The sequence below is a fragment of the Argiope bruennichi genome, chromosome X1, assembly GCF_947563725.1.
Source record: "Argiope bruennichi chromosome X1, qqArgBrue1.1, whole genome shotgun sequence".
In the NCBI taxonomy this organism is placed as follows: domain Eukaryota; kingdom Metazoa; phylum Arthropoda; class Arachnida; order Araneae; family Araneidae; genus Argiope; species Argiope bruennichi.
Window position 1 is genome coordinate 45,735,190 of NC_079162.1, and position 287,046 is coordinate 46,022,235.

The 287,046-nt window shown below is 28.7% G+C and overlaps 8 protein-coding genes across 18 annotated transcripts; 5 read left to right on the plus strand and 3 right to left on the minus strand.

Annotated features, from left to right (window-relative positions):
- The first annotated feature begins 2,952 nt into the window (after window positions 1-2,952).
- On the plus strand, window positions 2,953-99,434 carry LOC129958077 (mitochondrial sodium/calcium exchanger protein-like). 8 transcript variants are annotated; one of them, XM_056070248.1, is made up of 18 exons: window positions 2,953-3,196; window positions 27,531-27,580; window positions 28,825-28,971; window positions 49,530-49,582; window positions 51,356-51,413; window positions 64,220-64,322; window positions 66,721-66,888; window positions 70,598-70,690; window positions 70,786-70,896; window positions 74,833-74,907; window positions 79,767-79,901; window positions 83,929-84,098; window positions 88,810-88,942; window positions 90,244-90,440; window positions 93,826-93,901; window positions 94,004-94,084; window positions 95,439-95,503; window positions 96,850-99,434. In XM_056070248.1, the coding sequence occupies exons 2-18, from the start codon at window positions 27,563-27,565 to the stop codon at window positions 97,027-97,029; spliced, it is 1,863 nt and encodes a 620-aa protein (XP_055926223.1). In that variant the 5' UTR covers window positions 2,953-3,196; window positions 27,531-27,562; the 3' UTR covers window positions 97,030-99,434. The 8 variants fall into 8 exon arrangements, with proteins under 8 accessions (XP_055926223.1, XP_055926230.1, XP_055926229.1 ...); XM_056070254.1 differs by lacking the exon at window positions 2,953-3,196 and adding an exon at window positions 5,319-5,337; XM_056070251.1 differs by lacking the exon at window positions 2,953-3,196 and adding an exon at window positions 21,468-21,640.
- Window positions 99,435-111,826: 12,392 nt separating this feature from the next.
- Window positions 111,827-129,866, plus strand: LOC129958080 (BRO1 domain-containing protein BROX-like). Its single transcript, XM_056070261.1, has 11 exons — window positions 111,827-111,972; window positions 113,881-114,084; window positions 115,084-115,179; window positions 116,335-116,407; window positions 117,496-117,601; window positions 119,215-119,304; window positions 121,651-121,736; window positions 123,143-123,224; window positions 123,740-123,890; window positions 126,461-126,629; window positions 127,550-129,866. The coding sequence occupies exons 1-11, from the start codon at window positions 111,872-111,874 to the stop codon at window positions 127,652-127,654; spliced, it is 1,263 nt and encodes a 420-aa protein (XP_055926236.1). The 5' UTR covers window positions 111,827-111,871; the 3' UTR covers window positions 127,655-129,866.
- A 4,017-nt stretch (window positions 129,867-133,883) lies between these two features.
- On the minus strand, window positions 133,884-146,123 carry LOC129958086 (chaoptin-like). 2 transcript variants are annotated; one of them, XM_056070273.1, is made up of 5 exons: window positions 146,042-146,123; window positions 145,701-145,732; window positions 140,771-141,459; window positions 137,532-137,680; window positions 133,884-134,191 (listed from the first exon to the last, which is right to left on the minus strand). In XM_056070273.1, exons 3-5 carry the CDS (start codon window positions 141,433-141,435, stop codon window positions 134,055-134,057), a joined length of 951 nt encoding a protein of 316 aa, XP_055926248.1. In that variant the 5' UTR covers window positions 141,436-141,459; window positions 145,701-145,732; window positions 146,042-146,123; the 3' UTR covers window positions 133,884-134,054. The 2 variants fall into 2 exon arrangements, with proteins under 2 accessions (XP_055926248.1, XP_055926247.1); XM_056070272.1 differs by having other exon boundaries at window positions 145,701-146,074.
- A 16,595-nt stretch (window positions 146,124-162,718) lies between these two features.
- LOC129958088 (ubiquitin domain-containing protein 2-like) lies at window positions 162,719-177,289 on the minus strand. Its single transcript, XM_056070277.1, has 3 exons — window positions 176,733-177,289; window positions 165,917-166,153; window positions 162,719-164,295 (listed from the first exon to the last, which is right to left on the minus strand). Exons 1-3 carry the CDS (start codon window positions 176,812-176,814, stop codon window positions 163,892-163,894), a joined length of 723 nt encoding a protein of 240 aa, XP_055926252.1. The 5' UTR covers window positions 176,815-177,289; the 3' UTR covers window positions 162,719-163,891.
- A 297-nt stretch (window positions 177,290-177,586) lies between these two features.
- On the plus strand, window positions 177,587-241,227 carry LOC129958076 (eukaryotic translation initiation factor 2-alpha kinase 3-like). The gene is made up of 19 exons (XM_056070246.1): window positions 177,587-177,787; window positions 192,153-192,279; window positions 195,364-195,561; window positions 197,799-197,923; window positions 199,090-199,312; window positions 200,704-200,836; window positions 202,600-202,710; window positions 206,070-206,150; window positions 207,903-208,014; window positions 214,366-214,456; window positions 217,732-217,835; window positions 218,779-218,913; window positions 219,907-220,047; window positions 225,092-226,532; window positions 227,697-227,846; window positions 229,043-229,207; window positions 229,714-229,815; window positions 233,466-233,528; window positions 237,227-241,227. Exons 1-19 carry the CDS (start codon window positions 177,663-177,665, stop codon window positions 237,320-237,322), a joined length of 3,723 nt encoding a protein of 1,240 aa, XP_055926221.1. The 5' UTR covers window positions 177,587-177,662; the 3' UTR covers window positions 237,323-241,227.
- A 4,738-nt stretch (window positions 241,228-245,965) lies between these two features.
- On the minus strand, window positions 245,966-256,154 carry LOC129958089 (protein C10-like). 2 transcript variants are annotated; one of them, XM_056070279.1, is made up of 3 exons: window positions 255,628-256,154; window positions 247,697-247,834; window positions 245,966-246,187 (listed from the first exon to the last, which is right to left on the minus strand). In XM_056070279.1, the coding sequence occupies exons 1-3, from the start codon at window positions 255,671-255,673 to the stop codon at window positions 246,054-246,056; spliced, it is 318 nt and encodes a 105-aa protein (XP_055926254.1). In that variant the 5' UTR covers window positions 255,674-256,154; the 3' UTR covers window positions 245,966-246,053. The 2 variants fall into 2 exon arrangements, with proteins under 2 accessions (XP_055926254.1, XP_055926253.1); XM_056070278.1 differs by having other exon boundaries at window positions 247,697-247,873; window positions 255,628-256,152.
- A 312-nt stretch (window positions 256,155-256,466) lies between these two features.
- LOC129958079 (BRISC and BRCA1-A complex member 2-like) lies at window positions 256,467-274,905 on the plus strand. 2 transcript variants are annotated; one of them, XM_056070260.1, is made up of 3 exons: window positions 256,468-256,635; window positions 270,852-272,004; window positions 274,646-274,905. In XM_056070260.1, coding segments are annotated over exons 1-3 (1,251 nt in total). In that variant the 5' UTR covers window positions 256,468-256,539; the 3' UTR covers window positions 274,648-274,905. The 2 variants fall into 2 exon arrangements, with proteins under 2 accessions (XP_055926234.1, XP_055926235.1); XM_056070259.1 differs by lacking the exon at window positions 274,646-274,905 and having other exon boundaries at window positions 256,467-256,635; window positions 270,852-272,486.
- Window positions 274,906-282,720: 7,815 nt separating this feature from the next.
- On the plus strand, window positions 282,721-283,422 carry LOC129959211 (uncharacterized). The gene has a single exon (XM_056072034.1). It carries the CDS (start codon window positions 282,721-282,723, stop codon window positions 283,420-283,422), a length of 702 nt encoding a protein of 233 aa, XP_055928009.1.
- The last annotated feature ends 3,624 nt before the right edge of the window (window positions 283,423-287,046 follow it).

Sequence of the window (287,046 nt, forward strand, 5' to 3'; positions counted from 1 at the left end):
TGCAACGTGTACCATGCATAAGTGGTCCAAAAACAGTTGCCAAATGTGATAATATTTTCCATAACGCTATTTGATTATTCGACAGCAGTATAAACATGTTGTTCAATTCTTTAGCTATCAGTAGATTACACTATGAAGTAACTTAGGTAAACCAGCGGTAGTGGTCCCCTCGAAACTTTCTCGAATGCTTTTTAATAAAGTTATTACTCCTCTCTCCGGCATAAATGTACAGTCTACAGTTATAATGTATATATCTGATAGAATGACGAAATATATATATCTGAGAAGCATTCTTAGAATATTTTAATTGAAAATTATTGAATTATTAAACGAATAACGATCCGATTAAGTTTAATTTGAAATTATAAATGCAGATCAAAAAGAATATTTTTTATCAAATAGAAATTTAAATTTTAACAAGTAAATAACTGAGTCAAGAAAACTCACATTGACTTTCTATTAAAATTAAACCCAACACTAAAACGTATCTTAAGCCCGAAATAATACTTGTATTGAAGGTCCAGATCCATGATATATTCTTTGATTTACTAAGGCACGAAAATATTTCGAAAAGTAATAGTGATAATGATTGATGCAACAAATGAGATACGCTTTCTGTTTGAAAAACAAATCAAATCTTCTTATTACCTACTACAACAGTTTAAGTTATAAATGCAAGATGTTTATAATTTTAGCATCATAGCGAGAAGTATAAGATTTATTTTTAACTTATACTGCGAGTTTATTCAGTTTTCATCTCCAGTCGTATAAATCCTAATAAATGAGAACTATAAATATAAGGAAAATAATTTAACAGATATTTGTAATTTGAATATTATTGGAAACTTATTAATTAAAAAGTATTAATACCAATTTATTTAACGAAGAATATTAATTGAAAATTATATTAACTGAAATTTATTAAATGAAAAACTTTAGTACTTCAAGTCGAAAATTCTTGATTTTCATATCCCTCTTACGAAAAACGTTGACGCCGGTATTCAATATATCCCTTATTAATTAATTATTAAATTATTCAAAATTAATTTGAAAAGTTAAAAACTTCAAGTCATGCAAACATATTCCATTGAGAAGTGTAAAGAAAATGAAGCAGGTAATTGTTAAGAATGCATTTGCGAGAATTAAATTACGTTATCAAGAAATTTACTTTATGGAACTTACTTACAAGAAATTTATTTAAATGGAAATAAGAAAAAGTCACAAATATATTAAGATTTTTTTTTCATTTATGAATACTGGGAAATTAAAAAAAATCAGTATCAATAATGAATCGCAAAGTTCTAAATTTGATGAATTTGTGACTTAAATAACTTTAATTGTGCCATTAGAGACGACTTTTTTTTCCATCAAATAATTTTTAAAAAAATCTGCTTTCGAAAACGCAATAAGCTCATTATAGAAATAACAGTCTGCTTGTACGTATTTAAAATGCATAAATCCTTGACATTCTCGTAGAATCTTCTTTTATTTTTGAAGATAGAAAACTTCCAGACAAAGTAGCAGTAATGTTTCATGAAATTGTAAATTCGATACATTTATTTCTTAAATGAGAAAAAAATCTATAAATTTTTCATTAAAATTTATTTTGAAATGTAGCCACAAAACTCCATTCGACTTATCACTGAAATTACTTTGTACTTCTCTTTATTTGAATGGGAAATTTTTTCAAATTACAACACAATATGAGTGGACATATTTAAAATGCATTATGTTTTTGTACTGTTATGTTTCTGTTTCTGTTTAATTTATGTTTCTGAAAAAGAATTTTTAAGTACCATTTATGAAAACCCAATTAATTCATAATAACTTTTATATTCTGCTTTTAATTATTCAGAACAAGGAAATCCTTTAAAGGTGATTTTTAAATCGAAACTTTTCTACAAGTATTTCTAAAAATGAGTGGAAGTTTAGCAGAGAAACGTATTTCGGTCATTTAATTTTCAGGGAATAATTTTTTGAATGCTTTGTACAGAAAACTCTACAATTATGGTGTACGTTTACTCATATAGAATATGCAAATTTATGAGAGAAATTTTTTAAAACTAAGAATTTTTCCCAAAATCGTTTAATTAAAAACGTTTTTTCGGTTAATTTTTAATGAAAATTAAAAAAAAATTCTATTTTCGAAGTCCCATTTGAGTTATCATTACAATTACTCTCCGCTTTTACTTATTTAGAATGTGAAAAAAAATTTTTTTAAATAGAAAAAAATGCCAAAATATATTAAATAAAAATATTCCAATGCATCTGCTCATTCAAAAATGAGCAGATGGATTCACTGAGATACGTCTTTCCGGTTTACTTTTCTAACAAATAATTTTTTTAATGTTATTTCGATGATCCAGCTGAATCATCATTACATCTATGCTTTGCATTTGCTTGTTTAGAATGTGCAAATCCTTGAAACGGTTTTTTTAATCGAAATAATTTCTAAAAGCCCTCAAAAAAATGATTGGATGGATTAGCAAGAAAGAGTGGATAGTTTTTAAAAAAATATTTACGATAGCCTAATAGAATCATCATTACAGCTGTACTCTGCATTCATTTATTTAGAATGTACGAATCTTTAAAACGACTTTTTAATAGAAATAGTTTATAAAATCATCACAAAAATTAGCGATTTACTAGCAAGAAAAAGTGGATAATTTTTTAAAACCCATTTACGATAGCCCTCTAGAAGCATCACTATATTTGTGCTCTGCATTTACTTATTTTGAATGTATGGATCCTTAAAATGATTTTATAATCGAAATCATTTCTAAAGTGATCAAAAAAATGAGTGTGCTCAATGAGAAACGCCTTCCAGTTCGAATCATCAGATAACGCTTACTTTGAGAACTCGTCGAATGAGAATAAGTAAACAATGCTCCTTAGTCGAATTGTCAGTTGGGGAAGTGGCGACGAGAAAAAGTTATCGCCAAATATTGCAGTAGTAGCAGAAACAGGTGTCTGTTCAGTCTGACTTCCACCACGGTGAGCGCACCTTTAAGCTCTTCTCAGTTGCGCTTTTCTACTGATCGGAATCGGATTCATCTCTTCATAAGCTCTGATAGGATTCATCTCTGCTTGTATCAGTTAAAGATTAGGAAACTGGAGATGTTAGGAGGAGTTTTGTGTTTCATGGCTTTGTGATTTTATAGATTTCGTGAGATTTTCACTTAAAGAAGAGTTTTCAGTAAGTTTTTAATTTATTATATATATATATATTATTTTAGCCATTCATATTATTTAGTTTATATGAATTTAATATAATTTCTTGATGAAATTAAAATGTCTTAAAAGCCACTCTTTTTATTAACACTTTAGAAGGAAGATTTTGTATTAAAGGAGTTGTATTTTTGTATTAAAGGATTTAGAAGGAGGGATATTTATTAAATTTTATTTTAACTGCCCTTGTTCTTATTTAACAAACATATTTCCTAAAATTATAATAGAGCTTCATCCTAAAATAAAAAACTCAAATTCCTTTTTTAAATATTTTTTAAGAATTATACTTTCAAAGCAATATTACATTTTCAATATAAAATAATTAATCCATTTCATATTTAAACATTTGGTAGTTTATTACACAAAAGAACGATAATTTAATAATTATACTCGGATTATTAGAAGAAATCACTTGCACAACATATATATTATATGTTGTCGGCTACAAATTAGATTAGCTATCTTAGAATATATCATTTTATATTAATATAATTTCTATATTTTTAAATTTGTGGAAATTCTTTATTAAAATTTTATTATTAAAACTGAATATTGATTTTGATGCAGTCGTCTAAAAGTGGTTGTTAATATCGGCAAATATGATTAACTTAATTTTATTTGAGTACTTTTTTACGATCATTTTGTGTAAAATTATATTTTCCTTCTTTTTTAATAATCTGTAATTATATTTTTTAACTAAAAGTAATGTAATTTAATTGTTAAATATTTTTTATCTTTAAATTCTCTTTTTTGTATACAATTATAATCAATTATGTAATGCAATCATTTTTATTGTTTTAAAGGAAAATAAAAGTTAAAATATATATATATATATATATATATATATATATATATATATATATATATATATATATATATATATAAACGAAACCACTCGTTGCGGAATTTATCAACTTCAAATCTGACATTGGCATTTATGTGTAGAACACGTTTTAACATAGATTTCAAATTACTCGTGCGTTTAAAAATGTCACTTGTCATTCTGAGTTATCATTTTTCGATTGTTCAAGAAAATTTGAGAAATGTATAAAAAAAATAATTTTTCCGCTTTATGTTCAAAATGATTCAACTTCTAAAATAAAAAATTCCGATAAAATGTTATTTTATAATTTATTGAAGTTTTCATTATATAAAATTATTTCTTTTCCTCCATAATTGCATATCTCTATTTTTATTATCGTTAACTAAAACTGTCAAATCTAACTATTAACCCCACAATTAATTTAAATTAATTCAGTAATATTTTTAGTCTGCCTTCAAAATATTTCAGACTCATGAAAAATAAAATCCTGATAAAATGATAGTTTTTAGCTTATCCAGCGCTACCTTATATAAATAAGGCGAATTTTTTTTCGCATTCTCATCCTCCTTATTTCATAATCATTAATGTAGACTATTAATTCACATTGATATAGCACGTTCATCATTTCTTTCTCAAAATATTTTAGATTAACAAAAAATTTAATTATTAATAATTTATTAAAAAAGTATATAAATTTTATTGAAATTATTTTAAGAATAAAACGGAAAAAAGCATGAAAAAATAAATAAATAGAAAGAAATAATGTGAAATATAATTTTATCAAGACTATATCCCGATTCCAAAATATTTTCAAAGTGAAGCCCTGAAATCGACTAGTGAAATATAAAAATCGTGATATCATTTTATTACATTTCCATTTCTGCCTTATAAAATGTTTTGGCTATTTTTACAGTTTCTTGTATTTCTTTATTACATATTATCAAAACATACTCGTTTCAATTTTTAATTCAAACCCATGCCTCTTTTCCAAAATATTTCAATCACCTGATATATAAAATCTCGATAAAATTTTATTTCATATCTTATCCCTTTTTTTCTTGACACGAAGCTATTTTTCTTTCCACAGATTTCTGCATTTTTCTATATCAACATTGTTATTGCAGATTGTCAAAACAAACTCATTCCCCTAATGTATAAACAAGGCAAGTTTATCGTTTAATAAACTTCAGCTGTGCTGACAATCAGAAGATCGGAAATAAATGGTTCAGAGGCAATGGCATAACACAGAAATTGTTTTAACAGACTACCAGTTTAATAATTCATAAGTAAAGTATCAATATTATGTTTCAAGGTAGAACTGTGTATTGTCTTGATGGTGGCTTTCTCCTGTTTAACTATTAAAGATAAATATGATTTTTTAGTTGAAAATTAATTTTATTGATCTATCAATATTGGAATTAGTATATTTTTAATTTAAAGTTACTTTTGTTTTATATAATATACTTTGAAAACCAGCGACGCAGAACAATAAATTTAAACTTCAAATGATATACGTTTAGAAAGGGGATATAAATCTAAGATAATGATGGATTTTCAGTTTTGTTTTACTAAATTTGATAAATTCGTAATAAGATTTCATAAAAATCAGATGAACCTATAATAAAAAAAAATATATATATATAATTATTGTTACTATGATTTCATATAGAGTTAATTATTGTTCGTTTTTACAAAGTTATTTTCTTAGTGTGAAATTACGGACTGTTAGTAAAAAAAAATGATGGAAATCAATGAAATGGTCGATAATATCTTTGCGTCTGTATATATAAAGTATTTTTTTTTTTAATTTGCCGATTTTTTTACCCGTTTGAAATTTCTCATTGATTCCGGAAAGTCTTTTCTAAAATAAATAATGTAAAGTTTCTTAATGATTGGTTCGATTTTGGTGAAACTTTTGAAAACTTCGAGTCAGATATGTCATAAATTATTATTGTTTGATTATGAAGTCTGATTTTAAATTATTTGTGACTTTTTTTTTTTTGAAAATTTAGATCAAAATCTGGAAAAGTAATTATTCAGGTGCTAATTTTTTTCAGATGCATCAGTCACTTTTTTTACGATGAATATATTGAATGCTGCGGCAGAAATTCTGCATGTCAATATAAACTAATATTGCAATTTTTTTCATTTTTTAATTATTTTTTAAAGATTTTTGAAAATCTATAAATTAAAATTTTTTATTTTTTTATTTTCTCTCATACGCAATATTTAAAGAAGCAGCGGGAATGATTTCCCCGAAGCTTTCTCGCGTATTCGCTATCGTTAGTAAATGTAGTCTGTACTAATAAATGTACTCGCTAATATAGTATGTATTATTAACAACTTGCCATTGGCGAACAATAGTTGTGAAAACGCCTGTTCGCGTGCGATCTTTGTTGATTGATCACTGTGATGTGATTATTATACGAATATCAGAAAATCAAATATGCATTTTAGACATCTTTTCTTCAACCATTTGAAAGAAAAATTTGACACAGGACTAAAATTGTACAAAATAACACAGCAAATTTCATTTATTTAAATCATTGCGTTTATATGCTTGTGAAAGTATAGACAGACAAAAGGTCAATCCTTTAACAGACGTACTTCAAAATTTGAGATATATCTTCACTTTAGATGGTGAATATGTGTACAAAATTTTATTCATTTAACTCTCTTCGGTTTGTAGATATCATGTTAACTTATATTCTTTTGTCACATATTATAATGCACTGACTTAAAAAGATGGAATTTGCTATGTGATCTTCTGATTACAATTGAAGTTCTGATTCAAATTTTAGTTCTAATAGGTCGGTATATATTTTAGTTCTAATATGGTCGGATAAAAGGCTTCCAAAATATATATTAGGTTTTCTGTCACTTGTGTATTAACTGTATTCCAGCGATCAATTGCCAATGATCGCATGCTAATAGGCTTTTTCGTAACAACTCTTCACTAATGTCATGCGGTAATACACATGCACCGAGTTTCTTTAGAAGCATATAACTCATGAAAATAAAAATCTGAGCTCTCATGGCGTTCACAATTTTGACCAATGTCGATAATTTTAGTGACTGGAGGGGAATAACGATTTTATTAAAAAGTATAAGAGAAAATTTAGGGGAGATAACTTCCGCTAGATTTATGGTAAAACGTTAAAAATCATTTTTGATATTAATTCTGGAGAGAAAAAATTACTTGAATAAGATTTCATATATGAAAAAAATAAAGATATATAAAAAAAAATGAAAATCTTCAAAGGCATGATCATCCACTTTGCATGTGCATTAGGAAAGAATAAAATCTAAATGTATTATCTCATACGTTGAAGCAATCTTACTGAAAATAGCTGAATTCCTAAATTATGTCTGAGAAGTCTGCATTTCAAGACAAGTGTTTGGAATCATGGCAAGTGTTACTCATATGTTTCACTAGCTCTGATCTGACAAACATTCCGTGACCTTTAATTTGAAATATTTTTCATTTTTAAAAACAATTATCCACTCCAAAGTTATTCGTAATACAAAAAAAAAAAAAAAAAAAAAAAAAAAAAAATTCTTTGTGCTATGTACTTTTATTTTTTTTGTATTTTTTACTAAGATAATTAAAAAAAGAAATAATAATAATTCTTGGGTGCTTTTTTTATAAAAAAAGCTTTTAGCCTATATATATGGTTGAATTATTAATGAAGCAATGACTAGCCTCATATTTTAGAAACTTCTTGATAATATTAAAATACTAAGGAAAAAATTTTCTCATAGATCTAAATGATAATAAAATTTGATAAATTATAAATAATATATTGAGTAATAATAACGTTACAGCAAGATATAATAACGATAACTTTTAATAAAGTTGCTTCTCAACTGAGTTTTTTAATAGTTAAGTATAAGGCGCTTGTTCAACACTGCTGATATTTTTTGGGCCCAAAAATGCTCATTCTTTATTAAATAACTATATTTATTTTAAATCTTTTGCTGTTTTAAAATTCGAAAATCATTAGTATTTTAATGGCCATTAGGATTTTTTGGGCCCAAAAATCAATTGTATTTGATTCTGAGAATCAAATACAATTGTTAAAATGCGCAAGAAAAACAGTAGTTCGAAGGGGGAAAAAATTTGTTTGTTTGAATACACATATAAGAAATAAAACATTTTCTTAAAGAAAAGTGCTACGATAAAGTTCGGAATAATGAAGTATTGTTTGTAGCTAAAAGTCAGGAGAGCATTTCATGCAAGAGAAATAAATATATTGGCTTTATTTAAAATACTAAATATTATGAGAGGGAAAATTTTAGAATATATCCAAGTTACCAAATCTTTATTCTGGCAGAATTATTCAGAGTTAGAAATATCTTTAAAGTTATAACTTCTTATTTTCTTACGCGAATCAAGAAATACACAAAACAAAATGTTTTGAATTTCTATTTCAAACCTTGAAACTTTGCTTTTTTTTTGTTTTGGTTATTTTAATATTATTAGTAATTTGTAATTTCAGATTCCATTGTTTATATTAAAATGTTGGGTATCTGCGACCGTGTTTAGATTTATAAGCTTCAATATACTTATTCTATTTGAATTTCGTATTTCTAGGTTCTTTGATACATAAATTATGCTTGCATACTTCTGTTAGCCAAAGTATTTCTGTGGCAATGAAACGATGAATTTCAGAATAATCATGTTGAAATGAAGCGTGAGAAAAGTATTTAGAGCGTTTTAATACACAAATGACAGCGGAAAATGAAAGTAAAAGGATATATTAGGAAGAATGTATATTAAAGAAGATTAGAAATATCCCAACCATATCCAAAACAAATACCACATTTTTCAATTCCTTGAATGAATCTGTTTGTTTCCAAATGATAACTCTCCTATTAGATATTTGCTTTACCGAAAGTACATCACCCGTATAGCATAAAATTTTAGGCTATTTAATAAATTATAAATAATGTATCACAGAAAGATGCCTTATTCACGCTTTAACTATATCTCTATTTTGTTTTGTTTTGTAGTAACCATCAAACAATTACTATTATGAATAGTAATTGTTTGATGGTTTAAAATGTTAATTTAATATTGAATAGCTTCATAGAAAATCATTTTTTGATAATTTTAAAATTGTACCGTTGTAAATATTTTAATGTCCAAAGAGGTTCAAGTGGAGGATTTTAAACGTGAATGAGTTAGGTGATGTCTTGAGCATGAAATATAACCGTATTTAACAATAGCAAATCCTTCTAGACTATTTAATAAATTATAATACGCATTACACAGTAAAAACTCACTATTCACTTTTTAATCATATCTGTTTTTCGTTTTGTAGTTCGTTAATTAAAAATACTTAGTTGTAGCATATGAATAGATTATTTATCTAAAACTGATCATTCATAATAATTACATACAATGCCAATGTAGATCTGACACTTCAAGTAATTCATTTTTCAGCCTATTAGAACGGTAGTTCACAATCACTTCAATAGCAGGGCGTTGAAGTGCCAGCATTCCATCAGCGAAACGTGAGTAATCATTGACATTCATGATTAATCCACGTAATACCAATGGAGTGCTGCACTTTCAGGGGTTCCAATTTTTAGCCCATCATTTAGACTTATCATTAACATTCATTCCATATTATCTTAGCACCCATACCTTCTGTGCTAAAATACATCTCAAACTTCTCTCTATATCCTCTCCCTCTCCACTAGCATTCATTTGATCTGCAAATCTAAATGGTATGATAATGGATATTCAAAAGGATTGGATATCCAACTTTCCACTTCATATCAAGCCAATTCCTGCAGGGTTTCGGAGTGACTATCAATTTTGAAGTTCCATCACTTCATTGGTGTGGTGTGGGATGATAATGGATATCCAACTTAATTTTTGCATCGTTAAGCTAAAAATTGACCAAATGCTACAGCATATTGAAATCGGAGATATTCGGTTTCATTTTTCTGTGTGTGTGTATGTATGTATGCATTGGCATTAAGAAATTTTAAAGAATTTTATAAAATTTTGCTTAATCTTATGTTGTTCTCATAGAGCACCAGTTATGAAAAAATTCAATTGCATACATCAAAATCCATTAATAATATGGCAAAATATTTTTTCATCGATGAAAACGACTCAAAACTCGATACTTTTAAAAGAATATTGATATTAAATATTTAAGCATCAGAAGAATATTGACATATCAGAAATAAAAAACGGAGAATGCCTGAAAGCAATTTTAAATCATTAAATTAAATATTGCAAATAAGGAACACATTTCAAAGAAACAAAGCATTAGCTATAAAATACACTTTTGTATAAAATTATAAACTCAGCTGCTTCCTGGAAAATAAATCTTTTAACCACCATAAGTTTCACCTGCTCGCGTTAGCTCAAACATTTTAAATCCTACAAACATTTGAAATCTCTGTTTATTATGCAGTCAAATTCGATTATTTTTTTTAAATAATACTTTTCAACGAACCGGATGTACAAAAGATAAAATACATTCGCAATGAAAACATTTATCATCGTCTGATTCATCAGAAAGCATGCTACAAGGATCTGAACACTCATCTAAATTTACAAAAGCTAACAAATGCTTCTGGAAATCTGATTTTAATTCAGACAATGAATAAAACTAATCTTATCTGTGAGAAGCACTTCTTGATATTCGATCTTTCCAAGTGTACGATAATACGTAATCTGACGCGAACAAGAAGTATTTCAAGTGATCGGTATCAAAAGGTGAGTGCGCTTTTGATCTTTGTCAAGTTTTGAAAGTTGATTCGCACCCATTGTTATGTTTAAAAATTGTTCAAGTGAAAAGTTAGACGTTGCATGGAGTTTTTTTTTCTGGATTTTGCATTGTAAAATATGCTTGATTGGATAATCATAAATGATATATAATGATGAAATAAAGTAAATTGTACTCCCGTACAATATTTGGAATGCGTAATAGGAAATCGCTTTAACCGAGCGAATTTATGTAAAGACATGTCTCTAATTTGTAATTGCACATATTGCCCGTGAGAAAGTTAGGTTTTCTTTTAACTGTCAACTTCATTTTGTATATACAAACAACAAGTATGTGCATACATTCGCTTTTTTAAGCAAAAAAAAAAAAAAAAAAAAAAAGCAAAAACTATGATAATGTCAAATTTATCTTACTCGTGTTCATCATATCGTATGAAGGCTAGTTACCTTGTTTTTGTCATGTAACACGAATTTACGTTATACGGTATCGAATTACACGGGTGTCCACAGTGTGTAATTTTATTGTTCTTTTGCATTAACGGACTAATATTATCAAATTTTTATCCAATTGTGATAAAATTCATTGCTATCGTTACAAAATATTAGACAGTTAGATTAAAAATGTTTATAAGCTTGATTTTCCATGATATGATACATAAATTAATGTGTTCCTATCATTAAATTGTAACAAAAAATATGACTGAAATAAATTATTATTAATTTAAAAGCAATCAGGAACGAAGTCGTATAAAAAAAAGAATAAGATAAAAGATAGATTAAAAGCTTTTGAGCAATCGTCAAAACAAGAAGAAGTCAAAGAACTTATCAGCAAATTACATGATTATTCTGGAAGGTGGCCAAAATCCATTTTTATATTGAATTGAATAAAGACGAATGAAAATTTAACATAATGTAATAAATAAAAACATCAGAAAATCGTAAGTATAAATCCTAAACTCTAAAATAATATCATTTCACATTCATTTGAATCATTTCTAATATTTATCTTAGGTGTCTGTTATTTGCTATTTAGAAATGTATTAAAGCTCTTGAATTATTTTGTCAGATTTACTATTAAAAGCTTTTCTTACTTTGTATTTAATTAAATGTTCTAAAAAATGACCCTTACCCTTTTCCTTAATTTACGTTCGAAACTTGCTTTTAATTAAATTCCAAATGTATACTAACTGAAGAAAATACTATATTTCAGATCATATGCATTACAGACAACAACACTACTTAAGAGAAAAAAAAGGCAACTTTAACTCATTTCTAAATTATTCACAAATAGTCAGCTGCATATAATGCAGAAATAAATTTTCTCCACTGCTTGCTAATAAAGAATTCAAATATGCGCAAAATGTTTCGTGAAATCTTAATCAAAACCATAATAAAATATTCAGTTTTTATTTTTATTATTAAATTTTAAAGCAATCTTTGATTACTTATTTTCATTGTCATGAGAATTCAGCAATATTATTTTGTTATTATTCCAGAATTTCAACAGTCCTTCGATTGCCCTCAATCTTCTGAATTCTCATTTTCTTAGATAAATCATCCGTATTTATTGCATTACTGATACTAACAGCTGCTTTAAATTTTCATTGTCCCTCAGGAAAAAGTAGAATAGAATTCTTAAGCAGTTACTCTATATTTTGAAATGAGAAGGTTGTAGAATTGAATTTCGGAAAAGCTGTAAGATATTTTATTCTATCAAAATTAAATATTTAGATTCTTTAACTTCATCGTCCAAGAGTGTTTATATTTATTTGCAAAACTGTGTGAAAGCACAGCTTAACGCTTTTTATTTTTGATGTCCTCTATTTTTGTGATTCTTGTTATTTTTGTAATCGCCAATTTTGAAGGAATTTTGCGTTTTATTGTTTTTAATAAAGATATTTTAATCTGAGAATATGAAACTCGGAGATCAACAAATTATCAACATGTTTTTAATGCTTAACCGTTCTAGCTTTCATTGTTTGAAATTAGATTGATAATTCGCTTACCGGACACCCGACAAATGCGCCGTGACAATTAAATTTTTGATTCTAGTACGCGATTATGATAATTACAATGAAATATAAGATGAAAAAAAAGACATGATTGCTGATCTAGACTACTACATAGCGTAGGTAAATGCTAAATGATATGCGTTATAATGATTGTCACGTGACTGTGAACGTCATAATAATTGAATATACATCTTTATCTCTTGAATTCGATTTTTTTCTTTTAATATTATTTACTTTGCCTTGGGTCTTAAAGATTTTTGTGAATTATTTCAATTTTGTTGTATTTTTAATTCATTATAGGTTTAATGAAACAATGTCAGATATGTCTCTTGTGCCATAAAACCACAAATACTTACCTACCCAACTCCTACCATTCTCTTTTCGATGTTATTTTCTCCGGAAAAACTGACACTTCTACAGTTACCGAAAACTTTTGAGTATTTAAGAATAAAGTTTCTAGTTCTTTATATGAGGAATACGTACAAATTAATGAATTAAGTGAGAAAATGCATTGCATGAGTGAATAACGAAAGATGAACTACAACAATCTTTTCTAATCATGTCCTTAATTTGGTTGATAGATTCTATTCATGGCCAATGCTAATATTGTAAAAACTCTTTTCAATTTGATATGAATTCTCGTTGCATCGATGGAATGTTCATTTCTATACAAACAATAAACATTACTGGTAACGCCTAAACATCATAAAATATTTGATAATGCTCTTTAGAAGTTAATAAGCATTCAAACGAATTGAATTCTTCTTATAAACATAAAAGTAGAAATAAAAAGTTTTGCGCTAAAACTTTAATAGAGAAAAATTACGCCCAGCTTTTATTTATATAAAATCTGTTTTTTAACTCCTTTCAGATTGCCTCTTTCAGTCTCTTTGATAAGTTTATTCGTAAATATTTTCGATTATAATTACAAGGCAAATTCGAAAAGGATCATTACATTGAGTGCACTGATTATAATATAGTCAAAAGATGCTTTGACTTGCGAACGATGCTCGTAAGGCCTGCTAGTACGAATGTATGGATAGGATAATTATTGGAGAAATTGCTTGAATTTTTGGGAGTTTTAAAATTAAATCATTGGAAATGTTGTAGACTCTCAAAGCATTGAAGTTGCACTGCAAAGGTAGCAGCGCATATCAATTAATAATTCATTTCTGGTTGTCTTACAGTCTCCATTTTCATCAGCTAAAATGTGCTTTGGGTGCGAAAATTAAACTGGAACTGTGCAATTGATATGTATTACATAAGTTTGAATCGAAGATGAACGACTGGAAGATTTCTTTCACACACATTTACTCTCCTTCTCAACTAATGACCAACACCAAACTCTCCATCATCAGATAATATCTACGCCAAATTACCAACATCAGTTCAGATCTTACACCAACAAATTAATGTATTTCATATTTCAAATACAAATTTGCTAAATTTAAAATATAAGTGTTAGAGCTCAATTACAAAGCATGTGCTGTGGCAGATAAATATTTCATACGTATATTATGAAGACAATGAAAAAATTTTTTATATAAAATAATTTATATTTCTGATATCAATGGAAAAATTGCGGCTGTAGATTTATTTTGTGAATTAAAATAGTTGTAATAATTTAAAAAAGGAGCGTTTTGTATCATTGACTAACATTTTATTAACATTCTAATAGAGAAATGTCTTTTAATAGTCACATTTGTTTCTTCAACATTTACAAAGTGACTTTTATGAATATCAGCAATCCAAATTTTTAATCTATTGATATTATTCCTTATAATTTTTGATTATGATGTGATTTAAAATGGTTTGAGTGCTCTATAAGTATCGATAATTTAGCGAAATTTAAAGCCCTGCATAGATTTGCACGTCAGAGAGATCGATAAAGAAAGTTGCATTTTGCATTCAATAGTATCATTTTCAGAATGACCATGATGTTGGTACAGGTGCGCAAGAAAAAACCTTTTGAAGCCTAAATTATGACTAAAAAAATTGAAAAAATGTTAGATGATGATTTAGTTAGATACTATAAATGAAATTATATTACTAATAAACAGTTTATAATAATAAAATACCCAATTAATTTTAGTTAATCACTTAAAATCGAGTTGCATCACCATTTTTATCTTTGCTCTGAAAATATAATCGTTTTTTTCCTTCTTTTTTTTACATATAAATCTATTCCCTGTGGTCTAAATCATGTGGATACGAAATCGTCTTGCGTTCATTTGTTATGGTAGTTAGGGTTTGTTGTCATTCTTTGTAAATAAACTATAAGCTCCTATAATTTGATTACAGGAACCTTGTATGTTAATAATTCATTGATTTCAGGACATGTGGATTAAAGTTAGTAAAGTTAGAGATATCTGTTGCATATTCAAGTATTATTCTCGTAGTATGAAGTGTTTTGATTTTAATTTCGTCGTATAACGAAGACAGTCGAGTACAAATTTTGGTTAAGATCTTCTTCCCGTAGACCAAATGGATGTAAATTTTATACCTTGTAATTTTTTTAAAGAGTTCGCACCAAATTTCACTCCCCTAACTTGGTATGATTTACTCATAAAGATACACTCATAAAGATAAGAAGATAATTCCAAATTGTGTGTTTTTGAAACCAGGGACATCTAAAACAATTAGATTCATTAAAATCTCGAAATAAAAGTTTAAACGATTAAAATACTTTCTCTTATATCTGTATCATATGTCTACATTCAATAATGGAAGTATCTGTGATGTTCAGATGAATCTATCATTCTTACAAATGTGAAATTTGGCACAATGGTTGAGACAGAATTAAAAATATTTGGTTGAAAAATTTTATTTTGATACTTTTTGTTATTTTGGACGATTTTCTTGCTCTTTTTCTCCATAATATTGATTGCGATAATTGCAGAAAAAATCGAACTTCATCGAATAGTGGAAATAAATGCCGTTTTTAAGAAATTTGTTTCGAAAATATCCCACGAATTTTTGAATTCTGAAAACTGTTTTAAACGTAGTCAGCTTTTCTGTAACTTTTTGAGAATTAAACTAAAATTTCTGCATCAGATATTTTAATTGAGCTACTTTTTAAAAATTTTTGAGGAATGATTGGAACATTTTACCCAAACTTAAAACAATAACAGTCGAAATGACTTTTTTTTAAATCAAATTTTAATTAACAGTTTTTCTGATGACTTTAAAGGTTTTTTTAAAAGTATCCGGGACATAAAAAAGGCAAAAATGTTCATTCTTTCTTAGATTCTTATTTATTTAGAGTTATTTTGTTTTTCCAATCACGGTTTAACAAGGAGCCAAATGAGAATTAATATTCCAAGAATCACGACAGTTTTATTTTACCCTATTAAATTCTAATAGCATCATTTGTAGCAAACTTTCTAACTTTATTTTTTCCCACGTTTTCTTCATTTTTAGTTATTTGTTTCGGTTTCTATTCTCTGCAGTTCTGTATGCGATACTATTGTCGGAGAAGGAATAGTGCAAAATCAATACACTTTTCTGTTTCGTTATCGTTTTCGAATGAATAGAAATTTAGAATATATAAAAATTTAGATTATTTTGGTTTTAGTTTTTGAATCAGGAGCAACGTCGTACTTATACCACTAGTTTGAAAAAAAAAAAAATAGTCTACTAATCGGTGAGCAAAAAGGGGAAATATAAAATACTTACAATTCAATGTCTCGTTGAATCAGGAGTCGTTATTTTTTTAGTTGATTATTGTTTTATAATACCTGAATCGAAATCGCTCTTTAAATATATATTTGTAATAGATAACTCTATCATAAATAAAGCATGACGTAATTCGGAAGATTATTTGTGTTTCATTTCTGAAAACAAAGTGGACAGTTGAAAAGAGCTTCCTTTCTGAAAACAAGACCAATAGTTGATGCATAAAAGGAAAACAAACTCCATCCAAGCTTCGGATAAAAAAATGGGCAAGAAATGGAATACATTTTATGTATTCCTCCATTCTTTTATTTATGAATTTAGATTACAAACTTTATTATTGTTTTGATTTCCACCATAGAGCATGCTTTACGGTAAAAGTATAAGCGAATAAATATTCATTTTTAGTGATCCACGCTTCACTGCTTACGTGAAGAGAAATGCGTGACGCCGAAGAAATTTATATTGCAGGATATGAGAGACGATGAGCTTCGGACGCATCTTATTTTCTCTTGTTTCTGCCTTTTCAAGGAACATCGCTCCGGACTTTCCATTCCCCGCTGAAGCAAAATCCTATAAGTGTGTTATATAATCCATCTGACCCCATTTTTCATCTGAATTTACTGCACAGCTGTGCAATATTGATTTATATTTGGCAGAAAAAAAAATCAAATCGTAAAATATCTGGCCTTTTAAAAAATTCATTGACATATGAAATATCTTTATATCAGTAAATTTTCGTTTAGTAAGGAGGATCGTACAAAAAAATACAATGCTACAGTTAACTTTTAAGCTTTTTGTCAAGGAGTGTTCAAGTTGGCAGCAAGTGTAAACCTACGTGGCTTATCATTATACCAAATAAAGTAGTCCCAATAAGTAAAATTCGTAATTTCTTGCATTTAAAAAGATTTTATATATTTGAACAGAATTTAGTTTTGAACACCGATAATTGATATTCTGTTCAATTAACTAAATAATCTGTATTTCTGACGAAATTTGTATTGTCTGATAGATTACTTTCTATAACCCTAAGGCGCGAATGTAATTTATTTGCATAAAACTCCAATGATTGTCATTAAACTTTTCTTTAATATCTAAGATGGCACCGAAAACTACAATGTAGCAGTTCATTGATAAGCTAATCGTCAGTGGCTGGTATTAATATATCAGTTAAGTATCAAACTTTTACTCAGAGAGGACTGAAATTGTCATCAGGAGGAAAACTAAATAGCGTATTATTAGTGTATTAATGAAATTATCTTGAATAAGATCCGAATGCATTTAAAAACAACTGATTTATTTGAACAGAATTCAGCCTCGTACAACAATAATCGACATTACCTATATTGAATCTTCGCGTATATATATATATATATAAATATTTATTTTTCTCATTGAGTTCTTTTTATAATCGTAAAACATGTATAAAATTTATGTTTCAAAGCAATTTTTGTATTAGAATATAATTTAGTTTTCAATGCCAGTTATTCCGCACAAGAAAAAACGTTTGTATTTAAGACAAAATTTATTCTTTCGTTAATCTATGATGCGTAGAAACGTCTTAGGATTTCTGTCATCTTTGGTCAACATCATTCTGCGGTAAATGCGTTTTTCATGATTCTCAACATATTGTCAACTAGAATTTTTATTGGGACTTGTAAATATTACTGAGAATTTTTAAGTGAATTTAAACCACAAAACTATTCTGAACAGATTTCTTATGTCATAATATCCACCTTCTGCTCGTGATATCACTCAATACCATATGCCTGCATTGCAACTTTGCAATGTCCGCTAAACTCATACTTATTGAATACTTGTACTTATAAATGATCATATATATTAAACGAAATGTTACTGACAATTCTTAAGTACATTTCAACCACATAATCATTCCGATCCGGCTTCTTATAGAGCATTCCAGATTATCCATACCTTTTTCTTGGGAATATCAGCTGTGGAATATCAGCTGTCATATGATTATATTGTAACAGCGCAATGTCCATAAAATACATCCTTTAAATATAAACATTTGTGTGAGTGCTTTTAATCGACTTTATATATACTGATCACATTGTCATCTCATCTCATTCATTTTCTAGAATTTTTTTAAATAATTGGATTCCTATCATAAAACCATTCTGATCAGACTTTGCATTGGGCATATTAGAATATCCACCATCTTCTGGGCGGCGAACTGCCTACCATATGCCTATAATAATAACACTGGAACTTTGCAATGTCCACCAAACATATAGCGAATACTTGTACTTATGAATACTCATACACATTGACTGAAATTTTACTGATAATTTTTAAGTATATTTCAACCGCATAACAAATCTAATTTGACTTCAAATCGGACATTTCATATTACCCATCATCTTCTGCTTATGAATCAGCAACCATGTGCTTGTATTGAAACTATGCAACGGTGACGGAATGCCAATTTATTCAATGCCCACTTTTCAAATATCAGCTTTTGTATTATATACTTTATTGGCTTTTTCTATACTGGCTACATTGCCATCTCCTTACATTCGTCATCAAGAATTTTTTAAATATTAAATTTTACTCTGCAACTTAGATTTCATCTTTAAACTATTTGGCATCTTGTTCAGTTTTATCTATTCATGACAAGTAATTTCAGAACTTTATTTCTTAAGAGTAACACTTTCACTACTCATTTTCCTCTGAGTTACTGTGAAGCATATTTGTAATTTTATTGTCCTAACCTTTATCAGATGAAGGTTACCTTATATTTTGAAGGATAGCCATAAATAAACACTACTACTTCATCTCCAAGCTAATGTAAACTAATGACTCTTAGTATTTCAAGAGATATGATTATAATAAATTTACGTATAAATAAACTTTAAATTTTATGATATGTGCAAGTTATATTTGGTAAATCTATTTATATATGAAAATATATTCTTAAATTACGTACTATAAAGGTGGCCAGTGACGTAGAGCATACGTAAGATACAATTTTTTCGCATTTACATTTTTAGAATTCTGCTTAATGGTGAGATTAAAAACGTCACAAAACGGAATATTCAGTCAACGGAACAATTCAGTTCCACTTCCGTTAAGAAGAATTGTAATTAAGTATAGAATCAGAAATGCCATAAAATAGAAGATTAGATCAGCGGGACAATTTAATTGAAAACAGACAATGCAATTTTAAAATTCTAGATAAGGTTGAAATGAAAAGGAAAAAAACTCGGAACAATTCAGCTCCAAATAAATCCCTGTTTCTGCATAATGGTAAACGGAATCTCGAGATGAATTTCAATGATTTATTTACACGTTTCGGAATTAACGAGGACTTTACAGTCTTGTGATGGCCTGAATTAAAATAGTCATGCTGGGGCGATTATGCTTCCATACCATTACAATTTGAGGACATTCAGCTGAAAACCACGGTTTTAATGTGCAGCTGGCTTGCACACAAGGGAGATATTGATTATAGTCTTGATTTAATTGATTATAGTCTTGAGCCCGCAACAGTCCGATCCTGATATTGAGATTTTGTCATTTTGACACCCCCGTCGCTATTATACGCCAGTTGTAACAATAAGTAAGATTCCATAATTAATTATCATCGTAAGAAAGAAAAAATTTTTGAAGGAAATCAGGTAATTACGGCTTTCTAAAATTTTTTGTTATGAATTTCAGTTAATTTCAGATTAGATATCAATCCATGAACTGCTTTTCTTTTGGTAAAAGGATTATTGTTTTCATGTTTAATTTTGTTTTCATGTCAACATTGTTTTCATGTCAAATTTTATCATTTATAATCTCTTAAAATATTCATCATATTAAATTTTCTTTGAAAAAATTCCTTTACTTTTTCAAAATAACTCGCTTTATTTAGATACATGTGTCTTTTTTCTTTTATTTAAAAAGTATGATTTCTTAAATGATAGTTGTATCAAAATTCGCGGTAGTCAAAAAATAGACGTAGATTATCTGAAAATTGCAAATTACGTTGTAGAAAACCGAATTAGAAAGCAAAAATTTTTATGCGAATAGAATTCTTCCATTATTAATCATGATTTAATCATACAGAACCATTGGCGTTTTTTACTTAACCTTACTTTTATGTGAATTAACCATACTGAAAATAAGCATTATTAGGAAGCTTTATAACTTCATAAATCTGCGATGCTGACGTTTTTAAAATTATAGAATGCTGCTTACATTTTAAATTATATTTTGTAATATTTACTGCTCATTGTATATTTTTTAAATATTAATATAGTATATATATTTTTTATACTTTGTAGTATTTTTTGCCTTGAGCGTAGGTTTAGTAATTAAAATGTTTTTAATGAACTTTCACTATTCCGGTATTTTCCGGTTCCAGTATTTAAATTTGATATCTTCTGGACTTCTCAGAGACTACTGTACAAAAATTAAAGTAGATATTCTTGATGTTATAAAGCTTCTTAGTAACGTTTATTTTTTTAGTATGGCTTTGATGATTAATCGCAGAAGAAATATGTTCGCATGAAAATTTTAGCTTTCTAATTCTATTTCCTACAACTTAACTTGAAATGTTTTATATGGTTTGATATCGACATGCAATGGCTCGTTTCCTTTTAATTCTCTTCTCTTGTCTGTCTGAAAATGCGAGATTAAAGGACAGGCCCTATTAAGAATGAACCAGATCAAGAATAAAACACTCACTGTACGTTCTCAATATTTTTAAATAAAACTTTTTCACCCAATTACGATTTTCTCTGGTTTCGCAAGTCGAAACTTCTTATTAAAATAATATTAACTGTCATTGCTTGATAGCGAAACAACATTAAATTTTTTTTTTATTCATCACGAGATATGAGATATTAGATAGTTCACAAATTGTAAATTTTCAAATACCACATTTGATGTTATCTCAAATATCTTATCAGTTACAACGGAACATTTTCCTATCATTTACAGAACTTCAATTCACACTTTGGTTATGATATTAATGACGAGTTCTTTACATTTCATTTTAAAACTCATATCATATATCTATATACGTTTTAATCGTTATATCCCAATGCTGATTGGAGTTTATTTCTATTTTCGTAAAGAATATATTATCTTTAATAAAGAAATGGATTTATGGTATGAATTGAAAATTTTCCGGGAATTTACTCACAGGTACATGTATACATTGATTTTTCCTTTTTGTTATTAGTAAGTTTGAAATTCTCCCTTTTAGCTTGGACTGTTTAGAAAATGTTCTACGTTCTTGACAAAAATTTTTATTTTCTGGATATTTTCTATTACTGAAAAATATAGTTAATTCAAAAGTTGATAATATATATAAACGTAAATAATAAAATAGTCAGCTAATAAATAGAAAAGAAATTTTTAAAGACAATTATCTGCCATATATCCAAAATGTAACTTATTTTATTAAAGAAGGAATTTTCTCTTTAATAATAACCTGATAAAGCGAAATTTATTCTGAAAGAATGTACTCATCAACTCCATTTTTACAGCAACAAGTTTTTTTTTCAGTAATAGAATTAATTCACGTTACAATAATATGAAAGACGTAACTACGTATATCATCTAACTTTAGTTTGTTTTTCATTGCTGTCGCATCCATTCTCCTCCTATAAGACGCGTATCAGATTCAAAATTAAACAGGAGCAAAATTCCTTTCCTAACCGCTTTTGATGACCGATTTGTTCGCCAAGAATATTAGCTGCGTTTTATATCAATTCAACTAAAATTTTTGTGTATTTATTTTTTTCATTTTCTTAAGCAATATATTTTACCGATACAATTTTATGAGCTTCATGTCTGTTCTTCTTGCATATATTTTTATTTAACTTGCCGTGTCTCGCATTCGTAAAGATGAAATTTTTCATTAAAAAAAAAAAAACTTTTTAATCACTCAATTTTGGATGGCCTGGTTTTGAAATGTTTATTTCTGTAATCTCGATGACAATACTGGATTCTTACATTTTCACAACTTAATTATCACGATTAATATAATTAAATACTTATTCTATACGATTGGTAGAGAATTGGGAAAAAGAACTGCGTTCAAGAACCCATAAAATATATAATAATGATTTATAAATTAAAGATTAACAGTACAGAAAAGTTAGAACAAAAAAAAAATTCAAATATACTTATAAAAGTTTTTAAAAACTTTTTTTATTCGATTTATTTACCTTCATGCTTTATACTTAAATTTGTGACCTTACCTAAAATTTGAATTTTATTCTAAAAGCATAAACGAAATTCAACTAGCAGAATTGAAAGTTAGCCGAGCCGAAACATAATCATAAAATTAATAAATTTATTTAAAAATAGTATTTAAAAGCAAGCTTTTGTTAATTTCCTGAGAATTAGATTTTATTTTAATTCCTTTATACTTTGTTTTATTTTTAATTTATAAATGATCATCATAAATATTATAGAATCATGAAATCATTCGTTTCTCAAATTTACGCCCAAAGAGGCGCCACTGATATGGAGTCAAAATGTAACTATATAAATCGATGAACTGATAAATAAGCTCGGGAAATAATGAAATAATTGTTGATAAAATGACATTAAAAAAGCTTTCAAAATTTAAAAAATGAAAAAATAAAAGTGGGTGATTTAAGTGAGCAAAAACTTGATTTCAAAGTTTCATGTTTCAATCACGAAAGAAAGTTAAATAAATGTCTGTGTTAAAGCGTGTGCATATAGGATATATTTCATAATTTATTTTCATAAAAAATGATCTCCTATAATGTTTTCATATTTGTAATATAAAAGGAAAACAACTAGGAAACTATCTAGTTAAAGGAAAATAACTCGGAAAAATTCTTTCTTTAAATCAGTAATGATTTGCCGTCGTTCTCGATTTCCTTTTTTTAAATTTAATATTTGATAAACTATGCTGCGTTGCATGAGTCTGCATCTATGAGTCACATGGCATCGCATGATTTTTCAACTATGAATCATGCATATGAAATGATATTTCAACTACAAGTATACCTTATGAAATTATGCTAGAAACACATTATTTTCCACAATGCGATTTTGCTCATGAAATGCTTTCAAATTTTATAACTCGGACACTACTCGTAAACATTCAATAAAATTTGTAACTAAATTTTTTATGGTTTTAATTCATGGCCCTCCTAAAAACCATTATATTTCAATTTGCTTAGAGTTTATTGATATATAAATCATATTTTTTAAAGCGTTTTTAATTTCTGTTTACCTAATAAATTGTGTTTTATTGTTTTCTGTTATGAGTTCTTTGTTTCACATTTTAAGAGTATTATTTTACTAAACGCTTAGTTATTTGTAAAGAATGAAACCTAACAGAATTTCCTTTCTTTTAAAATTTTATCTTTCTTTCAAGTACTGAAACATTTAGCGTGTATATTCTCTATGTATAAAAGGAAAACAAGCAGATTTATACTTTCAATAAAATTTAAAGAGAAAATTTATTGAGTTTCATCAAATTTCTCTCTTAAAAACTTATAAGAAATGTACTTTCTCATTTCATATAAATCTATTATTGATAATTCAGATTGTAATGGTTTATTTGTTTTATACTCAGGTAAACTATAAAATATAACACACAAAAAATCAAATTTTAATTAAAAGGACCATGCTAATAATTTGTAAAATTGAATTGGCTGAAACTATAATTTATCTAACAGGTTAACTAATAATTTAAATTCCAAATCAGAAACGATTTTTCATGTCATTCCTTATTTTGAATTTGTACTTAAGCACGGGACGAATGTATCACGGTTTTTTCTGTTATTGTCGTTAATAGAACGAATACGTATTGAGATATCCTATCCTAATTGATCTGATTTTAATCTTTCATACGTTAGATTATTGTGTTATCGTAACAGAAACGGTTAATATAGCTATTGATAAAAATTTATTTTTAATTGTTCGTTGGCTTATCTTGATGATAGTTACTATTTGTCTGTTGATTCCGCTTTATCACATTCACGAAGTAACCTACCAAAACAGTTGAGCATTGTTTATAGAAGCGGCTCATTTTTGATATTACTCAGCATTTTTTACCTACCTAGCGTTTTTACAGATCAATGATTGTAAGTCAATAAAAATTTATGCTTTTTCTAATAACATCGATTTATGCTCTTGTGATACACGTTCAGTGCCCTCTTCTACGTCCAGTTTAATCCTGGAATCCGGTGCAAATCTTGCAGGAGAGGGGGAACGACACAACTTCGTAGCACCGTATAATACAATGTAGCCTACGAAAACAGTTGAGCATTGTTTATAGGAGCTGCTCATTTTTGATATTAATCAGTATTTTTTTACCTATTTAGCGTTTTTACAGATCAATGGATGTAAGTCAATAAAAATTTATGCTTTTTCTAATAACATCGATTTATGCTCTTGTGATACACGTTCAGTGTCCTCTTCTACGTCCAGTTTAATCCTGGAATCTTGCTGAGGAGGCGGAATGCACAACTTCGCAGCACCGTATAAGACAATGTATAGTTTTTTGTTAGAAGAAATGATTCCATCCAATGATCCAATCAAGATCTAAATCAAGAAAATGGATTGTCCTTAAATTTTCAAATTTGTATTATTCTTTCAGTTAAATTGTCAAAAATTAGAAGAATCAAAATCTTTTAATAAAAGCGAGTAATATCTAACAAATAGTTTACAGCTTTGTTTTTATACTTTTCATATTTTTAATAGATTTAGAAACGATATTTTTTAAGTTTTATCTCTTTTCTAGCTAGATAAAAATAAATGATAGCAAATTTGTTGTGGCTGACGATTTTAGAGATAAATTTATCTCATTATATATACTTCAAACAATTCAATACGCTAGTTCAAAATCATAACGAAGTATTAATCTTATATTTACAAAGGACTGAAATCCACGATTCTTAGAGAATTTTAACTAAACTATTTCTGTTGATTAAATAAAAATAATATTTGATTATTAGTATGCAGTTTTTACTTATATGCATAAAAACTTATATCTAGATTTAAATATTGTGCATTTTTAATTCGATGAGGGGTACGTGATAGCCACAAGGATTACGTAAACGGTAATTATTTATCTTCTTTTTTTAATATAATACATTCAGCAATTATCGTACCAATTTTTTTGCAAAATTCTTATTATTTTCCAGGTTGTTAAAAAAACATTATTTTTAAATATTAAGGATTTCTAGGATTTATAATTTTATTTTTTTATTTATAACTAAATGATGTATTCCAGCTATTCCGATTACAAACAGTATCGATCGATCAAGGAAAAATAATTAATTCTTACTTTATATTTGTGACGAAAGTTTACTAAAAATTTTTACCGGAATGTAATCTACTAATGTAATTTAAAAGAACTTCTAACGATATTTTTAACCTTTCACATCGAAAATAATCTCAATACTTCTATATACTGTGGACGATGAGCTTATTTGTAAGAATTTCATACAAATAACTTTAAAAAATTTTATACAAAAAATGTAAAAAATTTCGTGAATTAAACAAGCAAATTTTAAAATTACAATTTTTATATATACATAACCTGTTTATATTCTGTATATATAAAAACTCTATACATTTAGATTATACAAACTGTGCCATTTTAGAATTTTTCTTATATATTTTGTGAAATAAGTTCAGTTTTGTTTGTCCGTCGTGTAACTTAGTTTTTAATTTTTCGATAATTACCTATCATTGAGCTTAGAAATATTATTGTGGTGATATAAAATTTCCTTTACGACTTCTAATTAAATAATAAATTGTAAAAATTGTTATTTTTGTTTCAGAAATTACTAAATTAATTTTTACTTTTCACGAATTTATTCCATATAATAAATCATCATATAGTTATAGCCATTAACTGGACTCTTCTTTTGTCTTTTTAAATTTTGTCTCAATTTAATTATTAGTTTACATAATAATATCTTTTTTGTATTTTATTTTAATATGAAATAAGTAAAATTTGTATTAAAGAATTTTTAACTGAATTTTATTTATTTTTTAATTATTTGCGTAACAAGAATCTGTTTAGTTATAATTTTAACTGCATTCTACTTTTATCCTTTTAAATTATTTTATCGTAATTTAACCATTAGTTTATATAATGATTTTTCTAAATGCATTTTTAATATGGAATAATTTTAATGTAATAAAGAATTTGAAATTAAGAAATTTTAATTTTTTTGTAATATGACTGCATTTAGTTGTAACCTTTACTACAGTCTATTTTTTATCAATGCAAAGTATTTTGTTGGAATATAATACTAGTTTTATACATTGATTTTTTTATTGCATTTTAATATGAAATAAGAAAGCTCTGTAATAGCGAATTTGAAATTTAAAAAAAGTTCATTATTTATTTATCGTTTGTCCCTTAAATAATTTATAAAAGTAAGTGAAAAATTAAGAAAAATAATGTAGGACTTAAGTTTCTGGCATTCTTTTTGTTTTTCGAATATAGTTTAAACAAGAGAAAAATCCGAGAAATCAAAACCGCAGAAAATCTGCGAAAACATTGCAAATAAAATAAAATGCAAGCCAAAAGATACACATAAAAAAAAAACACTGAACTTTATCCAAAATAAAATTTGTTGCGTAAAATTTTATATTTTACTTTTCGATAAAAGGCTTTTGAACTCTTTAGGTAAATATTTAAAAAGTATACTTTGACAACACGCATATTATTCTTTTTGAATTTAGCGGAAATAAGCTGAAAATGCTTTTCCAAAGCAATTGACAAAGATGCGTTTTAACTTCCTCCTGTGACTTATCAGTTTTTGTTTAGCTCTACGGAAATAAGCATCCGGAGGTTGTAATTTCGAATATGGCAGCAAAACAAAACTATCTGGCAAACTTCAATAAAACTTTTATAAATTATTTCTGACGTATACTTCTAATGCATTGTCTGTTGCATTTTTCTTTAAGAAAATCGATGTATTTAGTAAAACTAAAATAGATGTAATACTAAGTTCAAATTGTTCTATTATGATAAAATTATACGTTATTGTTTCAGGATATTAATTCGCTTATTTGTTTATATTTTCAGAAAGTAGCTTAGATGTTGTCACGCCGGTAATCATGGATGAAACTACTGAAGTAAGTTATTTCGAATTTTTTTAAATATTTTTAAAAAGATTTAAAACACAATTATTTGAATTTCTTTTCTAATGAAAAGCTTTTAGTTAAAAATGATACAAATATGATAAATATTTTCTTTCTGATTAAAAAATATCTCTTTTTTTGTTATTCATTTAAACTAAGGAAGTTAATAAAGTATGAAAATAAAATTTAAATGAAAATGATATTGATGAAATGAAAAATGACTTGAGAAATTTTTTTTCTCAAAACAACAATGTTTTAAATAAATTTAAGTTAATCTTTTATAAACAATTCTTCAAAAATACAGAACACCAATTGTTTTGGTAGATTTCCACAAATAATAAAACATTTATTTCTTAAATTTTCAAATATCAATAATAAAATGAAAAATAATGGCACAGATAATAATTTATTTACTATGCCAAAACTATCAAATAATTTGCATAATAAAGAAAAAAATTGTCCAAGATGATTTATTAAGGTATCTAGAACAGCTCAAATAATGAATTTTACAGGTAGCACGTAGAAATAGTTTTCTTTTTTTCTTAGTTTGCACACACATGTTACCATCAGCTTCAATCCGAGTGAAATTCAAACCAATTCATTAATAACCAAAGCCTTCTATTTTTATGAAAACACACTGAAATTGCAATGTATGCTGTGATATGGATTTATGTATTTTTTTAATTCGATTTTGAAAACACTGAAATGATTTATAATAGGACTGTCATAAAAGGATATAAAGCATTAAATATTTATTTTATAAAATAGTTACTAGTAATCAAAGTTAATCGATTGAAGTTGTATCTCTAATTAAATATTATTACTGCTATGATGCATTTTGGTTTTTGGATAGCATTTCCCAAATCAGGGCTTCTAAGATTGTGGCTCATGAACCTCAATGGTGTTGCCTTATAGGTCGCGAAAACTAACAAGATAATGTTGCCTCATTTTTTAAAAATATTATAATAGAAAATGATGGCGAAAATCTTCAAAATGTTGATATTTCATTAACAATTCTCAACAATTAGATAAAGGTACGTTTAGTTTTTCGTATTCATTAATCAATACTACAGAAATTTTGACCGCAGGAAAATTCTTCGATCTTAATTTCAAAATATTTTAGCAGCCCTGAACCAATTAGTTTATAGTGATGATGTTGCTTAACGAGGTTTGCACAATGCTGTCTAAAGATTTTCCTATTTAAAAAAAAATTAATACTTGAATATATTTTCTTTCAGTGTGTACGGATTCACGATACAGATGCAAAATGTAACTTTTACTTGAACACCCAGTCTTGCCATGGTTCAGATGGAAAATTGGATTATATGTTCTTTATTTTTTGTCATCTGCAACCAGAAAGTGCATGGGGAGGAATCGCTTTGTGTGTAAGTTTTTCTTTACATATTAAAATGGTTCATGCTTTTAAAATTAAGTTGACAATAAACTCAATGTTTTAAAGTTATTATTTTAATTTTTCTTCTACTTTTTGATGCTTTGAAGATATTATTAGGTATAAACTAGCGCTTAATATCCTGGATTTTATTTAAATAAGAGTTCCGATCCTGTATTAAAAATATCATCCATAAAAAAACTAATCTTTTCACATTTTTTAACAAACCAGTACATATAATTTGCTATGGAACTGAAATAATTAATCGTTTGTAAACTATTATAGAGTAACTCTTAGCACTCATACTGTAACGTCCATCTAAAAAGTAAAATGGAAAAATTCATTTACTGTATTAGACTATAGATTAACCTGGTTTAAGGCTCTCGGTTTTGGAACCAGAGAGCAGCATATTCAAAATACAGTTGCACTGGAAATCCACTATGCACACGTTCCAGGAGTGTTTTGAATCCATTCAGAATCAAATGCCCTTCCACGAACGTGTTTTGCATGTTTGAAGAGGAAATAGCAGCTCAGGAGTTGTCTTCACTCACTAACCGCTGTTCACAATTTTAAGGCTTACTTTAAGATAATCCTTGTGGAACTTTGAAATTGTTTGTTAATCTGTTGGTGCAATCAAATTAAATATATTAATTATGTACGCAACTGAGTATATTTTAGGATCACACACCAATTTCATTGATGGGTATGATATATTTGAAAAGGGAGTATCGACTCAGTTATTTTATGCTTTCTCACTAACAACGGCTCAAAATTATAATACCTCGTTAATACGTCGATTTAATTCAATGCTTGTTGGTGCCAACCTAGGTGCTCGTTGGGAGCAATGCATAAGAGCATATAATAGTGCGATATATCGAAAGCATGTCGGTTTTGTTACTTTTCTATACCAATAGACTAAGATTAAGATTTTTATATAAATAATTATTTTTTACATATTCATTTGTAAAATAAACGTTATGTTATAGTAAAAGCGAGTAAATGCCCTTGTGGAGTAAGAAAATAAAAACCAATTGAATGCAAATAGAAATAAATCTCCTATGGAAATTGCCCCGTTTATGCCCATAAATAAAAACTGCTCATCATCACCCGGGAATATGACGTGCCATCAGGAAAACCCATTGCCTCGTTCCTCTTATGTGACGTCACTGATTCATTCCAATAGAATATTAAGTTATTTAAAGCATTGAGATCACTAATGGGGAAATTATTAGGAAATGTTGAACAAAGTATTTTAGTAAACATTTTAGGTAAAGCGAATCAAAAGTAAACATCCTGTATTGGATATATTTTGAAAAGCCAAAGTTAACAGGATGCTTCTTATTTAAGCACTGGACGCCGGTAAAAAAATGTGTAATGCAGTTATTCATCACATTTGGGACCTCAGCAGTACCGAATAAATAGTTTTACGGGATTATGGAGCAAGATTATAATTTTAAAGGCAATATAAAAAAATTATTTATAAAATGATATTTAAAATAGGTTATAATAATCTGCTCCATGCTAAGAAAAAATGCGTATGAACCTAACTTTTAAAATGTATTTTATGTGGTGTTCCATCAATGATTCAGATCTCGTCAAAAATCACACTCGAGTTTCTGAATTCTGTAACACTATAGGTTTGTTGGATTAGGCAAATTTTATAAATGTATTTAGTGCATCTGTAGACTGATTCTTGGTTGACTTAATCTTCATTTACCATGGTATTTTCTTCATCCTTTTATTCCACATTTAAACCTGTGGGTTTACAACACTTTGTATATTCTATTCGTCTACCAAAGGTATAATTTCGACGATTTCAATCCAGTCAACAACTTTCTCACGGGTGCACCTACGAAAGACTGGTTTGATGCAGCTTCTGACAAATCTAGCATAATATTCGTGACTATCAATGTTAAGATTTGAATCTTGATCCGGATCTTCAGTATTAGGTCAAAGTTTGCATCAGCATCGCTGCTGAGTAGCTTTTTGTCCAGAAGTGTTAGATCGGCGCCGAATTAAAAAATGTGCCGAAATGAAGAATGCCTGATTAAAGGATATCGATTTTAACTTTTTCATTTTCCGTTAACAAAAAAGTTAAGGATATATGATAATTTATTTTGCCTTCAAAAAAGTACGGGGTTTCTGTTATTGTTGCAAAACGTTCAAATTTGTGATTACTTAAAAGACAGTGCCTCTTTCGATAGCATCATTTCAGAAGATTTACTTAGTTATGCAAATTTTTATTTATGATATTTGGAAGTTCATTTTGAAACATATTTATAGAAGAACATGCAAGGAAAATATTTGTCCAATTACATGTAATAAATGTTTGAATAGAAATGTTTGATTGCGTGTACATGTGACTGGGCTTGTGTCTTGGCGTTATGCTTAAAGCGCTTTATCCAGGAAATAATGGCAATCCTTAATTTTCAGCATTTTCGACAGTTACTATATGGTTTCGATGTATGATTTTCCCGCTAGTTTAAGCGTGTTTCTCATTGATGTTATCAAAACTGCCAGAAGTGAAAATAACAAGTAGACAAAGGACAGTCATCATGGCTTTTAAAAATACAAAAGCAGAATTTAACCAGAATTGAGCCAGCGATATTTGACATATGGCTAGGACACAAAAAAATTCAAGAATTCGATAAGAAATTAACATCCGATTACTTTACAAATACATTTTGGTTATTGCAATTTTTTTCTGTTTCAGAAAGAATCTTGCACATAACGTACTGTGTGAAGCTTTAAAGTAATTTCAAGTAAATGCTATTAATCTTTTTACCTCGCCGAAGAAATTGCATCTCAGTAAAAAAATCTTTTTTATGACGTACAGAGAAAGGTCAATGGCAGATTTTATTAATATCTATTAACTGAATGAGAAAGTTTATCTCTTCTGAGATTTGTTTTTATTCCGATTGAATTGATTTCTGTTTAACAATCTAATATTTCATGATCTATAAAATGTTGGTTTTATATGTTTCTCGAGTTTCTATAGCGCTTATAGAATTGAAAAGAGGAATTTCTCAATTCTCGTATGTTGGATGTTTATTTGTACTTCCTTTTGCCTTTCTAGAAAAGTAAAATGTAGTAATAAAACATGAGAATGTCGTCTCCTGTTACGAAACTCGTATTTTTATTTGTTATAAAACACATAGTAAGGACAACGTCATGGAATAAAGCACAACATTACTAGAAATAAAGTAAAAAGCGACGGATTTAAGCGGATGATTGAACTAAACATTGAGCTGAAAGGAAGAATTCTTCTGTCCAGAATTTATAATGTTCCGTGTTATTTCTTTTTGCCTTTTTAGAAAACTAAGAACTGGTAACAATGTTTTCTCCTCTTAAGAAATGCATTCATTATAAAACACAAAACGGTGTTCTCAAGAAGCAATTTAGGGCTTCATTCTTTGGGAATTGAAATTGAATCATTAGTTAAACGATGTCACAAGTAGCAAAATAGGAGTAAAACTATCCAGTATTCTTGTAAGAATACTGGAAATTCGTCCTCTTGCAATTTATTATTATTTTTTCGAAACGGATCGAACGGATTTAATCTTGTAAAATTAATAACTAAGATTTTAAAAGGGATTACGTAATTTTCTTAAGAGATTTTTGGGAAGATCAGTGATCTAGGGATTAGTTTCGGTTTTGGCATCAGAGGATCGTAGGATCAAGACCCTATTCAGCTACTGATCTTCTATATATGCTGCCCTTGTGCACGTCTAATCCGCTAGGGTTAAAGTTCTGTATTTTCAGGTAAATTCCTGTTTGATTCTCAATGATTCAGTTTATAATAATAAAATATTTTCAGTTAATTAAAAATTTATAAATTAAATATAAAGTATTTCTCTTATAATACACATGGGACCACAATGACATGGTAATGGAATCTCGGTGTCAAAGTCGGGGATTTAAGACCCAGTTCCACAATGTTCTCCCTTGTATAAGGTATTAGCACATATTAAATCTGTTAGAATCAAACATTTCCTAGGTGGTTGGGTGTGGAAGTTTGGGTGCCGAAGTTCAGGTTTTGCATTTGTCATCTGCTTGTGTTTCAGAACCAAGTTGATCATTTAGAATTCTAGTGTAGTTCAAGCTAAATAATCTGCGTTAAATTGTGGAATTCTGAATCAAAAGATTTTCATGCTGTAATATAAATTTTAAACATATTCAGTAGCTTTTGACCTATATAATATAAAATACTACATTAGACGAAAGTTTTTACTCGAAGCAGTAAATTTTATATAAAATTTGAATTTTTTAAAAACTTTATTTTTCAAATATGCATCCCCCTTTTTCATAGCATTTAGAATTGTTTTTCTGTTCAGAAAAAAAATTGACAGATATTTTATTTTTAGAGATAAACCAAGTTCTTTTTTTTTTATAACTCATTTACCTAGATATTAATGATACGTATTTAATAGGATATAACAGACTGGTCTAAAATTCGTGATAATATGTGGTGTTTAACGTTTTTTATCCTTCTTAATATAGAACATCTAGATAATTTTATGAGTCAAAAACAGATTAAGTGAGGCATATTTCATTGATAAACGAAACCTAACTTAGAACTTTAATTTAGCTATTATGTAAGGAAATTTCAGTGGGAATTGGTCCATTTTGGTCTCTCACTCAAAGAGAAACGAGAGAAATCTCCAGCAGTCACTTCCTCGGCGCGAACATTTTGTTGTTATAGTAAATGCTAACCCAACAGTTTTTGAATAATAGAAGTTAGAATCCATAACCTTTTCCACTATTTCATGCTTCTTAGCCGCGCCATGCAATGCCTTAACTATTAAGGCATTAATGGTCTGAATAATATACTGCTAAAAAGTCAAAGAATTACACTCTTTTCTGAAGAATTATATATATTTCAGTCATCGATTTTGAGAAAAATAAAAATGGATAATTATGAATGGTATGCATTCTAATTTTTCTCAAAGATTAAGACTCCTTCTAATCCTTCTCTGTATAAACGTTTGGCAGTAGAAAAATTGTCCTAGAAATTAATTTTATCCTGTTTAATAGACAAAAGGATGCCTCAAGCACTTTTAGAAATTACAAAAGGTTTAGTACTTTGAAAATTATCATTTAAATAAATTGTGGGGTTTTTTTGGGGAGGGGAGGGAGGGATTTTCAATGACCTGTGGTTAAAAAAGCGTACGATATCATCAAAAAGCTGAAACGACCGAAGAACATTTTAGTTTGGAATTAACTCAGCAATCTTTACCATTTTCCGCAAGAATAAGCTATAGTTCTCAAACTGTCAGAGAGGGAAATTACCGAGTAGCGATCTTTATAATGTCCAGTACATGTACTTTTGGATTCGGGTAAAGTGAGCATGCTAGCCATTCCACAATCTCGGTTAACTACTTCAGAAGACAGTCTTTCAATAGATGAGCTTCATGACATCGAGCGGTTTTAACCATAAGGAAGAACGAACTACCGATGACTACAGCATACATAAAATAAAATTTTTGAAAATAGCTTTCTTGAAGCATCTATTCAAGTAACCATTTTGGATTAGATACAATGTGTACATCTACTTGAACTTGTTGCTGACTAAACAGTCAGTCTCGATTTTTTTTTTTTTTTTTTTTTTTTTTTTGCATACAAAATTAGTATTATTTCTTATATCGAGTTCTTCTTAAAAGAGGATGCGGCAATTAACTGACTCTATGCAGAATCTTCTCTCGTCTGAGAAGTGAAATTTGATACCGCTTTATGATATCCCAAACGCGATATCTTACAGTAAAGACCCCCTCCCGCCTCCCGAAATCATTTTGTAAAAAGTATTCCGATAATTCCAATGTTGTACCACGCAGGCAGTATTATCTGGGATTCTTGATCTGCCGATGATTTCCTTGAATTCAAAATTTATGCATTTTGGTGGTCTTAATGCTGTTTTTCCACAAGAATTTCTTTCTTCCAATGTGTTTGAAGCAATGCACAAGAATTCAACAGTTTTTAAACAGAATTTACGGGATATATGAGAAATGTGGTTGCGGAGATAATAGAATCCTTTAATTTTTTTAGCAGTGTATAGTCATTATATACAATGTAATTGCAATTCATTATTTACAGCTGCAATTCAATTTACAGTATTCAATTCAAAATTTAGTTCTTCTGATCATGATCTGATCATTTAGTTCTTCATGATCTTAAGCTATTCTACTCAACAGCAGTCAACTCATTCTATTTAATTTCTGAATAAAAAATGAGAAGTTCTTGCAAAAATTAAATGCTACATTTCTTACTCAATTTACATAAAAAATGTCGTCAATAAAACCAAATTTTAGGCCTCCATGTCATTAAAAGGGAAGAAAAATATCTTCATAAGAGACCAAATCGCATAATATAGTCCATATAGCATTACTATATGGAATCGATGTATCTAATATTCATATTTAAGTTGAGGCTTTATCACCCTCAGGTGAATAAAACCCATAATAATGCACCTATACAACGATATCGCTCACAACCAAATTAATAGAAGGGGTCATTTAATGTGGCCCTGCTTATTTATTGATTAGACCAATCATTGAAGAAAATTCTCATTTCACCGTGGCGTCTGTGGCAAGAAATTTTATGCAGGTATCATTTTGAAATTTGTACCTGTGCATGTACTTGATACATAATGCCCCCAGAAAAAATCCCATTACGGTATCCTTTAACAAATTTGGTCACGCATTTCTGAATTTCTACAATACAAGGGAACCAAAAATCCATTCACTAATGCTGACACATCACTTGTACACAAGGCAGCCTCTGGTTTGCGGTGAAAACGGATATGGTCGATAAAAAAAAAGTGAAGATAGCTGCTGTACTATTTATTGAAAAAAAAGATTTCAAAATGATTTCTCAAATATATAATTGATTCAGACATTAATAACAAAATTCACAAAGCGCTGAACGCTAATATTTCATGAAAGAAGAAAGAAGTATCGAAATATTTTTTGCTTATATTGTTTACTACTGTACTTAAAATGACACTTATTTTATGAGTGATCATAGTATGTTGGAGAAGGAAAAAAAAAAAAAAAAAAGAGATAAAATCTTTTTATCACGAAGGACTACTTGAGTGTCATTGAATGATAATTTTGCGTATCTTCACTAATCGTATACCAGTTATTGTTAAAGATGTGCGAGGGTACACCGAAGTTATCGATTTCTGATAATATATGCGTCACCTATGAGAGTTGTAGTTTCACAATCCACATTTATGGGTCATTAAATTTAGTACGAATCAAGACCAAATGACTTTCAATACTGTTTCACAAAACATAATTTAAGAATGATATTTGAAATTATTGATTTTATCCTTTAGAATAATGTTTTCTGCTTCTTTCATTAAAGCATTAATGATTAAGATCTTTTTTTATTTGAAGAGAATATGATTTGAATTATGTAATATAATCATATTTTTTAACTGATCGATAAGCATGTTTCAAGCCTCCACAAAAGCTGGTTGGATTGTTATTCTCTCCACTTTCCCGTGTTTTCCCATTAAATATTTTGCAATAAACTTAACCATGTAATGGGAAGCCATGTTCTAGGATCTATTTTTATTTGAAGAAGAGAATATGATTCGAAATTTCTAACATAATGACATTTTTTTTCAACTGATCCAGAAACTTATTGTATTTTTCAAGCATCCACACAAACCAGGTAAATTTTTCTCCCTTCGACTTGCTCGTATATTTTCATTATATAACACATTTTGAATAAAGCTCAATTTATAGTAAAAAACATCGAGTATGCATTTTGGTTCAGTATTTTTCTTCATTAGGTGATTTAAAAAATCCTAAATTCGATACTAGATCTACAGTTTTGTTATAAAAATCATATACTAAAACTCATTCATCTAGCTTTTTGAGTTGTTGCGTTTCCATACACAAGATTAGAGAGATTGATAAGCGTTCGGTATTTTGACAAATTTGGTATAAAATTAGATAGGAATCTACAAATCTGATAACAAAATATTATACCATATTTAATACATACAGAATATTGTATTTCCAAGTTTTTGTGTTTTCATGCACACAAACGAATAGAAGGCAAATTTTTCGTTAGTAAAATTTTTACAAAATGAAAAAAAAAAAACCCATAATCGTCATGTAAAATCCATATACCAAATATCGTTAGTCTTGATCGTTCCGTATTCATGTTAACTTGTTCAGATAGCAGACATAATAGGCAGCCATAATACCATTTGTTGAATTTAGTGAAGTCCAAACTGTGAAGATCCATTAAAATCTGCATTTTTTGGCAATTACAATATTTCAAGAATATATGTTTTGCATACGATACTATAAAAAGTCAGACTTGGTTCATAACCAAGTTGAATCTTTAGATTACGGCTAAACAAAATGTCAACTGTTCTTACAAACAAAGGATTTTGATAAAGAAACTAAAAGGTTTGTAATTTCTCCGATTTTCTCAAGTTACAGGAAGATAAGACATGTCATCCTTTCAAAGTTAATTATATAATCGCTTTTCAGTAGCAATCGCTCCAAACTTCACACATGAGTTAACAAATAGCCGCTTGGGTGCCAAAGTATCTAATTGATTTGAAATTTCGTAGATTATCTGCCTTCAATGGAATGAAACTCTAATGTACAACAGTTGTAGCAGATCATACAAAGAAGAAATTATGCTGATGCATTATCTGTATCGTCTCTAATGAAAAGAATAATATGCTTTATCTCCATATAAAGCCAAAAGTTTGCTGGAATCCACCGTGGTTTAATCAAACTTTAAAATAGCAAATCAGTTATCCTGCGATCATTATTTTTTTCTCCATAGGGTTGATAATTTCACGAAAATTTATATATTTAAAATAAAATTGAAAATCATGTAATCAGCTTCATAGTCCAGAATGTATCAGCAATGACTATTATGTAATGAAGAAAGGCAATTTTACGAATTCTGTAATAAAACTAATATATTAAGCGACCGTCTGAAAATATCATATGTAAGAGCGCCTGCGTGAAGAAACATTAATGAACTGGGTTTTGAAGATGCGATTTTCCAAACTATTATCCTTTAAAAAAGTGGGATTTTTGGATATAATTTTAGTATTTATCGCATTCAATTTCTATGCACAATTGGAAACTTCTTGCATTTATTTGTAATAAGCTGTGTTTTATAATGGTTCCCTTAGCTAATTTTTTCACTCATTAAATTTATTTATTATCACACACTTAACCATGAATAACGTCAAATTTCTGCTTGAATCTTTATTAATAATAATGTGTAATACAGCATAAATACAATAAAATAAAATTTATTACTGTTGTAAAATATGTAACGATCACTAACCTCGCCAATAAATCAAATTACACCTCATATGTTCAGAAAGAAAATCAATATTTTTTTATTGATTATTATACGAAAGAATATTATCAGATATATAGTGTTATATGTTACTCATATATAACATGCTGTAATATATATTATAAAAAACTAAGGCATTTACTTGTTTATTTATTTTACTATTGCGTCATATTCTCCGAGTCTTTGAAGTGTTTGAACAGTTACTTTTTTTTGGAAATATAAATATTTTTCCTATTTCGCATTCTCTGATTTGTTACAGTTAGGTTACATTTTTTACCTGCTTAATGGCTGTTGGGATGACCCATTGTAAAAGACTAAAACATCCTTTTGTTTATTTAGTCTAGTATTACCTATTATACCCGACTTTGTCAGAATTAAAATATTTTTAAATCCCATATTTTTAATGTAAAAAACTACTTTTTTTTATAAAAATATTGATATCCAAAATCCTTATAGTGTTTGAAATGTTCCTTAATTAAAATGAGAATTCCAAAAGAACCAAACAAACGTGCTAGCTAATTTTTTCCAAGCAAAGAAGCCAAATCAATAATTGTCTTAATAAATAAAATTCTTAATCGTCTACTTTTAAAGTTTTCTCTCAATGTTTTTTATGGTTTTGTTATTGTGTACTGCAACAATTCTTCGTACGCATTCCTGTTCTTCACCAATAAAAAATATTGCTTCAAATATTGTGCAGATTTTTTTTAAACCAATTAAAAACCGTTGTCATAGATATTTACGAAACCCAAACAAGACTATCAGAAAATAAAGTTAAGCAGATCAAAGTCTCTTCATTGCTTACAGGAAGTACTTATAAATTTCCTCATTTCAAAATAATCTCCACCCATTTAATTATTTATTAAATTTCGAAAAAATTTATTAAAAAATAATGGAAGGGAAAATTGCACTGAAATGTGACCTAGCATCATTGAAAAGGTAAAATTTTGAATTTTAAAATGATATAAAAATATTTATCATGGTATGATTTGCTATTAAATTATTGCGAGAAAACAGCAAAATTTCAATTAATTAATTATTTAATTAGATATTACCCTTTAAAAGTACACAATATTCTTTCCCTTGCCTTAAATATTGAGTGCACAAAGTTTGATCGAGTTTGTCCAATTTGGTTGAGAGGAGATGTGGAACATATCTAAATAGCCATAATGACCTTTATTACTTTCTCGTATGCGAAGTATACAAAATGAAAGTATTATAATCGTCAAAGAATTCGAAATAGTATTTTAGACGAGTCTCCAAGTTTCAGACACACCTGAGTATGAAAAATACATTTTTGGAGTTATATTTGTCTGTTTGTCTGCCTGTGAACACGAAAATTCAAAAATACTTTGAGTTGGATTAATGAAGTTTGGTATGGACTTGGCACTAAATTTGTAAATTTTTATCGAATTTTGAACGAAATCTATGCGGAGAGAGTCTGTCTGTCCGGCTGTCCGAGTAAAAGTGAACACGATAATTACAAAATGTAAAAGCTTGATATATAAAAATTGGTGCACATGTTTAGCATCTAAAATGTATTCTTATTAGATTTTGAATCAAATCTGTCAAAGGATTGACGTTCTGTTGTCTTGTACTTTCGCATACATATAAACTCGACGATTTAAATAAATAAAACTTAGTATGCGTATACAATTGTAGTTCTATGTTAAATTTCAGTTTCGATCGGAAGAAAGACATCCGAAATACATATTCGATTTTCTAGTACTCGTGTATTAAATAAATGCCAGTGATTAATCACTAAAGATCACTCGCCAGATTCACTCCAGTGTTATATATATCCTAAATATTGTTCTCTAGTACCATGCAATTAGCACATAAGTACCGGTTTTCTTTACTATAATGCAAAGCAACACGACTCTCATATGCGGGATTGAAACTAAAATTCTGAGCACTTGTGGTATTTTTGGCTTTGCCCAAGGTTCACAATTATATACGGGGGAGGAGAGAAGGGATATCACTTTCATTAGAGACTTTCGGAGAGACCACTCTTTATATTAAGATTACAAATAATTAATTGCTAGCTAATGCCCTTCATTTGCTTGAAGAGTTTGCACAGTTTTTTGCATTATAAATTATTTCTCTATTTTAAATTTCCTGAGATGATTTGTTACATTTATGTTATATTTATTTACGTTATATATATTTTTAAGTTACTTATTGAGGTATTTAATCAATTATCAGTTAATTTAGATCATGATGATAACCTAATATCGTACATTCCGATTTGATTTCTTACGTGAACGTTTTGTTTCGAAGTTATTTGACAACTACTATGATAGAATCTTGCAAATAATAGATAATTTTGAATGGATTGTTGTATGAACAATTCTATTTTGAAGCTGCTTAGTATCTATTAAGGTGGGATTTTCTATTTTTGAGACATATCCAGATTATGAGAGAGGTAATTCCAAATATCCTCACGTTGGCATGTGGCATTTGAAATTATCTCTCTCATACCAACGTGAGAATATTTTGCCCATATGTGGATGAATCTAAGGGAGTTTCACAAAAATAAATTTAACAACACTTTTACACTAGCCAGCTTTCAATATCCATTAAGTGCAATTATTAAGTGGAAAGTGACTTCTATTTACAACTAATTAACTTTTTTAAAAATAATTAACTTTCTAAAAACTTCATATGAGCGGTATCATGAGGGTAATTATTATGATATACATATGAGGGTAATATATTATGAGGATAATTTCTTGAATAAGTGAGAGAATACCGCGCATATGACCTTTGGGCTTAAATTTTATGAATAAGGAGTAAAAACATTTTTGCTTTTTAAAAACTCTGTAAGCAAAAATGAACATTAATACAACTTTATCTAATATCTATATTTTGTTGAAATATTGAACAAATCATTAAAATAATGAACAGTACTAAACAAATTTAAACGAAGCTAAAATTCGCATAGCTATCACAGCAGAAACAATCCTTGTTAGTCCCATTGTAGTAAATTCAGTTATTAAACTTGTCACCAGCACCAGGTTCCCTTTACAATGAAAGTAAAACCACTGTGCCGTTTTTATCTTCTCAGGATAATTATTAAAATAATGAACAATATTAAACTAATTTAAGATAGCGAAGCTAAAATTCACATAGCTATTCCAGCCGCAACAATCCTTATTAGTCCCATTAAAACAAATAGAGCTATTAATCTCATCGCCAGCTCCAGATTGGTTCCATGTGCAATGAAAGTACTAACCACTGTGACGTTTTTCTTCTTTCCCAGAATAATAAAGTAGATAATTTTTTTTTTCATTTCTTTTTGTCCCAGTATTTTTGTTGGTTTTTGCACAATTTTTATTTCGGTTTTGTCAACATTGTAGATTTGTTTTTAGATACATATGTATTTTTCAAAAACTACTTGTAAATTTTTAAAGTTGTTAAAATAGTAGCAATTGTCATTTTTAAGTATAAGTTATTTCCTTTTGTTAAAAGCAGCTGAAAAGTTTATACTTGTCGGCTTGGGTTTTCTTATTAATATGGACAGACTGCGTTTAAGAAGTTATAGTAAAAAAATTCTTTCTAGCTGTTTTTATCAATTTATTAAAATTAGTTTTTACTTAGTTAGCTTGAAGGGAATCATAAGCCAACTTTTGGATGTCAAATGGGCTCATTCCTTGAAATAGTTGGACAGCTTTAAAGCTTTATCATCGAGTTGAACCATATAAACGGCGGATCATCGTCAATAGGGTCTCCAATTTGCGGTTCTTCAGGATAGAGACCAAAGCCTAGATACTTGTAAAATGGTTGTTGCTTATATTCGAAAATTATAATAAAATAAAAAAAATAAAAAGAAACTGATCGCCTGAATTTAACATGTGATGAGATATATGAATCTGGAAATGCAATTAAAAGGAAATTTTTACTCAAATTTTAATGATTTTTTTTGTGTCAAATAGAAAGATGATAGTTTGTGTTTTATCAGTTATATCCATTCAGTTACCAAATGGGGAAATAGCATAACAGTTGACAGATGCTCTCGAATCTAAAGTTTATTGTAGGCTTAATACTTCTCAAGAAATCTCCGAAATGCTAAGTTTTCAAAGGCAGATGGCATTTGGTTTTCTTTTTTCATTTGATTTTGTATTTATCTAAACCAATCAGATAAGCTACAATTCGAATTTCAATCTTCTTTCGATCGCTGAACAGTCACATTAATAAGTCGTTCTGATGATAAGTCATAGGTTTTAGCCTCTTAATTATATTATGCTTAAAGATTTTTTTGTATTTTTACAACAGCAATTAATTTTTAATGGCAATTAATAATTCTGTAGTAATTAAGTACTTTTCAGCGATTCTTCAATGGTAATTAATCCATATCTCCTTTGCGCAAAATCTATAACAGGGACAACATTTCTATATCGACTTCTTACAAATCGCTTAATATCCACTTTTCTATCTTCTTTATTGCATAATAAATATGATTATCCAAATAACACGTTTTTTTTACTGCATTGTCATCAAAGTTACAAAAAAAAAAAAAAAAAAAAAAAAGACAGAGAGAGAAAAAACGGAAGCAAATCATACACTAGGATATCATATGATTTTGAATGCGGCTTCCGTGACGGCCATGACTTATGAATTCTAATTCAAAAATGTACAATGGAAAAATCCATTAACATAACTGAATATTCTCTCCAAAGATGAATCATCACAAAAAGTAGCATTTTTTAAGCAGATGGTTCTTTCTAAGATCTCGATCAAAAGAAAAGGCTTTTCGTCATCATATATCCAGACATTAGGACTCCATTTTAACTTATGAAAAATAGTTTATTTAAAATAAAAAAAGTGATTTACGTTGTTGCTTTATCATCGAGACTAGGATTTATTTAAGTTACAATAGAGTGTGAACAAATAAGTTTATTTTCAAAATATAATGGATTATAATTTAAATTGTAAAACTTGTACATTTATGTCCCCGACAATGTACATTGCTTTGAAAGGAACTGAATTTTTTTTATATATAAATTGCGATAAAAAATACCATGCAAGTTCAAATGGGCGTTCGCAAATGTATATAAATATGAAATTTTTAATCAAAGCAGTGATCCGAAATTAAATGGAAAGGGAAGCCTTTAGGAAGATTAGGAAAATAAAATTTTGTATAATTGTATATGCAAGACATTAAAATACGACACAAACTTATATATTATTTTCAGATTTGTAATTTTACAAGAAAATAATTCATATAACTATGCATAATAATTTTTAAACTCGATGAAAATTCAATATGATACATGCAATCATTAATCAAATTCTGAAGTGAAATATAAATATTTTATCTCTGAATAGTAATCGTAATTAGTATCGTTATCATAATCATAAATTAACTATTTCGACCCGCCCTAAGACACATGGAAAAATAAAGAATGACCGGACTGCCGCGACGGCAACACTGGCGGGAACTATGGTTGAGTCCTAAAGACCATCATCGGCCTACGTACAACCCTTTCCGATAAAATACGTCCCGCCATTGATAGGAGTAGTCTTATCCCTCCATTTTCATGCCCACCAGGGTGGCAAGAACCAACCACCATACCGGAAGCTTCTCATCCTCATTTCTGAAGTGCTTAATGGTGGGATTAATCAACATCATTAGATTTCATATGTTTAATTGTACGGAAATTCCTACCATTAGTACAGAATTAATAATATTCTCAATAATTAAAAATGAACAACATAGCAATAAAGTCATTTTACCAAAAGCTCGTATTAAAGGATGCGGTGGGTTATTTGGAGTCTTGATTTCAAAACCAGAGAATCTGGTGTTAATGATCAAATGTCCCCTGAGTTAAACCTAATTGTTCACTGATTCGTCAGATGTGGATATCTGGAGAGAGATCTAGTGACGCATATTACATTCTCTTCTGTTGACCATACTTCAAAATGCCAAAATCTGTCCTCTAAAGTTCTCATTTAGTTGAAAATATAACACTAATCGACTAGATCAAATCGGTACGCATGAAAAAAAATTAACTATTTCATTAAATCTTTTCAATTTGAAAAAATTTATGGTCTCGGTTTTAATGCTCGTGGTACAAAAGAGATTGTCTAGAATCTAAACAGAATTTACGGAAATGCTGTTGTTGCTTATCCCCCTTGGATTGAACTCCAATTCAATCCAAGTCCAAGAGATCGGGGAAAGAGTGGTAAAGTAGCTTCTGAGGGTAAGGACCCCTGAGCACCCGAGGGCAGAAGTCTGACTTCAGCTCATATGAAGATGACACTCACTTGCACAACCCCTTTTTACAGGGGGTTCTTTCAAATACCTCACGTATAGAACACAAGGCAAATAATAACCATGCCCGAACCGGGACTAAAACCCGGAACTTTCAGGTCACGGGGAAGACGCGCTACCTCTAGGCCAGGACGCTGGCAAGGCAGTGTTTTAAAAACGTCCGGATGATAGATTTTTTTTTTTTTTTTTTTCATTTTATATCCTGATCACTATTAGTAGTTCTTTGAACTCAAGCTCTACCTAAAATAGAACATTCTGATAAAGAAAAAGAAAAATTCCGAGATATTTAAAACAGTTTTCAATTAATGTTTTTTTAACAAAAAAAAAGCCTACAAAATTTCTTCGAACAACATTGCTTATGTTTAGAAAAATCACATTATAATTTTTATTGGCCTTTTAAATATTAAGAAGAATTGATACAATTTATATTCTTTCAATTCAGTGTCAAACAGAGAAAATATTACTTTTTTATAATTTGGTATTCCTAAAAAAAGTTCGTTTAATTATGCGGATGTGTCTCTAGACTGTAAAGTATTTTTTAGCCTTTAAAAAAGCCCTTTATAACATAGAGAAATAATTAAAAAATGTTATCTGATTAATTTTTTACTCAATAATTTTGGAAATAAACATTTAAATCTGTTTAAACAGAATATAAACAGAAAATTAAATCATAGATTTTGGATACTCAGCGAGTGTTTTATTTTTACTTCCTAACGTAAAATATTTGTTAAAAAATTCGTGATTCTTGTTTTTTAAAATAATAGGTTATATTTGAAACAAATACAAGTCATAACCTTATGACCTTTCAGAATATCGCCAAGATGATATTGGCGGAATTTATTTTACAGCTAAAATACTTTAAACTTCAGCTGTACCTTTATTCCGCTGTGTCAGTAAAATTATTATTTCTGAAGCTGATCTTCCGGCCTTTTTGTGTTGTCTCTAGGGCTGCTCTTTCATTTCTTATATAAGATAAAATACTAAAAAAAAAAAAAACCAAAGAATGTTAAGTTGAGGATATTATTTACTGGCGTTCATTTTGATGATCTGAAGAGCCTCGAATAAAAAGTTCTAAACAATATTATCTTTATTCATTTATGCACATATGCGTCTCGTACTCCGTTTTATATCACATTTCAGCTTTGGTAGAAATTCGAAACTTTCATACTTTATAGCTTAATATTTTTCTGATGCTTGTCCGCAATTTATTTTAATCCTTTTACTGAAGTATATGTATGTTATTAATTTTTATGTAATAATTATTGTAAGTGAGCATGCATTTTTGGACATCCTGTAATTTTATTTTAAAATGTCTGATTGTCGTGCAAAAAATAATTGGAATAAAGTTAATAAAAACGATTTTTTAAACTCACTTTTACTAATGTACTAAAAAGTAGAATTGTTTTTATTTCAATTATTTCTTATTATTTTTTACTTCTTAATATTTGATTTAATACTAATAATATTGATTATCTACTTATTATTACAAATAATAAGTAGATTCGATTAACTTATTCAGAATTTTTCTCAAATTCGCAAGCAGATGGCGCCAAATGTATGGAATCAAATTTAATTAGATTAGTTGATTAAATGCTTATTAAATGTTGAAAATGCTTAAAAAGTGTATTGCAATCGAAATTTTGTGGACATTTGTGCAAAAAATTTCGAATCTCTAGCACATTAAGAAGTAATTAAAGAAATTGATTTCAAAATTCTATTTTTACAAACATGAAACCAGTGATGTTAAATGAAAGTGTATAAAAATGTGAATATATAATATACTTGTTTCAATCTGGAAAATAATAAAGACTTTTATAGATATTTCTGTGGAAATCAGTCATTATATGTAGATGATTTAATAATTTATCGCTGCAATTTTTAACATCTACAAAAATAAAAAAATAAATAAATGAATCATTATCAGCTGTATATATCTGCATTTGTGACGCATCAAAACAACAAAATATCAACAAAATTCTCTGATAAGTTACTGGTTTATTACGAAAAGAAAAAAGCTTACGATTCTAAATTAAAATATTGAATATGTAAAATCTGAATGCTATTTACGAAGAGCAATAAAATCTGTCTCTTACGTCTGGAAGATTATCATTATTATAAAGGCGAAAAACAAACACGAGGGAAACATCTGTCTAAATTTGAAAGTTTTATTTCTGCAATAGATTACAATGTTAACGTAATACTTTGTATGGGAAAATGAAATCAATTGTTTAAAAGTTTGACCTCATAATTTGGATCGAGGGAAAATTTCAATTGTATTCATTAGCTTCGTTCCAACTTTTCATATTCAGTTCAGTTTCATGTTTGTCATGCGACCTATTGTTTGTTTCATTAAATTCTTTGAAACATTCTTTATAAAACAATCTGTTTATTACGAAATTTCAAAATTTTATTTCAAACATACCATCAAGCATTTACTGAATTCACGAGAGAATTATTAAACAAAATAGTTTCCTATCCTAATGATTACAAAGGACTTCAATTTGATGAAATTTCAGGATAACTGCAAACAAAAAAATTTAAAGCCAAGGAATCCAAACCTTTGAATAGTTTGAATCGATTCTTTCAAAACTCAGGTTTCTTCATTTGAATGATTTTGTCAGCCTTTCAAAATTTTAATTATTTTGTTTTGGTCTAAATTATTTTGTCTGTTGTTTAAAGCAAACATTTTAGGAAACAAATTGATTACAATGATTATTAATGATGACTCGAGAAGAATGAATGATATAGTAATCTGCTCTAAGTACATAAGCTTTTTGAGTTCTTTACAAAAATCTATGTCTAAGCTGTTTGCTTTTCATTTCTCTTCTGAAATAAACAACCTAATTGATATGTCTCTTTCGATTCTTTAAAAAAATTCTCACATCTGTTTGAAAAATTTCTTCTTTCAAATGTTTGTAATTATTTATAGGAAATCATGGGTGTTTTTGCTAATTGACTGTATACCTTTAAAAAGAATGCAGATTTTCTGGAAGTATTAATTATGTTGAAACATGAATAACTTACTCTAATTAGCACTTTTCAAAGCAGTAGAAGATTTTTTTAAATTTTTTTTTTATATTGCAAACTTTTTACTATGTTTGTAATTGGATTTATGTGAGAAAAACTGTTTTAAAATCTATTACATTAGAATCTGTTTCTTTATTTCTCTCTCTCTCTCTCTCTCTCTCTTTATATATATATATATATATATATATAATTGCAAAACCAAAGAAACAGTTACCCAATCTTAGTCGCTGATCCAATTTCGCCAATTTTGTTTATATGGAAGCTCATAAATTTTAAATATCTCATCAATAAATTCCTGTTTACAACCATCACTTCCCATGTTTAAGAGAAATCTCAAAACATTATTACGTTATACAATCAGTATGAGAGGGGAGGGGGAATTTGGCAAAGTCCCCCAGCCTAAGCTACTCTATCATTTTTGCCAATTTTTATTTCTGACAATAAAATTTCCTGACATCTATATACGTAATCAACGATTTCCAGCCAAATGCCACTCTCCATTTTCGAGAGACATCACAAAAACTTTACTCACTTTCAATAAATAGAATAATTTTCCACTTTTATTCAATAATTTCTTAGTTAACCAATCAGAATGCCCTATTTTTATTGTGAAGTATAATTTAAAATTGTGCTCCCTTTTGTTATGATATGATGTAGCTCATCAAAATTATTTAACGTGTCTAAATTAATGGTGGATGAACAATTTATCACCAAAAGTGGCTAACACAGTGTATTAGTATATCAAATGTGTTTCGGTAAACTTAACATGTTTAATGTATTTATATACAAAAGTATATTATTTAAAAGTATATTTTAAAAGTACAGCTGCCCACAAAATAAACTAAGTATCGAACTCCTCTGAAAAAAACTCCTTTTGAAACAAAAGTAATTGTCTCAAGGCTATTTCCATCCGTTATATCTTTTTTTTTATTTTCCGATCTTCATTCATGAATGTGAAATAATATTTATAAATAATGAGATCAGTTCATACTCACGAGGTAAATGCAAAATGACCCGCCCCGTTCAAATTTTCAATCTACTTCACGTCGTATCGTTGCCATGTCACGTCGTATCGTTTGTAATGCCATGAACATTGTTTTGCTGATTGATATAATTGTTTATTTTTTGTTTCGTGTTTTCTTCTGTAATTTTATTTTAAATTCTTTAGCATTATTAATTCTCAAAATATATGTATTATTATTTTTGTTTATATCGAAATCATTCGTATCATTTTTATTCACTTGTTACTATATTCGTTTTAAGTCCAACTGTTTATTCTTGCTAATACAAATTTATTTCAAGATTTGACTATAAATAGTATTTTCGTCTCTCACTGGTTATCGGCGAAGATTTATAATTTCGATTCGTCCAGAATATTCCCACATGTAGTTGACTATGCAAGAAGCATTCGTACATTTCCTTTATGTTTATAAAAATAACTAAATATAGAAAATGAAAAGAACCACTAAGTTGATCAAGAAAGAAAACTAGAATGACTAGAGCTAATTTTACGTCAGTACTATTTGGCGTTTCGAATGTGTTCATGGGAAATACAGACAGATATTAGTATCTTTTGTTTTTCTATTATGATTATGAGAAATGAAGTGAATATTTTGTATTTGATTATTGTTTTATGCAATCGTTTATCGAAGCTATATGTAAGTAATTTTAAAATTTTAATTTAAAGTCATAATCAACTTAATTTTTAATTAAACTATATATAATATTAAATCTGGCTTGTTAAAAGCAAATTCACTACTTTTCGCTCTGGTAACGTTTTCAATTTAAAGTGAATTCATGTGTTCCCTCTTTCAATTTGTATGAAGGTAATTTTTTCTTTGTTTATATCTTCATTGTTTATCTTAGTAGATTTTTTCAATTATATGAAAATCTGAATTCTTCTTTGTTTTCAGGTAATTTGGCTTCTTCTGCTCTTCATAGGATTAGGAGTGACAGCTGATGATTTGTAAGTATTGTGGCTGTCGTGACTTAATTATCTGTATTCTTTTTCCAAATATTTTGCAGACAATTTAAGATACTTTCTTTGGAGAACATATGAATTCAATTTATTGAACAGGTGTGCAGAAATAATTTTATCATGTCCATTTCTTTTAATATTTGTAGTGCAAGAACTGTACTGTTGAATTATCTTTAAAAAATTTCCTTTGTTCTTGTAACAAAGGTAAATTTTATAACTAATGTAGAATTGAAAATATTAACAATAACAAAACTACTCACGGGAAACATGCATTCATTGTAACGTTGTATGTTTCATTTATCTTGCTGGATAAAATAAGTTTGGAAGCGAGTTTTGCTTCCCGGATTTTTTAGAAATCTCCCACTTTTGTCTTGATAACATTCAACCACTACTTTTTATTCTGAAGAAATAATTGCGGATAAAGTATAGGCAGTGATAAACATAGTTTTTAAGAATTTCAAAATGATCTATTACCTACAAGAATATAGTTGTAAAGTTTATCAAATTAAAACATCCCAATATTAAATGGGATATTTTAAAAAGCAAGTGTAGATTTTAGTGAATGAAATATCAATTTCACATACATAAACAATCAATTTCATCATTATAAAAGTTAAAATAATAAAAAACAGTCACTCCATTGAGTAAGAGAAATTGGCTTACCTAACTACACTGATAATTGCTACTTTACTACTACTATCTACACTGAAATTTCCTACTTTTGTCTTGATAACATTATTCTACCACTACTTTTTATTCTTAAGAAATAAGTACGGATAATGGATTTGCAGCAATAAACACAGTTTTTAAAGCTTTTGCAATGATATATTACCAACACGAATTTCGTTGTAGAGTTTATAAAATTAAAACATCTCATTTAATATCGGGGTGTTTTAAGAAAACAGTACTGATTTCAATGGATGAAATATCAATTTCACATACATAAACAATCAGTTTTATTGTTATAAAAGTTAAAGTTTAAAAAAATAAAAGGCGACCAATCGCCTTTTATCTTTAAATTAAAAATGGGCTTACCTATCAACACTGAAAATTCACTTAATTATTTTGCGAAAAAACTAGACAAAGTTTTATGGGAAAGGATAATGGCTTATTTAAGAGTTGCAAGAATTAAATAAGAAAAATATTTTAATAAATCTATTAAACTATCTTATTTCAAAATCTAATAGTGAAACCGTTAATTTTCCTTTACTGCATAAGAAAAAATAAGGAATCATCTTTAGTAAGTTGTGTTAATAGATCTGAATGTAAATTATTCGCGAATAAATAAAAAAATAATTTTGTGCACAAAAAATTTGTTCGTGATCTATTTACTAAAGCACTGTAAAGATAGTGAAATATTAATTTCTTTAGGTTCTTTAAAATGGAAAATGTCATTATACATTTTTAAAAAAATTTCTTGTTGCTAAGTAAGATTTCTAAGTTTTTAATCAATTATTTCTAGATATGCTTCAGCCAAAAAGCTGAAAATTTTATACTTAATTTTTTTTAAATTTTATTATTTTATTATCTGTTTTCATAAAAGGAAACTTTATGGTAATTTTATTAATTTATTCAGCAAAACTGTTATATATTATATTAAAGGAAGGAATAAAAGTTAATTCGTATCGTTTAAAATAGCAGAAATTAATGCGATTCTAAAATGCTGAGCCACTGTCTTATTAAAATATTACCTCGGAAAATGGTTTATAGTAAATTTATTTTAAATAATTAAATAAATAATTGTTCCTTTCTTCTTTCTAGCTTGTGTCCGTCCCTTGTTGTTATTACAAAGACATTGCATCTCTCTCAGAATATAGCTGTATCCTTTTTATTAAAAATTCTTTGTTTGTTTTACTATTTATATATTACAGCGTTCATCCATCGACAGAATAAGATAAAAATCTAGTTTTAATGAATTTAAAATTAGATTATAGAAAATTTTATTTCACACAATTATGGAATAAAACTTTTCTTTTTATGAAATTCATTAGTAGTAAATAAAAATCAACACAGAATAAATACTTGAAAATACGATATTTAATTTTTTGGAGCTTAAATTTAAAATCTTACTGATAAATGACCGTTGGTATTGGCTTAGAATACCTTCTATTGTGTTAAAAAAATGTTACCACTCTTTTGTTCCAAATAAAAAGTCTACTTTTTCACGATATTTTTTCATCCCACTTCTTTCATTAAATAATGTTTCAAATGCTTCCTTGTTCTATAGAAGAGTTACTCAACATCTCTATGTGCAACGTAATTTCATTTCCTCTAAAATTAGATTATACTTATTTGCATGTATCCTCAACGAACAAAAAAGATTTTGGGTGGTTGTTGACAATTAATTAATATCTATTAGTTATTGCTAGTTAATATCAAATTTCGTATCTGTTTCAATGATATTTTTAGAAAAATTTCATCTACAATAATAATTAGTTATTAAGGATTTTGGGCAATGAAAGGCTCTTTTTCTATTTAATTTTCCCAACATTTTATCTAAATAATTGCTTTCCAATTTAAATAAATTGAATGTTATTGAACTGAATTGGTCAAAAAATTTTCATTTGATAATTTTAAACAAACAAAAAACGTTATTTGCATTTGTTATGTAAGAATGACAGTGTCAAGGCCCAAACTTTTAATGTGTGGAACATTTCTATAAATATATTTTAATTATTGTAAAATATTTTAAATTCATAATTATATAAACAAAATTTTACTTTTCTATATATTAACTTTATTGAACATTGCTCATTATCTTACCGTAACGGAGCTCATTTATGTACCGTCACAGTTATATAATTGCTCATTGTCTTAAGTTGTACTGTTATGTCATCTCCTTTTTCTCTTACAAATTGAGCACTGGATTTTGAAACTGAACCTACGTGGATCAAGTGAGCATGAATAGACTTGATTAAAATATCAGTACTTACTTTTGTTAAAAAAATTTCTACAAAATCGAAAGATACATGCAAGCAATTTTATCGATCCCAATCTCAGTGAAAAGGTAACCAGAATCAATGTGATAACATACAGGACGTCCACTAGATAATGTTTAAATCTTTAGAAATGGGAATATATTCCTAGTAGAAAAAATGATATAACTGATGTAAAGAATTATATTTTTTGCTGTTTGAGTCAATAAAAATATTGGTGCAAATATCCTAAAGATTAAAATATCAATGAAAAATCCACCTGTGCTTTCAGTTATATTTAGTAAAATATTCTTATATTCTAATATTTAAATTTAAAAAAAGTTCTGAGTTTAAAATGACCCGCTTATGAAGCTTAAAATTCCTTCATATTAAGCCGTTTACCGATCATCTAGAGGAAGCGCAATACGTGATTCGAGGACCTTCCTCGAAGCAACCATTGAAATGATCTAAAATCCTATAAAATAATAATGACGTTCAAAGCTTCACAATTTGATTAGATTTTAGTCGCAGAAGAATATATATCTTTCCGTTTAAAAAAAAATCTAGATTGTCAAGAACGTTTTATTAAATATAAATAATAGAACTAGAGATCTGTACAGAAATTCAGATTTCATAATTTTTATCAGTTTATTTCTTGACAAAAACAACAAACAATTCGATACTTCGTTTAAAAAAAAATTTCCAACTGAAAGCGTCTGCCTACCTCCAACGGTTTACAAATTAGGTACTAGATCACGATTAGAGTGGACACCCTGTATATTGGTTCCAGCTCTACGAACTCAGCTAAAATGTTTATGCAATAGCCATTTAACTTCTTTAAAAGAATATATCCCGTAATTTATAGCATGTTAAAGGCCATTATTAGATTTCTGACACTACTGGATGGATTAAAGGCAGCATTTCTGCATGTTAAATGCCATTATAAGGTTTCTGACACTACTCGGCGAATTAAAAGCAGACACTATTGCTAGCTGTTTAACATTTGTGCACTTCCAGTCGTGATTTTGACTCACGTATATGAAAATTTACCCAAGCTTCTGAATTCCAAAGAAATTCATAAACGTTCTACGTTATTGTTCTTCAACTACAAAAAGAACCACGACTACCAGTTGATATATTGAATTTCTTGAAAACGTTTGGTGGATTTCATTTCCTTGAAACTTGTGAGAGGATGCTAGACTGAGGAAATTATCATAATGGCCAAGTTTTTTTAGCGTTTAAGTAAATGTATAAATGTATCACAGGATTTTTGAAAAATTCATTGATTTGATGCTCTTTAGTCACATTTTGAAGTTATATAAAGGTTGTTGGGTACTTACCTCGTAATTCTGAATTGTGTTCAGGTGATTTGGATGGCATCCAAATAACAAGTTCCATACAATCCCAATTTTTGTTTCTGTTAGGCCTGTAAGAGTAAGTTGACCGATAAATAGAGAAATCATCGTAATGTCCTCGGCTTTATTTAATATTTATGTAAATACTTAAAAGTTATTTAATATTTTTAAAAGTCAATGATTTATTTAATTTATGTCTTATTTTAATATTACATGAAAGCTGCTAGTCCTGGATTTCCCAACTTCGAATTGCGTCCAGTTTACTTGTACTAACCTTTTTAATATTTCATACAACCATAGTTTTTTTTCCTGTGGAGACCTGTAAGAATATGTTAACTGACGAAATGAGAAACTATTATAATGTCTATGTTTTTTTAATGTTGGTGTAAATGCATAAAAGCACCAATGGATTCTTGATTTAATGAGCTTATATTTCACATGCCACATGAATGCTACCCGATACTTACCTCGTAATTTTGAACTGTGTTCAACTGATTTAGATAGCATCTGAATAACCACTGCATTTCTCATGTTCTGCACAGTTCCAGTTTTAATTTCTATGAGTAAGTAGCCGATGCCATGCATTAATGTATATAGATGGGTAAAAGTTATCTTGAAATTTTTTTTGCGCCGTAGCTCAATTAAATTTATTTGTATAACCCCAGAGTCATTGATAAGAATAATCGTACTTTATCTAAAAACTAACTAAGTATTTACTTACGCTCTATAGTGAGATCATATTGTTTCTCCGCCAAAATTAAATTAGCATAGTGCTGATGTTACATATCGCATGAGCTTGCATTAATTTTACATTTCAACTTCGGCAAACGAAATTTAACTTTTACAGTTTTCTTCGGTTTTCAGCTTTTATAGGAAACTGAACTTGTGAAACTAAAGCACAATTCTTTTGAAATCGTTCTTTAATATAAAACATAACAAAAATACTTTAAAAAATAAACGAAGTTGTAATAATAAAGATAAATAATGATCAATATAATCAAATAAATAACTAAAATATTGATAGAAAAGAATAAATAGATAAAATGTATATATATGTGTGTGTCTAGATCTAGTGTAATATTCTACTTCCAATTCCTTGTTTATGGACTGAAAACAATCTCCGATATAAAAAATAATCCCCAGGTGCTTTTTGATAGCTATACATTAATTTTGTAGATACCCTGAAAAACAAGCGAAAAATCTGCCTGAGAATTCTGTCTTCAAGATAAAAATGCTTCTACCAATCTTTTGAACCCATTGTTGTAAAATGCTTTATTTTTTAATGTTAAAAAATACATCATTATTGCTTCTATAATCAAAGACAAAAGCTTCCGATTAGAGCTACAGCACCTATCAATTATTATATTAATTATTCGGGATATTATTCTTACTCTGAGTATTACTTAATCCTTTTTTTTTTCTTCTTCTTTTTCTAAACATTGAACTCTCAGCTTTTATTTGAAGATTATCAAATGAAAACTGGGGATATAATTTTTTAAAGTTTGTTTAAAAGTGGAGATTCCTTTTTTTTTTTTTTTTTTTTTTTTTTTTTAGTATAGCTGAATGCTGTAATTTATACAGTTTTCTTTTCTGATGATTCTAAAGAGTAAACTGTAAGTACTGTTTTTATTTCACACTCCGTTACGAGCATTTTCACCTGTCACTTGTTTTTCATTTGCCTGTGAACTCGACTGAGACCTTTTTAAAACATTGTTACTCAAACAAGTTCAAACACAAAGAAATTCAGAGTTGTAATAGAAAGTAAATCTGCTTCTGGTCGAAAGCCAAATTAATTACAGCTTTAAAAAAAATGCGTAGATAAAGTAAAATACTAGCTACAATACAAAGTAAAAACCTATCTTTTACATTTTTGTTCAAATAAAGAAAGCATTCTTTTTTTTAACAACAGCTATGACATGACACTGACAGCTACTTCCTTTTGTAAATATGTGTTTCTGCTCCGTATTTTCTTTTGACAAGGACTTGGAGTGATGTTGTAACTAAAAGAATAAATGGAACTGTAATAAACGTAACTTTTCGCCTGCGTTTTAATGTACCCAATTTAATATTTTTTTGAACGATGTCATTTACACATAAACTAACAGTAACAGCGTTTTTCTCGCTTTGTTTGTTAAATTATATAAAAATATTACATAAATATAATTTGCAATTGAAAGTAATAAATACAATATATAATTTTAAAATCTTTAATTTAATTCTTAAGTTTACTTCTTTTTTTTTATTAATTTGTACTTATTGAGTTACTTTTTCAATAACATGAAATAGGATTTAATTTCTCAGCAATACTAAATCAAAAGTATTTTAAAACTCAAACTTGCAAAAATAATGTTCTCTTATGAATTTAATATTTTAATTCTCTCTGACTTAATCAATTTATATTCTAATCAAGTGAATCATTTCAACTGTGTACATTCTAATCGCAAGAAAAAAATTATTCATTTTTATCTCACAATTTACTATTTTACATTAAATGACTGATATTTTACTAGTCATATTAACATGAAAATGTTACAATGAAAAATATCAATGATCGTTATCCACTTAAAAGCTTTGGGATGGATGTCGGTTGAAAAATGATGAAGTATTTTCGCTGTTTCTTTTTATAAATAAATCAATATAATACTTTAAATAAATCATAATATAATAAAATTAATACTTAAAATCATTAATGTGTTAAAAATGGATTGAAATGTGAAACTAAATTGACCAGTTTTTTAAAAGAGGAGTAATAATGTGCACTGCCTAGAACTGCAAAATACTTAAATCTGCCACTGCTAAGCTTGTGAAATTATTTACTTGAAATTTGCTTGCATGACTTTATAATTTTAAAGTTTAAAATTATTCAACTATCTTTATGATTATATGAAACTTATTTATTAACGTGAATAATTCAGGGATGAAGGACTAAGTTAAATCCTTCCAATCATCTCTTGTAATCTCAAATTATATTTGTTTTTGCTTTTTCAAGTACCTTACTAACTATATATTTTCCAGATAGAATTTCTTGGTTTGAAAATTGTTCTGGCATAACTTCAACTCTCTAAAAATTCATTCAGTTTTCCTTAGAACTTAGGAATATTCTCCATTTTATAATCGGAAATTCTAGATTGTTTGATCGTTTTATACAGCTGGAACAGAAAACTGTAACGCAAATTTAGCTTCAGCGTAAAAAAAAAAAAAAAAAGCAAATGCATATTATTTCTCTGTTTGGTAAATTTCATAACAGACATTTTTTTATATTCCGATAAATTTTATTATTTTTTAAATTTCAGACAATGTAACTGCAGTAAAAGTGGAAACGTAGTTTTCCGTATGGAGATTCCATTAATGATTCTTTAGCACGAGAGATGTCTTTCTTCATTACGTTTTGAATATTTTCTTATTTTTAATCATTAAATTTTTGTCTGTTTTAGAATATGCTGCTTCGTATATGAAATTATGTCACGAAATCTTTTTAAATGTATAATCACAGCATTTTTTTTACATATATACTTTCATTCTTAATGCTATTATTCCTGATATACTTAAATTCAATTGTTTCAACAAAACTAATGCAAATTTTGAAAAAATAATATTATAATCCCAAATAAAAACGAATTAAAAGTTTGTATTTCCATAACATACTAGCAGAAAAGACATAAAATAATTATCTGATAAAATTTACTGGGAATAATAATTCAATTTTTTTTCATTCTACGAAGTAAGAATAAGAATATTGTTGCGTATTTTGTTTTCAGGAGTTCTAAGTGAAATCTTTATAAAATGTCAAGTTTTTGAGAAATCATAACGAAGAATTCAATAACATGTATAATTGTATACGATCTTAATTTTCTCAGAAGCATGAAAATGATTATTCCTTCTCATATGCTATTTTCAAGATTTGCACTTATTTCTATTCTCAGGTTAAGGGTGGACCTTTCTTTACAATAAATCTTTTCTTCAAATTTAAATCAGAAAATTCAGCAATTTACATTATGTGACTCATCTGATTCTATTTACATGATTGAAAATTTTATTTAATATACATACAATATTTCCTCATATTTTTATTTATAGGATGCCCACAAAGTTCGATGCAATTTAAAATGCTTATAACTAAGTAAGTATACAAAGTAGGAAAAAACCCGTTAAAGAATAGATAGAAAAAACAAATTTTTTACTATTCGACTTTCAATATGTTCATAGTAATTATTGAAACAAAAGGCAACACGATTCTGTAGTTCTACCAGGCAGTGACTTATCAGTAACAGAACCTGTTCTACTAATAGTTGTCTATAATTTTGTTAAATATGGAACAGCAGCCAGTTTCTATTTTCTCGAACTTTTTCTAAACTTTCACACGAGATCAGCGATGAATATTAAATCAACCGAATAAAAATTAAATTATTTCTAATGTGAATCAACAGTAATCCCAAAAAATAAATTATTTCTAAAAGTCGATTAAAAAGTGTTTATTTGATGAATTTTTTAATGAAATTATTTTATTTTTTACGGATATTTTCATTTGAAAAGGAAAATTAGTTTCAAACAGATAATACTCGAATAATTACTATTTTAAACTCAAATTGTGAAATAATTGTGGCACAAAATAGTTAAAAGATACAAAGATATAAAATATGCACTTTTTTTTTCGTGTGAAGATTTGCAATTAAATTGGATTTCTTTAACTACAATTAGGATTATAATAAGGTAGAGAAATTCGTGGATAAAAGAAAAAAATAATTTAACAGTTTTTATGTTAAGTAATTAAACCATTTATTTATCCATTGCCAAATATAGATACAAAAATAGAAAACAAAAGGAAAACTTCGTTAACAACAAAAAAAATTTTTTCTCAAACCACCGAAAGATGATTGGATGAATTCTTTTTTCCATTGATAAAACTAAATTCACTTTTCATTTACAAAAGATTCGGAAAATCAAAAAATTGGAAATTCAGAGGATAAAAATTTAAATGCTTTGTTTCGAATTTGAACGATAATGGTCTTTAAAGGCTAAATAACAAAGGACTCAATATTTCATATATCGTTATCCATATTAATATTTGTCTAAAAAAAGGAATTAATATACGAATATAGAAGCTTTATTCTGCATTTCCCTCATCGTGTCTAAGTCAGGTTACTTTTTCCTTTAATAAGAAAATTTGTAACACTATTTATTTAATTTTAATTTAATATTTTAATAATGATGTATTTTAATCTAAAACAATAAATATTTAGAGCTCAAATATCTTCTCTGATTAATAAAAATTTATTTCACAAAATACTTATTTTATTAAATTTTATTGATGATGTATTTTTTTAATATAGATTATTGTTAGGAGTTCATGTATATAGCTTATAATTGAATTTAAAAGTATGTAGGCATGTACTACATCCATTAACAAAAGTTTCAAGCATAGATCTTTTTTTATTACTCCGACTTAATAGATATGTAATGATATTTTTTGGTAATCGTCTGCCATATTCCTGAACACAGTGCGAAGAATATAAATTCAGTTTATTTTTAATAGCTATGTTAAGAAGTTTTCATATTAAAATATCTGTATTTTTATTTTATCTTGCATTGCATCAATTTTCTATTCAGTTTTATCGGTAATTATAAATATTATGCTTCCAATAAAAATCGTGAATAATTTCCAAATACTAGCCAATTCTAACAGAAAGAATACTATCCTTTTCATTTTATTTACTTTTATTAAAGCATTATTTTCTATTACGAGAAATCCTTTTTATTCAAAAACAATTTTTCTTTAAATTACTTCGCGGAATTTTGACGAAATATATTTAAAAAAAAATATTTCGCATTCTTTTTGTTAAGACCTTCAAGTTCAGGGTTGAAAGTATTCATTTACCTCGGGACATTTTTTTTTCTTTACACTGCTGGGTTATGAAATAAACGATGATCTCGTGGAACAAAACACTTGCGTCTAGCAAAAAACCCAAGGAAAAACAGTATTTCGTCATTTAAAGCACGAAAGAACAACAGTGATTGAGACTTATCAACCTAAACCCTTTTGAATCAAGCTAAACTTGAATATGGGTGTGCAACAGGCTGAATTTTGCCTTTCAATGACAATATTGTTATTACGAAATCTAATAAAACTTTTTTTTTTTGTAACTTGGTTTTCTATAAAAAATTCTTTTGATACTTTCCTTGCCAGCTAAATATTTTTTATTCGTTTTATTTAAATTCCGTCTCTCTCTTTTTAATACTTATAATAACAAATTAGGAATTAAAGGGTTTCGAAAAAAACTAAAAATCACTTATTTTTTTTCTTAAAACTATACCTTGAATATTTACACGATCTTTTCTATTTTATTAATGAATAGCTCTATAAAAATTTTTATCAGTTTTAAACAAATATTTTTAGAAGGATTCTTTCTAAATTTTTATAAGCCCATCGTCCAACACCTCTAAATATAATAATCAAATGCAATGCCGACAAAGTTTCAGAAAATGTTTGGCACCATTGACGTCATTCTCAATACTGCATCATACCATGTACTTGCTAGTATATGTTTGTGACGGTTTTTCGCACAAGCGCTAGAGGCGATCGCCGGTTTTTCGCACAAGCGCTAGAGGCGATCGCCTCGTGTTTCGAGAAGGATGAGGCTCAAAATCTTTCAGACAATACAGTATGAAGTCGACTGCAAATTTACATTGTTGGGCATAGGAAGGGACATCAAAATTATTTCGCACATGAGGCCTCATATTGTCAAATTCCGCTTGATGCAATTTTTCGGTTATTGAGCAAATGTAATGACACTAGTTTCAATATGCTGCACTGAATCTTTTGTAGTCGACTCTTTCCTTCTAGTGTTTTTCCATTTTGAGTTGATTTCCCAAATCAACATAAAAATTTCCTTTTCTTTTTGCGAGGAAATTTATAACAATGGAAATCAATCGAAGCAAGCAATGCACATTTCACTACGTATGACGACCATGTACGGAAATGCTTTCAACGTTTTAAAATTTTGTGTACAATATCTTGTAATAATAAATTTTTCTTTCCTTGAAGTTTTATGTCAAATTTTTAGGCTGTTTAATTGATGACTTGAAACTATTATCCAAGCGAAATCTAACCCAAATATCTGCAAATGAGACTTTATGTTGTTATAACACAAAGGTACTTGAGCTTTTTCTATTCCCGACACCTTCAAGAGCCCAGAACAGGACTTTCCATAATGTATTTAAATATAATAATAGCGCTAAATGAGGTGGTTTCATGATGTTGTTAGCTTGCTGTATATAGTGACAATTCGTAAATCGCGTGACAAAGTACCTGAGCTTTCTTTTATACCGAAATGCTAACATCATGCCGTTTTTTTTATTTTATTCAAAATATTCAGTAGAATCTAAAATAACATGGCGAGACAGAAATAAATCAAGTGGGCATAAGTTGACTTCTTTAACGACAATTCAATTTCTATTATATTTTACATATCGGAATAATAACAGGTAATTTATCGATTTTTAAAATTGGTTTTCGAACTTTGAAAATTAAGTACAAAAGATGCGAAAATATATAAAAGTTGATGTTTTTAGCTCTTTTCTAAGTTATAATACCTCTTTCTGTACTTTATTTAGTCTTTTACTACCGCTTTGCTCATCGTGTACTGTCAAACACCACTTTTTTTAAAGAAATACCCCCCCCCTCTCTCTACCGTTTCTGTCTTATACCATATTTAAATTTAGATATAAATTTTTCTGAGCCGTAGAATAAATTCATATTGACTTGTCATCGAGGAAATTTTTTGGCATGAAATAATTTCAAAAGAATTTTTCATCGTGCAGGAGAAATTCATATTTCTCCTTCAAAAAGTGAAGGAAAGATAACTTTGGTCAACGCACTTTTTGATAGAAGGGAATTCATTCTCTTCGGAGAAAGCAAACATAAAACTGAAATTTTCGATAGTTCTGTTGGAAAATAGAATACAAAGAGAGATATTTGTTTATCTTGAAACAAAGAAATTAAGTATTTATGATGCAGTAATTCAATGCGATGAAATATCCCTTGGTTGTTTATTGGTTTTCCTATCGTTAAGCAATATTAGTATAAGAAAAGAATAAAACCAATTGTTTTCAAATTTACTTATAATCTCTTTCTGTTTCCGAGCAAGCAGAGGAACAAGTAGAACAAGCTTCAGTAAAGAGGGATTAACCTTTAAATAAAAACTCGATTTAGTAAAGATCCGAACTTTCGGATGGTAATCTCTTATTCCGCCATTGTCTTGCAGTTGACACTTAGGCAATAAAACTTCGTAGTTTTTTCATCTGAATTATGCAAGAAGCTGTTGCATCGGTCACGATTTTAAAGAAAATGTTGTAATCCATGGAAACAAAGTATGCCTATTTTGTTGAATAACCAGCTGTATTAAATTTTCGAGTATAAACGAAATATACGTTTTCATATGTCAAAAAGGACTAAACTAATTGTTTTCATACTTACCGAAAACTATTCCACCATTTGATGGTATTTTTCAAACCTGAAATATGAAGGAGTGTTAATTGCAGCATGGTGTAAAGAAAGTCATTGACATATGTTAATTTCATGTTCATGTATTATGGTTGAAGTTTTGAACATATAATCAATAAATTTGAGAGTAATCAAGAACTGCCAGCATAATTCTTATTTCCATCTTAAAATGACATTCAACTAAGCGCACAGAGGAGAAAAAAAAATAGCTCGTATTTAAAATATTGAGATAGAAATTTAATTTAATTGACAGTGTAAGCCAGTAATATTAATCATTGACACATATTACTTATTCTGGCAGCACCTCAGCAGACAAGCATTCTTTATAGCATAGAAAGGAAAACGTTAAAATTGGTGCACTTTCCGTTATTATAAAAAACAGTCAAAAACAAAGGTTATTTGTTATGGTTATGAAATAACAGCTCACTTTGCGTTGACGTTTCTAGTTATCAAGAAGTTTATGCGTTTAAGCAATAAGATATTATCAAGAACAACGAGGTTTTTTTTTTTTTTTTTCATCTGAATTATGCAAGAGGCTGTTGCATCGGTCACGATTTTAAAGAAAATGTTGTAATCCATGGAAACAAAGTATGCCTATTTTGTTGAATAACCAGCTGTATTAAATTTTCGAGTATAAACGAAATATACGTTTTCATATGTCAAAAAGGACTAAACTAATTGTTTTCATACTTACCGAAAACTATTCCACCATTTGATGGTATTTTTCAAACCTGAAATATGAAGGAGTGTTAATTGCAGCATGGTGTAAAGAAAGTCATTGACATATGTTAATTTCAAATGATAATTTATTAGGCATAAGATTTTTTTCCTTGCTAAGCAAACTTTCTGCAAACCAAAAAAAAAAAAAAAATAATAATAAAAATGCGTTAACTAGTAGACTATATTATATTAAGGGTAGATAATTTTTACATGATAATATAGTCTGCTCTTCTCTATTACGATTCTAAATCTCCAAAATAGAGAGAATTCTTTAGATTCATTAGGATTTTATGCATAGGAATTTATGAACTGGAGGCGATTCAAACGAATATTTTCTGCTCTTTTATTTTAAACTTGAATATTATAGAAATTTTTTACAGGATATGTTTGTTTTTTGATTTCTTTAAACAAAGGCAGAAAATTATTGCGTCACTGTTGCATTGTTCCAAGTATTCCTTAGAAAGGAAAGCGATAGCCGGTTTCATATTTATTGAGAAATGCCTTCAAACAAGTACAGCTTCATGATTTAACGAGGAACTACTAATATTCTATTTAACAGATTCTTACGCAATCGTTCTTACCAAGAAATCGGAAAGCATAACATTCAACAATCCCACGAACAATAGGAAGAAAAAAAATTGACAGCTAGAAAATTAAAAAATAAATATAAATAACATACGGATATGGGAAATGAACATTATTTTATTTAGAATTTACAAATTTTTAATTATACCATATTTTTCTTAAGGTTATCAATTCATCTACCTATTGTTATGTTATATTTACTGTATATTCATGTACAACTATATGCATGTTGAAAATGACAACATATCTTTTAACGTATTCTGTATCTTTATTAAATAATTTTTTTCTCCAAGGGTTATCAGTTGAATCTAAAATATAATGTACTTAATATAAACTTGTAAGAGTTAGCTCCATCTAGGACTTAATATTTTTTCCCCCTTTTGTCATACTTAATGTCCTAAAGAGAAATGAATGAATTATTATTCTGTATTCGCGGAGCCCCTAAGAGCGGCACCCAAAATATCTATACCTCCCTCCTTCTTTCTTTATCCTTACACCAATGTATACTTTTAAAAAATTCAAAAGATGCTTCTTAACAGAAATCCTACAGGGCGTAACTTTCTTAGCTTTTGGAAATGGCGCACCAGATATTTTCTCATCTGTTGCCGGTACAGAACAAGGTCGTCCTGAGCTTGTCATCGGTACTCTTTTCGGTAAGTTTAGATTTTAACTTCTTTCAAATATTTAATTTATATGCAGTAGGGTATCGTTATCCGACATCTACAGCTGACATAGGCTCCGACTAAATTAAAAATCGTAAAACGAAAGATGTTAATTCTTATTGTAGGTGAGTTGCAAAGATGTTTCAATAGATGAATATTTATTTCGCTATTTATACGACGTCAAGAATACGTGGTACGCGTTCGGTAGTATAATTAACATTGCTGGAGACTCTAAGCTGACAAGACCACTCTGGCAATAAATGTCGTCAATTTTTGCATGTTCTTTTTTATTTTAATCATTTAAAATTTGATTAATGTTTTTATATGATTGTTTGATGATAGCTGACTGCTTAAGAAGAGGATATTTATATATTAAGTGATAATAAAATCGTGAAATTCTTCAGAAAGTTTTGAATAATTATGAAATATTATTGAGAATTGATCGTCAAATCTTTGGCGATTAAAAAAAGAATTAAAACACTGAATAAAAAATTGATTTCAATCAGAATGACATGAGCAGAATTTAAGATGAGAGGAGTGACTATTAAAAGATGTGCAAAGATTTTTGCATTTGGCTAAAAAAAATAGAAAAAGAGCAGTTCGAATTTCAGAACTTCTTTGGTAAAAAACGTTTCACAATTTCCCAAGGAATGTGCGAAGTTCATGACAATCTAAATATGTAGATGTATGGAAGAAACCGTATGGATAATATCAGTTCAATATATGAGGAAATTTGCAAAAAATGAACGAATATTATCTAATGAGAATGTGATGAAAGAATTTAGGAAAAAATATGAAAATTTTGTTTAAAATGAAAGATAAGTAAGAGACCAGATTTTTCAGTTACAATAAATGTGGTTTAAGTTATAAGTTGCTTCTTCAGAAGATATTTTCAACTAGCACAGAAGCATTAACGCCAGGCTACAAGCCATGTAAGAAAAGATTCTTTTTCTTTCCTTACTATTCGACATTGTGAATGTTTTGTGGACTATCCTCATAGTTTGTACTTGATCAATTGATCAGATTAAAACCATGCTTTGTAAGGTTCGTCAAATTAGAGTCAGATAATCAGGTGGACAAATGATAATCGCTGCAGGCTCAAAATTTTCACACAACAGCTACGCGAGGGAGGTTGACCCAGGACTGCAGATTTATTGCGCATAATCATACAGAGAAATGCCTTCGGTGGAATCAGTATGCGAAACCACGATCGCCAGATCTAAATTTTCGCTGTCTGACATCACACTTTATTCTTTCATATAATAACTCTTGAATGAGAAATCTCTGTTGGAAAGAAATCTTCTTAAATGTTCTCCATTTGTAAAGTAGAGGGTTAATATTAAACATTTTTAGAATAGGTGTCAATGTCTCCAATTCCAAAAAATGTTGGACAAGTGACATCATTCCATTTTTTTCAAGATTTATTAAAAAATTAAAAATTCGTTTTTATATGTTTAAAATAGTATCCATCACAGTGAAAAAAGGTTAATAGTAAAATACTGTTCGAGGCAATTTATATATAAAAGATTATCCGATCATAATTTACCACTGAATTTTTCTAGAATGGAACAAACAAATTAAACACATTCACAAAGAAATTTTTTCTGGGATTCCTCTAAATAGACAAACAGCCTAAAATAAGGGTTTAATATAGTTTTATTAACTGTAGATAAATATAAAATAGCATGTTTGAAAATTAATAGGAATATTTCAAAACATATTAATAAAAACATAATTTTTTTCAAATAAAAAATAGAAAACTATATGAAAGACCTAACATTTATGTTTTAAAATGTATGACTATAACAGATGACTTACGGCTATAATCTGCTTAATAGAAAAAAATACCAGTTAATTTTGGTGGAAATGACCCTTACCGATAAAAAAAAATATTTTTTACACGTATTATTTATTTACACGTTTTATATATTTAGTAATCTGTAATGACTTCATGACCAATATTTACTTTTTGATAATTAAACCAATATCTTAAAGAAACATCGTTTATCCCTCTTTTTATACAATTATAACAACTGAAAGACTAGATTTCGAATTTAATAAACATCATGAATTAAAAAAAACATAAGATAACTAATTTTTTTTAACTAATAACAACAATAAAACTAATTTTATAAATTATCATTTTATAAATAGTTCCAATTCTTTTACCTCTCTGAAAAATGAATATTTATTTTTTTTTTAAACTTGAAATGTCTTTTGTAATTCAAGAAATTTTAAGGAAGAAAAAATTTTGTTGTCCCCTTTTTTTAATCTTGTCCAATAGATAAAATTAAAACTATAAAACAATAATAGTTTACACTTTATTAAACTCATACTATCTTTTTATAAATTATGTGATAAATTAAAATGTATATTATAATTATTCTAGGTGCCGGTATATTCGTCACATCTGTCGTTGCTGGATCAATCATTGCTAGTAAACCGTTCAAAATAATGGAAAGGCCATTTTTAAGAGATATAATATTTTATGTGTGTGCTGCTTTTTGGACATTTTTAAGGTTTTACTACGGAGAGGTCACACTCTTGCACTCGATAGGTAGGTATTAGATACATCATATGTTGTTTTCTGTGTAAACTTCAGTAAAATCTGAATCTGTTCTTAAAATTCATTAAAACAATTTAAAATAAGATTTCGCAGAACTCTGATAGTTTAAATCTGTCTTTATCTTGTAGCATTCTAATTTTCCTGCTAACATAAAATGCACAATAAATAATGTTTCCTTAGGTGAAGTGTTGCTTTGTATAATTGTGTTTTAGTTTAATGTTAGTATATATTTATGTAAACAAAATAACTATATATTCATATTTGGAAAACTAGCAAATTCAGTAGAGATATTTGAAAGTTGTCACTCATAGTTATTTTTGGCCCAACTTATTAACACAAAGAGTGATAAATAATTAAATAACCAATAATAATAAGTAATGATCATATGACAATAATACATTAATACCTAATTTACCTAGTGCTTGATAAAATTGATCAGGTATTTAGCAAAATATTTTTAAGATGCGAATGATATCTTGTAATAAATATTTATCAGCAAATTTCTGTTGGGTTCAAACACATGTTTATTTTATTATTAATTCCAACATTTCCCTTTTACTAACTATAATAATGATTGGACAGCGAACTTTCTATTAATACATATCGAAGAAATCATGTATTGTGGGTGAAGTTTTGAACATATAATCAATAAATTTGAGAGTAATCAAGAACTGCCAGCATAATTCTTATTTCCTTCTTAAAATTACATTCAATTAAGTGCACAGAGGAGAAAAAAAAATAGCTCGTATTTAAAATATAGAGATAGATATTTAATTTAATTGACAGTGTAAGCCAGTAATATTAATCATTGACACATATTACTTATTCTGGCAGCACCTCAGCAGACAAGCATTCTTTATAGCATAGAAAGGAAAACGTTAAAATTGGTGCACTTTCCGTTATTATAAAAAACAGTCAAAAACAAAGGTTATTTGTTATGGTTATGAAATAACAGCTCATTTGCGTTGACGTTTCTAGTTATCTAGAAGTTTATGCGTTTAAGAAATAGGATATTATCAAGAACAACGAGGTTCTTTTTTTTTTTAACCTTAATGCAATACTTAATACAGAGAATTTTCTCATTCAGCCAAAGGAAAATATATTCATTTCTAGAATATTCTAATTGTGAATTTAATGCATATAGACTCGGTGAATATTATGCATTGGCTTATAGTCATAATGACAAATTAAAGGTGTTTTATTTCTATATAAAAGATTCTTTAAATACATTATTTCAATGCAAGATCATGAATGTTTTAAATAGGCTAAAATAACCGTCTTGTATATCAAATATTCGAATCCTAATATCAGACATTCGAATCGTTCATTGATTTATGTGTTTTGAATTCTTTTAATTAATTAATGCAGTAATTAAACCTTTTATTAATCAATCTCAAAGTAACATGTGTTATTATGAAAGCAACTTAGTAAAATTTATTATGATAATATTTATAAACCAGAGATATACCCAACATTACGCGGGATGAAATTATTCTCATGTTTTTTATAAATAAAATATTAATTCTTTAATAATTAGGAAGCTTCATTAAAACATTGGTTATAGTTCAGTATTTATGAACAAAATTTGAAATATTTACAACAAATATTCATTATAAAGGTTAATGTTATCATATATTTAATTGATTGTTAAAAGCTACGTTGAGTTTACATTTTATAAGAAAAAGTTAAAATATAACCCATAAACGAATGCTTCTTGAATATATGCAATATTATAATATAAAAGATTTTTTTATATATATTATTGTAATACACATTATACCCAATTTCCTTTTATCTTTTTCAACTTTATTTTTAATACAAAATTTTTTTATATAAAATATTATATTGGTAGAAATTTTTCTATCGTCTGAAATTTTATCGTTTTATCAAATTGATAAAATCTGTCCCACAAAAGAATTTTAATACCTTGTAATTTCTATGAAAATTTAAAACATACCAAACGATTTTTAAAAACTAAGCAAAACTAACATTCTCAATAAGTTATAAATAATGTATTAAGACATTAACTAATAATTCAATAAATTATTAACAATGTTTAACAATATTTAGTTAAATATCGCTAGAGAAAATTTAAGTATATGTTTACAACATGGAATACGGAAGCAGCCATTTTCAATACTGAATATCAATCTTCTTTGACCATTTAAAGCAAATAATTAAATTTTGAATAATTTTTTAAATAACGGAAAACCTCAAAATAATTTTCAAGTTAAATGAATCTTAAATAAGCTTAAATGAATCCTATTTAAATATCTCTCTTTTCCCTTATTTTATCTTAAATTCAGTCTGCTTAACAAACCTTGGTGGCCATCAAATTGTTCGCTAGCGCAATTGAATGATAATTTTAAATTGATGAAAAACTAACCATTTAATTAATTGTCCCAAAATCTTCACTAAAACCACCTTTATATTTCACAGTTCTTGGAGCATGATTTGAAGAAAATGTGTTCAGTAGTTTAGATTTTATTAACTTTTATTATTAACTAGAAATAACTTATTTATATGAACAAAATATAATGAAATTTGACAAATTAGAATACGGTTCTTTTGTTACACTGTTTGTTAATTGTGTACATGTAACTGTGTACAAAAACATGCACAATGCAATAAAATTACCTTCAAGTTCATTTTTTTCCCTCATACATTATAATAAAAAATATTGTAGATTTTTTTTTATCTTCAAAAAAACCCAAAATCTTCACTAAAACCACCTTTATATTTCACAGTTCTTGGAGCATGATTTGAAGAAAATGTGTTCAGTAGTTTAGATTTTATTAACTTTTATTATTAACTAAAAATAACTTATTTATATGAACAAAATATAATGAAATTTGACAAATTAGTATACGGTTCTTTTGTTACACTGTTTGTTAATTGTGTACATGTAACTGTGTACAAAAACATGCACAATGCAATAAAATTACCTTCAAGTTCATTTTTTTTCTCATACATTATAATAAAAAATATTGTAGATTTTTTTTTATCTTAGCTTAAAATAAAGTGAAATTTTCAGCAATCATTTAATTGAAAAAAGCCCAATAATTTCATGAATCATTTTTATCTTAAATATGATTAGTTAAAAATTTATGCTGGTTTAGGGTTTTATCTGTGTTTTATGAAAAAAATGTTATGTGTATTATTTTATGGCATGCTTTTTTGCTAAAAAATGCAATATTTAAGTTTTTATCATCTTTTTTCCAGGAATTTAGACTTATTGATTTAGAATTATTATGAAGTTATTTGATGAATCAAAACATTTTGAAATGCCACCTCTTAATCAAACGAATAAAATTTGCATCTTTTCAAAAAAATTAAATCAATATCTGTAAAGTTTCCTGAAATTACGTCCAATCATTCTCTTCCTTACTGCTTATTCTAGCTTTCGAAATTCCAACATGCTTTTGATTCTTTTTCTAACAGATTGAGATTCCTGTGTTTATTACGGATAAAAATTTTATAGATATTTAACTTTTTCTTAACTACATTTTCATTTTTGCATTTAAAAATGGCAGGTTTTGTCAAATTTTATGAAAAACTTATTAAATAAATTGTAATAAAATGAAATCATTTGAAAATTGATTTAAAAAAACTTTTGATATTTTGTTCATTTTAGAAACTCTGAAAATAAATTGCCTAATTTTATTGCATAATACACTAATTATTACTTAATTATCAACAGGTTTCATCGCCCTTTACATTTTGTACATACTGGTCGTCATCATCAGTCGCATTATTTATAACAGATACAAAAACAAATCACCTAAAGTTCCTGGTATGTATAGAAAACAACAGCATATTCATTTGCATTCATAAACAAGTTTTAGAAATGTCAAGTAATTTTTTTTTTCTTTCTTCTTTATGTTGTAGATATAGAAATACAGCCTCCATCAGACACGGAAGAGCCTAAAAAAACTTCTGTTACTCTGCAACCAAGTGGTGAAGAGGATAACCCCGAAGCGGCAGGTGTCGTTTTGAGAAGTGAGTTTCGATTTCCGAATGTTAATTACAAATCCAGTTTCAAAACACTAAGTGGCAGCTGCTTTTCCATTTAACTTATAATAACAGATTGTTGTTAAAACTTATAATAATAATAGGAACTGTCATTAGAACTTACTTTAAAAACAATTTACTTCGGATTTTGCATTATATTGCTTTGATCTGCTAGTATATTAAAATACATGCAAAGCAGTATTATCACGTATCTAAAAATCTACGATATGATTCTTTAGAAGTAAAGCCCAATTATTTATCCCTTAAAAAAGAAAGCGCAACTTCTACATGTTTGATGTTTTATTGTTTTAATTAAAATTTCAGCATCAAGTGGTAAGTTTTTTCAATCATACATTTTATTTATGTCGATTTCTAAATATGACAGAATAGATTCTTAGCATAGCTGATATTTACATAAAAGTTGTTCTTTCAATGTGCATAATTCTTTAAACAACGTTATTATTGTGTGTCAATTCTCATTATGAGATTTTTTCTTTTGAATTTTAAGATATTCTGAAAATATTAAAAAACAATGTATTTTAAAGAAATTATTTTATTACATTTCATAAGAATTTTTTTTAATTTACCTATTGTATTATTATTTTTACTTCTGAAATGCATTATTGGCATTTTAAACGTTATTGGAGGAATTTCTTATGTATTTTTGGATTAAAAATTCATCTTGAAATACTAGCTGTAAATAACTTTACTTAGTGTCGCTTAATTTTATTTTGTATAGTACAACAAATTACTATGCATTTAAATATTTCCCCAGTTACCACATTAGAAATTTTACTTTCTTGCGTACATCAATATCCATGCAAAAAATTGTGCAACTTTTTATTGCAGAGAGTTCGGAATTGTACCAAGTTACAGAAGAATGTGTTTGAATATGTAGAAGACGTTTGGTCGGAAATTTCTTTTTAAAAAATTATCTATTTCTTGCATTATATATTTACGAGCAGACAAGATAAACATCAATAAAAATTGAAAGCGATGATTGTATTAAGGTCATCTATCGGATGACGTAGTAATCTTTTTTTAAGCAAAATAAGGGTTCCTAAAATTTATAATACTCAAAATATAATTTCAGATCAAAATTACCAAAAGACCCAAGAAATGATGTTTGGAAAATGTGCGTTTTTGAATTTGCACTTTCTTGCTGATTTATTTGGGATACATCAATTGATGAATTATCACTAATAAGAGGATATCAAAGAAAATATATTCTTCGAAATATTCTGATTAATATTTCTTAAAATACATTTTCAGACCATGTTAACAAAAAGAACACAATATGATGATTGGAAAGTGTGCTTTTATGGATCTGCATTTTCTGACTGATTTATTTGAAGTATGTATACTAAAAAGAGATCAACGGTGGGAAATATCGAATAAAAATACTTTATTCAAACTATTGCTGATTCATTTAATGCATGATTCAAACTCTTGAAGTATTCGTTTGTGCAAAATGAAGCCAGATATTATGTTGCAAAAAAATGTCACACTTAGAAGAAATAAGGAAGATTAAAATTTATTTAGTTTTCGCTGAAAATACAAATTTCTAAATTAGACTTTCAAGCAATACATAGCCGGAGTTACTGACAACAGTTGGCATTAAAACTTAAGAATCATGGAAATGCTTACAAAAAACGCAACATTGTTTTCAATAAAAATAAACTTGCATTAGGATTTTAACTACGATGTATAATATTATGGTTGTACTTTATTGCATGGATTTACCTTTATTTAAAGAATTTTGCAGAACTTTTACAAAATTTGATCTTTGAACAGTTTGAGGAAGAGTATCCCTATAGATAATTCATTCGAAAGAAATTAAATTTGAAAATGATGTCAATAATGATTTCTCAATTGAATATTTCCATATCGAGAAAGAAGTTTAGAAATCATGGAAACAAATAAAGCCCAAAACGTTGTTTAAGCATGCGATTCGTCATTCATTACTGGATTATGAATCACTTACATTGTAAATATATTTATTAACGTGAGTCTACAGAATCATTTGTAAAAACAGAACTCAAAAAGAACAGAATTCAAAAATAAAAGAAGTTTAGAAACCATAGAAACAAAGAAAGCCTAAAATACTGTTCAAACATATGATTCGTCATTCATTACTAGATTTTGAATCACTTACATTGTAAATGTAGTCTATTTATTAACAGGAGTCTACAGAATCTTTTCTAAAATCAGAACTGAAAACAGATGTAACACGTTAAAAGATAGCTAACGTATTTAAGAGCTGTTATAAAGTTAACGGATGTTGCGAAATGAAATTATTTATACAGTAAAGGGTTCTTCTTCGAAATAATTGCGATTTCGAACTGATACCACCAAATGTTTCCAAAGATTCTGTAAAGTTTGAGAATCTCTAGTAATATCGCAAAACTTAACATGGTACGATTGCTTAGTAGCACAACTTCATTCATAGGTACATTTTTTATTGCCTTTCATTAAAACAATCAAAATCATGAAACAATCCAGATCATTAAAACAATCAATTTTCATGATACTTTCATGTTTTTACTCCTTTAATAGTTCCTATTCTTACTTCATATCTACATAACGTTCGGAAGTATACTAAATGCCTGTATTTTTATTGCCATCTTGCTTTCATCAACATGTCTACATTCAACTGGTTGCCAAATCTGCCATTTTAAAGCAATCTCATTGCAACAGGATATACTTGTATTTATTCCAGAACCTTAATCAATTTACCATATTATTAAACTCGGTATGGAGGATATTCAACGAAAAATTGTTTATATTTAAATACTTCGCAGAAAAGGGAATTCAATAATATCAAGTGAATGAAGATCTTGAGCATGAAAAGAAAAAAAAAAATTACTTTATCCGCCTCCCAAGTTCCAACTTAAATTAGGTACAGTGAAATGAATGACTTCCATGCCTAGTGTTGTCCTACCAGAAGTGTACTAAAGGAAGAAGGGCAATGAAACTTTATGAAGAGTGACTGAATTATGTATAAACCACAAAGATTCATAGATATTGTCGAACAGCAATACATATATGCTGGAGTATTTTGGACACTTTAAGCTATCTTTCTAATCATTTTCAACATTTTCGTGTGCATTTGCCTTGAGTCCTTTCTCTCATTGCTTTAAATGGTAAAGAAACTGCTGATGCTTTTCTCGAGGCTGCTTTTAGTGTACCTTTACTTAGCGATTTAAATCTAATGTATGAACGTAACAGTTCTTCACTGAAAAAATTCAAACTGATAAAATCAGAACTTTTCTTCTTGTCTTTCTTTGGAGAATTAGGAAAAACCTAAAGTATCAGCAATTTAAAAGACAACTGATCGCTTTTCAAACTTTGACATTGGTGATTAAATGACTTGGATTTCAAATTGGCTTTGCAATTTCCTGACTTGTAGAAAATGCAAAATCGAGTAGCCTTCATTTTATTCATTCATTTATTTATTTATTTTGCTAGAACTTTATCTTAGAAGAATAATCATAAATACTTTGTTCTTGTTTAATTCGTGGATTCACAGTTGATTTATGCTGCAATTCTTTGAGTTCAACAAATCATTCTATTGGTTTCAATTAAAATTTTTCTTTTCATTTTGTCTATTTCACGTAGACAATCTTTTAAATAAATAATACCTTCTTCGTGCGTCGTTTTTTTGCAACATAGTCTGGATCCAAACTTTAGATTATATTGCATACCTTAGATTTCATGGCCACTTTAAAAACAGAATACTTTATTGTAGAAACTCTTTCTTGTAGAAATGATAGCTAGATTTTGTTTTGGAAATTATCCTTTAACCAATAAATTCATTCATGATGACTGTATTGCTCATTGAGATCTGAAACTCTCTGAAAAACGGCAGAAGCAACTATAATTTTTGCAACATGTTTGATAAATGAAGTGCGGTACTCTCGATAGGTGCTACTGAGGCTCTAGCTTATGCTATAAACGTGATGAACGTAAAAGATGGAGCAATTCATGGTGAAAGTGATAGTAAGTCTTCTTCATTATTACTAGTGTGTGTGTGAATTATTCAATAAGAATTAGCGAAATAATTGTATTAATTTGGGAGTAAATATTGAAAGTTGTTATAAAAGTGTTTTAATAATTTTCCACCGGAAATCCTGAACATTTTTCTGAAATCCAGTTCAATTTTTAAATTTGGGTTATGAATTCGAAAAAACTCGGGCGGAATTTGGAATAGAAAATGTTTTATTTCAAATTTTAAAGGCCGAAATATTTTTTAAAATTTTAATTAGTCATTCACATAAAATGTAACTAATCTGTGTTATTTACTAAAAAATAACTTCCTAAAATTTTCGGAAGAAAACTTCTAAAAAATCGGGTTGTTGTAAAAAATTGTTGTGTATGATGAATGTGCGCTCTTGAATATTTAAAATATTCCGCAACTTTATAAATTGGTCACCCAATGCATCTGAATTTTAAAATTCAGAAGAAAGAATATAAAAAAAGAAAGGGGGGATATTTATTTATTTACTTTTTTTTTTCTTTTTACAAATTAGCAAGAATTTGCATATTTTTGCTATTTCAAAAAATTGCTTTTTTTGTTATTATTAATGATAATTATGGGATATATTTTATTATGTGTAATAATCTAATACCTTCTTGATTTAATGCTCATCTGTAATTAGCTCTGGATTTCTTTGTGTATCTAAATTTGCAAGAAAAATTTAAAATCCTCTGTAACTAAAAAAAAAAAATATCCCAGATATTTTTTCTCGTGAATTTAATTAATTTTAACTAAAGCTTGCTGATCTTAGACCAATGGTTAACGAAATAAGAATTGTTTATACCCATTTATAAATATATTGAATGACAATGCTTAAAAAATCCTTTTTTTTTAACGAACAAAAACAGTGTACTCATTTGCTTGAGCATGAGAAGTGGTTTTATGATCATTTTATCTGCGAATGCCCCATTATTAATGAAATACCAAAGTGATTGGCTCGCGCACAATGCATTTATGAATAACTGTTTTAAATCTGTTAGCTGTTCGGAGAAAAATTAAAATTAGATTTTAACTTAAAATCTAACAAGGCGTTGACCGTCTGTCGGTCTGTATTTTCAGGAAATATTTTGATATATTATGTAAAAACATAATGATATAATATATTAAATTTGGTATGGGATTTTGTAGATTTAAGTATGCTTTTATGTCAAACTTTTATTTCAATTGGTCGGTTGCGAAGAATGCGCCTGAAATCCCAATTCGATTTTTGGATGCATTTAACCTCATGCCAGGGATTAATCGCCAAAAACACTAGCCAAGTATCATTGGATAGATTTAATAAAAATGGTAAATTCACGCCAAAGATTAATATTCCCTAACTATTGTACACCAATACCATGCAAGGCGTTCATTGGGATAACATCGTTATTAGAGGGTATGCGAGAAAATTTTGGGGAGACCATTCCCGCTGGTTGTATAATAGGAACTTAAAGGAAGGAAGTTAAGTTTTTCTAGCAGTTACCCCATACACTATTAAAAATATCCACTGATCATTTTATATTTACCCTATATATTATTTGAATAATTCAATGATTATTTTGTTATTACCCTGAAATAATATCAAAATAAAATACAACTTGCAAGAAGAAATGCCATAAATGGAACTATAACTATATAAAGCAATTTTTTTTTCAATTTTTTTTACCATACAAATTATTTTTCCCGCGTGAAATGGTTAATTTATTAATTTACTTAATCCACAAATCAGTAATTTGCCTAGAAAGAACCGTTTATTTCAAAGTATATAAACAAAATACATTTCATTATGCTTTGAAATATACTTGCTAAATATTTCCTCTTAGTAATTACAGATTTCTAAAAGGTAAGTTGGTTAAATTTCTTTGAATTAAATTGCAATAATTAAAAAAGCGACGTTCAATATTTACTCGGAATTGCAAACATACATAATAACAAAATTTATGTTAAAACGTTTTGAAGTATATAGTGCTTTTCTTTGCATCAACTCCTTCATTCCGAATTTCCTTTTTATCTTTATTCTCCCTATCTAGGATAGATAAATTACGTCTATTGACGTAAATAGTCTACCGTATTTCAGACACATCGTATATGTTGCAGATGACAACCATCAACAGAAAGTCTATTTAAGGAAAAATGTTATTACTTCAAGATCAAAATAAACATAAGAAACACCTTACTAGACAACTTTTTTATTTCTTCTCATGACATTTTTCTAAATTACAAGAGACTATATCTGGCATCGATCTATCAGAGAAATTAAATAAAATAAGAGCTGACTTTGATTTATGCACAGAAAATAATGTTGTTTTATTACTTTATAACCTTGAGTGACATCGGTACTGCTTTGAGATAATTGATGAGTAATCATTCAAAATAAAATTTAAAATTCTGAAAAATGGACTGTTTTTGGTAAAGAAGCTGCAATTTAGTGCTATGATGTGCCAGAAAAGTTTGATTTTTATGTTTTCATCTTTAAATATAATGGTAACTATTTCTTTTTTAACAGTTCATCATGCTAGCTAAGATTTTTTTTCTGATGAAAGACATTTTCCAATCAACAGTAGAAAATTTCTTGTTGGTAAATTAATTAGAAATTCTATTAGAATTTCTTGTTGGTAAAATCTGGTTTCAACAACTTCAGATTTTTCTAATTCTTTCATCATTGACATCACTTGATTTCAATGTTACTTCATAAACATTCTGAAAAAAACTATGATGAAAAGAAAGAGAAAATCATAATGATGAGATCAAACGATTGAGTTGCCTCAAACGCTTCTACTTTTTCGTCAATGTTAAATAAAATTTATCAACCATTAAAGAGACAGTATTTGCTTACCAACTAAAAATTAGGGCGAAAACAGATAAAATCATAAATATCGAAGTGAAGAGATTGGTTGAGTTACTTCAAATCCGTCTACTTCAATAGGCTAAAGATATACCATTTTCATGAATGTTAAATGATTTTTATTAACTAATAAAGGGATGATAGTTTAGCTTATGATAGTTTAACAAGCTTATTACTAAAACTTATTTCAAACTTCAGATTTCTTTAACAAACTTTTCTTGTTGAAAGGTTGAACGTAATGATGATGATGATGTCGCGTCCGCGTTACCACGGAAAGGGGGTGCAGTAGCTTCTGAGGGTAAAGACCCCTGAATACCTCAGGGCAGAAGTCTGACTTCTAGCTCATATGAAGATGAAACTCACACATTCGCTTGCACAACCCCTTTTTACAGGGGGGGGGGCACATTCATACACCTCACAGATAGAACACAGATGAAGAACAACCATACCCGAACCGGGATTCGAACCCGGGACGCCCAGACCACGGGGAAGATGCGCTACCCCTATGCAATGACGCCGGCGGTTGAACGTAATATAGACTCAATTTAGACACATGAAGACTCACTCTTTATTATTCAGTTTATTTTAAAGAAGAATAAAAGAATGTTTTGTAAGTTTTAACTTTTCTTTTAAATCATATCGCTTCCAAAACTATGCCCTCTTAGTAATTTTGAGCATAATTTGAATTTTCTTAATTTTGATGTTGCACGATGCCTTAGAAACTCTATATTTGTCATTAACTTTTTTCTGGGTCATTAACTTCCATGTTAAAAGGGTAAATAGAAATTTTTGTAGAGCTCCAGATTTTTTTTCACTATAATCAAACTTATATATTATAGTGTATTTGGATATAAACTTCTATTCATGTAATATTATTTAACTTAACATTATTTTAAGAAACGTTTATTTGGAGCTGATTTCTCAAAACATAAATATTGATAAAAAAAAATTTTTGTTTTCTTTGATATGATTTGAATTTATCGCTGCCAATTTAATAAATGGCTGTACTTTTTTATACTAAGATTACTGAAATACAGCTTGGGGGATTAGTTTCTATTTAAAAGCTATGCAAAAATTGATATGGATGAACTTTGCAAAATTGAGATCATATAAAGAGGAGAACTTCTAAATTAACCGTCTACATCACAAACTTCAACGCCATATCATCACAAGGTCGTTTGAAATTATACAGACTGATTGTGCACCTATTCTAGATTTGCCAGGGATTTTCGATGGATCTGCGACTTGAATGAGCTCTTTCCAGAATGAATCTGAAATCCTTACTAGGACATTGCATTCTTTTAGAGTTAATTTCAAAATATTTTTATTCGCATATAAAAGGATAGGTCGCAAGATCTGTTAGACGGTATTCTACCCTTTTGCTGCTAAGAATAGATACAACTATCATTGGGTAGTTCCTCTACGAGAAAGCATTAAAGGAAAAATGTTTGGTACAGGAAAGCCAGAATGGCATTCGGTACCAATCGAAACAAATCCAAGGATTCGGATTTCTGCCCTTATGGTGTTCCGTATCGTATGATCAACAATTACTACTCATTAGCAGATCGTGGATTATTGATGATTTGTTGATTTTGTTGATATCAAACAACATTAGTTTGTGTTGGATAGGCCAGAGTCAAATGGAAGTAAGAAAATAATAAAGAAGTATGACTCGTCTACAATTAATTTTTGACAGTATGAAAGACTCAGATTCAGCGCATGGACGAGAATAGTTTACAATTCAAAAGAGAAAGAAGTTAACTACTTAACGGCCATCATCAAGCGTTTATCTTTTAAAACTACATTATTACTATGAAATACCATTTGTTGTATCTTTTCGATCTTATTTCCTTCTCAAATCTCTTATTCCTTGAATCTACCAAATTCATTTGTTCATGTTTGAGAAATGAGGAATCATCATCTCCTATTTGCTTTAATTGATATTGATTTTCATTTAAATATGACACATGTGACAGTAATTTTTCTTTTTTCTTTCAGGATTCAGCTTCCGAGGCAGCATATCTGTATCTAACACCAAAAAACGCCATTCATCTGTCCATTCACATCATGAACACGTCATCAAAGCAATTACGCAATCCATTCAGTCACATTCAAATCCAGCGTTCACAAATGGTAAGTGAATCCACATTTCAGTAATTTTATATGCAAAGTTGAAATTATTGACTCATATTAAGAAACAAAATAATGAGGAGTGCTTTCATAATTTTGATGTTAAAAAATATGAGTGACAAAAACGGCAATTTAGTTCTTTTGAAATAGTTTTCACAGAAATATTGATTGAATAGCCCTTGAAAATAAATTCCCTTCCTAATGTGTAGGTATATTTGAACGTTATTTAATTAGTGGTACTATTTAAACATGATTTTTTAGAAAATAACCAAAGCAGATTTAATGTAAAAGGTACAAATTTTAGGAACAGCTCATAATTTGTACGAAGAAAAATGTTGAAGTGGATTTCTGTTTCCATACGCATTCATTTATTATTATTTTTTTTTTTTTAGTTTAATTCAATTATTGCACTTAAATAGCAAAGAAATAGCGCCAATTCCAAATGAAAAGTCTCAATGAAATCGCATTAGTGAAGCTATCATCATCACTTGAAAAAGCATTTGTAAAGAGTATTTGTATTAAAAGTATTTGTAAAGAAGCATTCAATTAATTGTACTGAATTCAATTTATACTCTATGCTGGAATATGGTTTTATGCTTCATTCCAACGTTATATTTTAGTTTCTGAAATGATTCGCGGATATTTAATCCATTAAAGTATGGCAGTTTTGTTTTTTTTAAAAAAAATTTATTAGCATGTTGTAGATGGTCAACTGGAAAGATATTAAAAAAATATATATAATTCAAATTTTAATTTTTAAAATTTAAACGTCTCTAAAAATAGATAATCTTAAAATGAAAAAAAACTACAAAAATTTTAAAAATACATAAAATTTCAAAAACACGTTGTTGTTTATAATGGCACTTATCATGGACAAGCTCTGTGACGAAGTCTGCGATTTTAAGCCAAGGGAGCGTCTCTTGTTTTAGCAGCGCCAACTAGGGCCAACAGTACGTCTTAGCTACTCACGCATTACATTCGCTTGCACATCCCCTTTTTACAGGGGGGCACATTCACACATCTCACAGATAGAACAGATGAAGAACAATCATGCCCGAACCGGGACTCGAACCCAGGACGCCCAGATCACGGGGAAGACGAGCTATCCCTATCGGTTTCAAAAACACGTAAACTAAAGAATTGTTCGCAGCAGTACAATATATAAAATTATAAAATACAGATAAAATTATTCATAAATAATTTTAAAAACTTAGCTTTTTCTTCTTGGCATTGAGAATAGCGTAATTCTTGAATATAAGAACATAAAGGTTTTAGACCCCACTTTATATCATTTATGATGCCATCTGTTAATAGCAAATTTAATAAAGGCATAGGAATAGATGAATACAATTTTAAAGTTGGAATGTTTATTTATGTAAAATTAAGACGCATTTTCCGAACTGTACTCAAAAAAATGGACGATTGGCATTAATGGGTAAAAAAAACCTTCAAATATTAGTATATTCTCTCGGTATAATTAATAAAACAACGCATTTTAAGAAATCTATATACGTTGACGCTTTTAGAGAAATGCAGTTTAACACATCTTTTGAAATACCCTGATTTTTTTAAAAGCTATTTAGATCACTTGCATCTAAACTGTTTATAATCCTAGGCTGGAGTTTGATTGTCAGCAGAATTATTTTATAATATGACAGAACATTAAAAACTAATTAAATCAAATGCTAAAAGAATATATATATATCAAATGGAGCCAGCGATTTATAATATGAAATGCAGCATTTTGTCTTGAGAGCGGCTGGCTCTCGAACTGGCTTAAACGAAACAGTAGGCTACTGTAACCCATAGAGCGCCGACTGGCTACTGTAGCTTCAGAGTGTTCTTAAAACAGCGACAGTCAAGATAAAAGTTGAACACAATTTACTGAAAAAGAAATTGGCAGAACGTTCATAAACTGGTTTGGTATGTTTTTCTTTCCCCCCACCATTAACAACAGGGGGTGAACCGTCTCGACTACCACCACAACCCCCGGGGTATATCGGGGGTTGTGCTATCACCTCCCCCCAAAGACCGGGGATTTTGAATAGTACTGACAGATCAAATGATTTCCAGAGGTCAGTGCGAGTCCAATTGGCAGATCTGTTTGAGAAGAATTGGCAGAATAGTTTTGAAGACTTACTAGATGTAAAGTATCAAACTAAAACAAATGTGTAAAAATTAAAGTAGTCTCGATATCATTGATCCTATATTAGTCATAATCATTGGATATAAGGTTACGCTACGATTTCTTTGCTAAATGCGCGAAATTTGTGCCAATCGTTAAAATGTTCGCCAAATGGCTGCCATCTTGGATAGTCGTAAAAATGTTTTTAGGCTATCCAAGATGGCAGCCATTGGCGAGTTTTTGTTTCATAAGTTTGCAATAAAAATTTTGATGATTGTCCTATTTGGCGAATTATCAAAAATTATAATTTTGGGACCATACCATGGAGCGTATCTATTATTAGATACTGCGATTAACAGAGGTAAATGCAGATAAAGTACAGTAAGAAGTAAATTTTATACTCTCAGAATTTTTTTTAATGGAGAACTGCTATCTTTTATTGATCATTTAAATGAAAATAAATTAGCTGAGAACTGTGGATGAGAAAATAAGATATCCAGGATTATCAAAATCTTTTCGCCAGATAATACTCTAAATCCATTTACATATGAAATACATTTTCACATTCGTTTAGAAGACACTGAAAAGTAATATTTAAGCTTCATGAAAATAAATAGATAATGTACTTAATACAACTATAAAATATAGGTCGCCCCTTTTAGCAATAATCTTCATCTCTTAACCCTCTGTTAATTGCAATCATTGGTTAAGATTATGGAGCGGTCACATCACCAAACTCGTGAAAAATTATTGAACCGTTATAGTATTCGTCAAATTTATAAACTATGAGGTAATGCAACCATAATATGAAAAATTTATAATCTATTAGATAATGTAACCAAAATATTAAACATTTATAATCTATTAGATAATGCAACCAAAATATTAAACATTTATAATCTATTAGATAATGCAACCAAAATATTAAACATGTATAGTCTATTAGATAATGCAACAAAAATATTAAACATTTATAATCTATTAGATAATGCAATCAAAATATTAAAAATGTATAATCTATTAGGTAATCTAACCAATGGAGGATTAAACTGGAGATAACTCCCCGACTGCGAATGTGGTAGAATTAATTTTTGTATAGTAAATTCAGTTTTTTCAGTGCACTCAATAAATCAGAATAACTCCAAGCAACTTAACAAAAGTTTAATCACGCCTAGAAGCCTTATCATATTTGTACCTACAATTTAGGCTGAATAAAACTTTTTCCATACCTTTTTTCATAAATAACGTTTCCCTTAAAAAATGATGAGTTATTTTCAATAGTTTCAAATGCATATTTTCGTGAAATTGATTTCAGCTATTTTTGAGCGTATGATGTCTTTTTGGTTTTCTCTGCCACTGTAAAATTTAATAAAAACTGTTTCACATTCTATACTAACTTAACATCTCAAAATCCTCAAATCTGATTCTGTCAAAAATTTTGGCAATTCTATTCTTGGTTTTGTACATTTGTATATTAAATCTTATTTGATTTTATTTATTACCCTTAAGCACTAATATTTCACAGCGACTAAGAATTGGAAGAAATCTAATTGTGATCCTAGAAGAGAAACCCTCCTAGAAATATTAAATCAATATTGGCATGCGCTTATCGCCTTCTATATCCCGAGAGAATATCCCACTCTCGAAAAAATGAAAATTTGACTCTGGCCCAAATACTCTAGAACATATGCTATGTGAGCAATACGCATCTGTCGATAGAAAAGGGATTTGTTCATTTTTGCTAAGTTTTCATGAATAACTTACATTGGGAATTCTTATTAGATTAGTTAAATCTTTTTAAAATTATCACTCCCAGTGTCAGTGCGTTATCTTTTTATATAAAGTTATTTGAACTCCATAAGCACTACAGAACACTCCTAAATTCAATTTACTTCTGATTTTCAGGTTATCCTCCACCTTTAGACACTCAGATTTCCAAAACTAGTCTTTCTAGCCTGTTGTCTTCGACTGGTGAGCAGACACTCCTACGAGAATTCCTGATGCACGTTTTCCCTATCGATTTGGAAAGTTGGCAAGAAAGGAAGTGGCTTTCCAAAATATTTGAACTTATAAAGGTAAAGTTTTTATATTTGAAAGTATATATACTTAAACGTTTTGAACAATATTGCTCCGAAAATGTCAGTATTTTTTATCGTATCATCTTTAACATCTTACGTTTATTCTCATCAAATAACTTACTGTCATGACTCATTAAAACCTTGTTGTCTTTCTTTACTCGAGTTTGGTTTGGTTTGGCTTAGTTATAATAACGTTCTGTTCTTAAAATAACACTAGGGCTATTTTGGGATGTACCTCGTAATTCTAAATCACGGTCAGATGACGAGGACGACACCCGAGCTGGCACTCCCTTTCCAAACTTCCGCACCACAGCAACAGGATAACATTTGGCCACGATAGATTTAACGTGCACCAGAGACCCGCTTACACGACGTTATTCGGTGGAATCGGGTCTCGAATACTCCACTTACGAATATGAGACAATACCACCAGTCCACCGCAACCTTTTTCTTTAGCTCGAAGTGCTGTGATTATTTTGAAGGTTACCCATCTCTCAGATCGCGTGTTTGATTCCTGATTATTATTATAGGATTTTTCCCATGCCTAGAGAAATCAGCATTCATGTTGTACAACATTTTAAAGAACTATACATATACCTACCAAAATGCTTTGCATTCGGAAAATAATTCAATTCGAAATTATTCAATTAATACAAGGACTTGTTTACTGCTTCGGAAAGTAAATATCTATAGTTGTTTTAAGTTCAATTTTCCCAAAAAATTAATCTACATCTTCTTACCAATTTGTAAGTAATTTTAACAATCAAAATTGAATCGTGCCTGAAAGGAGACATCGGAATGCAAAGAGTTAAGTACTTTCTGTAAAATTAAAATCGTGACATAACTTCAGAAAAATCGAAGCCGTGCATCTAAAACATGGTACCAATACTGCCATTCATTCCAATGAATATCTAACCGAAAGATTGTCAGACTTTGGTGAGACAATATATCTTGTTAAGATTTAACTTCAAGAAGCAAGTCCTTTGAGGAACAAAATCACTTAACCCTTTGATTACTCAGGAACATATATGTCCCACTCATATTTTAAATTCGTAACGTATTTGAAATCTGTGCATTGCAAATCCGTAGTCAGAGGGTTAAACACAGTTTTCGCTGCGTTGCGAGACACAAGTTCGTATCAGGAATATCTCACCAAGAGGTTTAAAAATAAAAATCATTTATGTATTAGGTTAAAACTTCCCTGTGCACTTTCCCCTAATAATTGTGCGATTTCTAAAATTTTGTGTCCTTCATGTTGACAGTCAAGAAGTGGTTTGCTGTGATCCAGCCATGAATGACTTGGCAAGGTAACTTGGGCTATTTCAAACCAAAATTCATCCATACGCCATATACAGAGCGTCTGAAGCTTGAATCCACATCTCTAAATGCCAATCTTTGGTGCCCTTGTATAGAAAACGAATACTTGATACGTTTTTCTTGTAGTCTGATTGTAAGTTTGGCCATGAATCGCCGGTACCTAGCATCACTTGATGGCACTTTTACGTTTGGCAGGGAACTTGTCAAAATGAAATAATATTGAAACTACATAAATATTGTATAAAAGGTTTGTTATGAAATGTTTAATTTTCATGGCTTTTTTGTAAAAAAAATCAATAAATCCTCTTCAGAGCCCATTTCCCAACGAGAAAAAAAATATTGACTAATACATCAACGAGATCGATATGCATCAACTTAAAACATGAAGTATTTATAGAATAGAGAGAAAGTTCAATAAAAATTACCAGTATATAAAATCAGGCATAATATAATTTAAATATAATTTAAATAATACTAATATTACATATGTATCAACTATTGTATTGAAATAAAAGTCGCCAAATTGGCAAGCTTGAGTTTTCACGCTGTATGTTTAAGACATCATCAATCAAATCATGTGGATTGTCAGATATAGATACTATACTGATCTGCTAGATTGAAAAGAGGTAATATGCATAAAACTGAGATGTAAATTTTTACAAAACCTGTTTTTGAATAACCTTAAATTTAGTGAGATTAGTTCATTTAATAGTATTTAATCCCTTGTGCTGAAATGACATATCAGACTTCTGCATAGAATTGCAGAATTGTGATATTAAAATCTGTATTTAAGTTAACATAGAAATAACTTCTTACAAAAGAAAAAATTCATTTGGATACAAGTCATTCGTATTCTTTCCGTTTTTGTATGAATGGAAATATCAATAAATATCCAAAATAAAATGTGGCATGTAATTAAGAATTTCAATAAATTCACAATTCAAGAATTTGATTTCATATTGCTTATGTATGTCAGGTTGATTCTTTAATCGATTAATCACAAATATCACAAGTTTGATTTCTTAGATTTCCCGACGGTTATTATTAAAATAATTATTTCTTAAAAAAGTTTTATTTCATTTTAGATGTGATTCACTTCTATTTATGGAGACAAAAAAAAAATTGTATCTTTTGAAAATCCGCAGAATATGTTGTTATATTCCAGCTGCATGTTTTTAGAAGAAACTCAAAAAATTAATTTTGCTCTATAACTGGACCAAAATTCTGCTTTAGAATACATTAAAAAATAAAATTTTTCACAAAAAAAATTATAGAAAGAAGGAAAATTAAAATTAATTGATACAGATTTTTTTATGTACTGGGAGGATAAAAAAATAACGCTCCCTCTTTGGAGACATTCTGTGATAAAATAAATATATAAATAAAATTTGATTATATTTTTTGAAAAACGAGCGAACGAAACGGCTCTTGATATTTTATTTAGACCTATGAAAACATAGGGAAATGAATACCATGAAAAATTAAATTGGTATTAAAATTCACCGACAGGTAAAACTATAACATTATAGGTGTTGGAAACACTAAAATAATAGCATCCAAAACTAGTGAAATGGATTTCATGAAATTTGTGTGTGTGTGTGTGTGTGTGTGTGTGTGTGTGTGTGTGTGTGTGTGTGTGTGTGTGTGTGTGTGTGTGTGTGTGTGTGTGTGTGTGTGTGTGTGTGTGTGTGTGTGTGTGTGTGTGTGTGTGTGTGTGTGTGTGTGTGTGTGTGTGTGTGTGTGTGTGTGTGTGTGTGTGTGTGTGTGTGTGTGTGTGTGTGACAATATAGCATTAATCTTTCACTAATCGCCAGATAGCCTTCAATGTTACTGTCGTCAAGGGATATTTAAAAGCAGTCGTCTATATTGCTGTGGTCGCTCTTTCAACTTGATTGACCTCAAAAATAACCTCAGAAGGCTATTATTAGCATCCATTCTGGTCCATTATACTCAAATAGAACGCAATTTGTTTTGGAAAAGTCTGGTCAACACCACATTAAGCTTAATCCGTTTGGTCCAGACGGTCTTGATTTTAAATGATAAATGATTAGTTTAAGCAAATTAGTTCTCTTAATTCATTTCTGTCATTCGTAAGCTGTTTTTTAAAAAACTCACTCTGATTATCATGATACGCATATCCAGTTTGAACGGTAACTTGGTAATCTAGCGGTAATCTTGGAACAGTAAGTAGCCGAAAGTCGAATAATTTAACACTAGAGTAACCAAACCTACTATTTTGATGGATTTCAAAATTCTGATGAAACTCATAAAAATTATTAAGGTGTTTTAGTTAGAAATGAGCCGGCGTCCTGGCATAGGGGTAGCGCATCTTCCCCGTGATCTGGGCGTCCCGGTTTGGGCATGGTTGTTCTTCTGATGTTCTATCTGTGAGATGTGTGAATGTGCCCTCCTGTAAAAAGGGGTTGTGCAAGCGAATGAATGATGCGTGAGTGGCAAAGTCGTACTCTTGGCCCTAGTTGGCGCTGCTATAAAAAATAAGAGACGTTCCCCTGAGGCTTAAATCGCTGTCTTCGTAACAGCGGGCTTGTCAGTGGCAAGTGCCATAAGAAACAAACAAACAACAAACAGTTAGAAATGACGATGACTTTCTGAAAAAAGTTCGATTACATAATTCATCAGCTAATGATTACATTAATTACGAAATTTTGCATATGACATACTTGCATGCACTAAAACCGTCAATATCAAGGAAAAGTATAATGATGTATTTGTACATTATAATTTTTAATACATAATATTCTAGTGATACATTCTTGTCTATACATCTTCAATACACATAATTTTTGTCACAAAATTAAGCTGGCACTATTTGATATCATTATAAGATATACATTTGTGAAATACACATTCATTAAATGAAATTTGTTTGCAGGAAAGTATTCTATCTAGTTAATCCATAAGAATAGAATAAAACTGCAAAATATTAAATATAAATATTGCTTATGAAAGATATTTTTGCTATTTATTTATTAAAAAATAAAATACATTAAAAATAATAAGAAATAAATTAACTTTTTAAATACACGTGAAGTCGGTATTATAATAGAAACAGAAATGATGATTGATCTAATTGATCTAGTGCTTGATCCGTTTGATCTAGTGTTGACAACACTTGAAAGTTTTTAAATTCTAGAATAACCTTGGCTTTTTATATTATTATGCGGAATTCATCTCCTCTACCTCACAAAATATCTGAATATAAAATTTAATTATATTCCCCGAATTGGTTTTAACTATAGATGTTTCCAAACAAATGCCATTTTATACATTAGCTATATTTCGTGTGATGTAATCAAATGTATTTAGATAACACATTTCTTTTAGTTCAAAAATTAATATTACAAATATTAACTGATATTTTTATTAATAGGCTCCCATCTGCTGCCTACTTATTCTTACTGTGCCGGTCGTCGACTATGAAAATGACAAAAATAACTGGTGCAGACCTTTGAACATAATACATATTTATACAGCTCCAATGTTTGTCATATTCGCTCTTGACAGTAAGTCAATTTAAGTATAATTTAATAGATTTAATAATAAAAAGTGCTTTATTTTGATGCTCGTTTTTTACTTTCTCGTACTCGAAGTATAAAAAGTTAAAGTGCTGTAATCGTCAAAAAGTTTGAACTCGAGAATTTGACGAAACTCCAAGTTTCAGATCTCCTAGAATTCGAAAAACAGTTTTTAGAGTAGAAATGTTTTTAGAATTATCTTTGTCTGTGAACAGGCTGACTAAAAAACGCTTTGATCTAGACGGATGAAATTTACTAAATTTATATTAAATTAAATTTGTAGATTTCTATCAAATTTTGAACGAAATCCATTCACATAAAATTTGTCTGTTCAAATTGCAAAGGAATATGAAAACTACGAATTGCATCATGTTGAATTGATAAAATTTGATGCATAGCTTCAGAATTTAAAGTGTAGATCTAGTAAATGACATATTTTAAACCCAACTTGTCAACAGATTGACCATCTATCTGTCTGTACATTCGTAGGCATATAAACTCGATAGCTGAAGACATCAATGATTTAGATAAATGAAATTCGTTATGTGATCTTACTACTGAAAACGTAGTTTTGAGGCAGTGTTTGTTTCAATCGATGGAAAGAAAATATCCAAAAGGCATACTCGGTTTTCTGCACTACCCTACAAAGCTCAAAATTTCATGTACTGGATTTTGAAAAGAAAAATCTGAGCATTCGTAGATTTCACGGCCTTGCCCAAGGTCCACAGTTTTTATGCGGGATAACTCCTTTGATAGGGAAAATGCGATAATGTTTCAGAAAGACCACTTCGTCTGGTTTTATTTTTATTGCAATTCTCACAAAACCGTTGATAATTTTCTTATAACTCTTGAAATATTTCAAAAATCTTCAAAGTTGATTTTTTTTTTTTTTTGCATTCTGAACAAACAAAGGTTTTTATAAAAACTGAAGTAATGCGGAAACCTTAAATAAAGAGTGACTTTTTGAAAGAGTCTAAATATGTTTTCAGCATGACTAACGTAGGTTTAAATTTGATGCGTCGTTTTTTTTTTTTTTTTTTCCCTCGTGAATTTTTGAAATATCTGGTTTCCTTATCCGAAATGTAAATCTAAAGAACAAAACTGTCAATAGAAACAACACCCGTAAAGTTTACATTCAACGCTTTGCAGTATAATTGCATAATCACTCGCTATTCAAGTTTAGGAAATAATTGTTTATCGATAATATTACTAAGATCTTTGAAATAATTGAATTTCGAAAAACAGATTGTGTTATTTGCGTTTTAATCTTTTATTCTGTCTTATTACAGAATATGATGTCACACTTGAGGGTTTTCCAATTTGGGCTATTCTGTTAATTGTGTCAACTGGTGTCGCAATTGCAGTTTTCTGCTCCTCTAATAATTCTGAGCCTCCTATTTATCACTGTCTCTACGGCTACTTTGGATTTGCAACTTCTGTCATATGGGTGTACTTAATAGCTTCAGAAATAGTCTCACTACTTCAGGTAAGATAAACAGCTGAGACTATTAAAACATACTTTCCATTCTTTCATTTTAAAAAGGCATTTAAGAATACATTACAATTAGTGTACTGAGTAGTATTTTTTTTATTCCAATTATTTTCTGTTTTTAAGGATGATATCTATTATTTTGTAAATTCACTACCAGATGACGCCACTGGCATGGAATCAAAATTTAATTTAATTAATGATTAGTTGATAGTTAAGTTTTAAAAATATTAAATTATATGTGTATATATTTTTATTAAGAAATATGTATTTCTATTAAGAATACACAAGTGTATAAAATTTCAATCCTCCAGTACAACAAGAAATGAGAGAAAATCGATAAAAAATTTCATTATAAACATGAAATTAAGTAAGTTAAGTGAAAGTATTTAAAAATTGTACAAATAACTTCAAGGGGATAATACATAATTATAGTAACTGGGCAAGTAAGTAATGATCGAAATATAATACTTTACATACCTCATACGAATAAGAACATGGCTGAAATTAAATTTCTGTGGTATTTGCTGTCATTTCAACAGTTTTGTTTCACAATTGTACCGCATGAATGATTTTATTAATAAATAATTCTTCTCTTCTCCACGACTGAAGCCTTAGTACTCGTACTTCCAAGGCAGGGGACTCCAACGATTTCAGACAGAAAACGCCAAACCTATTCGAGAGCCATAAATAAACTTAATTTCTTTGTCAATGGTAACTCAAATTGAAATCGCACAGAAAGTTAAAAGAGAAACATCGCTAGTGGGTGACATTGCGCATACTTCTTTGTACCATAGAGCTGTATAAAATTCCTCCAAAAATAAAACAACTTTCATTTTGTGTACACTAGTTCATCACACCAAATATTGATTAATGGTGTCAAAGACTAAATTTTCTTTAAATACATAAAATACTTTTATATTAATTAGTATGATGTTTAGGATTGTTTATCTTCTCGTAATTATACACTTCGTAGTTTAACTCGCATTAATATAAAATGAGGAAAAATTCCTTCAACATTATCGATTATCAACTACTTTCAACGCATCGGTATAACCTTATAACACAAATATGTGATATCTTCTAATCTATAATACAAAAACTATTGTCTTTTCACTTGACTAGAAAATAGGCAAATTTGATTGTTAAACAAAATCGTTAAACAATTAAATTTGAAATTCTCAAATATACATTAAGAATCCTTACAACTTAATAAATACTAAATCATTTGACTTAAAATAAACAAAAAAGGGCGCTGAAAAATCAAATACAGCTACAAACAATTCATCATCACTGAAGTACCCAATCACCCAAATTCACGTCGCTACTGTGTCAAAATCCAGAAGACTGTGAAAAAGAGATAAAGCCTATTTGAGTGTGATTGAAATATTGCAAACTAAGTTATATAAAATTATGACTCAAGCAGAGCAAAAAGATATTAATCAAAAAATAAGAAAAACCTCGCTCATGATGTTCATAATACCTAGCATTCATCTAAGACAGAGATTTATGCTATATATTCTTCGTACATGGCGTGATATGAATGCTTGCATTGGTCTTGATATTTGTATATATTCTGTTCATCTAACGAACAAATTACACATTTCTCACATTCCGATTGTCCTTTATGAATTATTATTCATACGAATTGCTACTTTGCGAAGTTAATTAATGGAATTAATGGAAAACAAATATTGAAAAATAGGTATTTCACGACATTTATACAAGCAAAATAATTTTTGAATTAAAGTATTCCTTACAATCAAGTTCAGATTTTCAAATAAGCAAAACAGACAATTGCCCAGAGGCTCAGTAACCTAGGAGAATCCCGAGAAGATGAGTTTTTTTTTTTTTTTTTTTTGTAAATTTTATTTTTAGTACTATCCAATTTTGGGCTTTCATTTCATTTATTATGATTATGTACTTGAAAATATTCAAATTGAAATTAAGTATTGTTGAAAATTTTAGAATATTACATGCTTGAGTTTTTTTTTTTTTTTTTTTTTTTTTTTTCATGTTTTCAAATTCACTTGCAGATTAGTTCTTTTTCTTCAGTTGTCTGACTGACTTACAATAGCCCTGATAAATCTAGTAATTAAATATTTAGAATGTGTCAAAAGAGTTTTTGTTTCAAAAAATGAAATAAACTTAAAATATTTTAAATTTAATTTTTTTCTATGCAAGATACTGAAACCATCTCACTGGAAATTGCCCTTAATTAAATGTTTTGTTTCAATTTATGGCAATTTTTGTTTCGAGCATGATTTTTGATGGTAAAAGTGAATCCAAATCTTACACAGATTATGAGTTCCTACAGAGTTTAATCTGACTTTTCTTACAATTGTGTCACTTCTAATTAGAAAGCTTAACTTTGCAACTGCGAATATTAGAGAGTTACTTTTTTGTCTTCAAGACAAAGAGTTCTTTTCTTTAAAAAATTTCAAGTTTATTATAGTGGTTACAATTCTTTAAAAATTATAATGGATACAGGATACTGTGAAACCTGCTCAATGTTATCACATTTGCAATCTCGTAACATATCCCATCATCGTATTCATTTTAAGGCATAAATTCACCAATCTTTCTTCAAATACTTAATTACTTCAGCTTAAATTATTTTCGAATTTATTTACACTCTTTTTATATTCACAAGATTTTATCGAACTTGACTTGTTTCATGTTGTTAAGTTTCTTGTTTGTAAAGAGGAAATTTTGCAATCTGTTTTTTTTTTTTTTTTTTTTTTTTTTTTTTTTTACTCTCTTCTTGACGTAATAGAGTTCTGAATTGTTCTGTATGACAGTATAATATTTTGATAATTTCAAAACTTAATTTTCATTTAATTGGTTGATCATAACTAAATTTCATTTCAACATGAATTCCGCCATTTGGTAATGAATTTAAGAAAAATTGATTATAAGATTTCATAATATTTTTAGCAATGTAGTTTGAAACACATTAAAGATTAAAAAATAGAACATAAATAAAAAATGAGATTTTAAAATTACATTATTAGTTGTATGCTAAAAAAATTGAATAAGTTTTTGTCGAAACTATAGACCTCACAAAAAAATTGTAAAAACATAATTTCACTTAGATATTAAATCACAGTAAATGTAAAATGAAAATTGGTGAATTTTCATTAAAACTGATAATATATTATAAATAGATTTATTTCCATTTGCTTATATTAATTCTATCAGTGCCACATAGTTTTCCGATTTTGTTTTGAGGTTTATATTTTTTTCAAAAATGAAAACGAAAAATGAAACAAATTTTTTCAAAGACGAAAAAATTTTTTACTTTCTAGTTTAAAAACAATTTAAAAAACTATTTTGTTTGTATTATTTTAAATATTAATCATAAATTATTCGTCATTTTTAGACTATTGGAGTTGTCTTCAAATTGAGCGATACTATCCTTGGTCTTACCGTTCTAGCTTGGGGTAACAGTATAGGAGGTAAGAATGACTTCAAAGACATTTATCAATTATTGATAATAAATTAAGCGATGTAAATCAAAACTGATAAAATTTTGTTACTTCATTTATAATTTTTTTCAGATTTTATATCAAATCTCTCAGTTGCTCGTCAAGGTTATCCTAGAATGGGAATATCAGCATGTTATGGAGGACCTCTTCTAAGTATCCTTTTCCAATTTACTTTTGCGTAATATAATAGAATCTATTCACGTAGTCACACGACAAACGTGACTGCACATGTCTTTTAAATCTATTCGAATGTAATTTAGATATAAAATCTAATGTTATATAATTTAAATGTAGCTAGCTGTTTAATTTGCGTAACATCATACTCTATATTATGGTGCTGTATTTCCAACTTGCACAAATTTTTTCAGTTGAAATATTCCTCATTATTTGGCTTTTGGCTATTATTAAGAGAAAGATGATTGTCCTATGCGAACGCTTTCAAATTTCTGTTTAAAAAGTTTTAGGTACTTTACCCGGTATAACGGATTTTCCAATACTCTAATATATGCTTGTATTAACTAATTTAAAAAGTTAAAATGTTATCTAATAAATAATTTAAGTTGTCTAAATATAGGATGCATTCAAAATGAAATTTCTATAAACATTTTCTTTTATAATGCTAAGAATACAAATGATTATGTACACAGAAAATGATATTAAATAAATCAGGCGAATTTCAACCCTATAATCTACCAGTTACTTTGAACGTTTATCTATGTTTGAAAACTGAAGTAACCCCGCAGATTTGCGGTTCTACAGTAGATGAGGCACTACTATCAATGCTGCTTCACTCTTTCTCTATTCAATATCTTTGAAGATAACAAGAAAAACTTTTTTAAAAATTTCACTTCGGTAGTAGAAAGAAAATAGCACATGAAAAAAGCTCTCCTACTTAACGAACATAAAATGCATCTAGAATACTAAGCATATAGGTTTATTAAACGAATTTTGTTCTAATTTAATGCTTTTAATAAGGATTTGTTCTTGATGAAGTTCATAATACTCTGATACGTGCAATCTGCAAAAACTCATTAGTTTCTCTAATGTTTTTTCATAATCCAACAAGTGTAGTTGAACAAGTACGATTTCAGAATTAGCCTAGCTCTGACGAGTTGATGACTGTGACATAAGAATTTGCATAACAGACTAACTCGTTTTCATAAGTTTGATAAAGAAACGAACATAAATCAAAGCTTGCCAATCTTAACTGTGTTTTTCTCCAAAATCTGTGCTTGACGATATATCAACAAAAGAAGAGAGGGGAGGGTTCGATATGAGCTCTAGATTATTATATTTATTGGAACCCAATTATTTATCCGCGATCCATTCTCCGATTCATACTTTTCTCAGCAAATGCAATCGCCTGTCTGATGTCAAGGATCAACTAGCCAAAGTCATGCGAAACCAATATCATTATGAAGGATGTTGTACACGATGAATGAATGGCATCATTTCATTACAATATTACCTTATTAATCTTTTTTTACCATCCTTAACTCATTCTCAGACTTACTTCTAGGGATAGGTATACCATATACTGTTATTATAGCTAAAAATGGGCGACCACTAAAAGTAAGTATTACTCATATTATTGCTTATTTCTGCAGCTTTTTGTGCATCACCACACACAACACCATGTTATGAAATGTACAACCCCGAGATACAATATATTCTTATGTCAATTAGTTTTTTTTTCTCTTAATGCTGGGAATAAGAACATTTTAATTATAATAATCTTGTATTATATATTAATTTGAATTGTTTTTATAAACCTTACAGTGCACGATGTTTTTCAGTACGTTTGCAAAGTTACATCTTTAACATTCTCTACTTTTGTTTGCACTTTTAATTCGGATTATATAATTTGAAAATTCCTTCTTTGCTATTTTTTCTCTATAGCCTAATTATAGTAAGGGGACTGTAGAAAGGGTCTTCTAATTAGATAGCAAGTTTGAATCACAAGCGAATCATGCAGCAACCAAGTAATTTCGAATTTAAACTACATAGAAACAAATAAAATATAATTAAATTAAATTTTTAAATCATTACTTTATAATCGTATTAAAATGTAGAAAATGCATTTTTTTATAAAAAATACAACGGAGGTCAGCAAACGTAAAACTATAAATAAATTGGTATTTTAACCATATTTATAATATATTTAATCATAATTAATGTTTTAGATTTTTTTCTTTTAATTTTCTTATATTGTTTTCATAGTCTTATATTTTTATGTTTTAGGTTTGACCTCCAGAATTTTAGAAAAAAAATTCTACTTTTTAGAATATTCATAAAAGCGTATTTTTCAAAAATGTTTCTAACATTTATTTCTTTTTAGCTTTTAATCTTTAATAGGTTTCATAATTAATAATTATTTTGCTATCTATATTTAATCAACTGAATTATTTTTTTTAAATTCTTTCTATTTTAATACCTTCTTCTAATATTCTTATTTACAATACAGAATGTATGAGAATAAAATATGTATGAAAGTGTGAGCTACTACATCCTCTTACTTTGAAAATATGATCTGCTCAGCAGCCGATGAACTCTTCAATCTTTGATGAACGAAGGTTTTTTTTTTTTTTTCTGTCAGAATATCAAACAGCTTTTGTAGAAAGAGTAACATCAAAACAGCTGAATTGTTTTTGCTTAAAAGCGGAACTTTAAATCAATTAAAAATCTAACTGATTAACTGAATTCTGAAATCATTCACCTATTGTATTCTTACTGAGAACAAGCCATAGTACAAAATTTCAGAACTCTTGCACAACTGGGATCGAGTAAAAAGACCTTTACAAAATTTCATGTTAAAAAAACACGAAGGAAAATAAGTTAAATAAAAGCATGTAATATATGAAACTGAATAAATATCTTTTTCTATCTTATATTTTAATAATACTTTTTTCTATTTTCAGCTAAAATACGAAAAATTGGTAACTTTACTATACAGTACCTTGACCGTCATCTTACTGTTCACTATAGTGACAATGACATTCTTGCGGTTCCAGGCAAAAAGGCCTTTTGGAATCATCTTGATCTGTATGTACCTCGTCTTCCTCACAACTGCCATTATATTAGAGACAGGGGTCATATAAAGACTTATAATGGGTGTAAATAATGTATTATATGTATATACATAGAATCAGCGTTATTTGACTTCCTGAAGTTATTGACTTATTGCTATTGAACAAAATGATGAAAATCTTACGAACAACTATAATCTTGTCAACCAAACTCTTCAAAGACAAACTGCTTATTTTTGTGTTAATAATGTCTATATAATTAGTTAGACAATGATGACAAGTGAAATATTTTCCGTTAGGCAACTAAGTGAAGTGCAATTTAGTTATATTAATGTCAGCTTTTAAAGCAGCCTGAAGCCAATTTTGGATTCAACTTCATAATTTTGAGCATTGATCAAATAACGGTCGCTACTTTCTCTTCAAACTTCCGTGCCACACAAGGATGAAAAATTTTCCTCCTCGATGTCTGATTTAACTTTCGCCAAGTTCCCAGACAAGGTGTATCATTGGTGGAATGGGGTTTCGATCTTGGAGCTTTTCATTGCCGAAGACGAGATCTTATTCTTAGACAACCGACACTTCTCGTCAAAGACAAGAATCCTATGGGTATTACTCCCGACCTGCTGAAGCGCGTAGAATAATTTGAATTACTGGCATCGTGACAGAGCGGAGGCGAGAGTTAAGGTTCACTTCTAATGACCACCATTAGCTAAGGTAATCTCTCCTGTAGGAGGTACATCCTGTTATGGAAGTGGAGGTAATTTGATCCCACATTTTTAATGTGCCCAACCTTGAAACTATTGTCAACTATCATGCCTGAAGCTTCTTATCTCTATGTCTCAGATCTCCACCTGTAGGACTCAAAGGTGCAAGACTTTAATAAGTATTTATTAAGTATTTTGATACGATGGAGAGCTCCAACATTTTTAGATAGAGAATTTTTTTTTTTCTTATTGAAGTCACAATGATATTATTTTTCAACTCTTAAAAAGTTTGCAGCGATAAATTCTTTTTCTTAACAGCTCATCAATGAACCTTATAACAACCGGTATTATATTCATGAAGTTTTTTTTACGAAAACTTGCGTTATATTCAATATACTTACTATGTCATCTATGGAATATTTTTATTTCTTATGAAAGAAAATCCATGATTCCACCAATATAGTAGTACATAATTTTTAGAATTCCTTTTTGTTTATTTAATTTTTCAATTTCTATGTATGGATTTTTTTTTCGTTTAGATTTTATTTATAGCTGAAAGCTATCATATTTGGTTTTAAGAACAAATCAATTAACATCTTTAAAAAGGGTCTTGGTTGGTAAAAATGGAACTTGCAAAATGAAACACACAACTGTTGTAAATTAGAAATATTTTTTTCTACCAAACACCATTTACATAAATTATGTAATTACAATTTTCTACAAATTCTCATTATTTCTAGTTTTATAAGTTTATATGACGCAAAACCAATAACCATATATCTCGGAAAAACCGACTTAAGCTCTTTTCAAAGCCACTGATTAAAAAGCTGCTGTTTTTCATTACATCTACTCTGATTACGTATTTGCAATTATATATGTCACTCCATTTGTGTATATAAGAATTCACTTTCTTTGAATGTTCATCACAAAGTTATTATTGTATTCTTATTTTACTTTAACTGTTTATAAATGATATTCATTTATTTGTTTTTATAATATTTACAGAAATTCAGAAATAATGGCTTTTGAAGTAACGATTTTGAGTTTACATTAAACTACTCTGTTGAGTTACTTCAGCATATATAAACTATTATTACACCATAGTTGTAAAAGTGATTCATATAAAATAAATTTAAACATTAAGAAACAAAGTGCTTCATCTCTTATTATATATAACTAAGAATGCATCAAAGGTATTAAATACGATTTTCTTTCTTTATGTTATGGATTTCAATCCTCAATATACAAAGGCATTTTATAGTATAAGAAGCATCTTTTAGCTAAATTTTAACTCATATCTTTATTATTTAAATTTCACACACACACATTCTATATATATAGTTTGGAAATATGTGTAAAATATAAATAAGACATAAATCTTATTTCCAAATACAAGGCACTGCTACAGATATCTTATATTCCATATCAAAAGAAAAAATATCAATAGAAATATAGATCGAATAAAAATGAAATGATTACCTATTAATTTCAAATATTTTATTTTGTACGCAATAGACTCGATTTCTGAAAAAAAAAAAAAAAAAATCCTAAATATCGCTGTTAAACATTATTCAATACAAAATCCATTTTGGAACTTTTAACGATTTTGGGTTTTTCCCCCTAGAGTTTAGTTATTAGAAATTATCAATTTAAAATATGCACTGTTATTTAAATGTTTTTTTTTCATTTAAGTATTTAAAAAAAAATTATTTTTTACACATTTGAATTTTTTTTAATTCATCACATTTAAAATATTCCATCTTTTAAGAATGATTTTTATTACATCTTTCATTTTAAAAAATATTTATCTGTTCTGCAAAAATATATTTGATAATTGATTGAAATAAATAAAATACTTGGGTTTAATCATTTGTCTTCTTATATTTATTTTTTTATGCCATAAGATCATTTTTTGCATGAAGAATGGTCAAATGAACTTGGTTCACTCTTACACTTTTAGCTATAAATAAGCCAAGAAAGCTACAAATAATTCGTGCTCTAATTTTGATTCAAAAAAGCTCATAGTTTTTAATAAACTTTTAAAAATGAATCGCAGAGAGTGACAAATTTCTACGATATTTATTAAGTAGTCTGCCCAAAAAGAAACCAAACGTTTAAAATAAATCATTAATTCTTAAGAATGCCTTTTGATGCCATTGGCCTCTTTCAAAACCATCTTCATCCTTTATTCAAGCACCGCTCCCAGTGTGTCTTCCATAAGTCAGATAGCTCTCGGGAATACTTCATCGGCACCACTATTAAATATTCCGTGGTGAATTTTCTATTCTTTCTTTCATTCCTTCCTTTCTTCGAATCTTCGATTTTCAAGGTGGATTTCAAATCAGTTATTAAATAAATAATTACAAAAATAATATTAAAAAAATAGAAAATAAACCCAAAGAGTGAAGTTTGGAATGTTATGACATAATTTTGATCGAAGTTTCAGTAATCCACCAATTCCTGGCCATTTCTGACCCGATTAATGTTCTGGTTATCAAACAAATGGCAAGGCTCCAATTTTTTTGAAAAGCGATACGTCTTCAAACTGTCATCCAAAATTTTGCAAATGATTTTAAATTGCTGCCTACATCTTCGGAAGTCTTCTAAACACTTGCTCTTCTCATAGACACGATCTGCGCTAACCAAAGCATCATTTCCTCGATATGAAGGTTTAGAAAGGCGCCCAGTTTTAGAATTTTGGCGGATGTTTTGCAATATTTGAAATGTCGGTTTCATTCATTGCATTAGGTCGGGTTAAAACGATCTTCTTTTACTTTTTGCAATACTTCTGTAAAATAATCTGTCACTTTTATTCAAACTTCTCACAAATTCGTTGTTTACCTATTTTCGTTATGGAAAAAAAGATCTCGCCAAAATGTATGTAGGACTGGGTGGGACAAAATGCCCATTCAATCCCATTTCGATCAGTGTCTAGGGTACTGATTTAAAAAAGAAGTAACGTTTAAAGAAAAACAGATATCTTATTTACAGTAAATACAATTAAAAGGACATTAACAATTAGGATGGGAAAGGTTATTTACATTAAAGTTAGAAGTAAAATATTTAGATGGCAACAAGGGCGAAGCCTAACAAGATGTCTGCCCATAGCAAAACTATGTGCCGCCGTGGCGCAAGATGATTAACCACACATCGATATCAGACACGAAGAACCCTCTCTCTTTCCGAATGCCAACAGCTCGCTTTTTTATTAAAATTTATGGTCATGTGACTTAGCACTTTGGATTAGTAGAACCCATGGTGCCATCCATTACAATACAATAAAACTAAATTGAATTGGATTCGTTCAGTATAACAGTGAGAATACCGGATATTTCATTTGAGATCACAAGCAAAATATGAAAAAAAATTCGTTAATATTTATTCATGCAGCCAGGAAATATTATTTGAATATCAGTTATCCCATTTCGTTGTAATAATTTCAAAAAGAGTTTGAAAGAAGAAAAAAAAGATTTAAGCAATGTAAATCTTGTTTTAAAAACTGTGATTAAATTTGTTAAAATATGAAAAAGAATTTAATCATTCAAAGTTCTCTATATAAAAACCTAAACAATTAAATTAATATAGAAGTTAATTACTTTGAGAAAGAGCTCATTTTTTTACGCCATTAAAAGCAAACACATGTAAAATCTGTTATCAGCAAATTCTAAAAATGAACACACGTTTGAATGGAAGGCATAATAATTCCGTCAAAAGATATTCTCTAAACACTTCGAGCTTCGATCAACTTTTGTTCAGACTAAATCGCTTGAGAGCGACAGATGCACAAATGAATTCTAAACGAGCTAAGAGGTACCAGATAAGGTCAGTGACGCAACAGAAACGAAACTGCATAGCTTTGCAGATTTGGCGAGTGCCAACCAAGAAACATACAGAATACGATAAAACAATTTGTTTTTAAATGAATATATACAAATAAAACAACTTGAAATATTACGTTCAATTTCCTTAATATTTAAAAGATATACTTGTAGAGCATTTTGATAGTTGCGATTATGTATACACAAATAGAAAAATAGTATTTCAAAAAATATAAACTTTCAAGATACTTTAAAAATATGAATTGTTCCTTTTACTCAGCTAAAAACAATTTTATAAACAAGACTGCGGCTCTGAAATTCTTCTGAAGTCTTTCTTCAAGATTTTTCTTTTGATGAAAACAACAAAAAAACAGTACCTGATACAGCGATCTCTCACTGGTGTTGTATGAAACGTTTTAAGATATTTTAGTTATTAATTCTCCTTGGAGATCGATGTTTAGACGAAGACACTGCTGATCGCCACTGTTGAAAGAAGAACTTCTGAAGTATACTGGATGCATACATTGGAGATGGATTACAATGCAATAAAACTAAATCGAATTGGATGCGTTCAGTACATTAACAGTACAACAGTGTAATGGTAATGGTCACTAATTAAATACATATATGATATAGAGGTTTTTCACCAACTCATAGAAAAATAAAAAATTGATGTGGGGTTCTCAAAAAAATGGATTTGGGGGTCCTTACAATCTTTCATGTCGAACAGTTCTCGAACAAATCTAATGCCATAAGAAATTATATAACAGCAAATCAGTAATCATCGCTTGTCAGTTGCAGATGAGTATATCTGAAGTTATATCTTCGCGGAAGGAAAGTACGATTCCGAGATAACTTCCAAAGACATTATTTCTCAGAAATTATTTTAACACCATTTAAATATTCAAGGAATTGTCTTTTTAATAACACTATTAATTAACACTATAATAACACTAATAATTTTAACAATTTAAAAAAAATATTTTTTCAAGATTTGTAACAGTTAATTGCATAAATGAACAGACTATTCATATCTATAATGCATTAAAAATATTTTGAACAAAAATTGTAATTGGATAAGGGTGAAATCAAAATGATTATCAGCTTCACAGGAAGCATTTTATATCATTTTATTTATAATCGTATCGATTTGTTTTAAACTGGGCTTATTCGTATTTAGATTAAGAGTGAATAAAAAATGTGAAAACAATCATGAATTACAAAAGGTTTTCTTGAGCAATGGATCGGTCAATGCCCTCGATGGCCTAGTGAGGTGGACACAAAGGAATTGTCGATGTCCAAGACAACAACCTTGATGAGCACAGCAGAATCAAAATATTTTTGCATTTATTTCGCGTTTCTAAAGTCAAATATGACAAAAAGTAAAACTATGGTAAAACTGTAGATTATTATCATCCGTGCAGATGGATGCAACAGGACGTATGTTTTCAGGAAACATTTCTTTTAATAATCACATTCACAATAAACAAACACAAAGACAAGACATTCACGTGTGCAGCTTAACAGAACAGCATACCATCTCATTTTTATTACCATCGCAATGCATTATGGGATGGCATATGGGATGCCCTAATCAGGCATTGCCATCTAGTATCCAAAAGAGAAGATAGGAATAATGCAACTGCTATATCCCCCCTACACCGCCTAAGACCGTCTCGGCGAGTTGGTGTTATATTGGATAATTTAGTGTTTGTCACAGGATTGTTATTAGCATTAGAAGGTTGTTTGGGAGTTCGATTTGGAGTTTGTTTCGGTGGTAGACGTCTTTTCCTTAAAGGCATTACAGGAGATTGGTTCTGTGTTACATTTCTAAAAGGTGTAAGAGCTGATGCATGGTATACATCTAAAGGTATACATCAACTATCTAAATAATGATTTTTATATTTCAGAGGACATTTTTTCTTAATTTGATCAGCAAGGATTAGTCCTTTTAATTTGTCAAATGAACTAATTTCCAATTCTCTGAGCCAACCTTCAAAGTAAGTTCGAAGATCGAAAAAGAAATCTTTCCAAGTAGAATGATCACGTTTCTGATGTCAACTAAAAAGAATTCTAAATCGGTCTGCTGTCAGCTTAAATCTTTGTAACAATTTAGTACGGATATGGGTATAATCCTTAAACATTTCTTCAGGTTCTCTGGCTATTAATTTACCTATATCACTTGGAAGTACTCCAATTAAATAGGATACCCAATAGTCATTCGATATATTTAAAAGCTTCATCTGTCTTTCAAACATAGTTCAAAATAATGACATGTCACCTGTTTCAGGCCGAAACATAGGTAATACCGTTTGTAAATCAAATAGCTTTGGAGTAGAATCAATTTGATTAGGATTTGACAGATTCGGATTTTGGTGCTTAAACTTTTCAAGCTCAAATGCTCTTTCCTCGGCTAGATTTTTGTTTCCAGTGTCTTTTCTTCTAACTTTTCCCGTTCGTCAACAATGTTATTGAATGTGTCAGTCACAAACTGTTTGTTATCCGTAAAGAATGCAGATTTAGTTATTTTATCTTGGGGTGTTATATCTAGGCCCAATGCCAAGTTGTAGAGGTCAATTTTCTTTCCTTTAGATAGAAAAGCCATTTTTCTTACGAAATTATTAAAATGAAATATGAATTTAAACAAGAAAACTTGGATGTGAAGGAACTGTTACACACCTACCTTCTCTTCTGAACATACAAAAAAAAAATCAGTAAAGTAGGCAGAACGCAACTTATTTAAATCTCAACTTTTTTTAAGAATGCAAAATAATAATAATAATAATCAGGTAGGAGATAAATATACTTTCAGCAATGGAAAAAAATATTTATGTTCAAAATAACTTTATGAGTTTATATTTTAGATGAAAGCAACATAAAGACAGAAATTAAGTTCAAAATATTTCAATTGTTAATTTAAACTGCAAGTATATATACACACATAATAAAAGAAAAGTAGATATAGCAAATAATTGCTATTAAGTTTGCGTAAGTGCTGAAAAAGAATTAGCTTTCAGAATTCTTAACATTAAAAATAACATTCTGAGAATCAGAAATAAAATCGCACATTTTATACGATTCAAAGAAGGCATATGCTGAATCATTACTCTGAAAAAAAAATAACAAATTTATCAGAATAGTTTTTCATAATACCAAAATACCATACAGCTGAAAAAAAAAACATATTCAACACTTGTTTAGAATTATCACTTTGGGAGCGACTGAGATTATGAATACTTAATAAGACTCAGCGCGTAGCTCAAGGGCACATAAAATGGTATCAGAAAACGAGAACAGACAGCTTTGGCTTCGGTTCGCAAACTTACGGATTAAGAACTATAAATTGATTCGTGCTTAAATAAAATACAGAAATACAATACCAACTTGAAAATCAACATGTAGAATACCTTAACATTTAAAAGGTATGGTCTTATGCACTTTCAATGATTGAGATCAAATAACAAATATCAACACAGATATTTCAATATCTAAACTAGCAACGATGAATATGCTATGAAAACAGAAGTAACTTAGAAATTATTAAATATTAAATGGTACAAAAACATTTCACAGAAGACAAAAAATCTTGGTGTATTCAAACATGTAGGAATGTTGTATTTCAACGAAACAAATGCTGGATGCTATTGAAATTAAACAACAACAACAAAAAAAAAAATGCGCAAGTGTTATGACTCTTGTCTGTGAACAACAGGTACGGACAGGAACGATCAACACAAAACTCATAAATTTTTACGTGTTATAAACTTGAAAAAAAAAAAACACACTTTCTTATATGGATTTAAATGCAGTTTTTTGCTGGAGATGTACAAATAATAAATTATACTCGGTACAGAGGTTGACGTCCCGTACGAGTTAGGATTTTAAACTGAATACTGGAGTACTCCTTAGGACATCAACGACGCAAAAATGGCAGCCGCTGATTTCTTTTAAGGACTGGATGTCAGGACGACAGCGTTTCATAATTTGTTGCATAACTCACTGAAATCTTGCCGCAAAGTAAGGTTACACAGGGCACACAAATTTTCCATCTCCTTCTTTCAGATACTTGAATTTTTTTTTTTTTTTTTTTTTTTTTTGTAAGATAGTCTTTGTGTAGCTCCAAAACAGGACCTTATCTAGCAAATGAAATCAGCATTTGTCAGCAAAAGCAGTTAATCATACAGTCATCGTTACAGAAATCGTTTCATTAAAATTTGATATATAACTGTTTTAAAATAAGTTTCGTTACGTTTTTCATTAGTAAATATTTTACTTTCTTCTTTATTTTTCTGTTTTAAGGGAACCACAATATTTCATGGGTAGAATCGGGATCGCAAAAACTTAGCGTAAGTAAAAACTTATCTAGAGTTTAAAAAAGTGTTAAAATCTTTTACTTGGGAAATATTGTCGAAAACATAAAAATTAAAAAAAGATGTATAGAATAAATGAAACATAGTTTCTGAATTTTACTTTTCCTTGAAAAAATGCTGTTATTTTATTGCTGATTTTAAATTCATATTTCAGTTAGAGTGCGATCTTTGGCGATTATTCACTGTAATGCAGTAAATACTGAATATGTATTTTGATCTTTTTCTGATTCATTAAAATCAAAATTTGACACAGAACGGCATTTGTAGTTACAAAATCTCATACCAAATTTCATATATTCAAGTTATTTCGTTTTTGAGTTGTCGCATTTGCCTGCTTGTGAAAGTACAGACCAACAGATGGTCAACTTCTTGATGGATTTAACACCAAATTCGATACCTTTTAGATGTTAAATCTATGCACCAAATTTTTTCCATCTAGCTTTATTCATTTGTAGTTATCATGTTAACTTATATTCTAACAGCCTGACAAACAGACTTCCACAAAATGAATTTCGTTCACTATTTGACAGAAATCTACAAATTTGGTGAAGAAGACATATGTGAAATTTTATCTGTCTTACTCAAAGCAGTTTTGAGTTTTCATGTTTACAGACAGGTATAAATGCAAAAATGTGCTTTTCGAATTCAAAGAAGTTTGTATCAACCTCAATTTTGTTCAATATGCAGTTAATCTCTAGCCATAAAAATTTAGAATAAAGCTTAGCTTGTCAGCAAAATATTGTTTTGAATTTATTTATAATTATACGAGAAATTAAAGAAAATTGAAGTAAATGATTGTGCATTTATAAACTTCTGAATACATATTTAAAGATCATTGATAGAATCTTTTTTAAATCTTTTTTATTTAATAAACAAACGAAAAAATAATTAAACAGACAATTATTACATAACCTACTTTTAGGATCCGAAATTTTCGAAACCAAAATCAACGTATTTTATGGCATTTTTTTTTTTTTTAGCTTTCTTTTTCTGATATAATTTTGTTCACATTTTTACTTCTGACTGGGAAATGTAATGGATCTAATTTATGTTGATAAAATGTACATAAAATCTTCCCTTGAATTTTCTTCCTATTTTAGGATTTTATCATTCATTATGCAGGAGAAAAAAATGAAATGAAGTCACAAAACAGTATAATGCATTTAGATACCGCGCATTGTTGCATTTGCCAAGTATTTGTGACATCATGTGCATTGACTTATAACACATTAAATATTAGCAGTAAACAATAAAACAACAACAAAAATAACATAATAAAACAACAGATAAAATAACAATTAACTTTATAAGCATTAGAGAAGGTTTTTATCATATCATTTCAAATCTCTAACGATAATGTCAAGATTTTTTTAAACAAGAGTTACACAGTGTTTTCACAAATCTTGCAAACACAATTAATGCATTGTTTAAGAAAATTTTCTTAAAACGAAATTATATTTCACTACTTAAGTAAACTGTCTTAAACCAAGTACCTATCAACACAATTAACTAAAAATATCTAAATTTCCGTCATAATATTATCTTTACATATTACACTGAAAATCTATACATGTAAAAAACATTATTCCATTGCATCTATTCATGGATTTCAATGGATTACCTTTCAGGTACTTTGGCTGAATTCATTATAAAGTCAACTACTAACACAGGTAAGGGAGTCCAAATCGAAATCTCTATTACTCCCTAGCTCCTTCAAAAAAAATTTTGCCCATTGCTTTCGCATGTAATAAATACTTTCCTTGGAGAACATAAATAATAGAAAAGGCCCGCAATCATCTGGGAAAATAGGTTGAAAATTGCTGACAGAATTCGCATGTGTTTCACAACGGACGAATGGAATCATTTAGAATTGATCCCATAACAAGAATTGTATGTATGATGCACTCCGAAAGAGATCTGTCATTGGCAATGCAGCCATTAACAGCTACAACAGTATTACTATACCGCCATGAATCTGCTTACTTATTCAACAACATTTTCTCCTCATACTCCAGATGGCTCCCTGGCCACCATCACCAATTCAAAGATTCGTGTTAGTACTGGGTTTAAATGTTTTCTTCAAAGAATTTTCAATCAACCATTGATTTTCACAAAAACCTTAACATCACAAATAGTTCTAAAATAAACAAAATATGTACAGAGTGTCCCAAAAAAATGGAACAAACGCTTATTTCCTTAACTATTGCAATGAAACATTTACTTCCAACCACAAAGTTTCATCAAATAAGGTAAGAAAAGTATGAAAATACTTTGGATTCTTAGAAGGGGTAGTAAAAAATCACAAAATATTAAATTTTTATTCCTACCTCATAGCAAAAAGGTGTCAATGATTGAAGTGTTTTCTTACACTCATACATATGGATACGAAGTTTCGTGCTTCTATTGTAAACTTCTTTGTAGAACTTGTCGAGATATTAAAAGGATTACAATTAAAAGGATACAAAAAACAAACTTTTTGAAAAATCGGTTTTGGAATTCCATATTTCCAAGAAACCCGGTTTTATCCGGTTTTCGAATTTTTGTCAAAAAAATAGAATAGGGTAAAATATTTTCCCTAAGTTATATAAAATAAGGTATATAAAATAACCTTAACCTTATATAAAATAACCCGTTTTTTGTTATATAAAATAACAAAAAACGAAATGAATATCAAATTCAATAAAATTAAAGATTACATATACATATTATTTACACGAAATAACGAAAACTTAAACAAAAATTTTGAATAATATTTATATTGTTTTCACTAATTTTAATTTCTCCTAAGAAAATAGGATTTTAAAAAACATAAAATATCGACTGAACGCTAAAGTCTATTTTTAAAGCTAAGTCTAATTTTGGACACAATATTGTCTGAAATTGAAAATACTCGTTCACTAACTACTGAGCTTGGTTTTATAGTTTTCATGGCATCAAATAATAAATCTAAGATTTTTGTTCTTTTATTCGTTGCCTCAAATAATGAAAATTCAGCTTTCATTGTCTTTGGATTTGTAAGTGTTTCTTCAGGGTCTTCAAGAAACTTATGAATTCATTTTTCTATGGCTTCTTTTAAAAAAGCATTACTCTGATGTAGTTTCTTTGGTTTGCTCTTCATCAGAATCTGTTTACACATAAGAATTTGGAAATATTCAAGACAATATTTTTATAGATAACTTAATAATTTCGGTTTTTGAAACTAAAAGTACACTAGATTTCTTCGCTGAACTAGAAATGTGCGAATACAGCAAAAGAGTCGCTAATTCTACTTTCTTGAACTCGTTCTTCTAAAGCATATAACAATTTCAAACTTATTTCATTTAACAGAAATTCACATATATCTACACTTGTTAATAAATTCGCATCTCGTCACCTTAAGCCCCCAGCTGCTAGACAAATCGGTCTCAACCAATATTATTATTTATTTATTTATTTGAAGAATTGGAATATTCAGGCGTTTCGGATAACCGGTTTTCTTACTTTAAAATCCGGTTTTCGAATGTGATAAATTTATTTAAAAAAGCCGTTTTTTTAAAACCGGGTTTGAAAAACCGTCAAAGCCTAATTACAATTGAGTATCAAAATTTACATAGCTATGAAATGAAAGTGAACCGTTTTACCATTAATAAACAATCTTAAATTTAAATACAAAATAAAATATTCTAGTATAAAATATATTATGAAATCGAAAAAACATTTCTTAAACATATAAAACTAGAAAAAATATACATTTTTAAAAATATAAAAGCATTTACTGTAAAAAAAGCATACAAATTAAAAAGTTAAAAAAAAAAAAAAAAAACCTTCCTTTGGATAGGCAAAACAATGCCTTGAAATCCAGTCGTAAAATGATACCATGACTGATTCTCGATAGTCGTGAAAATTCGATAATCATCGAAAGTTTGATCAAGACCGATCGAGCACTTGAACTAATTTTGAAAGAAGTGTTTTTATATACATTGAGTATAAAAATGAGATAAGGAAAAATAAGCAGCTATACAGTTTTAATTTTATGAAAATTTTTACAAAATTAACCAGAAAAAAATGCTACTATGTATTTTTCATACAAAATTAATTTAATTTAAATATTAATCCTTTTAGTTTACAAAGATCAAATGAATAATAATGTTGTAAAGAAATGAATCATTTAAATTAAATGTTTCATCAACTAAATTAAAAAAAGAAAATATTGAGTTTGGTTAATAAAAGAGCTGATAATGAAAAATAAAATTTAAAAAGTGTTTATAATTCTTTTGGGGTTCTTAGGTTATGGTTTAAACATTAATCTGAATGAACTTTACATTTCACAATCAACATTCAAGAGTTTGAATTTCAGATGACTTATTTGAATTAACTTATACAAATCTGTATTCGAGGATAGCTGTTTTATCAGATGTCAGACTTTTTCCTTTTCTTGTGCATTTTTTTTCACATATTCAAATTTTTAGAAAAATAAATAATAAGCATATTTTTTTCTCTGAAGCAACAATTAAAAGTTCCAATTAATTCCCACAAAAAAAGAGCATAATATGTTTAATATATGATTATACATTATATAAACTTAGTAATACATCCCAGAGAAAAGCTTTAGTAAAAATATGCATGTAGCAAAAAAATTGAAAATAAAAAAAAAAAAAAAAATCCCTCAATTTTATAAGAATTGGAAATGAAAGACATAATAAAGCTAGTACAGAAATTGGTTTTCCTTAAAATGTCCAAAATAATTTTTGTAAAATACTAATCAATGAAATGCACTATGATGTTTACATAATATTTAATTCAAAGAACTTATTCATCAATGTCAGATAAATTATAATTATAGGTTGCCACGGAAACAGATCATACAGGAAGGTTTTTATAGAGCAAAAATCAATCCTGTAAACCCATCACCAGACAAATTTATTTATTGCTTACAAAATAATGGAAATCCACAAAATTTGCTATTGATATACCGAAAGAAATATAAATATTTAATAAATTTTATAGCTGAAGTATACAGTACTACAAAATGATATTTTAAAAAGTTTTAAATAAATAAATATGACTTCATGTTTTGTTTATATATAGCAATTGATTATTTGTTTTATATAACAGCTTTATAACACAAACATTCCATGTATATAAATTTTTAATGATATATAACTCTGAAATTTATGACCAATTACTTATTTAATTCATGATTATTTAATAAATTACTTATTATCAAAAATATCAAACTCAACATTTATGATAGATAATTAAATTAATTTTAAATAAACCTAACAGCAAAATTTTGTAGAATTGAACAAAACTTTCAAACATTTTTATGCATCAATAATACTTTTAAAAAAATCATATTATAATTTACAATATACAGATAATAAAATTTTGGATTTCTCTTCAAAGCAAGACTGTTTAATAGATTACCTAAGATAAAATCAAAATATAGCAAATATAATATTTATTTTCTTCTAAATAATATTCTAATACTTTTCTTGTAATGAACAAAAACGATCAATTTCTGTTTAAATACACGAAAACAATAATAATAGATTCTTTATTAGTCTAAACATTACTAACTGTTGATCAGAATGTGAGCATCCGTTGTCGGACGATCAAAAGATGGGCCAAAAAGGGGGAGATTTCACGACCAGTTTGGTCTGAAGAACACTGATTTGACAGCTGAGTAGTGATAAATCAACAGTTGATGTTTAACTACGGTTGGTGAATACGGCCGTAAAGATTCCTCAAATATGCGTCATTCGTAATTATAATCGATTAGAAAAAGAAAATTTCTACTGCATTAATAAAAAAGCTTTTAATTAATCTACCTCTGACTCGAAATAGAATAGGTATTTTCAAAATTTCGGTGATTTTATCCGTTTATGGTAGTTTCAAAAATAATCAGAGATTTATCATTGAATTTTCTACCCGCAAGGCCTTTAGTTATTTTCATGCTAAATGGAATTATTTTCATATCCATATTTGGCAACACCTTAATGTTGACTATTGCATTCCAAAACAAAGCAGAAGTTGATCAATTATGGCTCACTGGTTTCACAGAAACCCATTGAAAGCTACAGCTAAAGTTAATTTTGAGTTAAAACTTATTGTCAGTGACTCTCAAGCAGTTCAGATATGTAGGTGAGTCCAAAATGTTTTCATTGTATAAACGCGTTCATGCATTGCGAAATTATTGCGTACGATCAAATGGTGTGTAAACATTGGCATTTGAATGCCAACAATAAAATAAAAACGAGTAATCTCTTTTTACAAAGAAACTTCATCCTCTATTACATTTCTGTGCCAACAAGAAATTTATCCATTTTTAAAATCTCATCCTTGGATTGTAGATTTTAGAAACACTTAAACAGAGCATTTTGTTAATTATATAAATATTCATATATTGTATGGAAATAAGTTATAAATAAAGTGACTGAAACTTTTAAATTTACATACAATCGAAAACAAATATATGTACTCTAATAATATTGTGATCATAGTACTGAATATGATAGTGAAATATCAGTTTAAATGACAGTAGCCTGCACAAAATATGTGATCTGTATTTTTTTTTTTTGTAATATTATTGCAGTTGTAAAAAATAATTATGCTGCTTCTCATTAATTGCATTAGAGAAGTTTTTTAATTTATTTTTGTAGAATGACTTCTAGCACAATACTCATATCCCTCGTACAGCATATCTCATACTAATTCAGATGTTAAGTTAAAATAAGAATTTTATTTCCTCTTCATTTGTCATATGATTTTTTAAACTCCCCTTACCACAAATACTTCTATATTTTGCAATATTAGTAAATGAAGTGAATGTGCAAATGTAACTTGATTTGAAGCTTATAATATTGAATTTTTTTCCTACTTATCCGTAATACATAATACATCAGATTCTTACTTTCTTTTCTAGTTTACATCTTCACTTGGTTTTGCTGTTGTTTGTTTTTTATTGTAAATGGGATAACAGAATTTTTTTAAAAATCAGAAATGAGGTCGCAAGTAGAAAAAGCTTAAGTATCTATTTTATTGAACTCATTTATTTATGATAATGGATATAAATACATGAACTTATTTTAGAAACTTTTGTAGTTATTTTAAAGAATATTTTTGTTCTAAATAACTACTAAGGGCAATTTTTTATTGTCATTTTTTTTTAAGGTGCTGCACCTCTTCTCTTCATTTCTAAAAGTTCTCACCTTCAAAATGTTTGTGAAGCACCTTGGTTGAAGTTCCTGTGATTTGAAAATTCCTAAAATGTTTTTTTAAGATAAAAATGTGTGTTCCATGCTTTTTTTAGTTAATTCTAGTTTCATGGTAGCTATTAAAGTACTCTGCTAATGAGAAAATGAAGCTATATTATAAGTTTATTAGTAATACACTTAACCCTAAGTTGAAAAGTAGAAAATAGAATGCACTAATGACCTGTTTCTCGTTGTGAATCTCAGATTATGTTTCGTAGAGTTCTCCATCCCTGTTTATTCTAATAGGAACATCCCTGGAATACAATATGTCTGATTTCATTACAAAAATTACCTGAGCAAAATAGTGCATACTTGTAGAGCATACATAGTGCAATGGACAAATTGAAAAAATTAAGGCTTCAAATTTTTTAAATTATATTCATAGTTGATTTCATATACTTTTTTTATAAACAATTTGTTATATGTAAAAACAAAATTGCATGGTATTCTCAATACAGCACTCCTCCCAAATTACACTACATGAATACCCACTAATAGAAAGTTTAAAATGTCAAAATAGTTACAATCCAATGAGATAAGATGTAAAAGATAGAAGAATCAAATAGTAATCTAATCAAAGCTAAGATATTCATTAAAAATATATTAGAGATCATTGCTCTAATTCATAACATTATACTAATAATAGACAAGACTTGTTTTTCTTCCCATCTGTTCTTCATTTGCACTTGTACTGCTGAATTTGTTACCTTTTTATGTGTATTTAAAATTAAATAGAAAATAATGTTATATTTCAATTACAGAAGTGTTTTAAAATGTAAATTTAATATATTTTTAGTGAATTACGTCAAAGTAGAAGCAGACTGTTAGACCTCCTGTCTGATCCTAATAATGATACTGCAAGTTTTGATGCTGCTTTAGAAAGATATCTCAGTTTCTTACATGCTATGATTGTTGCACCAGATGAAAAGGGTGGTGAAAGTAAGCTTCGATATGCTACACGGTTTCGTTGGACTCAGACTTTGCTTAGTAATACACCTATGTAAGTGTAAAAATGTGACTTATTCTCTGTAGAACATAGTTGAAAATGTTCTATAAACTTGCTGATAAAGCATTAATATTGTTAATGTGATATTTTTCATATATTCTCTATTTTAAATTTAACTGATAGCAAGTAATTAAGTTTAATTGATAGCAAGTTGTCAAGATAATTACATGCTAATAATAATTTTTGTCATATTGGGAATTTAGACACTGTGATCTGAAAGAAGGGCAAAAATTTAGAATATGATATGTATTTGTATAGTTAAATTAGTTCTTAATTTTAATATAAAAAAATTTAAAACATTAATTTGAATTAACTTATTTTTTTAATTAATATGAACTAGATAAGTTCATGAACTAAAATAAATAAGAAAAGTTAATTAAAGTAAAAAGAGAATTAATTTTAAACATGAGCTTCTATTTTGATATTCAGTGCTGAAATGTATTATTTTTGCAGTTTAATATATATATTTATTTTGTTGCAACCCTAAGTTTTCTTTTTATGCATACTTAACTTTGGAGACTAAAGAGAGAGAGAATCTAAATTTTGCAGAACAGTAAATTGTTTGCCATCTGAGATTAACATTCTATTATGAAGCTATTTTATAGCTATAAAAAGACTTTGTAACAATATTGTGAATTCTATAAAGAGTGATGTTCATGAATTATTGATTATTGTTGCATGTAAATGAAAATTGGGACTATGTAATATTAATATGTTTTTGAATTGACAATAGAAATTAACTGAAGTTCCTTAAAAACTATGATAAATTGATGATCAGAGAATGAACATGTATTTTATTAAAATAGCTTGTGCTTATTAACTTATCACTCACTGTCCTTTTTCTCTGTTTTTATTTTATAAAAAAAGACAAGATTTTCTGTTAATCAAAGATATTTTTCATGTTTTAAAGATTGTTATTTCAGCTTAGTAGCAGTGTGGTTATATTAATGTAGAGAGCATATTACTTATTCATTATGCTTTTCTGCTTTACAGAGCTCAGCAAGATGCAGTGTTTGAACTTGTATCTATTTGTCAGAATGTTGGAATATGGCTTATGAAACATGCTGCTATGATAGCTGGTAAAGATGAGTAAGTATTTTCAATAACACTATTTTACTTTAGTTAGAATTTTTCTTTCTTTGTATATCATTTAATACTATGCGACTATCTCCTTTTTAAATCATTGATTTATAGATGTTAAACTCATTGTAAATGCCTCATGTAATATTTAAAATGTTTTTAAATGAAAAATATGAAATATCATCACAGTTTTTTGGCAAATTTTCATATTTTTTGATGAATATATTTTATATTGAAAATAAATTTTTGTAATGTAAATTATTTTAACAAATTTTATTGTATTGATTGTTTTTCTCTATTTTCTTTATGGTTTAGTTCATTTATCACCTTTCTGGTAGAATGAAAATACATAGGAATTTCATATTTCTAACTGGAAAGAGAAAGATAGTTTTAATGTCAAAATTATCTACTGTATTTAAGGATTTATGAAGAATGTAACATAATTGTGACATACTGAGTATTGCCATTTTCTGTTCATGATGTTATTTGATGTATTAGTACCTAATAAAGTGTATTTAGAAAATATAGAAATTTTTTTAATTATTGTTTCCAGTTTATATTATCTATTTCAAAATTTGTCTCTCAGGAAAGCTTAAAAATATGTAATTTAATATTTTGGTTGTCCAAGAAATTAAAATCATAACATCAGTTTAAATTTTGGCACATTTCTAATGATTAAAGTTTACATTTTCAGATAGTTAAAAATTGTTACATATTATGAAATTCTTTTTTAAAATAATAAAAAATATTGATAGAATTATTGATAATTTAAAAATTTATTCACAGTTCTGCACACCTTCCTTTTATTGCTTACTTTTCCAGATTTATTTACAAGTTATTATTATTCCAAATAACCTACTTTGTAATATTTCATTTTTTCTTAAATTTTATAAATCCAGAATTACCAATTGTTTTGTTTGTATCATGCCAAAAAAAGAGAGAAAAAAAATTGCATATCATGCCATTAATATTAATTATCAAACTGGTTGAATTATGTGGAGTAGCAAATTATGATTTGAAACAGGCTGGATTTTTCGATCAAATGTTTTTATAAACAATTATCAATATAATAATGTTTTTATAAACATTTATCAACTATCAATATTTTTATAACTTATCTATATGTCATGTAATTTTTCAATGCCTGATTTATCCCTCCCATAGGATTAGTATGGATGAAGCCAAGGAAGTTCATAAGTGCTTGCGAAAAGCTGCTGGGATTTTCTCTGCCATGCAGGTTTGCTCATTTTTAATTTAAAGTAAAAATAACCAACAACTACTGTTTTGATTTCTTTTATTCAAAGATCTTCTTGGATTTATTTGTTTTAGATCATTTATACAATAAATGCATATTTTACTTCATTTTTGTTTATATTAAATATTTTTATATTATTTTACACTCATTATTTAATTTTCCTTTGTGATTTTCTTTTTTAATTTAAACTGAGTGTGGAGAAATCTTATTATGAAGTAGTGATTAAAAAGTAATGCAAACATTTATTGTCTTGAAAAGTTTTTCGATAATATGCTGAGTCTAATTAATAAAATTACTTCATTAATAATAAAAAAAGCCATGACCAGATTTAAATGAGTGTGATATAATTTATGTTCCATATGTGGTCTTAGGACAGATTCTTTTTATAGATGGCCACTACATTTAAATAGGACAATTTAAATAATAAAATTAACTTGCTAAAAGTATTTTTAGAGTTAAAAAAATTAAATAACTGTTACATATTATGCATATCACTGTTTTGATTGACTTTATTTATGCTATTATCTTCAATCATAATGGAAACTTTATAAATACGTTATGAGAAACTTTGGTGGTTTTTTCCATAAAATTTTGAGTAGTTGATTCTTTAAACCTTTTCATTGCCCAAAGCACTAACTCTTTATATTTTTCTAAAGAAAATTTTTCAAGGTAAATATCATTTATGTCTAATGAAATTATTGCATTATTATCATCTTATATTTAATTTTTTTCTACCAATGTATTATGGTGAATTATGTTTTAGTGCTAGTTTTTTTAATGTAATAGTAAAGCTAATCTTGTAAAGTAAAGCCTACTATTTGTTCTCCTCTTATTTTAAATTCAATTATAATTAAAAATTCCTGTGGTATGTACATAACATTTATCTGTTTTAAATCAGTGGAAAAATTCAGCTATTTCATATTTGAGGTACTTAATAAGATAAGATAAACTGGGACTGGATGAATATTTTGAAATAGTGTCATCTTAGTTAATGAAGAAAAATTATTTATTAAAGGTTAATTATTATTTTACTAATGGTTATTACTTTCTTTATTTTTATTTTTAAACAGGAAAAGTACATTGGAAGTTTGTTACTAAAAACAGAACCTGCTTCAGACCTGGATTCCTCTGTTGTAAATGCCTATATCAGTCAGTGCACTGCTGAAGCCCAGGAAGGTTAGCCAAATTTTGATGTTGACATTGTTTATGTTATTTCCTTCTTAATTTTACTAGTTCCATTTTTCTCTCAGTTAATTTATATTCATTGCAGTCGTTTTCTTTTTTCTATTTTATTCCACTTTGTTTTCCCAAAAATGTCGAGCAAGTGTACCTTCAATTTCTTTTCTCTTATACTTATAAGTGAACATCAATGTATTTTTATGCATCCTGATTATGTAAAGTTGGGAAGTTTTTATTACAAAAATTTGATCTGTTTTAGAAACAATATGCAGGCGTTTACACATCGAGCCATGGTTAATATAGATGAAAATTAATAAGCTTTATTAAATTATATTTTAGTTCTTTTACGCACTCTATGAAATCTTATTTTAAAACAAAAAGCATTAAAATTTCAACCAAAAATAATTTAGAATGTTATTTATGTAGATAACATTTCATTTTTAATCTAAATTCCACTAGTAAAAACAATTAAGTTTTTTTCTTCCAGCAAATGTTTAATTTATGATGCAAATCACATTTATATTTTGTTGCTGCTGAATATTTTTTAACTCCTTTGAAGGTGTTAGTCTTTTTAAACTGAATGCTTTTTTTATATATCAAATACTATTTATAAAATATTTTTACCTATACATTAATAGATAATTTTAATTTCCATCCATGTAACAAATAATTTTAACTTAATTCACTACTTTTTATCTCACTTATGTAAGGCTAAATATATATTTTTTAAAAAATTTAAAACTGTTTTCTACTTTAAATGTAAAAAAAACAAACAAAAAAAAACTAAGACTTCCATTAGAAAATTCTTGCAAAAGGAATTTCGAATAGAAGATGAAACCTATTTGTTGAAATATAGTGAATCTATCTTGCAACTATGTTATATATATTCTATATATATTATCTTTTCATGTCTTAAAAGCTGATAAACGCCTCTTATATATGATTGCAAAGTTTTACTGTTGAAAGATACAAACCATGTAATGGAAGATTAAAACTCTGCCGAATTCAAAAATTATGAATAAAATGAAATGTTCCTTTAATATTCTTATCTTCGTTAGCTGCTTAAATATAAGTGGTTTGACTAAGAGACACTTCACAGAAAATTATGTTAATGCTTTAATCATAGACTAATGCTTTAATCATTAATCATTTTTAAAAATATAATAAAATGGGACATTCAAAATGTATAATTATTCCTTTTAGTACTCAAAAGTCATGCAATGAAGAAAATTTACTTTTGTGTTATTTTTATAATATGAAATTCTTCCTTAAAATAATTAAATATGATGAGGAATGAAACAGCTTGATAAGACATCAAAATTAACATAAGGAATATGAGTTGAAATACATTTTCTAAATTGGTTACTGTTTCTTATAATCATGTTAGTGGTAATAACTTAATTTTCTTTAAAGGTTGTTTGGACACCTCTGAATCTAAATTTTTTTTCATTGTTCATAATTAGTAATTATTGAATTTAAATATGTTGCATGAATTCATATTTATCTTTTTTTAGGCATATTATTTATTCGTCATGGCATTTGTTTATTTAAATTACTATCTATTTATTTCTTATTCAAAAAATGTTTAAAAAATTGTGCATATTTTTTAGTTACCATTGCTCGAGCCATTGAATTGAAACATGCCCCAAGTTTGATATCTGCATTAGCAAATGAGACATCTAGAATGTATTCCGCTGGAGGTAAATATTTTGCAATATATTTTTGAAAATTCATAAAATTATAAGATAAATTTTTACCAGACTTTTTAGTTTATTTTAGGGCTTTAAAGTCATTTTTGTTTTAAAAGAATCATCGAATTTATAGTATTTAAGAGGAAATTTATCCTTGTTATATATTTATTTCAAGCATCTGTGAACAACTGACTATCTATAATCTAAATAATGTTACTGAGCATATTGTGCGTGCTTGCGCGCTCTCTTTTTCTTTCAAGTCTGTTTCGCACATTTATAAAATTGGCAAGCCTAACTTTTAATATCTCAATTATATTTCTGTGCATTGCTTAAATTTAGAGACTCATTATTCATTTTATGTTTCATTATCATGCTAAAGAAGATCACTGGTCGTAATAATTTAAAATATGCTGCCCACAGCGTATTTTAATCACTGCTAATATTTCAGTTTACAATAATTATGCAACTGTTCATCTTACATTGTTCTTTCACTGATTTTAAACCATTGATTTATTCATGAATTCTCTGTGTATCATGTAAATGAGTTTGTATAATTCAGAGTGTGCAGAAATAGCTGGTTTTGAGATGTTTTCGTATTATGGATTTTACAATGCAGACCTATTCTCAAAATTTTCTAAGATGTGCTTTAATTATGTTACAGATTTTTTTTTAAATTTAACTTCTTGGGTTTAAACAGTTTTATTTCATGGTAAACGAATTACATAAGGAAAAAAGGAATTACATAAGGACGAATTACATAATACATTCATTCCATAAATTAAGGATAATTCAGAGTCACGCGGAAATCGAACTCTAAAATACATATATCACCCGTAAATTGCTACATGCATCTTCAGAAATCATATGCAAATTGCAGGAAGCCACCAGATGACACCGATAGTACGTCACAATGACGAAAGTGTAAGAGAGTGATGTATAAGGAACACAGGCAAAGAAGTAAAATGGTTCGCATGCGCTTTATAAGCCTTTCAGTGCAATAACCGCATAATTATGAAACAAAGGACGCATTTGGATTATTTTTTACGTCGTAGAATTATCGGCCGTCTTGAATGTGGGTGTACCCATCTCGAAGTATCCGAGTAACGTGGAATCGCTCAGAGTGTCATCTCCAGGCTTTGGCAACGATTCCAAGGTGACGGTAATGTGAGTAGACGTTACAGCATAGGTCGCCGAGTCACAACGCCGAATGAGGACCGGTATTTGGCAGTTACTGACAAAAGAAACAGATGGAGCACAGCATCAGACCTTTTTCGTCAGCTCTCTTCAGCCACTGGTACTACAGTTTCAAAGCAGACCGTGTGCAAACCCTTAGGACAGATTGGTCTATATGCTTGTAGGCTAGTCAGATGTCTTCCAATTACTGCAACTCACTGTCCCTGCGGTTAGCCTGGAGTAGAGAGCATTATGGACAGCGCAACAGTGGGCTTGTGTGATGTTTTCTGACGAGTCCAGGTTTAGCTTGTAGTCTGATTCTAACGGTCTTTCATATGGAGAGCGCCAGTTACCCGTTACCACCAAGAGAACATCATTGAACGACACCGTTACGGTGGTGCAGGCTTGCTCGTTTGGGGAGGAATTATTCTGGGTTCCAGAACTGACCTGCATGTTCAAATTGGAACCATGACAGGCCAAATGTATCGTGACGTCATTCTGGAACAACATGTACGTTTGTTTCGGGGCGCAGAATTCGTGTTTATGGATGACAACGCCCGTCCGTACCGTGCAAACATCAAACGAATGCCTTCGATCGCAGGATATCCCCCGTATGGACTGGCCAGCATTCTCACCGGCCTTGAATCCAGTAGAGCTGTGTGGGAGATGCTTGGTCGACGAGTTGCAACCCGTCAACCACCTCCTACATGTCTACCGGAATTTCGGGGAGCATTGCTTGATGAGTGGTGTAATATTCCCCAAGAGTAGATCGGTAATTTGATATTTAGCATGACTAGGCGTTGTACGGACTGCATTGCATCGTCTGGGAGATATACTATGTATTAACCATCTTACCAACCATGTAATATTGTTTTTTGTAAATAATTTTTGTAGTTTTCTCCAGGGAGCAAAAAATCGAATTTTTATTAATGATATCAAACATATAGCATCTTTTTTGCTCTTTACCTTTTGTTTAATAAATAAGCTTTACAAATAAGTCAAATTTGTTTTGCTTCTGACTCTTTCTTTTCCTAAATTTTGCATTATCTTTAATTTATGAACATGAGTGTATTTTAAGCGTATCTCGTGTATATTGTTCATATGTATATTAACATTAGCTGTAAAAAAATTTTATGTTTTTATTTTCACTGTGTTTTGTTGATTAGAATTTGGATTTTTCAGCTAACTATTTGAACAAATTAAATCCCTCCAAAGTTGGAAAATGGAAAAAATATTTTGAACTGAAAAGCACTTTCTATCTTGCCTATGTAAGTCATAAAATAGATATTTCCTGCATAGATTATTTAGACTTCTATATAAATTAATTTAGATGAAGGGAGATTAATGTAAACAAACATTATTATTGCAAATTCCAACTAATAAATGAAAGTGAAATGTTATATGCAAAATTTTTGATATGTTTATTTTTATTGATTAAATTATGTACAAAAAAATTGCAAACTAAAAAATATATTTTAAAAGAAAATTCAAAAAGCTGTTTAAGATTTTTAAAAAAATTTCCACACTTATTATAAGAACATTTTTCCCCCAGCCCTAGAACAAAATGGGTTGTGATCTGTAGAGATAGTAAAATTTTTGCATGAGGGGATAGGGATTTTCAAATATTATTTAAAAAGATAAGCATAATGAGAATTTTATTTTTCTCAGCATTTCTGATTCAAATAGTTTTAAAAGATATTGCTGGATCTCAATAAGATTCTTTTAAGTGTATATGAGGGAGTAATTTACAGAAATGTAAATTACTCATGACAAAAGGGGTGATAATTTGTTTTATATTGTTGGCTATATTTACAGATAAAAGAAAGCATTTAAAATGTAAAGGAATATTAATTGAAATAATTCACCCATCCATCAAAAGTCTTGGAAATTGACAAAATTTTGAAATTAAAATGCATGCATTTTATGCCTAGTAGAAGAGAAATTTCATTCCAAGTCCATTCTTTTACTGTGCCTTTTATCTGATAAATTTGTTAGTTTGAAATGCGATTCCCAGTTGTTTCTTTTTTTCTAACAAATAAACTATTATGTTCGTGAAAGTGCACTTAAATTTGATTCACAGGTGTATAAAAATTGGTGTTTATGAGGGAAAAAAACTTTTGTAAACATTAACAGTGAGTGAAATTAGACTATAAGTTATTCAATAGTTCTTTGAGCAAGCTCAAAATATTAAATTACGGGGGTGAAATGTTTAAGAATTCTTAACATTTTAAATGCATTTATGCATTACAGCTTAATCCAACTGCATTTTATCAATTTCCTGTTTCATGCCATGTAGTATAAAAGAAATTTTTCCTTCACTGGTTAAAGTTATCTGACAGTAATTTCGTATAGGATCCATAGTAAATTAACTTATTTAAAATAGAACCAATGAAGTGTAACAACTTAATTTCATTCAAATGCTGTTTCAGAAATGTGCTCTAAAATATAATATTCCGATGTAAAAGCTCTACTGGATTAAATGTCTGTAAATCTGAAGTTATGTATTTGCCAGTTTTAAGAAATTATAATTGGAATAGTTGTTATATATTCAGTGCTACTGTTTTTGTACAAGAGGAAATATAAATTGTTTCTTTTCTATCTCATTATTATTGTTGTTGGTATTACAACCTGCTTGACTTTTTTTCCTCCTTTTCTCTACATATTACTACTACAGGCTTATTGTTATTCTGGTGAAAATCTACTGGCTCAGGAAAAATGTGGTGATGCCATAAGATCATTACAAGAAAGTGAAAAATGTAAGTTTTTTTTTTTTAAATATGGTATTGATTATAGCAGTAAAGTTACTTAAATAATTTATCTTCATTTTGAATGATTACACCATATATTAAGTAAAGGATACTCAGTTGTGATCATTATGCCATTAAGCCCCACAAATCAGCTAAAGAGGGTATTAAATGAATTTCATTATTTTATGTCTTTTGTTTTATTTTATAAACAGCTAAAAATTATGATGAGATTTCTACCACACTTACTTTACTACCACGCTTCTTTACTTATATAAAGTTGTTCAAAGTATTTAAAAAATGTGAATATAGAAAAAGAAATAATTTAAAAAAATAATTTCAAAATAAATGTGTAAATCATTTCTATTTTAATTTTGAAATTCAAGAAAAAAATTCTATTTGCTAGTTTTTTATGAAATCTTTCCCCCACTTAGTTCTGAAGTGCAATCCTGTACATGATGTAATCATGAAGGAATATTTCTGTCTGTATCTGTTTGTATTTGAACAAATTTTATGCTTTCTCATAGGTTATGCAACTGCAAATAAACTCTCCAAAGAATATGTTACTTTAAAAGGGCCAGGAGTGAGTGCAAAACCAGATAATCACCTTTTTTTTCGAAAATTGGGTCCTATTATTAAGCGCATTCTTGAAAAGTGTGAAAGGGAAAATGGATTTATGTAAGTTTTGTCATGAATTTAATTATGTCTTATTGAAAGAAAATGAATAATAGAAATGATTTCCAACCCTAAATTTCACAATTTAATTGATAATTCAAATAAGAATACAGTCACGGTTAATAGTGTATGTCAAAACTTACGAACACTGAAAAATTCTTTGTATATAATTACTGAAATTTCCAGACATTGATAGCAGACATCTTATTCTCAAGAGTAAACATTCAAGTCAAAATGGGTATCACGTTGTTTACTTTTTGAAAGAGAAATCATGTGATCACGCCTGCAGTGTTGCCAATTTCTACAGCTAAATGACGTGTTTTTTTGGGGGGGGGCGCATAAGAGAAATATTTATATTGATGCTTTATCTACATTGTTAATCGTGAATATCTCTTGAGACTGCAAATCCCTTGAAAACAGTACAACTGTATTTTTTTTATACACAAGATAATTTTATTTTAAAACAAAGCAAAAAGTGTAGTGAGACAGAAGATTTGAAGCATTTATGGATAGAAAAGCATTTGAATATACTTTTCATGAACTAAGCATCACATATTTAAGTTGAAAAGATTTAGATTTAGTTTTGATTCTAAAATGTGGCTAAATGTTCTTTCTGTAAAAGGTCAAGGAACTATTAAAGTGTTTAATGACTTATTTTCAATTGCAGTTGGCAGTTCAATGTAAGTTTAGATTGTACAGATCTACTTAACTTTTTATATATATAAATTAATGAAACTGATTCATGAATATTTCTTCAAGTTAAAAATAAAACATTATTACTTCCAAAATGGTTTTTAAAATCATTCATAACAAATCTAGAAATTGAGTTTATAAAATGCAGTTATCTCATCTGGCTGGTAAAAGGACTTAACTATAAATTGTACATAGCAGGGCAGCTTACATACAGGACCAATTGAAATTACAAACAGAAATACGTAAAATCACAAATTTATTGAACGCGGTTCTAAAATAAAATTGTGGTAGTATACAACTAGCATTAAATAAAAAACATACTCATCAACAATTTTTAATATTTTTTTAACCCTGTAAACTTAACAAACACTCCCAATAACTCCATTTGAAAGTCATCATGTGGTAAATTATCAACGGAAGAACTGTTTTGTATAAATTTGGCTGATAACTAATTTTGTGTGTGTATGTTTGGTATTTATTTATTATGTGATTGGAATTAGATAAATGATGAATCGATAAGTTAATTATGTAATAAATGAGTAAGTTATTGATTAAAGGAAAATATGCCTATGATGCAAAGCATTTTACTTGCTACTTTTTTTACACTCTGTTTTGAATTTAGATCTCTCCTTTGTGTTTTCTCGTCTTGACCATCTATCACTGTGACTTTTAATTCATAAAAATTTATTACTGATAATTGCATACTAATTTAACAGGATGGCAACAGAACCGGGAAGTCAGAGATGATAGGCAAAAATCAGTGAAATTTGTAAAAAATATCTAAGAATCAAGAAAATTGCCGATGAAACCATTTGGCGCCAAGCATGCGCGCAATTGGGGGGTCCGCGCAATCATTTCTGTGTGTCCGAAGCCGAATGTCACTAAAACGATTATAGCAATAGCAAGCCGGGGCAACTTTTGTACAAAATAGGCAACTCTTTGAAATTTCATGACGATTATGAAACGTTTGGAAAATAAGTAATTTTGAAGTGCACTTTTCAATTGATTGTTTATTAAAGGAAATTGCAAATATCTTGCAAATCAGATCATAGATGATGCCATTTCTTATTATCAGAGTTCATGCTTTTTTCACTTTTATTGAAGCATCTTTACTTTCAACTGAAGCGGATCTGATAGAACCTACAGAACATGCACTGGGTGCAAATGAGTAAAGAATTAATAAAATTTAAATATAAAATTTATTTGTGTTTTTTTTTGTTTGTTTGTTTGTTTGTTTTTTTACTGAACAATAATTTATGCTGAAAAGAATTAAAAAAAATTCTTTAAATTTGACTGTCCTTTTAAATTGTCAAATTATTATTTTTTTTTATTTAAAAAAACTGTATTCTGCTATTGTACGCTATTCTACTGGATTTTATTTTCCATAATGCAAAATTGCTATTTGAAACTTCATTTCAATAAAATTTAAACAGTTTGAATAGTTCTGAAGTCCAAAATCAATTTAATATAGTTTAATGGTATCATTGATACGTCTTTAAATCCCTTATCTTTAATATTGTGCTGTTATTGAAATTTTCGTTTAAGTTTCATTTATTTATCAATATGTTGCTTATAAATCTTCCTAATGTTTTAATGTTCATTATTGATTCTTTCAAATCAATTGTCATTTGAAAACATTAAGTAAAGAAAATATCTTGGTGTTTTTTTTTATTGGTGATTAAAATTTCTTAACATGTGGATTTCTTTCTAGAAATAGAGATAAATATTTTGCTTATTTATGTACAGTATGTATTAATAAATTCTTGTATGAAGGGAATTATGGAATTTCTTTTATGAATCTTTGTATTTTTGAGTTTACTATTTCTTGACATTTGGTCATTTAAAAAAAATACTTTAATAAAAATATTCCTTTCTACTAGATTCCATCAAAAAATTCCTGCAGAACCTGTACCTTTAGAAATAAAGGCAACCTATGGATTAGTTAGTCCAGAAGAGTTCCTTTTGCCCAGCATTAATAGTCTTTGGACACCAGTTGCATATGCTGCCTTTGACTCATCAAAACATAATCCTAATGATGCTGCACATTCTGTGAGTAAAGAATTGTATTTGTTAAACTTCTTTAAATAATATGTGTATAATGTTTTAATTATATTAATTAAAGACGTTTATTGAATTGCATATTTAAAAATTTTGATTAAAAAGATTCAGTGGAACATTTTTGCACTAAGGAATCATGATAAAAGTAATTTTCTAACATAAATTTTGTAAACTTAATAGAAAAATATTCAAAGTGTGGCATAAACTTTGAGTAAGAAAAATATTGTAGCTTTTTTAATAAAGATGTAACACCCTGTTTAGAAAGTGTTTCTGTCAGGTCCTTTTATTTTGATTGGCAAAAGTAATAAGAAAATTCATTTTCATGTAAAAGTACAACATTAAAGTTATAATGATGGTAGATGTTAGATTTAATGAAATTTATAATTATTTAGATTTTATGAAAAAAAAATTTATGTTTTAGTTCTCTGTATAAGTTATTCAGTTTAATTATTATTATTTTTTTATTTTAATGTCGAAAGAGGAGTTGTGTTGGTAAAAGTTGCATTAAAATAGGCTGCCAGGTTCATTTCTATTATTATTCATATTTTATACATGACAAATATTTTGATTTGAGAATTCTTAATAAATTTAAATATTGTTTCACATTTAAGCATAATCATTATTAATTCACTAATTCTATGATATGTCTTCTTGAGTATATCATACCAAAATATCTAAAAAATTAGTATATAAAGTGTGGTGTATATATATAGAGAGAGAGGAATAATTAGATATCATAGTTTTGGATTGTTTGTTACACCTTCCATGTGTGTAGCCTTGATCGATGAATGAAAGCAGAATAGAATTTGTTTTCAACAATAGCAGGATTAATTGCGAAAGTAATTTGAATGCAAGACAGTTAGCACAATTACATATGTATTCCCTAGTAATGTATGATTTTTTAAATGTAGAAATCAGCTATGAAAGCAGAAGGTGATTTGCCGCCAGTAAAGGAAGCAACTTTTCATCAGTCAGCTCAGGATCCAAAAAATACAAGTGGCTGCGTTTTACAGTGAGATATGAAACTAGAAAATACTGTATTTTTATACTTCTTTATATTTATTGAAATAGTCTGTCATATTAGTTTTTGGATATCTATTATTTCTTGGATTCCCTGTGAGTTAAATATGAGCTATTCAGTTGTGACTTTCTATTTCTTTGTTTGAATCCTTTAAGAAATTTTTATAGACAATAATAAGAGTAGTTAAAGTAGAAAGAGAGATCATATGCAAACATTATGAAAATTCAAAAATTTTAAGTTTTTTTTTTTTTTTTTCTTTAACTAATAATTTTATTATGTTTATCAGTTAAAATTTTAGACTTTATTTCCAAAACAATTGTAAGAATAATCAAAATGACTCAATTTAAATTTCAATAGAATTGATATTTTTTTGTTTTGTATTATTTTTATTGAGACAGTTGTATATTTTTGGAAAATTTATATCGTCAGCCATTTATTTTTTTTAATTATATAAAATTATGTTGTAATTCCTTTAAAATTATGTTTGCAACATTGACTGTCCTGTAACTTTGGTGAAAATTGTTGATACGTACATGAAAAGCAGGGTATCAGATAATTACCATCTTATGTAATATTTTTGTGTGAGATAAAAAGTTAGTTTTGTTAATATGTTTGTGTGTGGGGAAAAAAATTTTTTAATGACGCATTGGGTAACTTAGCCATTAGTTTATCAGTAAGATATATTATACTTTTGTGTCGTTTAATATTAATTTTTATGGGTGCTACTAAAATACAATTTTTATAACCTTTTGTTGTTGTTACTTGATTTCATTAGTTTATTTGATATTTTATTTTCATGCATATGTTTTCATTGATGTTTTGTTCACTTGTAATCTTTTATTCGTGTCAACAATTTTCTACATATTATGCAAATATTCTATAATAATACTTCGTATTTCTCCATAAAATGAATAAGAATCCATTATTTTAACTAAGGTATTTATAGTTGTGAAAGATAATCTTTAAGCTAATTAGCTTGCAGGTCTCTATTTTTTCCCTCTGTGATAAGTCATGAAGCAATTTTTCAGCTTTTGCTTTTTCTATTTTTAATATTAAATAGTTAAAATCAGCCTTTTTTTAAAAAAAAAAAAAAAAAAAATGCCTTGGTATTTGGTTTATTAGTGTAAATAACATTCCATATTTGAAGAGAACAAAAATATCGTGTAAATGTTTTCTAATGAATGAAAAATGTTTATACTTGATAAATAGCCAAGAAATTCTTTTTTTAATTGCTTTAAGTGTGAAGAATTTATTTTATATTGCACTAGAAGTAGTTTACATGCCTAAGATGTCTTTAAATTTACATGTTGAAGCTTGAAATGGTGATGAGTTTGGGATGTATATCAACAAAGGAGGATAGAATGATTAAAGACGTGTCAATCCATTTGTAGTTATAGTATTACATTACCGATGAAATTTACACATTATTGATGTTTTTTATATTTAAAAATTAATGTTTTTATTTCTTGGAGGAAGATACTATAGAAACATAAGCGGTGGGCTTAAATTCAAAGTGAAAATGCTGCATTTCGAGAAAAATTCTAGTCGAAAGTGCTTTTCGAATGTACTGAAAATTTTACATTAATTTCTTATATATAGGTAATAAACTTCTGCTAGTTTCTTTAATTTTGCTATGAAACATAGATCTGTGATGGAATTTTTTTTATTGCAGAAATTCATTGATTTTATCAGTTCAAAAGATTTACAATTGATTATCTATTTTAAATCTCATTCGGCATAAGGAAAATTAATATTTGAATCTGCACTTTACATTACTAAGAACAAATTTCATCATTTCCTTGTTGTGTCATTGGAATTTATTAACGTTAAGAATGATTATTTTTTTTAATTCAAGACATAGTTAAAATGGTTATTTGAAATGTGAGAAAGTTGGTATAAAGCTTTTGCATTTTTATTCTTTATTCATGTACAATAATTTAAAGTTGCAGATTCATATCTGCTCAACATGAACCAAAATATTTTGAAGGGAAAAAAGTTTCTGTTTTCGTATTTCACATTTATTCATGAAAATTTAAAGTTTCAAAAGTTAACAAAATATGATTTTCAGAAGATGTATTTTAATTTTATTATTTGTTTTTATTATGTTGATTTTTTATTAATTTCAAAGTATTCATGTGAATTAACTGTATGTTCAAATGTGCTAAATAATTTTTAGGACGAAATTTTTCATCTAATTTGAAATTTTGAAAATATTCTGTAGATAGTGTAAATTTTGAAAATTGAAAGTTTTTTTTAATGTTTTGAGTCATTTTATTTGTGTGAATTTTAATATATTTAAGAAAAATTATATGCACAAACACTTTGTTGCTAAATAATAAATATATATTAAAACTTTTTGTCGTTTTTATTTTCGCAACTTTCAATCTTATTTAAATAGCAATATCTTCTTATATTTGATCGTATACTGAAATACAGTAAAACATCAAAATCGGCCAGTCAGTAAAGAAGTTACTATTAGATTATTTATTCTGAAAAATATATAGGGTGATTTGAATATCATTGTATAATCTATCATAGACGATAAGAAACTAAATAAACCAGAATCACAGAAAAGTATGACTAGTAAAGGTCAAGTGGGTGATCTAGAGGGCATTGTTCTCCCCCATGTGTCCATTGAATTTCAATACTACTCCATTGAATTTCAGTGTTAATTGTTTAAAGTTATAGCTCATTATGGAGAACATACAGCATTTTATGAATCCTGAGTCATATCCCTTGTGTATGAGCTAGTTGGCAACAGTGTAAGAGCCGCTGCATGATTGTAGGTGTTCGATACAGTAACACGCGTACTGTATCGTTAAATGTTTATATATGTACTTTGGGATATTCTGCAGCATGTACTACCATAGTTTGAAGTATTGCCATATAAAGAATTTTCAACCATTATTGACTTTTATTTCCTCACTTTTGTGTATCCTTTGACTTATACTGTGACATTTCTTCTTCGGACTTATTTTTGTACTTTCCACCTCCCTTTATATTCTGCTTACTTAATTTTGACCTAATCAGTTTTCTTATTTTCTATTACTTCTAATGTCTGTTATTTAAAATACAAAACTATGGACAAATAAAATGTTTTCCTGCAAATAGGATCCCAGTGTTAGTCCTAGTCAGGGTTATTTTTTCCAATGGACTTATTGAACTATAGTCCATAGCCATAAATTCAGTTCCATCTAAAAACTCACTCTGCTCACTTTATTTGAATTTTGTGCCGAAAAGTTTATTTAATTATTATTTTAACTATGTTAAATATAAATATTATTAGGTTATACAACTATAATACCATTGATTTTATAATCTAATATATAAAAATGTATTTTTGCTTGTTCATACCTTATGCGCTGCCGTACCGTTCAACCGACTGCGATGAAACTTTGTCAACTTATTGCCTGCACTTCCGCGAAGGTTATATTTTAAAATTGACAAAAGACATTCAGTAAACGGCCAACGACACATGTCATTGGGATTTAATCTCTCATATAGTAAAATTATTATGATTGATACCAATTAATGTGAGTGAAATGAAATCGAAAATATATAGTGCGAGTGCTAATTTTTTTCTTCTCATAAATGAATAGTCATCTATGCAGGATGTTGTCATTCATCATACTTAATATTTTATCTGCGGCAAACTGCACATGTTATTCGGAGTTTATCTCACGTGTATAAAACAGAGTTATTATTATCCATGCCGATCGTCATATATAATGGAAATTTTCCAGTGCAAACAGTAATTTTTCTATTTATTCAATGAATCGACAAATGATATTTCGGTTATGCAAGCGTATATCGTGTTGATTGCTTCAACAAAATATATGCCCCCAAATATTCGTCACTTAATAGATCTACCAGCGTAGTACGTAGAAAGCCAATTCGAGCTTCTCAAACAAATGAGGAACAACAAGCGAGCAATAAAGCAGATCTTTCACGAATTGAAAATTCACATGCTTCCGAATCTCAAGATCAACATTCGGCGAGAATCGAAAGGCAACCTTTATATGCTACCAGATCACGCGCATCACTATCAAAAGGCTAATATGCGGCAAAAAGCGAGACAACTATTCTTAACAGAAAGTTGATTGGAGAAGATGTGCTCATTCCAAGCATTCCCACCTGCATGTCCTTTGATTTAAAATGACTGCAATCCCCCTTTCGACTTTCATTCTCGAAGACCATCAACAAGGCGCAAGGTCAATCACTTCAAATGTGCGGACTGAACCTAGAAAATCCATGTTTTTCACATGGTCATCTGTATGCTGGATGCTTATTAGTCGTACAACCAAGAAATTTGTTTTTTCTGAAGACGGAAAAACAAAAATATTGTCTATCCTAAAGTACTTGAATAAGAAAGTAATATATATATAGAATAAATGTTATTTGCACTTCTCCTTTATATATCATTAAATTTCAATGAGTTTATTCATTGTCGATAAGAAAATAAATATCATTCTCTCTGCCATTCCTAATTAAACAAGACAGCTATTTTAAATTTCTAACAATATTTCCAAAATTATTTTTTCTGCGGCAGCAACATGCCGGGTGCCAGCTAGTATAACATAAATATATATATATCAGTTCAAGAAATACTTATAAAGTCATAAAGAAAATCCTAAACAATGCATAGTAGTAGTGATAAGTAGCTGCACATTGATTCTTAATATAATAGCGTATCAAAATTTATTCTTTAGTCATACTATAAAGTGCTAAATTGACACATTAAGTGGATTGTACCTAAATGAATACAGTTTTTAATATGGCAGCACTCAGTGTGCTAAAGAATGTTATATGTTGTATTACAGTTTATATATTAATGTAAATTCAGTAATACTCTATATTGTGAATCCATCCAACTTTCAGAAATAATTTGATGTGTATATATAAATATATATACACACAGACAATAATACATACCACTAAAAGCGTGAATATAATTTAATTTTATTAATTGAATGGGTGATTTTTTCCCCTTAATTTTCCTTCTAAGAGAATAGACGATTTTTTTCCCTCAATATTTTATTAGGTATATATATTCGCTATATAGACGTTCAGATTACTAGTTATGGTTCTGATGAAATGCTAAGTTAATCTATCTGAGGATGCTGAAATTTATTAAAGCAGCCCTGGCCTCCGCTAGTTCTTATTTTAAAAAACATCTTAAGGAAAAAAACATTTAAGAAGAGGACACGAACACATTCTGCTTTAAAAAAATGTTTTTAAAATACTTGTAGCTTATTTAACACTAGTTTGCTCAATCCATTTATTTATTATCCATGTAGTTGCCATTTGCAAAGCATAAATGAAAGTATACATTTTTTCTCTGTGATATACTGTTCAAAATTATATAAAATTATATACTGTTCAAAAATATTTAAACATTCAGTCTTTTTTTTTTTAATTACAAAGATATAAGCTATTTTATAAAAATAAATTTTCCCCAGTCAACTTCAGATTTTAAGACATTCATTAGAATAATGGTTTAATATATTGACTGGAAAGCAAATTAATGTTGAGTTATCTTAGCTGCTTTAAATTGGGTAGGATTTAAATAAGCATGCTTCAGTTTCGTTTTTTTTTTTAAATTTATTTATTTACTGTGTATGTTTAACTTTGGAATTGCAACAAGACTTTCCTTATAAAATGGACCATGAAAGATCGTTCTACCCCAAAGGTTGTTATAATTAGTAAAAATTTCAAGGCCCAGTTATATAATGTCTGTTAAAAAAATTTGATATTGTTCTCTAATAATTAGAATTTAGCAGTATCTACCTACTTAGTGCCCTCGCATGTAGGGGACAATATTTCATCATATTTTGTCATTTCATAAATACAGAAGTTCAAAACACTGTTTAATAATATTTAGTGAAAGCTAGAAAAATATAGTATAGTAGAACTCTACTGTCACACTTCCCATTTTGATAGGTAAGATGGGCCAATTTTGAGGTCTCATCAAAAGCCTTACATTGGAAAAAAGAAATCTGATATTTTACCATTGCTATGATTTGTTGCTTATCTGTTCTGTTTTAAGAAATTGATCAGATTTAATTGTTTATATCACACTGAAACTTTATAGAATTTCCCAGATCTTTACTTTTATTACATGAAAGCAGCTTTTCCAATTCAATTAATTGCAAAATTTTTCAGTGATTCATTTTTACAGGAAGAATTAATATCCATCCAGAAGCAGATTAATGGCGAGATTCGTAAATCACATACTTTATTAATGCATGACTATAAGAAACACGTAACGACAAGGTATTTACATATAATATTTTGTTCAGAATTTGATCATTCTGCTCAGGATATATAGATAATATTACTCCACGTAGTGAGTCGAATCCAAGAACTATTGGTTTCAATGCCGATCAAAATATTTTCTAAAACTTTTTGCAGCGAGAATAAAACTCATCCAATCTAATGCTTTTACTGGTACGACATTTGGCGGAATCCAGAAATAAAGGTCTGTGTTCTTTTTCAATAATCCAACAAAAGGGCCAGCAAAGTGCGTTGTTACCTAAATATATATATAAAAAAAACAAAGGAATCAAAACATAAATTATTTGAAAAGTATATACGTTAAAATGAAAATCAAGGACACTATATTCTACTCATTTCTTGCTCCTTTTTCTATTACCACTGTCGAATACTTACAAACGTTGGAAATTCTGTAGGTAATACAATCATATGGTTTTCATAGTGTTATTGCATAAATTTAAAGGCTATTCTTGGAATTTTATTTGCCATGCCTCCGTTTAAAGAGATATTTTGAAATCTGCCCCTAATACTAAGGAATTTGGACACTTCAAATACAAAATGAAGTATATAGTATAATTTTTGGAGAATTTTCCTCCTTATCGATCGATAATATGAAAATAACAGTATATATATATATATATATATATATATATATATAATTAAAATTACAGGTATTTTTCTGTTAACTGACATTGGCAGGTTCCCGGTGTACTTCAAAATTATCCTCAATTATGAAGTCTTTCTTTCCAAGTTTCAGCTGCATTTTTGAAATTTCATTCCATTTCCACTCTCTTAAATAAAATTGCTTTAAAAAAAAGTAGTCGTTTTGTTTTTCCAAAAAGCGGCTAATTTAAAAAGCGAGTTTTTTTTTTTTTTTTTTTTTTTCTTTTCTTAAATTAACATTAAAAAGTTTTCGGGTAACGATGTTGATCTAATTGAAAAAGTAAGTTTTACCAAACAAAATAAATAAATCAAATCATAAAAAACTTTTTTCCCCCTTCCTGGCCAACAGTTTTCTGGATACTTTTGAGAAATATATCCCAATTTTGTAAGGAATACGGTGCTGTCTGTGTTTCAAATATGGTAAAACTCTGAAATTCTACACTTTTGAGTGCTCTCGCCGATTATCCACTATTTTAATATGCTCAGAGTTTAATTATTATTACTCTATTCATTTTTATCTCTTACCTTATACCTCTCTTTTATCTCTTACCTCATGATATTTATAATAATGGATTATAAATTAAGAAATAAAAAGTACAAAGTAATTAAAATTTCATAAGATCTGTCTTTTGGTTCATTAATAAAAGTGAAATTTTAAAAACGCCTTTTATTATATTTACTTATTTATATGTTTTTTGAAATGGTATAAATTGACCTCATGGAATAGTTTCAATACATATTTAGAACCAACCTTGTTTATGCTATACTGAGCTATCTGATAACTCTTATCGGAGAAACAAAAACGTCTTCTATTCCGTTTCGATTAGTTGGGTGGGAGACTTGACCTCTTTTCATACCATATTTAGAAATCTAAACCAAATATTTCGCATAATTGTCTCAAATCTTTCATGTATTTGCCTGTTTTGAAATCAGTGCCTCAGATAGTAGATTTCTTGATCTCAAGTACCACCTTTGCAAAAAAGCTACAGGATATTTAAAAAAAATATCGATGTTGCTTTATACGAGTAAATTGTGATATTGTAAAGATGATTTTATCATTATCAAAACCATTACAAAATTAAATCGGAGGCAATGTTTCGTATGTTAAAAACCATGCTTTCTATCAAGATTTAAATAGAATGAATTTTAAAATGCGATTGTAATTTAATTTATATGGAATTTGTGCATGATTTCATATTTATTTGGAGCACTCCACATCATAACACATTTTACAAACAAAGCATGCTTTCTTTGCAAAGGACATGAGGAGTAAACATAATAATCTTTTATATCGATGATGTTTCATTGCATTTACCTTAGTTATATTATCCCATTTTAAAGCAACATGAGGCGTAATTTGGTATGCATCTCTCAGTTTTCACTTGTGATCATAATGATGGCGACGGCATCAGAACTGGCATTCTCTCCAAACTTCCACGCGAAACCAGTAGGTGGATGCTTAATCCTCGACGCCATGAACTATGTCCACATATACGCCAAATATTTGATAGAACTCGGAAGCTGATGCCTTACCATTAACCCATGCTGTTCTTTTAATTTCATTTAACCTTTCGTAACATGTCGAATACTTTAATCTTTAGATTACTGGAGAATGAAATCACAAAATATTATTTTAAAACGGAAATTCTTGTGGAATAACAGAAAATGCTTTCTTTTTTTAAAAACCAATCGATCGACTATCTAGCTATCAACTTTTATTTTTCGCCATTTAAAATCGTACTCAAATGCACACTAGTTGTGATAAAAGGACCGGAGCAATACAATGAGCAGAAAATTTGTCCACGGATTGATGAGATGACAAACACATTAGTTACGTGTGGGGACTGAAATCTTATTTAATTAGTGACAGAATATTTTTATAATTCTTTAAGCAGAGAGAAAAATTCTACCTTCACAACATCTATGTCATCTGTAAGGAAAAGATATAATGAAGAGTTTCCTCTATAGAATAAAAAATAATTTTTGATATTTTATAAAACATATATCAGTTTTTGTATAATATGTGTGACGCAATTTATCAATAAAATATAATTTATTATATGTTGGGAAAATAAAAATAAGTAAGAAATTTATGTATTTATATATTCACCTGCATATAGCCTGACAACATAGAAATACATTTAAAAGCAACACATAATAATGAAATAGGAGGAATTACTATGCGTTATTTTGTGTCTAATTTTTCATATAATATCATTATCGTGTGGAAACATTTTTTCCATGAGAAAGTTGTAACATTATGAGTCATCATCACCAGATTTGTCATGATGCAGCAACTATTCGTTTATTTGCAAGCGGATTATTCTGTCAGGATGTGTTGTTATTATTACTTCGACGAAAGTTTTCGAATGATTGAAACGACCAGAAATTTCGAATGCTTGCTCTAGCAACAGTTAGAATGTCATAAACAACAAAAATCGAAACAAAGCTGCAGTATCAATGTGGCGACGGCTGAAAGTTCGATCGCATAATACGGTGCTTTGACGTCAGCAGTTCGTTTAAACTGTAAATCAATTTCGCTTGCGACTGTAATGATTATTTATTCCTTTCACACGCCAAATATTATTGCGCTAAATTAATAAATATTTCCGACTGCTCGTATTTATCTTTTTTTTTTTTTTTTCATTTTGAGTAGCACTAATAAGTTGGCAATTTGCTATATAGTAAGGTGGGATATGAGAGTACCGATTTTATATCACAAATTGATTTTAAATTCAAACTTTCCTGCTTTCTATATTGTAATATTCTTGCAAAATGTTCAATGGAAGATTTTATGGTAAATTTTTCAATACTCTAATGACGTGATGAAATATGTTCATATCAACTATATTTTCTTCTAATTATTCGAATTATTATTATTAATTCTAATTATTTCACAAACTCAATATTAAGTGCAAGACTTTTTTCATGCTTACCATCCAACCATAACTGGGTTAGCTGGTTCCACATTGGTTTTACAAGCTCAACTTTGAAGTATCTTAAATGGTTGTTATCTAGTTTCAGTTCATGGAGAGAAGGCATGTCATCAAACATATCCTTTGGCAGGGATTTTAACCTATTGAAACTGAAATCAAACAGACAAATTTCATCATTTTTTTTTATTTTTTATTTTTTTTTTTTTTTTTTTTTTTTTTTGTTCTTTGAAAATAACATACTTTTATTATCATTTACTGTGAAATATTTTGCCAAGCTTGTCATCATTTTCTTGCATGCATTACTTATTTGCATGTCAGGAAACAAATCCTCGAGCATTAATAACGCTTTAATGAATATTTTTCCAAATTATTTTTCGTAGTAAGTAAACAAAATCATTATCCTTTTTTTATTATTCCAATCATTATTATTAGAGGAAACAGAAAAAAAATTAGTGTTCTTATAATAATGAAAATGAATTTTTGACCAAATCTATCGACAAATAAATTGTCCAATATTCCACTCGCAGCCTGATATGAATAAAATTTGAATGTGGTTTTTGGATTAAAATTGTAATATCAGTACTGAGTTCCGATTTCGATCCATCAAAGGATAGACGGCTTATCCTTTCGTACGTGAAAATTAAGAAACGGAAAAAGCAAGTCCGATTAAATTCTTTCTTTGGAGGATGGTTCCAAATTTAATAATTACATCAGTAATTTTATTTAATTTTAAAATTTATTTATAGCAATAAATAAATTAATAATAATAGAGTTTATTCAAATAATGAAACAATGACGTGACAAATGTAATTGCACATGCTAGCTTACATCTAATTACACATTGTCTTATGTTGTGTCTTGACGGCTCATCTTTTTTCTTCCTTCAAAATGAGGAGTAGGTGCTGTGAGACTTTGTAACATAAGAGCCAATGTTGAACATGCAACGCAAAGCCTTTGATTATATTGCAATGGATTCCAAAATTAAATTGCCCTGGCACAATTGACGTACATCTCGTATGAATTTGATATATTTCATGTATTAACTCCACCCATCATTACAAAATTTTGTTTCTCAAAATTAATAACATGCAGGGAGTTAAAAAAAATGTAAAATTTCCTAAACATTAAAAAAAAAATTTACTACATTATCTCAAAATTAGAAATAGCTTGCTTATTATCTCACCAACAAAACATTTCAAAGATAGTTTAAAACTGTAATCATCATTGTTTTTTGTTTAATGTTTCCACACTTACTGCAAAAAAAAAAAAAAAAAAAAAAAAATGTAGAGAACACCTAAATCGGTTTTCAAATTTTTAATCATCTCTGCATTAATTTACTATTCATTAATTATGATTTATTTCAGAAATAACTGATAACTGTTCTGCAAGAATAATAAAAAAGAATTCGACACTTTGGAAGTGACCTTGTATTGGTGATGGATTACGTAAATATTAATTTAACTAAAGTACTATAATAGATAAACCTTGTGGTTGCGGTGGTTTTCATTTTGTGGTTTCATTTAATTGCGGTTTCCGTTTAATAGAGTGTTGCATTGAATGATTCAAAAATTAAATTTCTAGAAACTCTGTTATTCACAATTCATTACAGAACAACACAAGTAGCAATAAGTAGAAGCATAATTTATATTATAAAAGTTAATTTAGCGTCTCTTTTGGTTGCTTAGCAATAGAGTATAAAAACAGAAAGTCTGGTGCCTAAAGTCTGGTAACAGAGCAGTAACAAACAAATTACTAAAAGTACAAATATTACTTCGAGGTACATTCTTCGATTTTTGAGGTTTCATAGTCAGTTTTATTTATAAAATATATCTTTTATATTTATTAATTGAAGTCATGATTAATTCCAATTTTACATTGAAAAATAATGTTAAATCTAATTAATGATAATACAAAAAGTATTTCCCGAAAATTTCATACAGTTTATAATATTTGATAGAATTATGGTAAATAAATATTTTTAAAATTTGGTGAACATTTTATGCTATTTGAATAAAAAATGCTTTCTTAATTACAACAAAACTGTAATTGAAAGCATTAACTTAAGGCAATTTATGCCACGGCTTTTTACACTTTTATCGTTTGCGTTCTTTTTCCCATACGTAAAAAATTTGTGATGTTCTTTAATGAATAGGTATTTCCCATAGGTGAAAAACCTCACTGTGATTCGCTTTCTTGAGAAATGTTTTTCACAAACCTTAAATTCAAAAATAAATAAAACCAATGAAAGTGGTACCCCTGAAACTTTCTCCCATATTTCCTAACAACGCTATTATCCCCCTTCCCCTATATATGCTATAAAAATTGTGAAATTTGAGCAATGTCGTGAATTTCATGAGTCATTGGATTCTTCCGTATATGAGCATTTTGTGCTTCGTAGTTATTGTGAAAAAAAAAAAAAAAAGTATACATTTTGGCAGCCTTTTTCTGTCCATTTGAAACCAAACATTGACACAACACTACAATTTTAGTAACAAGATCACATCCCAAATTTCATTTAGAAATCATTGCATTTTTGAGTCATCTCGTTTACATGCATGAAAATTTTTAGATCAGTCAACTCATAGACCGATTTGGTTCAATATTCGATACCGCATGTATTCGGTCTGTATTTTAGATGCTGGAATTGTGTATATATATATATATATATATATATATATATATATATATATATATATATATATATATATATATATATATATATATATATATATATATATATATATATATATATATATATATATAAATAGGTTTTGTCGTTATTGTGTTCACTTGCCCTCTGACACAGACAGATTTTCTGTGAATTTGATCGAAATCTACAGATCTGATGTACAGACTGCATACCAAATTTCATTTGTCTAGCTCAAAGAGTTTTCTAATTATCGCTTTCACAGACAAACAGAAAAAGTAACAGGCATACAGACGTAATTTCAAAAATCTATTTTTCGGACTCAAGGAGATCTGAATCCTGAATTTCGACTTCGAATATTTATACAATTACAGTACTTTTTCTTTGTATACTTCGTATATGAGAAGATAGAAATATCCGAAAGGAAATTTATTTATAGTTTTATTGACATCCGTAAGCCAAAAATGTGAAAGAAGACATTCCTGCGAGTTTTTGTGTGCCCAGCGGTTTAGGAAGCTCTGATTTTTACGACCACTTCAAAATAGTATGGCTGCTATTTTACTGTAGCTTAGGAAGTTAAAGTAAGACTTACCTTAAATCCAAATTCCAAAGATAAGTAGCTGGCTGTGGAAACATCGATCTTTTCACTTCCGTGATGTAATTATTAGCTAAAGAACAAATAGTAAGTTTTTTGATGTTTTTAAAGGCTTCCGGATGTACCCATCTGACCGCAGAATTGATAAACTGGATAAGTCTTAATCTGGGAAAATTTCCAAATATTGCTTTCACCTCAAAGAATTCAGAATTTTCAATGACAATCTTTTCCAGTTTCTTCAATGAGGCAAGTATTGAAATATTCCATGCAAAAACAGAAGAACTGTCATACACTTCAAAACTCTCCAAGGTGTCTTCTACAGATTTGAAAGCTGAGTATTGCATCTCGGGAAGATTGAGAAGTTCTACAGTCGAATGGGAAAAAATTATTTTCTGAATATCTCCCTTTTTTATACCACCGAACATATCTCCTGGTAAAACATCCATCGAGACATTGCGAAGTTCGAATGTATTTATACTTTCTGTAAAATTTTGCAAAGTTTTTTTGAGATTTTCAACTGGTAGAAATTCTCCTTTGCATATTACGTAGTTTTTTAGACTTCCATATTTTACATGAAGTAAGCTGCATGAAGCAGTGTAGGTTGATGAAGCAGCTTCCAGAAATATTAATAGGAAGAATACTGGAAGACATTTGCAGATCATTTCTTTGAATGGGTAGTAGAAATTCTGGAACAAAATTAGAAATGAAATGTAAATAACAATACCTTTTTACTATATATTCTTTTCCTAATACAATATTAAACCTTTAGTTTTTTAGGGACTGTTTAAAAACGATGAACAAACAAAAGCGAAGAATTATAGAATTTTATTTCAAAATGGATAAACCATATATTTAAACCGTGCAATATAATAGTATAGATATGCTTCTTAATAAAATTTCACAATCATTTTAATTATGTTATTAAACTTGTATTTTCAAACAATATTGATAAAATTTAAAATATTTTAAAACAAAAAATTCCTATTATTCTTTTTAAGTAATTGTACAGCGTTTAATGATATTTAGAATTTCTTTATTGGAATCATTCTTTTCGAATATTCGTATATAAATAATTCCTGTTTCTTGGACTTTTATCTCAGAATTATTATATCAAAGTATAATAGTGACTACTGAATATATTTCGATATTTTAGATAATTTTACTACAATAGATAAAAATTAAAATGATTATCTTTATTGTAATAATCCTTTTTTTTCCCCTTCCTTTTTAAGGAAGTTTCAAAGAAAGTGTTTAGATTTTTAGATTATCTATTTATTCTGTTATTTTAGTTGTCGATTTGATTTTGGATGAAACGCCGTGAATTGAATTGAGATCATTAAAATATTTTTCCTATACTTTTTGGAGATTAGGTATCGAATTTTTACAATGTTATATAGATATTTTAAATATTCAAATGAATAAGAATAAATTAAGCCAAAGCAAAACGCGTACTAAAGAGATTTTTTTCATTATGTTTTTGAATGCAAATATGCGAATTTTTAACTTTTAAACTAAGAATAGATGAAGCCTCAAAGCAATCATTTAACGTGAAAAAGCAGTAAAATTTGTGCTTTCCTTCTTTCATTTCGCTGAAAGATAAGATCTATGGTCCCTTCTAATTAACCTGTTTTTGTCTTCTCTCATTAGCTATAAATATAGGCAACACACTTTAGGTGATACAACAGGATTGGAAAGCAAAACTATCTATACGGTGATTAGAGACAGGTCAGATTAGTTCTGCGTGGGTACTGAAATCCTATTCGTTATCAACCTGCCAAATTGACTTCGAGATCGAAAGTGGAAATCTGGCATATAGATAAGCAGTTTTTCAATTCCGCTGGTGGCAAAACGGTGATGGTGCGGCTTCATCACCGCTGACTAGGCTTTTCCACTTGTAGGAAGCTCAGTGCTCATAATAAAGTCTATTTTGCGTGACTCACAGTTCCTATATAACTGCCTATATATAACGGTGAGCCAGCCGTTCAAATATACCGTATATCGCGATGGGAGATCCTTTATTTTATTTTGTTTGTAGCAAATTATCTATCTGAAGCAAATGAAAAAATTCTACTTTTACACCATATTTGATGTGGCAGTAAAATTAGTGATTGGTATGATTAATAGTTTTGTTTAACTTGCTAGATAAGTGTATTATTTTTGAAGCTACATAAGAGGTTCGAAGGACAGAATATTCGTAATTCTTACAAATTATTATATGATAATAGGGACGACTACAACCCCTATCCTAAAAAGTACATTGTTGAAAATATTCATTATAATTTGAAAAATAGGGAATATTTATGTAATATATATAAGCACACATTTTCAATTAACTTCATAAGCAAATCACAAAGTATATTTTTAAATTTATTAAAAATTAATTTAATATTTATTTCGAAAGATAATTCGCCTTTTTAGTTTTTTTAGCCTTTAAAAAGTGCTTAGGGAGTGGCGATGTTTTATAATATTCTTTTCTATCAAGTGGAAAATTCAGTACCATCAGCAAGACATTTCGATGCAGATAATGGCTTATCATTCCACCATTCAAGTATTAGATTAGAAGCTGAAGTATGCATGTTTGGAAGTGTTTAAAAATGAAACTGCTATCAGGAAAAGAGCAGCTCATGAAATGCAAAAAATGTTGATATATTGTGTAGAAATCCATATTCCTAAAATCTTTGCCAGGAATATCTCGAGAGAAAGTTCCTGATTCCAAAACTTTGAATACATTTTTGTTTAACGTGAATTAATAATTGTTCTTGGCTATCAATATTTAATATTAATCTATATTCGGGGATAATAATAATAATACCTATATACAAGGGGTGTTCAAATGCAAAGGTACGAAACGACACTGTAGGTATAAAGGAAGACTTTATTCAAAGTATTCACCATAGACCTGAGCACAACGATTCTATTGATTAACGAACTGGAGGATTCTTTGTCCCCAGAATTCCTGTGGCCGTGACGTGACTCAGGCCTCTACAACGTCCTTGAGTTCGCCGTCCAAGGTCCGCTACTTGAATTCCTCGCGCACCGAACCATTAACTCCCATGTGCACTATGAGACACTCCGGAGACAACGCAGGGACATCAAGTACAAAAGACCTGGGCTACTCACGGAGGGTGTGATTCTGTTCCATGATAACGCGCGTCAACACGTCTCCAGGGTCATACACGCGGAACTGGCCAAGTTCAAGTGGGAACAGCTGGACCATCCGCCCTACGGCCCGGCTATGTCGCCCTGCGATTTTCATGTGTTTGGTCCCCTGAAAAAAAAAAAAAACATCTGAAAGGTAAGCGCTTCAACTGGGAAGGCGAACTCAAGAAAGCTGTGAAGGACTGGATATCGTCACGGCCACAGGAATTCTAGGAACAAGGAATTCTTCGGCTCGTTAATCAGTGAGGTCGTTGTGCTCAGGCCTATGGTGTACACTTTGAATAAAGTCTTCATTTATACCCACAGTGTCGTTTCGTACATTTTCATTTGAACACCCCTTGTAACTTATCCATTCACCCTAATAAAAATTTCGGTATATTCTCTAGAAATCCATATCCCTAAAATCTTTGCCAGTAATGTCTCTAGACAGAAATTTCCTAATTCCAAAACTTTGAAAGTATTTTTTGTTTAACGTGAATTAATAATTGTTTTTGGCTAAAATATGTAAGATTAATCTACATTCTGTGAAAATAATAATAAAACCTGCATAACTTGTCCATTCACCTTAATAATTAATTCCTGATTTATATGTTATAATTGTTCTAAAATAAAATTTCAGACGGGTAACAAGGTTGCATTTTGCAAATCCGGAAATTTTGAATTTCAGAACATAAGAAATCCGAAATTCCGGCAACATTCGAACCAATGTTGTTCTTGGGATAAGCACTCATTTGCGACAGTAACACATTCATCAAACTTCTTCAGAATTCCTAAGAGAGGATAATTGCAATTCTCAGCAAGTTTAATTGGATCGTGATGGATTTGGCTTTCTTTACTCTAGGATATCCGGTAAATACTCGAATAATAAAAGGAAACATTTTCTGACTAAATTTTCCAATAGAAAAGTCTAACATTTTCTATTCTACATAAATATTTTACCCTAAATACGACCAATTCTAAAACTCGCATTAATTTCACAATGAAAAATAATCAATCAACAAACTGTATATGTACCGATAAGAATAGCCTTCTTTTCCAGAGAAATTTTCATGTATTTTTTTATTTGCAATCTTGAATACAAAATAAACGGTAATTAACGAACTAGAAAACTGAATTTTTTTCCGTTTTCTGAAATAATACGTTGTTTAGAAGGAAAATAAAAGAAATTTATCAAATATAAAACTTAAATATAGAATAGAAGAAAAACTCATAAAATTCCATCTGATATTACATTAATTAACAGATTGGCATCACTAAAAAAAAAAAAAAAAAAAATGTAACTTTTTCTGATTTGTAAAAATTTGAAAGCTATACAGAAATTTTAAGACAAAACACATCAAATATTAAAAATTATATTAATTTAATAATAAAAATTAAACCAATTAACAAAAAAATAAGATGGTAGTAACAAATTATTTCTTTTCGTTGTTTATCATTTCTTGGTAAAATTTCATCGTGTTTCACTTTTACATTAAGAAAAGACTTCTGAGTAAAAAATAAAAAGCTTATTAGCTCATTATAATGCTTTCCTTTCAATGCATTGACTTTCTCTTTCTATTTTTTAACTATCAAAGGATTCTAAGAATGATAACAAATGCAATCTACTCTTCATTAGATAAAAACTTGTTATGTTAGGATTTTACCTTATCAATATTAAGAAAAAAAATTGAACCGGTACAACACAATGATTTAATTTTGGCCGCATGCCATTTCATCATTGCAAGAATAATTATGAAATTGATTTAAAATAAAAATAATTGTGACTTACCCAACGTATCCTAACAGCTTTCACTCAACCTTCTAAAGAAGAAAAAAATCCGATGACATCACAAAAATGATAAAACATGAAAAACAGAGCTCCATGGAAGTATTATGCTAGTAATTTTATGTATATCGTTATGTTCACAACTCTGATGTATTCAAATAAAAAAATATGAACAAAAATATTTCATAACTTCTAAAAAAAATGAGAAGAAACTTTTACCGAACATGCAAATTTCTAATTAATAAATAAAAATAGTAAGATTAAACAAATAATTAATTAAATTAATCTATTGCTCAAAGAATCTCTGCTCAAAAGTATTACCAGTAGCATAGAGCAAATCTTACCATATCCTTTGTTTAATATCACACGTCTAGGTCGAGAACATCTTAAGATACAGAAAGTTGTGAAAAGTTTTTGATATCAATAATTTATGACATTTTACGAGCTTTAGTAAATAATATTATCAGTAGTCCTTCTCTACTTTTGTGTCTTATCTTATTTTGAAGTCTAATGCCAAGTACAAACTGTCAAATGTATATGACAAAGATAGACTAGGAAAAAATTCCCTGCAACAACAATTAACTTATTTGATATATATATATTTTTTAACTTTCAAGTACTATGAAAAATGCTATCATCTATTCAATATAAAGTTGTCATGGATATGAAAATTTTACCTCCTTGACATGTTATGATTCCATGCATAGGAATCATACATATCAAGGAGGTAAGCAGTTGCAAAGAGTGACAAAAAAGCGAACGATTCTTTTTAATTGTATAAAATCATTTTATGATCCTATGAAACTGGGTGTTTTATTTTTGGATAGATCTATATATTTTTATTATAAAGAGAAGGGAAGGGATCCCTCTGCAATAGGGATGGTTCTAATTGCAGAGGGTACTTACACATTTTTAAAATGATTTCAGTGCTATTTAGTTAATGCTTAAAATATAGAGATTGTTATTTCGGATGTTCGATCTAATAGTCCCCCCTTCCTTTTTTTTTTTTTTTTTTTTTGACTATACTGTTTATTTTCGGATTCGGAAACCATTCACGCTTTCGAGAAAACGTTTATTTCGTCAAAAAGGGGTGAGAGGAAAGATAAAAGGAGGAGATGTTAATATTTAGCAATAGGGCGAACTCAGATTATCCGTGGAATTTAGGAGGTATTCTTAACCTGTCATCTTTCTATTTACAACCCTTTACTGAAGTAAAATCATCGAAAAGTGCTAGTCTCGTGATCCTGAAACAAATAGTACGTATGCATCGATTTTTTTTTTTTTTTTTTTTTTGATAGAAGGGTTTTTTATAAGATTTCTGAATGTATTCATTACCATTTCTCTTCTACTACTTTCCGGAGTTTATCAATCTTGGTGGGTTTGCACTTTTTAACGGACTAAAGGTGAATAGGTGAAACGTCAGGAAACTTCATAGGAATATGTTGAAAAGGTATGTATGCAATAGGGGAGCAAGGAGCTATTGTAACATGCACATTGTGCAGTTGCTGTTTTTAAAATTTTTAATCGGAATTTTAGCTAAATATGATTCTTATGACGGATCCCATTACGTCAACTCGGTCAGTAACCAGGCGAAATGAATAATGAGAAGTTCTAAACACGTAATTCATTTTAGCTAGTATGTGGAGAAAAAGTATTTTGTAAATTTTAATTTTAAATAGGTTAATTGATCGTTTTAAAAATGTTTCTACTTATTTAATTTATCTTTGTATTATATTTCAAAAAGCTGCTTTTTTTTTTTTTTTTTTTTTTTTTTACTAATCGCAATATTTTTCTATAAATCAGCAAGAATTTCCAAAATTGTGCAATGGGATAGGCTGTAATAAAATTTTGCGCCAAGTTATAATATATCATAACTTGTGAGATTTATCTTTATTTGTGTTTGATTCATGCATTTAGACTTTCTGCTTTAAACACTTGTATGCACCCTAAAAGATCAGATCTCTCACTAAGGATTCACCTCTGAAAAAGTCTAACGCAGGCTCACCTAATCAATAAAGAAATCCTAACAGAGGCGTCTGATAACAAACAGTGGAAAAAAAGAATACGACGATTTAGTTAATAAAAAATTAAAACAAAAAGGAAGAATAAAAGAAAGGGAAATATTTAAAAGAAACAAAAGAGGAAACAAAGGAAAAAGGGTGGCGAAGAAGATTTTGAAACAACATACAAACTCTGAAAAAAAAAAAAAAAAAACTTTGCTGTAGCTAGTGCAGATGTGTATAGCAACTCTGACGATCTCTATATTCGATAAAATGCTAAAGTATGTGCTACAGAAATCTCCCTTATTACTTATTGTCGAATGGCAACAGTCAAATGTAAATAAACCAACTTTCGAATTTCAAACTGCTTTAATGAACGGTTTTACATCTGTGCTTAATTCAATGTTTCTTTTAGCTAATTAATGGAACTGCAAAATATTATTAGAAATGCTCAGGAGAAGATTCGTCATGTCGCCAAAAACTCCATTCAGTTAGAAGAAAGACGATGTAAAAGAGTCGATGATAGAAACAAAGCTCGCAAATAAGTTTAATCGTCGCCAGATAGGTAGTCGTTACAATTTATTTGAGGAATGTTTATACGTTCATCTCACAAAAATGGTTCTTGCATTATCTTAAAAATAAATAAATAAATAAATAATGATATCAGTTTATTTCTCATGTAATTTAGTTTTTAGCTTTATTTTCAATTATTTTTCTTAATTTAATTTCATAGACAGTCTGTAAATCTATTTTTAATGTTATGATGAAATTTGTACTCATTCTCGAATCATCCAATTGCGCGCGGTTTTGCCAATCATTAGTTACGAAGTAAGATTTTCCCTTTCGCTTTTATTTCCTAGTAATACACTTTTCAGTTTGCATGTGCAGTAATTTGGCGTAAACTGGTTCAATTAAATTCATGTCTTTCTGTCGTATCGAATAACAAAATGAATTTTCTAATGTATTCTATATTAGTCGCTTAATAGTCTAATAAGTAAATAATCTGGACAAACAAGCTGGTCGCCAAAGGCGGCTAGTATGTTATGTTACCGCATATTACATTATCATCCCGTTATGAAGCCGTGTTAAGGTTATTTTGAGACAGGCCACATAATTTTGAGCAATGGTCAGATGAAGAGGATAGCGCCTGAGCTAGCAGCCTCTCTCCTCTTTACGTGTCATAGCATCGAGGAAGCATTCAGCCTTGGCTGATTTAGAGTATACCAAGCCCACTTACACAGTGGTTCTTCGGCAAAATCGGATTTCAAACCAGGAAAACTCCGTCTCCAAGGCCAAAGCATTAGAAACAAGCCAATGTGGCCCATAATTTTGATGTAGGACAATGGGCATGCTTAATTTACAAAATGTAGTTCAAAATGTATGTGATAGGAAGCAGTCTATAACTTACTAGCTTAACTGTAATTCTGATGCAGGTTGACTTTTGTGAGTTGATTGATTAAATAATTTTATTTTTATTTTACTATAAATCATTTAATATCATATATTGCCGCTATGCTAAGTGATAATAATTACTAAATGCCTTATATGCTTTAGTTAATAAAAGAATAGCAGAGAATAATCATTTCAACTATTTTTAGTTTTATTGTTACAACATGCTCCATATCCCGGGCAAGTTGTATCAACTAACAAGTTTTGGAAATTTATTACTAGTGACAAAATTAACAAAACTATTGAACTTTTTTTTAAATATTATTATTTTATGCATATTATGATTGAATAGTTGAGCTATAAAAAATTAATTATAATCGCAAAAACATTTAAAAATATAAACATTTTTCAAAGAATTTTACAACTAGCCCCAGTTTTGTCTACCTGTATCAGTCTTCATTTTTTTTCAAGGAATGCAGTACACTTTTCGAAGTATGACTTGTAATTTTGTTTCGACGAAGTTTCTTTCTTTAGAAGCTATTGGGATAAAGAAATGGAAATTCTGTAAATGTAGGATGTAAAATTTTCTCTAGATAGTACACTATGTGGATTTAAACATTTTTTTCCATTCTTATTTTTAATATCGCATTGCAGAATAACTCTGCGACAGTTATAAAACCCTTACTGAAATTTATTTCGTATTTACGGAATCAAGTTTTTCACTCCTGTTAAAAGAGTTTACAACAAAGTTCTACAAATTTATCTGCGTTGAATAACATGTCTAGGCAAAAACTGGTGAACGTTAGGCATTTTTAGCTTCTTTTTTTAAGTTGTAATTCTTGGTTTATTATTATATTGACGCTACAGATGTATTTAAAGGCTTTGCAATTGATTTCTGTGTCGGTGAATTTTCTCTTGTTACCAGCAGTTTAAATTTAGAAACATTTGAAATGATTCATACCTTTTTCAAGTATTCGTCTGAAGTCTTCCCATGAAGAAGTAATGATTGAGCATTTCCCCCCTTTTTTATTAATATATTAGTTGTTTTGCACTTAAAAATGTAAATATTAAACTTTGAATCATAGAATAGAAATATTTCTGTTCGGAAAGCGCACAAAAAATATTTTTCAATCCAGTTTTTTAACAGGAGACATTTTGTAAGATGAATAAAAGCAGCAGATGATATTTTTCACTTCAAATAATAAGCTGAGGCCAGAATTTTTAATATCAAAAGCTTCGGCTTTTTTTTTTTTTTTTTTTTTTTTATCTTTATCGAAATTTTCCTAAAAATATTTTCAACTGCCAAAGTATCATTTTATGAGATATTTCCAAAACACGGTACAAACATTTATTTCTTTAAATATTGCACCTCGACATATACTTCCGTTTCATTTCATTTCATTCCGCTCAATTACAAAGTTCCATAAAATGTTGGCTTCTGTAGAAACAAAATTAAAATTAAGTTTTATATGGCTTCCATAGTGTGTAAAAAGTAATAATATAAAAAATAATGTAAAAATACCAGTTAATAAAATATTTCCTTTACATTCATTAATGCGAATAAAGTTTCATGCTGCCGGCGTCCTAGCATAGGGGTAGCGCGTCTTCTCCGTGATATGGGCACCCCGGGTTCGAGTCCCGGTTTGGGTATGGTTGTTCTTCCGTTGTTCTATCTGTGAGATGTGTGAATGTTCCCTTCTGTAAAAAGGGGTTGTGCAAGCGAATGAGTGATGCGTTAGTAGCAAAGTCGTACTCTTGGCCCTAGTTGGCGCTACTATAAAAACAAGAGACGCTCCCACTCCGGCTTAAATCGCTGCCTTCGTTACAGCGGGCTTGTCCGTGGCAAGTGCCATAAGAAACAACAACAATAAGAAGTTTCATGCTTCTATCGACAAAATTTGCAAAAATTTTATCTAAATTTAGAAGGATTTATTTCCTTATTTGCATTACTAATTTAAACCGAAACATTTACCTCAGGAATGTAAATTTATTTAATGCATAAAAACTGTCATAAGTAAATATCTGTCTACTAGTTCATAAAGACTTGAAAGAACTCACGCATTATATTTATTATTCACTTTCACTAGCGGACATTAGCAAATTCGACTTAATAAAAAAGGATAGACATTGATGATAGACATTAAGTATAGTTATGGAGTAATGCAACAACGCAAATTTTTAAGATAGAACAGTAAAAGTTTGTGTGTGAAGAATAGTATTTTACTAATCGATATTTTTATAAGGGCTGTATAATAAACTGATTTTTTAAAACTGTTTATCACCTACCTCTGTTCATCACCTACCTTCGGAGTGTATTCATACACCTGTCTATCTCATTCAATACAATCTTATAACTAGAACTATACGTCTAGTTGCAATACGTAAGGAAAAAAATTCATGTACTATGCTTATAAATAGATAGGGATGTAATTACGAGGAACGCGAATTTTTCTTCGCAAGGAACGTCAGGAGCCTCTGTGCAAGTTCAAGGCATTGCAGATATTAAGTAGTGGTATTTACGACGTTTAATGGAGGGATGAACCTCACAATAGTCTTGGGCCTGTGGCCTTATGTTGTCAAAATCCGCCTTTGTTTTTTAGATTTTGGATTAGCCGCTTTGGTGACCAACTTGTTAGTCCAGTTTATTGACTTTTCAGGCTGTTAAATTACTAATACGGAAAGCATTTTCTAATTTCAATTTGGTATTTAATGAAACTGAAAAACATGAATTTAATTGAATCAGTCTACTACAAATTGCTACGCATGTGAATTAAAAAATGAGTGTACTACAAACTAAAAGCGGGAATTAAAATCTTGCTTGCGTTGAGTTAATGTCTGATGGAAACAATTTTTTTTTTAAAAATCTTTTACATGACAAAAAAAAAAAAAAAAAAAACACGCGAAACAACATTAACTAACCTTTTCACTACTAACCAGGCCGTAACTACTAAGTTTTGACTCCATTCAGGAAGTCAAAGGGTTAAAAGCATTATTACAAATTGAATATCAAAATAAATTTTAGAAAACTGAAAATGTAACCGATATGATCAAAAAGGTAATTCTCTGAGTTTTAAGATAATACAAAAATCCATTTTGTGATATAATAGTTAAGGAAAATATGAGCATCCATTTCCATTGGCAGATTAAAGCGATTATCTGTTTGGCAACCATACACTTTCACTGCCACGATTTGCACCTGATATTCGGACAGTCTAATTAGAATATCCTTTCTTTGCTGTCCTTTAACTAAAATGGCGAAAGAATCATCTAATTAGGTAGGCAGTTTGGTATAATTACATAGCAGGTTCGAACTATGGGTGAGTTATGCGATGGACAACATACCAAGTCTGCTTTCTCTCTCGATTAAAACATATGTTAGGCATCTATTTCTATGATCTTGATTTCTTTTAAATCTTTCACTGATTGAATGGAATTCTCAGCGAACTCTCTTTCGAGTATTTCTAATAATATTTTGTAGCTCGATTATTAACTAAGCGAAACGTTGAGTTAAGAGCATTTATAAGAACGTTCAATAAAACAGTTTGAAACTTTTGTAAAGCTTTTGTTAACATGTTGCAGGCATACAAAAACAACATAAGAAGATGCATTCAATCATTTCATATACACTGTCTCTAATTTTCCAACGGTTTTTCCGTCACTAAGTAATTTTGCACTTGTAACCTCATGTGTCAAAATAAACCATTATTCTTTGGCTAAGCCTTATATCTATATATATATGTGTGTGTGTGTGTGTGTGTGTGTGTAATGATATCTCTTAATCTAATTTAAATCTAATTAATTTTCTAATTTTTATCTTAATTTAGCCCATATTAATTCTTTTTCCCGGCCGATGCGCCATTTAATTGTAAACATGTTTTGATAGATGCTCTACTGAGAAGAAGAGACTTTGAAATTCAATTTATTTCATCTCGGCAGCATAATTTGTACGGATAAAAAGCAGTAAGAGGATACGTCAGTTTACATCATGACACAAGATCAAAAGTGACAGAACTTTTTCTCTTCAGTGATTTTACTGAGATTTTGATAGGGATTTCTTTTACACTTGTCAACTCAGTAAAGGGAATCTTAGGTATCTTTAAGGGAATGTTGTAAGCATTAGGCACTTTTATTCTTTCACTTAGAACGTGAGGTAATGCTGAAGTCATCAATTTTACAGAGGGAGTGTGGAATTAATTTAAAAAAAAAAGGGGAACTGGATCAGGAAATAAGAGAACTATTTAGAATGAAGTTAATATGGGTTAAATTAAGATATACGTTAGGATTTAAATTAGATTAAGAGATATCATTACAACTATATCTATACACACACAGGGCGATCAGTTAAGTCCTTTTAAGCTGTTTAAATTCAAAATGGCGCCTGGTATAGCAATGGGCGTAACGTGTACTTATAGTAAAGAGATTATGCTGAATTTACCCCCCTCCCCCCCAAAAAAAAACAGTTCTATTCTGTTCAACCAAAAACGATGACGCAGTTGTAAATATCTCATTCTTAGGAGAAACTCTTTTAATGATGAAGAAAGTATCGGGAGAAAGCTCGATTGAAATTTCTTTATGGTGCCCACTAAAGAGACCGACTTTTGTTTTTCGATATGTCATTGGAAAAAATTGATTCGACGGCATCACCCAACCCTACAAGGGAGGCTCTGGGCACTTCTTATACGGTCAAGGTTACCCCCAGAGAACAGAGCCAAGCCCAAGGAAATAACTCTTTCGCTTGCTCTCTAACAGAATAACCATTCAGGTAGCTAGCTACCAGCCGAATTCATGCATCGACGACCACAGTGCGTCACATATCTAATGTGTCACAACGCACGGCCAAAATATGGAGTTTTCAGCTGTCCATGATAAGTAAAAAGCAAGCAGAACGGCACTAGCTTCTCATGGAGAGCACCCTCGTTTATCAGTAAGGGAAGAAATAAAACAAAAAGAAGGTTTTGGTCTGGAAGGCAGACAAAATCACTAGGATACCCAGGATCACCTGAAAATGTGCCTCTGAGAGTAGGAATCATTGTAATCGCCTAATAACGGTTCAGTTAACCCTTAACTGGGGATGTGCGGCATGTGAGACCAATAGCGATGGATTTTCAGTCACCCCTATTCTATTTTTAGCTCAATTAAATGGATTGACCCTGTAGCTTCCTATTTTGTGATCTTCAATACACATGTACTTTTTCAACCGATTTCAGCGGATGCTTTTAAAAATAATTCAGTTATTTCTTTGAGCACGGTCTCTAAGACCGCACCTCCCTGTTAAGAGTCCCAGTGATAAACAAGGCTTAGCAGATGGCGCTAAAACTTGGACCCCGAAATATCATCCAATTTACTGATCCTATTATGAAGCAGTGCTCCAGACACTTTTAAATGAAGCAGAAAGCGGTTTTAGTGATAAGGATAACTATGCAGAAGAGTTTTTAGATGAAAGTTCGCGGTCAACTGATTCTGATATGTATGTTCAAACATAATTAACCCATCGAGCGTCGGCTGTCCAGCTTAAGAATGTTCTTAAAACGGCCGCAGTCAAAATAAAGGTTGAACACAATTTACTAGAAAAGAAATTGGCAGAACGTTCCTAAACCGGCCTGGTATGTTTTTGCTTTCCCCTGACCATTAACAACAGGGGGTAAACTTTCCCGCGTCTCGACCATCGCCACCCCCTAAACACCGGGGATTTTGAATAGGACTGACTGATCAATCAAGTAATAAATCTGTCGACGCAGGGCAATTGCCATGCGGTTTTTCAACTAAGAAGTTGGTTTTCGCTCTGAGAACTAAGAACTTCTCTTTTAATCTGCAATGTTTGCAGAAAATAGAATTTGTTCAAAAATAAATTTAAAAAAAAATCCGCAGTATGATTTTATAAATTTTTATTAGTAATAGAAAAATTTGTTTAATAAATTATTTAAAAGGAATTATCATTCATCAAATTGCATTACGAATATAATACATTCTTTTTACTGACATTCAGTGAATTTTACTTAAGTTTTTTCTAATTTTTAGTTGTAAGCCTTTTACTCGCATATTTGGTATTCGAAATGAAAATAGCATGATTTATAGCTCCCTGATTGAAATAAATTATAAAAAATTATTATTAATTTAAAAATACTACATTCATTTCGGATATAAATCTGTTATAATCTGTTATTGAAAATTATAAATAAAAATTTATAAAAATTTTTTGTTTATTTTTTGATTTTTGTTTTTCATTTCATTTTTTTAAGTTTTGAAAAATAATAAAACAATCTTTTGTCAATATATAGTAGGTGAATATTTTAATGATAATATGTTGATGAAAATATTATTAACTTGAATATTTTTGACTAATTATCTTATTTTGAAATAATTAAAAAATAAGTTGAAATAATAAATTTTTAAAGTTAATTTTAATGCTAAAATAAGAAAACATAGTGTTTCCATTTACTCACGAGGCTTATATCTGATAAAAATCATCATTTCATTCATATTTTTAATAAGTGAATATTTTGAATGTCAATTTCTTATATCATTCCTAATTTTGTCACAAATCTTGGTAAAAATGACTTATAGTCAGTGCAGAAATATTTTCATAAATCCAAGCATTTCTCTGGCGTTAAATATTGCGAAGAATCTTTCTTTCATCTAACTCCATCAATGAAATCAAAATTTCAACTGTACCCATTTTATTAAGTTACAACATTATGATTTTTTATGAAAATTCGTAAATTATCTCGTAGATAATTTACGAAAAATGAGACTTAGCTGCATGTGTCCAACAGTTAAGAATTACCCTTTCAGACTCTTGCTTCCATGCTCTTCATTTCTGAACAATTCAAACGAATTTCACTGGCAATATTTATAAGGTATTTCGCTGCATGTGAATTTCAAAAGGTAGATGCACAATAAAATAAATGAAAAACAATCTAGAGTAAGTAATCATAACTTCAATAACGTTTAAAACCAGTGAGTGAAAATTAAGGTTTTTATTTCATTGCAACAATAAAAATACTTGCTACAAATTTTGGCACACTCATTAAAATAAAACAAATTATAGATATTAATGAATCTGTAATTATTTTATTATTTTACCAGTTCCTTATTTTTCCAGTTTGTGCAAGAAGGGCAGAAATTCTTCATTTAAATGATCTTATCCTCCAGTCACAAAAATTGGATGGGAGAAAATTTGCTTAACAATGACATTACATATTAAGAAGGTTGTGCTAAATCAGAAATAATATATATATATAAGTTATTTTATATTTTTAAGAAAAATAGAGATAAGCGTGAATTGTTACATCATAGAATTAATTAGCAAAGACAGGTCGGAGAATCATGTTGGTGTGATAAAGCAGCAAGTTATTGGTGGTCTAGTCACAGATGACTCATCGTGGTCTCATGATGTTAAAATGTTCTCATAATGTTAAATGTCTCATGATGTTCTTATCATCTGTAACTACTTTTTATCAAAGCAAAAATAATATTCACAAATAGCTTTTTAAAAATTCAAACGCTACTATTTTCGTAAATTATGAATTTTTAAAGCATAGTAAAAATTTTAATTAAAATTTTTCCGTGGTAATTCGAAGAAAAGTAAATTAACTAATTTGACATTTGTATATTAATTTATCGAATTTAAGCATATTTTACATCAATATATTTCATTATGGAAGTGAAATTAAATTGTCTTCATTGTTGCTTCTATCATTTCAACCTAATTTTTTTCCATTGTTGATATCAAGATATGATCCAACTAATTATTTAATGCTGAGTATCTTTCAGTGGTATGCTTTTGTTAAAAATTCTGTTATACTTTAGATAAAGTTCAAGTGCAGAATCAAGCATTGGTGAAACATTTTTAGCTCATTTTTGAAAATTGCTATTAGGATTGCCCTTAGGAAGTGCATTAGAAATAAATTTCCTAAAGGAAGCAATTTTTCTATTGGAAACAATCTTCAGTAGTATCTGATCAATAGCCGAATTTCAACCAGAATATAAACAAATTTAGTAAGAAAACCCACTTGCATTGTATTAGTGAACAGAGAAATCGAATTTTTTATTTTATTTTTTAGTCATTACTTATTATTGAATATATTAAGAAATACGTCTTTAAATCTTCTATGAAAAAAAAACTTTAATGGATATGAAAATCAAAAATAGTAGAGCACACACTTTGTTTGACATAAAATCTAAAACTGATTAAAGAGCAAAGCTTAAAAACTTTTTTTCATAGATTATTGCCATAATACCCACGTTAACTTAATAAAAAGAACACCGCTTTCAGGAGTGATGAATTAATCTTTTGAATCCAAGACTCATAAATTTCAAGAATGGTAAAGATTAAAAGAACTACTCAAAACCTCTTTCAAGAATTAATTCTTGTCTTGCTGAATGCCTAGCAAGGGAAAATATCCTCCCTTTCAATGCAAGATTCGTATTAAAAGTACTTCTATTGTACAATCTGCCTGGCGCATGTTCTATATAACCCATTTTGAGACACTAATTTTCCTTGAATAGGCTGTTGTTCACCAGATGTAACACTTCTCTTTGTAATGTAACTTGGGCAACTTTAAGCACTAAACCTACCGACATTTTACTGCTTGATTTGATCGTAAAACTTCTTTTAACAATGCGAACAAGCCGAAAAACTACTTTCACATAGAGAAACACATGGATTTTCTTACCGAATACTAGCAATTGAAAGGAACCGAGATCCATAGATAAAAAAAGTTCTGAATCCACAGCCTTGTGATACGTTCAAACAGTTAGAAATCGTATCAGCCTTTAATGCATTTATTTAATTTCATTAAATAGTTAATGCTGTTTTATTGCAAAGCAATAATTATAATTGCACAGATACATTCATTAATTCTATTCTTCAAAGCAATATCATACACATCATCCAATTTTGAAGAATATAAATAAATGTTTTCCATTTATTAAATATATTTTCTTTCTTTCATATGCCAAACTTTTTTTAATAGTCCTTATTATTACCAAGTAATTTTTTTCATTTACGCTTTTCGCAGCCCGTCACAAGACACAACTCTTCCTCCCATTTGAATGTGCTTTGATTTTTTTATAGAGATTTTAAATATATATTTATAATATAATTATATATTTTAAAGATATAATTTCTAAAAAAATATTTTTTATATTTATAAAAAAAGCGGTTTTTTTTATAACCTGAGCCCTCTCCCCCCCCCCCAAAAAAAAAACGAAAGACAAATATGATTTGCAAAAACCAGTGAACAACGCTTGTATTTAAATAGTGAAATAAAAAATAATATTAAGCAGTATAAGAGAATAATAGTAACTACATTTATCAAGATACTTTAAATAAAAACGTCTATAAAAAAAATTAAAAACGCTTTTACTAAAAACTCATTCTAAACAGTAAAAAATAAATAATTAGATCCAAAAATTTTCAAATTTGCCTTTCATTACGTATTAAATGCTTGGCCAAAATCTATATACAAAGCTTAAACAATAGTTAAAATTACATTTATAAATAAATATTTGTCTCGCTTAATAATTGGGATGAAAATAAATTTAAAAATTTTATATAAGGATTTGTTTTTTTATATTTTACAGCATTTTAATAAAAGTATTATTAAAAGTTCAAACGTACTTTTTTGCGAACTAATCACAATCATTAACTGTTATACATGATTATGACATGTAAATATGAGGGATTCCCTACCTTTAATAAGTATAATAGTTTTCATTTGGATATTAAATTTGTGGCGAAATAATGAAATATCCAAATCAGAAATGAAGTATACAGCTCATATCACCAATCGATCCTGCAATCGCGAATTCTTACGAAAAGCGTTATTTCCCCTTTTCGGGAGTTCGTTCCCCTAATTGGAGGGACCACCCAAATTCTAACTGTCAGCGAAAACCACAAAATGACCTTAACAAGCAGATGACCCACCCCGTTTATTGCATTTAAGGGGGAAAGCATTGACGACTTTCTACGTTGGAGCCGGGTTAATAGCAGTTTGCGGAAAGCAACTTCCTACGTTCCAGCCGGGTTCAAAACAGTTTTCGGAAAGCAACTTCCTACGTTCCAGCCGGTATTCAAGAGACACGTTGGAGCGACTTTCTACGTTCCAGCCGGTTGAAGGGTTAATTTTTCTGGTGATAATGTATTTTGAAAAATTTATAAAATATATTAATATACCAAGAGATATATATACAGAATTTATAAGTTGATTTTTATACTAGTTCTTAACCTATGTTTAAAATGCCCTAGAAAACCGTGCTATGAATGTCACACAGGCCGGGAAAAAAAAAAAAAAAAAAAAAAGGCCAATTTTACCCATTGTCATTTTTTTTTATTTTTCATATAATCGTTGAATTTTACATTATATTGTCTTCTATATACCTTCATATATTGTAAAAATAAATATGATTTAAAAAGTAAAATGTTTTTTCAAGAATATTATTTATTGTAACATGCAATTTGAGAAGAAAATGTATGTTCCAACACATTTATTTTTTTCAATGATAATATTTTTTGAAAAATTTCTGAAACATATCTATATATCAAGAAAAATATTGGCAGTTTTTCATACTAATACATTCATTAAATTTAATTTGAGTGTAAATGAAATACGGTCTCGTAGACCACACCTCCCCAGTTAAGTCCTAAAATTTCCCCTCCCCAGTAAAGGGTTAAAACTTTGGCCGAAACAATCTAGTGGGAAAATATATCGAGAAATATATATGCAACTACCACATTTGAGGATCAATGCATTTATGCCAAGAGACAAAGTACTATGTGGAAATCACTTTTCCCCGTCAATGGAAAAGAGTAAAAGACATAGCAGATTGTAGGGAGCAAAACTATCTTTTTGTGGGATATTTCTATATCTGGTGTATGATATTCATCTCAATTGGAAAACGTTGTCAAAACTTGAACCGATGCTGAAATGTGCGGCAAAAGTAGACATATTTTATAAAAATTCTTGCATAATTCATTAAATAAGAGAAATTTTTAAATTTACAAACCACATATTTTTATAAATTTACAACTTTATAAAGACTTCAATAGATCACACTTTATCTTTAAAGAAAAGTAAAAAGCTATCAGTGAGTAAAATAATATATTCTGATATTATTTGAGCAGTTATTTCAAAAATCTGCTTCATGCTATTTTTCAAAATTACAAAGTACCATATATAAGATTACAAGGTTTGTTAATTTGTAACTTATTGCATCTAAAAAGAGAAAACTTTATTTCTTAAAGAAAAAGCTTCAATATGTATTGTAAAAGATCACTTAGCAATAAATGTGTCCATTATTCATGAAAAATAAGTCTGTTGTGTAAATAGCGTAATTTTACATATCAATTAATGGCTATATAAACCTGAGAGCTTTTTTACATTCATTATTTTCAAATAAATTTTATCAATACTAAAAATAATTTCCTACTTTAAAGAAATAAATCGAAACAAATATGCGAATAAAAAGTGAATAACAATTAAAACACACACAACAAATCTAAAAATATCATTATACTTTTGCATAACATTTTGTTTAAATCTTTTAAATATAATTTCTGTAGGTTTCTGAATCACTCAGTATTTTCAGAATAAGTATCCATCAAAATTAATATTATACATGGTTTAGTTATTTTTTTTTTATATATATATAAGGCACTTTTGGCAACCAGCAGGTGCAGTGAGAATGATGATCACTAAAATTTTCAGTTAAATCTTGTATGTAACCTGGTGTTAATAGCTTCTTCAAAAAAATATTTTTAAGATTCTAAGTTTGTTAGATAAATAATTAATCTTATTTTTAGAAGCCTTATGCCAAAATGATGATTCTGCTATGCATTCGGATTGCGAAACAAAAACGAAAAAGCATCTGTAACTTGAATAGTGACTTTTATCAATAACTTTGGTGTTCTGAAAATTTATCATGCTTTTGTATTGTTATTCATGATACACTTGCTATTCCTTCAGAATTCTTATGTGTTTTCATTCTTGTAGGAAAATATGCTTAAAATATTTTTTTAAAATTATTAAAGACAGAGAACAATTTATAGGGCAAAAAACAGAAAAAAAATTTTATTGAAGAGATAATAATTTTTTAATTTTAAGATGTTAAAATCATTTTTGTACTGTAATATATTCGGAAGTTATTGCGGGAGAGAGCCAAAATTTTGCTAAAATTTTCATAAAATGTTTTAAAAAAAGAATCGTTTTGATGTGTCCATTTCCAGTCTCTAAAGCCAAGTTTTTAAGCTCTAAGTCAAACAGTCTAGCCTGGACACCCAATCATCTTAATTAAAAGTAAAGATATATACTTTGAATGAGAAATTTCGAAAATTTTTATTGTATTTCAGTGGAATTTAGATTATTTTGTTAAGATAATTAATGATTTCTTATGTTTTAGCATTATCGTTAGTGATACATTTAATATTCGTTCAAAATTCTTTCACATGTCTGTATTCATGTTGTAAAATATGCTTAATATTTTTAAAAATTGATTAAATATAGACAAAAAAAAAACTTTATAAGGCAAAAAATTGGCATAATTGAAAAGATAAGTTTCGCATTTTATGATAATGTGAAAATCATTTTTGTATTTAATATTTTTGGAAATTATAGCGGAAAAACGCCAAAATTTTGGTAAATGTTTTTAAATTAAAAATCACTCCAAAGTGTCCATTCCCACCCTCCAAAGTACTATATATGCGTCAAGTTTGATAGATGTAGGCCAAATGTTCTAGACTGTAGAGCACTAACATGCACATCATTATTACGAGTAAAGATAAGCAAATCGAAATTGCACATGCGCTTTTGTAAATTTATTTTTAACCATCTGAAGGTTGAAAGTCTAAATAGGCATTTGGTAACTCAAATGCCCAAAAATTTGTCACAAAACCTAAAAATGCTTTCTTGTTTCTTTTTTACTTCAAAACAAATTTTTTTTAAAAATATCTTGTACTAAGTTAAAGGCACCCACAATTCACATTTTCCAAGTTTTATTATAAAATATAAAAACCTTCACAAAAAGCTGAATATTATGAATAGATGATTCATTTGCAAAATTTTAACATGTAATTTTGTTTAATAATCTTAAATCTGAAAAAAACCCCAAACACTTCATTTCATACTCAACAAATGACTTTTATATGACAAAATAAATTTTAAAATACAGCAATTGATACGTAACAGGGTAAATTATTTTCTCCACATTCACCAAGCTGAAATTTGAAAAAATGTGAAACAATGAATAGATATATGAAAGACTTTTACTATAGTTTAACATCCCAATTTATTTTTCCCCCAAAGAAACATCAACATATTATTTTCAATACATTTTTTGATACGGTGATTTGCAAACACATGGCTCAACAATTTTTCAGAAGCTAAATTATCTGAAACAGATTAAAAATATAACAGCAAGTTATAAAGATAACCATGGAGCAATTTTACCTAACTTCATTTGCCCTGATAAAAATTTAGATACATATAGTGAATGAATTATGCTAATATCAGTTAATAAAACAAAAACTTTGAACTGCATGATAAGAGTAAGCTCATACGTGATTTGTATAACAGAAAATTAATGGTAAATTATAAAACAAAATATTCAAAGAAATCAAACAAAGCACTATCCAACAAAAAGGAAAAATAAAAGGGCATTTTTATTATATTTATAAACAAACTGAGCTAGCAAAAAAAGGACTATACATATATCTTTGCAGGCAAGAAAGATAAAAACAAACGGAAATATAGATAATAAAACTGCAAACGAATTTCCATTAAAAACACAAGCCATATAACACCTTACTGAGCAGTTTTATAACGATACTTTGTTGCACAGCAATAGTACTTATTTTGTATAGATATTGGGCTTCATTCTAACTCTAAAAATCTTTTTAACTCATTTATATTTTATAACCATATATTATATGTAATAAATTTTACAATTAACATGGTAAACATATGGTTATTGCTTTGGTTTCTTGGTACAATAAAAAGAGAGAGCGAGAGAGAGAGAGAGAAAGAAAAAAAAAACCTGTACATTGTGTTTTTCAATGGTAATTTGTAGGGTTGAGATTCCTACCATCACAGACTTGTTACTTGAATTAAAAGCTGCTAGTTATGCAGAAATTTATATTCTACATGACACAAATTCTGTCTTTTGGCCTACATATAACTTTAGGTAAAATAACAGCACTGATTCCTAAAGTGAAATTTGTGTATGCACTAATTTTAAAGTCACACAATAAATTAAAACAAAACAAACACAAATTTAAACAGACGAGGAAAATTATTAAATACATATATAAAATTCATAATTTAAAGTTAAAAAATATAACTTTATTTGCTTTTCATAAATGATCACTGCAGAGCATAAGATACAAAAAAAAAAAAAAAACTAATCTGAAAAACATCACAACAAAAAGGTGCTATATACAGGGAAGTAAAACATCAAAGATAAAAAGAAAAAGCATTTCTGAACCCATGCTCAAAATGTGACAAACATTAACAATCTCAATAAAATAGGAATATGATCATTATAGGCACTCTTTCAACAAGAGATTTGACTATTTTGATATTCAATAATTCAACCTGTTTTATGAATAAAAATTTATATCAAATATCGGGTAAGATGGCATAAGAGCAAATTTTAAAACTTTGGCTGGTACGGATTGAATGAAAATGTTTATTAAAGCAGACAAAGAAAGCTGGGCTAAAACGATTTTCCTATCTCTTAAAGAGTGCAAATGAATGTACAACCATTTACAACTGTATACAATTATTTATCTGTAACTGCTTAAAATTTTTTTTAATAATTTTGGTTTTCTGCAGAAGGATTTAATGAAGTCACAACAACTTGAACAACAAATCCAGTTTGTAATTTAGCCTCCTCTATTTTCATTTTGTCATGCAAAAGGCGACCACCAAAATACCAACGCTGCCTCGAAGGATCAATACCTTCAACAGCCTGCAAGCGTTTTTTGCTAGTTAATACAGTTTCACCAGTTCGAATGGCCAATTTTGTGTCTTTCCCACATGTTGAAAGTCGAAATTTTACAGTGATTTCTTCTCCCCCTTCACTCCAAGGCTCACTTTCGGCAGCAGGAGATTCAGATTCATTTGTTTCTTCCACTAAATTAATTGGAACACTTAAGCAGTATACTGGCAATTGATACCGATTACCTAATTCATCATAACAGTCCATTAAAGTACCTAGGGGGAAAAAAATGAATTTCATTATATTTCGGTCGTCAATGCAATAAAAATTAATAAAGCAAGAAAGGTTACTCTACACATGCATGTAAACAGTAACACAAATTGAAAGATTTTTGGAATGAAATTTTTGTAAAACACAAACAGAATGACATTTCTGATGCAACAATCGACAAATATAAGAAAATGAATCTTGCCGATAAAAATGGTATAAAATATTTTGTCACTTTAAAATGGAAGCAGATTTTTAAAATTTAAAAAGAAAATCAAATACACAAAATAACTAAAGTAGTCAATGGTGGAAATTATTCATATTTCAATTACTTAGAAATCTATATTTTTTATCAGTAAGAATCATATTATTCACTAAAAACATATCACTTTAAAACACATTCACCTTTTCTTGAAATAACCAAATGCCCCCCCCCCCCCAAAAAAAAAACATCAGCTTTTTATTAACAGGATGAAAAAAAAAAAAAAAAAAAAAGTCTTGCAATTTCAATTGGAAAATTCAGATACCTGCAATTTTCTGAAGGCAGAAAGTCATTTAAAACATCCTAGAATGAAAACTTCTGCTTTAAAAGCTAATAATAATAATAAATTAGTAACATATATAAAAAAGATAATATCAACATTGTTGAAAACCTGCTGATAAATAATTTTTTGAACCTCTTTAAAACACTGAAACTAACATGGACAAACTAAGACCAGCAAAAGTCAATACTGAATGCCTTCCAAAAAAATGTGCTTTTGACAAAATACAACTCATCCAGTTTTACTCATTGAGAATTGCATTAATGAAATTCTAATGGATATTTTAAATCTTAAATTAATATAAAGTGTTTCCACCTTGTAAAAGATCGTTAAGTGCCTGGTTTCTAAACATATGAAATATGCAACTTTATATCTGACTGCAATACAACTCGTTTTGATTTTCCATCTTGACTTCTTAAATACGAAAGTTGAAATAAAAAAAATCGATTAACTCATTAACATCTAGTGCCCTACTTATGGGAGAATTACATTTTACTTCTGAGGCTAAGTCAAACTAACAAAAGTCAACTAAAAACTAAATCAATTAAACCAATATTACAAAGTTTAAAAAACTTTGTAAACAACCAATCTTATTTATTTAATATAATTTTCAATGTAAGTTCCCAAATTAGGCAGTTGGTAATTTGCAATCATGCATGTTTGGAAAAAGAAAATTCTTTTACATCATAATAGTTTGTTTCAAATTCCTATTGAAATATGTTTATTACCTTTACTATTTCTGAATCTTCTCATTCTATATGGTTATTAAAAAAAGGATATCAATACTACAATATCAAAAAATTTAATTATTTGAGCCTTTTCTTCGTGTAACAGTAAATTGTTTACTTATTATTTCTAAAGTATACAATCAAGTTTTTGTATTCCACAAAAGATTTTATAGAAAACTTGGAGATGTGGTTTAGCAACAAAATATTTTACCTACTGGATAAAGTATCATGAATTATCTTACATGAAAGTAAAAAACATTTGAATCACAAATTCTCGCATGTTTAATAATTCAGATTTTTAAAATATTTTAATGGAGGAAAAATATCTGTATACAAATATGTATAAACTTTTACCATACCAGTAGGTAGTGATATATTGGCACCATCAATAATAGCTTGTGCAAGGGCATAATCATTAGTTTCTGCAGCATATGCTGCAGCTTTTAATGCATCCCAAATCTCCTTCCTTCCTTCAAATGCAGGAGCTGTATCCCAAAATTCATCTCGTTTACTATGAAGCTGACCCCCAGTTAAAGGCACATCACTTTTCCATTTTGGTTTTTCATGCTTCAGAGGTTGGTTTTTTCCTATTGTAACTAAAATGAAAAATAAATATTACTTAATAATTATTTAACTGCCAATTGCGAAATACCTATATATCAATTAAGAAAATGTTAATTTGAAGAATTATTAAATAAAACGAAGTTAAGATGAAGTAGAGAAGTATTTACAAATATAAATGTACTTTTTATAAATGCAATAATACAATGGAAATGCATTATTTAATATTCTCAAATTCATTCAAATATAACCCATGTTTCTTCAAATTACTCAATTTGATATATTAAGCAATAAGATATTCACAGCATAAAATAGTAATTAGTAATTATAAATTGTATAGTTCCTAGATTCTATTTTCAATTGACCGATTCATTCCAGACTTCTTTCTTCAAATGTATTTCTTCAGCAGTTTTCATTTTATATAAAATAAATCTAGTAATAGTAAGAAATTCTTATGGTAGGTGTTCATCTGATAGCTATATACATAGGAACTAACTGGATATTCAGAAATTAAATATATTAAAGCTAGATTTGATACTTTTTCTTTGTGAAAATGTTTGCTCCACTATTAATATATAAAAAAGTAAACGATATTAATTTTTTTACTAAAAATAATATTTTACTATAATTGCATCTAAGTTAATCTTTGATCACCTTAAAAATAGATGATGTAGATGTTTAGATATAAAGGTAATTTGGAGCTTAAAATTGTAGAAAATTAACAAATGAAAAAAAAAAAAAAAACTTTGAATTTCATATTAACAATGACTCAAGGGAGGAAAAGACAATCAGAAACCTTACAGGACATATTTAGCTAGACAAGACAATGTAAATAATTCTGTTATATTTTTTCACAAATTAATTTAAATATGCTGCATATGCTTTTTCTCTATTTTACAAGAAATCCTTTATATCATATTAAAATAAAACCTTAAAAAATCCAAATACAACATGTCAGGTTAGCTAAAATAATCTTTTCTGTTAGGGGGCAAGTACAGCTAAAACCTAATGGAAGCAATTGGCATTAGATTTTATATTTAGACTATTGAATGGAAGATGAATTCTAAAAAAAGTCACCAATGGTAGTAGTGGTGGGGCATATGTTGCAGCTTGGACTCTATAAAAATTAGAAGTTAATGATTAGATAAAGCTAGCAAAATAGGTTGTTCCAATTTTTATGGCTACAAAATTTAAAGCCACATTCAAATTTTAGCTAGCTGTGCCTCTCATTATAGTTATAATAATTATTTAATAATACTCCAGCTGGGAGTGCCAGTCATACTTAACTAATTTTCCTAGCATCTAATAGTTACATGGAGTTATGCCTGGTAACTAAGGCAGTCATACTATTCAAGAGACTAGCTGATAGCTCTTTCACCAATGAAACACAAATTTAGAACATTTTGTATTAAATGGGAAGTGTGTGAATTATGTTAATTCTGCATTAAAAAAAAATAGGGGGAGAGAATCTAAAAATACTTTTACATTCAGGATTTACAAAATTTTCTGATAGTTTTTCAATTTTCTCTAGTAATGGAAGAGATTATAAAGTCTCTATGAGGAGATTGTCAAAAAATGAATCATACTAAAACGAAATACTCAGTGTTACGCTACACAACATCACAACTTTTAAAGAATACATAGATCTTTTTACTTTAAAAGTAATGCATATATTTGCTAAGTTACTTCAGGTACTAAAATTGTGCAGTTATGAGCACAAATCAACTTATTCAGATAAAAATGAATATATATTCACATATTCCCATTTTATTTTCCAGTGTCCTTCATTGCTGATTGCCATCTGAACAAGAAAAGTTAGTATAATAGTCATATCCTAATCTGTAGCTATTGATGCTTGTAAATGGCATATCTAGTAGAAACAGAAGAATATGCCATAAGATTTTCCTGTGTATTAAAAATGACATTAAGTTGTGAAGCTATTGCATGAATTACTTGGACCAGTGCTGGATTCTACCTTGTCAAATACTGAAGTAATAATTTATGTTACAGGCTCCTTTTACACTGTTTCTCTCTTTATACTTGTTCTAAATGCTCATTATCTAGTTGCTCAAGTTTTCAAATCATAGCTCTGATTGCCATTTTTAATTTAGGACATGAAAACAGATTATGAAGTCTTCTAGTTCCCTGAAAAACTGCTGGGTAAGTTCTTTAAAATAAAAAAAAAAAAAATTGAAACAAGGCTGAACACTCTATGAGCAAAATTTGTGATTCAATCAAATTAATCACTTGTCTAAATGCTTCCAAAACTTTAGAAAGTAGATTAAAAATCAGATGTCATGCATGCAGGGATGGAAGGAAAGACTAATCCTTTTTAAAGCAATATTTAGCACATTTATTTTTCCATATTGTTTGTTTTGGGCACTATCCTCCTCACAGATTCTACCTTCCAACGAAAATAATATAAAATTTAGAATCATTCAATTTATTAGTTTTAACTTCATAAGTTTTCAAACAGAAAAAATTATTTCATAATTAAATTGATATTAGAATATGTAAATTTATCAGCATTATAAATATGATGATGTTGCATATATCATCATATATCATGATGTTGCATATCTACCCAGCAACCAAACATAAGATTATTTACTTCTATTATCATTAATAGAAGATTCCTACCACAAATATGGTCAAATTCAGAAAGTTTTGCACATACAAAAGAATCTGATAAACATCTGCAAGCATTACATCTAAAAGCTTTCAACATCATTCAAACTGAAATATTTTCCATCAGTGGTTTAAAACGTATGCGAAAATATTAATCCCTTTCAAAAATTACTGAATTTACTGATAACCGAGATTTAAATTCCTAAATGCAATAAATGATTCTTCTATAATAAAATTTTATTCTGGAAAATTACCTATAACAATACATCACATAGAATTTAAGACAACTACAACAACAACAAAATAAATCAAGGATAAAATAATCATTTAGCTATAAAAACCACTTAACAAAAGAATTTAAATTTTAGACCCTTAGAATTTGACATTAGCTGTTTTCATAACCCTCTAAATAAAAACAGGATCTAATCTAATTCCAAAAAAAATGAAAATATTTAAGTTTTACACTAAAAATTGAAATTACATCTAACATTATTTTATAATTGTTATGTAATCAATGAACAAATATATAGTTAAAAAATCATAAATTATATGAATTATAAAAACAATCAAACATTAGGTAATAACATATCAATGGAAATATTAAATTAAAATGCAACTTTCAATATCTGCATACAATGTTCAAATTACCAATAGTCAAAGCAAAAAGACTTATTTAAATATAAATATTTTACACTAAACTTTAGAAAGAAAATAAGAGCAGAACACAAAATATTTAAAAAAAAGAAAAGAAAAAAAAAAAAAATAGATTAACCACATTATTTTGATACTTATTTGCAGAATATATTTTTTTCACAATCAGAAATTTAAAAAATAAATTAGAAAACATTTTCAGGAAATTTTTAAAAAAATAAATCAATCTACAGGTTTTTTTTTGTTTTTGTTTTTTTTTAAGAAAAGAATTTTGGTTTGACTTAATAAGTAAATGTATTATGTTTTCATAAAAGTTTTTCAATATTATCAGTAATTACTACACAATATTATACTTTATAAATGACAATTTTTAAAACATCAGTTATTAATATACAGTGACTCATTAAGTCAAAATGTGTCAATTTATAGAAGTATCTGATTTTATTAAAACAAAAAAAAATCATGCTAATGACTATTTCTGTTAGGCAGGTATGATTAATTTAAGCAAATGTATATTTTTTATTTTTATAAAAGAGTGGTAGCGAAGCATATTCATCTCCTTTGGATTTGAGCATTACAGCCACTTGTAATGATTTCAAAATCCTAAACATAATAGGAATACAATGGATTTTTAAAAATTACTTTTTATCAGTACTTACAAAAAATTAATAGAATTTGTTAATTTTGCATAATAATGTAGCAATGAAACTTATATCAACAATTAACTGCAAGAAGGAAAGAAAATTCATCTAGATTTTCTTTATATATACATATAAAGGGAACATCTTTTCGTAGGCAGAGTAAACAATTAGTAAGAAAGAACTAACAGTTAAGCATAAGGATTCTTTCAGAGAGGGAATGTACAACTAAAAGAGATAAATCTAAAATCATGCCTAAAGTGGGAAAAAGTTAAAAGTGACCAAAAAAAGTAAAAATCTATTCCTAACAGTAAGGCTATTCTTTTAACCAACTATGTTTTAATACCAGGTTACAACGATTATCAAATTAGCGAAGTCAAATACAATTTCACTATTTATGTATTTAAGCAGCATTCAAACTAATCATGATATAGACTATTGTTTAGTTGGGTATGAGAAATTTTATTTCCCACGAATATAGAACTTTAATAATTTTAAATCTTTATTACAAACAGAAGTTAAAACATCATAATTATGTTCCTATGACGAAAAATTCTGGCAAATTTCAAGAGTTTTAAGTTATACACATTTTCTTTCTCTTTTAAAGATAAACATTAACTAGGATTTATGTTTTTTATAACATAAAATTTCATCAGGAATATTTTTTAAATGTGACAATAGCAGAATGTTTACTGCAAGAAATATTTAAAGAATAATTTCAACAAGAAAAAAATTGGAATAGGAAAGAAATTACTTATCAAATATAGATTTAAAAATAAAATAAAATGCTATTTAAAGCAGTACAAAATAAATCCTGTTTTCTTGTTAAAGTTAGTAAATTTTTTTTTATTATCATAATTTAATATGCTGGCTCATTAAATACTATGCTAATTTTATGGTTCTAATAGCTGGCAAAAAAAAAAAGAAGCATATATATATATATATATATATATATATATATATATATATATATATATATATATATATATATATATATATATTAAATCCTTCACTTACTGAGCATTTTTCAAATTAACAACTTTAAAAAACAACCAGAGACCAGATTTATACTAGTAAATGCGAAATATATAATTTTTCTTTATCTTTTTCATCTTTTTTTAAGCTGAAAAGTAAAGCAGGAAAATTATTTTTATAAACTTAAAATTTACCATTAAAATTTCTTTAAATAAAATAGTATAACAAAAAGCTTTTTTAAGCTACAAACCCCATAGATGTTGATAGTAAAAAAATGCACTAGTCAATAATTCTTCTAATGCTTAGCATTAAATATCTTTTGCAGAGTTCATTTTTGCAAAACCTAAATGTGCTCCCCAGTATTAACCTGCTCACCACTAAACCTGCCGAAGCTGGTTAGGTAAATTCAGTATTGGTGGGCTGGTTTCTGCTTTAAACAAGGGATGCAGAATGAAAAGTAAGTTATTACTAAAGATCTCTTTAGGAGAAAAATATTAGCTATTCATACCTGATAGAGATGAATTGCTTTTGCTTGTGGCACGGCTTCAAATGTTTATGGAGAATTAAGCGCTAAATTTATAGTTGTGTATAAATTTAATACTTAATAAATAAGATTAAAAAAGTATATTAAAAAAAATTATATTCTTATTTATTAAACTTTGCACTGATCTGAACAAGAGAAATATTATAATTAAGGATACCAGACATAAATAGAACTTTTCAAGAATTTCAAATACTAAAAACAATTTTGTTGAAAATTTTATATTCAAGATGAGAATTTAGTGTAAGCTATGTAAGTTACTTAAGTTAATGAATCTTGTAAATTGCATGAACTTTTTCTAAAGAAATAAAATATTCTACTCATGAATACATACTTTTTGGGGTGACTGGGCTCGATTAAAAGACTGAATAATAATAAAAAAAAAAAGATTGACAAGTTGAGGTAAATTTTATTAATAATATTACAGAGTTTTGAAATTTCATGCGCCTTCGTGTTCTCAATACCTGCATAATTTTAATATTTTAAAAACCCAATTATTAATAATAGATTAACTTAAATTTCAATTCTAAATACAAGGTGCTCTATAGCTGCAAATTCGATTTAAAAAAATAGGATATCAAAGTTCCATATTAATGAATTTTGAAATAAAGGCTAATCAATAAGAAACAAAATAAAATGCTTTTTTGCACACCAATAAAAGTGTATCTTTTATTGGTTGATTTTTGTTAAATTTGTTTTGCATTAAAATTAATGCTCCACATGATTTGGGTAAGATAACAAATTTTAATTCTAAGGGATAAGGTGTCTTAATAATAATACACACATCAATGATATAACTTCATTAAAAAAGAAGGTTAAATTAAAGTTTTATGGTGTGGTTAAACGGTAACAAAAGTAAATATGGGCTTAAAATCTTCAATACTTTACTCGTTTTTATTAGCTAAATGGAATATTTTTAAAAAGAAATGTTTTGATTTAAATATTTTACCTTAAACATCTTAAAATATATACCAAGAAATACATGATAATACCCATTGAATCTAATGCAGTAGAATTCCAGAAATCTAAGCAATATTTAATTTGCTTTATTTCATATTTCTTTTATTAAATGAACACAGAAGATTCCTTGCAAAATAATCAAGTAATAAAAAAAGACATAAGTTGAAATTCAGTACTTTCCAGCTAATTTGCAACCTCTCTAAACTAGAAGAAAGGCCAACCTTATCAAATATTTTAATAAACTCTCTAGTTATGGTCAGCACAATAAAACCTCCCTTTACCTAAATAATTGGTATTCAAATCAAAGATTTAAGAAAAACAGTCCCTTCAGTCATGCCAAACTTATGCATTTGCTTTATGGTGATGTTGAGCCTCACTCCAAAATCTTGTCCGAGCCCCTCAGAAGGACACCCAGAATCTACTTTCACTTTGACCTTACTATCCAGGTTACCAAAAGGGACTTGATTCCCGTTCATCTTAGACAGCTGGCTTTGGAGATCTTCAATGAGATCCCCGATAATGCCATAAAAATCTTAACAGACGGCAGCAGACTGAATGACCATGCTGGTAGTGGCATCTACATTGAGAAGCCAAGGGATAAATTATTCATCTCCCTCTGAAACCCTGATTTCTCTTTCATCTTCAAGAGCAAATTAATTGCAATTGAACACGGCCTTGAAGCTATTCTCCATGAAAATGATTACGGGGACCTCTGGATCCTTTCGGATAGTCGCAGCTCCCCTCAACACCTCCACAATTGGATTACAGTCGGAGATAAAATAAGTATTTCCATCCTTATCAAGCTCAGGCTTATTTCAGAATCCCATGATGTTCATTTTCAGTGCATCCCATCGCACGTTTACATTTTACGGCAATGAGCATGCAGATAGCTTGGCCAAAGAGGGCTTCAGCCACTCTAGTTCTGCCTCTTCAGCCCTCACCTTTTTAGAACATCAATCAGTAGTTAATGCTGAACTTTCAAGGGAATGGAAGAACCTTCCTAGCCACCAATAGTATGCTGGCAAAGAACCGGGCTCTTTGCTTATTCTCAATTGTGACAGAGCCCAGAGCCTCTCATATGATAATAACCAGATTGGCAAGTGGTCACACTAAAAGTCTCTCATTTCTAGAGGGCAGAAAGACCTTTGCAGTCTGCTCTAAATGCCATGCTCAGCAAGCCTCTGCTGAGCACATCCTGGACTGTTTGGGACTTTTCAGAGACCATATACTTCTCCCCACTTCTGGTCCTCAACCTTCTCCAGGTACATGGTCTAATGGACCTTGTCTGACTTCGTCAAACAGCTGGAGGATAAGTCACAACAACAAAGAATTTATTTTAGAATCAATGCTCATGCAATATAATTAAAATTATCAAACAGATACTGCAAGTTAAAGGTATCTAGTATATTTAATACATGTGATGCATATAAATTTGAATTAACTTTCCAGTTAATCTCTTTCCATGAAAACAAGTATAGATTTCCATAACTATGATTTACTTACAAAACTTTGTGCATTCCTCAAAAATTTATTTCCTTCAAATGTTGCTATTTTTATTTTTGTCTAAAAAAGATACACAAGTTTCTATAATAGAAACATACGTTTAAGTATGTGAAAGGACTTAACCTGCCTGCATTATTAACACAAAATATTTTATCTAATAAAATACTGGAGTATATGGTTGTATTCAACAGATATTCCTAAACCTTCAAAGAGTGCTACATCTGGCAACTACTTTATATCTCAAAAAGAAGGTTAATATTACATGGAAAATGTTTCAAATTTATTTTGTTGCAATAGGAGTCTTGTACTGTCAAAAAGCTTATTTTTACTCATGTAGAATACATCTTCTAATGAGCAGTTAAGGACATCTCCTTAGTATTCTCCATTCAAGTGCAACTCGTTTCCAGTTTTTTTCACAGGCAACCTGTGAAAACTCAAGTGGAGACAATATCGCAATTTAATAAACAGATATTACAAATTAAAGGCTGCAGTCAATTCATGACTCTCTTGAGGCTTCTCTGCCAATAAAAATGATAGTAAAGAGTACAGGAGGTAGATGTGCCTGCTTCATTGCTGCATATGTTTTTTTTAAAAATGCATATGCAAATATACTAACATTTTGATTATTTTCAGGAGTCAGAGGATTGAGTTTCCTAAACAATGAACATATGATTTCTTAAGTTAGAAGTATTAACAGTTAACATCAGCAAAACATTATTTGAGATAGTAAAAACATTGAAGCTTTAATATTCTCAAAGTTAATAGAATTGCTTAATTTGTAATTTTTAAGAAAATGGTCCCATTTGTAATTCATCTTTCAGGAAATCAAAGCAAAATATAAATTTTTTCCACTTTCTTTGATAAAAAAAAAAAAAAAAGTGAAGTGTCAAACAAATATCAACTGTTTAAATATTTCATGAAAAAATATAAGGTTTAAGATAAGGGGGAAATTTTTTAATTAGATAAATATAGCCAGTCAAAATATTACTATTCTAATCTAGCAATCTTCTCTGATCTAATCTGTATTACAGAATGGTTGATTTTTAAATTTTATCCCTCATTAATAATTTTAAATTTGTAAAAACAAATACTGTAACATTTGAAGCATCAACTTTCAATAAAGTTCAAACAAATTTATTCATTTGATTAACTGCCAAGCATCAAATAATGTAGATAACTCTAAAAGATATTTATTAAATTTTTTCTAATATTTTATTAAAATATAATGCTACAGAAAGGTCATGTTTTAACAGAAAAAATTACCCAGCCCCTCTCCTTTTGGTAGAATAGAGAATTCCACATTTAAGATAATTAATAATAAGCAATGGATGCTTCCTATTTCAACAATAAAATAAAATTAAAAAAACAAACAAACTATAGTTCCACTGCTGAGAAGTTCAATAATTTAAATAATGCGAAAACTCTTATACAAGTTTATATAATCTATTTAAATGTTGATGACAATATTAAAAAACTAGTTAATAAATAAGACTACTTAAAACTGTAATGATATTATGAAGAAAAGAATAAAAAAATTTTAAGTTACATAAAAATTAATAGTATGGGAATTAAATTTCCTCTTAAATATTAATACATTCTGAATCCATATATCCATAAAATTCTGTTCTTTTAGCATTATTCAAATTTGCAATCAGCTGAAACTAATTCTTATTGAAATAAACATTCAAATAATAATGAGAACAAATGTTGAATCTTTTATTAATCTCTGAAATGTCATGCTGATCTTTTCCTGATATCCTCTGGATTAAACATATATTTTTAAATTGCTAAGTATTTAAATACAAGAAGGGAACAAATAAGCAATTTTACATTTTTCACTAAGCAATTTGAAAGGAAAACATAAAATCTAATTCAGAATGTATATACAAATTACTTAGGAATGAAATTAAAAGAGAAAATATTTAGGATTTATATTTGATGAACTGAGGAGTCTTGTCTTTCATGAAAACCCTAATATTCTTTTTATTTGAAACTGAATAAGCATACTTTCCCATAAAAAAATTCATATCAGATAACATTTTTTTATATTTATCAACAAATATTCTTTCATGCAAGCCGAAACGGGTACCGAAAAGTTATAAAAGAAAAAAATTGCATCAAATACATTTCAATATCTTATAATAATCTATAGTTTCTCCACTGCAAATTAATAACAAACAGCATTTATAACATACAACTAACATATACAAAAAGCATCAAACTCATAAAAAAAATCCTTGAAAAAATGTTTTGTTTCACATTACACTTCATTTAAATGCTAATTATGCTATTAGTTAAATTATATCTTCAAAATAGAAATGGGATATTACCTTATCTAACTAGATATAAACCTATAAAATTCTACATTGTATGCCATTATAAAAAAAGATTTGCAAAATTTATTTTAGCACAAACTAGATTATAATCTGCAATTTTCATGCATTTTTAATTTCAATGATTTTAAAGCAATTGAAATAATTACCCAGAATTATATATATATTTTCATTCAACCGAAAAAAATAAAGTTTTTCTAAAAAATTATAATAAGTTTTCATGCTTAAATTACTGCTGCATTACATTTATCCGAACTTATTTATATTAAATGCGTCAGGAAAAAATTTACTTTCACAGCGACTACTTTCATCAAAGATACAAACTTAAAATTTCCATATTTAATAAGGCTTATAATATAAATAAATTGAAGCATTTCTTTCTTACTTGTTTGGTTCAAACTTGTGCCATCCAGAGATTCTATACCCGAGGAAGGTCTGCTTTGTTGTGTACCAAAACAACCTCCCATTATCACAGATAAACAAGCATAATATGATCGTTCCCACAGTTTTCAGTAAAATGTATAACAGTTTTAGCACGTTTCAATCGGTGTATACGATAACCCCTCATTCGGACGAAGTTTAAAATAAGAAATAATGAAATTAATAAAAATTACAAAATTCTTATGCGTAAAATATGAACTTTGAGAGCTGATATCATTACGAAATGAACATCACAACAATAAACAATCATACGAGCTTATTAACAACACGAGTTGCTAGCTAGATCGAAGGCTAAACCAAAACCCGTCCATTGGCGATTTCATTGTTATAAATTATTCATACAGTGAGAGGCGATGGCGCTGCTGAAGGACAATCGAGATGATTATGAAACTTATTAATGTTTCAGAAGAAATTAGAAAGAACTTTTTTCTAATTTTTCAAAAATTCTTTCATGAATAAGCGAATTTCACTATGGATTAATGCCACACTACAGATACTGATTGGCATACTGATCAGAGTTTGGGGTCCATGCTTTCATGACATTGAAAACAGACGGAAAATATAGGTTGCTATCTAAAATTTTAAAACTAGATAAATCTGCAAAAAATCTTACCATCTTGAAATTTTTCAAACGCAAATGATAACTAAAATAAATTTAAAAAATTATAACAGTTTTTATGTTTATATGTTATTACCCTTCTTGCTTCGATGGCGGCTCTCTTTAAAAATGGCTACTTTAAGTATCCTTTAATGGCAACACGTTTTCCTGTTTTTAAGCAATGCACACGATATCATAACACAACATTTGAAATGTGGTTTGATGTGTGCTGTCACTCTCTTTCGCTGTCAGTGTGATATGCTTACTGCATGAGCTATGTCTAGACTTAAACTCATCAGCTGTTTTGTAATTTTTTTTATGAGTTGTGATCTTTCTATTTGCGACGATAAAGACAATGTTTTCCATTCTGACGATGTTAATGAGAAGGAATGTGGAAAAAGGTAGGTGATTATAAGCCAATTTTTACATTATTCTGAAAATTAGCACGTTTTAATGCTATGGAAATAGCCATCGCCGAGTTTCATTTACTTTGCCTTCTGTTTTAAAAGATGATTTTGATTGCACATGAATTAATTTAAGAGATAATAAATGAGAATATTATTTAATTTGTGATTACATGTTATTATCGTTTGAAACCAAAATAAAAGTAAACAGATTCTTTCGGATACTTAAGTCGTGCAATGTAGAAATTTTTTAATGCAATCCACTTTTTATTCCTCCTTATGAAACAAATCTCCTTAGTTAATTGAAATAACATAATTTATTTTTATATGCCAATTTTTATTTAATTGTGGAAAATGTTCGTTTTGAACTGCTTGTTCTAAAACCGAAATTAATTATTTACTTGTTTCGTGTTCTGTTTTTAACAGACGACTAAGACTGAAAATGAATTTTGATAAAAAATAATAGCAGAGAGGATATTAGAATTGATTACAATATATTATTTTCATAAGAAATATAGATGAAAATAAAAATCGGATTATATGTTCGATTCTTGAAACGTGCATCGAAGCTTATGTGTATTGTGTATAATTTTGTTTTTAATTACCTTTTTAGTTTTGTTTTTAATTGCCTTTTATAGTTTTGTTTTCTTTTTAATTCTTTTTTTAGTTTTTTTTAATTCCTTTGTAGTTTTGTTTTTAATTCCTTTGTAGTTTTGTTTTTAATTCCTTTGTAGTTTTGTTTTTAATTCCTTTGTAGTTTTGTTTTTAATTCCTTTGTAGTTTTGTTTTTAATTCCTTTGTAGTTTTGTTTTAAATTCCTTTGTAGTTTTGTTTTAAATTCCTTTGTAGTTTTGTTTTTAATTCCTTTGTAGATTTGTTTTTAATTCCCTTTTTGTTTTGTTTTTGAATTCCCTTTTTGTCTTGTTTTTAACACTATGAGCCCTGACTGCCAGATATCACTCCATTCGACCGGGGCCTGACTCATGTGCTTTCGGGTGGTTAAATGAATTAAATGAGCGCTTGTCGAGAAATACCTTTCACCCCTTAATCTCATTTAACCATCCAAAAGCGCCTAAGTCAGACCTCTGTCGAACGTGGTGATATCGACGGTCAGTGCTCATAGGGTTAATTCCCTGTTAGCTTTTGTTAGTTTAGTCTTGCTTTTAATTCATTATTAGTTTTGTTTTTGATTCTTGTTCATGAATCATAACTCACTAGAGTTATATTTTTCATAAATCAATTTTTATTTTGTTGTTGAAATTTCATTTTTTAAAATACTCATTTCAATATTGCGAAAATAACCATTATTGTGTTTTGTTTCCTGAACATTCATTTATCTTACTGATTCCTTTCTTACTAATTGGAAGTTAATTATTATAAAAATGTTATTGATCAGAGAATTTTGAAATTAATTTTAAATGTTATTTGTCATGTATATTTTGATTCATCTGTTATTCTTGTAAAATACAATATTTTGTGATTGAGTTAGAATTTTTTAAAAAATTTAACCCATCTAAACAAGCATTATCTTTTTGGTCCTGTCTTTTCTGTTTTGTTTAGAAAGTCTAGGAATTTATGAAAGCTTACTCCTGTTACCTCCTATACCTTATGGGGGGGGGCTAGAAGAAGAATATTATACTGTAGCGGATGTTATGAGCGTGGATAGAACCTCGGACCTTGTGGTTCGCAGCCGAGTAACATGACCACAATACAAAAGCAATTGCTTGTGCAGCATAGCTGTTAACTGGCTTACAATCTATTCACTACAGACTCTCCCTCCAGTGAGTTGGAGGTGAGACGAATGATATGGCTGTTGAGTGGTGATGTATTAGCTGTTGAGTCTAATGGGCCTGTACCCATTTGAGTTACACCAAGCGTTATGGCGAGCGTGCGTGGGTGAGTGGTCAAGTGAGTCTGACAACTTTGGTTTGCTGTGGGTAGATGGCACCACAACAGCTGTACAAAGGTTGAAGGATCATTGTCTGAGGTCACCAATGTAGCTGATTGGTATGTGCGAGGATAGAACCTGGGACCTTGTGGTTTGCAGCCGAGTAACATGACCACAATACAAAAGCAATTGCTCTTGCAGCATAGCTGTTAACTGGCTTATAAGCTATTCACCACAATACTGACATAAATTAATGAAAAATCTCATTTTCTTATTGAAGACCTGGGGTTAAAGTGATCCCTAGCATTTTGAATTCTTTTAGTGCTATGGCTCTGATAGCATGTGAACATGAGCAGATTCAGAGATCTGCTCACAAGTGTTACTAGTGGTAGTGAAAATCAGGATAGCTCAGATTTTAGAGATATTGATGAAATTTTGGAAAGTGATCATGATACATAATCAAAACAAAATTCAGATTCTGAATCTACAAAGTCTGATTGAAAGTCTTTTCTCCCTCATGAAAAAAGTAGCAAATCTTTATAAATGCATTCTCTTATAATGTGAATAAATTGCTTTGTAATTTATGTTAAGAATTCATTTTATTCTGAATATGGAATGATAAAGAATATTTTTTTGATATTTATATGACAATAACAGACAGAAATTATGAATTTTCATTATTGTATGTTTAAGTTTCTTTTTCCACGAGATTTCAAATTTAAACTATATATAAAATATAATTTTTTTTAACTTTATTATTTTTATGCAGAAAAAACTATTTACAAGCTTTATTTGAAAAAGGAAATGAATACAGGAAAAGGGGACTAGCATCATTTTTTAGTTTTCGTATTAGAAATTGCATTTATGTTGTGAGTAGAACATATTTGCATGAAAAAATATTCTTGTACTCGGACTATATTTTATTTTTATATCAATACAAGGATGTGAATCTTACATGGATCTGCAGTTTTCCATTTTCTCAAGATTTTTCATTTTTTCCTATATTTTTTAACATAAAAAAACAGTTTATTACATTAGGAATTTTCTACTGTAGAGAGAAAATAAAAGTACTTTTCCTCTTGCTAGACATCTTTCCACATCCTGTCTGGTAAAGCTGCCAAATTATAGAGAAATATTCATATCAGAATATTCAGCCCCATGTATCAGAAATTTCTTTCACATCTGGATCTTGTGTACAAGATGAAGTTAGTTGTAGAAATGTGGCTAATGCTCTAAAGTAAACACTGAAAATCCAATTGAGTCATGCCAATGCAAGGCCTGTGAAAAAACAAAAAAACTAATATTGTGTCTGAGATATTCTACAAAGGTCCATTGACCATCCAAGAAATGTTTGGTAAATTTTAGTTTTTTACAAAAAGTGCTAGATTTGATATTTAAAATCTTTAAAGACATAAAAAAAAGTTTTCTAAACTTTTATTCTCCAGATTTTAGATTAAATAATTTTTTAATGATTTATGTTTTTTTCTCTTTTTGCAATTCTTGCAGAATTTTTATTTTGTTTCCCAATGAAATCTTGCTATACAGGTTTGGGTAAAGGTTTGTCCTTTTTAACATAGCAATTTGCAGCATAACCATTGCAATTAAGAACAAGAATTTTCACATAAAGTTGCTTCTTGATATTATGGGTCTGCTAGGAATGAACATTTTAATGCTTTAATTAGAAGGTTAATTAAATAAACACAACATTTTAACCAGTGTCCTCCCTAACATCAAAGCATATTATCACACAAAATTATTTTTATATCATCTTATAGGTAAAAAATAAAATAAAAACTTTTTAATTATATTAATTTTTTGATAGAATTTTTTCTTTAATTTTTTTTTTTTTAATTTCAAAAAAAAAATTTTAGACAAAATTTGTTACAATTTTTATTACAATGAAATTCAAAACAGTGTCGGTACATCATTGAATCTTTGAGCCACACAATTTTGCTGCTGTTAATATCGTGATTAAAATAAGGGGGGGGGGGGATTTTTTTTTTTTTTGCTTTAATTTAAAAAGCAGTTCATTGAACATGATTCATTACTTGATAATTGCAGTTAAATTGTGATGTATCATCTCTCACTGGCCTCAAAAAAAAATTTTTTTTTAATATATCATCAGGTATTTTTTATTTTCATTTTACTTCTAACTGCTGAGCTGGTGTCTTTTTAATTTCATGAATTTGTTTCCATTTTTTATGAAAACTGGGAATTGTTAAATATTTTCCATTTCTTTGTAAAATATATAATCACATTTTTCTGTATTTTTTTAAAGCTAAAATAAGAAACTGGTTTATTTTTGCATGTCGATTAAAAAGCAAGTTTTTATAAAATTTTCAGATGTGAAATATTCAGAAAAGCCCCTTATTAAACTTCAGAAGTAAGAAGCAGTAAGATAATTTCTTATAGTCTGACCATTTCTAAGCACTACCATTTTTTTCTATTAAAAAAATTATCTAAAAAAATTGTGTTAAAACATAACATTGTTCTATTGTTTTGTGCTGTTTTTCCAATCTTATGATGGTAGTCATCCTGGAATTCTCTTAGCTCTTAGTTTTATAAAACTGCAAATAAAATGTTATTGATTGCTAAACGTGATGAGCTAGCATAGGAAGAAATTTACACTTTCCATCCTGATCATGTTTTCTATTTTTGCATATATATAAAAATCCAATATAAAATTTTTTGTGATGTAATGATTGTACCTCATTTCCAACTGTGCCGGAAAGGATGTATCCATACAAATTAACTGGTAATTTGTTAATTTTATGAAACATCAAAACTGATCAGATTTTTATTGTTGTCCTTTTAAAAGTTGACTTAATTTTTTTTTAATGATAGTTTTTTTTTTTTTTTATGTTTTTGTCAAAATCAAAGGCATTATTTGTTTTACAATAGAAAATGATGTACAAATACAGAAATAAATTTTAAAATTTAAATACGCATTTGAAGTAATGAATATGCATCAATTTGGACAGTTTCAGGAAGGGTATATCTATCCTAATTAACTGGTAATTTACTAATCGTAAAATTAAAAAAAATACTCATTTAAAAGTAATTTAAAAATATATTTCAATAAAGATTATGCATTATTATAGAGCAGAAAGTATTAATAATGTATTATAAAGCAGAAAAAATTTTAAGCATAAAACATCTAATACTTAAAGATTATACAGGTTCACATCTGCAAAAGTGCTTGATTTTTTTTTTGTTTGTTTTTTGGTTGAGGTACTTAAAAGTGCTTAATTTTGTACAGCAATTTCTTGCTTAATGCCCGGTTCAAAGTACAATCTGTATAATAAAAATATCAATTATTTTTAGGTTTCCATGAGTGTTATTATACCTTATTAATTGAACATTGTTATTTATTAATCATCTTTAGTGACTTGCTATTTACTGGGTATATTGGTTTTGTACAATTTCAATCGAATCTTGTTTGTGAAATTTGATGTTCATGATTCACTCAATAAAGTAATTTTAAGTGTCAAATTGTAGCAAACATCAAAGCCATCTTGTTTTAATTTAATCTGCTCTATTTATTTTGTACATGAATATTCTTACTGGAATTATCCCATGGCACCAGAAAATGCCTTTAAAGATTGAAGTATTTAGATAATCTGTTCCAAATTGCACATTGATTTTTATGGTAATACAATTCCACTTTTTGCTTTCTCTTGTAAACTTTTTTGCCAAAGAGTAATAAACTGAATCTTTTTCCATATCTTTTATAAATATGAAGGAAAAAAAATCACTAAATTAAATATTTGAAACAAGAAAAAGGTTTGAATTTTATTGTGACAATGAAATCTATTTTCTGAAAATTGTTCAAAAAGTATATTTTAAAAGAATTGCTAAAATTTAAGAAAAATGTGAACTACCAAATTGATGTTATTAAAAATACAATTTTTCAGATTTGATAAAGGTATTAAAATCTGTTTTGTTTGTGCAATGATATTTTTGGGAGTTATCATGGAATAGAATCAAAATCTCAGTTTGCAATTAAATAAAACTAAAAATTCTGCTAGATCCATATTTCCCACTTTTTTAAATATATATGTACAACATTTCTTGAATTTAAAGGGGTTATTCCTAACCAAATTAACATTTTAAAACAAATTACCTCACCATTGCAGATTTTCATAAAATTTTGCCTTGATGATATTTCATATAGATTTGGAAAAAAATGTTAAATTTCATTGATATATATCAACTTATTTTTGAATTATAGCTGAATAAAGCATCAAAAGTTTTTCCAGGAACCATCAACAGAAATTTTTTGAATTGCTTTAGAAGCTTTCCTAATTGAGCTTTGGTTCTATCTAAAATTTTTCAAAAAGTACATATTTTAAAATTTCAGATTTATTCCATGAATAGTTGGTAATGTTGTAAGTCATCTGGGAAAATATAAAATTGGAATGATAATGGGTTAATTATTAAAATAATTTAAAACTGAGGCTTGTTTTTTATTATTTCTATAACATTTGTACAAAAAAGGCTAACATTTATAGTTCTATAAAAATAAACAAGATTGCTAACTTGAAGAAAAAATGCAATAATGTGTCTAAAGCAATTAAATCATGCAGACTGGTAATCTACTGATAATATTTATTAGTTCACACTTAAAAACATGAACTTAAAGTTAAAATGCTTGTATTTAAAAGTTAATAAAATAATTTTAATAAAACTAACAATTAAAGATGTTATCACAAATAAATATGGTCTGCCAAAAACTATTTGTATAGTTGTTAAGCAATAGCATTACTGACATCCAAATATCGAAAACTTCCAAATAAGAATTTTAATTTTTCAAATGAGTCTGATACCCAATGCAAAAATAAGAATTTTTCATCCTCTACTTTCACGAGAAAGATTTTAGAGTGAAAGAGTGACACATTTTGATCAAAATGCATGAAAAAAGGGCCTTGCAATGAAATTTGGAGTAATATGAAATCAAATTTAAATCTCGCACCTTTTTGAAAGGGCAACTGCAAATATTACTTAGGTAGACTTTGCCTACTCAACTGACAACGAACTCGCTGAATAAGAATTATTCTTGAGAAGTTATTTTGATCTAGCATTGGTTATCGAAGGAACATGGTAATACTATGTGTTCATTCCCAAAATTATTTGTGATTAATTTTCAAATGATTTGCAGAGTTCAGGTAAAACAAATATTAAAATCCTTAGATAAGATTAAATTTGAAAACATTACGCTATATTGCTGTTGTTTATGAAGGAAATTGGTGGCTCCTGTATACTTTGCAGTAAAATGAAGAACTTGATGAAATTATTTTTCTTCAGCCATAGGCCATGTATATTATTTTTATATCCAAGAAATGCTAATGTTTAATGGGTATTCTGAAAAAAGTTAATTCTGGAACTTCTACTGGGAGAAATTATGTTCAACTTAAAAGAGATGTATACCAAACAAATATAGCCTTTTCAAAGATCAAAGGATAAACATATCCTACTATTAAATAGAAATATTTATTTCTGTAAGATTCTCTCTTCAAGTTTGTGCATATATTTATTTTCACAGAAATGAAAAAATTATCATTCTTGTGTTAGTCAGCTGACTATAAGGCATTAATAAAAACTCAAGCTTTTGTTATAAATCTTTTTAACAAATAACCCATCACTTTCCCAAATTTATATTTTGCCAAGTGATTTGCAACAATACGAACTATTCATAACATAAATTTTAAAATGGGCTCTTTGAAGAAAATTAAATTTTTATTTAGATTTTTACAATCTTTTGTATATTAGCCTATAATGTGCATTACAAAGCGTAAAAATTGCTGTAAAATGACATCGCTCTCAGTTCTATAGCTCAGTTAAGAAGAGCAATTAGAAAAAGTTCCGTTAACCATTTTTGATGGTGTAAATGATGATCTGGATATAATTAATTTTTTTAAGTATATATGAATAGTACATCTGTTTCAAATTTTATGAAAACCTGTGTTGGAGAAGCTTGTAGAGTGTGTTGAGCCGAGTCCTAAGTCAAATAGCCTGCCCTGTAGAGCTCCAAAACTGACACACACATTCTGCTTTATTATTAGATGAGCTATAATTATTGGAAAGTTGAAATAAATATCAAATGAATAATTTTCTGTTGAAGAAGTGTAGTTCCCCCCCTCCCCTGAAATGAGAGGGAAATTGCTAGATTCTCCAAGCTTTTATAAAAAAAAATTTGTCTTTCAGAATCTTCTGTAGTGGCTCTAAATTTTTTTCCCCTTCTGTAATATTTGATCCTTTTATATTTGAGTTCTCCCATTATCATGTTGCATTCCAATCATTCCTTAACAGAAGGAAGTTTTTGTTAATAATGTTAAGGGTTTAGGTTAGTTTAACAGTATAGCAACTCAAATTTTTTGAATATCACATGCAGAATTCATTTTATATTTTATCCTTTTTTTTTTTAATAATTTCAGTTCCATAGCGGAACAAATTAAAAATCTAAGGGAAAAATTTTACATTAACTTGTGATGAAAGCTAATAATTACTCATCATGGTAATCAAGCGTTCATATACTTAATAATGCTAGCTTTGAGTTTGTTTTATGGAGCCGAGTTTTATTAAATTAGTGTCAAATGATTGCAGATATAATCTCGTCTTGACTACATCTAGCTTACAGTGGTATTTATTATTGTTATATATATAACATGAGTATTTTCTTCTTATGTGTTTGGTTTTCATAAAAGATATATATATTTTAACATCGAGTATCTGTATAGCTTCTAATATAAATTTTTTTTAAATCCTATGACTTTTTTCCTTCACTTTAATGCTTCATATTTTGTATTTTCTGCCATTGCTAGCATTATTTTCAGATATCCTCTTATTTTGCTACTTAGTCCTAAAGTTGCACATACCAAAAATAAGAAACTGCAACTGTTTTACAGCATATATATATATATATATATATATATATATATATATATATAATTATTTTTATTAAAAGTATGTGATCAAAGAAAAAATAAAGATCAGTGGTATTCTTTCACTTTCTCTAATCATAACTTTGTATCAATTGGAAAACATTTTTCTATTTTGCAACTAGATCTTGAAATGAAGAATAAATGATAAATAAAAAATAAATTCGATTAAAAAAATTCTACAATTTTAAATGCTATCAGTCAAGAGGATTTCAGAATATTTTTTCAGAATATTTTGAAATATTGATGAATTCAACAAGAAGTGCTATAAAGAATTTTGGAACCCCACTATTATTGTTCTACGAGACTTCATTAAAGTTTTTTTAAAGCTCTCCCTTATATTTATTTTTATTATTTATATTTAAGAAACTCTGCTCTAAATATCAAAATCTGCAATAAAAAAAAGTTGAAAAAACAAAATTTCTATCAGAAGGTTATAGTTTGTGGATCCTTACATATGAAAATATTAAAATTTTTTGGCTTTTTTCCTGCTTTAATTAGTTTTTTTAAATTTAACATTCTGTTAATAATACAAATTTCTGTGCATAGTGATTTTTTTTCACTGGAGTTCAGCACTTGTATAGCCTATGACAATTCAAGTTAACAATTTTTCCAAATTGTTAATTGCATTACATTTATTACCTGAATCGCATTACATTTGTTAAAAAGATTTCTCTGCAAGTTCAGATCTTTATGCATTCCAGATGAATTGTCAAACCTTTGATATTTGCCAAACAATCATTCAAGATTCAGTTCAGTTGATTCAAGATTCAGTTTCAAGATTCAGTTTGACATTGTGAGTACTACAAATAGAATTTGTGTAGTTTCTCTCTGAGAGTCAGTGTTGGGCATTCTCTTTTAAGATAAGGAATACTTGATGTGTCATTATGCCTGATAAAAAAAGCATTGACGCATTTAAAAAATATATTAAAATAGAATTTCATTTTAAACTGAAGTAAATGATGTTTCTGAGAATGAAATATGTTTAAAAATAAAAGCTATTTGATTTCATAGTGCTTTTTTCTATTCTCAATTGCACAGATGCATATATTTGGTGATGAGACCACTTATAAGGCCTCTATGTATCGCCAACTTCAGTCATCAATAATTATAAATCTAAGAATTTTTCTATTTTTCCCATTCTCTTTTTAATTACTTTAATGATGTGTTTTTGAGTAAAAAAGCTCAGTCAGTCTATTAGACATAATTTCAGCTGTTTGTTAAACACATATTATTTAATGCATTTTTCTGTTCTGCTTACATATTTACAAATATAAATATAAAATTTAGTTATTTTTTCAGTATTAATGTCAGTAATATGATTTGTTGAATTGTGTATGAATATTTTAAAATGGAAAGTTTATTTGTTTTGTATTAGACTTGCCACATTTATCTAGCTGTATCTTTAAGATATCTTTTAGGAAAAGTCTTGTAGTACAAGAATTCTATAAAATTATGTTAGCGCTTACATTTTGACAAAATATGCTGTTGGCAGATTTTAATGATTGACAGATGGATGCTTTTTGTTATATTATTGTCTCTATACAATAGATCTTTGTAAATTTATCTTTTGGAATAGAGCTTTAGTAAATTTATCTTCCAATACATCACAATAGCTTGCAAATGTTTTGGTACTAATGTATCACATTTATTCAAGATGGTGTTTTACTTTTGCTAATTTAATTTTGTTAATATGTTTTGTTGAAAATCTTCACAGCCTTAACCTGGAAATTTACATAAAATATAAAATTAGGAATTTATAATAAAATGGCATAAAATCACATCTGTGCAATATTTCTAAAATAAAAAATAATAATTATAGTTTCCCTTTTTTAAAGTTTTTTTTTTTTTAAAGTTAAATTGTTACTTCTTAGAATGAAAAATTGAAGATGTTTCTGGAAGAGGGAGAAAATAGAATAATTGCAATGCATATGCTATAAAAGAATGCCATCTTAGTTATGGCTTTAAAAAAAAATAAGTAGAGATAATTCTAACATATCTACATTTTTTCTTGTTGAGTAACATAAAAATGTTTCAAAAAGGAATTTATACACTTGAAATCCTTTTTTTACATTTTTTTATTTGCTCTTTACAAAACTGTATCTCTTTTCATATAAGTATAGTACAACTGAAGTATAGTAAAAAAAGACATATGATGGAAATTTTACTGAACCTTTATTCTTAATGATGGAAAGTTGATGCTACTTATGCAGATTTATTTAATAATAATTTAAAAAAAATTAAATAATACTTTCATTGCATAGTATTAAATATTTTAAAAATTAAACATTCTTCACTAAAGTGTGAAATACCACACTTTTATTGCTTGTCATGGGTACTAATTACACATTCTATACAAATTATGTGCATGTAGGTAGGCATTTAATTAAAAAAAAATTTTAATTGCCTTTTGACATGCTGATTATCCATTAATATTAAATGCAACTTTATGAATCATATTATATTCTATGAATACTTCCTCATTATATTTTTATCAAACATTTATTTTTACATTTCATTTCTATTTTTTCGTTGGAGCCCTTTGTGTCTTTGGAGAAAAGTGGAACTTTTTTCACAGTTTTCACTATCACTTAAATTACATTTGACAATTTGGTTTCTATTAATTCATTAACTATGAAGAATTCTTAAGTCATGATATTAGTCATCCCTATTATTAAGAATGGAAAAATAATGAATGAGACAGAAAATTTGTGAATTTTGGAAATGGGGAAATTCACATAGACCTGGAACTTTAGATCATATAAATGAAGTATTTTATCATTAAAATGATTATGAATTGATCGGGACTGTGAGTAAAATGACATATAAATGAGAAGTTTATAAACTTGCTTTACAGTATTAATATAAAAAAATTCAAAACTGAAATATAATTTTTTATCATCTAGATAAAATAGAAAAATTATTTATTAATCCTCAATTGAATAAAAGTAATCAGGAAGAATGTCTTGGAAAATTTATACAGTTGAAAAAAATTATATAATTAAAGGATTAAATTGTATTTCTTAAGTTCGAAATATTTAACTAAAAATCATCTAATTATTAGAATTTATAATTTAATCGTGAGAAACAATGAAAGGCATGGGAGAGGTCTATTCGAAGATATCCGAATGTGAGAGGAATTACTGAAAAATATCTATATTCAAACTAATGGATTTCCTGAATAGTTTTGTGTCATGCGTAAAAATTGTTTTAAAAGTTTAAAATAAAGAAGCTCTTACTTAACCTACATGCAAATGTGCAATGCTCTTTAGATGTCACCATTTTCTGATTGCCATTTGTATTTTGCTTAAAATTCTCAATGTGGAAGCTATTGAAAATTCATTGGTTATATAGTATCAAATGAATAAATTGAATCTATCATAAATTTGAAATTATTATCCATTGAGTTAATCTTTAATGAGAGTACAAAACATGAAAACTTTGATCTTTTTGAGTTAATTTTATGAATTTCATAAAATTTAATTTTTTAAAAGAATAGTAGAGGAATGCTTGAATTATAAATTTTATTATCTTGCTGATGATAATTGTTTTTTATGTAATGGTGTTTTTAAATATTTTTGCATTTGAGATTTACTTAAAAAAATCCAATTAGCTTGGAAGATAAAGTTAAAATTTTTATTCATTAATTTAGTTAATAATTAGCAAATTAAAAGATTTCCTTATGATTTGAGTTAAGAAATTGAAACTTTGGTTGGTTTTTGAGTATCGAAAGCTACTTCTATAAAAATATTGTTATATTTTCAAGATATAATGCTAGTTTTAATTTTCAGCTAAATATAAAGGTTTGGAAGAAATTTTTAAAAAGAATAGAAATTATCTCAAAAGATTTGCTTTTATATCCACTCTCCTTATGGCATTTAGTGAGATTCAGAGAAGTAATTTCTGTTCAAAATTGTAAGTTAATTACAACTTACATTGTTTTTGACTACCGCTCTGAAATGCAACCAACTCATTTGGTTGATTAGCAGTTTTTGGTGTTTATTGGTACAACAACCGATTAAATTCTTGGATTTAATTGTTGCACCTTAATATAATTTAAGGGTACATTAGCTATGAACTGAATGAATGATATAAAATACCATAGATTTATTTATAGACTTAACTGCCTGTGTAAGAGTATTCTCATTGGATTTCTTTTTCATTTATTACTCATTGGATATAGATTAATGTTATAGCCTAGTATTCATTGTAAAATTCAAATAATAAAAATTGTAGTGAAATGAGAAAAAAAAATGTTCCAGTTCTAAGAAAGGCAAAAAAATTTTCTCATCTCCTGGGAGATATTAGAATGATAGATATTAATATTTTATTGCCTGTTTAAATCTTGTGACAAAATGTTAATAAAATGATAAGAGATTTTAAATAGTTTCATGTTATTTCATCCAATTTTAAAGATTTAATTAAAAAAATGCATTTGAATAATTGCTCAAATTATATGCTTAAACATAATTCACAAGCTTTTATAGAAAAAAAATATTTATGCATTTTAGCAACTATCATTTTTATAATTAATCCCCTAAAAAACTCAAAATTGAGCTGCATTTGCAAAAGCAGTCACAAAAATTTAAAGGAATAATATAAAAATATGGAAATTTTTGGCAAAAAATGGAAAAAAATGGCAAAATATAAATAATATTGGAAATGTAATAATAAGTCATTGGAAATGGTAAGTATTTGAAAATTATAGAAAAATGTGAATGCACTACTTATTTGTTTGCTCTTCATGAATCTATTTATTCATAGTACTTAATTGTATAGATTAGGCTTCCTTATATTTGTCAACTTAATTACATTAAAATGAATGTATTTTGTGTTTGAGGCTCCTTGTGAAGGCTAAAGTCCAAGGCATCCATATCTCTCCTTCCCCACCCTATCCTCTTTTCTTATATTTCTGCATCAAGAACAGGCTCATTTTTCTCTTGAAAGTAACACAAACTACAATTTTGTTTATTTTGTCAGACCATCTGCAAACCTGAAATCTCTTTAATTAATAATGCTGCTTAGTTTAATCAGATAGATCATTGCATATGAGAGTTAAAAGTTGTTCAAAATTTTATTCTTTTTCTTTTAAACTTTTTGTAATAATTTGAATAGCAATTATAAACTCATTTACAATATACTATTATAAGCATTTTGTCAGTAATTTTTTTGTGTGTAAAGTTACTTTTTATCATTTGAAACCAACACAGATTTATACTTACAAAATTGTTTTATTATTTATTGGTGTTTTTTATGCTTCTAATCCCACTATCAGTATGCAAATCTTAGAGTATTTCCTTTGAATAATTTACTTCATATATAATTCTGAAACATTGTTTTTTAGAGATGTCTAAAGATTTTGATGATTGCCTTTATTTATAATTTTAAAATTAAGATACATGCAAGACCTGAAAGATTAAAATTGCTTTTGAGTTTTAATAAAAGAAGTTATCAGATAACTAGTTGTTTTGGTTGGTAACAAGTATAGTTAAGAATACTTATTTGGTAGTTATACAGCATTTTTTTTTTTTTTCAGTGGGAGCATTCTTATTGCTACAATGGATGGAAATCTGACTTCCTTAGATTTTGACACGGGACAAAAATGCTGGAGTATTGTTTTAGATCCTAAGGAGTTTGTATCGTCTACTTTGTCTACACTTGAGGTAAAAATGTCAAATTTTTACAAAGATATATATATTAGCTGTGAATAATTATTCTGAAATTATTGCTTTGAATATAGAAACTTCACATTTGTTATGAGTTCATTATAAATATTTTATTATTAGTCTTCTGAATGCAATCCTAAGTTGCCCTAAGATGAGAAATACAACGTTACATATCCCTAGTTATAATACAGCAGTATATGAAATTCATATGCTATCCCATTTTTGAAATATTTTTTTCTATTGTCTATTGTTGAGAAAAGACAAATCTCCTTATTTTCAATTTGAAATTGAATGGTATCTAAATTGGATTGTTCAAGATTTTTAATGAAGGGGCAATTTTTACTTATAAAAATTTGCTATGTTATTGTACTCTTTAGTTTAGAAAGCATAATTTAATCTTACTTAAACTTTATCTGATATTGGAAGCAAAATAGTTCACGCTCTATTTTATGCCCAAAGCAATAGATACAAAATTAAATTTCATTTGGTTATGATTTATTTATTCTGTTTTATTACTAGATGTAACTTTGCAAGTCTAGTTCTTTAACTTCCATTTTTACGGAAAGACACTTTGGTTCTTGATATATATTATGTAATAATTTAAATTTATGCTTATTCTTTATATTATTTTTAATGACTTAAAGTCAGACCTAATGAAAACACTTTAACTTCTGAGTTGTGTGGGCATTAATCATTAATCACAATTTCTGTCACTTTAACTGTCAGATAAGTTGTAATTTTACCTGAAACACATGCACTTTAAACAAATGCTTAGTCAGCTAGATTTTTGTAAAATCTCCTTCTTGAACCATATAAACTCTAAATGCTTTCCCATTGCTTTTTTTAAAAACTTTTTTTGCTAAGTGGACATTACAATAGCTTCTTGTCATGGTTTAAACAAAGAACTTCTAAACGTTTCTAAAAATGGGCAATTTCTCCCAAGATAAATTAAGCAAATCAAGCTATGATTAAAGGCATTTTTCTTCTTCCCTCCTTATTACAAAACTCTTCATATATAATATGTTGTAGATAAATAGATACTTGGATGACTCAACTTTCTAAAAATTTAGAAAGCACACCTCTTTAACTTGTTTAAATCATCATCATCAACAACAAAAAATGATATGACAAACTTTTAGATCCATCGGATAATTGCGAAGCAACCCAAGTCGACTATGAAGTTTTGGAATTTATTTTGGTCAGATAAAACAATTTTTTCCGTTTCAATTTCTAGGAAATTTACCTGGTTGGCCACCTTTTTTCAGATGGGTTGACGGGGTTCCCGCCCTATTTAGACTACTTCTGATTGTGATAGTTCCTTCAAGATGCAATGCTGAAGTAAGACTGACTTAAAACTCTGAAATCTCCTGCTGGCCTGTAGGAGAGGATGAGAAGGGTGCTTATACATTGACTGTTGGTGTTCACATGAACATGCGGTTTTTGTATGTTTACAGTAATATCCAAATTTTGGGAATTGCTAAAGATGTTTATTGTTGCAAAGAGATGAAATTTGATATATTCTATGGAATTATAAGAAAAAGAAATTAAAATAAAAAAAGATAATATTACATGATTAGTACATTTGTTGGGGATCTTCATTCCTGTTAAGAGTTTTATTCTGCTCAAAACTTTCCTTTCTGCGACCTCGTATGCCTTTTGAATGAAGCAATGAATTGCCTGATGATGTCTGCTGTACTGTTTTTAGATTTCTTGAACATTGCATGTCTTCTCAAACACAAGAGCCAGAAAATTACCGTGAATAGTTGGAGTTGACTATGATCTTTCTTGGCTGCATTCCGATATCGGTTTGTATACCCGAAGCAGTAAGTCCTGCTAGGTCTATGACAAAGATAGTTTATATACTGAAGATTTTCCTGTTTCAAGAGTAACTTCAATTATCTGATATTAAGAAGAACTCTTAAAAAATTTATTTTTCTTGCTTGGATGTATTTTCGAGTATAGTTTCTACCATGTGAAGCAATTAAAGCATCTTATCATGATTTCCTGTTCATGCGTCAACTGATAAATTATCAGGATATTGACCAAGAAAGCCGTAAGGTTGATGTTACAAATTTTTTCAAGTTGTCTCTACTATTTAGCTTCCGAAACTCTGGCCCTATCATTATTTAATTACAATGTGTCTAATCACGGTTAAGGCAAATATGGCTCAAGTTATGCTGGAAGTAGAAAAAGGCGAAAAGCAGGAAGAAAAAAAAATCAACTTAAGAGGTATATTCAACTACGAAATGACTTTTCTTACTTTACAAATAACGAGTTTTCATGTTTTGTACTCTCATTAAAAAGAGTTTTCTATCTGCACAGATTTCGTCTACAAAGGCAATTCAACATGGAAGGATGATTCTGGTTACAAAACTGGAAATGAAAAACTTGATAAGACAGTTGTTGTTAAATGATGCTACAGAAAGAGCTATTAAATTAATTTAGGAGTAAAATAACATTCTCGCGAAAGATGAAAATGAGAAACAATTCGCTTTACAGATCATTGCCGAGACACAAGTGCTACGAAATCCTTTCTTTGAAAAAAATAATACTCAGCTCGTTCATTCACATTATGTTTTGATTTTATAGAAATTATTTTGTCTAAATAAAGATGTTTCCTTTACAGAAATTTTTCGTTATTAAACCAATAATAATAATTTAAAAATTTCCATGTAATTTCAAGGTTTGTTCCAACTTCAAGGCGTTTGAGGATTGCCTAGCAGTTGTTTGATTCAGGTGAAACTTAGTGCAGCCTGTTTTTTGTTGGTTAAAACAAGATTTGGCGATGGGAGCAGCGAAATTTTAACTTTCGGAAAATAACCTGTTGCTAAGGGCTTTCATAATATATGATATATATGTGTATATATAAATATTTTCTACCAGAATCTGGAGCAGGCATTTAAAATCCAAAGTGATTGGGATCATAACATTTTTTTTATTCTCTTTTACTGACAAGTTTTAAGATATCCAAGTTGGGAAGACTATGATGAAAGAATAAAATTAAGAGTTGATGATATCTCTTTTATTTCTAACTACGCTCAATACATTTATATATATATCATGCTTTTATTTTGAAATTAGGTTTGGGAAAATGGCACTCAAGTCTGGCTGGTTCCTTCACTCGATGGATCAATGTTTAAATATGACAAAGTGAAACTTGAACCTCTACCTTTTAACATCGAATCACTGTTGAGCCATGCTGTTATTATTGATCCAACTTCTTCAGTTACGGGTGGAAAATTTAAGATAGTATATGGTCTTCATCGCCGGACTGGAGAGGTATGTTTTTATTATTAAATGAGGCAAATCGATACTATTTTGAAACAAGTAAAAATCAATTAAGTATTGCATATATGTTAAAGTAGTTATCATCTCACTTTCATAAATTATATATCTTAAAATTACTGTGTAATTTTCAGATAGGATTAATAGATATGTTGTTTATATTTCGGACAGTTTGGATGTGCTACTGCAGTTATTTTATTCCTAAATGTGGTAGTATTTGTTAGAATCGTAGCCATTTGCTATGCGTCTTTACAGTTGTCTGTTGCTAACCATTTGATGTTTGACCCAATATCTCTTTTTTCATGTGTTTAGAATAAAATAAAATAACCTCTTAACTTTATTTCAATTATTTGACAAAAGAAAGTATATTGAGTACCCAGTTTGGAACAATGGAATGCAGATTTACATTGAATTCAGTGAAAGTACAGAAATTATAACACTGAATCTATATAGGTTAAGTTTGTATTTTATATTAACTATTTTTATTAAATTAATTATTAATTTGTTTCCAATTATAAACATATTAAACTATTTTAGAAATTATTCTTTATATACACTGGCGAAAAAAAATTCCCTACACCAAGAAGGACTTGTGCTAGATAAACAAAATTTGGTAGGCATGTTTATATATCTAAAAGATGACATCGATTCAAATTTAGCGCTTCCCGCATAAGTGTGGCGTTAGTAACGCCACTCAGAATTTACATATCAGGTTTGCTTTAAAAGCATACTGTAAAGTTCGCGAGCATTATTTATCTTTGAAATCGGTCCTATTGAGTTGATGTTAGCCAAGAATGCCTTTTAGAAGACGAAGAACCATTATCAACAGCTCTCCGAGTTTGAACGAGGTCGTGTAATAGGGCTACGAGAAGGTGGATTTTCTTCCCGCGATATTGCAGAAAGACTTGGCCGGAATGTATCCATTGTGGATAATTGTTTGGAGCAGTGGTCAAGGGATGGTACTGCCTCAAGAAGACCGGGTTCTGGGCGGCCAAGTGGCACTATTGAGAGGGAAGACCGCCATATTCGGCGTACGGCTGTGGCCCATCGTACTGCGTCTGCGGCAGAAGTTCGAGCTCAGTTGGTACCACAGTGACACAACGAACTGTTAGAAATCGGTTACTTCAAGGACAACTCCGAGCCAGGCGCCCTGTAGCGAGCATTCCATTGACTCTAAGCCATTGCCGTTTGCGACGCCAGTGGTGTCAAGCCAGTGCTCATTGGAGGACGGAGTGGAGATCTGTTGCGTTTTCTGATGAAAGCATGTTGTCTTGGCGCCAGTGATGGCCGTGTGTTGGTCAGGAGGAGGCCAGGGGAACACTGCAATCAAACTGTCTACAGCCTAGTCACACTGGACCTACACCTGGAGTTATGGTCTGGGAAGAAACTTCCTATGACAGCGGGAGCACTCTCGTGGTTATCCCAAACACACTGACTGCAAATTTGTACGTCAGTCTGGTAATTCAACCTGCTGAGCTGCCTTTCATGAACAGCATTCAAGGGGGAATTTTCCAACAGGATAACGCTTACCCTCATACCGCTGTTGTAATGCAACGTGCTCTATAGAGTGTCTACATGTTACCTTGACCTGTAAGGTCACCAGATCTGTCTCCAATTGAGCACATATGGGATATCATTGGACGACAACTCTAGCATCATCCACAACCAGCATTGACCGTCCCAGTATTGACAGAACAAGTACAGCAAGCATAGAATTCCATACCACAAAGTGACATGCGGCACCTGTATTGGCACAATGCATGAACTTTTGCAGGCTTGCATTCAAAATTCTTGAGGATACTCTGGCTATTAAAGTAACAACATTTCATATTTGAAATGCATTTTCTTGAGCTTAAATTAACCTGCGATCTTGAAAATTTAATCAATTAAACATGTTAACTAGACAAATACATTTTCCAAATTTTATTACTCTACATTAATTTTTTCTTGGTGTTGGGATTTTTTTCCCGTCAGTATCTATAATATTTTATCAATCGGCCATCTCTTTCCTCTTTGTACAATATCTTATATTCTTTAGATTTATTTAAAGGTGCCTTGCCTATTTGTAAGCACTTCTTAGTTATAACATGAATGGAAATAAAATATCGATTTATAATCTTTGTTATTCATTTTTTGTTCTTTAATCTATTAATATTGCTTTATTTTAAGAGTGATTTGAAATTTTCTTAATTTATTTATATTTTTCATTGCCATGACATTTTTTATTTCAGATGTTTTACAAATGCTCCATGGAGGGTTGTGAGCATTTCAAGCCTGTTTCTGGGAAAGATGCATTAATTGTCGAACAGTGGGTACAAAGTGTTAATGCAGTAGATACAGTAACTGCAGAACTACAGTGAGTATCTCTTTCTAACAGACTTTTTTTTTTAATCTCTTTTTAATTTTATACAATAATAATTTACTACCCTTGTGTATGATGCATACAAAATAAGCGAATTTATTTTAACTTTTTATAATAATCTTAAGTGGCTAAGATATGGTCATTTTTTTTTTCTGTCAACCTGAATATATTGTGTGATAGTTAGCTAGGAATGCTTTCATTTTTCATCATAACTAATGATCCACTGAACTTTGCAAAATAAAATATTAGCATTGCACAGTAAAAGTATTTCATATATTATAAACCGAATACTATTTTTTTTTTAATTCTAATTTTCATGTTCCCATCCTGGATTGAAAATCACAAAAACTGACATCTCCCTTAGTGATATTGATAAAATTCAAATCTTTGATGGTTATTACTCCTCTAATTTTCATACTGCAATTTACTTTAATCTCCAGTTTAGGTAGCATATTTTTTCTTTTAATAAGGTTTTAATGCTCTGTGCATTTGGGAGAATTATAATTCATATCCACCAAATAATCCGTGAAATTATATGTAGTAATTAAGACTATTTAATATTCCAAGTTACTTCTTTTTCATTGTTTTGCACTGCTTTATTGTTTAGTGATGAACTTTATCATACAAATTGACCTAAATATTTCCAAAAGATGAAGTTGGGCTAATTATGACAAAAAATTATAGTTTGGCCAAAGAAAATTTGTTATTGGTGATTGACACTTTGATTTTCCTTTTTACAGTCCTTGCATATTCATAAGGCTTAAATCTGTTTAGCATAATTTTACACTACACTGCTAAAACAAAAGTAAAATATATTAGAATATACTATTATAATACAAAAATTAACATTGAATTCTTTGAATTTTTTTTTTTTTTTTGAATTGTTTACAAGCTACTTTAAAACAAAATAAAACTTTTGTCAATGGAAATATCAGATAACAGGCTTTTGCAATTTTGAAATTTTACCTTTTAAGTGTGCTTAATAACCCATTTTATAAATATTTTCAATAAATATAATTTCATTTGTTTTTTATATATATTGTTAAGTTATATTTTTCTAAAAAAATGTCGGAGACAGTGCTTTGAGTATTGTTATCGTTATATATCAGCTTTTTCTATATGTTTAAATTATATTTAAAATTGTGAAAATTTTGTTTCAGGTGGCATTTTAGAGTGGTTGAAATTAAAATTAGTGTCATTAATAACTCATCATCTAATAGAAGTCCCCCACAGCAACCTCAGGATACGAAATTTGAGAACACTGCTTTAATACCTGTAAACAATTATGATCTTAACCCTCTGAACTCTATAAAAATTTCGCTTGTTAATGGATACACTGCCAGAATTAATCATTCAGCGACGGATTTCATGTGGTTATACAAGGTAATTTTTTATTCACTTTTAGATTGAATTTTTTCTACTCGCAATGTGTTGATTATATATGCATTACTGTTTCTGCTAATATATTTTTTGAGATACTTGCTTGCAGCGTCATTAAACAGAAGTGATAAAATATTACTGGATGAATTTAAATTAAAAGATAGTTAAAGTAGATATTATCTGTAACAGTAGTATGTAATTGAAAAGCTCATTGCTAGATTTTGCCAGTAATGTAAGTACCATATTGAATGATTTGGAATATATTATCAGTGCCACAATTATATCCGTGTCCATTATCGTTTTATCCGCTGTTTAATTATTGTGCGTTAATTATATTATAAAATGTATCTTAAAATAGTCACATTGCAATGTAAAAAATATAATTACTAGAAGAATGTATAATATACTTATATAGATTGAAGGATAAAAAGATAGCATAAATGAAATGAAAGTGAAGCACGAACTACCATTTACCTGGAAAACGCAGTAATTCCTAGAATTTGATTGAAACTTTTGTTTTCCCTCTCCAGTGAAATTAGCAATTTGGTGCTTTTTGCCATTTCCATTTTTTAATTAATTTTTTTTTAGTAAATGTTCGAGCAAATAAGTATAACTATTGTTTTGTTTTAATGAGTAGTTAAGTGTCCAAATGTAAAATTTCTACGACCAGCAATATTTTTTCGGATTAAAATTAAATCACGTATGTTGATTTTACATTATTAAGTTGAACACAAGAAAGTCCTCATTTTCATTGGAATGGAAAAATTACCTGACGGAATTTTTTTTAAGATACGAATTTTGAGCTGCTATATAAATTTTCTGATTCCCTATACCACTAGAATCACAATAACAGCAGTTTTGAGGTTGGTTAATGGTCTCTTTGCTGGTGATAGGATGTACTTGCTTGTGAGTATCTGATATCCTTGAGTATCACATAAAACTCACGTCTATTTACATATTTCGTGGTAACTGTAATTTTCATGTCATTCAGTTTGCTTGATGCCCTAATGTTAGGCATATTATTTACAGTTACTTATATATGCTACATTACTACCAAATGCTTTGGCAGAGTAATATAAATTAAACTTGTGTGTGTGTGTGTATATATATATATATAATATAGCAGCATCAAAATAAATTAAAATTGAGCTATTAAGATGAATGAGAATTTAATAAGTTTGATCTTCATGTTAAGAAAACAACAGGCAGTCTAGTAGTACTATGTAATATATTAGTCTAAAAATGTCTTTCTGTCAAATTTCGGTAAAAGTATCGTGAAAAAAAAGTTTATAAATCTGAAGAATATTTTAGCACTTTATTTATGCAACTGTATTATGGTTTATACTTGAAAACAAGTGCTTTCTTGTTATGAAGCTAAATTAATTTTATTTTAGACTCCAGCGCCAATGATGGATGTGTGGTTTATCAAAGATGGAAATGTTTTGCTTCTTGATGTATTTTCTGATAACTTAGAGTTTTATAGTATTGAAACTGATGATGGTAAACATATTGCATCATTATTTCTGGGTAAGTTTCATAAAAATCATTAACTATCAATTGTGCCATTTTGTCATCCTTTTTAATGCAGTTAATATATTTGTCTCCTTTTTAATGCAGTTAATATATTTGTCTCCTTTTTAATGCAGTTAATATATTTGTCTCCTTTTTAATGCAGTTAATATATCTGTCTCCTTTTTAATGCAGTTATACATTTATTGAAAAGTTACCTGATAATTTAAGCGTAGTGTAGTTTCTTATTTCTGTCAATTTCTAAATAGTGCAGTTACGATCATTCATGAATAAATATAAATTATAGCATAATTTTTATTTACTTATGCTAGATTATAACCATCATTTCTTTATGTATTTAATTATCATTGATCAAAATTAATTATACAATGATAATCAATATATCTATTATGACAATTAAACACTCTTATCTTTATAATCCAGTTGAAATTTGTCTACTTTTAGTCATACTTACTTTGGTGGTGGTGGGGGGGAGAGTACACGTAATGAAAAGATGATTAAATGAAAGCGATTATAATTAAAGCCCCGCTTTCAAAATGCAATAAAAAAAACACTGTTCAGAATGTCTTAAAATTTGAACTGAATATATCTGAAGAATAAAACTGTGTAGCATAAGAAAAAAAAAAAAAGGTTCAAAAATTTATCAATAAATGGCACTGTAAGCGGCGTAACAAAACAGGATTCGGCTATAAGTAACATTTTAAAGCGAAATACGGCAGCTTTTGCATGAGGTGTCACTTTAAATCAATTGTATTATTCAATATGCGTGATTGTTTCTGTTTTTTGACTGAAAGAATTTCTTCCAAATTATTCATCAGTTGTGGCATTGTTTGAGGAAAACCCATAATCACGGTGAGATTGTACCATATTGGATGGCGAAAATTTGGTTTTTAATTATCCTTAGGCTAAAAACTGCATAAAAAGCAACAATGAAAACACAAGTTAACTTTGAAAAATGACGGCTCATATTCTATTCTTTCTGCGAAACTTCTTGTGCAGTTGCATCACTGGCTTTGCCATGTGCGAAAGAGCACCATCTTGTATGAAAATGATTTTATCCAGACATGCACGCTGTTGAAGTACTGAAATGACTTGGTTGCGCAAAAGTCTGTCATAGCGTTTTCGTTGACGTTTCAGGTAACGGGACCCTCATTACACATCTCGAAAAAAAATGGACCTACAATAAACGAAATGAAACGGTACTGGTGCATGTGTGAATAGATTTTCCTTTGCCCATTTTCTGTAATTTTGTGTATTGGCAAAGCCTTAAAGATAGAAATGGGCTTCGTCTGTTCAAAAATTGCTCCATGACCATTCATTGTCCACTTTCATGCTACCAAATTACTTCCATTTTCCTCAATGGTTAGTAAATACCCAACAGTTTATTTCGTCAAACTCGTAGCTCTATAATAATAAAAATACTTTTCTTATTCTCTTTATGTTTTTTTAAAAGGTTCTTAACCCTTTCAAGACGATGGGGCATTTAAAAGCATTTAAACCAATGAGAAATTTATTAAATCACTCTCGAAAGGGTTAAAAATTACTTATAAAGTACTTATTTTTTAAGATAAAATTAGTCTGCGCACGCTGGTAGTATGGAACAATTATTAGTATAATGAAGTAAATTGAACTTGATTTTCATATGCTTTCTTTCACGCTCTTAAGAAATATTTACCAATTTTCAAAAGTTTGAAATGAATATTTCAGCATTTTTTATTGTTATTTTTTATTTATAATATGATTTTATTTTATTTTGTAAGGTTCTTACTTAGAACAGTTATATGTTAAACAATCAAAACTTTTGAAAACCAAGATAGTGAGAAATTTTGCTGTGTCTACACATATTCCTTACCAAGCATTCTGTTTACCATGTAAGTTGATTTAGGATGTTTTTCTATTTGCATTAATTCTTTTGATTTAATTTTATTTATTCTCTATAATTTAATGGTAAATTCTTTATGTGCTAGTTAAGATTTTATTGTCTTATTCTAGTTTTGGTTGTGTGAAATGTACTCTTAATATTAAAGTTAAAATGTTATTGATGGTCTCATCAACAACATTTGGTTAGCATTAGGTTCATTATATGTTTGTCCATACTGTTGATTACATGGTGGCTTTCTTTATTGTAAAATTGTTATGAAAATTTTAATCAATCTAGCTTGTTTGTTTTAACTTTTGGTTATACTTAATTTTCTCTTCATTACATGGCAAAAATGATAAGTGAACATTATAAAAAAAGAACCTAATCCTTAAGTATTCAGTTTGCTGAAGCTCACAGTCGCTAATATGCTTACAACTAACTTTGTTGTTCCTTGAAGTGTATAATTTTATGAAATAATAAACCAAATCGTTTTATTTTCAACATTTTATTTATTATTTACTGTCTGATGCCCTCTTTTGTAAGATTCTCACTCTCTAATATTTATAATATTGAAATTTAAGTTTGTTTTGATAAGCATGTTAAATAATACCTCACTAGGGCTTTTATTTTGAATGTATTTGGCAAGATTGTGAAGGAACAAACAAATGCCCATGATGCAAATGCTAAACAAAACCTAAGCAACACTAATGCATTGATCCATGTTGAAAAGCTGTGAAACTCCTATGATTGTTGAAAATTATCATTTAAATGTTATAAAACTTCGTTAGCATACTAATTTCCTGTATTTAGATACAACTATTCTGTTTATAATAGGGTCTGGTAAAATTTTGCAAGTTATCTTATATAATTAGCCTATCTGCTGATGCTACATGAGTTGATGACTGAAAAAAAGTTAATTTAAATAATAAAAAAAAATGTATTAATTTTCAACTACGAATTTAGTTGCATATATTTTTGTCTCAGCAGCGCTGGTAAAATATTCCGTAAATGTGAAAATTGTTCATAAAATATATTCTTTGGTGGTTATTTGTTGCACTTCATTATGCTACAATGTCTTATATAAAGGTTTTAGCAAGATTCCATTTAATTTTTATCTGGCTATTGTTAAAAGCATCTCTCAAATGCATATACTTCAGTAATTTAAGGTAAAAAGAATAGTAGAAATTGTTAAATTTAAATCTTACAACAGTTAAGATATCACAGTATTGTGCCATTTTAATCATATAGCAAAATTGTAGAAAAAATTTAAACTAGGAGCATATAAGTAGAGCAGCAGTAATACAGAAATCTGTGTTATGGGGAAAATGAGTCCATGTATAATACAGTGTTCACTCTTATGGGACCAATAGCTAATTTCTAAATTTAAGATTTGAAAATAGGATATTTTCATTAGGATAATACATTTGAGATAGACATTAAGTAAAAAAATACTTTAAATGATATGAAAAATTTTGTTGTTTGAGTTAATATATGTACTTAGTTATCAATCATGTTTAGTAAAATACTCTTGGTGCTATAACATTTTAAATAAAAAAGAAAATCCATTGTTTTGAAACTGATGAAAAATTGAAAAGGACTATTTTAGACGAATTTTACAGATAATTCGGGGTCTCGAAGAGATGTTAAGAGCTGGTTTGCAAATTAAAATTATGCACATTCGTATTACTTTTTCAAATTGTTGCTTAGAATAAATTTCTAAATGACCTCCATTTAGGTTAATCAGCTGTAACTCGGGTCAATTTTAATCATAAAACAATGGGAGTTTTTTAATCGTATATTTTAGAATGTCAGTATTTTCTTACTTAAATATGATTGATAAAACCTGTCAACTTTATATTAAAAGTTACATTCCTTAAATTTTTGAGGAATATATTTATTGACACAAACTACAAAGTATAAATTTACAAAAGTGTAAAAAAATAACAAAGTGTAAAGATTTCTCTAATGGAAATCTTTAATCTTTAGAAATTAGTTATTGAGTTATGATAAGATTGTGCATCCTGAATATATATATTTCTTTTGCACAAACAGTAAAAATTAAATAAAGCAGCACAGCACTTAACTTCTGTGTAAACACACACGCGCATGCACTTCGAAACATTCCAAATTATTTGGAATATGCAAAACTGCTGCCAGTGAAATTAAAACACCGAATAAATTAAAAATATGGAGGTAAATCGTTGGCTTGTGCGATAAGAATAATAATGAGAAGTAAAATATCTGTATTTATTTCAATGCATGCCATTAAAAAAAAAACACCTCGCTTCCATCTAGAAATAAAATATACTACAAAAAGTCTTCACAGTCAACAGCTATATCAGCTGCAACTGTTTTTGATGGTCATTAAGCAACTAAATGTTGAAAACAGTTTCATAATCAGACTTCTTTAGAGCTATAAATTTATGTAATGACATTAGCGATTTTTTAATGATAAAAGTAGGCAGTTGCTATGGAGCACTAAAAAGAGACTTTAAAGACAATTGGTATAGTGAATAGGAGAAAGATTCCTGGCAAAATATTGCACAAATGACAAGATAAGTAAATTCTATGTGGCTTGATGATTTTTTTTTTTAAATATGACAGGTTATGAATTCGATTTGCCTGTTGTGTTAATTTACATTTCATTATTTGATTTGAACTAGTAAATTGATAAGGTTTTGTCTTTTCCACACAAGAAATTCTTATGTTCATGCGAAGTAATTTTTTTAAAGGTTTTTTTTTTTTTTTTTTTTTTTCTTTCCTTGATATTTTTTAAATATATTTTCTTGAAAATACGGTAATATTTTTAAGAGGTAGAATTAAACCGATTCAAATACTGGAATGAATACTCTCTTCTTACATGATTTTTTATGCATTAATTGCCAAACTGAAGCTGTTTATTTATGTATTTCCTATAGCCAACAATGCTTTGCCTTGGTAGCTTGTTGAATTAATTCTAGGAATTTATTTGTGTGTTCCTGTATTTTTTTTTGTTTTTTTGAGTTAGATATATTCCTAATAGGAATACTGTTAATTACAATGGTCTAAAACATCTTCGAGGAACTTTCTGGACAGTTTCTCGGATCACAGTGCCTAGAAATCAAAACTATTAATTTAAAAGTTCTGAATATATATTCCCTTTTAGCCTCTTTCCTTTTCATAATTCCAATGCTAACGAAATTATGGGTGGAAGTGACGAAATTAGCGGTTTCTTTTCTTATATCTTCTTGCCTTTCCCGTTTGCCATCAAGATTTTATTTATTTGCAATAATAGTATTATGCAAATTTTTCTAAAACTAAATATTGTGAATATCTATTATGATTTGCTTATATAGAAATTATTATAACAACTTATGTTAATAATTTCAGTAACATCACAAACGAATCCGAATCTTCCCTTACCTATCAATGATACAAATGCTTTGGTGTCGTCAAATCTAAATATCAAAGGTAAGTTTAAGACATCTCAATTTTGATTTGTTTAGCATTTCGATAAATTCCTAGATAGTACATAAATTTTCGTTGGTTTATATTTATTGTATTTGAACCCAAAAACTCAAAGTTGCCACAATGTAAATGAATGAAATTTGGCATGTAGTTTTTATTACGAAATTTTAAATGTATTTCAAATTTTGGACCATAACGGTGCCTACATGAATATAACTAATACTGGCAAGTTACTATGATGAAATTTAACTAAAACCTCTGCAGCAAAACTGTGGATTTGTATAAAATTTTGGTCAAAATTTATTAATAGAAGGTGAGGTACTTTTCCAGTTCTCGACATTCTTTGTGCAATGAAAATAACAAAACTACTTATTGTCAAAAATAATTTCAGCACAGTTAATCTAATAAATCGCATCGAATCAAAATATTACTAATATATTTCTAATTATTTCATTTATTTTCTACATGTTGCCATTCAAAATATTAAACACATATATGCGTAAATTAAACATGAATTCTATTAAGTTCATGGAAAAAAATAAGTCGGTTATCAAACTGGCATTGTAAAATCAATATTTTTTTTAAATTCAAGATAACATAAAAATCGTTTTCTCCAAATTAAAGTTTATGAAAATATAGCTAGAAAATATCAATTACTAAATTAGAAAGCAGTAATAAGCCATCATTTGCAAATGTAATTTTAGATACTTTTATAAGCTTTGTTGTTATTGATAGAAAGCGTTTAGTTGCATGACTATAAATTAAAAATGAATTTAGATTGATTAGAATAGAAACAGTGATTTTGGTTGCAGATTATTAGGAGATAGCAAATGAAATGATGAATGAAAAAACCTTGTCCGAAAGTATTAAAAAAATCGAGAAGGTAACTCTTCCGATTTTTTTCACTTATAATGTGACTGTTGAGAATGTATTAGGTGTATTTATTTTATTTTCACATGGGAAAAAAACCTGCATAATAAAAATTTAAGGTAATTTGTCTGATGATGTTACTTGAAAACTCATTTTCTATCAAAACCATTTATACATCACCGAAGAATTTAAAGACTCCCTTGGTTGTAATGAATTTGTTTTATTAAGTCACTCTCTACTTTGTGTGTTCTACTCTTCCAATTGATTTTGAATTGACTTCGAGAACCTTAAACATAGCTCAGAACTAGATGGCAATGTAATATTTACTCTTTCTTGTTTGTTTGATAAAAATGTTGCAATCAATTAAAAAATTTAATTACCGACAGATAGCGCCATGCTAAATCATTAACACATCGGGAGGTTAATTTAAAATCTACAGCAAAATTTCATTCACTCAAGACTGAAAAAAAAAGTTATTTAAATAAAAAAAAATAATAATATGCGACATTTTTAAAACAGGCTAAGAATATAAAATTTTTCCTAAACAAATACAGATTGGCCTTAAAGTTTGCGATTGTGAATGTTAAAAATCACGATTGCAATTTTTCATTACAATCTGTATGGGGATAGGAGAAATTATTTTATACTTTTTATTCTGTTTTAAAAACATGGTATATTTTCTTTTTATTTAAGTCATTATTTTGCTCTTGTTTTTTTCATATTTCATCTTTTAATGATTTTTCTCTTAAAAATTTCTTGATGTTTATTTCTATTTCAGAAATTTTATTTCTTATTAATTACTTTATATAACATAATTTTATTGCTTCAAATATATGTATAAAATGTTTTTATTTATTTTACTTAAAAGCTCTATTTTTTCTACAGATCATGGATTTTATTATTATGTTGATTTCTTTGTGTATGATAATGATACACATTGTGTGGTAAACTTCACATTTCCAAAGCGTGCTGCTTATATATTTGACTGGATTTTCTGGTATGCAATTTAATCTTTGATCAAAATTATTTTATTAGTTTTTTCTTTGATCTGTATACTTTTTTAATGGAAAGTTAATCAGCGAGTGTATTTAAGTATTTGAAGCCCGTTTTTCATTTTATGTTGGGAAAAAATTGTACATGTGGTTTCATATAGTGGATATAAGTAGCAATCTTGTGCATTTTTGGAAAGCAGGTTTTTTTTCCCCCTTCACGGTCGTTGCATTGAGATTTTTCCCAAAGTTTTATGATACAAATTTTATAAAATACAGTGAATGCGATCCATTTTGTACCATAAACAAAACACTTTAGCATGCTTAGAGTCTTTTGAACATAAAATAAAGACCAGGTTAGTGTACCTCTTGATACTTTTTGGCAAGATTTTTCAATTTGCCTCTTTGTACATTCTTTTATTGTTTCGTAATAATAATTTGTGATTTTAATCCTTCAAGTGGCTGTTTATTTTGGTTTCATAGTTTTCGTGTAACTCGTGATTTTCTGAGATGAGCGACAGAAACCAGCTTAAACATTTGAAGAGATAATCATTTCAAATTTTGAAATTTTAATTATTATTTATCATTTTTTTAATTATAATTTTGAAGTAAAGGTGGGGTATGTTGGTTTTAAACTGTGTTGCTTTGAGTTGGATAATTTACTATTTTCTAAAAGTTTTAATAAAGAGTAAAAATTTTACCATAGTTAAAAAGGTTTTAACTATCAATAATGTGGAATTTTGGTTGATATTAAATTTCATTTATCTTGCCTAATGTTCAAGTATGGGAATAGTCCTTTAATTTTAACTTTTCTCTTTAAATACAGTATCTATAAATATTAATTTTTATTAAGGCATTTTTTTATTTGATTTCTACTATATTACAACATTTTAATGCGTTTTGATGTTCTTGTTAAATATTGTTGTTTGTTATTTTTTTTTAAATAATCAGATTGTTTTGTAAGTTTAGTTCTATACGTCGGCTGGTATTTTTCGATATAAATGACTATTTTTAGCTTATCAGGTAACTAAAACTAAGAGTTATGGTTGTGGTTAACTCTTTATATTGAAAGCATGGTATGTTTCTTATGAAATAATTACAAGATTCATATTTATCAGTTTTACTTTGAATTTGACTTTCAATTCATTTAATTTTATCTTCTACTAGCTTTAAAAGGAGAAGCTTGTGCTTGCTGGTGAATACCAAATTCAAAATTATTCGTTAGTTATAATTTAACGGAAGTTATGCAATGAGGAAACATTCACCCATTTATTGGATTTCGAGTTATTTATTGCAACTGAGTTTCAGAATATGTAATTTGCCTTGAAAAATTTAACAATCTACGATTTGTGATGCATTCACCTTTTTTGGAGAAATGAACTAATTGCCACTAGGAATATCTATTTACTGTAGTATTTAATCAGAATCGTTCCATCTGATGTCATTTATGTTTCAAAATACTTTTCCATGCAATGGAAAAAAAATTATAAAAAATTTTATATACTACGAACTGGGCGATGTCGTCTAAAGCAGATGTTGTTCTTTGTATTCAGTAAAATTTAATGAAAATGAGATAATATAAACATAACAGCGTACTAAACTTAATAGTGTCATAAATTACATTTCATTTGTGTTACTGAAACAGAATTTTTTCTGTATTATTTAAAATTTTTATAAATATAAAAATATTTCAAAATGATTTGACATTCACCTTATTACAAATAGTTATCCACCAGCCTGAAAAGTCATTAAAAGTTAATATTTCAATAATGAGTAGAGATAAGATGTGTTTTAGAATTTAATGATAGAATGGTTTGTAGTTTAAACACCGAGATAACTCAACTATAACAGAAAGATGCGTTTCATGGGAATTCTTATCACATGAACGCAGCATTACTAGGAATATTGTTACTAACGGTTGTGATTTTAGCATTATAGAAGATGCACTCGAAATTTTAAGGAGTCGCTATACATCACAGAATCACTTAAGTTTTCACGGGAAACAGTGTTTTCCTACAGTTGCAAAAGGAAACTGGGTGCAAATTTTACAGTCAGAAAGAACCATAGTAAATCGGACGCCTAAAAAAAAAAAAAAAAAAAAAAAAAAAACCTTCCAATTTATCTGGCTGTCTACTTGACATACAAAAGTTTTCAAATGCAAATCCTGTTCAATATTTATTATATAAGACTTTGTTCAACACTTACTTCAGATATATTTGTAGTAATGTAAAGTAAGACGCCCAAGGCCCTCTTTAGATTCTATATAAATCTTGATGTGTTTATTGTCAATCAATAGATCAGTTTTTGTAAATAGTACAAGATATAAAAACAGTAGTGCATCTTATCCCATCTATGTACAGCATTAACTCATTAATTGAATGAAATATCAGTCATTAAGACCGTTAGAAGGATAAGTAATTGGGCATCTAGGGATGTTCTGGGAAGAGGATTGATAGTCATTAGAATGGCTCTACAGAGATTTTAACATTTTAAAAAGTATACATTAATTACATACGTATAAATACTTCTTCGGCTCTGTTTTATTTATTAATCCATTGTTGGGATATAATTGTCCAATAATTTGTTTTTATTGTCAACTCTAGTTATAGTCATTAGATTTCCATTAATTTAAAAATTCTATTTTAAATTTCCTGCATTTCCGAAAAAATTCTTCTCTCAACTCCAGTTTAAACCCATTGCATCACGTGATTTAACAACTTGATACATAAACTTTTAGTACAGCAATTACTGTTTAAAAAGTGTTGCTTTAATATCCTTTTTGAAAGGTTTTGTGAAAATGGCTGTTTTTAAAACCCATTTTTGGGACATGGTTCCTAATTTCATTATTATATACAATTTCAACTGGCATATACCCTCGCCGTAGTTGTAGCTCGCCTATGTCAGCTGTAGAGTAGCAGCACTCCTTAGCTTCTAAAAGTTAAACTTCCTTTTTATATATCTTTTTTATTTTTCCACAGAAACTTCGATACTATTTGCTTACCTTAATACTCTGAGAGTCCAGGGGTCAATGAAAATAAGAAAAAAAAAATAAAAACATAATACGGAAAATGAACCAACAAGCGCAAGTCAGAGCCATTCGCCGATTAGGCTCAAGCTTCTGCTCTACAAAGCTATTTTAAGATCAGTGTTGATGTATGGATCCCACATTTGTAGGGCCAATTCCTCCCAAAACATTAAAAAGTTGCAAGCTTTTCAAAATAATGCTAATGCACCAATTGTTAATGCACTCTGGTGCATCAGAAGGAAAGTACTTCTTGACGACCTCTAAATTTAACCTGCTTCGGAATTTATTAAAAGAACATCAATTAAATTCTTCGGAAAATTATCCCAGATTCGTAACGAGTTACTTCAACTACCAGCATATGATCCTGCTGTGCCCAGCTCTAGGAAGAGACATATGGCTGCAATTGATAATATTTACGTTAATTTTCGGGCCGTAAAAAAACTTGAGATTTCTTTAACTCAGCGATTCTCAACCTGTGGGGCGCGCCCCCCAAAGGGGGCGCGAGAATATCCAAGAGAAAATATTATTTAAAAGAGTAAAAGAGAAAATATTATGACTGAAAGGAAAGCACACATACACATAGAAAACAAAATACATTTCGACATATTTAATAACTTATTGAAGTAAAACAACTTACTTAATCAAAACATACTAAATTAAAAACAAATTTAATAATTATTAGTGACTTCCTTGGGCCTGTCTTGCAGAGCAAAGTTTTTCGAAGGAAGGCTTAATATTAGAAATAGCCAGTCTCAGTTATCGAATATGTCGACCAAGTACCTCAATTTCATCACAAATAAACTATCGCGAAAATTCTCGGCCTCCTGTCTATTTTCTCCTTCTAGGAAATGGCGATTTCTTCTTTTAATTCATAAACACGTTGCAAAAATTTCCCACGTGATGACCATCTTGCCTCGCAATAAAATAGTAACGCTGAATGTACTGAACCCATGTCTTCACAAAGTGCGGAAAAGATTCTCGATTTCAGGGGTCTCATTTTTATATAATTTTCTACGATTACAACTGTAGTTAACACAATATTCAAACCAGGACTCATTTTTTTCGAAGCCAAAGTTTCTTTGTGGATCATGCAATGTGTGCACTAAGGCGATTTTTGTTTTAAAAGTGCTTGTATATCTTGGAATCTTTCGGACATTGAACGAGCACCATCGGTGCATATTCCGACGCAGTTTTTCCATTCTATGTTTGCCTCGTTCATAAAATCATTTAAAATAGCAAATAATGCGAGTGCTGATGATTTGAGTTCTATTGGTTTGCAGAAAAGTAGTTCTACTACTGACATATTACCACAAATTCAAACATGGTAATTAAATGAGCATCTTTATTACTATCTGTTGCTTCGTAAAGCTGTATTGAAAACAATTTGTCACGCAAATTGTTATGATTGTTATTACTTGTTATATGATTTTAATTTTAATTCGAAGAATTCTCTGGGTTTGTGGACGTACTCACTATGAAGCGTTTCCGAATGTCGTTTAAGTTTATTAGGTTTCATGCTGTCTACGGCCAACAATTTTGAGCAAATGATACACAGGGGCCTTTTTTCTTCATTTACTTCACTACTGGTAAACCCAAAATGTAAGTATTCTTGAGAATATTTCCTTGATTTTATTTTTGGAACCACGCTCGTCTGTGTACTTGTTGATGCTTGACTATCGTCTAATGCTTGCTTACTTCCGCTTAAAAATTTATTCATGAGTCTGCATAAATCTGCTGCCGTGAATATTTTATATGGTGAATTGCAATTAACACGAAAACATATATAACATACAAATTCACAATTGATTCGATAGCGATAAAAGAATCGACTTGAATGAGACTGGCTGGAATTAAAACTTGTGTATCGAATATTTTCCTTCTTCTTATGAGAAAACATTTACTCCGCGCATGCCCAAGACGGCCTTGGTCGTGTGGATTCCCTTGCACAAACATTCCTATTTTTTTCACTTTCGTTTTGTCATGCTTCTCTTTTATTTCTTTTATTATTCTAAAAAATGTATTCCCCGTTTCTAAATTTAGCTCACCCCGTCTAGGTTAACTTTCATTGATGAATTTTTCTTTCATATTCTTTTAACGTTATATCCCTATTTGGCTTTCATTTCAAATATAATATTTAAATTTTCTCCGCTTTCATTCGCTTCATCTGTTCACTGTCCGCTTGTCCAAAATGCAAGATGTGGTTTCTCGCCAACGTTGGCTCGCATTTACTCTTGTTTTGGCAGTTAATTAAAATAATTTAAAAGCAGAATCCAAAATACTCAATATACATTATTGTTGTATACATTTTATTGTAAGGGGGGGGCGATGAAAGTTATGATTGAAAACTGGGCCACGAATACTGAAAGGTTGAGAAACGCTGCTTTAACTCCGTTATCAATCTGGTGGATTAAAGTCTCTCAAAATTATTCCTGTTTCAGTCTTAGATAGTTATGATGAGTCCCACACATAAAATTTTCTAGATTTTTTTTTTTCAAAAATAGTTAATTTAGTCCCCATAGTAAAAGACACGTGCAACGTAATTCCATTAAAGTTCTCTTTCCCACATAAATAATCAAAATATTTTGTACTAATAATCATACCATAAAAATATTAATCTAACAATTCTACCAGATTTCATGGCGGTGGAGCTTTATGCGGTCGTCTCAACTAGTTTCAATTAATTTTAATCTTTTCCTAAACTTACAAATTATAATAACTGTTCCAAATTATGATGTGGAGGTGCTCGTGACCACTTCGTCACACCGCAGAATTCCGAAACATCACGACGTTGCCAGTTTTCCTTGCCTCTCTTATTGGATATTCGTGTATTTGGTTTCGATTCTTTAAGACGTACATTGGTTTTACTGAACATTTTCCCTTGTTAGATGTTATTCTTCAAAAAAAGGGAGGAGGGAAGGTACGTGAGTAATTTTCTAAAACGTGATTCAGATGAACATTTTTATGAGGGACCAGTTATTATTCATTATTACATTAAAAAAAATAAACGTTGCTGGTCTTTTTTGAGATCTAACTGTATATTCTTTTTTGAACATACATTATCGAGCTGACTGGGCGAAGATGGAGGCGTGTGTTGGGTGGAGGTCACTTTCTGATACTTTTATCTATTAAATTATCACTTCCACATGCAATAAAAAGTTGAAAATGCAACTAGCTTCATGTAGATTTGTAATTATGAGGCGAAGTATCCTTTTCAAAAAACTTGCTTTCACTTGATAAATATTTTTTTTTACAGCACTGCTAATTTTCTTTCTCTTTTATTCATTGTATAAATTATTTATGTGTATTTTTGCTAACTAATGAATTTTTTCTTTAGGTTGAAACTATTGGGTTTTATAATGGCTACTTTGATAGCATCCGTTTATTGTTCCTTGTACTACATGGTTTATCAGCAGTCTAAAGAACTGGTATACTTTTTTGTAATGTTTTACTGTAGCACATTCAGACTGTGTATTAATATCTTTCTAATACTGTTCTGTTTAGGTATGACATTAGTTTGTAAAAAAAAAAAAAAAAAAAAATTAGGCAATAGCTATTAACAGTATGTAATATTTAATATATATTTAGACCATCTGCTATATAATTTTCACATGTTTCTTCAGGGTGCAGTATGAAGTATGAGAATTGAAAGGCATGTATTCAAATATTATAATTCATATAATTTTATTTTATTGAACAAAATAAATAATGTTAAATGAGTAAAAAATTATAGCTTGGTATTTAAGATTTTTTCTTTTCAATTTCTAAATTTTCGTCTGTTTACTGGGCTTCCATAAGATCTTTTAAGATTTTCGGTTCGTTTACAAAATTCAAAATTAAAATATCCTTGGTAGAAGTAATTTTGTCATAAAAATCGTGTTACAAATTAATTTTATTTCTACTATTCTTCTTTTTATTTTCTTCTAGTATCAGTATAGACAGTAGTGGATTTTGACAATCTGAGGCCACAGGCGCTAAATTAAAATGAGGAATATGAGACCCTTTCTACTTAAAATTCATTGATGACAAGAAAATTTATTTTCGGTTTTCAATTTCATGCTTATTTTCTAATGTTCTTTATTTTATTTAAAGAGAACTCCTATATTGCTATATACCGCATGTATAACATTTATTCTCTCTCATTAGTGCGGAGAATATATTATTTACTAAGCATATATGTCTTTTTTTTTAAGTGAACCTTTTATAAATCTGTAAAAGGTAGCTAAAAATTAATAAAGGTAATCTTTTTATACATTTAGGAGGCAAATTACTTTTATGATAGTTTTTTTCTCGAAAAACAATAAAAATCAGTGTTTGCGAGCATAACAGTGCATTCTTGAGATAACGGAAAATGTTATGTTTTCGCCTCTTTCTTCTGAAAAACAACCATATAGAAATCATTTGAAATTAAGAAGTGGCATTATTAGAGTATGATTTATGATATGTGCAGAAAATTACTATGTCACTGTTTGATAAGTTCTTATGTTTCCCAGAAATATTTGAATTGTTCGAAAACGTAATGCTGGTATCGATATAAAATTTCTACCAAATATTCCCTTCTATATAACACGTACTTTAATGAAATTGTAAGAATTGATAAAATTGTATGGCAGATTTCACATATTTATTAGTTCGAAGTTACTTGCTCACATACTTGCGAGCGAGATGGTTAACAAGTTCCACACTGTTGGATTTCATCAAAAGTTTGATGGAAATCAATTTTGATTCAAAGATCATATGGCAGATTTCATTCTTTCAGCTGGTCATGTACACGGGCATGTGCTTTCCGGTCACATTGTGATCTAAAATGTGGTGGAAATGTCGAAGCAAAATTTTTTTGCATACAGGGAAGAAAAAATCTTCAGTGCAAGTCTTAGACGTTTCAAATGACTTGTCAATAATTTTTTCGTAATCTAATTTCTGTACTTCGTCATTTTCTGTAAATAAGAGAAACATTATGGTATACTCATAATATTCATAATGTGTTTTAGAGTTGAAAATGATTGTCTCAACTTGCAATACAAACTAGCATGGACTTCCATCAGATTTTAATTTTGAGGAAATTAAATAAAAAATATCGAAGAATTTTCTCGTATATATTTGTCATTTGCTGTATTTAGGACTTTTCCCCGATTTAGAAAAATGGATTGAGGATTATACTAATTTATCTTGCATTATAGAAAAAGAAGTGATTTGAATAAGGATGGCAACTTTGAAACTAAAGATTCCCCTCAAAATATCGGAAACGCTGATTCTGGGGGGGGGGATGGAAAAATGAAGAATAGAGATCAAGTTTTGATGTAATTGATTCTGTCCCCCAAATTTATCCCTTTCATTGAATAAACAAAAGACTAATAATAGTTCTTTGGTTTTAGCTTACAAGATATTATTGATTTAATAATATTGTTATTGTTTTTTTTTTTATCATTTTCGTACCTGATCAACTTGCTAAATACCACTGCTTTAAAAATTATATAGTGATCTGAATATTTTTTCCTCCAAGTTTTTCTTAGTGCATAGTTCTATCTACTTTCCTTGATCTTATTTAATTCAATCACATTATCTTATTTTAAAAAATGTAAAGGTAGAAATTTTGCCATTGGTTTAGCTCTGCGATTTAAGTCGAATAGATTTTGAGCTCCCCCCCTCCTCCCTAGTTTTCAAGTATGAGGCGACCGCCTCCAATTCCTGTGCCCGAATCCGCCTCTGAGTATAAATCAAACATTAAAATTCTTTTGAGTGTTTGTGATAGTAAAATATTTATTATTAAGGTAGCCAAGATTTTATAAATAAAATTAACATTCTTTAGATAAGATTCAAGGTTTTTAAAATTTTACTCCCCTATGTATTCTGAGATATTCTTTTATTTAGCCCCTTTTCATACAATGATATATCTGACTCCTGTGTGGAATTACAAGTGTTTTGAAATTTAAATCTAGTAATTAATTCTGATTAGCAGTTTTATATATATAATGGAAATTGCCTGGACGTATAGAAGTATCGTGGGTATTTTTTAAATAATTTGAAATAGCAATAATTTTTTCAATTATTTTGTAATTTACTTGTAAATTAAATAAATTTGTAGGTCTGGATGTTAATATCCCTTTTGAATATTGAGATGCTAGAAATGACATCTATATAGAATAATATACTTTTCCTGACTTCTTTAGCATACTAGTTTCTTTTATTGAATTGAAGCCATTACTCACAGTCCATCTTAATTTTTATCATTTGATAGGATCTTATAATTTTGAAATGTGACCAGATAAGAATGATATCTGAGGCACTATCTCCTTCTTCTGGCTTCTGCTCCTTACAATTGGAATGGTGATATCTTTAAAAATTTACAAAAAATGATGCAATTTTTCATTTTTCAAATTTCTGACTAAAATGTTAGTGGCTGAATGTAATCATATTGAATCCATTAAAATGAAGATGAATAGATGATAGAGAATTTAGCTTAAAATAATGGAAGCATTTTGTGACCAAAAAAAATCTATCTTGCATTGTGCCTAATACTTTGATGTGTACCATTTGTTTGATGGCACTTATGGCCACTAAAAATCAAAATTGGTGATAAGGTGGGGGAAAGGAGAAATTTTTCTCTTAAAAATTCTTAATATTATTTCGTTCCATTTTATTGTCTTATTTGTTATTTACTCTGTTATTTTTTTCTAAAAATTAAATTATTTTTAATGTTTAGCAAAAAAAATTTGCCAGTGAAGGAACTTCAACTACAGAAATGGCACTTGGCATTAATGAAACTTCTGAAAGTAAAAGAGAAGCCACTCCTGAATTCGTTTCTAGGTGGATATTTTTCTTTTTATAAATAGTGCTTTCTTTCTTTAGATAATAATATTGAGCAAACTTTAAAATTGTATTAAAACTGAGCCTCGTATAAAATAGCTTTAACATTATTTCATAAAGCTCTTGAGGATAACTTTGATTTGGCCTTGCTCTGGAATTAAATCTTCGAAAATGAAAAAAAGTGAAAAATGAACGAAAATTCCTAAATAACATTTGCTTCAAGTTAATCATGAAATTATAAGTTTAATAATTTAGAAATATTTTAACATGAATATGGAATTTCTTTTATTGTCCATTTTTAAGACTAAAAAATTATTATCATTTTATAATGCGTCTCGTCCGTTTCATTTTATACTAGTGATAGATGACTTGTTAAGATCTGAGAGCGAATAATATTTACATCATTTTTTTTTTCTTTTTCAGATGTTCTTTTAAAACTACTAATCATTTTTAGATATAAAGTAGTTTTAGTGGTATTAGAATTACAGTACCACTATTTATTACTTTTTATATTTGTCCTAAATATTGTAAATTTTATATCGGATGGCTTCTAAATAAAAATTGATATTATCAAATAATTGTTTAAGAGACATATATTAATGAAATATCTTACTTGATTTATTTACATTTAATTGCATTTGAGTGAAATTTATAAGGTCATTTCTTATGGAATGATTTGGGTTTATGCATCAAATTTCCTTGTGTGTGTTTAATGGATATAAAATATTGAAAATTTCTAGCTATCACTGTTGCATTTTGAGTACTTTTTTTTATTGTATGGAGAAACTGTGATTTGGGCTTCCCGTGCATTTGTACTATTAATCTCAGATTTTATTCCATCACTTTTTCATTTTCTCAAAATCTAAAAGATGTTAAAGGACTGTTCTTTTCTGAATTCCATATATATATCATTTTGAATGCTAAATCATTCTCATTATTTTAGATTTCATAAGGATTTCCAGTTGATTGCTATTCTGGGGAAAGGTGGTTTTGGTGTTGTGATGGAAGTAAAGAACAAAATAGATGACTGTGAGTATGCTGTGAAAAGAATACGTATCAAGACAGAAAAATATAAAGAGTATGTATATCATGTTATTAATAATAAGATAAGATTAATTTTGTATATAAATTCTTTAATCAATCGTTTGTATCCAATATCTTATTCAAGAGTCAACTTACATTAATGTAAGTTGATGTAAGTTTATTCTGATTATTCATTTACAATATAAATTGTAAGACAGATACAAGAATATTTTGCATTATTACGAACCTCCATTTATAGAAACTTCTTTGTGATACCTATTTTTTTAAATTAATGTAGACATCTTAAATGCACTAGTGCATCTTTGTACATATAAGCAACAGATTTCTTTTGGTTTAACTTGTATGAATGCATACATACTTTTTATTGACATTTAAAACGTGTATATACTCCATTACTCCTTGAAGTTTATTTCATCTATTCATATTCTTCTTACATGTGTTTAAATTTGAATGTGAGTTATATGAAAAAGTTATTCCATGAATGTAGCCATTTGTTCCCCTTGCCCTTTGAATTATTTTCTCTTCATACTGATCCTGCTGAACCAATTTTTAAAAAGTGAAAACTGTGTAATGAATTTTCATAGCACATTTTTATGTCGTAAATCAGACAAATCTAGCAATGCATACAATAAATTTAGCTATGTTTTCTATCTATTTTAATTCTATTCTCTTTGTTTAAAATTTAATGCCAGTAAACTATTTACAGTTGTCAGTTTGTATAGTATTAAATAAAAACAGTGATATGAATTTCATTTAATCATCAAATTTAATTAGTATTTCATAAGGTCCTCAATGACATTATCCTTTTCATATAAGTGTGTTTAATGCCATTAATTTTAAGGACAAAATTGAGTGTTGTCCAGCATTCTAGCCGCATTTTCTGTTATTACGATTATGGGAGTTTCAGCCGTTTTTGGAGAGAGGGTCTTTTATACTTCCGAATTCTATTGTTATGACTGTAAATACATTTTTTCACTGATCTTTGAAATTTACTCATTTGCTTGTAATATTTTTTTTAATTCAACAGGTTAGGTTATGGACCTGTTATGCGTGAAGTCAAAGCTTTAGCTAAACTTGACCATCCAGGAATTGTGAGGTATTTCAATTCTTGGATAGAAAGTCCTCCTAAAGGCTGGCAAGAGATGAAGGATAAAGAATTTGATATTGTGTAAGTAAATGTTATATGATTGGTATTTTGCTGTTTAATATTTTTCATGAGTTGCTGATTTCAAAACTGCATTTTTTTTTTCTTTAGATGTGTATATGTTCATGGGAATCTGATCTTAAAAACTTGATCATTATGTAATGGGATAGTAAAATAACGTACCTATGCATTAAGAAAGTACTAAAAGTTCCCTCAAAATTAATGTTGGTTTAAAATGAAAAGAAAGCTTTTAGACTGTGGATTTTTTTTTTTCAATTAAAATTTTTAAGCTTTACATGTTTCCTATATAAAGATATAAAGCTAAAATAAGTATTTTAGGCTATTTGATTTGTTAAATTAATGCCACTTTTTGTAGATGTGTTTGGATTTTTTTTTGGGGGGGGGGACAGACTTGTTAATAAGGAGCCCTGATTAAAAGATAAGGACAACACCTTGAAATGAGCTGTAGAATGAGAAATGGCTTTTCCAATATTATACAATACCAATTTGTGGATATTTATGCCACAGTCACAATTCACGATAATAGATTTAAAATGCATCAGACTTTATGCATGGCAGAGTTTTATTGGAATCATGTCTACAAAACATGTTTATTTTCTCTTTAGTGCCTGTTTTTCAAATGTGGAGATAGTGCTTAATACTATTTAAGATCCATAACTATTACTATTTTCTTTTCTGTTACTATTTTCTTTTTTAATTACTTCCAGGAAAACAGCGCCGGGAAAACATGGGGAATTTTAAAATCATCTATAAAACAGGGAAAATGCTAGGAATGTTGAAACTTTTTTTTAAATTGTGGAAAATACAAGTAATTTTAAATGTATTTTTCATCTAAAAATTGCTGATCTCTTTAAACATAGCAAGATTAAAAGATCGTCGTCGTAGCTCTAAAAACTAAATAATACTATTCGCAAAATCTCATCTGCTTTTCCCTCAATTCCCTTTTCTTCTGCATACATCATTCCAATTACCAAGATTTTGGAACAAAAAAAATAGTTGTGGGTATATGACTATAGCTACTTGAATACTATTGGAACTACTGCAAGTAAACAAAGGTATTTTTTAGTAGAGGGCTTTATATTGTGAAGAATTCTACAAAAAGTATTTGAATGCATGTCCAAACAATTTACTATTTGAAAAGCAAATTATGTTTAAATCCAACTTTATTGAAAATCAATGTAGTATTATTTGAAAAGCGAATGGTTGATTTGCTTCTTTATTCCAAAGCACAAATTTCCAATGCATGTTTAGAATGTGCAAAAATCCAGTTTGAAATTTTCCTGAAAAAATTAAGAAGTTAATGCGAAGAATGGCTTGATTCATTTAATGAAAAAATTTCGTTTAGATGATTTCTATTCTAATGTTTTGAAATTCAAAGAATTTCTGATTTTTGGAAATCATAAAAATAATTTTTATGTTGTCACATATGGCAATGTGACTATGGAAAATTTATTTAATTTCAACAAGGATATTGTTACAAACCTGCAATTCTGCTTCCCAGCATAGTTGGTTCCATCATCAGAAAGATCGTTTTACAGTCATCGGGATTGCACGGAGTGCGGGAGTCGCGTCGGTGGCCCCGGAGTTTGGTCACAAACTTGGCGACTTTGGCGCCAAAATAGATTATACCCGAAACATGGAGAATTTTCCCGACCCGTCCATTAGGAGCCGAGATACGCCTCTAACGTTCCTGATTGGTTGAGAGGCTTCTAGCCCCGTCTCCTGAGACCTATAAAAGGAGGCAGCCGCAGCTGCCAAGAGTCGTAGTCGGAAGCGACGGTGAAGAACTGGTCTTCCAGGGATTAGCGGAGCAGCGACGAAGTCAAGCTAGTGCTGAACTAAGCTGTGCGCTACTGTCTGCAGTAGAGTCTTGTTATGTGTTGCTGTTTGCACATCTCGCGGCTGAAGATAATTGTCTTCCCTGTGCTGTATATAGTTGTCGTCTTTGTGCTGTCCTGTGTGTCTTCGTGTAAATAAACGTCGTTGTTTTTTTTTATACTGCCGCCTGCTGATTGAGCGTTCTCCACACCATATAACTCCCACTATCCAAACTAACCCGGAAATTTCGTAACAATATGACATTGAAAGCGAAAGGAAATTCTTTAATTGGTCTAAGAACTGTGTATGATACTATAAACTTCTATGGAGGTATATTAAATGTGTCGATCTCAAAATATGTGTATACGAGATATTATTGAAGCTTTGGTGCTGAAATACAGGGGAAAAAACTTTTTGTAATGCTTTATGCTATGTAATCATAAATTGATTTTTATCATGATAACAAGAATGTTATTTGAGTTTTATTTCACCTGATTCCTTAATTTTGCATGACTTTAAATTACAGAATATGAAAGTATCTTTTCCTCCCTTGGCATTGTGATGTGATGAAAATACAGCCGAATGAATAAGCTAAATTTGTCTTTTAAATTTGGTTATTTATAACATCACAGTCAGATAATACATACAACATAAAACACATAACATAAAAAACATTCACAACATATAAACAACAGGAAATTCATACATTACAATATTTGTAAATCCATTCCACGACCATTATCTTATTCCACAAGATAGAACACCATCAAAAGGCATCAAGGCCTTTTACTTTCAACACAACATAGCATCACATAGCCCAACACCACGCTGACTTCCGCCGAAAAAAAAATCTCCGTCTGGTCAACGAACTCACATCGAACTGATGTCATCACACCCCTGATCTACACCAATACTGTGCCGCCATCCACCCCCTGGAAATTCTCGAGTCAAATTCTTTACAGCATGTGAATTTGTCTTTCAAAATCCTAGACAATAATAAGGAGAAACGGATTTTTATTCTGTGTGCAAAAATTTAAATTTCATTTAGTATGCTATTATTTCAAGCAAGGTTGAATTTTTGCTTACTTTCCTTTGCTTTTTTCACTGTTAATAAAACTAGGGGTAGGAGGTATCGTTATTCTATTGTTTATAGTTATTGGACTAGCATATGAGTGACATTCGCATATACGCAGAGGGAAAACAGAGAATTTTTTTTTTTTTTCAGATTTAAGTGGAGGAGTGGTTTATATCGATTAATATATCATAACCCTTTTGTTCTTTAATCAGTTTCTTTCTGAAATCAATTAAATTATAATGTAATAGAAATTTCTACTCTTCTAATTGATTATACAATATTCAACATATTAAATGTACTAATGATTTGAATAAATTTCTAATAAAAATATTCTCATTTTTTAGAAAAAAAGATATTATTGAGATTTTTATTTTGCTTTGATATCACTGCCAATATGTGATTTTGTTCTTTTGGGAGATAAGCATATTAAAAAGCTTTATTTGACAGTATATGAATAAATATGTGAACCTTCACTGCATCGAGCTATTTTTGTTTATTAGACAAGTTTGTATTGTGGATGAAATAGTTATATATTCTAAATACTTCTTCGAGTAATGTATTCATGTTTTAACTATACATGTTTTTAACGTTTTTCAACTGTGTCAAAGATTATTTGAATGTATTTTTGAATTTTTCTAGTTTGCTGTTATATGAATATTTTATGCTTTTAAATAAGTTTTTTAAATCTGCCATTAATCTTTTAAATTCTTTCTTGAAAAAGAGTGAATTATTCCTGAAATTTATGTTGAAATACTTTTAAATCAATATCCTAAATTGCATTCAACTTTTTTTTCTTTTTGGGATATTATACAAGTGGTTATCAAAATAATGGAAACACCTTAGATTTATAAAGAATATTTCATTAATATGATGTAGGACCGCCTTTGGCATGTAATACAGTTTGGATTCGCCTAGAAATCGATTCATACAAGTGTTATTTAGTGTTTGTAGGAATATTGTACCATTCTTCTTGAAGATATTGTGAAAGTTCTGGGAGAGATGTCGGTGGAGTATATTGATTCCGCATTGAACGCTCTAAAATAGATTATATTGAGGTCGGGTGACTGAGCGGGCAGATGTTTAACTTCATCTTCGTGTTCAAACCATGATTGGACAAGTCTCGCTGCATGGATAGGTGCATTATCATCCTGGAAAATTTCATCTCTTGCAAGAAACGAAGCTTGCATTATAGGATGGACCTGGTCAGCTAAAATTTCTCTATACTTCTCTCTAGTGATCCTTCCTTTTTGAGTTGCGATTGGTTCAGCAGAAAACCACGACATGGCTGCCCATATCATGACAGATCCACCTCCATGCTTGATAGTTAGGAGATAATCAAGATCATACGCTTGTGCAGGTGTTCTCCAAACGTGCACCCGTCCTATTGTAGGAAAAAGTGTGAAACACGATTCGTTAGACCAAATTGCTTTCTTCCACTTATCAATCGACCAGGTTTTATGAGTGTGATACCACTGTAGACGACGTTTACCATTAACATCTGTGACAATTGGCTTGGGAATTGCTGCTCTGCCATAAATGTTCTGTTTATGAAGGTGCCTTCTTACTATAATCACTGACTCTGGAGAATCCAGATGGGTATTGAGCTCTGCGGTCACTTTTGCTGCAGTTATTCGCTTTGTAGGCATTACAATCCGCTTCAATACCTGTCGGTCTCTTTCACTCGGTTTCTCTTTCCGCCCACTATTTTGCTTTGCCGAGCTTGTCTTGCCGCGCTGTGTACATACTGTCATAACTTTAGACACCGTACCTCTAAAAACGCTTAAAAGTTGGGATGTTTCGGTCACACTTGCTCCATCTAGATGGTCACCTACAATTTGGCATCTTTTGAAAATATCAAAGGTCTGACATTTTACTCTTTTGAAAAAAATCCAAGAATTTCAGAACTTTAATAAAGCTAACACATACTACCAGAATATATATACATTGCTATTTATAATTAAAAAAAAACTGGTGGCTATTATTATATTTTAATGCTTACGAAGCGCATTCAAAAATGTCGCTTTTATTCACAGGTGTTTCCATTATTTTAATAACCACCTGTATATTATTTTAGTTTACATTTAATATTTAAATTTAACCTGTTTTATTCAGGTGCATTTCTCTTTAGTTTCAATAATCTCATCTGTGTTTCAGAGATGTGACTCATACAACAGCAGCAAGTGATGTGTCACTGAGTTTTGAGGCAAAGACGGAAACCAAAAAAATTGCAACTTTAAGAGCTCCAAGAAAGCGAAAGCATTCCAATTCAAAACGTTCGAAAAAGCAAATTGACTCAAATTTAAAAATATCTGAGAAACTGGGAATTAATCCTCTAAATCCATTTGGTGACAGTTGGCTTAATTCCGATTTTCCAAACATAAGTTCAAAGGGAAGTGAATTAGATAAAAGTTCTAGTTCAGGTAGTTGGTATGGCGATAATGATCCTGAAAAGAGTTCTTCTACATTAAATAAATCTTCTAAAAAATCCATATCAGAGGTTAGTTTATATTACGATGATGATGAATCAATTAATGCTGATGATTTTACAAATGCTGAACAACTCTTTGCTCCAAAAAAGCACATTCCAAAAAAGAATGTAAATAGTTCAAAAACTTACAGTGGTATTGAATTTTCGCCAGATCCTTTGTGTGGAAGTAAAGCTTTGGACATTAGAAAAATGTTTAGCATACCTGATGATTCTTTTATTGATGAAAAGGCTGCATTGTTGCACTTGAAGAAAATAAATAACGATCTTTCTTGGAAAATGAACCCTATGTTTATTGATAAACTGCAGCGCTATTTATTTTTTGATCCATCGTGCCCTGATACGGATCATTCTGAATGGAGTGGATGGACTTGCATCTTTAAAGACATTGAAATAAACGAAGTTGCGTCTAATCTCTGTCAGCTTAGAAATTGGATTATTTCAGTTTTATGTGTACTTCGATTTTCTGAGAGTCATTATCACAATTTGCTTTGCACTAATTTATGTAATATTCTTTGGGAAGTAAACCTGCTTTTAGACGATGATATTTGTAAAAAAACTTATTCTGACTTTTCGAAGACGGAATCAATACGTAGAATTGGGGCTTTTTTCATTCTTAAGAACATTAACTCTGAGCTTGCTTGGCCTTTGAAGTTTATTTACCTCATTAAATTGCGACATTATATGTTTTGCCGATCTGTTATTTTGGCATATAAAATGTGCAATCAGCCAGGTTGGAACTCTATCTTTTATCAAGCTGATACTAATATTTTTATGAAAAATTTGAGCCTTTTTCAGATTTGGATTTTATCAGTTTTGTGTAAAATTAGATGTGATAAACTTGTTTATTTGGACTCCGTGGTAACGAATTTGAGTTTAATATTATCTGATGTTATGCGCCATTTGGAAATGAAATCAATTCAGCCAGTTCCTGCCGATGAATTTTTCAGTGTATTTGGAAATTTATTAAGACAACCAAAAGATGCAATTCAGTTGCAAGGATGTAAAGATATCCAGTATTTAGTCATGTTCCACAATGCTCCTTTATCGGATTATATTAGAGATCAGAATTCTGGGGAGGAGGATGTACCTGGATTTTTATACATACAGGTATTAGATTTATTTCATATTTTTAGTTTTATTTTCTGCTATTTCAATTCAATCTCTAGAAACTATGTTTAGAAATACACTCCTCATGGCTTATGCTTTAATTTAGTTTATGGTTATCGTTCCACATTTCATAAAAAATTCAATTATTTCTAGAAATATGAATTTCTGCACAAAGGAAAAGTTTGAAATTGTTTGACAAAGTACTTTTAAATAATGTTTATAGCAAGTTCTAACTTGATTAATTTGAGGCTGGTTGAACCATAGTGAACAAGCAATTTATCTAACAATTAGAATAAGCAACTTTTATGTTGTAAATGGCAATAAAGGTGTTTATGTATAATATTTAACAGTATATAAACTTGTATATTATATAACTAAATAGTTAATAAAATTTAAGGAAGCTCTTGTAATTAATAAATAACTAATAATTCCAATAAATAAGTAATTTTAATAATGGAAAATGTACAATGCTTTCTTTGAATGCAAAAATCGTCAATTTGAGCCTTAAAAATAGACAGTGCAATTCACAACAGACATGATCAAAGTTTTTAAAAAATGAGATGTTTTAGTTTATTATTATTATTATTATATGTAGCAGTAAGGACACCAAATGAATTAAAATCTTTAAAATTTAATAACCAAAGATATAGAACATAGACCTTTTAATTAATGAAAACGAAACAGTTTTCAGTTTTGACTTCTTATTAACCAAAATAAATTCGAATTATAGACAATATAATAATGTAAGTTGATATTAGATAATGAGCAGGCATTGAGCACGCAATTGCTATTCAGAAATTTTTGTTAATTAATCACAAGTTACTGTTTGCTCCCCTGTCAACTTATCAATTTCGTTGAAGGATTTGCAATTGAGCATCAAACCTAGTAATTCAATGAAGGCGACAGAATTAAATTGTATTTTTCTCAACAAAATTTCAATATTTTTTTCGCTAAAAACTAATATAAACTAAACGACGCAGAAGTGTCAGTGTTCCTCAAGAAATTATGGTATAGATTTTAAAAACAATTCTCAAAATGTCATTAACTGGATAATTTAAATATAAGCTAGATATTTCATAATTTATCACACATTTTTACATTTAATTTCTTTTTTTGTAAAAGTAATGTTATGATATTTAGTGTTTTCTGTAATAAATCTTGTAGATGCAGCTATGTCAAAGAGAGAGCCTTAGAACTTGGCTTGATAATAATTGTATAAGCAGAGATTATTCTGAAGTAATGAAGATGTTTTGCGAGATTGTCGAGGCCATGAATTATGTGCATGCCAAAGGCCTTATGCATCGAGATTTAAAGGTAAATTCGTTTGATTGTCCATGTATAATTTATATATTTTTTTCATTTTTGTAACTATTAAATTCTCCAACTATTACATGAACAATCAAGAATAACTGTCTTCTATTTTAATACAGTTTGAGATTTGTATGTGTTTGGAAAGAAATAAAATGGAAATTCTTTTTAATTTTTGTTGATTCATTATCTGAGTCACTATTATTATTAAATTCACTTATATTTTTCTATAAACTGTGAGGAACTTTAAGAAATCATCATTTTTATAATGATAATAATATATCGCAAATGCAAAATGGTTGTGATGTAGTTTATCACAAAATCAAAAATCAATATTAAAAACTATCGCAAATGAAACGGCTCATATGAGACTTTTGTAGAATGAAAAATTGCCTACCAGTTGTTTAAAATTGCCAACGAAGGCCATATTTATATTCTTAGCTTCCAAAGATACTCTCATTATTCACAAGTAAAGAAAATGTTTGCTTTTGGGATAAAACATTTTTAAAAAATGCTAAAATGAGGAGAACATTATTTCATTATCTGTATAATGCACTTAGTTATTGAGCTTAGTGTTAGCGTCTTCTCAAAGCAGGTTTGCATCTAAAATATACCTTATTTCATTCAGTTATTTAATTTCATAAATAAGTAGGCTGATATGCAGGTTTGGATTCATTATACTATATCATATTGTTCTGTATGTAGTAACATTTATAGAGTGTTTGAAATTTGTTTTGTGTTTAATTTCTACAAGTGTTATCAGAAAAGTATAATGTAGTTTAAAACAAATTCTTTTTCCTAATTTATTAAATCTATAAATTTTAAATACTTTATTGTCGTTTCAATTAAAATATTTCTATATGTTTAATGCAAATTGCAATTTCCCATCATTTCTGTAATTTGGTATGCATATTTTGATGAATCGGAGAATTGTGTGGACAAAAATATTTGTTGTTTGCTAGAATTTGCACAAGCCATTGTCTTATTATTTAGTTGTTTGGTTTATTCACACTAAATAAGTAAATATTTCATAGTTTGTTTAGTTAGAAAATATTACCTTTGCTCACCAAAACGTTTGTTGCAGTATGTTGCTAGCTCGAAACAAACATCTTTTTGCAATTTAGTCATTTTTTAGAACTTTTGAATTAATTAGCTTCTATGCTTAATATAATTTTAAAAGTGTATGTCTTTACGCTTTACAGCCATCAAACATTTACTTCTCGTTGGAAGGATCTATTAAAATTGGAGATTTTGGTCTTGCTACTCAGTTTGAGATACAAGAAGCTGGAGATGATCCTTCCTCGTCTAGTTCTATATGGTATCATACCCGTGATTGCGGCACAGAACTTTATATGAGTCCAGAACAAGTAAGACCTTTTTGTTATATTTCTATTATATATTTATTATATGCATCAAGTACAAAGTTAAGTTTGCACATAACTATTTCTCAAAAGTTTTTTTTTCTCTAAAATACTTTTTTAAGTTGCATTCGAAAATTGCAAATGAAGATGAACTAAGCTTAAATTGAGACATTACATTCATAGTAGTCGTGAGCATAAAACTGGAGTCTGTGAAATTTTCTATAAAATGTTAAAAATTTAGTCATATGGAATTTATTGTACATAAATACTTTATTTATATAGTAAAATTATTAATCACCTTTAAAATATATTGATATTTGCTGAGGTTTTCTCATTTCCACTCGAAATGTTTTCTTGTTTTTTGATAAGCTAGATATAAATAATGATTACGCTTTTATTCCTGTTGATTGATTTTTTGTGCATGGGCTAAGTTTCTGCTCATAATTCATTTCTTTAAATGATTTAGGTACATAGATATTATAACCTTGATATTAAACTTAGTATGATTTCAGCGCTCCAAAAAGAAGTATAATTACAAAACAGATATATTTCCTCTGGGTATAATCTTGTATGAACTATTGGTGCCATTCGAGACTCAGTCCGAGCGATATCAGGTAAGTGATATTCGAATCTGTCTACTTTTTCCATACATATAAGATTGTTTCTCTCGGGACTTTTTATTCTTTTTTTTTTAAATACTCATTTCTTGGAAAAGAGCAATTTTTATTCGTTTATTGATTTTTTATAGTTGTGTAATTTGTAATTTCTTGATTATTTTTGTTGGATCAAGTTCTAATAGAATGAGCAGCAATGTAGTGAAATTAAAGGATTAGTTAATACGTTTTTCATATTTTATGAAAATGATGAATTGCAAATAAAATTAGCTTTTATTCTAATTAAATAGGAAGTTAATGTATCCCTTCTCTTCTCAGATAGTAGAATCGAATGGTATTAAATGTAGATTATTCTAAAAAAATTGCTTAAATGTCATCTTTAGTGTATTATCTGATATTTATATTTTTGTTGACTATATTAAATTTAGTGCTACTTATTCTTAGTTTTTTCAAGGAAATTAATCTTATAGTTATTGTGTAAAGATGCAGATTCTTATAATTTATTTAATATTAACAGATTATTATTATTATTTTTTTAGATATACATGAAAGAACAAATTCTTCACTTTGTTTGAATTGAATATTTTAAAGAAATTGCCTTAGATTTTTAATACCTATCATAAGCAGTTTCAACTTTTAAGCTCCAAATATTAAATGATCTCTTAAATTGAAAAAAATTCTATATAAAAAAAAAGAACACATTTTTACTTGAATGAGCATGATTTTTAATCCAAATTTTTATTACTTATGTTTATAACCTTTTTTCCCCCAAGGAATTGAAATGCTAATAAAGTAGTTGTGTAATGTTTTTTTTTCTAATATTATTAACTTTAGTGTAATGAAATACTTTTAGGTATGCAATAAAAGTATCTTAATATGATTTTTCAAACAAAACGCATAAAATATTTTAAATTATTTGATTTCAGTGTTTGTAAAACATATTGAGCAATTATTGGTGGTATTTTATGTTTATGCTTTATAAAATTGGATACATACATAGTTAATATCTAACTTAGTTCATTTCATTGTAGCACACAGTTCTATAATCTAAAACTCTGTTTTAATGTCAGTTCTTATTTTTAGGTGCTCAAAAATTGCTGTTACAGGTTACAGGGCTTATTCTTTAAGTTAAAATTTGACTATGCACCCTGTCGAAGTACATCCATGAGCTGTAACACTTGCCATCACATAAAATTAGTAATATTTTAAATCTCGGATGGCCAACATAATTATTGACTTGTACCCAAAGTTATCGCAGCTGTATCTCCATTTCTGCTCAATCATCTGCTCTGCCCCTAAACGTTCAATCGATCCGAGGAATAACAACCGTTTTCCATGGATTGCTGGAATCAGTAACACTTAATGTTTCTTCTGTATGATAGGTATATGCTATTTGATGGCAAGAGTCTGTGTTTATCTTTCCTGATTCATGGCAAACCTCTGGATTGAAACAGTTTTGTTCAATTTCTGATGCAATCATGCAAATATCTGGTAGACGCATACATGGGTTTTTGCATGTTACAGTCCACATCCCTGTATGTGATATGCATATTGCCATCTCCTCATGTTGCATACTGCTAACCGATTACCTGTGCAAACAATTCGCAAATTAGTTTCTTACGAGGACATCTTGCTCTCCTGCTGCTGTACGACGCCTCCAGTGAAATTATTTTTAAAAGAAAGATTTCATTATCATATTTATATTTCATGCGAATTATTAAAAATCACTTGAAAAAGATATGTTTTTAGCACTTTTAAGAACTGTGGTTTATTTCCTGAACCACTTATACCACTTATAGTGGCTCCCAAAATTGAGTATACACTATACTCTTTCTTCTTTAATTTTATTCTTTTTGATCTTAACATTCCTATTTATGGCTAAGATTTATAAGAACGACAAAATATACATTAACAAAGATATTATGCTAAAAAACAAAGCGGAAGAATCAATAATATTTTTATTACAGTAATGTTTATGTCAAAGTTACAAATTCCAAAGTCACAAAATTGAGTATACATCTAGCAAAATCTGTCAACAAAAAGAGAAAAAGATAAATTAATATTTTCTTCCATATCCTTTTGCATTTAGAACATCTTGTAAACGGTGTGGCATTGAGTTGACAAGAATTTGATTTGTTTCGCTGGATATTTTCGACCATTCTTCTTGAAATACTATTTTTAAGTGTTCCTTGCCCCTAATATTGTGTTTTTGAACTGATTTTCCTAATTGTGCCCACAAATTTTCACTCACATTGAGATCTAGAGATTGAGGAGAAGTGTGCATTTGCATTTTACAACTATACAACAACCATAACTTAACTATTTTAGCTGTATGTTTCGGATCATTATCTTGTTGAAACAAAAAACTTGACCCTAAACCCAAATTCTGGGCTCTTTGTTTTAAATTGTTCTTCATTATATCCAAATATTTGATTTTGTGCATGATTCCATCAATGAAAACTAAATTTCCCACTCCTTTTGCAGACACACAACCCCATACAAGAAGTGAACCACCTCCATGCTTGACAGAAGTATTGGTGTTTTTAGGAAGAAGTTCAGAATTGAGTTTTCTGCAAACATAACATTGACCATCATTACCAAAAACATTGAACTTACTTCGTCACTGAATATTACTTGATTCCAGAAGTCCGGAGGTTTTGAAATATGACTTTTAACAAATGAAATTCTTTTCTCTCCATTTACTTTGGAAATGAATGGTTTTGTTCTGGCTACGCGACCATTATAATTTGCTTTTCAGATTACTCATCGAATTGTTTCTGCAGAAACACACTTTCCAATTGTTCCTTAAGTAAATGTGGCAATTTTTGTAGCATCCGCCTTAGGATTGTTTGCTACCTCTCGAATAACTCTTCTCTTGGTCGTGGCACTGAGAATTTCTTTTCTTCCTCTTCCAGGTTTATTAACAATTTGGCTATACATTTTATACTTCTGGATAATTTTTTGAACGCAACCGTGACTGCATTGAATTTCCCTTGCAATTTCTCGTAGAGATTTACCATTTTCAGACAATCGAATAACAAGTTTCCGAACTTCAACATTTGTTTCATTTCTGGAGCTCATTATGATAACCAAAACGTTTGCTTTCGCTTGGAAATCAATGATTGCCAATTAAAGTAACAAAACTATTTTACTTATTCATTTGAAAATAAATAATAGTAGTCAAGTCGCATATTTTATAAGGTGTATACACAATTTTGTGACTTTGGAATTTGTAACTTTGACATAAAAATTACTGTAATAAAAACATTATTGATTTCTCCGTTTTGTTTTTTAGCCTAATACTTTTGTTAATGTATATTTTGTCGTTCTTATAAATATTAGCCATAAATAGGAATGTTAAGATCAAAAATAATAAAATTAAAGAAGAAAGAGTATAGTGTATACTCAATTTTGGGAGCCGCTGTATATTGTGGTTTAGTTTTTTTAACCTTTTTAATGAAGAAAATATATTTTGAAGCTTTGGATATGTACTTTCTTCATTTAGTATTCAAGAATTTATAAGAATATTAATTAAAAAATACTTTGATATAAGTGGTTCAAGAAATGAACAAACATGCTTGAGGGGTTAAAAGAGTTATTTGTTTATAAAACTTGTCTCTTTTTTTACATTATCATTATTACTTTTTTAGGCTATAAGGGATGCACGTGAACACAAATTTTCCTCAAACTTCGTAACCAGATACCAAAATGAGGTAACTTTTTGTTTGTTTCATTGCAAATTCTTTGTGTAGTTGTATAGCATAGACATCGAAACCAATGCTTCATATTTACAAAAGTTAGTAGTAAATTTTTTTAAAATACAATTTTGCCCAAATTTAAAAAGGTGACAAATTTTTAAAAACTAAAAGGTGACAAATTTTAAGTCTCAATACACTAAAAAAAATCCCTTTTCACGTTAGAAAAAAAAAAATTTCAACTCTAGGTAAGAAAAATTTTACTGGATCATTGTCAGAAAACAAAATTTATTTTTATTAGTTTGTTTAATTTGATAACTTTGAGCGCCAAACAACATGAACTTGTATTTCATATATATATCTATGGTGTATACACAAAGAAACTGGTGTCATGATCAGAAAACAATATTGGCAATGCATCATAGGGTGAATCGTAAAATTTGATTACCGTCAGAGTCCACCAGAGTCTAGTACTAATATAATTAATTATATTAATTCCGATAATTAATAGATGGTATATCTTTATTAGTTATCACTTGGATATGAACTATGAGCCATGGGTCTCTTTTTTTTCTAATTACTTATTTTAGAAAGCATGTGAAATAATTACATAGCTAATATAGAGCAAATCAGAGAATTTTTTTGTAATAATCCATAAAGTTTAGTCAACAGTAGTTACACTTTAGGAGGAAGCCCTTGCTAATCATTAGCATTTTCAAGTATGATTTTGGAAACTTTAAATCATTTTTGTTTATTAATTTAAATATGCAAGAACTAAATGCTTGTTTAATTTGATAAAATTGAAATAACTAACTTGATTTTAAAAGCACTGAAGACAGAATTTTCAGAAAATTTCTCTAATATAAATCTTTAGCAAGACTACTTTTGTAATGTATTATCCATGAGTTATCCTATTTATTTGCGATATAGAGTTAACTTTTTTGATCAGTAGTTGACTGTAAAATAATTTATTTGAAATGAATTCCCACCGCAAAATGCATGACAAAATGCGTACACTTCCATTTTTGCTGCTCTTAGGTTGGTCGGGAATACCGGATTTCTTTGAATAAATGTTGTTTGTACATATTCGCTTTCCTAATAAAATCTTTCGAAAGCTGTTGTTCATATTTTGATGTAACAGTGAACAGGAAGATATCAATTAATAAGAAACAAAAAAAAAATTATAAGGGAAAAGCTTTTACTGCAAAAATTTCGTTAATGCATCCTTGCTGTTTTTTTCCAGTTATATGTTTAGTCTAATGCTGGCCCCGTAAAAAGAACAGATATATAAATTTTATGTAGAGAACATCAAGAAGCTTAAAATACTTAGCTCATGAAATATGTTTTTTAGTTTAAAATTATACTCATAATGATGTATTCAAAGAAATTTATTTAACCACATGTGATAATCTATGCAAGATATGATAGTGGAAAAATATTTTTTTAGAGTAAAGCATTCGTTTTTCTAAATTGTTATAATTGAGAGCAGTGGTCATATTTTATTATATGGTTTCTTTTTGTAATTTTTCATTTTAATGCAAAATTTGATACATTGTAAACGCACTTTAGTAGTTCAAAAATAAAAATGTCAGAATAATAATTTTTTAAGCCTAAGCTGAAATAAAAATTAAAAGCAATAAAATCGTTACACATATTGAAATAAATCCCAATAATAAAGGTTTATCAATCTATAAAATATATGTCCGATTCCCGAAGCGGATGCCTCCAAATCCAATCGGAAGATATTACCAAAATTATTCTCGATAACTTGAATGTTTGATCAGAATCAAAAGTTCGATCAGTATCGAAAGCTCGATAAGTGTGGAAAATTTCAATGACACTCAAACACTTAATCAAGATGAGCATTAGCAGTTAGATAGTGATCAAATGATAGGCAAACCGATCTGCCCCTAAAAATAATCTTTATCGTAGCATAATTTAATGAGAAATATATAAAATTGGAATGAAGCAAAATTTTTAGAAGTAAAAAATTCCAAAAATTATAAGTTCTTTAAATTATAAAAGCACAAAGTATAGAAATGTATATATGAGTTAAAAAGTGTATAAGGAAAACCTCCCAATACATATTCCACTCATATACAATCCGAAATAAGTCCGAATAATAAAAGTCTATCAATATATGCTCACTTCCCGAAATGTTCCCAAAGGGATTGCCTCCGAAACCAGTCGGCATATATTACTAGACTTATTCTCAATGGCATGAATGCTCGATAAGAGCATGATTGAAGAGCATTAAAATTTAGATAGTGAAGAAATGACGGATGAACAGATATACCGTTAAATTTATCGTAAAAAAAATATTATGAAATAGAAATGAAGTAATATTTTTAAATGCGTAAAGTTCGAAAAGTTATATTTTTGAAAATTTAAAAGCGCATACTATAAAAAAAACTGAATAAAAAAATCTTAAGGCATAATTCATAGCTGAGTTCGAAGATGAAATTTCATTCTGCGTCGAAAGTTTGATCAGAAGTAAAATTTATTCATCAAATGGTGAGTAAACTTGTAACTTCAACTTTTCAGATTTTTATTTTCTTCAACTTTTCAAATTTTTTTCTTCAACTTTTCAGATTTTTATTTTCTTCAATTTTTCAGATTTTTATTTTTCAATATTTTTGTTGCAGCCATATTTTTGTCCAGCATTCTTCAATTTTTCAGATTTTTATTTTTCAATATTTTTGTTGCAGCCATGCTTCTATCAGTGCTTATAAATCTACATATTTATCGAAAAGTTTTATAAATTATCTCAAACAATAAAAATAATACAATTTAAATCTTATACTTTTAACACGTGGGTATTAAAATTTGAATGATTTTATAAATATTTAAAAAAAACGAAAATGGTCTAAATTTAATATCTATGTATATAGCATATAAAGGTTATGGAAATTTGCTGTCATATTTTAAATTTATTCTATAATAAATATAATAATATGCATCATATTTTTTTTTTAAAATTTCAGTGGTCAATAAATACTTTAATGAAAATTTTTTATTAACTCAAATAATCTTACAATTTAAAATTAAACATGGAGTCCGAGTAAATGTCAGTTTAAATTCTTATTATAGATTTGACAGATATATATAATAAGGAACCAACAACCAATTTATTAATTTTCGGTTTCGTTAGTGAGAAATATGGGCCTATGTAATTTGTCGTACAAAATCTATTTCAGTGCACATCAAACTTTATATAATTGTTACATTAATTTTTTTTTAATATTTAATTTTTGGCCATATTTTATCATTTTGTCTTTGTATCAAAACATATAATCTCTAGTTGTTCCTTACAAAATTATAAAAACTCTGTAAATATACATCTATGATAAAAAATTCGACTAAATGTCTGTTAAGCATCGAAAGCGGAAATTAATTTTGTTGATTGAATCATTGGATCGCGATACATGACATTTTCGATATATTGATTATTTTTCAAAATTGATATAAGAATCGATATTTCCGAAATATCGATTTTTCTTATATATCAAAAACCGGCACGTCCCTTCTTTGGTGTCGTCTTTGTCATCTGGACACTGCTGAAAATTACAATAGATATCCCACAAATTGCCTTAGTATACATATCTTCATAATTGGTACTAATCTAATATGTCCTGAATTTGATCATCACAAATGTAAATCGTGCGAACTTTTTGCTTTTCATTGCATCTTTTTAATTGTTTTATTTATATTTGCAGTGCATGCTTGTGCGAAGATTATTGGATGTTGAGCCTAAACGAAGACCAACTGCCTCTGAAATATTACAACATCCTCTATGCCAGCCTTACTTATAAACCATCCAGAATTTTCTTCATTTCTTTGTTAAGCATTCATTTCTTTATTTACTTATGTGTATGTGACATACATAGAATATTTTAAAATTTGTCTTACCATTTCATTGAAAAAGCTCAAGAATCTTGAACTTTGTGATCTATTTTTTGCTCTTAAAAATAATATTTATAAAATGAATAAACTTTTATAAATTTCAACTTTTTATATATGTAATTTTAAGGCAAAGTGCTAGCATCTGTAAGAGTATGCTTAAATTATTGATTTTATGCCTTCAAGTGCTTCTAAATGTAATGCAGAATTACTCTGTTTGTAGCATTCTCTATGCCAGTGAAAATATAAAGATTCCTATAAGGACCGATTTACAACATTAAGAGATATTATTTTATGTGCAGTCGAGTTTTCTTTAGAATATATTAGTTTTATTTAAAAAATTTCTAAAAATTTCAGTACAGTAAAATGTCTGAATTCAGGTGATAGTAAAGCTTAAGTTTCAAAGCTCAAAATAGTGTTAAATGAAACTGAAAAATATTAAATAAAGATCTGCTAGTTATTTAGTTTTCAAATTTATTACTTGTGTATTTAAAGTAATGACTGAACCTTTAGTTTCCATTAAGTTTAAGTTGTAGTCATTAAAATTGTTTCATGCATTTATGTACTAATTCCTGTAATTATTAGGTTCCAAATGTTCATCGATACCTGCATTAAATGATCACAGACATAATGCTATTTTTAATTTAAATCAATAGTTTTGGTCTCATTTTAAGCTGTTGGCTAATTGAAATGCTCTGTTTATTATAAGTAAAGAATAGAAAAATAAATGTATAAAGTTACCGGGAAGCTCTATTTCTACTAGAGAAAGGAAAGATAATTAATGTAAAATATTTTTCTAAATGAAATTATTTCTTTAAATTTTTATAAGGTAACCTAAATTTAAGTGAAAAATTAATTATAGGAGTACTTAGTAATTTTCTAGATCCCGCTCCTTTTTGAAATTCGTAGTTATGAAGACCATTGATATGATTGTGAGTGCAATAATTTTGAATACTTTCCGTTTTTGTTATAAGAATTGGCTTTAAATCACGTTGACCTATCTAGTTGTCCCTATGATGTCTTATCCAAAAATTTAACATGCAACTATTTATATGCCATATTTTATTTTTAAAATATCTATGGAAGGAAGTTTAACCTGAGGCTGTTATTTTTCTGAAGATTGATGAACTCCATTTAAATATAATGTTACCTTGCATTTTATTTTGGCTGTTTCTCCAAAACTTGAAATAATTGCATTTTATTTCATGATCGATGACATTTGAGTTATTAAATAATTACAAGTGATTTTTAAATGTAAGAAATAATTATAGATTATTTTTCTTAATCTTAACCAATGGGGAAAATATATTAAAATTAAGATGGAATGAATTTTTCAAACAGTTTTTCATTTTTAAATAGCATTGTCAGAATCCATAGAAATAAAACTCGGAATAAATCTCATAGAGTATTAAATGAATGTGTTGAGTAAATTTATTTGTTATATTTTAAGGAGGGAGGATACCACTTCTACTATAGGAACTGAAAAATGTTTGTAAGTTAAAAATTAACAAATTATAGTAGGTGCTTGTTTCTTAACTCTAAATATGTAGTAGTACAATTATTTCTATAATTAGATTTAGTTTTAATTTTGAAAAATTGTTTCGTATAAAATATATTTCTACCCTCATATTTCATTTTGACAGTAAGTTCCCGAGGAGCATTTAAATTGTCGTGCAAAAAATTACATAGTGCATAATTTTTGTGCCATATATTGTTTTGTATTTGTCCAGTTTACTTGTTTTGTATTGTCTTCTCAGTGAAAGATACCAAAGTTCTTTTAGTCTTTTGTTTCTTCATTCTTAGCTGATATATTTTAAATGCTGTTTTTAATTTAATAAAAATAGACTAAATTTTGATGTTTTCAAGATAGTTTAGAAATTACTTTTAAGAACTCTTGTCTGTTTCTGATATAATCTGTTCCAAAATAACTAAGATTACATTTACAAACGGAGTTATTGTTAACTAATGAGTTTAACTACTCGCCTATCTTGTTGTCGGATTACCAAATATCATTGTTGGAAAATATAAGCACTGATGATACTTGTTTTAGAGTAGTCTATATGTGCGTTTCGCTTAAATAAACTATTTCTTATTTATCGCAATAGTAAGATTTGTCTGAAAATTGAACTACTATAAATGAAATGAGCTTACAATCTTTTATAACTAAAAGTGTGTTCTAGTTCATGTTTTTGCATTGAAAGCTTGTCTTATAATTTGAATTTCATGTATGAAAACGATATATAATCATAGTGAGGATATTTGTTAATTTTTAAGAAAACTTATTATATTTAGTTATTCATTACAAACTTTTACAACTTTTGATTCGTTTTTGCGGTTTCTATTAAAATAAAATCGTGTACATTATTTTTAATCTTAAGCGTTTGTCATATTTGTGTTTTATCAACAGAATCTTTTTAAAAATTGTTTCATAATTCCATATGGTAATTACTGGTCTTTATATGATCATTCAAGATTAGCAACCCATATATTTTTTTTAAATTCAAAGAACAAATATTTCCACTTCCCAACTCATATTTTTCAAAATTTTATAAACGTTGGGAATTTACTTGGAAATATTTCGAAAATAACTATAAAAGGTTGTTGGTTTGCCTCCTTTCATCAAGCAATTACTTGTTTTAAATACTTAGTTGAGAAAGATACAAAAGTAATTTTCAGAGTTGTTATTTATGAAAATAAATGCACTTATATCTTTAATTTCTGAAATCCATGCCTACAAGCAGTTAACACTTTTGAATGAAAAAATTCTAGCTCATCTTATATATTTGATAATCAAATTAAAGTTGTAATTTTAATATTTAAGTTTTTTATTAAACTGTTTGTATTTAACTCGCCTCCGTGATGTAGGTATTTATGTGAGCAAATTTTTCTTTTAAATTTTGATATTCTAAGTTTTTATCTTGACGTTTTTAAACTGTGATATATTAAAAGTTACTTCATGAGAATATAATAATGCTTATATACTTCCATTCTTTAGGAAATAGAATTGTCCTGCTTTCATAGTTTTTGCATACTTTGGTGATAAATGTAATTTTTAAGAAGTAAAATTTTCCGATTATTTACACCTAAGAAAACAATTTAGTTTTTTCTGATATGCGTTGTTACATACTTTTCAAGACTTTTATCAAGCAATTACAGTTGGAAATGCTAATCGCATTAGTTACTAATGATTTGAAGTAATTTGTTTCAAAGTAATAATTTTATAATGCATACTCCTACAGGCTCAGCAAATGTGAGAATCTTGCGAAATTATATCAGTTATTCAAAGAAAATATTTATATCCTATGTAAAGTTCGAAAGTTTTTAGATAATCCATGGATATTGATCTTGTTTTTTAAGATTAGCAAGACTGGAAAAATTACTTGTTAATTGTAAAAAAGAAGTGTATTAAATCTACTACTGACATAATTACTCGAATTTTTTTTATTTAGCCGAATTAGAATATTCAAAATTGGGTTCGTAATTATCCTAGCTTTCAGAAAGAGATATGGTTTTACATTCATAAAATATGAATTATATTCTCCGAAAGACTTTAATTTCATTCATATCTAACTATATTTTTAATTATTTTACCATTGACATCCCATTATATATATATAACATTCCTCATGAATGAAAAGAAAACTGACATTCCTTATTTTCCCATTTTCAAGTATGTATACATATATAATTCTGCCTAGAGAATTAAAAAAAAATCGTGTTTATTTTATGGAGATTGTGTCACTAACTTGTATAAAATTCATTCCATTAAACTGCATTTATCAAATAAAAATGTTATGAGTCCTAAATAATTTTTATATGTGATACTAAATATGTAATATTTTAGATAAATTAATTTGAAAACGATATTTATCTCTTGTAAACAATTTCTATTAGAAACTATTGATCTGGTATTTATTTTTACACTGTATATTTTCATAGAAGCATTTGAATAAAAGTATTCTTTTCATGTCTATGCTTTGTTTATTTTTATGGCAGTAATATTTTTTGTTATTAATTTAATTACCTGAAATAAAAATTAGTGAAATGAATTATCATAATTTTTGATGGTGGACTTATTTAAATATTCCTTTAATTCTATACTGAAGGCTCTTTTAAGTATTACCCAAGCTTATTTATCTCTAAAATTTCGCACATACTCTATCATTTTTGCTTTATCAAAGGCGGAAGTTTTCGGTAAGATCTTTTTTTTCTTTTCTTTTTCCCATGCTTATATTCAAAAAATAACTCTGATGCCTTTCGGTTCAATTAAATCTGTGATATTAAATAAAAATAGCATCTATTGATGTTGCTTTAGTTGCACTTAAATGACAATCAAAATAAAAATAAATAACTGCATAGCCAAAGAAAATCTATCATTATCCTTTGAAAGGATGTAGTGCCCTCTAAAAACAATTATTCATCTTCATTAAAAACCATTTGATATTTAAATGCACATCATATACCAAAATTTCACTGAGCAGGTTTGCCACGCCACCAGAAAAACACAAAGAATTTAAAAATCGACTAAAAAAACCCGAGAAAATGCAAGGAAATTTGAAAATTTTTACAAAAACAGGGAAAATGATGGGAATTAAGTTTCTTCTTGTTATTTTTTTTTTATTCATCCAAAAAATGCCGATCTCTAAAGATTGAAAGAATAAAAGAATCTTAGTCATCACTTCCAAAAACGAAATAATAGCATTCGCGATTGTGTAATGCGAAAACTCATACTATTTCTACTCCCCCCGCTTTTTTTTTCTGTATAGATCAGTCTATTTGTGAAACTTGTTCTTTTCCCATAAGATTACTGAACTGCAAATGAGTATGCGCGAGACTTCTGTATATGTGCGAAAGATTCTCTGGTGGGAGTAACAACATTCAACCTGCCCACGCAGTGGTATTTAGTCACTCACGCCTGAGTTTATTGAATGATTTGTTTATTTTTTGAGAAATTGTGAGCTTATTCAGAGTAGATTAGAGAATTTTTTTTAAACAATTAGCTGTTCAACATCCGTATTTATTGCGAATTGGACGAATAATTATAATCAATCCTGATTTTGCTGAAAGGGTTCCAGAAGTTCCGCAAAATCCATTTGTTGCATATTGCTCGCTTTGTAAGAAAATAATAAGCCTAAGTAATATGGGAAAATAGGCACTTACTTGTCATACCAAAAAAGGAAAACGAAATTGCGTGTCTGTTAAAAAAAGGTCATAATTAATATTAGACATTGTATCTAAAGGAATGACGGAGAAGTTGATGTGTCAAGTTCGAAAACGTCAAATTTAGTGTCCGAAAATAAATCGATTTCGAACTTTTTAGTTCAATAACAATGATTTAAAGGTAAATCTTTATGGACATTAACAATTGTTGCGTCACATTCGTCCCTTAATGCATTCAATGATATCTCGAAAATATTTTCACATTTATTCACTGAAAGTGAAATAGCTAAAAAATGTATGTTAGGCCGTACAAAAATTTCGTATCTTATTTGTTAATGATTAGCTCCATAAAACTGATAGCTGAAAAATCTGCAGAAATTGATAACCAAATACATGAATTGGTAACAATGAATAAATAAAAAAAAGTAATCTTGCTTTGTAATGTTTTTTTTATTAAGTATACATTAAATGATTTGTATCATAGTAACAACAAATTTTTTTAAACATTTATTCTGAGCCCTTAATCTTGTGTGACTTACGATTAAAGAGCATGAGAGATAATTTATCTCTCCACCCTTTAATATATAAATTTTGTCGTGCTAAATTCTAGATAATAAATAAATACAGAGAAATTAGTTTTCTTTTTGTTAAATATTAAAATTCTTTTAATATGCTATTATTTCAAATAATGTTAAATTGTAGCTTCCTTTCCTTGCTTCTTAAAATCATATTGCATTATAACTAGCACATGAGTGCTATTTTTGCATTTCCTCGTATCTTGAATATACGTACGGGGAAAACACAGGGACTTTTTTTCCCCTTCAGATTTGGGTGGTTACCCTATTGAGGTATCTATTTTTTATCTTCAAATTTCATTGGAGAATTGGACTGACTGCAGCTTTATTCCAAGTCCAACCATTTTTGGAATTATTAATAGATTTTGATATATATTCTTTTGTATTATTTTTAATATTTTTTGCAACTGACATTTATTATTGATAATCTTAATATATGCATTTTTTTTATAAACAATCGACTTAGGTTGTTTTTTTCTATAAGAAATAAAAACTTGAATTACATATACTCATTTAATGTATCTATGATTAATCTGAAATAAAAATGGTGAGAATATTGTTTTTATAATTAAAATTAAAAGAAAATATGGCAAGAGATTAGCTACTTTTTTTGATTTAAAATTCTTTAAACTTTACAAATAATTATTGTAAATTAGTTATTGATAAAACATAGGCCACCATCATAGCTCTTAATATTTTGCCTAAATAGAAATAATTTTGAGAGGTTAAGGATTGCAACAAAAGGAGAAAATATTTGAATCGCAAATGCGACTTATTCACCTTAAAATCCCATTTGGAGGTTTCTATATGCATTGATATAATTCTGCTGTTAAAATAACTTTGTGGTAAAATGTGTTTAATTTTTGGCTGCTTTTTTCACTAAATTCAAATTGAAGCGACATTTTTATTCCTTATGATTAAAACGAATTCGATATGAAAAAATAGCTTATTTTTTGCTTGCAAATATTAATAATTATAATAGAAATATTCTGCTTCAAGTTTTTTTAAAAAAATTAGGTTTACACAATTAAAAAGAAAATCTAAATGGAAGATACGCATTATTCTCCAAATAATAAATCAATTATTCAACTAAAACTTAAGGTTTTAAGTGATTTCATAAAAAAAAATTAAGTCACTTGTTTAGTGCCCTAAGAAGAAATGAATGTTACTGATGTATTATTTGCAAAGAAAACTAAAAAAGAATACATACAGAAAGAATTAAGAATATGCAAGATCTGCTTTGTTTGCCCGACAGTATTGCTTGCAAATTAATGTAGTATTTATAAATTGAACGTAATGTTGCTTTCAAGCATAGTAAGTTCCATCGTAGGAAAGACGTTTTACGGACAGCTCTACTGGATGCTGATCGGATGCCAGATCAATAACTTCCGGGCTTGATGACAAAATGGACGATACTAGAATCTTATGGAATTTTCGTGATAGGACCAACAGTAGGCGAGATATGCTTGCGAACCTTCTCTGCCCTGTTTCGGAAGCTATAACAGGCCAGCTGTCCAAGCCAAAGTCAGTTGTATAGAGAATCAACGTTGAATTAGTTGGATAATTCCAGCAAAGTGCAAGCGTGTAGTAGCGCTCAAGATTAATGGATTGTGAATTGAGCTGTGCGCCAAGTCTTGGTATTTAGTATTGAGGCAGAACCGAGTCGTGTGGGAGTAGCCAGACGTATAGTAAGGAATCGGCAGTTGGGTACAACTACAGCGAGGAGACAGTGAAAAATAGCAGACGTTTGGAGAGACCTTAGTGAATAGCTAGATAGAACTCCTCCTGTTGAGTTCTATCTGGCCACTGTGTGAGGTGTCGTAGTTGCTTACTACCAATTACTACTTGTGGGCTGTTATTTGTTATAAGTGCTGCTGTGTATTGCTTTTGTAAGTCTTGTCTATGTATTCGTGTTAATAAATTTCGTTATTTGTCATTGAGGCCTGCTGACTGTTACACCATACATCCACTACAAGTGAACCCGTTGTCGATTGTAACGGTATTCATTTTTTCGTCTCATTTGGTGTCGGAAGTGGGATTTTAGCTGAATTTCCGTAGCAATGTTATACGAATTGCATGATGGTGCAAAAAACAAAGGAATATAATATTTTATCTCTTGTAACTACAACATGAGTTCAAAGATAGTGTATTTCCGATACCGATAATACTGTACAGAACATTTTATATCACTGTGCAAAGGGATAATCAAATAAATTGCAAGTGGTTAAGTTAGTGAGGAAAGATGAAAGCAACATATGAAATTAGGGAATCCTGTACATCGATTGCGCTCAAGATAATAAATAAATCCTTCATTTATCCTAAAAACGTTCAAAAGACATGCTTTCTTTTTGTTATATATATAACATAAAATAATATAGCAACTTTTTTTTAGATGTTTTATGCCATCCAGACATTATGTAACTACATTAAAATAATTTTTAGATTCAATGAATTTTATTTTGATAAGTTTGAAACTTTGTTTATATTTGTATAAACAGTGAAGTATGAAAATTACAAAACGATTCTTTTATATAGAGTGGCAAAACTTCATACAGTTACAACATATCTGTGCAATCTGTGAATTTACTAATTCAATAAAATCGCTAATAAATAATATATAGCTATATATTTATTTTAATAAAGTATTAAATTAAAATTTAATAAGCTTATTATTCAATATACCTAATATATGTGTACAGCTTATTTTTCTCTAATTCTTGCTTGAAATGGGGGTTTTTTTAAATGGCTGAATGAAGCTTGGCTACACTTTGAATATAGATGAAAATGATAATTGTACATGATTATAATATATAATGCATATTTAACAAATAAAAACAGAAGGCTTTATTTTATATGATAAAATTCAGAATATACATATATAATTCAGAAAGAAAACAGTACTGTAGTTTTAGTTTGAAGTTGTTTGTGGATAAGGCAATACCATAGATGGTATAAGCAGTGATCGCAAATCTTCATCCATTTGTGCGATTTCTTCATTTTCCTTTGCTAACATTTTGATGATACGAGTGAATTCTAATAATCCTGATAATAATAATAAAAAAAAAGGAATATAATATTTTAACTCTTGTAACTACAACATGAGTTCAAATTAAGCATCTTATTTTAATTTAATATATTGGTTCATGTTTAATGCCCAACATATCTATTAGTTCTAATTGCTATATTCTTTGATACTTGTTAACTGATTTAATAATGAGCCAAAGGAGATTGAAATGTATACAGTTAAAGACAAATTCAAGGTTAGATCTAATTTCACATTTTCTTCCCAAACTCATCTCTATAGTTAGATCAGAAAAAGAAAGAAAGAGAAGCAATAGAATGATTTAAATAAATAAAATTAATTCAGTCGCTATCTATTTATATGATTAATTCAGCATGAGAAAATATATTAATAGGCCTTATTTTTATATAAATATGTCATTGGTATAGAAATCTGAGCAAAAATCAACATGTAACTATGGGCTACGATGGCATCGTGGACATAAGTGGTGCTAGGCTCATGTTTTTTTTTTTTTTTTTTTTTTTTTCCCAATCATATTTTTAAAAAACAGATGATACAAAAACATAAATCTACCTGTATAGTACCTCCTAAAAATTAGTACCCACAGATCTATACCAACCTTGCTGTCAGCCCCCCCCCTTTCGCTACAACAATGATGAATCACTGATGACTCAGAAGTAAAAAAGTTCTACGAAAAATTTCCTAGGATTTTTAAAACACAAGATTATTATATTAAAAATATGCATTTCAAATAAAAGCGCTATTTACAAATCCCTATTTTCATGGCATTATATAAAAGCCAATTAATAAAAGCTTTTGGATTTTGTACAATAAAATCAAGTGCATAATTTTAACTGACAAAAAAGTATTAAAAAATTGATAAAAATTGTATTTTTCCAAAAAGAATTTTTTTTTTTAATTTCTTCATAAAAAATTTTTGAAATCTAAAGTTTAAAAAATGCTATTCAACAGTAAATATTGCTACCAATTGAAAAAAGTACCAATACACAAGAAAGAAAAAATATGATCAGAAGAATCTCATGTTGAGATAAAATTTGGTAACTAAAATTCCTTCAACTTAAGCATTGTTTTTTAAACATGTGGTGAAGCATTGCCATTTACTATATGATTTTTCCCCTACATATCCTTCCTTGTTTGACAGAGTTATGGCAAATTTTAATGTACTTGAAATACTAATGTAATGTTTATTTGATAATATCACTGCATAGGAGTTTTTCTAGATTTAAGAAATAATAAAAGTTACACAAAATGTACAGAAGAGAACAATACACTGTTTAATTCAGTTTTACAACTTCAAGTTATTAAGGTGTACCAACTTTTATTTTAAAAGATTGTTTCTTTTTGTAATATTTTATGATACATAAATTAATCCTTCTTTTATGCAATATATACTAACAAATTTCACGAAAGTACTCAAGTTCTCAAAATAAATAGTATAAACCATATTAGTAACCAGCATTAAATATTTTTAACTAAAATGGCATAATATAGAAATTTTAAATATTTACCTTCTCTATCAGCAGGAAAACCATAATTTTGTATGACGTCTTGTTGGATTTGTGTTGCAAGAGGAAAAACTAATTGCATATACATCATCATGTCATTACCAGCATTGTTTTTGGCCTCAGCTATCCTTGCTGCATGATCTGGCAAGGAAAGAGCAGCAATGATATCTCTTAATGAAGCTGGAAAAAGCAATGCACTTTTTAAGCTGTTATCTTTCAAAGGTTTTAAAATTATATGCAAGTTTTATGCAATACCAATTACAATTTAATACTTTGAAACTTAAGAATAAGGCTATTAGATAACAATATAAATATTTGAAAATACAGTCAAAACAAATTAGTTACATTTCCTTAACTTTTGTAGCATTCCTTAACTTTTTTTATGGTAACATATCAGAATCCTCCTATTTTTACCATATGTTCTTAACATATATTTCGATGAGTACTGCATGTTTTGGTCCATATATTAGCAAGACAAACAAGTTAGCTTTATCAAACATAAAATACATATAGCAACTAATTCCTAACATCAGACTCAATCCAAAAGGAAGGGAAAAAATTTTCATTACTTGTTTTGCTTTTTTCTGCACAATAAAGATTTAAATATACATCTATAAGGTGAAGAGTGACCAGAAAATTAAACCTGCAAAAATATCACATTTGGTATACAATAAAGGAATTTGATTTAAGGCCTAAAAATCTGCAATAAATACATTTTTGTCTCTCAAATATTAATGAAATAGATTAAAACAGGTTAAGAATCATGTTAATTTTATAGCAAATGAATAAAACAAGACAAAAATTTTTTGCTCTGGTACTGATGGCAAAAAATAAGGAGTATGATCTGAGAAGATTAAGCAACTTCCAATTTATAGTAAAATCAAAGATTCTATAGGATCAAAATGCAAGGTGCAACTTGTACAGTCAATAGGAACATCAAAGTGCAGAATGCATTAATGATATACTTAAACAGAAAAATTTTAATACACAATATTTTCCTAGATAATAAAGCATTTTCATTTCAGTGAGATTAAGAAACATGTCAGGATGCAAATATATACAAAAAATGCTTTTAAGACAATATCAGTACAGTCAATGTACTGATACTGTACATTGAAGTACTAAAGAAACTTCTTAATCAGAAACAAATCAGCAAGCAACCAAATTGAAAATATATATACTTCAATCTTGACATTATAAAAGTAGCAAAGTTAAGAGCATACATGGTTCAATACATAGGGATGTGTTTTAATGCTACAATTTATGTTAAATAAGATCCAACTTTATATTAACTGGTATAGAAAGAAATTTTGTAATGCTTTTAAATTTATATTTCACTTACTTTTCTTTCTTATAAATGCAATTCTATCAAAAATACTTTCATGAAATTTATAATATTATCTTCATTTTAATAAACAGTTTCATGACATTGCTCCAAAAAAGTAGTGCTATGAACTAACTAACATCAGGAATACACTTCTACCAAAAGGTTTACACAATTTTGGCCAATAGTATGACCTGAACTACAACATTTGATAGTAACTGATTGAGTGGTCTAACAATATAGTGGCTAGAATAACAAAATGCCAGACTCCAATTATTTGGGCCTATACACTGTTACTGTCCTATCACCAGGAAATGAAAAATAATGAATGTATAAATTAATTTTAATGAAGCAATAGATACTTTTACTGAAATAAAAACTAAAAAAATAATCTCCATCTGGCCCTAAAATATTGTTCATTTACAAAAATAAATAAATTAAATTAAAAAAAAACAATGCCTAATATAAATGTTACATAAAAACTGCATTATTCTATTGTACTTCTAAGTTGTAATATCCTTCACACTCAGTTGACAATATTAAAAGCATGAATAAGCATCTTTAAAAAAACGATGTACTAGTAAAATTAATAATACTCATAAATTAAATTTTCTAAGGGTTCCACTATAAGCATTTGCCACAGACCTAGTTCTGTCTAGTTATGCCAATGAACTCATTATTAATTTATAAGTACTGTCAAGCTGCATGTTATACCCACCACAATAAATCAAAGACAATAGTGATCATCTGGCCATGTTTTGTATGAGAATGTTTATATTAGTCCAATGGTCATGATCATATAATATTAGTAATTTAATGATAAAGGAATTTAAGTAGGAGCAACAATAATCCCTTAATAAATCAATCCCTCTCCCCTCAGCATCATAAGTAATGTCAGACTTTAAAGGTCAGCTTTTATTTGTAAGAATACATGCATAGTGTGATGTAGTACTGAAAATGTGTAGCAAGAACTACATTTTTTAGCTGCACAATATTCTAATTCACTTCTAACTGTCATGGAGAAAAGAGCGTTTAAAGTCGTTTTTATTCTAATGATTTAATCCCCATCTAAGACTGGGTCCTTTTTTATACTGCTATGTTTCTAGTTAATCACTCAGAAAAAGACCCTATTATTTATACCTCAATTATTATTTACTTATTTTTAGCTTTAAAGTATAATTTAAAATATTCCCAAAAATTCACCAGACAAATCTGAAAACCTGGATATGAAAAACTGATACCACGTTTTAAAGTATTTATCAATTTAAATAATTATTAAGAAAAGAAATAAAATGTGTACAAGATTAGAATCGCCAACACCTTGGATCAGCTATGATGCAATTACCATTCACTGTTAACATTTACCAGGAACCTAATAAAAATTAAGAAATATTACAAATAAGATTTTCTCCCAATAGCAGAGAAAGTATCCATGTACGAGGAAGAGAGAATTAATTTTACCATTGAAACTACTTTTTGGGTACTATTTTTATAAAATTAGAATTTAAAAAAACAGTAATAATAATTGATTATAAAAGCAGAATAATTCTTACACCCTTAAATTCATACCTTTCAGAAATAGCAGAACTTATTCTAGTGCATTTTCAAAATATTCAATATATATGAATAGTATTATGTCGATGGTTAGAGGTGTAGAGACATTTTGAAGAAAGAAGCAGTCATGTAAAATTTAAACCTCTTTATAGCAGATGAAATATTCTCCAATTCATGACCAAGAGTCAATGAAGCACAAAAGTATGAGTTTCAGTAACACCAAATCCTTTTATATGGTAAAAAGAAGTTTGTGATGTGACCTGCAACAACTGACTAGTTTTTTTAGTCACATTAACGTCCCGTTTTAAAGCAACACTAGGGCTATTTTGCGACAGACCGCGTCATTTTGAACCGCGGTCAGATGACGAGGACAACACCTGAGCTGGCACCCCCGTCTCCACACCACACCAGCAGAAGGACATTTGGCCCCGACAGATTGAACGTGCAATACACCCCCTTACACGATGGTTCTTCGGTGGAATCGGGTCTCGAACCTGAAGCCCTACGGCTGACGAGCCGAGACTCTACCATCAGGCCACCGCGGCGCTGAAACAACTGACTAATGCCAGATCACTAAAGTTACAGTGCTTAGTCTCCAAGAAATGCAAGAAAGATGAAAAGTCTGTGTGCCTTAAAAATACATGTGTGCTTAGAATCATAGTTTGTAGTTTCACATGCAAGCAGAAAGTAAAAGAATCAATCTCCAAAACACAGAGAAAATCCAATTCATAAAATCACCCCTCTCCACAAGACTTGTACAACACCAGAATCCTGGAGAGTCTACAAAATTGGAAATGCCTATAAAAAACTTTTGAAATTTTGACAATTTAATTAATGATCATGGCCTGGTGTACTCAATATACTAAAAAGATATCAAGATAATTTCATATGCAATATAACTTACAAAGCATTAATATAAAAGCAAAAATTCAAATATAAAAATAGACTAACAAAAATTTATACAACTCAATTACAAAATTTGTTCAAATGATATAGGTTTACAAAATTTTAAATGGTTAACAAGTGTATTCCTATAAAAAACTGTACTTATAACACAAGTTAATACACTTTTTTAAAGTAATTGTTCTTTATACTTTGTAGATAGAAAAAATTCTTAGTACATATAAAGCACACAACGTGCAATTAAATGAAAAAACAGGTATCTGAAAAATCAGAATTTAAATTACATTGAAAATGTATACACAAAAAAATATAAACTCAAATATATATATATATATATATATATATATATATATATATATATATAAACAAACTCAGTAATACAAATGTTTGGTATCAATGACATATTTTGAATTTGATACAGTGACAAATTATATTGTTTACTCTTGAAGACAGTTATTTATACAAATGGAAATGTGAGCAAGTCTAGGCAAAATCAGACATAATCATTCTGGTCTGCCTCAAGCATTCTTCAAAAGAGAGACATAGATAGCCTGAGGATGATGAGATAAGGTTAAGATGTTTCATACTATAATTCATAATGATTTTTTTAAACCAGATATAAATGCCTTATTTATATCTATCAGAATTCTTCAGAAACTTGGATTTGGAAAACTTTTTTTAGAATATTCACTAAAATTTCAGAATTTTCATTTTTTAAAGAAAATGAAGAAACATATCTTGCTGCATGATTTATTATAATATGAGGTAACTTTTTTGTAGTTGTAGTAGTTGAAACCTCAAACTGTGACTACAAATATATTTAAAAGATTTAGTGGAAGGTATTTGCTGTAACAAACCAAATTGTTTCTACTTTCTTTCCTTGTAGATTTGATAAATAATAAAATGTTAAAGAAAATCAATATGAAAATATTTAAAATTACTTCAATTTACATCAAATAGATGCTCCAGAATAACTAAAGTTTCCAAATCTTTTATGAATTTTTTAAACCAATATTTTATCTATTCTTAGTCATCAAGCAAAGTTAACCCTTTGGGTACATTTGACGTGTTAGAACATTCCGTATTTGTTTGAATTTATGTTTCCATTCTTTTTTTGTAATTTTAATTAGTTTAGGTTATCTCAATATCATGCAGAAGTATATATTCTGAATAATAAGTAATAAATGAATTCTTATGTAAAAGCTACTGCCTTTATATGTTCAAAAAATTAAATGTGTTTCAAATACAAAAGTCATTTCAAATAAATGTGTAGTTAAAGGGTTAATAAATGGATTTATAGAAAAAAGTCACCAAGACTAATAGGTAAGTCATCTGTCACTCACTCTAGTCGCAGATGCCGATAACTCTGTCAGCCTATATTTAATTTTTTTACAAAACATCGAACAATATCTTCCCCCATCATTAAAGATTTAAAGGAGAAATTACTTCAATTCATTTTTATAGGAGCAATATATTTTTCAATAAAGAAGAAAATTCAAGTTTTCCCCAAGTTTATTGGTATCATTAAAATAAACAATTATTTTAAGCATTCCTTTTTAAGCAGTCAGAAATGTTAATTAATTTTCAAGAATCATCCATATCAAGTTCTGTGCATTTATCTTCTAAATATGTTAACCATGAGCTCACTTTCATGGAATTATTAAGGTTTAAGGAAATGAAATTAGTTAAATTACTTTCGTGATTCACATGAAGATAGTAGTTGGATAGTAGCTTCCATACTAATATTACCAACAATACTAGAATTATCTTATTTACAAATACAATCATATTGGTTAACTTATCTACATGTAATTTTATAAAGGAAACGTATTTATACACAATAAACAAAATTAGGACCAAATTAACTTTATTGCATTTTTAAACATAACTTTCCAAATATATTAACTATATTTTGATTTATCAATAATTTAAAGAAATATTTTTAAACAAGTAGAATTTTTTAACATTACCAAAATTGAAATAAACAGTGATGCTTCACACTATAATTTTACAGTGGCTTCTCCTTAAAATATATAAATGCAAAATAAATCATTTTAAATTTATCAGAATTTCAACATATCTGCAATATACAATAACATCAGCAATATTACTTTTAAAAAAATAAAACCACCAGAAATTTCTAAATGTAAAACTTTAAACCAATACATTTAAAAAATTACCACATCAAAAAAAAAAAAAAAATCAGAATAAATATATTCAAAAAGCTCAAATTAGCAACAATATTATTAAAACCTACTTTTAATCACATTTTTCTAATAAAATATAATGTGTTTGCCCATTTGTAGCAATGTCTGTTTGGTAATAGCATATTTATTTATTAAAATTTAAAAGCCTTATTTGGCAATGTGAAGTACACCTTTGGATATCTGGAAATGGACAAAAAATTGCACTATCTATTTGTAAATATTTAAATATTTTTCTCACATTTAAATATATTGTATATGCTTTAATAATCTTGCATTGAAATGAAAGTAGCAAGAAAAATGTCAAAATGTTGTTTAAAAGAAATTGATATGATACACAAATAACGCAAATTATCATAATTGAATAAGATTTATAATTTTATTGTTGGATCTTATTTTTATGCCTTGTTTGAGCTTAAGTTAAATTTAAAATAGATCTAATAAAAAAGCAGAATCATTTGAGGCTAACTTTTTCAGAGGTGGAGATAATTATTTCTTTTGAAATGTGTGCAACAAGAATAATAGGCTACACAGAAAAACTTAACCTCGAAAGAATTTGATAATATTTTTATACTCCATTTACACTATTGCTAGTCCACTAGAAGATTAATAAAGGTTTCACAAAAATTTGAGATTATCACAATTAGACCCCCCCCCCCACCAGATGGATCCAGCCTGCACTCATTCCCTGTGGAGCCGGCCATGATCTCTTATGTAATGGACTCTAACACCACTCCTGTTAACAACATACAGAGGGTTAAATATACACTCATCAGCAATGACAAGTTCCCTGTAGGCATTGGAGATGGCCATCTCATGCCTTGAGATCTAGTGGGGCCTCAAAATTTATTTAACATACACTAAAGTGCTAAGACAAAGAAAATTTTCTACACTGCCACTTATTCAAAGAAATTTTCTCCCTTTCCATTTTCTTTAAATAAAAAAATTTAAATGAATTTACAAAGACAAAATAAATAAATAAATAATAAGGAGAAAAACATGTAGGAAAAAAAATTCAGATCAATAATTTCAAAAACAATAATATTTATGGAGTTTCTCAGGTAAGAAAATGATTAAAATAAAAAGATATTATTATGTCAATTAAATTTGTTAAGCTAAAAATGTAAAAAAGAACCCCTATATCAGTCTCTTGTTTAGCGAATGAAAAGGATAAATTTTGAGGGCAGAATCATTTATATCACATATTAATTTTCATAATTTGTAGTGTGGCCGTCTATAAAATACAGCTATCTTACAGCACAGCATCATCTCACTGTTACTCTAATGATAAATTTAAATGGAACTTTTGAAAATTGAAAGTAAACATATATTTGAAAAATCTGTCTTACTTTAAACATTTTGTTTTATTCAAGTTTTACTTTCACCTAGTCTCTAAGATACAAAATAATAATAAAATTTAAATAACCTAATTATTTTTTCTAAAATCATAAGTAGATTAAAATTTAATATTCAAAAACTAAAACACCCTTTATATAGGTTATAACAAAATGAATATCCTTTTAGAATATCTTAATACACATATTCTAAATTTCAATCGTCTCCCAATAGTCTAACAAAAGACAATATAAAATAATAAAGTACAAGTTTAAATTTATAAGACAAAAAACGTATTTGAAAAAAATACTTGAAATCAGGATCTTAAGAAGGCAAAAAGAATATTATCTCCTTGAAACTGTGAAATAAATACCATAATAGGTTGACTATATAAACAATCTGTTTGGATGCATTTTAAAGAAATCCTATTGCAGATTAGTAATATTTTTTAACAGAATCTGAAAGACATAATATCAATTTAATATAAATATTGATGGATAAATATAGTTTCTTTTAAGCATATATAACAAAAGAACCAAACATTAAATTTTATAGAAACAATGTTTTGGGATACAAAATAAAATCATAATAAACATTGCCTATATTTTATTTACCTTTAGCTTTTTCTACTGAGAGGACACAGGATGGTGATACAGACATGATACTCTTGTTTTACTGCTAAAATATGAATCTTTATAATGGGTATAATAAATTGCTGGAAATACGCTACAACAGTGTTTGAAAGAGTCTTTGCATTAGAAAATTTTGGTCGCTTTTTGAGTTTTTTGTAGACGTACAATAGAATTGTTTTTCATAGGTACTCTGTATGATGTGTAAGAATATTATTTTCTTCACTATTTCCTCCTCTTCTTTATCGATCTAACTGCGTTACGTAAAAACAAAAAATTAAATTAAAATCACGCGAAATACTTATATTTTACTGCTTGCTTTTAAGATGCCGGTTGCTTTTAATATGGGTGATTTAAAAGTTATCAATTCATAATGTACTAAGTTGTTATCCCTTCTTATCAATTTTCGCTATCTGCAATCAACAACTGAATCATACTATAAAATAAATACAAGCAACTGTCTTTTAACTAGCAAACATTATTGAAAAGGTTTGTTTTGACGGAGGGGTGAGCCGAGTTGAGCTCTCAATGTCCTTCATCTAATTTTTTTCTTTTGCTAATTTAAGTACCACAATCTGAAATGATGCAATTTTCTCTTATTCTAATTGCCAATATAAAGAATGTAATAATATTTTTCCTCTTATTTAATATTCTAAGTTTTCAAATGAATTTTTTTTTTTTTAAGATGAAGTGATCCTTAGAAAGCACTTCCTCTTTCTCTTAACCTCAATGTATTACGGCTCTCTCATTGGTCAACCGCAATTTACCATATTGTGAACCGATTCAAAGTGAACGGAGAGCCGAACCAGAGTATATAAGTGAGTAGCAAGAAAACAGCTGATCCAGTTGTCAATTATTCACTGTCTTCTTAGCGTGGTATTGTAAACGAGCGCGAAAATGACAGAGACTGAGGAAACAAGCGAGAAATCTACTGTAAGAATGGATTGTGAAACGGAACAGGATTGGATTATGTCAATGAATCTCTTAAAATGGGTATATAATATTTTAACTATAAATATAATTGGTAATCTTATGTAATAGTACCACATGGCGAAACCGAAAGTGCTAGGCATTCGCTTGAAACCATTCATATTTCTAATTGCGCAAAACTATGTTAATTAACTCTTAATTGTTAAAGATTTTTGGAAATTATTTTTGTAAACGTAAAATTGCCGTAAATTTATATTTGAGCAAAAAAATTAAATAATGAAAGAATGTGTGTTTGCACTTTTAAAAAAATGAATAATTCGTTTAATTGTTTGAGTTAAAAAGGTTTGCTTCATACATTTGATGCTGTATTTGTTGGATTGTTACCACATCTAAATACTTTACAGCTGTGAATATATTTGTAGCTGACTCTTATCAATTCTGAATATTCTCATAGATGACAGCATGCTTAGTAAAATTTAACATTGTTTGGAATATACCAATTGATATGTAAATTAAAACTGAGTTTTTCTGAGATAAAATATTTATGAACTCAATAAGATTTATTTTTTAGTTATATTGAAATATAAATTTTGATCTATTATCTTATTATTGTGATGCCAAAGCTTATTATTTCAATTCAGAAGGTATTAGGTTTGAGACATTGTTATAGCAAATATTTTTCATGCAGGTAGATCTGATGATCTTTAAATTTGTTTTTATGGGTCGGATGTCATACCATGGATAAAGAAGTAGGACAATGGGATGTTGGCAAGATATTATCCTCATGTTCCGACTCTTGAAACAGTTATAATATCTGACCTCCATAACTTTTGTGTAGCTTTGAATTAATAATCCCATCATAATACCTGTTTCCATGTTACTCAGTATTTATTTCTTATTAATGTAATCAGAAATTACTTATATATATCTTTTATGAGTTACTTCAATTCTTACTAGATAAACAATAGTTTAATGGCACGTAATTAATAGTGATTGAAATTTTATTTCATAATTCGATTAATGAAATTTTTATGAGTTAAAATGTCATATTCTATCAAAAAAAAAATTGAATCAATTTAAACTATAAAGATGAATTTTAAAAAATCATAATTTCTGATGTGCAAGCAATTCTGCTTCGTATCTCATAATATTACATAATTTGAAATGGATTTATTTTTGAACAGACTGCTTCTTACTTTAATTATTAGCACATATTATCATAGTGTTATATGTATGAAAGGGATATCAGGATAAAGTTTTGCAAATTATTCTGTAAAATTAATTGTTATATCACAGTCAAATGACAAAGACAATATAAATGATTGAGCATATGTGTGCATATTACCACAATCTGAGCTGTGACCTGTTTTTTTTTTTCCTCCTGCAAGTTATTAATTGAAGACTGTAGGTAGCAAATGCAAACCCTCCCCAGTTGTTAAAAATGTGGTAACTACCCAAGTTTTCAACTTGTAAAATTATTGAAGCAGATTACTTTTACAACAACTCGCGATATGTGTTGTTAACATGTGTTACGCATCGTGATACACCTATGTGAAAAACACATAGGTGTATGTTGCTAATGGCACAAGTACTGTAGTTTGTAATATAGAGAATATTGCAAATTGGCAGTCCCATTTCTACTCTTTGATCGATTCTAAAATTAAAATGCCACAGTGCACTTAATGTATAAGCATAGATCCCATGGCGATTATCTTTCTCTATACGTGATAGATGGCTGAATATATAAATACTTTCTGGAAATCTATTTTAATTACTTGTAAGGTATTTAACTATAAATTGATTTACTTGATTTTTATTTTTACATACATTTTTTTTATAGATATGATTTTTCTTAATTTCATATATCTCCTTTAGTTTTTGAGGTGTTGTCATTCTTAACAGCTAAGTTTTTTAATATAAAGCTTTAAATCTAAATTAATTCTTGACATGCAAATGCTTGTTTTGCCTTATATTTCATGGCATTGCATAGTTTGAAATAGATTTATTTTCAAACAGGTTTTCTTACTTTACTGTTGCTGCTAATCATCATATTATTATATATACTTAGTTAAAATATATCTGATCTGTTTATTTTTAAATCAATTTTTTTTAGAGATTTGCTGGAGTTTTCTTTCTTTTTTTTTATTAATAGTTGCAGATATTTATAAAAGAGAATGAATTTTTTTAATATTTTATTTTTACAAGGGTATGCAGATGTATCAATATTTCTGTGAAAAATGCTATTCAAATATATATATATATATATATATATATATATATATAATGTTAGATGAAAGAAGAGCTGTACTTCATTTACAAAGCCAAAAATTAAACAAAATAAGCCTATGTGTTATGACTTTAGTTGAAACTGAAAGAAATTAGTAAATATAATTGAGCAGTTAAACACCTGTCAGTTAATGTTTGCTAATTTCTAAATTATGACAATTTTTCTGTTATTAATTTAAACTGTACCTTTTTTTTTTTTTTTTTTTTTGCATAAATTTTACTTCATAAAATGTCATTTTTTAAAAAAATAGTTTATTATTAATTATTCACAACCATAATAAAAATGGTAGAATTTTTCTTTCCTTTTTTATGAACTCCATTTTATCTTAGTAGAAAACATCGTATTAGCAGGAAATGGGGCATTCCATAGTTGCGGCATTTGTCTTGAGCTTTCAGATAATTTTCTTTCAGCTTGTTGGATTCAATATTGGAGAAAATATAAAGTCATTAAAATAATATTAGTTATATGACTGAATCAATCATTTATCATATGATTTAATTAAAGAATTCAACTTTACTATTATAAATCAAGATAACTGGTATTTGCATACACAGTTTTAGATTTTATACAGATTCCCAGGGACTTAGTGAGGGGAAATGCAGGGGTGACACCGCTTCCCCTAGATTTATTTTCAAGTCAGCAACATTTGAAGGGATATTCAAACATTATATTTTATTCTGCATATTGATGACATATGGATAAATACGATTACAGTTTTTAAAAAAACAGTCAGTAAAATACTCAAGTACTTCCTTCTAAAAAGTACTTCAAGTTCTTTTTTTTTTTTTATGAAATATGTGTTCCAAATATTTTGAAATATTTTAATCTAAAGAACAAGATGTTACTTCTGTAATTATTAGTACATAAATGTCATTTCTATAGTCTTTAAACTATACAATTTTTCAATTTGTATAAGCTTCAATTGATGCGTCAAAATAAGAAATATTGGATAAATTTTCGATTACTAAACTTCAGTTAGATAATAATACAAATAATTGGGTTGCACAGATTCAATGCAAGTTACGAATAATATGAAATGTTAATCCTGAAATTGGGACGGATGATCGCACAGTGTTCTTGAAACCTATCTTGGACTGGGAAATGATTACTTATTTTTTATTGTCATGTCATTAAAAAAAATTTTCAACACTATCTCCCTCAGACTGTAAAAATTACTCATGTATTTTTCAGTTTCTTAAATTATTCCAAGCATTTAATTTACAGTGACATTTAGCTTAGAACGTTTTTTAAATCAAATTTATTATGTCAAAATATTGCCTATGGTTTGAATATATTTTGGTTTTTTAATGTATGAATTAAAACTTGTATTTACATCTGAAATGTTTTTATTATTTAAATATATCCACTCTCTGAGTCCTTAATGATCTTAACATAATAATTTAAAAAGTGCTAAATGCACTCAAAAGTTCGAAGAAAACTTTGCACACAGTTACCGAGAACAAATCTTCAGCAATTTAAAATGCAATTTCTGCCAAATTCTAATCTTTTTTTTTTTTTTTTCCTCTCTCTCTCTACACCTTCAATTTTTTGACTTCCTGGGCATGATAATTAATTTAAAATTGTTAGAAAACTGCAAATTTAATATTATGACAACATAATAAATTTCACACATTCAGATTCACAGATCAAAAGACAGAAGAATGTTGATTTCTTTACATAATGAAATTCAATATTATTTAACAAGTTTTATATTAGTTGGGTGAAGTTTCATGTTACTACGTATTGGCTTTCAAAGCAAATCAATTTCTTTTTAGAGATATGTTTGCCTTAATTCTATCTATAACAAAGAATTTCTAATTTGAACATTAACAATCTATAATACTGAAGCATCAGAAATATTGAATCTTCATAAGAACTATTAATAGAGAAAGTTATATATTCTGAAAAATCAGGATGCAAATCATGCAGAAAAGAAGCCACAAAACTGATGAATGTTCCAATTTTATTGCAAAAAGTATTCAAAATATGTAAATCTAAATACTAATATAAAAAAAACTAACATTGATGAAGGAGTTATGATTTCAACATAAAATTCTCTGAAGAATTTATGGAATTCATGATTAGTCGGATTCCTTACCAACAAGATTACTGAGGCGCCAAAAGAATGTGTGTCTATAATATTACTTTATTGTCGCTCAAGGTGGACTGACTATCAAATTCAAAATCAGATTCGGCAGAGACAGTTGCTTCAGAATCATCCGAGTCATCAAATATAGCGAAACTAATCTTGTCAATAGTTTGCTCAACTAAATTGTCAATCGCCTAATATTTCTTTTCAATATTGTCACAGAAATATTTGTTATCCCTGTATTTTTTAATGTCTCTTAAATACATGTACCTCTACTGTATGATATCGGGTCTTTCCATTACAATCTTCCTCTTATCTACGGATCACTTCCAGCTAAATCCAATTTTCTGTAGAACACATCTTAGGAGGAAAACACTTTCCAGGGAAAATTGATCTTTTCCATAACAGCTGGCAGAAGAGTGCGTGGAGAATTATTTAATTTCCAACATAAAATTTGCTGATAATTTGTCTTGTAACACACAAGTCAAAATCATCTAAATTGGTAGAAGAATAAATTAATTTTCCAATATGTCTTTGTTTTGAAGGTGAATGTACATTACCAGTATTCTTCACTTCCCACTTAATACGATTAACATTTTGCTTCAAAACACCAGTCGTTGCCGCAGCTTTTTTGACCGGTTGAGAAAATGGTATACTTAACTGGTTTTCAGAACATTCATTTTCAAAATATCTCAAAACTTTTATGACTATTTTATTTTCTTTGGAGAGGATACAATTCAAAGGCATTATGGCACTGATATTTAGATGGATGTAAATCTAAAAAGTCAGAAAAGCAACAATAAATGTAAGCCACTCACAAAATTGTAAACAAACAATGACGCTTCAAGAAGAAAAGTTCTTTCGCCATCACATGATTGTAGCAAGCCTGGTTCGTCTTCTTTTCAACCGGTTTTGAAGTGGACTCATCTGAAAACAAATGCCAACAACTGTGAGATGAACTATATTTATTTTTCATAATGTATTATTGTATACATATTTACTTGTTCTGGTTTTAAAGAATAATTTTTTAACAGTATGTATCAGCATTAATTTCTTGGGATGGTATTTTGCACATTTAATTGAGATATTTAATTTTAAGAAAGTTATTGTGTCAATAGTTGAAAAATTAGAAACCAGTTGTGGAGTAGTTGTACTTGAATAACACCTTCTGATAATCTTATCCTATTTAATTTATTTGATTTATTAAAAAAAATTACTAATGATATTTAAATATAAAATTCATGCCGATTCATATAACTTAACAATTAAGAAATATGGAATTATTTGGAAAATATTAAATTTAACTCTTTAATTAATTTGATAAACTCGGAATTACACAAGAGCAATGTCTAACGTAAATCAACAAAGGGAACATTAAACTATAGATGGTAATAATTGTTTTTGCTCAAATCACAACAGTATTTTTTATATGTTAATTTTATACTAAACCGCTAAAAAGGTATACTTTTTCAAAGTTTATGTGATTACACTTAAATGCTCTTTAGAGGCATCTCTACTGAATCAGCTTCTTAGAGAACTAAATACACAAAGAGGAAAAAAAAAAAAGAAATATTTGCACATTTGCATCTTTAATTCTTTTGCTCAGTATTTTGAAATATGAAAATTTTAATATATCATATTATAGAAATAACAAATAATAATAAAATTTTTAATAATAAAATTTAATTTTTTTTTTAGTGGGATTGCTGACAGGCTTATAAGTCATGAACACCACATTTCATTTTATCACATTCATGTGAAACATAGTTTATGAATTTTGGAAAGTAAAAACAAATACATATGCCTGTATTTATTTTAATGTTTAAAAATAAACTTGCAATGTGAAGATATTTTTATTGCTAATAATATTTTCTCATTAATCAAACATTTCGTCTTTTTTAATGTGCTATATATGATTTTCTCTTCATGAAATCTCCCTTAAAAAATTAAATACACTTATTTCAATAAAAATGGCATGCAGCCAATGCACACTAATATATATGACTGATCGACAAGCTATCGTATCTATCAATTTCTCTTTCTTCCTTCAAAATTAAGAAAATTTTCCTTTAAATGAGAGACAAATGTGCAAAACTTTTGATCTATTTTATTAATATTAAATCCTTGGATAGCTTAAAATCATTAGAATTTTATTTCTGAATCTATAAATAAATGAAGAATTAATGAGATTGTGTTTTCCCTTTATGTAGGTCATGTAAACTTTGTTATAAATAATAATATACACTTTACTTTATAGTGAATTTTTTCATTACTGTTTATCAATTAAAAAATCTTATAAGGAATAAAATGCATTTGTAGAAAATAGAAGTAATATTGATTAGGCAAAAATACATAAGTTTGAATATTTTTTTATACATTTTTCCCTTTGTTAAGAAAGCCATGATGTGTAAAAAATTAAATTTATTTTCTAATAAAGATTAAGAAATATACTGATAAATTTTCTTCATCATATTATAAACCAGTTTCTTGATGATATGTAAAATATATATAAACTGATTTATATTTTCTACAAATATTTATGTTTTCTGCTATATATTAAAAAGTATTCAGGCTTAGATAAATTCTTATGCTTTATACACAGAGTGTTTAGAAAGATCTGGAAGAAAATTTATCAGTGGTAATATTATATCATTTGTATTATATAAGTTTGTCTTAGTTCAAATTTTTGTTTTGTTCTGTCAGCTTTAAATTTGCAAAGTTCCATTATACATGAAATTGTTGAAAACTCTAAATTTCAGTGTTCAGATTTTTAAATAATTCATTATTGAAAAGTTTCATATGTAATAAATGGCAAATTCATAGAATTTATGGTGCAAGATTAGTTTTCAAAATCTTTCTTTAAACTACAAATAACTAACATTATTGAAAATTGACCATGCAGTAAGCATCCCCTTCCTGTAATTTTTTAAAATGGAGGATTCCATTCTGTTTTCGTAAATGAAAAATCGTTCCTGATTCTGAGGAACTGGAATCCTAGTTGGGCTTAAAGAAATAAATATATCTGTAACTTGCCTTCTTACAGATCAGAAGTAAATAATTATTTAAGGCCCTTAAATCACTCAATAATATTACAGCTACACTATAGGATTTATGAAAATAAAACTTTTCTCATTTAAAAAAGACACATGCTAGATGTGAATTCTTCTGTTTATTTTTTATCATTTGTATTTTAATAAAAATTACTTCAATATTGAACTTTTTAAAATTATTAAAAATGTTATTTTTAAATTTTGATTTTCTTCTAAATATAAATTTGAACCATTTTATTAGTGATTAATTATTCATATGGTAGTTGTGATAAAGTATTGTAAAAGTTAGCATAACGTTTTTATTAAATGAAATAGACCATTCAGAGTTTACATATTTACAGACTCTTCTTCTATGTTAACCTGTCTTTTTTATTGGTGCATTTATAACAGAAACGATGGGCAATCATTGAATTTTTCATACAGCAAGATATACCAAATATCAACAAGGCTATTTAACATCAACAGAAGATTACTAAATTTTTAAGGAGAGGACACCATAAAAAGCAGAAATATAGTCTTCAGGGGTGAAAACTTGATGTCCCTGACGATATAGTAGTTGCTGCAAAGAAGTGGGTACACCAGTGTGCATCTGAAATTTTTTCAAAGACGTTCAGGAATTACATCTGAATTTAAAAAAGCATTGCTTATGATGGAGATTATTGAAAAGTAGTATTTTTCCTTTGTCTTGAAAGAGAGTTGTTCTGCAAATATATGGAGTTTCACTTGTAAATGTTAGTTATTAGAAAAGTTATGCTAAGTTTTGCATTACTTTCAGCACAGTTCTACATTTGTAGATGTAACAGACACGGTTGTGTTAAATCTTAAGTTTTAAGGAATGAATAACCTATTTTTTCCAATACTGATATTCGTAAAGCATTTTAAATTAAATAAATACAATTTTTGAACTATATTATACATAAATATAATACTATATTTTAAATATTAATATTAGATGTATTTTTAAAAGTGAAAAGGCCTTTTGAATTTAACTGAATCTTTTTAATAATATTATACGTAAATGTAACATTTTATTTTAAATATAGAGATTAAGTTATCTTTTATTCTTTTATAAAATAGATCTATACCTCATTAATGATAGTTAAAGATTTATTATTTGATTTTATGTACAATTTGCCTGTTTATTTGTGCCTTAAAAATGCATGATAAAACTGCTAGCATATCTCTAGCATAGCAGGATGTATTAACAAATGCAATTTAATTTATAAATCTGCTAATCTAAAATAGAAAAAAAAGCACTTCTTTTTAACTCAATTATTTAAATTTCAGTTTTAAAATATATCAGCAGATCAGTATAAGTATTAGTATGATAAAGAAAGTCCACCTTACTCATCACTATTTCAGAATATAAATATTTTCAACTGTTGTAATCAAAATAAAAATTTAAATTTTTTTTTAATAAGAGTATTTAATTATATACTATTTTTTGAATTGTAAACTTGGATTTTTCATTATTTCAATAATTATGGTTCAAACTTATGAGGTCCTACCCAATATATCTGTTATGTTATTTCAAAATGAAACATTAATATAACTAAGCTGAATGAAATAGTTGTTTGTTTATATGATAGAAAACATATGTATTCAAAATCATGTATTTCTACATAATAATATAATTAAAGGATAATGAATAGGCTTATTGGAAAATTCATTACACTCAAGAATTTCACAGTGTAATAGAACTTGGATCTTTTGAACGTTTACTTCAAATTCATCAGAATTTCAAGTTTTTTTTTATCTTGTCCCTTGAATTTCCTACTAGCATAATGTAAACTTTTTCGATAATTCGAATTTATTTTGATTAACTCAAATTTCGGTGTTGGTTTTATTTTAAATGACTATATATTGAAACAAAAGGCAATTTAAAAAATTTCATTTTTAAAAATGTTTGTTAAATGTGAATTGTACTATTTGTTTTGAAGTTTCATTACAAAATTGTTGTTTTCAGAATACTGTACATTATTTATTTATCACTGTTATCTCCTTATTTATCAATATTACAATTTTTAAAAATTATTACATTATGATTGCAATTATCAATCATTAAATTTACTTATTTATTAAAACTTTTCAATATTACAGATAAATATTTACTGATATTTTTAGATTAAAAATTTTCGTCTGCACGAATTTTTGGACCTATTTTTTTTTTTTTTTTTTTTTTTATTCGGATAAATCCCATACCCGGTAGTTTCGAATGTATTGCGTTCCATGGTATTTCTTAAAATCACGTGAATACATTTCAACTTTTAAATGATTTAAGACATTTTGTATGATTCTTCATTTATTTAATATGACACAATAATTAATCTTTTCCACTTTATTTCAAGAACTTACCTTCACTACTTTGTTTATTAAGCATGGCTTTCAGATGTTTCTCAATTCCATACTTTCTGTAATGAACTGAAACAGCGGGCTGATGAAAAATCACAGCGATATATTTGTTTCAAACGCCGTTTACATTGGGATTTATTTGGTGATAGATCAATAGTCACGTGGTCTACCATACCTCCGAAGTCGAACGTGCACTCGCGATCTCATTCATGTCAGAAGAATTTTGTGGCGATTCCACCGTTGAAACTTAATGATGAAAATTAATGTAAAGTGAAAAAAAAAATGATTTAAAAATATATAGAACATTTTTAAGTATATCGTTGAGATTTAATTCTTTCGAGGAAACAGTTATGTTAATGGTGACTTTTCTGAGTGGGTTGATCTTAGAAATAATAAATTAGAAACTAGATGTGCAGCAACAAATGAAATGTCTCTTTAGTGAAAGTATCTATAAGAGTGTTATTGTTTGCTTATAAACGACTTTGAGAATAGGTACATCACCTACCATTGAAGCAATCGAAGGTCAATGTATATATAAAGTGAATTACCATTTGTTTTCTAGAATTTTGAGACTAAGCGAGACCCTTGAGGCACATATGGCCAACAGTATTGTTGCAATATCTTCACCACATAATACGCAATCGAAAAATCAAACTACATCGTAGATGAAGTTGCAGTATTTTGTGCTAATGGAGTGCGAGTGAAATCACAGAGGATAAAGAATTACCATTAGCCGCAAAAATATTTTGATATTTCATAAAAAAAAAAAAAAAATGCTTATAATATAGAAGGAAGAAATGAAAACAAACCTGCTTTTGAGCTAAATGAAGTGCGCACTTTGCTCAAAAGTAAATTTTCTTCAGGACTGTGTCATTCTCAAGGGACACACCTTTGAAAAATGGCGCATTTGATATTCTCCCCATCTTTTTTGAAGGTTAATAATATTTTAAGCAGAGATACTACGAAAGTGAAAGTTTTTTATTACAAAAGTATTGTTTTTTTTTTTTTTAGGGACATAGAATTGTCAAAAAATCAATAAAATGGACGGAACGATATTTCTGACCATTGGAGAGGGAGGGGGTGACGTTATAGCTTTTTTAGGTACTAGTGAACTTCCTTGTTATATATCTATAGTGAGGTAAAAAATTTAAATATCTTCATAAAGCTCAGTTCTTCATTACTGAAGTAGTGAAGCAGCGGGGGACCCCCAAGGCAGTTTTTGCCCCGGGCCCCAATTAAGCTATCCGGGCCCTGCAAAACAGTTTAAGTTTATTGATTCCTGTATATTATATGTATGTCAAATCAAAACTTAAAAGATGATTTAATAATCTGGTAAGCCTTTTATCTTTGCATAAATGAATTGATGAGAGTAACTTCGTTTTTAAAATGAAAATATACGTTTAAAAGTCCATATTTCTTTAACTTTTTTGAGAAATTTTTATTCGATATATTACATTTTTAATGTGACAAAAATAATACAAGTGTTAATTTTTAATAAAATACAACTTTAAAATGTAGCTCAATGAAAAAGGAGTTTAAGAAACGTATCATGATTTTTGTCAGTTATTAACGCCATTAGCTTATTTTTAAAAATAGCATATACTATTGATTGGTTGTTGGATTAACTTTCAATTTTGAAGCTATACGAGGACTTTTATTTTGTTTTATTGTTGTTACTTATGGCACTTTAGAAGCCCGTTGACGAACTGTCAGCGATTTAAGTCGAGTGTGCAGTGGCTTCTGAGGGCTAAGCCCCTGAGAACCCGAGGGCTGAAGTCTGACTTCTAGCTCATATGAAAATGACACACACATTCGCTTGCACAACCCTTTTTTACGGGGGGGGGGGCTCTTTCACACACCTCACAGATAAAACACAGGGTAGAGAACAACCATGGCCGATACAGGACTCGAACCCGGGAGGCCCAGATTACGGGGAAGGCGTGTTACCCCTTGGCCAGGACGACGGCACTTTTATTTTGTGATGGTTCTCATAACTTTTAAGCTTAATTAGATGACAAGGACGAAATCTGAAGTGATTATCCATTGTACAACAAATAGGAACAATGTGAGATTGTTTGACGTACAACGCAGCTTTAAAATGCTTTAGGTTTTCTCTTTATGCTTATTATCATCAATGGAGTATCAATCCGGGATCAAAGAGCGTGTGAAAGCTCCGGGTGCCAGTCTTAGAGGCTCATTTTGGATAAAATATTAGTGCGTTTATTAATATGATGTGAATTATTGTAATAAATATTAAATATTCATTATAATATTTCTTTTTAATATGAAATATTATGAAATAACGGGAAATTATACTAGCACCAATACCAAAAATTATATCTAGGAGGCATTTATTGTTTCTAAACTTCTGATGATAGCGGGGGGGGGGGGTAAAAATCATATGGCCTGGGTGCTAATTACCTTAGTAGTAACAATAAGCCTAGAATAACTTTTTGCTAATAATGAGCTGAGCCAACTGTAATATTTATAGTTCATTTCTTCATATTCTTAATTTCTTTTAAAAAATGAAAATTTAACCTACTTAGAGCTGTCGTGATCGAATAAGCTTAACCTTATGTAACCTTTGGCAAGGCAAATCCGATATTGAGGCAAGCATATTTTCTCTAATTTGCTTCAAAATAACTTATTATTAATTTCATATTAAATTCAATTAATTATTAATTAGCTCTGTAGAATTCTTCACTCTCTTAATTTCCTTCTTTATTCAGATACTGGCCCTAATTTTTCTCTCAATGTTAAAAAAAATTGCTATGATATGTATAAAAAAATGTTCTCTATTTCTTCTTCTGGCCACCAAAAGATTGTCAATATTTGAATCTATTCTTTTAGACTCTTCAGATTTATTTGTATTGACATATAATTGCATAAAAAAAATTTTATTTCATTCTAGTTCGCTTGATAAATATTCGGAATAGCATTAGCTTGTCACCTGCCTAAGAGAATTTTTAAATAATAATTGCAACAACGAGCAGAAATTCAGACAATATTTTGAGTCTGAGACGAATAAGTTCGTGTGCACGAACAAAAATTTACTGCTGTTCGAACAAGAATAATACAGAATGTGGAAAATATATGATGGTATTGTTTTTTAAGAAGGTCGGAGAAAATATTTTGTAAATTTATCGACGAACTTATTCTTTTATATAATGCTTAGTAAGGTTGTGAAAATTGAACTATTTAAATATTAAATTCCCCATGTGATGTACAAGTGTATATTTAGATTAAAAACCAATGTATTTTAATCAAAAATGATTAGATCTTGAATTTGAACTCCCCTATCTTCAATTTTAGGCACATGTTCGTATCGTTAAGTACTCCCCTCCCCCCCCCCCCTCCTCAGAGCTGTTGCAAGTTAATACTCCCCAAAATATGAGGAAGGGTTGGTTGCCTCTATTGCATGCTTTGTTTTTTCTTGTATGTTATATGTAAATATTTAATGAATATTTGTTTTAATAATCTATTTTTAAGACTCCTTTATTGAAAGTTTATTCAAAATAATATAGAATATAGGAAAATGCTTGCAGAAATAATTGTATAATAGTTGCAGTTTTACGGTTTTTGTCATAAAGAATTATTGAAGGAAAAATGAAAGAAAGAAAAAAGATTGCATTCTCCGATTTTATTATGATATTCATACGTGTAAGATTACTTTGAAATTTGACTAATCTAATAAATCAAGCCCCATTCTTTTCATTTAGTACTAATGCGACCCGAAATTTCTTATGCGAATTGGTTTGCAGTATCATAGTTGATGCCTTTTGTAACATTGCATGAAAGGCAATTTTAAGCTTTATTGAGCTTAGAATTTAAAAAAAAAATATTTGACATCTTAATGATTTATTAAATTGTGAAACAGATTGTGTGAGATGGATTAATATGTATTTCAAAAATAATCCTCAGTTTTGTGGATATATTTACGAATTTCGAATCCCCTTAACAATAAATAATGAATTAAATCAATTTGTTAGATAAAATAATAAACAATTCCAATTCATAATTTATTTATATTTTGTTGTTGTTGTTGTTAATTGTTGCATCGTATAATGGAACTTAAATTTATCTTGTACCACCATTATTGTGTCGACATATGGGCAGGGTCGATACTGAAGAAGAAAATCTCAAAAATTTTAACTAAATATTAAAACTTGTTTGTAGATATTATAGTAATATTTTCAATAGAGCCCATGGATTGGAAGTTATTTAATTATGTAAAAATAAGAAGCTTAGAAATGCTAAATAATAAAGATTCTTGATGGCATATAGATTGTGTATTTGGATAGGAATTTTTTTTATTTTTGGTCATTGGTTTTTATGTCTTAAATTAATTCCTGCTGTCAATCAGCTTTTAAAGAAATAGTTTCTTTGTAAGTTTATATCTAGTTTAACATTATTTTTAAACTAAACATTTATTTAAAAAATTTTCATAAATCACAATATACCTAATCAAGACTTTTTCTTTTTTTTTTGTTAAATTTTGCAGGTAGATGAATGTAACATGACTGAAGGGGAAACGAAACAAATAGTGTTGACTACTGTTTTTGCCCCTCATATTCAAAAACACGCTCAAGTGCTTTTAACAGAGCCTAACATTGGATTATGTCGTAGACAAGTGGAAATATTTAATCCCAAGCCATCTTTTCCATCTTATGATGAAGAAGAATCTAATTGTGATAAATTCCAACTAGTGATTCCTTATGCTGGTGTGAAACTTGAATGTATGGTAATATTTCAGTCTTCAGCGCCTGACTGTCCACCTGATTTTGTATTCTCAGATGATAGATTTTTTGCACCGCTTAATCAGGTGGAATCTTTGTGTTCGTGGGATGTGCGTAAACCAGATGCACTGTTAAAAGTCTTGAAAGAGATAATGCAATTTTATAAAAAGAAGCAAATTCAAATCTTAGACGGTTATGAGCAATTAAGTTTTGAATATTTGTGTTTGTTTCAGCTTCAGAATTTTAATGAAGATGATATTGAGATCTTAGTTCCAGATGAAGAAAAAAGTCCAGTTATATTTCTCATTAAATTGCAGGTTGATTATTGCCAATTATTTCCTGATTACTATCGAGATGAATCTGATACTAGAGACTACCCTCTATTATTGGTGCTTTTTCCAAATCGTGATAACAATAGAAGCTATCAAAGAGTGTATTTGTCAAAAAAAACCCAATCTATCGTGACCATTGATGAAAATTTCCAGTTGCCAGATGATGTTACTGATAATTATCTTACTAGATATATTATTGCTCTTGAGAACGAGCTTAAAACAAAAATCCAATTAGCAGCTTCTCGTTATGAAAGAAGAAGAATTTACTTTGTAAAATTTCTTACTCACTTTGATAAATGTATTATTAAATATGATAGTACATTGTATACTACCATGACATTATTATTAGAAGAAGGTGATTTTTATTTCATCCTTGAAATCACTTTGCCTGATGATTTTCCTATAGGAACACCAGCACTTCTGTTCCGTTCAGTTTATCACTATTGCAAAAAGGATCCGTTTACAGCATCTGTTGATAATTATCCTTACTGTCCCACCTGGCCATTGCAGAAAGTCTTAGAAGAAACCATTAAGTTTATTACTGAATATGTTCCTCTTTTTCGACAAGACAGTGCAGCTTTTGCTTGTAAGTATGGTAATTAATTATTTATGCTTGTATATAGGTTCCTGATGCAGGGTAATGCCTGAAATAAACTATAAGCTAAGAAATTAAGTATGCAGTTCATTTCTGTATCCAGTCATAAGTAGGTGATAATGATTGGAAGAAACCAATGATATAGCAAAGAGAAATGGTAACCAAGACCTAGAATCCTCCCCCCTCCCTTATTTGCATTTGGTTTTGAAAGCTGAAAGAGTTTCTGCAATATATTGCTTTAGGACATCCCTCCCTGTATATAGGAGGTGTTGATTACTGTGGTAAACTAACTGCTGTTTTTTTTATTTTTTTATTATTAAAATGATCTGAAGAAAAAGAATTAAAATGTGTGATTTGAAAAGTATTGTTATCAAATGCATGATTGCTAAAACCCTTTTAAACTTTCTTGGTTTTGAATGAAAGTATAATTCCCTTTGCCATATAATGCTAAGCTCGGTAAAGTGAAAATTATAAGTTGGTCCATTCTGCTTCTCAGTACCCTATATAAATGTATGTTGAATTTAAAGAGAATATAATCTAAGAAATTAAGTATGCTGTATATTTTATTTCCATTTATAAAAGCTACTGACTGAGAGAAGCCAGTGGTGTAATATTGGTAAATTTTTCTTGGGTAATTAAATTGTTTATCCTTTTAAAAGGGATTTTAAAATATGAAATAAATGGTCCGATATTTTGCTTTGCCACTTTCTCATCCATGATACATCACTTGAAAAACTTGAAATTTCAGTTAAACTCTAGGAAAATGTAGACTTTATTCTTTGAATTAGAACATATCTGTTATTTGCTATTATTGAAGAGCCAGCATTTAAGACAAATTTCCTTTGTTTATAGTAAAACACAACAGCTTTCCAGTTAGAGTACTTTTAGTAACCTGGTATGTCTTAATAAATTCCTCAACAGTATGAATATATATAACATCTGTAAGGTAAAAGATGTTCTCCATGCAAAGATAATGCTTTAAGCTTAGATTTACGTTGATGTTGCTGTGGTGATAAGTGGAAAAAAAGTGATTGTGATGTATCTCTTTTAAAAAACGCACAACAAAAAAATTACAACAAAGTTTAAAAACCTGATTTCTTTTAATTTATGTTGAACATTTAAAAAAATTAATTATAAATTTCCTTCCTGTCACAAAAATGTAGATATCACTTTTTTAGTCTGTGTTATATGTATTTGTGAAAATATTATTTTTTTTTCCTTTAGAAACATAATTATAATTTTTTTCTTCAGAAATTACTGAGTAATAAAATAACAAACAAGTTTAATTAGATCATCATTTTATATAAAAAGTAAAAGGTATGAAAAATGCATGGCTGAAATGTGAATGAAGCTATCAGCTCCAAGTAATTGAATAAATTTTTATTTTAATACTGTGCAACAAAATATTGTTTCTAGATATTGATATTGTTCTACAAGATTTTTAAAACATAGTAAAAATGAACAAACAAAGAATAGCATGCTTGATAATAGCAAGTATATAAATTTTTTAGTCAGCACGCTTCTTTTATATCTCAAATAATATCTTCCTACATGAATATAATTTTATAAAGAAAAATCTATAATAGCCCCATTATGAGCTGAAATCCAAAGGCAGCAGTCCATTTTAGTTATTCACACATTTTGATTTATATGTTGGTATTATCTTGCTACAATCAATATGTGCTAGTAATGGTAAAATTTCTCTTAATTTTATAATTTATTTAAAATATAAATATTTCATGTGTAGGTAACATAAAAAGGTAAAATTTCTCTTAATTTTTAAATTTATTTTCAATATAATATTTATTTCATGTATAAATATAATTATTTCATGGAATAAATATTTCATGTATAAATGACGTGGAACCTGCTAAAGATAAATATAGTAAATGTAATATTTACCAAAATATATTTGAGATACTTAAAATTCACAGTTTCAAAATCTTTTTATATTCTAAAATGATCTAAAGTATAAAATCATAGTAAAAAAATTAGCACAATAAAAATTATTATAAAATTGACCCATATAATGAATTTATTTTTTATTTATTGATTTTGGAACTAATTTAATTTTGGAATTACTTAATGTGATTAAAAAGTTTTATCCATAAGTCTTTATATGCGAGATAATACAGTTGTAAGGATAAGACTTAAAAGTTCTTTTTTCATTGAAAACTTTTTTATTAATCATCTAGCAAAAAAATTCTGTTTTACTTGCATGAAGGCAGACAAAGACAGACTTTTAAAATTTTGATCAATTTTAAAAGTGTCTGATAGGCTTAGGATTTCCCAGAATTTAGGAAAATATTATTTACAACTCTGATTTAGAGAAACAAATGAATTTATTTTGAAAGAAAGGATTAAACCAGCAATTCATAATTGACTCAGGAGTGTAAAATCCTGCTAGTGTGTTAGCTAGAAAAATAATTTCACAAACACATAAAAATAATAATGAGGAGAGATTTTGTCTTGCAAAATTTAAGGGGCTCTACAGTTATATAATTTTTTTAAATATGTAACATTTTCTTTCTTTGAAATACGTTTTGGAATTTTATTAAATGGTATGTTTAATTTAATTACATGTGGTTACCAATAATAATTAAATTTATGACTTTTTTTTTTTTTTTTTTAGAAAAACTGAAGATTACCTCTTATGGAATGCTGGGCATTCAACATAGTGCACAAAATTGGCATTTTTTTTTTTTTTTTAATCTCAACAATTTTGGTTGTTACTGTATTGTTTAATCATCCTACATATTTTGTTCCATGTCTCAAGTCATTATTCCTTTTAATTTTTTACTTCAAAAGAACAAGTTCAATCTTATTTTATCTCAATATATTATTCACTTATGGTCATGCAGTTGCATCATTATGCATGTTATATTCCATGTTTCAAACCATTATTCATGTAATTTTTTATATCACTAATAAAATTTTATCTGTTTATATAATAAAAACATTTTTTTTACTGTTTTTTTAATTTACTATATACAGATTATTTGGATGTTAAAGGAATACAGTTTTTCAGTCATGAATTATCTTTGCCGAGGGAAGTCACTTTTGTGTTATTTAATTTCAGCCATCTCTTTGCAACCTCAATTCAAGGGTTTTTCAAACTTTTAACATTTTATACCATATAAATAAGAATTAAAAATATGTGTATTGTAAAAGTATCATTCTTTATAAAAGTATTTTTCATCCATCAAACAATTAAATGGAATGTTTAAAATCAAATACTCTATTTAAGATGCATTGATTTTTGAACTAAATGAATAATACATTTTAAACATAGAATTTTCTATTGACGAAGCTTTTACACTCTAATAAAGTGCTGATATAATATATATTGTGGTATATAGTGGGTAATAAAACTAAATTGCAAATATTAAGATTTATTTTTCATGAGGATTAATGCAATGAATAAATCTATTCTATTGCAACTATTTCCAATATGTTGGTTTTATCTTCATTTATTTTACATTAAATCAAAAATGTATTAGCTTAACTTGAATGGCTCAAGCTGGCTAAGTGCCTGGGATCTATCGTCAGGAAGTGTAAAACTCAGGAATCGTCTAGTTGCATGTGAGAAAAAATTGTTAACTGTTATTTCCCTAATTGTTAAAAATTAAAATGCTTCAATCAAATATGGCAGAATACGCTGTCTTTTTTTACAACTTGGATAACAAATCAAGTTAAATAATCCAAAGCAAAATAATTTTTTTACTAGATATTTATTTTCCATTCAAATCAAATTTTTTAAGTGAAAACTCATTCAGGCACTTTTCAAAGGTTTGTGTTTTACTGAGGAAGAGAATATCTTTGAAAATCCTCAGATCTTTTTTAGAAAAAGAAAGAGAATATATCAATTACCTCCACTGGCTATCTAAGGTTTTCGCATTGAAGTTCATGACAAATGAAATTAGGAATAGTTTTATAATGAGTAACTAAACTCCAAAAAAAAAAGAGAGAGAGAGAGAGAGAGAAGGCAATAAAAATTGCCATCTCTAGGAATGTAAATTTAATTTATTGAGTCATTTTTATTATGCAGAATTCTACATTTTAGTCGCCATTGGAGAAGATATATATTTATAGAAAGTGCAAGAATATTATGGAACCTGTTCTTCACAGTGGTGTCCCTTTCATAATTTGAACATGCACCCTTCTAATCTAGAGCCAGATCAGAAGATTGCTGCCATATTTTGCTCTGCTGTCGTATTTTAAAATGCAGTAGAAAATACTTCTGTTTGTTTTGTAAAGTGTAAATTAAGTCCATTCCAAGTTATCAATATTTAGAGTTTCTGTAGATAAAATTAATGCATATGAATTCTGTCAATATTATAGATATTTATAAATTTTTTCCATTAAATTAAACGATATCAATGGCTTTTGTGGGATGAGACAGGTGGTGCTTGTTCCCAGGGTGCCATTATCAGGAGATGCAAAATTAAGGAATCAGTTAGTTGCATTTAAGTACTTTTTTTCTCTTATTTTCCAAATTCAATTTTTAAAAGTAAACGAGAATGTGCTGAATATAGTCATTTTTTTTTCTAGGTCTTAACAGATTTCTAAAACAAAGATCTGATGATTAAAAATCCTTCTTCTTTTCAAAAGGGAGTAAGTGATAACGAATATCGTCAGATCTTTTTAGAAAATAGACGATAGTAAATCGATGAATTCTTGGTTTCTAGCGATGCATATAGAAATAAAACACGCTTCTTATGAAGCTCGTGACAAAGTAGAAATAAATTATTTTTCATAATTTCAAAGAAAACGGAACAAATATTTGTAATACATAAAAAAAGTTAATTTCAAACTATTAATATTTAGAGTCCTAATGTTTCTATTTCCTTTAATTATCTTTTCATTATTATTCATTTAGTGGGTTTTTTTTCAGTGGATCAAGTATGTCGTATGCATTTTATCTTGTGTGTGAGATCAAATAAATGCGTATTTGTTTTACATTTTTTATTTAATAAATGAAAATTATCTCGTGAAATTTATTCTAATTTTTTATTTGACTCCTTTTTTTAGGTGATTAAATATATAATGTATCAAATTATCTGTGCGTTTTATAAAATTTCGTTAACAATTTTTGGAATGATTTTATAAGCAGTAGTGGACTGGCAAGTGAGGCCCCTTACACATAAGGTAATATGGGAAGCGAGGATGTGTGGAAGAGGGAGGGCATGCGCTAAACAGGGAAGAACATGCTATAACAGCGATTTTCTAGAATTTCCTTAGACTTTAGAAATTAAATAGGGGGAAAAAAACCAGGTAAAAACAATATGGAAAGCGAGGATGTGTGAAAGAGGGAGAGCACGCACTAAACATGGAAGAACATGCTCTAACAGCGATTTTCTAGAATTTCCTTAGCCTTTAGAAATTAATAGGGGAAAAAAAAAAGGAGGTTGCTACAAACACGCAACCTCCTTTAAGATGTTCGATAATAACCCAATGACTTCTTAGATTTTTGTGACTGTCTGTGAGACAAAAGAGATGCTACTCCTTTTTGCTGAAAGTGAATAGTCTTTGCGAGATGTGACTAAATAACATGTTTGTTTGTTTTTTAAATCTTTTTTTACAATTCCTTTTTGCAGTCATAAAACTGATGGACAAACTTAGCTATATTTTGATTTATCAATAATTTAAAGAAATATTTTTAAACAAGTAAAATTTTTTAACATTACCAAAATTGAAATAAACAGTGATGCTTCACACTATAATTTCACAGTGGCTTCATCTTAAAATATATAAATGCAAAATAAATCATTTTAAATTTATCAGAATTTCAACATAAGCCACATTAAATTTTAAAATCTGCAATATACAATGACATCAGCAATATTACTTTAAAAAAAAAATAAAGCCACCCCAAATTTCTAAATGTAAAACTTTAAACCAATTCACCAGGAAATGAAAAATAATGAATGTATAAATTAATTTTAATGAAGCAATAGATACTTTTACTGAAATAAAAACTAAAAAAATAATCTCCATCTGGCCCTGAAATATTGTTCATTTACAAAAATAAATAAATTAAATTTAAAAAAAAAACAATGCCTAATATAAATGTTACATAAAAACTGCATTATTCTATTGTACTTCTAAGTTGTAATATCCTTCACACTCAGTTGACAATATTAAAAGCACGAATAAGCATCTTTAAAAAAACGATGTACTAGTAAAATTAATAATACTCATAAATTAAATTTTCTAAGGGTTCCACTATAAGCATTTGCCACAGACCTAGTTCTGTCTAGTTATGCCAATGAACTCATTATTAATTTATAAGTACTGTCAAGCTGCATGTTATACCCACCACAATAAATCAAAGACAATAGTGATCATCTGGCCATGTTTTGTATGAGAATGTATATATTAGTCCAATGGTCATGATCATATAATATTAGTAATTTAATGATAAAGGAATTTAAGTAGAAGCAACAATAATCCCTTAATAAGTTAATCCCTCTCCCCTCAGCATCATAAGTAATGTCAGACTTTAAAGGTCAGCTTTTATTTGTAAGAATACATGCATAGTGTGATGTAGTACTGAAAATGTGTAGCAAGAACTACATTTTTTAGCTGCACAATATTCTAATTCACTTCTAACTGTCATGGAGAAAAGAGCATTTAAAGTCGTTTTTATTCTAATGATTTAATCCCCATCTAAGACTGGGTCCTTTTTTATACTGCTATGTTTCTAATTAATCACTCAGAAAAAGACCCTATTATTTATACCTCAATTATTATTTACTTATTTTTAGCTTTAAAGTATAATTTAAAATATTCCCAAAAATTCACCAGACAAATCTGAAAACCTGGATATGAAAAACTGATACCACGTTTTAAAGTATTTATCAATTTAAATAATTATTAAAAAAAGAAATAAAATGTGTACAAGATTAGAATCGCCAACACCTTGGATCAGCTATCATGCAATTACCATTCACTGTTAACATTTACCAGAAACCTAATAAAAATTAAGAAATATTACAAATAAGATTTTCTTCCGATAGCAGAGAAAGTATCCATGTACGAGGAAGAAAAAATTAACTTTACCATTGAACCTTATTTTGGGTACTATTTTTATATAACTAGAATTTAAAAAAACAGTAATAATAATTGATTATAAAAGCAGAATAATTCTTACACCCTTAAATTCATACCTTTCAGAAATAGCAGAACTTATTCTAGTACATTTTCAAAATATTCAATATATATGAATAGTATTATGTCGATGGTTAGAGGTGTAGAGACATTTTGAAGAAAGAGGCAGTCATGTAAAATTTAAACCTCTTTATAGCAGATGAAATATTCTCCAATTCATGACCAAGAGTCAATGAAGCACAAAAGTATGAGTTTCAGTAACACCAAATCCTTTTATACGGTAAAAAGAAGTTTGTGATGTGACCTGCAACAACTGACTAGTTTTGTTTAGTCACATTAACGTCCCGTTTTAAAGCAACACTAGGGCTATTTTGCGACGGATCTCGTCATTTTGAACCGCGGTCAGATGACGAGGACAACACCTGAGCTGGCACCTCCGTCTCCACACCACACCAGCAGAAGGAAATTTGGCCCCGACAGATTGAACGTGCAATAGACCCCCTTACACGACGGTTCTTCGGTGGAATCGGGTCTCGAACCTGAAGCCCTACGGCTGACGAGCCGAGACCTTACCATCAGGCCAGCGCGGCGCTGAAACAACTGACTAATGCCAGAGCACTAAAGTTACAGTGCTTAGTCTCCAAGAAATGCAAGAAAGACGAAAAGTCTGTGTGCCTTAAAAATACATGTGTGCTTAGAATCATAGTTTGTAGTTTCACATGCAAGCAGAAAGTAAAAGAATCAATCTCCAAAACACAGAGAAAATCCAATTCATAAAATCTCCCCTCTCCAGAAGACTTGTACAACACCAGAATCCTGGAGAGTCTACAAAATTGGAAATGCCTATAAAAAACTTTTGAAATTTTGACAATTTAATTAATGATCATGGCCTGGTGTACTCAATATACAAAAAAGATATCGAGATAATTTCATATGCAATATAATTTACAAAGCATTAATATAAAAGCAAAAATTCAAATATAAAAATAGACTAACAAAAATTTATACAACTCAATTACAAAATTTGTTCAAATGATATAGGTTTACAAAATTTTAAATGGTTAACAAGTGTATTCCTATAAAAAACTGTACCCATAACACAAGTTAATACACTTTTTTAAAGTAATTGTTCTTTATACTTTGTAGATAGAAAAAATTCTTAGTACATATAAAGCACACAAAGTGCAATTAAATGAAAAAACAGGTATCTGAAAAATCAGAATTTAAATTACATTGAAAATGTATACACAAAAAAATATAAACTCAAATATATATATATATATATATATATATATATATAAACAAACTCAGTAATACAAATGTTTGGTATCAATGACATATTTTGAATTTGATACAGTGACAAATTATATTGTTTACTCTTGAAGACAGTTATTTATACAAATGGAAATGTGAGCAAGTCTAGGCAAAATCAAACATAGTCATTGTGGTCTGCCTCAAGCATTCTTCAAAAGAGAGACATAGTTAGCCTGAGGATGATAAGATAAGGTTAAGATGTTTCATACTATAATTCATAATGATTTTTTTAAACCAGATATAAATGCCTCATTTATATCTATCAGAATTTCTTCAGAAACTTGGATTTGGAAAACTTTTTTTTAGAATATTCACTAAAATGTCAGAATTTTTATTTTTTAAAGAAAACGAAGAAACATATCTTGCTGCATGGTTTATTATAATATGAGGTAACTTTTTTGTAGTTGTAGTAGTTGAAACCTCAAACTGTGACTACAAATATATTTAAAAGATGTAGTGGAAGGTATTTGCTGTAACAAACCAAATTGTTTCTACTTTCTTTCCTTGTAGATTTGATAAATAATAAAATGTTAAAGGAATTCAATATGAAAATATTTAAAATTACTTCAATTTACATCAAATAGATGCTCCAGAATAACTAAAGTTTCCAACTCTTTTATGAATTTTTTAAACCAATATTTTATCTATTCTTAGTCATCAAGCAAAGTTAACCCTTTGGGTACATTTGACGTATTAGAACATTCCGTATTTGTTTGAATTTATGTTTCCATTCTTTTTTTGTAATTTTAATTAGTTTAGGTTATCTCAATATCATGCAGAAGTATATATTCTGAATAATAAGTAATAAATGAATTCTTATGTAAAAGCTACTGCCTTTATATGTTCAAAAAATTAAATGCGTTTCAAATACAAAGGTCATTTCAAATAAATGTGTAGTTAAAGGGTTAATAGATGGATTTATAGAAAAAAGTCACCAAGACTAATAGGTAAGTCATCTGTCACTCACTCTAGTCTCAGATGCCGATAACTCTCTCAGCCTATATTTAATTTTTTGACAAAACATCGAGCAATATCTTCCCCCATCATTAAAGATTTAAAGGAGAAATTACTTCATTTTTATAGGAGCAATATATTTTTCAATAAAGAAGAAAATTCAAGATTTCCCCAAGTTTTATTGTATCATTAAAATAAACAATTATTTTAAGCATTCCTTTTTAAGCAGTCAGAAATGTTAACTAATTTTCAAGAATCATCCAAATCAAGTTCTGGGAATTTATCTTCTAAATATGTTAACCATGAGCTCACTTTCATCGAATTATTAAGGTTAAAGGAAATGAAATTAGTTAAATTACTTTCGTGATTCACATGAAGATAGTAGTTGGATAGTAGCTTCCATACTAATATTACCAACAATACTAGAATTATCTTATTTACAAATACAATCATATTGGTTAACTTATCTACATGTAATTTCATAAAGGAAAAGTATTTATACACAATAAACAAAATTAGGACCAAATTAACTTTATTGCATTTTTAAACATAACTTTCCAAATATATTGCAGCGGCCAAACAGGCGATAAATGACTGTTTGTTTCGCCAGTTGGCGATAAGCATCAATCATACCTAAGGAGATGAACTTTGCTCTCCAACGAATACGAGGGACTCACTTCCTGCCTTCGCCGGCTTGCTCCGAACTTCTGCCTCATGCTGGTCGATGGAATTACGGCCAATGTATCATCTTCTATATTTGTTAATTTAATTTGTAATTAAAATTTATTTTTGTTATTTACATGGCTGGCAGTTTTTATTAAGTAAAAATGTTTTAATACTTTAATTTAAAGTAAATTTGGCAATGCGTGTTAAACCACGCACCAAACTGGTGACGCGGTACTTTCTTTTTTACTTTTCTAAAATTTGCGAAGTCCAGCCTCAAAATTTCTAAAATATGCTCAAACCAGATTTTGGTGATTGAGCTCTTCAATTACTTTTCGTAATGGATTATTGTGCCAAGAAGTAATGCAGCAAGGACCAGGTATGTGTTCGAATTTTATTTTCATTTCTCTGTGATTGATCAATAATTCATTTCTCTATTATTTCGGCGAAGAAATCTTATTATTTATATTCAGCATTAATTTTTGTGTCATTTTTCGTATTCGAAGTATTAATTTCTTATTACTTTCGTTTTGACTACCATGTTTATTATTATGATTCTTAACTTCTAATTTTTTTTAAAAAATACGTGTGTTTAAATAATAATAACTTTTCTGAAACACGTAAATATTGTAAAAATTATCAGTAACCCACATCGAGTAACCAAAAATGCTTAATTCTGAAAACGAAACTGTCAATGCTGACGCTCCGACAGAGTCGCAGGTGTCCCATCTTTCGGTGAAAATACCACCGCTGTGGAGGAACAATATAAAATTATGGTTCATCCAAGTAGAAAGCAATTTCGCTTTAGCTAAGATAAGTAATGATCTTACAAAATACAATCATTTGATTGCATCTATTGATCCGGAAACCTTATCTGCGGTAGCTGATATTTTACTCGCACCCCCCGACACCAACAAATATGATGCATTAAAGACTCGACTTATAGCCGAATTTTCCGCTTCAGAAAATGAACAGATTCGTCGACTGCTTTCTGAACTACATTTAGGCGCCGATAAACCATCGCAGTTACTCCGAAAGATGCGCGAACTCGGTGGTGGCACAAGCATAAAAGACGATTTCCTCAAAACTTTATGGCTCCAAAGACTGCCGTCAGAAATGCAGGCAATTTTATTAATAAGTTCTGAACCCCTGGACAATTTGGCCAACATGGCTGACAAAATTGCCGAGGTCCGTATTTCCTCATCAGATGTCAGCGCCTTTGCCGTTAGCCGAGGCGCGGAAAGTACTGCTATGCGGAAAGCTTCCACTCGGGATGAGTTTACTGCACTCAGAAGCGAAATCGCCGCTCTAAGTAAGCAGGTACAACGGCTTTCCCGCGACAGAAACAGAGGCCCTTTCCATCGGTAAAACAGACAGCGCAGTTTTTCGCGTGGGCGTTCCGGTGATCGTGGGAGAAAATTCTGTTATTATCATGCGCGATTCGGAGAAAAGGCACTGAGTGCGTATCGCCGTGTTCGTACTCAACTAACGCGGATCCGGAAATCTCGCAATAGCGGCTGTCGATCAACCTACATCGGCGGCAGCCGCGCAATCGTATCGTTTGCATGTTTTTGATAAGAGGTCCCATTTCAAGTTTTTGATAGATTCTGGTTCTGATGTTTCATGCATACCACTCAACAAAAACCAAAAAAATCTAAAGCCTGATTCTCTGCAACTTTTTGCAGCTAACAACTCCAAAATTTATACTTATGGATCTAAATTATTAAATGTGGACTTAGGTCTCAGGCGAAATTTTCCATGGAAATTTTTAATTGCTAATGTGCCTGTTCCCATAATATGGGCCGATTTTTTACAAACCTTTGACCTATTAATAGATCTCAAAGGGCGCAAACTTATTGATAATGTAACTAAATTTACTCAACCCGGAATAATTTTAAAATCAACAGATTATGCGTCTCTAAAACTTATTTCTGGTGAATCAATATATCATAAAATTTTGGAAGAATTCCCAGAATTAACAAAATTAACATTTGGGTTAAAACCTGTTAAACATAATACGGTGCATTTTATTGAAACAACCGGTCCGCCTTTCCATAGTAAACCTAGAAGGCTAAATCCAGAAATGTATGACGCCGTCAAAAAAGAGTTTCAGTTCATGATGGATCAAGGCATATGCCGACCATCAAAATCACCTTGGCCATCTCTCCTTCATGTCGTTTCCAAAAGCTCAGGTAGCATTCGTCCTGTTGGTGACTATAGGAGATTGAATGCCTGTACTGTACCGGACCGTTATCCCATACCCCACATCCAGGATTTTTCCAATGCACTCCACGGAAAAAATATTTTTTCGAAACTTGATATAGTCCGAACTTATTTTCATATACCAGTGCATCCGGATCATATACAAAAAACCGCAGTTTGTACACCATTTGGACTGTTTGAATTCCCATTCTTAAATTTTGGACTATGTGGGGCAGCACAAACTTTTCAGCGATTCATGAATGAAATCCTGGGAGATATTAAATTTTGCTATGTTTATTTGGATGATATTTTAATATTTAGTTCCAGTCAGGAAGAGCATAAAGCTCATTTACGAATCGTACTGGAGAGATTAAACACATATGGACTAACCATAAATGTTTCAAAATGCATATTTGGCGTCTCAGAAATTCCTTTCTTAGGTCATTTAATTATTAGTTCGGAGACTAAACCTTTACCCCATAAAGTTGAACCGATTCTCAAATATCCACAACCAAAAACAGTTAAAGATCTTCAAAGATTTTTAGGTTTTTTAAATTTCTTCCGTAGATTTTTACCGAATATAGCAAAACATCAGGTATTTTTAACTTCCTATTTAAAAGGAGCTTAAAAGAATGATAAAACGAAATTGGACTGGTCAGATAAAGCGGAAGAAGAATTCCAAAATTGTAAACAATTAATTGCAAATGCTGTTTTATTAGCACATCCAAAACCAGATGCCACATTAATTTTACAAGTCGACGCTTCAGATTTTGCAATCGGAGGGACATTGTCTCAATTAGTAGATGAAGAATTGCAACCACTCGCATTCTTTTCTCGGAAACTCTCCCCAGCAGAAAGAAACTATAGCGCTTACGACAGAGAGTTATTAGCAGCTTATGCTGCCATCAAACACTTTAGGCATATGCTTGAAGCTAGAAATTTCTCTTTGTTTACGGATCATAAGCCGTTAACTTACGCTTTCCAACAACGCTTGGACAAATGCTCTCCGATACAGGCTAGACAATTAGATTTTATATCCCAATTTACTACCGATATTCACTACATAAAAGGCTCTGAGAATATATTAGCAGATGCACTTTCGAGGATAAATGCAATAAACATGCCAAATCCCATAAATTATAACGAAATTGCACAAGCGCAACAAATTGATTCTGAATTAAAAAATTTAATCGATAATTCTGAAACATTACAATTTAAAAGAATTGCTTTTCCAAATTGCGAAACTCCCATTTATCGTGATGTATCAACAGGTACAGCTCGACCTTATATTCCTGAATCATTTCGTCAACAAATTTTTGCATCACTACATAATTTATCTCATCCTAGCATTCGCAGCACTTCAAAATTAATCCGATCGCGTTTTATTTGGCCTTCCATTCGAAAAGACTGCAACAATTGGGCTAAGCATTGCATCCCGTGTCAAAAATTGAAGGTAATTCGCCATATTAAAACCCCAGTAGGAAAATTTGTAGACCAATCACAGAGGTTCGAACATGTGCACCTGGACCTTGTAGGTCCTCTACCTCCTTCTCAAGGAAACTATTATTGTTTAACAATGATAGATAGGTTCACGAGATGGCCAGAAGCCGTACCAATTCCAGACATGACAGCACAGACAGTAACGCAAAATTTTTTTAAGCACTGGATAGCCAGATTTGGTTGTCCTGTAAGAATTACTACTGACCAAGGCAGACAGTTTGAGAGTGATTTGTTCCGTGCTCTCTCTCAACTACTAGGAATTAAAAGGATAAGATCTTCTCCTAATCCTCCTCAGGCCAATGGTCTGATCGAAGAGTTCCACGGCCCATTAAAGGCAGCTTTGAAAGCCTACAACACCGATCAGTGGTCTGCAGCACTGCCCACCTTGTTACTAGGATTCCGGTCCGTCTTCAAAGAGGATCTACAAGCGACAACTGCTGAGCTGGTATATGGCAAGTCTCTGCGACTACCAGGAGAATTTTTCGATCCAACACCTGGAGACGCATCACCCAAGCAGCTCGTGGATGACTTAAAACGCCATTTTGCAACGATGAGACCAGTTCCAACGTCCTGTCATGGCCAAAGAACAATCTTTGTGCATCCTCACCTCAACGTGTGTTCACATGTATTTGTGAGACATGACGGTGTACGCAAACCCCTACAAGCACCATATGATGGACCATACAAAGTTCTAGTCAGGCGACAAAAAACGTTTGATCTCGAGATCAAGGGAACTTCCCATACTATTTCTATAGACCGTCTGAAACCTGCTTTTATTATTCCTCCTTAGTGTTCCAGTATACCACTAGCCAAGCAAGAAGCAAGTTCCACTACTAAGTGTACTGAAACACTTCCAGCTGAGACATCCATCGTCGTTCCAGCAAGGCAAACAACTCGCACAGGCCGACAAGTTCGACCCCCACGTCGTTATGTCCATTTCCAGGGAGTGTGCAGCGGCCAAATAGGGGATAAATGACTGTTTGTTTCGCCAGTTGGCGATAAGCATCAATCATACCTAAGGAGATGAACTTTGCTCTCCAACGAATACGAGTGACTCACTTCCTGCCTTCGCCGGCTTGCTCCGAACTTCTGCCTCATGCTGGTCGGTGGAATTACGGCCAATGTATCATCTTCTATATTTGTTAATTTAATTTGTAATTAAAATTTATTTTTGTTATTTACATGGCTGGCAGTTTTTATTAAGTAAAAATGTTTTAATACTTTAATTTAAAGTAAATTTGGCAATTCGTGTTAAACCACGCACCAAAATATTAACTATATTTTGATTTA

Coding starts and splice junctions, on each gene's coding strand:
- LOC129958086 (XM_056070273.1), bottom strand. CDS start 141,435: ATGATCTGCAAATGTCTTCCAGTATTCTTCCTATTAATATTTCTGGAA. Junction 137,681..140,770: donor CTTTGGAATTTGGATTTAAG/GTAAGTCTTACT, acceptor GTTTGATTTCAG/TTTCAATAGGTTAAAATCCC. Junction 134,192..137,531: donor AACCCAGTTATGGTTGGATG/GTAAGCATGAAA, acceptor ATATATATTTAG/GTAACAACGCACTTTGCTGG.
- LOC129958076 (XM_056070246.1), top strand. CDS start 177,663: ATGTCTAGACTTAAACTCATCAGCTGTTTTGTAATTTTTTTTATGAGT. Junction 195,562..197,798: donor TTCATCGCCGGACTGGAGAG/GTATGTTTTTAT, acceptor TTTTTATTTCAG/ATGTTTTACAAATGCTCCAT. Junction 226,533..227,696: donor CTGGATTTTTATACATACAG/GTATTAGATTTA, acceptor TAAATCTTGTAG/ATGCAGCTATGTCAAAGAGA.
- LOC129958080 (XM_056070261.1), top strand. CDS start 111,872: ATGGCTCACTGGTTTCACAGAAACCCATTGAAAGCTACAGCTAAAGTT. Junction 117,602..119,214: donor CACTGCTGAAGCCCAGGAAG/GTTAGCCAAATT, acceptor CATATTTTTTAG/TTACCATTGCTCGAGCCATT. Junction 126,630..127,549: donor CTAATGATGCTGCACATTCT/GTGAGTAAAGAA, acceptor TTTTAAATGTAG/AAATCAGCTATGAAAGCAGA.
- LOC129958077 (XM_056070248.1), top strand. Junction 51,414..64,219: donor ATCTCTCTCAGAATATAGCT/GTATCCTTTTTA, acceptor GAAATCCTACAG/GGCGTAACTTTCTTAGCTTT. Junction 64,323..66,720: donor TGTCATCGGTACTCTTTTCG/GTAAGTTTAGAT, acceptor TAATTATTCTAG/GTGCCGGTATATTCGTCACA.
- LOC129958088 (XM_056070277.1), bottom strand. CDS start 176,814: ATGGGAGGTTGTTTTGGTACACAACAAAGCAGACCTTCCTCGGGTATA. Junction 166,154..176,732: donor CACAAGTTTGAACCAAACAA/GTAAGAAAGAAA, acceptor TTTTCATTTTAG/TTACAATAGGAAAAAACCAA. Junction 164,296..165,916: donor CAATATATCACTACCTACTG/GTATGGTAAAAG, acceptor TTTTCCCCCTAG/GTACTTTAATGGACTGTTAT.
- LOC129958089 (XM_056070278.1), bottom strand. CDS start 255,673: ATGTCTGTATCACCATCCTGTGTCCTCTCAGTAGAAAAAGCTAAAG. Junction 247,874..255,627: donor CTCAGTAGAAAAAGCTAAAG/GTAAATAAAATA, acceptor TGCTTTTTCCAG/CTTCATTAAGAGATATCATT. Junction 246,188..247,696: donor TTTTCCTGCTGATAGAGAAG/GTAAATATTTAA, acceptor TATTATTATCAG/GATTATTAGAATTCACTCGT.
- LOC129958079 (XM_056070259.1), top strand. CDS start 256,540: ATGACAGAGACTGAGGAAACAAGCGAGAAATCTACTGTAAGAATGGAT. Junction 256,636..270,851: donor CAATGAATCTCTTAAAATGG/GTATATAATATT, acceptor TAAATTTTGCAG/GTAGATGAATGTAACATGAC.
- LOC129959211 (XM_056072034.1), top strand. CDS start 282,721: ATGCTTAATTCTGAAAACGAAACTGTCAATGCTGACGCTCCGACAGAG.